General features: G+C 41.2%; 2 protein-coding genes across 4 annotated transcripts; both read right to left on the bottom strand.

The window, feature by feature from the left end:
- Positions 1-107,891: 107,891 nt before the first annotated feature.
- Positions 107,892-112,056, bottom strand: ZFP36L2 (ZFP36 ring finger protein like 2). Of its 2 annotated transcripts, none has more exons than XM_065632666.1 (2): positions 111,806-112,056; positions 107,892-111,162 (listed from the first exon to the last, which is right to left on the bottom strand). In XM_065632666.1, exons 1-2 carry the CDS (start codon positions 111,854-111,856, stop codon positions 109,795-109,797), a joined length of 1,419 nt encoding a protein of 472 aa, XP_065488738.1. In that variant the 5' UTR covers positions 111,857-112,056; the 3' UTR covers positions 107,892-109,794. The 2 variants fall into 2 exon arrangements, with proteins under 2 accessions (XP_065488738.1, XP_065488739.1); XM_065632667.1 differs by having other exon boundaries at positions 107,892-111,159.
- Positions 112,057-115,953: 3,897 nt separating this feature from the next.
- THADA (THADA armadillo repeat containing) lies at positions 115,954-283,163 on the bottom strand. 2 transcript variants are annotated; one of them, XM_065631876.1, is made up of 38 exons: positions 283,143-283,163; positions 281,523-281,618; positions 279,591-279,685; positions 279,058-279,188; positions 278,165-278,313; positions 277,975-278,007; positions 277,092-277,144; positions 275,940-276,126; positions 275,183-275,277; positions 274,663-274,883; positions 273,022-273,713; positions 272,495-272,646; positions 272,194-272,349; positions 270,914-271,036; positions 269,857-269,980; positions 268,293-268,441; positions 267,174-267,384; positions 265,895-266,030; positions 265,420-265,556; positions 264,867-265,025; positions 263,520-263,677; positions 259,141-259,250; positions 250,399-250,531; positions 247,506-247,619; positions 246,255-246,377; positions 245,472-245,563; positions 224,052-224,141; positions 222,528-222,659; positions 206,493-206,661; positions 178,270-178,385; positions 163,839-163,924; positions 152,605-153,017; positions 152,127-152,248; positions 150,674-150,746; positions 147,708-147,852; positions 144,478-144,609; positions 118,501-118,667; positions 115,954-117,293 (listed from the first exon to the last, which is right to left on the bottom strand). In XM_065631876.1, the coding sequence occupies exons 2-38, from the start codon at positions 281,596-281,598 to the stop codon at positions 116,955-116,957; spliced, it is 5,793 nt and encodes a 1,930-aa protein (XP_065487948.1). In that variant the 5' UTR covers positions 281,599-281,618; positions 283,143-283,163; the 3' UTR covers positions 115,954-116,954. The 2 variants fall into 2 exon arrangements, with proteins under 2 accessions (XP_065487948.1, XP_065487947.1); XM_065631875.1 differs by lacking the exons at positions 275,183-275,277; positions 275,940-276,126; positions 277,092-277,144; ... (4 more) ...; positions 281,523-281,618; positions 283,143-283,163 and adding an exon at positions 274,135-274,207 and having other exon boundaries at positions 274,663-274,740.
- Positions 283,164-288,358: the final 5,195 nt, after the last annotated feature.

Raw genomic sequence — 288,358 nt, 5'->3', positions numbered from 1 at the left:
CTGTAGGTCTGAGTTAATAAGGAAAAAGAATTTTAAAAAAGGTTTTGCTGCTGGATATTTTTGTGTATGGAGATGTTTAACCTATATCATTTCAGCACAGCCCCACAAACAGCTGCATCAGCACAACCAGAGCAGCCACAAACTGCAGTGCAGGAACAGCAGGGGTGGGAAGCAGGAATTTCTTAGAGTTTGTCTTTTGTCAAATCCAATTCATTTAACATCTAATTACATCCTTATAGTTACCAAAGAATTGGGGAAGGAAACGATCGTTAGTTTTTAAGAAAAGATCTGATGTAAATTACTTTATATTGCTTGTACTTACACAGGAAACAAGACTTGGACATACTGCATTCACTTTCTAGTTTTGTTCTGAACTAAACTAAGAGAACTTTTCTTTAAATGATTCCTGGGAGTCAACTGATCGTAACTGATGAAGTTCTCTTGAACTTGCCAATTCCTGAAATGTTTCCCATTTTTTCCCAAACAATGTTGTGTTCATCCAGCAGTAAAAATACACTAATGCACCTGCAGCAGTTGCATGCTGCATGCACCCTGAGCAGATGACACACTCTGAGATGTGACTGTGATCCTCAATGAAAAGAGGGCAGCAATACACTCCTTTAAATCTTGTTGTTCACTCATTTTGCTTTTAAATGGTTCAACAATAAAGGACTGACAGTACCGGTTAAAAAGGATACCAGCCCCCTGCTCATCATGCCCCCTATCCCAAGGTTGCTGCCTGGTCATGGAGTCTACATATATCTGCTCCTCAACTGCAGTTCACAGCCCAGGGTAATAACATAAAATAAGTGGTCGCTAAGTTAAAATGCCAGACACTAGGCAGTGGTGGCTGAAAAGCTGATACACACACTTCTTACAGAAACTTCTACTGTAGAGCAATGTTTCAGCAAGAGACAAGTGCCCAACAATACTTAATTCCAACCAAAAAAATTCCGCAATATCCCTGAATCAAGTCACAAAGCTAAACCCACAGCAGTGTGCAGAGGAACACTTCCTTCAGTTTGCAGCATGTAACTGCAAACATACCTCAGCTCTCAGAAGTACTAAGAACAGATCACACCGTGACAGTGGTGAGGACTCAGCCCTTTCATGAAGGAGACTGTGAAGTTTCCACCCCTGTAGCTGCAGTTCTTCCCCAACTAACAGCTCAGGTCATAAAAGACTGGGCCACGTCTCACTTGAAAAGTTTAATATAGCTCAGCTTACACTAGTTGACAAAAGTTATGAACGCTGTGGAAAAGATAAATGAGAAACAACTGTCCAACTTATCTCTGATACAAGAAATAAGGAACTTCTAGTGAATTTTTAGGAGAACACAAACCAACGTTGGATAAAACAGAAACCCACTGCAATGGGTTGTTGCAGAGACATTCAAGACAGGATTTTTTCAGTTCAGAAAAATTTCTGTAGAATAAGTCCTTTAGAAACTGTTACGATCTGGGGACACCTTACAGCCCAGAACTCCCACCGCCCTGCAGCTGCGAGGATGTACCACATATAGAAGCACTATACATCCTGTGTTTCCTGCACCCTCTACAAAGCTAGTGCCCCTGTTAGACAGAATACAGGGCAAGAGGGGTGAGAGGCACTTTTTATCAGGAACAGCACAGCTCTTCTGAATGAAGCACATTTGTATTTTCATTGGTTGTGTTTGTCTGTCACATCTATGGAGATGTGCAAACACTGTGCAGTTTTCCTCTGGGCTGTACACAGAGGTAGGCACAGTGGTGCTCCTACCATGATTGCAGCCTCCTGATATTACTTACTGCAGGGCAAACATGGTAATACTAACAATTAGTCAGTGGCTCAGATAAGACTCTCAGTTATAAATTCCCCATCCAAATCACTGAGGTTGTATGCAGCATAAACTCTCCCGACACGCAGCTGGAGCTCTTCCCTCACTCTGGGATATGTTTTCCCACTCTCTCCCATGGGCCAGCACTAACACTTACCTGGCCTACTGGGGAGCAGGTTCACAAAGCTCATCGCTTCTTGTTCAGGTTACGTTTTGGCTGAATCAGCTCCCTGAAACAGTGCAGCAGAGTTGCACGAGCACTGTTGCTGCTGCAAAAGAAGGGGAAAACATGTATTACCACAGATAGGAGATAAGGAAAGCATGAGACTGATGCATAACCTGGCCTGGAGCATATCCTGATTCTTGACTAAAAGAGAAGGCTGTGGCTGTCGCAAACCTAAGGGGTTCTTCAAGCCACAGAACTGCACGGTCCCAGCCTCAGCAACCACCATCCTGAACTTCGCTGCAAAAGTTCAGAAAAGGCTCCATCAGGCTGTGGAGAGATGGGCAGATCAGAGTGCTCCACTGGGCACGTATTTGGCAGACCGCGGCCACCCTAGGCATTTACAGAGACAACAGCAACTGCCAGAAATTAATGGCTACGTTCAGGAGTCCTCCTTCCAAACATCAAACAACAGAGACAACGTTTGGCTCCTAAAAATCAAATGTAGTCAAGTGTTCTCTGACAACTCCATCATCTCACGTGCTGCTCCTTTGCAGGAGGAATCGTGCCCGTGGGGCCTGGGGCAGGAGCCAGCTGGAAACACTTGCTGTGCTGGTCAGAGGCTCACGTTACATACCAAACTGATCGGCAAGACACCGAAAGAAAATGATTTCTCTCAGACTCCAGGCTCCAAATACAATTCTCTTGTTTGCAAAGCCTTCCCATGACCATAGCCCACCAGTTGCCCAAAAAGAAAATCGAATATAATTTTACTGATAGGCTTCTCTGCTCGGAGACGCTTTCCATTTTACAGATAGTCATAAATGAGTTTGTTTCTCCAAACACACCTCTGAGCAGAAATAGCTGTCAAGAGTAGACAGCACTGAAAAGCTGTAAGTGATACCAGGCTATGATTTATATTCGCCAAAACACTTGGAGCTATTTAAGGAAAGTCTCCAGCACAAGGAATTCTTCCTTCAAACAAAGCCATGCCCAAGTAAGGCTTCAAGAGGATAGAAAATCTGCCCAAAACGTTACCAAAGCATCCCCATGGAGTGAGTAAGAGGAAGTGAATAAGTCTCTCAGGACAAAAGGCTCATGTCCATGTCCCAGGTAGTCTGCCCAAGCCATTTCCACTGGCACACAGCAGAAAGCATGAGGTTGAGCAGGCACCTGAGGTCAACAGCAGAGAGCTGCAACAGCTTTCTTCAAGGCACCTCTTGAACTATCCACCTTAACCTAGCTTTCTATTTAAACTGTCTTGCATTTGTTATACTTGCTAATGAACTCACCCCAAGCAGTTTGAAAAGCCTGGGAGGATTCCCCAGCTGTCTTGGACTTGGGCCCTTTTCCAAGCACAGGCATAAGAGGCCCAGAGTTTGGCTGTCACTTGTATTTAACAGCTATCGATCACACCATTTTCATATCACAGAAACTGTTCCAAATACTTAAAATATTCCCTCTCAAACCCCTCAAGTTTAATTACCCTCATGAAAAAAAAAAAATTCAAAGAAACACTGGTGTGTTTCTTCAAATCAAAACGTTGTCAGATCAGACACTGGCACAATTTCAGACTTTGTGTTTGTGGGGCTGGATCAAAGCAGAGCCCCAGACCTAAAACCTGAGGAATTAACAGGTCTGGATCTCAGTGCTGTGTTTTTTTGGAAACCAATGTCTTTCCTAACATGTACATTTCTTAAAGGTAATTGGTTTGGCATTTCCTAACATTACGGGAGGGTGCAGAATCACAGGATGACAAATAACCACACCCAAGTGGAGCAGAGACCACCAAGATGTGGGGCAACCAGGAAGGCACAGGAAGAAGAAGCATAAAGAACTGGTGAAGAATGAGAGCTGGAAGGAAAACTGTTTGTACAAGTATTGCAATGCCTCAAAGTGGGTGCTGGTAAACTCAAGCAAGTGCCTGTTGTGTTGGCCAGTAAGCAGCACCCTGGTTTAGTACCCAACACGATGATTTGAAGAGAGGTCCTGCTCCTGTAGCCTTGAGGAGTATCTGCTCAATACCTGATGAAAGTCACCCTCCTCCTCTTGCCACCTCGGGTGTGTAACATCAGTACAGTGCTACGAAATGTGGTGCAGGGACAGCACTTGTGGAGGCCTGCCTAGGTATTTTTAATCGCAGTGTTGCCTGAAGCTGATCAAAGTAGATTATACATGCAGATTTAAAAATGCCTGGGGTAAGATCCTGGTCCTGTCACATTAACAGCACCCATGTTCAAAGGCTTGCTGGAACTTGATACAAAAAGAGGACCATGCATGCACTTTTGGCTGTATACAGAGAAATCATTAAGTTATTTCAGTCTATGGCCCCCAAATTCCTACTCCCTGGCCTAAACGATGAGTAAATAATACTCAACAAAATGTCAGGAGGCTGAGGCACTCAGATCTATGGGCTGGACTGTGCATCCACCAGAACAGTTATAGGACTCTGCAAAAGACTGACAACAACTGAAACTCTGTTGATGCTCAGTTGTCGGCTTCCCCACTGTCTTTTTAAACACCATTTGAACCCTGAAAATGTGTGTAAATGTCAGAGACTGAGGGCCTTGCAGCAAAGTCAAAACTACGTACCAGCTATGTTGAGCACTGGAAGTTACAGCCTGTCAGGATGGAGCAACCTGCCACTCTCTCACAGGCTCAAGGATGTTCACCCCAATGGGACCTGTTGGAGTCTCCAGTTCTCAGGACCAGCTTATCTGGAGGCAACAGAATCAAAGACAATATTGAAGAGTCACTCCACCATGGTTCTGCTCACTTTGAGAATTTATTTCTTGTATTGAGAAAAGTGGAGGAAGTTCTCTTAATCTGTGTGGGCTGTAAGGAAAAAAAAATCAGGTTTTCTCCTTTTTCTTGTACTTCAGTCAGTTGCAATTTGCTTTCCTCCTGTAGAAATCCAAGGGTGACAGCCTAGACAGTGTCACCGAAAGCACACAGGCCCAGGGGAGGTTGATTCTAAATACCTAAAGTGCTCGCTATTTAATTTGCCTTAGCTCAGACAAACCAGTAAATAGAAAGCAACGTGTAGGGCAGAAAAGGAGAACAGATCATTTTAGCATCTGCAAAGAGGTGTAAGGAAACCCTGAAGGGTCCCCACATCCAGACTATCACTCTAACAATGCTGAAGAAAAACTTCAGGATATTTGGAGAAAAGAATATCAGTATGTACCATGCATTTCATAGCAATTCTTGATTAAACCAATCTGCCAGACTCAATGTCTCATTGGGCTCTACATTCCGACTTTGTGGATACTTCCAGTTCAACAGACCAAATTTCTGGCTTCAAGACACACTGATCTTTTAGGAAGGCTTAAATGCTGAGACTAGCTGGCCTATGCCTGAGTAACTCAGCTAGGCCAGTCATCAATCCCTTCACAAAGATGCAAGCATACCACAAGTTTGCAGCACATTTGCCTTACCCTGTAATGTCTGCAATCAAGACTGACCACAGAAAGCACGCCAGGCATTTCCATCCAGCCACTAAATCTGAGCCATTTTGCTTATAGAAAAATCTGCCAATTGTAAAAATAATTTAATTCCAGGTGATTAGCGGTGGACTGGGGGAGGTCAACAGAATGTTAGTACTGCTGTCCACAGAAAAACATCATGTTTTAGCCAAGAACATTAAAAAAAAAATCTGGATGACATATGAGGAACACCTACAATTTTCTGTGCATGACCCAATGAATGTATTGCTCCAGCTGATCTGAATTATATCCTGCATTTGAAGATTTCAAAGGGCATTTATAACTAAAAGAAGGAAAACCTGAAATAAGAGTCTTCATTTCCACAGAGTCCTTCTCCTGTGAATAAAGGCCACTGCTTCTTTTGAGGAAAGACGAAACCACAATGCCAATACTGATAACATGTGAAAGCTAGCAGCCAGCTCAGCTCAGGACTCTTCCAAAGACCTGACGACCTTTTTAAATGTGACTAAACTGTGGCAAAGTCTGAGGTTTCCTAAAGCTACAGCAGTATCTGAGGAGACACAAATCCCCAAGTTGCTACAAATGACTGTGTCAAGGACAACTGTATGGTATCTGGCTCTTTCCGATGCCTCTACCCTAAATGCTCCAGTTATTCAATTATACCAGTAAATGTTACAACTAAGTTATAAGAGTATGGAAGACGGGCTGGTTTATTAAAATGAACAAAAATGTATGTTTATTTTTTTAAGTTTAAGGGCTATCTCTCGAACTGTGACCAATGCAAAGATGCACGGTTTATTTCTTCTCCGATACACCCTGGGCTGAGACACCTTTGTGTGATGTTCTGTTTCAGCAGGAGAGTTGCTACCTGCTTGAAAGGGTGATGTCCTCAACTGCAATTTCGCAGTCTTAGATGGCAAGTTAGTACCAACGGGCCTGGTTTATCCAGGTGGAGTTAACCCCAGCCCACAGACTACCCCATCATATTCATGCTGCACCAAACCAGAACCTTTCCAAGGAAGGGTGACAAGAGTCCTGTACCTCTTTGTGCAGTCAGCCCAGGGCTGAAGTGCTTGCATTTCGTCTGCCAAAGACCACACAGAGTTGCAAATGAAGCACAGAGGTGCTGGAAAGCATGTGGATAACACGAGGTGCAAGAAGGGAAGGCGCAAAGCAGGGCGTCCCCACAGTCACATATGCATCTGAACTTCCATAATACACTATCTACAGAATTTTAGTACTTGGAAAACTGTTTGACCTTACATTGCGAGCAAAGAAAACCTTCCAAGTAAAACAATAGGTTCCTTCTCTATTAACTTTATCTACATGTTTTGAACAAAAAGAAGGCAAAAAGAAAAAAGTATGAAAGACAGGGATGAAAGGGCAAGAGAAAAAGACATAAGGGCAGTAAGCTTAAGAGTAAAACCTCTAACCTTCCTTAACTAAAGGAACAGAAAAACTTCCCTCTACTCATACTACTGATATTCATTAGGGACCTGACTGTTCAAACTCACTGAAGCTGTGAACACACTATGAAATGCAAACTTTCTCCTTCATACTTTCAATAAATTAAGAACATAATTCTCTGCCCAGATTCTCGAGTCACCTTGTGAGGCAAAGGTCTCAGCCCTGACCTCCAGTACAACACAACTAAAAGGAACTTGGCTAGGTGATGTGAAACAGAGCTTCCAAAATGCTTGTCACATGAGCCTTAATGAAACCATGATAAATGCTTTTCAGAACAAAACTAAATGAGAACGCTGGAGTACCCTGAAAGTCCAGACTGAGGAAATTAATCTATGATTAGCACTTTTTCATCATATTCTACAGACATGTTTCTTCTTTGGGAAGACTGTGCTTTCACAATGGTTATTGGGAATAAATCTCACTTCATCTTGATTTCTTATTTCCCCCTCCCCCACTAAGTCCTGATATCTCTACAGTGCCAGTGTGACTTGCAGCAGTGCATTCAACAGTATGGCCAACATCTATCATGGGTGCTTTGCCCTCCCTCTGAATGAATTTGGGAGTCCTGTGTGTGCACTGTAATTTCTTGGTTTTGCACACATACCACTGTCTGTTTATGACAATGAGAGGCAATGGTGCAGCTTCTGCTAAAAGCAGTTCCTGTTTCACAGTCCCATATGAAGACCCTTCTGGGGAAGTTACATGTCAGAGTTGAGTCACTCCCACAGTTCATCATTGTCAAAAGTAGCACGTCCTGCTCTGCAGCCCTGCCCTTTCTTCTCTCCATCCCCGTCATGCTCACACACCCTTTCTCTTGCAGCAAACTAATGTACATCAGAGCCTTCACTGAGATGAATCAGCTCATTCATCCAGGAGCACACAATTCACTTTTTTGTCATGTTAGTTTTCTTCCAGGCCAGTGAGTTGAATCCATTTCACTTGGGGCATGAGGAGCACTACACTTGCGGGGCTGGCCAGGGCGAGTGTGCAGCCAGGAGTGGGGGAGAGGAGCAACAAGATGAGGATGGGGCATCAGATGTCCCCAGGACAAAAAGAGACATGGCCAGCTGTAATATGTTGCTTTACCTTCAGCAATCTGACCCTGACTAAAGAAGGCTTCTTTGCAGCCAAGGAATGAAACAGCCCACTGCAGATCTCAGCAGTCTGCCACAAACCTGTGCTCCAGGCCAATAAGGACCCTGACAACCAACAGGCAGACTCTGAACCTAATCAAACACCCTATGGAAAGCCAGGGCAAAAAGTAAGTTTGATGTATTCATGACAGCTGCCTTTGGGAGAGAAATGCATGCTGCAGCTTTCTGTGTTTCCCTATCGCTAAGAGTTTTAAGACTGCTCATATTGAGGTAGGTATTTCATTACTTGCAACCAACTTGAAAAAAAAAAAGGCCAAAAAACCCCAAAACAAAACAAAAAACCACAACAAACCAAAAAAACAGCACTGTGTAAAGCGAGTGACAAAAGAGACACTGGAAAGCCAAAGAGTTTGCCATGCTCTTAATCTTAAAGGCCGCCTTCTTTATATGTTTATTGCAGATCACCCACTCCTCCTTGATTACTCCTGCTCCTTGCCAACTTTTTACACAACTACTTTCTATTTGCCTGACTCCTCATGCATGGAAACCCTCCCTAAATACCTCTACAGCTGCTACAGCCTGTTCCTTTTATGAAGCCTCTAAGGGCATTCCTCTACCATAGATGTTTACAATAAATCAACTACTAATTAATAGCCAGAAAGCAAAAAGCTAACACATTTGTATTTGCACATGAATTTGTATCGAATGTATATGTACTTAAATTTGGACTATATTTAATTTCACTGTTTCCTCTCTTCCCCTATTCATTGTATGCCAGGGCACCTCTCTAAATTGCACTGGAGCTTAATTCCTATGACTAGGCAGGAAATCTCATTTTAAGGCGCAATGCTTTAATATGCTGCAGGTTTGTCTAATTCCATCCAGTTTATTCACACAAAAAATAACACAAATCACTGAATCTGACTCTGTGTGAGCCGACACTCCCTTCCAATAATGAAAGCAATTTGTTACTTTTCCTCTTACAATAGGTAGGAGGGAAAGGTTCCTTCTCCACAGCTGTTTCTTGAAAACCTACTGGTACACTACAATGACTGATAGACCTTTCAATAGAGTAGGTTGGATGCTTATTCATCATGAATTGATCCAAGCCCTTGATAACCCGATAAAAGGATGCAGTTGACTGCTTTGTAAAACAGCCAGGATTTCAAAGACTTTGTAAAACTGTGGATATCATAGTATTTAACCTGTTTTCTCAAAAGCAGAGTTAATCTGCGTAACCCATTTGTTCAGTGATATTCACCTATATATTAGCCTCACCCACACAATCTGACCTCCGTTACATGTAAGGTTTCAGTTTAATTTTTGGCTTCTCTTCCTACTGTGTTTTGCATTCCAAATGCATTGCTTGTAACTTCCCAGCCAAAGTAAATGGGTTCAATTCATATAGCAGTGAAAGCTTGTGCAAGTGGCTTCCCTTGAAGCCTTTCTCTGCCACCACCGCAGCATCCGCGATACCATCAAGACTGGGTAGAGTTACCATCTATAACAGGAACTTTTCCAAAAGCCACTCTTGCCACCTTTCAACTCCACAATGAATTGAAGCACCGCTGCTGTGCAGGGAAAACCCCTGCTGGAGAGGCAGCTCTGAAAATTAGAGAGGAGGAAAGCAGGCAGGTCCCTTTAGGTGGTAAGAGAGGTTACGGTTTCCTTCCAATAACAGTTACCAGACCCTTTGATATTCTATCTACTTTATCATTTTCCCCAGTTATGCAGAATAGCAGCTATTATAACACAGAGCCCATCTTTTGCACTGCCTGTCACCAAGCGGAGGGAAATCGGTGGGGACGGAGAAAAGCCTTGTTGGGAGCCTTCAGCTTGCCTCATCCAGGAGGCCGAAGATGAGGCACCACCCGACCTGGGAGTCAGGGGTCACTCCCTCCGGGGAGTCACTGCGTTGTTCTATCCACTCACAGCTAATCCCCAGTGAGTGGCTCTCGCCAAAAGATTTCTTTATCCTCTTGCCTGAAAAAAACCATAACAACAGAGTTAACAAGCCCGGTAAAAATCCATGACTCAGGCAAATCCTTAAGGATCAAGTGGGGAGTGGGAGGGAACATAAACTAATCTGAGAGTCCAAAATGTCTTTTGCCAAAGCCTTTTAAAAAAACAAAAACTTCACTAGGGTCTCCTCGTTAGTGACGATTACAGGGGAAGCATTTCTTTCTTTCTTTCTTAACTAAGAATCTCTTCTCAACAACACAGACAAGGGCGACCATTGACGTGGTGCAGTGCTTTCTAATCCATCTGACCAGCTGGCTTTGTATGTCTTTTATACATACTGTGGGACAAAAAAGAAAGGCTTCTCAGGGAGAAGAGCCTCTGTCTCCTCAGAGGAAATACTGTTTTTACACTGCTGGATGACCCACAGTGTTCCTGGGAAATAGATACAAATTTTTCTTTAATAGAAACATTTACTGTACATGGTTTTAAACATCAGCAGTGACTCACATAAGTTATAAATTACTGTTTCCTCCTTTTCTACCAGACAAAATAACAAACATCTTGATGTTGGTTCCACCACTAGTTTCCAAATCTGAAAGCATCAGCCCAAGTTTCCTGAGGTTGAAATAAAAGCATTAGTGATGTCACTAAATTTCAGTAGAAGTCTCACAAATGAACACGAGAACAACACATGGCAGCACATACATGAGTGCAAAAAGTACACAGGAAGGGCCTGGATAGACCTGTGAATTGCCTGCAATACCAGCTTGCAGTCATTTTCTAGGTTGATTTCTGGAGCCATGTGGGAGGGATGAACCCTCAGCTGCTGTCAGCCCTGTCAGTGGTTTCTAGCTTGGGCCAGCACCAATTTAACAGCTCAGCACTGCAGAAAGCGAGCGCTTCCCTCCATCCTCTGGCCCAAATGCGGCCTAGTTCCCTCCCAAGGCCACCCTCTCTGGCATTCACTTTTCTTTTCACAGATCAAATAATAGCCAAAAAACCACAGCAAAACAGCAAAGAAAAATGAAGAGCTGTTAGAACGACAACAGCCAGGAATGAACACTAATGCGAGGGGGCAGGATCCTCCCTTTTTTGTAGCAGCATTATTTTACCTTCCCACTTCAGGCCCTTAGTCCCAGACTACTCTGTTTTCTCAAAGCAATGTCTCTAGAAAGTACCTTGGTTGTTGGCTTTCCTGTCCTACTGTCCATGCATGTTCTTCCCCCCCTTTTTTTTTTCTTCCAAATTCCAGCGCACAAACTACAGCAATGGTGCTAGACTCAGAACAGCTGAATATTAATTGTTATAGAGAGAAAATTTACATTTCATTTCCAAAACTTGTAATTTGGATTCACATGGCATGAGTTTCTACATAGCACATTTTAAACTCAGAAACATTCAGTGAAGGCTGGTAGAGCCCTGAACACACCTGAAGCAAGTTAATTTGAAATTTTACACTTGGCAACATAGCTTTTCCCCACATTACCTTCTACCCAGCTAGCTTCAGTTGTCCAAATTTTTGAAAGACTTCAGTATTTTTGTTGCTTTATATGATTCACATCAAACATGAGCGTTGTCTCCCTTGCTGTCCCACTTACACCTCACTGTGTTTCACATGCCACATCCTTTTAACTGAAGAAGTTGTCTCCATTTTGCTTCACATCTGAGAGCAGGAAAGTTTCCAAACCATTGTTTCCTTCACAAAACTCTGGGCCCTGGCCCTAATTTGAGGGGGTCAGGTGTAAGTGCTGTCAGGGACAGCACCTAAAGAGGCTGCAGCAGTGCAGAGCTCTGTTAGAGCAGGTGCAAGATGAGGCTTGGAGTCAACAGTTCACAGTTTTGTCGAAAGCTGTTAGGATTCACAGCTGTGTTTTGACCAGCTTCCATGACCTCATGCCTACCTGGGAGCCCTTGTCAGGCTTCCACTGAGCCCCTGAAGCAGCACAAAGCCTTCAATAGTGCACACTTGGCAGAGCTAGTGCAAATATGGCCTTTATGAGCTCTGAAGGTGTGAGTCAGAGCTCACCTCTTTTTGCAGACTTCTTCCCCTCCCCTCACATCAGAAATATTTCCATCTGCCTGCTGGTGAAAGATACTTTCCAAAGCAATATATATTCAGACATTTGGGTTACATCTGTGAGAACTAGTCTGCCCTAACATTAGAAACAACACCGAAAGATTGTTTTGAAAGGCACTGGGCAAAGGAACTTTATGAGTAATTAAAAACTCATGTAGTTACTGTTTTGTGTTTACAAAGCACACACGTGCATATCTAGAATAAAGTGACTGGGAGGCGTGACTGAGAATTAGTATTTAATCCTAGAAACTTTGAAAAATATTTTAGCCATTGTTCGGGTGGTCTCAATGCCTTCCAGAGTTGTCAGCTCCAAAGGTAAAGTCACTGAGCCTTGTGCAATGCAGGAGAGAAACAACATGGGGAAGCCCTGCACCAAGCAGCCTGGGTGAAGATACATATCTACCAGGAGCAGTCTATCCATTCTTTTCCTCTTAAACCAGCTTCCCCTCAAGGCCATGAGTAAAGGAAACAAAAGGCTGGATACTTAAGACATTTTAAACATAGCTAGGATGCTTCATTTTTCATGTCTTTCATTTGCCGGGGCTTTGCAATTTGTCTCCAACCTCCCAACTGTGAAGTCCCCAGTCAAGTCAAACCTGTTTGCCATTTGTGTGTGTGAGTGCCCTTAGACCCAAACCCAGCCAACAGTTTAGAGTAAACAGACCTACCCAGGGAGGAGCTGGAATTTGAGCAGCAAATCATTGTGTCCCAAACAATTACTCCCTCTCCAGGTGAGGGAATGCAGCAACATTTCTGGTGTCTGAACAAATTTCTCTGCAGCAGTTGGAAATGGAGGAGATTGGTCCTTTTCATCACAGGCAGGGCAGTGCCTTAGAGAGACTCAACAACAAAAAAACTGCTTAGCTAACTTGTCTGCTCCTTTTGCTTACCTACTTCTAATTCGTTGAGCTAATATTTTAAGGACAGTGGGTACATCCTGGAACCACCCTCTTACCTTGATGATTATGTCTAAATCATTCTGCCAAGCATCTTACATAAGACTTGCATAAGTAATGCATTCTGCTCCTGGTAAATTTGGTTGGTCTGGCTAAGGAGGAGTACCACACAGTGAACTTCCCAGACTGCAGAATGCCCAAAACTGCACTGCTCGACACAGTGCTCATCTTCTTTAACACAAGACTGACCTTTCAGAGAAGATTAAACCTAGGCAAACAATTGAAAAGCCTGAGCAAGCTGAGACCTGGCAACAAAGGCAAACACTAGCACAATGGGGGAAGAAAAGGGCAGGTATAAATAGTGGAGAGTTGTAATCACCCTCCATCTGAGAGAGCAGGGACCAGAGACAGACATTTGGATGGAGGAGTTTTGGTATGGAACACTAAGATCTCCTCACTCCATCTCCCCCTCTCACCACCACCACCAGTTTAGGGATGCTCAGATTCGGATCTGTGAACTCACCTGCGATGTATGCATGTTCTAATTACACCGGGTAGTCCACTCACCTCTTGACCACATCATCTGAAATGTAAATGACAGGTCTCAGATAAAGGCTACCTATTTGTGGGAAGAGCGTGTCCCAGGCAAGACTTGCACACCCTGCTCCCCATGGGAAAACATCTCTTCTGGATTGACTTAGGAGGTTCCTCTGAAGACAGGTCAGGGTGGTAGGGGCTGAGGAAGGCGAGCTACATAATTGGTGTGGAGGGATATCAATTCCAGATTGTAAACTGGAAGAGTAACTTCAGAGAGCTCCATTAAAACACTAATTATTACTTATGTTTTCATCTTTTCTGTCTCTTTTCCCAAACTCCAGTGATCCAGGGTTTGTATACACAGAAATGGAAGAAGATAAAATGCACAAAATACATGGCTCACATTTGTCACACACATCCTATTATTTATAAATGAGAACCCATGGCAAATTAAAATGGATAAAAAATTGCTACCAGCCAATGATACTTTGATAATCACATAGATAATATGCATTACTTTCTGTACTAGAGAGTATGTACAGTATGATTTAAAACTTACACTAAATCCGTAAGGAAGGTGACCAATTGGACTAAAAATAAAAAAAACAAAAACAAAAAAACACACAAAAAAACCCCAACAACAACAACAAAAAAACCCCAACCCCCAAACCACAACACAAAACAAAACTCGGTGGTTGGGAAACACACTAAAACACACTAATGAATGCAGATGGTGCAACTGTCATCTCCCTCCCTTGTCATTATGAGGCAGTCCTTATTACGTGACCACACACTGTTTTTGCCTAGACTCCTGCCTCATTCACTGCATCATTATAATGAAAATGAAGGTAAATGTTTTAATGCTAAATGTCTTAGAAGCTTCTCTTACAAGACACATAGCATATGTTTCAATATACACTGAAACACAGTTAAAGCTAAAAAGTGTGTGCTAGGCATCAAGTATTTTATTTGGAGTGATTGGCCCGGTTATACAACAGGAGTCCAAGCCCGGGAGAGGAGAGAACTTCGGATCCTGATTTGCTTTGCTGTCAGGTGCTACGTTGTGTCGTGACCTGTTCCAGCCACACCTATAATCACACAGCCAACTACAGGTAACTCCCGAGATTGCCTTTTATCTTTAATCGTTTCCTGTTCATGCTTCATTCTGCCAACACCTCCTGCCAGGATTATTGCTGTTTATTTCCCATTAATATCTAAGAATATCATTTATCCCAGCAATAAAGGTTTCCGTGCAGCGAGGCATGCTTCAGAAGTGACCTGCAGTATTTCCTAAAAGGTTACTTGACTGACTTGTTCGTTGGGAAAGTAAACAGGAAAACCTACATTGTCTGTCATAAAAAGCAATAGTATTAGGCCAGCAGAGATCACTGAAGCAGTTATTCCAGAGCAGTTCTCTAGAAATGAGAGTCTCATACACAGATTAAATCATCTACTAGTAGCACCAGTACTATGCATCTGACCATGAAAGTTCTTAGGTTGAGTTGTTTCCTCTTACAAATACTTGGATGAGACACAGCTGCAGATTTTCAATAAACTGTGTTGGTCACTAACTACTCAGATCCAAGATTTCTAAGAGATGCTGGTTTTATTTATGATCCTAACTGCACAGCACAACAACTGAGTCATACCACAGCCTCTTAGAAGTCCACATCTCTCTCTCCCAGCTACACATAACCATACCTAAGCGGTCAGCCTAATTGCTTCCAAGATAGACCTGAAGAGCCTAGTAACTAACTTTTTTCTTATAAGGACCTGCAGGTGTCAGCAGCATTAAGTCCCATCATCCTTGCTACATCCTATCACGCAACCAACACAATAGATGGACATCACTGAGCCTTGAGAAGAGTTGTTTGACAAACACTTTAAAATACCAGAATCTGTTTGGAAGACCACATGACAACCCAATATTTATGCATTTGAAAACAAACCATTTTTTACTGCAGAGAGAAATAGCATTAAAATGAGGGCATGCCAAATGAAACTATCAGAAGGTTACTCTGAAGCAAAGAGAAAAAGGACAGTTTCTTGCACTAGTTATTCTTCAGCTGTGGCGCACTTTGCCACAGGATACTGCAGACGTCAGGGTTGAATGGGGTCCAAATGCAATTGCACAAAGCCATGTAAGACAGATCCATCAAGGGCTACTGACCTCAAGGATACCACCCCTGGCTCCAGATTGCAACACACTGCTGAAAACAGGGAGAGTACACTAAAAAAGCATCACCAAGTCTGTCCTGCTCTTTTAGCTCACTACTGACCACTGTGAGAGGCAGGACAACAGGAGTTGTTCTCATATTGTTATTATTATATTCCCTATTAGGCAAAGATTTCCAAGTATACCTCAGCTTTCCACCATTCCTTACATGCCTCCTGTCTCTGCTGGAGCTGATGCAACTGTGGTAACCTCAGCTCAGATATGCTGCCACTGCAAAGGACTGACAGCAAACAGCAGTGAAATGATGGACACACTAGAGTTTGCAAGTCTCCAGTGTTCAGCCCCTGCTCAGCATCTCCATCAGCCTCACGGAATCCAACCAGAGAGAATTATTCTGCATCTTCCATTTCTCACATGCTCAGTCTCATTCTCTCTCTCAAGTCACAATCTTGCTCCTGACCAGGCTCATCTGCTCCCCAGGCTGACAGAAGTAACACTTCAGCTTTACAGCAGTCATGGGTGCTTCAGTGTTGCTCTTTTCTCCTTCTGTTTGAAAAGGTCCTGCTTTATATTCACTGTAAGCTGGAATGTTATTCACTGCTGCACAGAGCTTCCCCTACTACTGTTACTTTCATAATTAAGACGTCTTTGCCTGAGTCAACTGAAAACTGCTGAAAATGTCAAGTATTTCAAAACTAAGTATTGCCAGAAATAGTCACACACTGCTTTCAGATAATCTTACTTCTGGCAGGCACTCCTTGAATGGAGAAGCTAAAGCAAGTTTTAAGTCTCCATCTAACCTCCATGCTCATTAGTATTTGATAACACTTGTTTCTGCATAACTCAATAATGAGTTGCAATTATACCTTTGAAAGGTTTTCAAAGGGCCAGTCCTCTCCCTATGACATTTGTGTAGACACTGGCTATGTTCTGCCTTATCCCTTACAAAAACATACTCGGCATTTACTTTCTCAATGACTACATCTTCCTTATGGTCCTTCCACCTTGAGATAGGGATCAGCATTCACATATGCAAGAAATAAGGACAGCTACCTGAAGGATCAAAATAGGTTCCTGTCCTACTGGGTGGATTGATTCACCACAGTCCTCAGGGACCTTCAGGCTTCTCAGTACCCAATTTAATATCTTTTCTGTGCTTGGCAGTATTGATTCTTCTACCCCTTCACCTATAAATTATGGCAACTTCCCCCGTGAGGGATAAACTAAGCATGCTCAGCTCTTCCTTCTTCAGAAAAATTTAAGACAGCAATTTGGAGGCAAATTCATAGTTTTAAGTAAAACAACATTGATTTTTATAATGAGTCTAACTGCAGTCTAAAGATAGCACATCACCTATTTACTCTTACTTCATGAGTGACATGTTGGCATTCTCATTATCACTATGCCACGAACAAAAGGCACAAAAGAGTTTGCCATACCCTGTAAATTACAAAACGTTGCTCTCCAGTCAAACCATTTGTGTAGTTGAGGAGCTGCTGCCTACAGCTGCTTTGTACACAAGAAAGAGATATCACACTTCGCTAGTACTTGGAGAAGAAGAAGAGAAATGATGGACAGCTACTTCAGAAAAGCATCACTTGTTAACCACTGAGTGGTGGTTGTTCTGGATTGCTATCGAAGCAAACAGCAACCTACAAACCAAGTACGGAGAAGCAGGATGAGTCAGAGTACACTTATTCTTTAACAGAAGTCAGCCAGACAGCAGGTGTCTGAAGTGGAGTCTTTTTTCTCAAACTTCCCTCTTGGAAGGATTTTACAAAATAGTGGGAAGTCAGCAAAGCTTGGACTTTTGCCTAACAACTCATGGTGTAAGACATCCATATAAATTTTTAAAGATTACGGGTATTTGAACCTGTAGGAAAAGATACTGTCAGCAACAATAATGTCAGGTTTTGCCTGGCTGGTTGGTCCAATATTTTGGTAGATACATTTGACTTCCTCAGTGTACTCTCTACCTTGTCTCATGCAACAGGTGCTTGAAATCCCAAAACGTTTAATGCTTTATTTTAATTTTCATCATGAAGATATATTATACAAACACCTCTTTTAAACAGTGCCCTGGAAACAGAACAAAACCAATCTTTTCCATGCGGATACTTGCTTCTTTAGATCTTTCTTTCAAGAAGCATAGTTCTTGAGTCCTGTCCTGCAATATACAGAAGGAAACAGCTCAAGCTAGAGGCAATGCTGCCAAGCACATTTCCCTTTCATTTTGGGTGAATCCTTCCACTAAGCTTTTATATGGTCTGGAAAGTGTATGCTATTATAACTTTGCAGCTGTTGTTTAATGCAGCAGTACTTTCTGGATCTCATCCAGTGTAGGTCACCAAGACTCAGTGCTAGAACAAGCATTTCTTAGCTGCAAGCAATTGCATCATCACATCACTTCCCAGCATAGTGTCTTATCACTGATCACCTGGGACAGAGATTTTTGTTAGTTTGCCAGATGGAGCTGAGTAAGGCCTGATCCTTCCAGCATATCTGAAGGAGAGGAAAGCTACCTGTAGCATTCTTTCTCATTTTTACTGAAAAGTAAAGCAATCGGTGCTAGATTTGAAAGAAGATCCTCAGGGTTATCCACAAAACCAGAGAACCCCAAGTAAGTAAATGCCTAAAATAAAACAAAAACCAGTAACAAATGCATTGTTTTCTCTTGCTTCTAACACAATACATCCCGCTCAGCCCCTAAAACCAATTCTGACTTTATTGAATTGTGATCATGCTGAACGCAAGATTACCAGAGCCAGAAAATATCTTGGACTTGAACCAACAATTGTTTTCCATTTTGAAAACTTCACAATGAACATGGCTGGAGACCTGGCCTTCCACTGCCTGAATGAAACCCAACATCAGCCCTGGGTCCCCAGAGTCCCAAAACTGAAGTGACCCAGATGCTGCAAAGGTCAGTGCAACCGAGAACCACCACTAAATTTACTATTTTTGCTATCATAATGCCCAATGCCTTTAGTCCTGAGCCAGGACCCCCACTGCATTAAGCAATGTGCAAACAATCTTGAAGTCGCTGCACCAAAGACCTTACAGTGCAAGCTTTAGCAGGCTCCATCAGCTACATAAAGCGAACAAGAGGGGCAAGAGGGGAACCTAGTAACCCAAATGCAAGCACATAGTGGCACAATGAGCATTAGTCATGGCTTACCACCAGCTCATCTCAAAACAAAATATTTTCCAGTAACAGTTCTCACTTTTACCAACACACGACATAACAGAGCATTTTTTTTTTTCCTCTTTGGGCTCTCAGTACTGAACCACCTACAGATAGAAAACTCTTCTGTTTTTTGCTAGCGCCATGCCATTTCACTGCATCTTGTGCACTATAGAGGAAAAAAAAAAAAAAAAAAGCAAAAAGCAGCAGCAGCAAAAAAAGTTAACCATGGCAAGCCAATTCATTAAATTCAGGCTGGCCTTTCTTTTCACAGTGAAAGGATTTTCTTTTTCCCCCAAGAGTGAGAAAGCTCCAAAACTTGGACGTATAAGGAGGCGTCAATGAGGTCCCTTATGTAAAAGCTGCATTTAAGAGGGAAAATTTACAGTTCTCAAAAGCACATCACTTTTTCCCTCCTGTGTGCTTCGTTCTGAGCCTGCTGTTATTTGTCTATCCACTGGACCAGACTTTATTAATAAGATTTGGCACTCTGCATGATAGCTCAGAGAGAGTGGATGACCTTCTATGCATTATTTATTATTTTACTAAATTTGAAGAGTCCTAAGGCCATATGCCTACTCTGTCAAGCGTCCCACTGGGTTGGAAAGTGAAGCCACCAGTGATGGTACCAGGAGCAGCTTGGCTCCAGAGCAGAGTCTGTGAACACATCATGAGAACTCTCTTCTGGTGGGACGTGAGCTTGGAAGCTCAGCTCTGCTCAGCGAGGACCATCTCCTGTTATCAAGATGCACTAAGGCTGTGTGATTCAGTCCACCACTTTTTGCTTTGACCTTGGGCTGGGAACTGCAGAAAGGGGTTGTCCTTTAGCCCCCCTCTGCTGTGGGGGTGTTTTGGTTCAGACCTCTGGAATGCCTGGATGCTGAAGGAGACTTCAAAACCGCAGAAGGAGAGGCTGGGCTCACCTTGCAAAGCAGCACTACCACAACACACAAGCCTATATTCTCTATTAAGTTAGGAAGTGCTCTCTCCATTTCTCCCTAAGCTCCACAGTGATAAGTGAGCCAAGCAAAGTAAGTGGATTCACGTGCTCTAAAAGCACACCATCCAAACAGACACAAATCCTTTTTCCATTCAGAGCAAGGCATTATTTATGAGTTAACTATATATTCCCCTGTGGTCACAGTGCAAGAAAAACATTCATTCTCTCCTTGACATGACACTATAGTCCTCCAAGCTTCCTCAATATAGTGGGTTCAGGGTAAATCCCACATTTGTCCTGCCCTTACAATTACCAACAAATGAATCCTAGAATGACAGACCACCATTTTATTGAACTAACTGGCTGCTTTTGGCTTTCTTCTCGTTACTCCCCTATAACACAGGGCCTTTTATCTTGGGGCTGTCTCCTCCTGGGCATGCCTCCAGCTAGCCTTAGTGCCTGCTGCACATGAGCACTGTCTACGCAATACCATCATTGCTTTAAAAATGTACCAAATGCAGGAAAACAGTTTCTCTCACTCTTCCCCACCCCCCTTTTTTAATAAGAATTTTTCCATGTGGTTAGAGAAATAACATCTGGAATTACTGAAGGCTGCCAAAAGGAGAGAATGAAAACAATGAGTTGAATCACACTTGAACCTGCCCACTTCATATAAATTAGACCTTCTTGAGGCAGCTTGAAAAGGAGGGGGAAAAAAAAAAGGAAAATGAAGGAAAATAAATGTTTTAGTTTGCTTTTCATAATGCAACCTTACTTTTTTTTTTTTTAAATCTACTGATGTAAGTTGCAGAGTCAGCCAAGCCAAGACACAGCACCATGGCATGGGCATTGATCCTCGAAGTACTCTGATATACCAGTCTTTCTATAGTTCATCTGTACACATGCAGCAGTAGCTCCAGGTGTCCCTGAGTAGAACCCCACTGAGCTAGTCAAATTTCTCCCAGGAGCAGATATGGTGCTGCACCATCCCACAATGCAGCACAAAGAATTTGAAAGTTTCCTAAATGCCCCTTCATTTTTCATACCCATGAACAGCACTAATATGCTCTGGTAAATTTTAAAATAGTTGCATGCTGTTGCAATGTAGTCTCTGTAAAAGATCAGCTCCCGTATGATTGCCATAATCCTAATCAAGGAAATAACATTTCTCTGCCTAGTCCAGGAAAGGCGTTCAAGTGTTTCCATGGTCTGAATTTTTCACCTTGAACAGTTTTGCTATGCTAGCACAGGGTTGATATGCCCACTGACCCTGACGCTTGCAATGCCAGTACAGATAGAGCAAGCGGTTAAACTGTTTAAAGAAATAGGAAAATCAGGTGATATCAGCAAGATATTTTTTGAAAAAGCCACAAATAGGAATCAAGCGAGGCAGCCTGAGGAGTTTTTCGTGGGATTTAAATGCAAACATATGTGTGTCAGGTGGAGGAAGAAAAGAGCAAAGCTGGAGGCTGTATGCAGTTTGCTGGAGCCTTGCATGTATGAGAGAGAAGAGCAGCAAAGCACAGTAATCAATAGGCAGCAGAGGACGATTTGTGGCAGCACCTTGGGAAAAAAACTAACAGAGGCCTCCGGAGAACAGGCTCAGACAGAAAACCGAGAAACTTTCTCTTGCTGATTGATACACAACATATTCAGGGATTTATAGGTATTGTTTGTAAACTGTCTGAATCCAAGACATACTCAATTCATCATCCATTTTTTTCTCCTTAAAGAAACCACTCAAAAGGCTTAACCGTAGCTAACTGCTAGGTTGAGCAGGATTGCATGGTTCATATCTAAGCAAAGTATGTGAAATTATTATCACTCCCATATAGCATCATCTGACAATGGAGAAAAGATGATGTAGAGTCACACTCTATGACGACACAACATGCTACACTCTCTTCATAAGGGCAACTATAGTATAAACTCTATTACAGGAGTGCTTTTGCTGGTAGTTTAAAAAGCCCTTAGAAACAGGCATATTAGCATTCATACTAACATCACCCTTGCCTGACATTATCTTACTGCCATTGTTACCATCACTCTTGCAGGAGGAGCAGGCGACACTCACATTAGCCTTCGCAGCAGTGTGCCAGTGTGATAATTCCACACCGACTTCAGCAGCCCGTTACTGGCTGGGGCAGAAGGCATCTACTCCCTCCTTTCATTTCACAAAAGTTGCCATTTCATCAGTCTACGACAAACTGCTTTCTGCACAGCTATCGTAGCTCCTTTCCCTCAGTGCAAAGCTACTGGAAATTCTTATCGAGCTTGCCCACCCCATTGTTCCACACTATCACGTGTTATCGGAGGAGTCACTGCACAGTTAGCATGTGTTGGCTTTTTTATTTTTACTAAGTCACTTGGCAACAGTTCCAGTAGCTCTCCTTGTCTCAAAGGCTTTAAACGATCCTACCAAGATGGCTGAGCAGCTAGAGATGCATTAACACAACTCCCTCACGTGGATAGACCTTTGTTCCAGGATAAGGCAGGATAAGACTCACTGTTTAGTTTAAAAGCCTTCATAAACAGTAAGCTAAAATGACCCCATCTAGTTTAATACCAAAACAGGAGTGTCTACCAGATGTGGCTACACTGATTTAGTTCTACTGTTTTAAATTTGCTCCTTATCTTATACTGAGAGCTTTCCCATCTAGACAAAGTGTTAGTCTGCTGAACAGTAGTTAACCACCCACTGTTTTGTACTTATTAACTTACTGTCATTTAACATAAAATATTTAGGCAAATCATAAGAGAGATCAGAATTCTGATCCTCATATTAAAAAGAAAAGGGCTCCAGGCATTAGATTGTGAAATATGATTTCCCAGGATATATTAAATTCTGGTTTAATATTCTTTTTGATATCACAAAAAGTCAAACCTCATTTCATAAGAGGGCACATCAGCGTGGTTTGCATACAGCAGGCTTTCCCTTGATAAAGTCTCTGTGCTGCAGCAAACTTGGAATTTGATCAGAACCTCCGCAGCACCCGGCAGCGGGAGTGGAGGAGAGCAAAACCCAAACTGTGAACCTCATCTCACTGAAGTTCCTTAGATAGCTTTGCACCAAACACAAACAAGAGGAATGAGCCAAGGGGCTCGGCAGAAAGCATCACAGACTTGAGCTGTGCTGCAGGACGGACTGCAGATGCAGAGCCTGTCTCATACAGCAATGCCAAGCACTGCACACATCACAAGTGTGTCCGCATGTTGACTATATGTCTGCAAGAGGCATGGCAGAATGATGGGCAGAAGCATGAATTTAGGACCATCTGTAACTGAAAGGGTACCAAGGCCTGAACTTTTTCTTGTGGTAACTGTCAGTCTAACTATAGAACTGTTGAGAAAAAAGTTATGACCTAACCCTGCTTGCAATATACCTGCTGTGCCTCAGAGATGCTCACAAAACACAGTTGCAGAGGGAAGTTCCCCTCTGTCCTCACAGTCTTGCATAATTCTTTCGTACATTCCTTTAGCTTTTGCATACTACAACATGAAACACTGGGCTGAAACATAAAAGCACAATTGTTTACAAGAAAACCTACCATGACTGACGTCATTAAGAGAAATCAGCAGAAGCCTGCAGTACAGGAGGGAAGTTTATAATGAAATGGAAAGAGTGTCCTGATAATCTAGGCATGAACAATTTACTGCAAGACAACCAATCACTCTCAGTTTCTTCTCCTCTGTTTGGGCACACAATTCTCCAGAAGTAGAAGATTCCTGCAATTAATGTGTGATATCCTAAGGTCAACAGTGTAGCTTTTTAACCAGCAAGTTTAAAATGAGGGCCCACCATTGGCAGTCGGTCATTTAAATTGATTACTTCGATTTTGCCACGCTCCGAACCTACTCCCTGTATAGGCGGCTGCTGAATAACCAGGCTGACACAGCCACGTGTAGCACTTTAATCCCCCTCACAGGGCCATCTGTGTCTGATTGCAATTGCTGAGTAACATCACTTTGAAGCCCTGGGGGCAGCCAAGCAAAAGATGAGAATGGTCAAGAGCCTTTAACTATTCTCCAATTTGCCTCAAGTCCCGAGCATCCTCTCTGGTACACACTGCCACGCTATCTGCACACTAGCGAGATGTTGGTGGCAGAAAGCAGTAAGCTGCTGTCCTGGGAATATCTGCTACTCTTTTCCAGAACGCTTTACTATTTTGCAACTAGGTCTTCATCTAATGTGATGACTGTGGTTGAGTATTTTCTGCGCTGCTCCCAGTACGCTTTCAGCAGAAAATAAGTGAGTTTTCAGGACATTCTTAACAGCAGATCACAACTCATGTCATAAAGGAAGGTTTCTATAGCAGACTGTATGGAAAAAAAAAAAAGTGCTAATGCCAGGGCATGGCTTGCCCAGAGGCTAACACAATAGCAATGGTTCACTACACGGCACTCTAGAACTGATCCACGTGTTGCCTGGAGTCACAAGCAGTGGCTTTGAGTAACTAATTAGCAAAAGATCTCTGTATTTTTTGGATCGGTTTATATGCTTATAGAAAAGTGTCACAGGTAATATGGATAAAAAGCAGCAATAAGGGATTATTTACATTTTATTACCATCAATTGTTATTTAATCAACTTCATTATATTTCATAACCAATTAAGACTCTTCCATATTAATTCTTGCAAAATAAATTGTGAGCCTTATCTCCAACAAAGTTTTATCCCACTCCTTCACCCTCCCACAGAGCATGTGCTTTGTAAATTGTGATTACCTTTTATCACACAGTTCTGTTATTTGTTGTAACTCATTTTGGTGGGTATCTTGTTGATGTGTGATTTAATACTTAAAAAAAAAGAAAAAGACAAAACACACGCAGTGCCAGAAATTTACTTATATTCAGGCATTGTTCGGTTGCTTCTTCCTGTGTTTCATGCCCCCCGTTGCCCTTCCCCCAAGACCCTCTTCTAATTTAGGAGGCAAATGGAGGAGGAAAAAGGAATATTTATGAATATCATCAGATTCACTATTTTCTGCAAGCCTATGTTTAGTCTGAAAAAATGAGAGAGACAGTTTAAATGTCTCCCTCTCTTCCTTTTAGCACTCCCTCCCCATTGAAAAAATAAGAGTGTTATCCAGGGAAAAATAATCATTGCCAGTTAGAGCAGGACCATAGTTTTGTCAACCAGACAAACTACTCTGATGTAAGTTGTGCTAATCTAGGAAATCACAACCTATCTGAAGGTCTTTGTTAGTGGATCTGCAGAAGCAGCCCAAGTTTTCACGTGCAGAAAAAGGATACATTAGCTACAGCAATCATTTCTGAGTGGTTTTTGTTTGTGTGTTTTGTTTGGTTGGTTTGTTTGTTTAAGTCAATATCTGCCAAGTCTTTCAATCCAGAAACCACTCAGATGATGGAAAAATCAAATATTTCACTAGTCAGCATGGACAGGTATGCCTTAGCTTTGGCACAATTCTGTTATGTTTCTTTCTTAAATAACAGACAGATCTAAATAAATAGTAAACCTTTGCAATTTACTTTAGCGTAAAGTATTGATTATATTAATCTTTAATGGGACTCCTTCTGTGGCAAATAAGTAAAATCAGTAATGGAATACCATGCTCATACATTAGGAGCTAAAATCATGGCTTATTTCATTAAATATTTGAGGCCACATTGCAATGCATTCCAAAGACACTAGGTGTTGAAGGAAATGAAATGAAGCTTTAAAACAAAAAAAAAAAATTAGGGCACACAGAGCTCAAATCAACTGTCCTTTTAACTTATTAATTTGAATAAATGATTTAACCATACACATTCCCCAAACACACAAACTATTAAGAAAACTTAAAACTTAAACATATCTTTGGGTTTATGACTAAAGCAAAAGAGTTAAAGAGGAACAGTGTCCAAATTTTGTCATTTTACTTGTTTTTGAGAGTATTTTCTTTCATTCACAATTAGTCTGCTTAGAACAGTAATACTTACTTAGGAAATAAACAGCAGGAAAACATTAGACCTCTTTGGAAATAAACAATTAATAGGTTTATAATGCACTTGCTCTGTTGATACACATCCTCCTGAAGGCTTTAGTGAAAGATACCAAAACATGAAGAGGAACTAAACACCAAGTAACTATTTAACAACGAGTTAAGTGAAAACATTTGAATTAATCACAAAGCTTTTAGTTCAGTTTTTGTGCAGAGCAGCTATTCAGAGAGAGTAATAACGCAATGCAAGATATAAAAAAAAAAAAATTCCTGCTTCTACCTGACTTCATGTAAGAACATTTTTAAAACATCTTTCAGGCTTTACAAGCCATTGGAGTTATTGTTTGTCAGGGCCTTCACACTAAAGAACAGATGTTTTAGCATGAATGTGAGTACAAATCTAATTTTGGTTACCCAGTTTTAGTAATTCTCATGTTATTCCAGAAGTTTCTTAAAACCTTCCAACCAGATAATGAGGTGAGCTACCCAGCTTTCATTTGGGGGGTGGAAGGGTTGAAGGATTGTTTCTAAACAAATACATCTCTAGCCTTTGTAGCTGTGGCAAATAATTGAAAAACATAAGCAAGGGTGCACTCCCACAGCCTCAAATAGAAGAAAAAAAAAAGAAAAATTAATTTGTTGGGGGTTTTTTTCTGCTATCTAATTATGTGGGTGGGGTTGACAATATAAGGACATAAGGAAAAGAAATATGAGAAATATAAGCAATGTTAGAGAATTTTCTGTTGATAGAATACAGCTGTAAACCAGAACCTCTCAAGCCCCATGAAGTGAAGCAAATTATAGCAGCCTGGCCCTGCTTCATGGCTAAGCAATTCAGCCTCTCATTCTTTTCCCTAAATTATTTTCACGCTTTCCAGCAGGCAGTCCAGCTATGAGGCAGTAAAACAAAGGAGCAGGGATTATTATATTAACCCCCAGCAAATAGGCTTTTGCCTCCAAAGCTACACGTGAGGTCATGTTGAACGTATAACACCCTGGCTTGCAACAGTTTCTTCTCCACTGATCAGTATGTCACACTTTCATTTACCTGGAGTACAGAAGATGTTGTATTAAAAAAAAAAAAAATGGGGGAGGAGGAGGGGATGGGGGCAGAATCTCTTTGTATAAGGCCCTTTCTTCTTTAAGGCAAACAATATACTTCTCTTGCATCTAGGACAATTAGGGAGTTTATCCCAAGATATGAAAAGTAATTCAGCAGTTATCTCTGTATCACGGTTAGTGTTGTGTAATTATTACTGAAAGGTAACTCTGCATCACCGAGGTGACAACATACAACACGACCAGTTTGTGGACTGTCAGATGTCCAATGTGCAGTCTCAGTAGCTGCTTTCACAATAATGGAAATAAGAATAGCTGTCATTATTCACTGAAATCAAAGCTCACAAACAGCTTAAATGCATGCCAGTTTAAGACATAGGTCAGATGTTCCCGGACCCCAGCTTCCTCCTATATCCAGTGGTCAACACTGTCCTCCTGGTTGACAAGAAGTTTGAAATGTTTTGCAAGACTGATGAAAAAAGTGTCTGGGAGGGTTAAAACAGATTAGCAAGGAACTGCAAGGTGATGAATGGAGCCTGTCCCTGCAAGCCTTCCAGGTTATCTTCATCTTCATGCCCACTGGGAACTGACTCACAGGTGTTTTAGGAAGAGGCAGCTGCCTACTTTGTGACATTTCGGCTTTTGCCTCCAGGTTGAGAAGGCTTTACAGGGTAAGATACACAACAGGAAGGAGACAGTCTGCTGGAGATATCAAACTGCATTTGCTACATCCAAGGTAGAGCTCGTCTAACAAGCGAGCAGAAAGGTTTCCACATTTCAAACTCAAAAGGAGGCCGGTCCCGTCCCACTGACAAAGGGCAGAGACTCTGAAAGGGGAAAAGCATTTAAAGCAAATTAACGCCATTAGCAAATTTAGGGTTGCTGAAAGCTGCTTGACATGGGCTGACATTTCTGGAGATCAACATCCTCCAGTTGCCGAGCAGACAGAACAGGAGGAGGCGCGGCACAGCTTCCCCCTGCACAGGTCTCTGGGCAGAGGCGGAGGGTTGGAATGTGCACATGCAGAAATCCTGCCCGTCACAGAGCAGTGATAGTCACAGATAGTCACAGATAGTCATGCATCATATCACTCCTGCCTTGCTCCACACCAAGCCCTTCAGCTCTTTCACCTGTGGGTAAAAGGCACGCAAGGAAATTGCACACCAATTGAGAATACTTATTTTCTCAGTGCAATTTGAATCAATGAGTTTTAATTTCAATGCAATTTAAAGCAATGGATCAAGAAATCAACAAACCCAACTCTAGGAGTTTTATGGGTTTCTAATAGTCACTGGCAGAGTCATGGCAGCATTTATGTAAGGAATAATCACACTTTTTGATGGAGTTTTCCTTTTTGCAAGCATAAAACAAACAAACAGACTCACAGTATATCTATTAGTTAGAAGATAAGCCCAGCAGATAGGAATCTCTGAGGCTTTATCTCACTTTGCCCCAAACTAATTAATACGGTATTATCCTGTCTTCTAAGAATGACAAGTGATTTATAAAGTAAGCAAAAATTGTCATTATTCCTATATCTGGCACATAGTGAAACTGAGGTATGTGAAGGTTAACTGGAAAGAAAGAAAACCAGAAGCTGAGTTTCTAACGCAGTACTGAACTATCGATATCTGTGCCCATAGCCCATCCGCTGAATCCATAAAGTTTGCTAGTTACATGGTTTTGCAGTTTTAGGGCAACCTTTGTCCCGGGAAGATTACTTATCTGCAAGTCAATAGCAACACAAATTTTTATGAAACAGGAGACAAAATCTGAGCAAATTTATTTTTCCCCCTCAACACACAACTTCAAACTCCAAAGTTGCATTAAGTCCAGAATCACACTAACGACCCCCCTTCATCCCCTGAGAAGCATGTAAGCAAAGAAGAGCGAGCTGAATGAGTGGAAAAAGGGCGTTGTTTGGTTCAAAGAGTCACCGAAACTATTTACAAAGGAGGCCGAGAGGTCGGAGTGGGGCCCGCACAGCCGTCCAGAATTACTCCGGCCAGAAACAGACGCCGCATCGCTTTGCAGGGCGCAAACCTTGTTCTATCAGTGAAACTATAGTAACTACATGACCACTGGGGATTAGAGTGACTCCAGGTCATAAAACTTGATCGCGGTAGATTAGCAAAAGATCAGGCCAGCACTGGAGAGGAGGCCTTTTTTCTTTCTTTTCAAGAAAGAGCATCACAAGCGAGACACTAATTCTGCTTCGGATCAGAAGTAAAACACACACATGACAAAACAAATGTGTGCTTACAAATATTTTGTCATATTGGATTAAATTATAGCTCACAGACTAAACAGAGAAATCTGAAATACAGGGTCTTGTGTTTGGGATATCCTTGGAGCTTTTATACAAAGAAAGAGAGAAGTTTATACTTCAGCATTGCACAGCGCACAGTCATCTCATACCTGCTGCCTAACACAAACATGGCTTGCTGTACGCCAGCGATCGCCGAATCAGAGACTAGTTGGGGTTGGAAGGTATCTGTCAATGCAAGAACACATCGGTTTAACTGTCAGAAACCTTCTCCTTGCCTACTGATTTCACTGTGCCTCCTCCCTTCTGCTTGTGGTGCTTCTTGTCCTTTCCTGATAATCAACAGCCTGCCTTCTCTTCCCCCATGCTCAGTTTTGGGTCCATCTGCTCTTATTCCACTCTGATTTGCTATTTCTTTCCTATTTTTGTCTCATTTCAGCCGTGCACACCCTCCGGAGGCCCTGTCTAATAGGTAAAGCAGCCTCCCACCTGCTACCTACCTTGCTCTCCTGCAAATACCACTCCTTTTTGTGACGCTTTCTTACGCCAATCTCCTCATCAGAAACATTTCCACACCTCCTGACCTGTCATTACTCTGCACAGCAGGCTGGTGTGAGTCACGGGGAAGCCCGTCAGGGCGGAGAGCTGGCGGAGGCAGCGGCGCATGGGTTAGGTTGGGCAGGGAGTCAGGCATGGGGTGCCAGGGGTGCCCGGGCACCGAGTTTGGCTGGGCATGCAGCAAAACAGCTCCTGGACCAGAGTCACCTCTGGCAGGCAGAAGAAACTGCAGGAAACAGTGACGTTTGACGTCAAATGGAATTTTTTTTTTTTTTAAAGGCTACAAATTATAAGAAAGGTACTAGTCACTAGGCTAGCCCGATGGCTTCCCGCTTCAACAAAACATACTTGGCTTTTAGAAGAAACCTCATAAATTTAAGAAAGGGATCGCAAAAGTGCAAGATGCTTACTGAGGCAGGAGTGCCTTGACTCAATAACCCAGGAGGTCTTCTCCAGGTCTGTGTGTCTTTATTTTCCAGGAAGTAAAGAGTGAGCAGTAACAGAGCTTGTTGGACTGGTATAATTTTCACAAGGTAGAAGGAGGAGGAGAGAGCAGAGCAGTGACTGAGCTTCAGGGCTTTTTTGGAGAAGGAAGTTTCAACCTTTTCTTCTTTTTTGAAATGCATAATGGCCCATTCCCACTTATCCTGCAAAACAGTACGCACCAAACTCCTGAACAAGTCCTTTGCTCCAAGATCTCTCCTGTTCCTAGGATTGCTGAAGGTTGAAGAGGAGCATGGGGGAGTTCAGTGGGGCCAGCACATGCGAGGAGATAAACTGGGCAGTCACCCAGGCTGGCAGAACTGGAGGGGCAGCATTTCTGGGATGCTTTCTGCAGAGCTGCTGACTGGTCAGCATGGCTTACTATGCAAATATGGGAGGAATAGCAGCAAAAATGGATTTTGCCAGAACCACAAAATCATTAGGACAATTCCTACCCTGCAGAAAATATATCTAACAGAAGTTAATTGCATCAGCAGAGGGCTGAAAGCCTGCCCTAACTGTACTCAGAACAGCACCAGCAAGAAGAGCAGAGCTACATCAAACATGAGTGTCCAGAAAGAGCCCCTCTTATTTTTGATGCCCATCACCCAGAATATCCCTTCCTACCTCACCCTCCATCCCCTCAGTGCCTCCCTCAGGAGAGGAGGTCCTCTCCTTTGTCAACAACTCCTGATCAGTCCAGGCAGCAACCCCACTTTTCCTCACAGAAAAACATTCTCCATTCTGATGGCACAGGGAGGAACAGTTACAGGCAGCCAAGAGGTCTCTGGGACTGCAACACCGATGAGGTTCTCTCTCATCCCCTAGAGAAGAAATAACCCAGAATACATGGATTTAATAGCTTCCCATGGGAGGCCCATCAGAATCTCCACATCCCTTGTCAGCATCCAGCAAGGACATGCGACTGCAGCACACACCCCCTCCTTGACAAAAAATTCCCATAGAGCAGTTACATCAAAAATTTTGTCACACCACTGTACACCCTTCTCCTTGCCCACCTCATTCAGTCCTCGGTGCTGCTGCCACCCTTGCTCAGCCAGGAGCGGTGGTGGCAGCATGCATGGGAGATGAGGCCCTGCGAGTGGAGGTGACGAGAGCTCCAAGCACTGGTTCTGGCACCTCTCAGAGCTCTGCCATTGTGGCCCGAAGCACTGGTGCCTGGGGTGGTGCAGGAGGTTCTGTTGGCACAGATTATTTGAACCCTCTACCTGCCAGCAGCACCCAACATTGCCACCATTGCTGGGTCTGGGTGCTAAGGACACTACTTCAAAATCCCTTCACTACAGCGCATAGCAAAGTAAACCCAAAATGTCATTAAATCTGCCACTCTCCTCCTTTGTCCTAAAGCTCCCAGAGGGCTTTCATTTTCATGGGACAGACACCAAGCCTGGTCCCCATGCTGCACTCGCCTCCCCAACGCCAAGTCCCTCCCCAACACAGCCAGCACAAAATACCACACCAACTGAGTTTTACCTTTGTTGTATCGGTTTCACAACTCATCCATGAAAGAGGGCAAGAGTTAAGGCACTGATATGCAGACTGTTTTTCGAAGGGAAAAATATTTTCATTCTTTTAGTATCCATTAAATACCTAAAATGCTGCTTTTATAGAGGAGCCTTACCCCTCTATAAGGACAAAAAAAGGGATAAAAATTGACATGATTGCATATTTTGGATAAGGAAGTTAGCTAAACTCTGAGTGGGAAACAAGACCATTTCCCACAGTGAGGCTTCGACCAGCTGGGCTCCCACCTCAGGGGTCCCTTATCCATGCATGCACATCTATAGAAATGGCTAGTATTCATTTGACCATGCAGTCTTTGATGTCTGATAAGTTAAAAAAAAAATCTTCCTGATGTCTGTGGTTGAGAAATGTTTATGCCAAGTGCCATTCATCTGGTAGTTATAGCTACATATATATTTATATTTGACTTGCACTTGACTTAATACCACACAAACTGGTGAGAGTAAAAGGACATTTATCTCTGACTTACTACTTTGCTTCAGAATAAAGTTGCAGGCACAAGAGGTGGGTTCACCACAGAATATTCATGGATTGTAGTTTGGGCAGGAACAGTTTGTAAACATCAGAAGAAACAACAAAAAGAAATATTTGTGTTGCGAAACAGTAACATGTGTCATTAAAAGACAGTTTGCTTTTCAGACATGTACAGTGCTCCACATTGTTCCCATGCTGTTCAAAGGAAATGATTAGTGTTATTAGCACAGCAGTCCTCTTTTACAAAAGCAACTCTAGCCAAGGTTAATGTTTAAGAAGGAATTAAATATTAACTCAAGGGAAAGCACAGAAGTCATAATGGTTTCAGACTATACATCAGACACGCAAAGAAATTTCGCTGTGGAAAAAAAAAGGCAGATTTGGTTCCCAAAGCTTAAAAAAAAAAAAAAATCAGAGTTTTCCTGCCTCATTGCCTTTAGATTCCCCAATACAGCATTGCCTCTCTGCTTTTCACCCCAGGAAAGGCAATTTTCCTCCTGCATTTGGTTTAGCAATGACTCCTTGACAATAGAAGGTGGATCACAGTGACTTAACCTGCTGAGGAGGGCTGCAATTTGATTCCCAGCCTGAGATTTGCAGGTAAGATAAAGTGCAAAGGTGACTAAACACCACAACAAGCAAGGTCTAGCCCCGTGGCTTTGCCTGGAAGGGAAAACGGATTATTATTATTATTATTATGGCAGCAAATCTACCAAGATCTGTTCCTTTTCTCCTGTTCCAGCTCCAGTACATGAAAATCCTTGCAGCTGTCTGAAAATGGTTTTGTAGTGGCAAAATGACTTGTTATATTAGTCCACAACATGCATTCTGCCCTGTTCTACAATAATCCCTTATTCTCTTTCCCATCTTTGCCTTCTCGCTGCAAACTTATGAGCTGAGAACAAAGCCATGAATATTAATTAACTGCACGACTTTAAATGCACTTTTTTATACGACATGTTGTGCTGAACTTCCAGAATAATATTCTCATTAATATGAATGTTTGGTCATAGACTATATCTACACTATACTTTTCATCTCCGGAGCATTTTAAAGATACTAACTAATTAATCCACTAAAATCCCTCTGGGGGAAGCAAACACTCATCATCATGTTTTTCTTACATTTTTGCAGAAAGAGAAACTGAGGCAGGGAAGTAACTTATTCAGTGCCTCAGAGGGAAGGAGTGTGAGAAAGTTGTCAGAACTTGCTGCCTCCCTGTTCTAAACCCAAGCTACCACTGTACCTCATCTGCACCTCATCACTTGTCACTGTGGGGAGCGTGCCTTGCTCCACGCTCACGTAATTTTACAGCAACTCTTCAGCACATGGTCTTTAATAAATTGCAAACACCAGATAAGCAGCTTTCTATTCACAATACAGAAGAAGAAAAAAAAAAAAAAAAGGTAAAGAAAATACCAAAATAGCTGCATGAGTAAAGTGACAAATCACTGGGGCCACCTTGCTTCTTTCAGCTTGGAGGCAGATTTGCATGCACTGGCCATTATATGAGCAGTGTGTGTTCTTAATGAGAGCAAGTGGATGAAAACTCCCCTTCTCTAGGGGAGCAAAGCAGTACGAAATGAATGAAATCTCAATTCTGAAAGTATTTATTCACAGGAATGGCTACGTATGTGGTCCGTCTCGGAAAGTCAAAAGGACTACTAATGCGTATGAACAGAAACCCTACAGATTCCAGTTTGAAGGATGGAGGGGAAAGCTTCCATGGTTTTTGGTTGCTCACTAAATGCATGCCTCCATGAAGCTCAGAGGTTTTGAAAGTTTCTTCTGCAAGGCCTGTCCCTCTTTCACCACTGAATCCACATGAGGCTTTTTCAGTTTCTTTTATCCCGTGCCTTAGAAGGGAAATTTGCAAAATTGTATGGAACAGTTTCTGTCCCACACTTCCTCATCTGGAAGCCAGTACATATTGCATCTTGAGAAATGAAAAACTAACTTGGGCCTTAAAAGCTAATCTTCTAAGAGTCAGAGGCTGAATCAGTAATGATTGTCATAGGGAACCACCCCTACAGAACCTGGAAAGATTCATCTAAATAGACTCTACAGAACACCAAAACATGATTATTTCTCAGACAGTTGTTAGAGGCTGGAGTCTGGAGCAACAGGCACCACAGTCCAAGTAATAGGCACCAAATTTTGTAGCAGGACATTCTTATATTTTCTCTGAGCACTCTCTTTGGGCAAGGATAGCTTCCTATCTATTTTCTTTCCTTGCTGCGGCTTTGTCTAAGAGAACTTCACAACCTAAAATGCTGATTTAGTCCCACCACTTGAATGGTTGTCGAATGACAATCATGCGTTATGACTGATTTCTCCTCGCCAAGTAAATTGCCCAAGATCAACACAAGCACAGTGGAGTCCACCAATGAAACTGCAGAGTCTGGGACACCACATTACCAGGAAGTGTCATTGCTCTGTCCAGGACAGCCACAATAACAACATCTAGCAATTCAACTGATTTTTCAAAATCCAAATAGTAATTTACAATGAGTCAATTTGAATGGCTTCAGGTGAAAAGGTCTCCAAGGCCTTTCAGATATGCTGTGTATTTCTTTATCTTTTTTCCCTTGGCTTCATTGCATCATGTTTTACAACTGTTCATCAGGTATTGGCTAACTGGGGTTATTAGGACAAGAATATGATATCTCTAGCATTTTAATCTGTTGCTTCACTATATCTTTCTTAAATATTTTCTGCCCTCAACAAACCGATCCAGCTGCTTTTAGATGATGTTATCTTGGACTTTTTGCTCATTTTGATAACTCTGGGAGATAAGTGCAATTCCTCCCCTTCATCCGTCCCTTCTTTCACCTCTCTCTGCGTTGAACAGCTTATTTCACAGCTCCTTCCAGCCACAGCCCATACACTGGCCACTATCTGGCTTGGCTTATTCTGTCTATCAGGCCAAGGATCTCATGATCTTAGTTGTACAATTTCTTGCTACAAACTTTTTACACGAGGTTGTTAATCACGTATTCATCAGTCTCTTTTATAGTACTGTACACATTGTTTGAAACACTGCACTAGAAGTCCTATCGGTCCTACCAGTGACACGTTTTCTTGTGGTTGGTGGTCATTTTTTGCTCAAATGCCTTCACTCCTTTTCTACAGTGGGGCAGATAGCCAGATCTGCAGCTAGACTCATCGAGATGGGAGCGTGCAGTTCTTCAGAGCAGTTCTGTCAGTGGCCTCTGCAAGACCATCTTGACCACCGCAGCCAAGGCTTGAGACGGGCACATGGGGCTGTTTCTCAAGCACGTTCCCATCCACAGGGGAAGCGCCAGGCTGGGCAGGAAACGGACTTCCCAGTAAAGGCTTTTTCAGTGGCTCTTTAGAGAAAGTACAAAGTTGCCCAGTTCAGGGGAGGTGTTTCCGTCAATAAAGTTCACAGGGCTTAACTTCAAAATTTCCTCAGGTGCTTATGTTTCTGATGGTCATTATGTTTATGTCGCAATAGACCATCTCCATGTAGATCAACATAGTGCTATGGTGGGCAGAGACAGCTGTCAAAATAGAAACATAGGAAGATTTAAAAGCTGCAGGATGCAAATGGTTCGATATCTGTGTACCTAAGATTCACATTTTCCACACAAAATCCAAACTTACTACCAAAATCCCTTTCCAATGTGATTAATTCTTAGCTCGGGTAAGCAGAATGGTGTGACATAAAAGCCACAAACTACTCTTTTTAGAACATCTCAAGAAGTATCTCACTGGCATGACATTTGATACGATTTTCAGAGAGAACAGCTGGGTCACCAGCACATTTACACAAGTGCTGGCCATGCCACTGTCTATGGGTGGCACAGACAAGTGTATCAGGTGCAGCATGTCTGGAAAATATCCCTTGCCACATGTTTGCATCTAGACCTTCAAGTGGCTGCTGAGAACCTACGAATAAATACTCTCATGGAGAATTTGAGAACTGGTAAGAGCTTAAATTGATCAAGGAGGTAAATACCAATTCACTGTGGGTATCTACCATAGAACTGGCACCACTGGGGTCGGGACATTGCAACCCAGAACTGCATCCCAAATACAGTATTGCAGACAACCACTGTTTTGTCTTACTTCCATTCAGCTACAGACTGACTTCACTGACTGTTTCCAACAGGTTGATGAGTTTGAGGTTTTGATTTGACATAGCTTCCACTCATATGGTCCTATATGAGTCCACAAAAGTATCATCAGTAACAGACCCTGTATGTTAATATATCTATTGGCAGCACTGATAATCTTCATTTTAGCTTTGATCTTAAATGCCATCCTCAACCATCTGCACTTACTTGCTGATGCCCAGAATGTGGTAAGGTAGGTGTTTTCCACATCCACTTGCCAGTACCCTCAGCACTCAGTGCCAAATGTTGCTGCTTTTCATTTTTGCCCCTGGTTCCTCAATCACACACACTTTGTAGTGAGATCCAAGGCACTCAGCTTTGCAAAATCACAACGTGGCTGGCTTTCCACAATGACCATACGTCGATTCCCTGAGTAGACTTTGCAACCAGCAAAATTTCCCCCTGCCTCAATTTCTCTATGGCTCACATTTTTCCCTCCTCATACAGCAATTACTCTGTGGGGCAAGTGCTATAGTAGTTGAGTTCTTTAATCTTTTTCCAGGTGCAGAATGCCTGGAAGAAATCTCAGACCTTCAAAAACATTTTGATAATCTTTCAGCAGTTTTGCTGCAGGGATATCACACTATGTCTGCTCAGACTAGATTTCCAGAGTTCCTTGTGCTTCTGTTATATGAGTCACTTGTCTGTCTCATTCTGTGTGTCGCAAGGGTTATGAATTTACTAGTCTGGGTGACTAGCAGTGAGTTCGGCATTGTCAGTACTAACTGCACCTTTATCTTGTAAAGCTCCTCTTGGCGCCTTGCTGTGCTTTATATTGGCATAGTGGAATGAGGATGATCCATTATGAAGATCTTGATATTTGCAGTGCTCAGTTACATTTTCACATTCTTCGCTTTAATAGTGCGATGCCTTTACTGGTAACACACCCTTTCCATGGCGTACAGTTTCCTGTCTGCGTGTAGCTGCCCTGTGCTGGTGTTAGATTAAGGTTTACAACTGTTTCGTGTTATTATTCTGGAGCTGGAGCACTGTCTTGCACAACCATTGTTGTATTTCTTTTTATTTTGTCTACATATGCTTATAAACTTTTCAATAATGATATCATCTGCCATGATCGATGCACGTGGCACTGTACTTGGAGCATTTTTCAATACAGAAGGATTTTCTTCTCTCCAGAACTTCCTTCACATTTGTTCATCTTTTCCTGCTTTTTTCTATGCATTTTTTTCTTACAGAAAACTTGGTTTATTTTTATACCTTTCTTCTCTCTGTTTACGCTCTGTGTTTGGTGTGAGCTACCTCACTATCTTGGAACATAGCTGTCGTATTTGGCAGGCTTACTTCTACCTTTCTGAGCACCCCTGTTCAAAATTATATTATTTCTGTCTTCATTGCTAAGGTATAGCTTGACTTTTGAGATTTGATGTTCACACAAATCATCTGGTTTTTAACACTGGTATTAAACAAGCACTTCTCAGCAACAGCTGATGAAATTTTTTTGCATGTGATATTTCCTGCATTTCCTGCAGTTTGAAGAGGTTTCTGGAGTGTAGCTGAAATTTTACAAGGATTTCTTCAAGCTGCTGCTCCTGGTTCTTCTGGAATCTATGGCAGCTATCGCTCACCAAAGGTTAAACAGGATCTGCCCCTTGCTGACGTTTTTGGTATCAGAGTAATGTCTTCTTAGTTTGGTTTGTATTTGGGTTCTTTGCTTGTACGTACTGTAAATATTCTTAGATTTCTTATTTCATGTACTCACAGGAGGCCACTTATTTCTGACATCAGGTTCAACATTTAAGTGTGAAGAAATAGGCAAAAAGCCAAAGCGGTCCCCTGCATAAGCGTCTTTTCTCATCAGATCTTTCCTGAAAGCAATATTCTCTAAATTTCTAGACATTGGCATGTGTTCAGTGGTCCAAGTGGTCATGCAGACAATAGAAAACTACCCTAGAAGTTCTCCAAACAGCAAATTCCCTAAGCTAGCACGCTCTGAAGTGCTCTGTTGGAGAAATCACTTAACTGCTAGAACTGCTAAATGATAGACTCTCAAAATTTCTGCTTTGACAAGTCTCTCGGTATAGTCTTTTACTGTAACAACCCGTATAGGAGTAAAAAAGATGTGAAAGAGCAAAAGACATAACCCACAGTAGAAAAATTTTAAATAGGTCCTTTCAGTGGTAATACAGGATGTGCCTTCTCTGCCTTGGGTAGCTTAACCTTTTTATACGTAAAGGCTATAGTCTTCCTGTGAAATGTTATTTTAGTTACTGAATGCATAGGACCATGTGTGAGGGGCAGCTGTGCATGTATATCCTGAGCCTGGTCTGGAAAGACCAATAGCATCATCAAGGAGCCCTCCTCAGAACCGCAGGAAGTATTTCTGTATTCCTGTTTCAATTAATCTAACGGCAGATCTGTTCATCTGCCTGGAGTAGATAAGGAAGTGAAACCATTTGAGTAGAAAATGACCATAAACCACAAGAGAACATATTGTAAGAGTTATTGATAGCAATGCCAAAACTTTTAGAGTGTATTACAAGAGTCACATGCATACCAAGCCATGCATACATTCAGTGTTACCTGTGCTAGTAGAAGTAACAGACAAAAAGGAAGAGACATGTCAAGTTCAAAGTCTACGCTATCTGATAAGGCCTGTCAGAACGAAAACCAGGAGGTAGCGCCAGAATTAAATTATTTCCTCAGGACAAATCATGCATTCGGAATCAAGCAACATGGGCTGAACAGATAAAGCCCATTTGTATAACATAAGAATGGATAGGCATATATTTCACCAAAATAGTAAATATATACACTCTCTACAAACACAGGGCAAACCCACAGACACATCAGACAACACATCCTTTCTGCTGAGACTTGAGAAGCAAGACACAAAGAACAAAAAAAAGGTAAAAAGCAACTGACTGATAGGTATGCATATACTCTCTGAAAACTCTACAACTCTGAAAAAAAAGGAGTCAAAGCTGTCTCCCCTCTTGCAAGTGGGGATTACACTTGCTCCAACATGAAACCACCTTCAAAGACTGCCCAAGAATTTCTAAAATACTGAGGCATGAAAAAAACCAAAACATAAAGCCCTCCCCAAACTAGATTATTTTTTTTTCTGGTAAACAAGAGTTAGTCAAAACAAACAAGCAATTCAAGCAGAGACAGAGTGTGTCGTATATGTGACGAGACAAATTTTAAGGGACTACCATATTTAATATGCAAACAGGCTTCACTAATTATGACAAATTTTCCTATCTTGATGGAGACAAAAGTGGTGCTTTATGAACAGGAGGGCTTTGTGAACAAGCAAGGCTGCATGTAGGAACTTGGAGCGCTCTCATTTCAGAAAATGCCTTCCCAGCTGAATCGTTTCCATTCAGGAGCACGGAGCAGTCACCAGGACAGTGTCACCACCCCTGCGACCCAACCGAAGGGCTCTCATGGGCAGTCTCCGTCATTAACCAAGCCAGGCAGGACCTCCCCACCAGACCAGCACTGATGCTGGTCTCTGCTTTGGGACAGTCACATATGCTCCAGACTCTACTCCTGTTCTACCAGTACAGAGGGGTTCTATTTCCACTAAGCAATGGTGTGGGACAGGCAGAATTCACCCTGCTTTTTACTCTTCGTCTCCCCACAAGCAGCTGAGCTTAATGGTCCACCCTTGCCTCTACTCCACAGCAAGGGTTTAAGGGCTTATTTTACACTCAGCTCATAAAAAACGTGTCCTTTCCAGTGATAGGTGATGAAGCTCATTTCTAAAAACATACAGCTGCTGCTTTTCCCAGCATATTGGAGAAAACAGTACAGCAGGGGAAAGGAGAAGTATTTACAGGTTAAATAAAACCCTGCAGATTCGTGGTGTTTAAGGTTCCTTTTCATGAGCTTACTGCAAACATTTGTAGCAATTTAGTTCCATCTTCAAGAACGTTGACAAACATGGATAACACTGCAGGATGTTGTGCAAACACATATCCATTAATGAAGATATGCTAAAAGACTGGCACAACTATTTGCATTGAGAACATTTGCAGAGCTAATGTAAAAGCTTCTTGTGGTTTGGGAATTCCCATGGCAGGTATCAAAAAAAAAAAAGCACACTACAAGCAACCAATGGAGCTAAAGCAAATAACAAATATTCAAATCATGTACAAGTACCCTGCACACTCAGCTATGCTCCCTCTAACCACTCACTGAGCAAGATGAAAAGTAGGTTAAAAAAAATATATATAAAAAAATCAAATCATGTTTGCAAAGCATTTGTAAACAGAAAGGATATATCCACCAAATGCATTTTTGCTGCAGTTAGTTCACTGTTCTTAGCCAGATTCTTCATACTTCTGCTTACAAGGGCCTCTGTTTGTTCTCTTTTGCTCAGCTCCACTCTGGATTCAGGTTTGTTTCAGGTAAAAGGAGACACGGCCGGGCTGGCAGCACGGGGTCAGCCAGCGCAGGATGGCACCACCGGCATGCCCTTCGGCACTTCGCTCCGGCCTTTGTGTATTCTGCTTTTATTGACTTTTCACAAAATGTCACCATGACGCTATGCAACCCACAGCACAAGGATGAAGGACAGACACTAGCGATCGTTGCTGCCTACCCAGACCTTGGCAGACACCCTGGGAGACCAGGAACCCTTCGCTCTCCGCGCTGGCGAGAAGGGGCCGTCGCACACGCCGCCGGCAGAGCAGTCGCCTCTGCAAACGCTCATCCCCGCGTCCGCCGCGGTGGGCCAGCTCCCGTTCCACACCGCAGCTCCTCGCTCGGCCTCCTCCTCCCGCAGGCCCAGGGAACGAGGCGGATGTGATTCCTGGCGTTCCCACGGGGCTGAACCGCCACCACCGCCACTGCACAGACTGCCGGCCTGCCGGCGAGCAGCGGGGCCTGGCACGGGAGCGGGAGGAGGAGAGGCGGGCTGGGAAGGGTTTTCACCCAGGCCTGACGCTGAAGCCAACACGTTGTGCAGCCTCATTCTGCAAGGTTAAGGCAGCTCAGAGGTTCCAGGAGAAATCATTTGTTGTTGTCAAGACATGCTTCTAGTGGCGACGGGGAATTTCTATTTCCTGGAGACTAACGAAGCTCACTAAAACCGTTGCTTGCTTATGACTTGCTGTCCATTGTAGCTCCTCTAATAGAAGCAACAATTTCTACCAACCATTCAAAAGTAAAGTCAGGGCCAAAACAATCTCAGTATGACTTGAAATGAGAGGTCTTGGTCTTAAAAAAAAAAAAAAAGCCAACTAACAACCCTGTGTTTTTTATTTGCCTTTAGATTAAACCAAAAGCCAGCCACATTTGTTTAACCTCAGGCTTTGGTGGACTGACATGCCTGAACAGACCTTAACACTGCCAGGGCTGCAGATGCTGAGGTTACAGGAGAAGAGCAGAAAGCTGTAGCTTTTTGCTAAGATCAGGCAGCTTGCAAGTCCTAACCACGACCACAACAGACATTCCCTGTGAAGGAGAAGCACATACGAAGGAGAGAGTGGCCAAATTTATGCTGGATTCCTTGCCAGCACTCCTAAACGCAAGGAAAAAAGGAGGGTGGGGGAGGGATAGAGACAAAGGGGTTTACAAGGAAAGATCTAGGGAAATTTCACGTTATTCTTTAGCTGTCAAAGAAACATAAATATATACATCCACAGTGACTTATGCTGTTCATCAGACATGTAGATAAAATGGGTTACAAATACCAACAATTTCAAACAATTATCAACAAAAACAACTCGCTCAAAATCCTTAGAGACAGCTATGTCCCCTTCCCTCAGGGTTTAGTAGTGAAAATATTTGCAAAAGTCAAACAATACTGAACACAGTACCATAGAAATAAGAATACAGGGTTGGGCTGGAGCTGTGCGCACTGCAGGAGTTACCATCACCGGCCCCTGCTCTGGGAGCAAGACGGGTACGTAGAGAAAATGTTCTACCAAACTTCTGGCTTATGCCCACACAGTTGACAAGGTCAGTCCAGAGGCAGTCAAACCTGACGACAAGGTTAACAACACTGGTAGCTGGTGTTGAAACAGCACCAGCAGGGACTATTTTAGCAGAAAATGCAGGTGGGAGAGAAAAGGAGTTCAGCTGAAGGAGCCCCTTGCCCTGTGGAAATGAAGAAATACATCCTTTGTGCTTGGGTAAGCTGAACTCAAATATTCTTCTCCTACTCATCTAAAACTGCGTAAATATTTAAGCCAGATGGGACACCATTTTTCTCTCTCTCTGTTTTGTTTTTTTTTTAAAAAAAAAAAACCTCCCCAGCCCTCCACCTATGTGTGTACACACACCCCCACCCAGGATTATAGAGATAACAGGTAGGATTCTCCTAGATACCTGCCAAAAAAATTAATTAGTGCTGTTTACTGTTACCCGAGCTTGTGATTTCTCATAGCTAAACAGATAACCAGCTTTCCTGCTTCCCTTCATCTTTTAACTGTACTTAATTTTACCAGGTACAAAAATGTTTATGTTTAGAGGAGAAAAAAGCAAAACTCATTAGACAAACTTAAGTAGCAACATCTGTCCTTGGCAGCACATCCCATCCAGTTGGAAAGTGTTGGGACGGGACCCCGGCTGTACTGGGGCAGTGAGTTCACTGAATCGCACACGGCAAGTTGCACACAAGCTACAAATGACTCTGGGAGCCCTGGGCCCACAGCTGTGGCCACTGTCCTCAGCTCACGGATGCCCAGCACCGTGCCAGAAGCTCCCCCACGCAGAACAGGCATCGCCAGCACCCCTGGATGCACGCGGAGGATGATTCACTCCTAAAGCCAAAAGCACGGCACAATTAAACAAGCGAGCCCATTTAATTTGTCATTAAAATGCATGGTTGTGAAACAGGACTCGGGCAGAATAAGCACACTAACCTGAATGCTCAGCCAGTGGTGCTGCGCTGGCCTGATTACTTCTGTGTGCCACCTTTGTACCCTTAATTTTGTCTCTGGAAGGTGCCTGTGATGCACCTAGCACGGGGTTATAAGCAAGCTCACTAAGCCAGGCATATCTCATCTGCATTGCAAAACCAGACCAGATCTGAAAAGGGCTAAGGAGGCAGCTAGATTTTTCTACCACCACTAAACTACCAACAGTTTTTATACAGCTTTAGGCAACAGCTACAATGGGAAAATATCTTTATTTTTACTAGTCTGTGTTTTCTAAGTAATATATATTACATATATTAGTATATATATTATATATTATCTATTATTTGTAACTTTTATCAAAAGGGACTAATCATATTCAATGTTTTTTTTAAAATGTATATGTATACACTCATTGTTTTAAATATTATTTTAGATAGACTGAACATTTTTAATCATCATTAATTAAGCATGCCAGCTGTCGTATTTTTTAAAAATGCTCTGTTTCCATGGTATAAAACACAACCTGCAGGAGAACATGTCTTTAATATGCTTTCTGATGGTGGTTAAGCCCTGGCTGAGATCAAATCTGCATTAGACAAAAGGTTATTCCAGGAACTCGGGGAACTTCTGTTCTACCACCAAAGCTGTTCATTACTGCAGAGTAGGTGGGTTGCTGCATTTGGGTTTTGCTCTTTCTCCTGTAACAATGCTGTAGTTACATAGGTGGCTTAGCAGGTTCTCCTAATATCACAACTCATTCCTACTATGCACCCACTTTTTAAGCAAGCTTTTCATATGCTGACAACAAATCAGATATGATCATCCTACCAGCATATCCCTACATCTTCCTATACAACAGGCATCGTCATAAAATATTGTCCTTGTGAAGAGTGCAAATGCTTGACTCAGCGGACTTTGCTACCAGACTTTCCTTTTTGCTTTTATTTCTGAAACACGTGCTTTGTCTCCCTTCCAGACAGAGATCTCAATGTGCGATGGGCTTATGTGCATCTTTCATGCTTATTTCTCATGCTAATTTGCGGACAGGTCAGCAGCAGCTGCTCACACAGACACAGGTCATTTCCCTGCCTGTGGCCCGCAGTCTCCACACTATTCCTCATTACAGGAATACAGGCGTGTGTTCATGTCTCCAGGCCGCTGCTAAACCTGCGTCTCCCAGGGAGGGCTCTGATTCATGCAGGGAAAGGGCTTACCCTGCAACTTCTGCAGTGGTTCCCCAGGTTTCCCTCCCACACCTCTACCCGAGATTTTCACCCTTCCTGCTAGGACAGCTCTGTGGCTCACAAAATAACAGCTGATCTGCCACAGTTCACAGCCCAGCGTATGACAGCAAACTATTAATGGGAAAATTGCAGCATCATGGTCCTCACCCCAAGCTAAGCTGTCCCCATTTCTCCATCCAACCCTTCCAGTAAGCGCTGCTTCTGCCAGGAGAGTGGTTACAAAGGGTTACAACGGCTAAAACCTTCTGACTCGGAAGACACAATTATCACAACTGCAAAACATCATACCTATGTTCTTTTGACTAAGGAGGCAAGATAGAAATCTCTCTTGAATCAGGTCACCTGGACACCAAGACCTCTGTGGGCAGAGCACTGTACGTGCCGTGGAAGCAATACAGCAGCATATGAATTCTCAGTCTTTGCTGACCCCAGGCAGTTAGCCAAAATTGTTTCCATTAAGCGGAAAAATTGATGACAGAGTCTGTTCTGTCATTGATGCAATAATGTTTCTGTGAAAAAATAATAAAAATTCAAAGTCCCACTTTTCTTGAACAAAGACTTGAGAGAGTTACTTTGCCAAGCTTCAAGCCTCACGCTTCATGCAGCAAGTAACTTAGTGCAAAAAACTTTTCTCTTTTTTTTTTTTTTCTTCCTTTTAGGGCATTTAAACAGGCCTCAATAGCTATGTCTGGGTGGCATTTACTGTTTCTCTCTGGCTCAGTTTCCCCAAGCAAAACCCCACACAGTGTTACCCCTGTCCTGCACCCAAAACCTCCTTGGTGTTCCTACCTATATTTTAAACAAAAGGTGGCCGTTACTTATCTGGCTAGAAGCCAGCCTACACAAACATGCCGCTTTTAATCGCACTTTCCTTTTCTGGTCTTCAAGGTCAATCTCCCTATCCGCTTCTTCCTGGCTGTACGGGAGCACAGTGTTTTCCGTCAGTGCTCTGGGAAGGTCACCCAGAAATCACAACGTGAACCCCACAGGAACATAAAGTTATAATGTACAAATGCCAGTAACAGAAGCAGATCGACTCTGCTAGCTCATTTCAAGCTTTGAAGAGTCCAGACACCAAGCAGAAAAGCAATTTTGCCACCTTACGCCTCGGGAAGGGGCTGTGGACTGTTGAGACCATCCTTCTCTCTTGGTCTTCAAAAGGCAAACAGAGATCAAGAAAGTCATGTGGAAAGAAAAGCTCAGGTTTCTCCTGCTGAAACCCAGTGACAGACTTCGCTGGCCACCACACAGGGCCAAACTCTCACTGAAACACCCTAATGGTCTGGTTACATGTGTGTCCACTACTGGGTGCCCTGGAGATCCTGCCACCTAAACATCTGGTTCAGCATCAAGTACTGCTGTAGGTACCATTGTACAAGATTTTCTTGACTTTCTTTGTAGACTTTTCCCCTCAGGTTACTCTTGCTCAACTACCCTCCTCCTTATTATATACTTGCGTAATCTAACTATTTTTTCCCTTTGTGGGAAAAGACAGCTTTTCCACAAAAAAAAAAAAAAAAAAAAAAAAAAAAGAACTCAAACACGGCTAATTAACAAATCCTTTCTGAAGAAGAGCAAAAGCTAAACAGAAATTAAAATTCCAAGCCAATCAACATTTCGAAACAGAGCGAATAATATCAAAGACGAAACTCAAGTAATTTCAAACCTTCAAAGGTTGACTGTAATGTTATGGAAATGGTTTTCAATCACTCCTTCTAAATAAGGTTTATTTGAAATTAACACCTTTCTGCAAAGGGCTGGATGAATCAGCATTTTCCATTGGAAAAACCTTCCACCTGAAGATTTCCAGCTTGTTCGACGGCTTTCACTGAGCTCGACTTTCTTGCCTTTCCTGTACCCATGTTTATTTTAGCATCATTACATCATATTTTGTCTCATTCTCGCAGTTCTCCTTTCTGTTTCTTCCCGGCTTGACAGGGCCAATATTTATATAAGGCTTAGTCAATCTAAAAGTGAAGGGCTACCAGGAGAAGTACAGTGAGGCACAGGGCTCAACACATTCCCCAGCTACACAGGTGTAAATCCTATAAGAAGAGAGGAATGGCTACAGCTGTCCTGGTTAAACCATTCACCTTCTGCTGATGAATGGACATGCAGTTCGATCATGTTACAAAAAATTCCTCCTCTGAGTTAATTTTATGTATTGGTCACAGAAATTTTGTAGTACTTCTTATTTCTATTGCAATGAGAACCAGCTCAAATATTGTTTGATACAATATAGCTGTTGTGCAAATTAAAATATAGGTAGACTGAAACACTATGGTATGCTAGAGGAAGGAGGAGAAGGGGAAAAGTAAAGCATGAAGGGATGAAAGAGGAGCAACAGCAATCTAGAAAAAGAAGCAGGTCTTGTGTATGACAGGCCAGTACCTTCTTCACATAATTATGGATGTTTTTATTCATCTGCTTACATACAAATGAGTTGTTTCTTTCTAGGATCCTCCTAAGACCTTGAGGTGTGCTGATTCCTTGTGGCAATGAGATCTCCAGCTTCATTACATGTTATGACTTGGAATCAACAGTAGCCAGCCCCAAGCAAGCTCAGGTCACAGTCAGTTCTGCCAAGTGCTATGAAGTGTGAAGTACGAGGCACCATCAAGGGAGAATGACCACCCTGGAGACCACTTCCTTCAAAAATACTGCCACTCAGGTGGGAAAGGGAACTTCCATGGCAGGCAGAATATAGTAGTTGCCCCTATAATAATTACACTGCAAGATTTTTGGCATGGTACATAAAATAAGAAAGTGTCAATGTGTTCTCTATCTTACAGAAATCCTGATCTAGATCCACAACTTCACAAGGTGCTTTATATTAATAATGGCAGCTCCCCATGAAAAATAACTGCAGGTAACAAGTTTTTGTCACTTTCAAATAAACAGTAACAATGACTAATCAGTCTTCTGGCTTGTTGTCTAACAATTTCTATGGTAAACTTATCTGAATAGCATTGAGCTAAAGTAGTCTTACATTTAGGAATACTGTAAGAAAGGATGTCCCTTGTGTTCCCAGATCTGATGAGACCGTTATTGGCCAAGTGCAAGTCTGGAGTTCTGGAGAGGTTTGACACTGATAGATCTAAGAAGACTTACATAGCACACCAAAATGAAAGTCAAATAGGTTTTACAATTTCCAGTTACCAACAGGAAACACAGTCATACAGATTTGTAATTTGGCAGAAAAAGACAATGTCTAGAAGATGACGCAAGACCAAAAGAAGGCAACAAGGTCTGAAATGAAAAAAAGTGTCAGTAGAATAGCCTGGCCTGGAGTGGGATAGCACCCTGAGCTTCCTTACCAAGGCTGAAGTCTTTATAATTGTCAAAGGCATCATCCTCCTCTTACAGTAACAGCCAAGTCCCTTCAGCCTGTGTAATGCAGCAGTTCACAGCAGGATGTGGTTATGGCCCATAATATCCCCATTTATGATATAAGTGATGAATGTTGCAAGCAGAAATTTATCATGATATCAGGGTTAGCACTCCTGGAAGTCTCCTGCTTGGCGGAGGGTCCTTAACAGTGTTTACTATTTAAATCTGATGTTCCAGTAAAAAGAAGGAAAAAAAAAAAAAGAAGAAAATCCCTCATAAAACCAACAAGCAGGATTTTCCAAAAGCAAAAAAAGAAAACACCCCAGCTGATGACTATTAAGCATGGTCAGAATAGGTTTCCAAATGTCTGTTTTGATAAAACCACAGTTTCTTCTTAAAATTCAATTAATGCTAGGGAAAGCCCCACAGGAAAAAGTATTAAAATTTAATTGAGGAAACATAAGAAATGTCATTTAAAATCCCATTATATGACCTTTCATGTTTCTTATTCCTATGCTATTGCCTACAGTATCAGCACAGAATAGCTGAATTTCTCCAGGAGGTTTTGTTTGTTTGTTTGTTAGAAACCCTGCTGTGTCTCCAATTCATCTATTGATTGAAATACCATTCCTTTTCCAAGTTAAAATATAACATGTATTTTGCACCGAAATACCTTGACACTACTTTGAACATCTAATAGACAAAAAAATCAGAAATTAAAACCTTGGGAAAATGATGGTAAGGAATTCTCAAAACCAGTAATTTTCATTACAACTGCAGATCAGGAACAAATTTCAAAGTGGCATGATTCTTCACAAAACTGATATTGTAGATTTGACTGGCTCTACGTGACAGGTTTGGTTGGGGTTTTTTTGTTGTTTGTTTTTTATTGTTGTTTCAGTTTTAGAGGGTTTTTTGTTTATGATGTTGATTTTTTTTTGTTTTTTGTTGTTTTTCTTTTCGGTGTTGTTTGGGGCTTTTTGTTTGGTTTTTTTTTGAAAAGCTACCTGTTGTAGAGAAAAGTAATATCATTTCCTACTTGACTGTGCTTGAAGAAAGATTTGCTCCAGGAACGGCCAGTCCATGCCCACTTAGACACGGGAAGATTGTTCAGATTCTACCTCCTACAGAAAAGTCACCTGCATTTGCGCACACCCTTTTAGGTCCTGTGTCTGTGAGTCAGCAAGAGAAACAGTGCTTGGCCAAAGAATTCCTTTCTTATCTTGCACTCTGTGACCTGGTCAAAGACCTTCTGTTGAAATAATGTTGAGTGAACTGGCAAACTCAGAAAATACAATCACATCTCTTGTGTACGCCCAGGAATGCAAAGCTGGTTACCGTCTGACCATAACCACAACCACATAAACACAACTTTCCATTTGAGGATATGCATGTGCTCAGCTCTCCCTTTTTACCTAACTGTGCATGTTGGCAAGATGCTGAGGAGACATCATTGCAGACAAAAGCACCAGCCTCGCTATTAAACGGGGCCTTGCTGCAATGAAATATTGCTGATTACATAGATGTGGGAAGTGCATGAACACTGCTCCGGAGAGGAGAGATGAAGAAATCCAGGTATGCGTGAGAGTGGAGGGAATACAAAGGTGGGTCATCCTCATCAGCATTTCTTTTAATGTTCTGCACCCCAAACTTACTGAAGGACATGAAATAAGTACAGTTTCTTTAATCTATACTATCCCAAAGGGTGTTCCTCCCAGTACATGGATTGCCACAGAGGTGGCGAGAACCTTACACCTCTCTACTACATATATTGTGTATAATTACACATAAAAATGGGGTGGGGGACAAAGAAAACACAGGGAATTTTGTAACCTTCTGGAATATTAAAACATAGACATTTTGTTAATTATCGCTATGTAAGGGGACTTTTTCTCTGTGTGTCTGCATGCACGCCTTCTCTTAAATCTCCTACAGACATGTTTATAGAAGGAAGGATAAATATTTTTCCATAGCTTCATGGAAAATTACTACGAGAAGCCTTGGAGGAACACAGCTGTGGGGTCCTTCATTACCTCAGCACGAGCAGAGCCTTCCACACACTGAAATTTCATTGTGCTTTGCTCAATGTGGGCTTCCAGTTGTAAGCTTAAGCTTTTTGAAACACCACACCAAAAGGATCAATATTTTTCAATCCAGTTAGTATTTTAGAGGGAGCCACCAAACGGGAGCAATACTTCCTGACCCAGAATACACACTGTTTCCCAACCCTATACACAACTTTATAACACGAGAAAAGGGGTTGGGGAAAGGCCACCTTTCAGATAAGACCCCAGGATAGTACCTAAATACACACAGAGCCCTTCTACATCCTCTTAACTCCAGAAACCTAACAACATCCTAGAAATTCACCTCCCTGTCCTCCACATTCTGAGTTCAGCAGCTATTTTTGTCTTACATCTTGTTCCAAAACTGCAAAAATAATACCTTCCTCCTCAGAGGTGGCAGAATTTTTGCAGCACGTTAAAAATCACTTGGGTGCTTCTCAGTAAATCCACTAAAAGTGTTGGGGATTCTCTGCAATGAAGGGCTCTTTATAGAAATAAAAAAATCCTATAAACAAAGCTGTGCAATAGGAAAAAAAAAATAAAAACACACACACCACCCAGAAACTGGACAGTTTTCACTGCCTCTGATCCCTCAGATGAGACTGACCAAGATTGGCATGAAGCTGATGGGCAAGCTGTAGAAATAAGGAAACAGGAAAAAATAAAACAAAATCAGGATAAGAAAATATTTATTACTAAGGGTTTGCTGCCTACTGAACAGTTGCTAACACAGATAAAAACACCCTTCACACCAAAAAACACTTGAGCCACTGTTTCTTCATACTGTCTGTCAGTGCACATGTCCAAACAGCTGACTGAATATTTAGGAGGATAGTGGGGTTTATATATTAAAAATTTTACGGTGTGAATATATTCATTTTACATAAATATTGGTTTAAATGGAAAACCAGAAGTTTGAATATACAAGACAGGCCAATGATTTTAGGAGTGAATAAGACCTTGATATGTACCTGTAGCCTTCTTTAGCATCTTTGTATGTGTTCACTGATACATCAGCCTCCCTCACTGAAATACCACATCTTAACTCTGAATCATATTTCCAGTTCAGTAACCTTCCCATTCAGAGCTGTCCTATTGACAGTGACCTGCTGAAATCGAGAGATGTTAACAAATAGAGATGAGATTTTTTTTTTCCACAGATTTCTAATTAACTGGAAAACTCAGTAACTTGAAGCTCCCCTTCATGGTGCAGTTGACACACGTGAGGGACGGGATGCCATCCAGAGGGACCTGGACAACCTTGAGAAGTGGGCCCATGCAAACCTCCTGAGGTTCAACAAGGCCAAGTGCAAGGTCCTGCACCTGGGTCAGGGCAACCCCCAGCATCCATACAGGCTGGGGGATGAAGGGATTGAGAGCAGCCCTGCTGAGAAGGACTTTGGGGTACTGGTGGATGAAAGATTGGACATGAGCCGGCAACGTGCGCTTGCAGCCCAGAAGGCCAGTTGTATCTTGGGCTGCATCAAAAGGAGCATGGCCAGCAGGTCGAGGGAGGTGATTCTGCCCCTCTGTCTCACCCTGGTGAGACCCCACCTGGAGTCCTGCATCCAGCTCTGGAGCCCCCAACAAAAAAAGGACATGGATCAATTGGAGTGAGGCCAGAGGAGGCCACAAGAATGATCAGAGGGCTGGGGCACTTCTCCTATGAAGATAGGCTGAGAGAGTTTGGGGTTGTTCAGCCCAGAGAAGAGAAGGCTCCAGGGAGACTTCACTGCAGCTTTCCAGTACCTGAAGTGGGGCTACAAGAAAGCTTAAAAGGGACTTTTTACAAGGGCATGTAGTGATAGGACAAGGGTAGGTTTAGTTTAGATATACGGAAGAAATTCTTCACCATGAGGGTGGTGAAACACTGGAACAGGTTGCCCATAGAGGTGGTAAATGCCCCATCTCTGGAGACATTCCAGGCCAGGCAGGACGGGGCTCTGAGCAACCTGATCTGGTTGGAGATGTCCCTGCTCATTGCAGGGCGGTTGCACTAGATGAGCTTTGAAGGTCCCTTCCAACTCAAACCATTCTATGATTCTTTCTCCTCCTGGGTGACTGCCTAAAATTCCTGTGAATTCTACCTAAGTCAAATATGTGCAAGGTCAGAAGGAAGAAGTTGGTGACACTCCATATAAAAAGGTTTTTTTTCTTTGAGACTTTTAAGATGCTCAGTTTCAAAAGCTGCTTCTTAAAAAAGAAGTTTATAATTACTCCTTTCATTCCTTCGCTATTTGGCTTCATAAAAGGGAAACATGAAAAAATAATAAATCACAAGTGTAACACCACGAAAAATTATCTGTATTGTTTTTTCAATTCAATCATTACAAGTTTTCTAAAAAAGTAAGCATTCTTTTGCAAAAACAAATGTTCTGGTTTTATAAAAAGATCCTTTCTGAAAAGAACAAGACTTCCACTGACAAAATTAATTGCAAGGAAAGGAAGCAGGGCTGGCCAGTTGCCCTCCCGCCCACTGCCCAAATTTTATTATATTTGTGGAAAAAATATCTTGGCCCTAAAAGACACAATCCATTAAGTCAACAAGGTTCTGCTGACTTACCGGAGCTTGGACTAGATCCTACATGAGAAAAGGACAGTAATCAAGCAGGCAGCTGGTCAGGTGTGTCTCTCCAAACATATACCGAGTTCAGAGATTTGGTTTACCCATTCAAAAGCAACGCACTTGATGTGTCAGCCCAAGCGTAGCTGTATGGCAAGCTGCTGCCTTTCCAGCCTTCCCTTCCCACTCCATAACCTCTTGAGGTCACTCCATCTCACAGCTGGCTCTGGCCCTCTCCTGGGGACAGCCAGTACCACTCTTCCCATTCCCCAACACCGCAGGCACCCCGTGCCCCTGTTCCCAGCAGGAGCCACGCAAACCTTCCTCCTCCTCTTCCCACCCCCATGGTGGGCAACTCTCTCACTGTGCTTCACACTGCAAAGGCCATGTGCAAAGGGGGCTGGAAAAGCTCCCGGCACCCCTCCGAGGGAAACCATGCTCTGACCTAGCAAAAGCGGCAGAGATGCTCAGGGCTGCAGCTGTGCTGAGTAGGTGCAAGAACCTCACCTGGCCCCCAGTTTTCCCCTCCTGGGCAGTTCTGGCTCTGCCCCACATGTGGCTGAAATTTTGGAGCCAGACAGATGAGGCCACCAGACCCTAACCATCAAACACACGTGCTGACACATACCAGCAAAGGAGGTCCTCGGTTGCACGGAGCCAGCAGATGTAGATATGAGCTTCTGCCTCCTCCTCCTCACAGCAGACTGCAGCTGCAGTCCTGCCACTGAATTTCCTCAGCTTTTGTTGCTCTAAGTCCGGATTGTGGGCGCTTCATGCTATCATTCCTTCTTTTCCCTTCTTTCATGCATAAATAGCAGGCAGCATTAAAAGGATAAGATTGTCAGAGACAAGGAAAAAATGTTTCCCTAGAGCCTCTCATTTCAGGCCTGTAGTTGAGAAAAGCAAATACATATTACATTACTGTGATTGGTATTGAGTGAAACAAGCTCCCGTCTTCTGTTTCACCTAAGTCTTTTCATGGAAGACTGAAGATAAGCTGTTTTCTGCCTGAATAATAGGCTTGGGCAGGTTTTTTCTATATGCAACTAGTCAGTCCACACCTTAATAGGAGGTCAAATTAATACATTAAAAGAAAAAAAAAATGCTGTCACTACTTATCTTTGCAGCAGAGCTGTGCTGAGTGCTGCTGAGCCTTTTATACTAATGGTGCTGCAAGGCAGAGAGATAGAAATCCTGCCTCCGGCAGAGCCTGGGTTAGAGGAGCTCTCCTCCCGTCACAGGCCTTGGGTCGCCTCAAGCACTTTGATGATCTGGAGCTATAGCTACGGTAACTAAGCAAGTGTTTAAGGTCTGGACTCTGCTAACAAGCTCATTGCTGTAATTTATTACCAGCACAGTCCTATTATAGGCATCAATGGCAGAAGCTGTTGCTTGAGGCCTTGGTGCTTCTTTGTTAAATGACAGGGCTGCACAGAAAAAAAAAAAAACAACATGCACCAAACCACAAACGTCGCGCATCTTCCCATTTCTATAGGTGTTGACACACATTCGCACACCAAACCCTCATAAACCAGTGGTTTAGAATGTTACCCGTGCTCTGTCCTGCTTCCTTCCCCCTGTTTGTCACTGCCCCCCAAGCAGAGCTGGGAACCCAAGCACGCATCTGTGCCTGCATCGCTTCCAAGTCTGGCAGCGCAGCCTAAACCCATCTTGTACAGACGTCTGAGGCCTGCTACGTAAACTGAGCATTAAACTTTGATAGGTTTATGGGGACCTCTCTGACCATTTGGCTGCTTGTTTTATTGCCCCTTTGCATATGCAATGGCAAGTCCAGCCCCCACATCTCCTTCAGTGAAACCACCAGGAATGTCTGCAAGGAGATCCCCTAATTCTACTTGTAAGTCAAAGGGAATTGTTTCCACAAATGCCTTAAAATTCAAGGAATGGCTTTTCACCTCCATGGCCTGTGGGTTCTGAAGTGGCTCAAAATTACCTACATGAATTTATTTATTTACTGCCAAAAATAGTCATCTGAACTGGCAATCTTTGCCAACATTTTTTTTTCATCTTTAAAAGTCTTGTTTTCCTAACTGAACAAAAAAACACCCAATGAATTTAGTTGCATTAGTCACTGAGCATAAAATTTTTGTCTGTCAGGATTTTTTCTATTTTTAAAACTTTTTTTTCTTCTTTTCTGTAACTAAGAAAAAGGGAAAAAATATAAAGCAAAGAAACTATAAAAGGTATTCCATAAAAATAAGAGATAATTAGCAAGTTTTAATTTGTGCATAGAAGTAGATTTCTTCCTGGCATTGCAGATGTGCAGCGCGGTCTATGTTCTGTGGCATTCAGAGCAGGGGAAAATGCTGAGCATGTCACAGACTTTGTTGTTTAATTAGGTTGTGGTTGTCACCGCAGCTGAGCTTGATCTAACAGCTACTGTTGACTAAAGGGGCAATCCTCCCTTCTCACCACTCCTACCACCACTTTGCATGGGGTTCCTCTGCTTACCAGCCTCTCAAAGCCATCTCAGCTCACTAAACCAAGAGGAGGGGGGGGGAAAATAAAAAACCAACCACCACACACACACAAAACAAACAAATAAAAAACAAAACACCTCAGCATCCCCCTCTTGCTTCTGCCCGATCTAATACTTTTTCTGCTCATCAAGTGAGCCAAAACAACAGATCAGGCAGGTGCTACCCCCTGTGCAAGGAAGGGGCAGGACCACAACAGTGGGGTGGGAGGGAAGAGGGGGGACAGCCCTTTCAGTGGTGAGAAGCTGCTGGATTGGCACAGCTGTATCACTGCTGAGAAACCCTCCACACAATCTGCTGACAAAGGCTGCCAGAGCCACTGCTGCTCGCCCAGAAGCAGTTGGGACGTACGCACTCATCCTGTTCCACCTCCAGTTTCACCGGCCTGCAATCTCCAGCAGGAAGGCAGCAAGAGACGGCAGGGATGGCAACTTCTTCCACTCTTCCATGACATTTCTGAGCATGCTGTCTCCCCCAGCTGCACCCAGAGACACCTGTCAGGTTTGCTAAATCCATCACATCAACTGAGAGATCCCAGGCTGCAGACACGCACCATGATTTATCCTTTCTGTGCACCTTGTAGGTATTTGGAGAAAGTCTTCAGACAAAAGGGAAAAAAACCAAAACACAACAAAACACAAACCAACAACCCACACAGTTGGCTCCTTGTAATATTTTTACCACTGTTTGCCAGAGGAAGAGGTTACGGTCGTGTGGTGTACCCGTCACACGGGGCTAAGCAGCAGTGCAGGAGCAGTGAGCGACACTCACAACTCGAGGCAGGCTTCACAAGGGAAGCCCTCACATGGAAGGACCAGTCCAAATATCTGCAAGAAGCCCTGCGTCAGAAATGCCACCACCAGTACCTTCTCAGGATAGAGCTTCTCCTGCTTACTGTGGGGAAAATAGTCAGCCTTGGCACTGGGTAAAATAAAAAATTGCCAGCAACACACACAGCAGTGAGGGAAAAGAATGCAAAAAAAAAATTAAAAAATATTAAAGAACAGGTGCTTAGACCCAAAGGAGGCTTCAGGACCCTTGTTAAGCACCATGCCTCTGTGACCATTGCACACACAATATCCTGCACCCCAGTTTGTAGCTGCCACACACAGGCAGCTCAAGCTGATGTTGGCACTCTCCACAGCAGGCAAGGGCAGAGGGCTCGTGGATGTTTTCGGTGTGTCATTTCACTCAGGGTGGCAAGGAAGCATGCTTTGAAGATACCTGCCTAGTCCCTTGCCTTCAAAAGTTGCCACAGACTTCATCTTTTCTGCTAATATATAGCCAACGTTATCTTCCCTGATCCATGGAAAAAGGAGCAGTTGAAGCACCGCACAGAAATGGGAAAGGCAAGTTCAGAGATTTCTGTCTTGCTTCCTATTCCAGGAACATGCCCAGGCTGGAGGCCGTTTGAAGGGAGAGAAGGGATTTCCATGCCTTTCCTTCCTAACTAAGCCACTGTACCTAAGACAACATTCATTGGGCCAGAGAAAGAGAGCAAGACTGAGGCACACTGCCTGCCCTCACGTAAGGTATACACGAGAAAGGGTTTTGATCCCCTTTCCAAGCAACCCTGTGCAAGCATCCTCTGGATCAGGAGCAGCAACCAAAATTTTCCCCTTTAGAAATTGGATTAGATGAGAAATTGGGGCAACCGCTGTGGACATCGAGCAGTCTCGTAAAGGGAGCATTGCCCCTTCTCCCTCCAGCTGTGTTTTAGAAGCAGCAGCCGCCAAAGCACCACGTGCAGAGCTGCAGCACGCTGCAGGCAGGGCCACCCACCACGGGGGCTGGGGGTGCGTCAGCCACCCACCTGTTCCACACCACTGGGTCCAGGGAACTTCTGGGCAGAAGAGAGTGCTCAGTGCCTGGGAAGCCAAGGAGTTCAGGCATCAGTCAGACAGCCATTTTCATAATTACCACTTTAGCTCCCATCCAGATTTTCTTTTAGCTCCCAGTCTCCCTGGAGCTACCTCACCAGCAGTTTTTCCCCAGGTATCTTTTGCACATCTAGGAAAAAGATTGTGTTATCTCTCAACAGAAGACAGAATGATAGAATAGTTTGGGTTGGAAGGGACCTTCAGAGGTCCTCCAGTCCAACCCCATGAGCAGGGACAACTTCAACTAGATCAGGTTGCTCAGAGCCCCGTCCAGCCTGGCCTGGAATGTTTCCAGGGATGGGGCATCTGTGATTCTGTGATCTACCACCTCTCTGGGCAACCTGTGCCTGTGTTTTACCACCCTCATTGTAAATATTTCTTCCTCCTGTCTAGCCTGAATCTCCCTTCTTTTAGTTTAAATTCATTGCCCCTTGTCGTAAGAGGCCCGGCTAAAATGTCTGTCCCCATCTTTCTTAGAGGCCCCTTTTAAGTACATATTCTAGTATCCTAGCAGCTGGCCCTGGAACATAATCTGTGGGACTCTGGTTGCTTATGGCCTAGTTTACAGTTAGCTTCCCAGAAACATTTGCAAGCTTGGGTAAAGTTGAATACAACAATTAATCTTCAATTCCAAATAATCAGAAACATTTAGTTAGAGGCAATCTTAATGAAAGACAAAGGAGGCTCCAGGACAGTCAGCAAGAACAGTATGAATTTCTGAAGTATCATGTATTTGATATTCTCCATAATGATTTAATTAAATATATAGAACAAGAAAAAGCATATTCATTATTGGGGAAAAAAAACCCAACTCTTGTTTAACTGTAACAAATATTTCAGAGCTCAGAAGCACTTTCTGGATTATCATTATCTGGTTAGAAAATATTTTCCTAACTATAGTTATTTCCCATTTCACTGAAGTCTTTTGCTTTCCAAATAACCTTTATGGATTTCATAAGGGAAAATGAGGGATGACTGACCAAGATTAAAGGTCTGAAGATTTTTGCTCATTGAAATCTGCCTCTCATTTTCCCAGGAATAAGGGAAACTCAGAGTTAAATTTACAAAGACCAGTCCTTCCTGCCAGCAAAAGGAAACCATTTGCCAGGCTGCGTTTGGAACATCTACAACAACACCATGATCAAACATTTGGGAAGGAAATTGGCCCATCTATAAAAGATTTGGCCAGGATGGAGAGAGCTGGGCTTTGCAAATGGTCGCTCTCCTCCTCTTAACGATAGCAGCAAGGTGCGAAGCAGATACAAAGCAGTTCATAATTCCATGACGTGCAAACTGTGATGGTTCTCACACCTACCAGATCTGATGCTAACATATCTATTGCCAGATTTTAGACTGCACAATAGTAACGTGAAAGGCATAATATAGTAAGTCATAGGGGAAACCGCCCTTATGTTTTCCTGAAGCCGTTTGGAATATAAACCCTGTCATGCTGTTACAGAAAAATACCATACTGAATGACTTCACTACATTATGGCAAAAACCACATTCTCTAGTGCAATATAGAAGCCAAATATCCTCTATCAGAGTAGCAATTAGGAAACATTTATGCTAGTTTAACAGTAGTATTAAGCCTGGGGGTCCCATGATACAAAAAATGTGACTTCTTCAAATACAGTTGTTGAAATTTTCCTATAAAAGACAAAAAGGGACAGATTTTCATCTGCCGTTAAGTGTGTAGCTCCTTTACAAAGCTGTACCTATTTATACCAAACAAAAATACATCCCTATGTCTCCAGATCCATCCAGATTAGCAAGATACACCATTTTTCAAAAGGAATTAAATGATATTACCATAAAAGTGAGAAAATTCTTTCACAATGCAATCAATAACTTTCTTAACAATTAAAACATTGCAAGCTTTCCCCTTTGTTCCTTCTCAAACTAAAAATATCATTTGTTGTTTTTGACATGACCAATATCTTCCTTCACATTGTTTTACTGCATTGCCATTCTGTCTCTTTACTGCCTTTTTCTTTGAAGGGACGAGTCCTGTGTTTGTTGAATCCCACAGCCAGATTGCCATTGACTGCAGTGGAATTTAGGCCACATCTTTCTTGGCCTAGATTACCCACCAGCCTCTTGGGAGTCCTCAGATCTTGCACCAAATTCACATAAATTGGATGAAATTGCAGATCTCTTAGGTAAGTGTGAAGATAGCTTACATGGAGACCACCTGTGCCCATGGGCAAATTTAAGTAATGGTGATGCTCAAGGCTAGCATGCATAAGAGCTTTAAAACAAGACAACAGCGGTGATAAGTTATGTCCAACACACCATGAATTATGCTGCTTAATTTCACCATAGTCTGCTCCTCTCTTTCTGCTGGACTTTCCGAAAGCTCCTTCAGTGAATTGGTCACTGGCTATGGCTGTTAAGCTGATGAGTGCAACAACCATCTCCTATTCAGATAGATAACCAAAACCAGAGAAGTTGGCACCCAAAACACAAGCCAGGTGTGGGGCTGGAGCAGGAGCAGAGCTGTGCTGTCTCAGGGAGTTTATGGAGGGTTTGGGAGTCATAGTTCGGAGCTGTGTGCATGTAAGAGATAAGCAGCAAAAAATACCACAGAAGCACAGAGAAAAGGCAGCAAGGACACATCAGATACAGCCAGAGAGGCACTTGCCCAGGAATCCTGAGATGGAAGCAATGTTTCCACTAGAAAAAAGGAAGAAATTGTGGGAAAAGTCACTTTCCCTGAACACGGTGGGGCTCACACAGCAGGAGAAACCGGACCTTATGTACAACCTCTATGAAAATAATCAGACTTCAAGGATATTTGAGTAAGTCATCAACAGACACAACCCACAGAAGTCCCAATACTAGCTGAACAGAAAGTGTGACAACTTTTCCCCTCTCTTTTTTTTTGGTGTGTGTTGTTATTTTTGTTTCGTTTGGGTTTTTTTTGTTGTTGTGGGGGGGGTGTTTTGTTTTTAATTAAAACAAAAACAAAAGTCTGCTTTGTTGCTTCAATAACCATGAACCTTGGTTGAGAAAAAGCTGAGCCCAGGCTGGCAAGGACAGTTGGGTTAGATCTTGGATGGCAGCTTCACAAGTATCTTTATTCTCCAGACTCTTGAAAAGCACTTCCAAAAGTTTACATGGTTATGTTTGTCCATCACCACAGCCACAGACCAGCGTGGTACACACAGGTCTGGGCACCAGTTCCTAATTCCTCTGTAGATCAAGTTAGAAGAAACTTTCCCCATGGAAACATGCTTTTAATGAGATTCCTTCATATAAGCTAGTGCCTACAGAGGAACAGAAACCAAGACACCACAAATAGGACCATCACCCAGAAAGAGGTTTCACTAAGAGTCTTTGCCTAGGCACTGGGGTAATGACGACAGGCCAGAAAGAGTTGCCAGAATTAGGACAAAATTATTCTTGCCAGAAAATGAGGCTCCTGTGAGCAGTATTTCCTTTCAGCAACACCCAGAATGACAGTTTACAAGTTCAGAGCAGCTTCATTGTCTTGAGGACCCAGAGAAAGCAAGAAGCCATGGGCAGGAGCCAAGCTTACCCAGAGCCATACACACAAACTCACCCACATGAGCTGCCTTTCAACTTCTTCCCCTTCTCCTCCTTGTGTCTTGTTGCTTCAGTTCTTGTGTTATAAAACTGAAAGCTTAGCTTTACTATTTGGGCTCCCCACCACAGATAATAACCATAGCCTGCTTCCCTTCCAAGCCACGTTGTCCCCTTTTATGTCAAAGGGGACACTACCTGAAGCAGCAAGGCTAGTTACTTCTGAGAACGAAAAGTAAATGTTCTGCTGTGCTGTAATACCAATAATGAATTCCAGTAACTCCAGTCAGCCTGTCCTAGCATGAAAGTTGGTAACAAAGAGAAGTTTAGATCAGCAGACTCTCTAAGCACGTTTATTAAGCATGCGTTTAAGCATTCAGCTAAAACAGGGACAGAGGTGCCACAGTGTCAAAGGAAGCTGCCTTTCCCCCCACCCCCCCTTCTTATTGGCCTTTGGAAAAAGCATAGTCATGGCTAGATCTCATACGTTGCACAATAATTGAAATTTTCATAGAGAATTCCAGAGTAAATTGTTAGCAGACTGTACTGCCACAAGCTTGTCAGCATTTCTTTCTTTTTTTTTTTTCTTCTTTTTTTTTGGTTTAAATTTGTGTTCCATCATCTCATTTCGTAATTTTTGTGTCATAGAGTCCGATCATCTTGTGACTCTCTGATTTAAGAAAAGAACAAAAAAAAAGTTGTTTCTAATCTAAACAGGATTTTCCCGCTTCACTGTTCCAGGAAACAGAAATTCTTCCCAAACCCATAATTAAGGAAAAGTCAGAAAGAGTTCAGATTTTACGAGGAAAGCAAATAAGCTGTTACAGTATTAAAAACATTGTGGAATTCAGCATATGAAGTTCTTAATCTTTTTGTAGAACAGAAATCACTGACTGATAGTGTTTCCTTCTCATGAAAATGTACTCAAAGCATTTCAAATAGCTTTTAAGTAGATTTACAATTAAAGGTATAGAATATCAGTCTTTAGTGCTTGACTTTGCTCTTACCCCGACTGTCTGTGATCATGTTATCTGAAAGTAGATGTCTTTTTTGACTATTTCGGCACTTGTCCATTTGAAGCAGGGACAATTTCCCCACTTTGGGCTCTACAGACTCTTCACATTATCATGCTTCATTTCCTTATTTTCCTGTTTGTGAATCAATGCCCAAGTGAGGTCTCCTAAGGAAAATTTGGAGGCGGATTGAGAGCCAGCAGAGGGAGCATCACAATAGCTCCCATGTGGGATCATTTCTTGCAGAAGAATCCAGAGACTTCAGCTAGTCTCAGGACCCTATTGTGTTAAGAAACATACATGCCTACAGTAAGCACGCTTACATTGTTTTACTACATTTTCCATGCTAGTAATGGATTTTTTGCAAAGGTCATTGGTTCCAAGCCAATCACCACTGGGAATATAAATTGTGTGTTCTTCATGTTGAATCATAAGGGGAGGTGGGGGACTGAGGGAGGGTGGGAAAAAGAGAGACAGACTTGCAACTTTCTTTCTTTTCTTATTTTTAATTAAAATGGCTATTTCTCTTTATAACATCAATATTCCTGGTTCTTCTATAATGCTTCTCAGGCAGCAATCTCAAAATGTGTTAGAAAGAAATGTGATATCCTAGAAGATATCAAAGCCCAGAAAAGCAAATTGATACCTATGCATCCCAGTGTGTCAAATATATACCAGGAGGAAGAAAAATTATTTGAAAAACAAATGCTTGATATGCCCCCAAACACCTGAAAAAAAGCTTTTGCCCTCTGGCACAACTGAGGATGCTCTAGGAAGATATGCAGACTGGAAACTTGACTTCAGTAGAGCTTCTGTTTCATAACAGAGGAGGGGTTACTCTTTCTGTGCATCTCTCAGCTGCCTCAGTAACAAGGGGTTTTTTGGGGGGGTTGCATCTATTTTTTTTGAGCTTCACCTGCCCATGGAGATTTACAGGTACTAACTCCCCTTTGATTTCCCTCCACATTGGGCCAATAGGTCCAACTTCAAGACCAAGTCTGCCACTGGGAGGAATTTGTCCCCAAGAAGCATTACCATGAAGGACCCCGGCCCACAATGGGACACAGAATGGCAATTCCACTGCCCATTCAACAAGTCAAAAGCCCAGTTCTTATACATCCATCAAAGTCCATTTCAATTGGGAGCCTAAAGCTATTTTACTCATCAGTAATAAAGGAACAATTAAGTTCACAGCCAAAAATGAATTAATGAGATACTATAAACAAGCTAATTAACTCCTTCACGAGTATTCAGATAGAAACCACACAAAAAACCCACAGGGTGTGCTAATTACTTCAGGGGTCTGACTAAAACGAAACAAAAAGATAGAAAACCACAATATTTGGAGCAAAGGCTAGAAGTCTGTTGCTAGGCCACCTTCTCTCATGTACAGTAAGCATAGGAAACCATATATGACACTGCACACGGAAACACCTGCTATCTCCCGTACAATGGATCAAGAACAGTGTCAAGTTCGGTAACGCAAAAATTGGACACATTTGCTCCATTTCCCTTGGCAGATGCTCCAGGTGGCGCGTGCCTCACCGTAAGCAGAAGAGTTTGGCAAAGAGTAGGTTTGTTTAAACACACTCCGAGGGAATGCAGAGGTTTTGCATGGAGAGCTGGTGAAAGCCAGCATGAGGTACGTGACGTTGTGCAGTGCCTGGCCAAGGCTGACTTACGTGACACAGTCTGAGGAAGAACAAGAGGGTCTCTGTGTATACATTAAGGAGGTTGAACTGTCATCCTTGACAATTTACATTAACTGTACGATATTTCATTGCCACTAGCTCAGGAATCCGTAAAGTCATTGGGCCAAATTTGCTCATTCCCATGCTTATGTCATTTATGGCCATGCAAGGGACAGGTAAAATTCTGCTGTTCAGGCAGAGAAAAGTTTTACTGAGGCTCTTTTGCTCTGGTACAAACATTACGCTTGAAATTTAGAGAAGAGAAACAAGCCCTTTCCACAAAGTCCATGTGGTGGCAAAATACAGCTGCTTTTCAAATCCCGAAACCTGGGCTATTTTTAAGGAAAAAACCAAAGGTTCCCAGTGCTCACAGTGGAGTCTCAGCCTGCAGAATTCAATAACCAGTCCAGGAAACCCATTTCAACACCAAGTTTCAGAGGGGTTATTGTAAACAAAGAGCGAGCCCACAGAACAATATGATTCTTGATCCCCATTTAAGTAGTAGGAACACAGAAAAGCCTCAGAAGTGGAGACATCTGTATTTATGTAGAGTGTTTTTTCCCTGCCTCTTTGTACTCTATTAAATTGCAAATGGTGAAATGGAATTTCTTTTTTGTGTAGATCAGCCTTTGCATCTTAAACCACCCCAGCTACAACAATACCACCACTAAAATATGAGGAGGACACCTTCTGAAAGCTGAAGAAGCATTACGATATTTGTTTATAATTAATGTAATGGTAATTAAGCCTGACCTCATGGCAGTTCACGGCAGCCATCACCAGCTTTATTGGAGTTTGTCTGAAGTTACATAGGAATGAGATCAGAATCAGGCCCTGAGGACAACATTTATATAGGACAGCTTGTCCAGGACCTGACCTCATAAGTCTGTCTTTATTTGGATTCCGTCTACAGCACAACTTTTGCTTCTCATTCATATACAAACGCAATTTTTACTTTTCCTGTTAAGGCAAGTTAGGGCTATAGGCCGTCATACAAAGCCAGACATAATAAGTGACTGGACAAGGAGCTCTTATTGACAGGATTAGAAAAAATGTTTTCATCTTTCTCTGTACATGCTTAGCTCAATATAGGTTACCAAGCCTATAAAAGATTATTTTGCAATAAATAGAGCTCGGGCTTCATCTTGTCAAGATGATGGTTAAGTCTTCTCTCTGCCTGTCAGCACAAGTATTAGCCATAGATGGACATAAAGCATTTGTTAACTAATCTGTTTCAGTATAGTAAAAAATATTTATTGCATGCAACGTGCTGCTGGTTTGTTTTTCTGTTTTTTGGGGTTGTTTTGGTTTTGGTTTTGGTTTATTTTTTCCAAGAAATACATTAATGCTTATTGTGGTCACCAAACCAATCTGTCTAACACTAAGTAGGTTGCACTTGGGAACAAAGATATGCAATTTTTAATGCTGCAAATCACCTTTGTTCCTAGCTCAAAATGACTCTGCTTGCATGTATTTTTCTTTCTAGTTTATTTTGACTGATGTAAGAGGGAGGCTCATGAAGTCACCAGCACACCCAAAGTTTTATGGTTTTGAACACTGGACTGTGACCACACTATTTGTACATGTGCGTTACATCTATAACTTCATGCTGTCCCAGTAAGTAGTTTGCTGCAGCTTGCCCTGGGGAAGATAAGCCAGAGCATAATCTATGCATCCTGCAGGTCTTGAGGCTGTTGAAATGCATATGTTATTTCTTGAACAAAACGGAGCTGCAAACTGATCTTCAGCTATATCAAAACAAAGTGAGCAAGGCAAAATAACGACTGACTTCTGGTTTTATTATTATCAAAATTTCTTATTCAGTGTTACAAGAAAAAAAAAAGTGAGCCTTTCTGGCTTGTACAAACGAATGTGCAATTATTGTTCTGTTATTCATCAAGCCGCAAGCCCATCTAATGGTAGTGTCAAATGTTTTACTGTCCTCCTTGGAAGCAGGACACAGGAGTAAGAAGTCTTTCCTTCTACTGAGAGAAATATCCATGTGGCTTCCATCTCTGCCACTCAAGGAGGTGCAGTTATAAAAATATAACATCGCAGTCACACTAAATACAGCTTAGTGGAAAAACTGGAAGTGGAAGAACTAGATTCAAGGGCACCTGGATTTTATTCCAGTTTAGTCACTGACTTTAGCAGGATGAAGTGACCGCCTTTGTGTCTGCTCCCCTCCTCCACCCTCCAGTAAATAAATTATAGTCATAACTTATTATAAATAGCGTTTATACTACAGGGATATTACACTAACCAGCAAGCCTACTGTCAGGCCTAACAAACAGCTAAAATGCACACCAAGCAGGGCAAAGTACTGTTAACAGTCATAAAGTGCTGGGTTTTGAGCTGGACTGATACGGCAGTGCTTTGGTCTCAGTTTTATGTTTCACAGCCACGCTCTTCTGCTCTTATCAAAACGTGGTATATAACTGCCAGCTCTGAGGAGCTCCTGAGCACAAGCTTACGCCACATTCCCCACACAGCATTTTCTTCTAGGCTTTTGCTCTGCACATAGTAGATGGTGTTGACTTTTTGAGAAATAAGTGTAAGGATTATTAAAAGTCTGCAAAAACACTTGCTTTCCTGGCAGCTCCTTTGGGATGAACATCACTTTCTTTCCCTGAAAGCAGCAAAGATGTTCTTCTGAAATTAGTTCCTCCTCCTTCTCTGATTAATAAATATACATATTTTCAGATGAGTTTGTGGTTTTTTTAAGAAAGAAATTGAAAATCTACACAGGAGGTATAGTGTGTGCTTATCAGTAGTTAGAGAGAATATGACTGCTTTTCTTTTGAAGATGTAGTATTTCAGTAATGACACAACATCACTACTGGAAAAGATCTAATCTAAGTCTATTATCTATATCAGACCTTCCCAGCATAAAGGGGGCAAAAAAAAAAAAAGAAAAAAAAAAAACCTATAAAAATTAGTAACGGAGACCAAAGTCCAAGATGATTAGGATTTTTTTCTGAAGAAAGCTTTTTTTTTAAAAAAAAAAAAAAAAGTCATATAATTCTAGGGTTTTCCCCACTATGGAAAAACAGAGAACATTTATTTCAATGAGTTAATGTTAAATAACCTCTTAAGTATAGTTGCTATACATGCTGACCTTAGGTCACAAGAGTAAGGACCTGCACCAAGTATTTCAGCTGTTTCTGGGGGCAAGCTTCTGGAGAGGGAGAACAAAATATTTGCACCATGGTTATCATGTCAAAACTTTGTTGCCTGCTTTATTCAGCATTTTCTTTTCCTGCATTCTCTCACTTTATCTGCTGTCGAAAAAGAAAAAAACCAAACACAAAAAAACCCCCACACAATGAAACATTTCAGCACCGTCTGAGAGAGATCTGTTATTTTTCACAGCACAGGACCTTTGCTTGTGACGGCTCCTCAGAGTATTTTTCACGTGCTGCAGCAGAGACCTGCACATCGATGATCCTTCTCTGCACTCCCTCAACTGTGTCTTGCTTACAGCAGCTTAAGGAAGGAAAATCTCCCTCCATCTCCCCCCTACAGTACAGGTTTATTTACATTGAGTGTCTGACACGATTTAGACTGAATTAAACCGCTGTGCAACCACATCTCAAATTGACTTACACCCTTACGTGCTGCCACTGCTTCCACGCCTGGCACACTCCAGACCATACATAGACCTGCGTCAAGCAGCCTCGATAGCAGAAAGGTAATTCTCAAAGTAAAATAAAAAAAATAAATAAAAAAAAAGAGACAGCCTTCAGCTGGCTCGGTGAGCTAAATCAGTTCCACACTCGGTCCTGGGGCAAGGAGGAGTGGCTGGGGAAGAGCCATGTCAGCCCCAAGTTAGATCATCTCAAACCGAGATGGCTCCATGTCCTTAGGTTATTTTGAAAATGAGACTACGAATTTAAGCGCCATTGTCAGGAGTGGCCAGGGGCATGGACACAAACCAGGTGCTTCCAGATAATGAATTATACTGCCAGATCATCCATGGAGGCAGCCCGCCTGTTAGCTCTTCGCCCACAGCAAGTACAAGGTAACCTGAGCTATCCCAACCTTCAGGGTTCAGGCTTAACCTTGAGATCAAAATGGCATGGGTTTAACCCTTCAATTCCTGTAAATTAACTGGAGGTACTTCTCATTTGCTAACAGCATGCGAAGAGACCATCTGAGCTGCTGGCCAGTCACACAACTGCATAATACATCTGGGATTTAAGGAACACTGATTATTGAGTCTGCTCAATAGGTGACCGAGACCCATCCTTTGGAGCCTCTCTGAGGGGCTACAGAGCAGAAACTGCATACTGGTATAACAGGAGTGGGTCCTCAAGTGTGAGACAAAGCAATCTGGCTGAACTTTTATACTTTAAGCTGAATTTAAACCTTCATAAGTACAAATATTCACTTAGAATTATTAAAAAAAGAAAAAAATTGAGCCATTCCAAGCAATTCCCCATGAGAATATACAAAAACTTGATCTAAATGCTCCCAAACAGGCCATTATAAGCAGGAGCTGAACTATTTTAATCATTGAAAGCAGCTATAGAAAAAGTAGCAGAGGAATAACAGGTTTCACTTGTCATTCCAGAATGAGCTTCTCTGCAGTTTATTAAACTAAAATACTTTTTTTCCAAACCATATTTTTCTCTCACTGAAGAAACAGACACTTGCAGTTCAACATGCCAGTAGAAAGCTAGATATTGCTCATGTGTTCTAGCAGAGTATCATGTTAAATTTGCTTATATCCTCCAAAGAAAAAAAAGCTATTAGGATTATACAAGCTGGTACATTGCACCACCCAGTAATTTTAGAGACTTTAAAGAAATCTATCCATACTTAAGCCCAAGGCGTCAGAGCTGCTTTTTTCAACAGTTCCCCCACTTTTGTTTGCAGCAAGAAAAAAAAAAAAGAAAAAGAAAAACATATCCCAGAGAGCATTACATCAGTTCTCCTCCCAGTTTTATTTAAAACACACGTGCCATCACTCACAGCTCTGTGGTTAGTGGAAAATATGACTGCAACTTCCATGGTGTGTGGGTTGCATAAAAAAAAGGACCTTTCTTTGGCACAGCTGAATTTGGCTACTGATGGAAGGAAAAAGGGTGGCATATTTGTACAAAACCCTTGTGTTTTGGCAGGGAAGATAGTCCTGGGTGAGCCACCTAGCCATGTTTTGTTCTTTAGCAGAAGCACACTCACCAATTCACTCCAGTACGGAGGACGATACAGAAAGAGCACAGCATACAGCAAAACGTGTGTCTACACCCCTATGCTAACAACAATTCAATTAGATTATCAATGAAAAAACAGTCTTTGTAAGTTATTTATGTGAAAAAATATTCCAGATTTGACTGCTAGAGCAAGGGTAGGTTCATCCTGAAACTAAAATACTACCTGGGTTTATGCTCTAAAGATAAGTCAAACATCCCTCAGACTGTTAAGATACATGCAAGTTGTTCAAAATCAGAGCCAAAAAACAAAGCAGCATTTAAAATCGCAAAGCCCAAGCATTACCAGTTTATCAAGGACTAGATTTTATGTGTGCATATGCAAGAGGAGCAAAGATACAGGATGAAAGACATCTAGACGATTTTCTGGGCTTCTGAACAGATCTGCACCATCTGACACTGTGCAATTAGCCACCGCGTCATCCGAAATTTGACTTCCAGAGAAGAGTATTTTCAGAAGGCTGCAAAGTTACCACTCAAAAGACATTAACTAGCTATTTTGAGAAGGGCTTGGAAAAATCTTAGGATTTAAAAAATAAGATACAGTGATTTTCTTCTGTTTGTCTTGTAGAGGTTTAGGGCTCGCGTTTCCAACCTCTTCTCCAAAGCCATTTTTTTATAATAAAAAGGCGAGTTTTTCTAGGTTTCCAGACATCTTCCCAAGAAAAGTATCAGATAGCAAGGAAAAGAGGTAAACTTGGCAGTCCTGGGACTACCCTGACTCCACTTTGCAAGCACCACACGCTGTCACCATTCTTGTAGGTTCCTAGGGGCCTTCTACATGAGGAGGAGTTCAAGCCCAGCTCTGACACGTGGATGAAGTCATGCCCACGAGCAGCAGCAGCATTTCTGGGCTGTAGTGACCGCAGGCTGAGTCACAGCAGCCCACAGAGCATCCCGCGCTCGCTTTCCCAACGCGGGGGCTGCACCGCACGGCAGGAAGAAGGACGTGAAGTGGCTGGCTGCTGCCGAGGGATGCTGGGTGGGCTTTTCCCATGGGATACTCCCTGCTGGGGGCCATGGCCAACCTGTTGGGCTGCCTACGTGCATGACCGGAGAGGATGGGGGACCAGGTCTCAACTGGCCTTCTTCCATTGATGACCCTCCATCTCCGCAGCTGCACTTTGCTCTTTTTCTTTTTTTTTTTCAGGCCACAAATTAGGTGACGTAAGCACGCAGCAGGAGCTGCAGCCTGTGATTATCGTTTTTCCTCAGTGAATGGGCAGCAATGAAGTCTAATTGAAAAGAACAGCAACAGCAACGAAGAGTAGGGCACAGTGAAGCCACCACTCAACCTCCAACCTCATAAGATACTGCACACTCGAAAACTAACAGAGATTAACCAAAGCCACCTTGGCAAAATATGCCATAATACAGGTCAACACTTGCAGTGGCAAAAGATAGGTGCAGGTACTATCTGCAGTCCAACGCAATCCCTAAATAAGTTGTTTCACCTAGGTACCAATTGTCAGATGAGAAAATGAACCTTCACTTTAAATCTGCAAACAATGTTAAACACCAGCAAAGCATCAGTAATAAAATGCTGCAGTTGCTTGCATACTGCCCATCAACACCAGCGGCAGTAAAAATATTTCACTACATTAGACCTATGAGTGAAGTTGCCCTGGTGACAAATTCTGATCTCGAAAAAACTGTGATGCAGGAAAGCTTTTTTTTTTTTTAAATAAATATAGGATGTCAATCTATTTCATATGACTCGATTGCTGCTTCTTTTATTATTATCCATGGACATCACACAACAGCAGACAAGAAATACATGCATGTTTAAAAAAAAAAAAAAGTAAGTGTTGTTGTAATAACCCCCAATAACTTACCAACTATGTAAAAACAAATTAAATACCAGATCACACACTACTTTTCAGTTGTGTCTTTTTCTAACATCTGCAAATATGACCTGATTTCAAGTCAAGAAGACCCATTAATTACAACTGAACACATAATCTTGACCTGAGTTTTAAAATGACTCACGAAAAATATAAAGTTCTAAGACACAAGGAGGTTTTTCTGTGTTTTTTTGGTTGTTGTTTTTTTGTGTTGTGGGGGATTTTTTTTTTTCTACAACTTAAAAAACAAGGCTCGTTCACTTGAGGCATTCACCATTGGACACTAAATCTTTGATGAGCATCAAGAGGGCAATTATGTCTAAAATAAAGACTTTTGTATATCATGGGTCCCACATTCTAAATTCAGTTTGAGAAGCAGGAGGAAAAAACGATTCAGACGTCAACAGTGAATTGGCCAAAGGTCTCCGCATTACAGATATACCACTGTTACATTTTACATGGCATTACAGAATCACAGAATCACAGAATGTTACGGATTGGAAGGGACCTCAAAAGATCATCTAGTCCAATCCCCCTGCCAGGGCAGGAACACCTAGGTGAGGTTACACAGGAAGGCATCCAGGCGGGTTTTGAATGTCTCCAGAGAAGGAGACTCCACAACCTCCCTGGGCAGCCTGTTCCAGTGTTCCGTCACCCTCACTGAGAAGAAGTTTCTTCTCAAATTTAAGTGGAACCTCTTGTGTTCCAGCTTGAACCCATTACCCCTTGCCTTACTGTTGGTTGTCACCGAGAAGAGCCTGGCTCCATCCTCGTGACACCCACCCTTTATATATTTATAAACATTGTTGAGGTCACCCCTCAGTCTCCTCTTCTCCAAGCTAAAGAGACCCAGCTCCCTCAGCCTTTCCTCGTAAGGGAGATGCTCCACTCCCTTAATCATCTTTGTGGCCCTGCGCTGGACTCTCTCCAGCAGTTCCCTGTCCTTCTGGAACTGAGGGGCCCAGAACTGGACACAATATTCCAGATGTGGTCTCACCAGGGCAGAGTAGAGGGGAAGGAGAACCTCTCTCGACCTACTAACCACCCCCCTTCTAATACACCCCAGGATGCCATTGGCCTTCTTGGCCACGAGGGCACAATGCTGGCTCATGGTCATCCTGCTGTCCACCAGGACCCCCAGGTCCCTTTCCCCTACACTGCTCTCTAATAGGTCATTCCCCAACCTAGACTCTACATTTTCCCTTGTTATATTTCATTAAATTTTTCCCTGCCCAACTCTCCAGCCTGTCCAGATCTCGCTGGATGGCAGCACAGCCCTCTGGCATGTCAGCCACCCCTCCCAGCTTGGTGTCATCAGCAAACTTGCTGATAGTACACTCAATTCCCTCATCCGAGTCGTTGATGAATATATTGAATAGGATTGGTCCCAGAACTGACCCTTGAGGCACTCCACTAGATACAGGCCTCCAACCAGACTCCGCCCCATTGACCACGACTCTCTGGCTTCTCTCCTTCAGCCAGTTTGCAGTCCACCTCACTACCCGATCATCCAGTCCACACTTCCTCAGTTTTGCCGTGAGGATGCTGTGGGAGACGGTGTCAAATGCTTTGCTGAAGTCAAGGTAGACCACATCCACCGCTCTGCCATCGTCAATCCACCTTGTTACGTCTTCATAAAAGGCTATGAGGTTGGTCAAGCATGACTTCCCCTTGGTGAAGCCATGTTGACTGCCCCTGATGACCCTCTTATCCTTGATATGTGTTAAGATGGCACCAAGGATAAGGTGTTCCATCACTTTCCCAGGGATGGAGGTGAGGCTGACCGGTCTATAGTTGCCCGGGTCCTCCTTCTTGCCCTTTTTGAAGACCGGAGTGACATTTGCTTTCCTCCAGTCCTCAGGCACCTCTCCCGTTTCCCAAGACTTGGCAAAGATGATGGAGAGCAGTCCAGCAATGACTTCAGCCAGCTCCCTCAGCACCCACGGGTGCATCCCATCTGGACCCATGGATTTATGGGTGTCCAGATTGCTTAACTGGTCCCTAACCCAGTCCTCATCAGTTAAGACAAACTCCTCCATTGCCCTGCCTTCCTCTGGGGCCTCAGGGGTACGGGGCTCCTCAGGACAACCCGGCAGAGTAGACAGAGACAAAGAAGGCATTCAGTAATTCTGCCTTCTCTGTATCTTCTGTCACCAGGGCACCCACCCCATTCATCAGTGGGCCTACATTGCCTCTGGTGTTAGTTTTATCTGCATGTATTTGAAAAAGCTCTTTCTGTTGTCCTTGACCCCTCTCGCCAGGTTTAACTCTAAGGAGGCCTTAGCTTTCCTAGTTGCCTCCCTACATCCTCTGACAACAGCCTTGTATTCTTCCCAAGTGGCCAGCCCCTCCTTCCATGATTTGTAAACTCTCCTCTTCCACTTGAGTTTGCCCAGCAGTTCCCTGTTTAACCACGCAGGTCTCCTGGCTCCCTTCCTTGACTTCCTGCGCGTCGGGATGCACTGATCTTGAGCTTGGTAGAAGCAGTCCCTGAATGTTAACCAACTATCTTGGGCCCCTTTACCTTCAAGCAGCCTTGCCCACGGAATTTCCTCCAGCAATTGTTTGAACAGGCCAAAGTTGGCCCTGCTGAAGTCCAGGGTTGCAATTCTGCTCGGTATTCTGCTCCCGCCACATGAGATTCTGAACTCCACCATCTCATGGTGGCTGCAGCCAGGGCAGCTCTCCACCTTTACTGCTTCAACCAGACCCTCCTTGTTAGCAAGGACGAGATCCAGCAGCGCACCTCTCCTAGTCGGCTCCTCCACCATTTGCATCAGAAAGTTATCGTCAATGCACTGGAGGAACCTCCTAGACTGAGGCTGGCTGGCTGAGTAGTCCTTCCAGCAAACACCAGGGTAGTTAAAATCCCCCATAACAACCAGAGCCTGTGACTGTGAGGCCACTCTCAGCTGCCCGTAGAAGGCCTCATCAACATCCTCATTCTGATCTGGTGGCCTGTAATAGACTCCCACAACAGTGTCACCCCTGCCAGCCTGCCCCTCTCACGTAAAGAGCAACTCCACCACCACGCTTGGCTGGCCTGCCTTTCCTGAGAAGGACATAGCCATCCATGACCACATTCCAGTCATGTGAGCTGTCCCACCATGTCTCTGTTAATGCCACCAGATCATAATCTCCTGACAGAACGCAGGTTTCTAACTCCTCCTGCTTATTCCCCATGCTGCGCGCATTGGTGCACAGGCACTTCAGGGAGCGAGCCGAGTACACCGATTTCACCCTAGGGGCCTGGGGGGCCTCCCGGTCTTTATTGATTCCAGTGTGCTGCCCCACTGATGCAAGCCCAGCTACAACCCCATCCCCCTTCAAATCTAGTTTAAAGCCCTCCAAATGAGCCCTGCTAATTCCTGTCCCAGCATCCTTTTACCCCTGTGGGATAAACCTTTCCCACATATCACTGACCGGACTGGTGTCTTATAAAACCAGCCGTTATCAAAGAACCCAAAGCCCTGCCTGTAGCACCAGTCCCAAAGCCAATCATTTACGGACTTAATTTTTCTGTTCCATCCCACATCACCACCCAAAAATGGAAAGAGGGAAGAGAAGATGACTTGAGCACCAGACTCTTTCACCATTCGTCCCAAGGCCTTGAAGTCTCTCTTCATTTCCCTCAGACTATGGGATGCCGCTTCCTCCCCATCTGTCTGGAAGATCAGCAGAGGGTAGTAGTCCTTTGGGCGCACCAGGTTGGGGAGTGCCCTGGTGATGTCCCTGATCCGAGCTCCAGGTAGGCTACAAACTTCCCGATGCTGAGGGTCAGCTCTGCACATCGGGCCCTCCGTCCCTCTCAGAAGGGAATTGCCTACCACAATTACCCTTCTTTCTTTTTTATCGGAGGCAGTCTTGAGGCGTGGAGTCAATTGCCTCTTCCTATGTGACCTCGTAGGCGGCCCTTGCACCACGTCCCCACCTACATCTTCTTCAATATCCAGGGCCTCAAACCTATTACGGAGGGGCACCCGGGGAAGCAAAGCAGGTAGGGAGGGGGGTTGCCCGCGATGCCTAACTGGAACTCGCTTCCAACCCTCCTCAGCTGTTTGGCCCCCTACTTCTGCCCGACAGCGACAGGGCAGGGGCTCTCTCAGATCTTCCCTCTCTGCCCGACAGGGCAGGGGGTCCATCACCTTTTGGGGGGTTCCCCCTTGGGGCCTTTCTGCCTGGCACACCAGGGAGTTACTCCACCAGTCGATCTCCCTTTCACACTCCCTGATGGACCTCAGTGTCTCAATCTCCTCCTTAAGTTTTGCAACCATGCCGAGCAGATCTTGCACCTGCTCGCACCTCACGCAGGCTGAATGCTGCCTCCCTCCCGCAGCAGCAGGCTCTGGCATTAGGAAGCGTGGCAGTCATTTGACCTACCAAACAGCAAGCACTTTTGATGCAAAGCCTAATTGTCACTTATACTTTGTCACACCATTTAGTTTCAATGATTTCCTGAACTCTTCAAAGAACTATGCTAATGTTCCAATTTTACTTTTGTCAGTATCAATGTGATTCTCATTAAAACGAAGCTGTCAAAATTGTTTTGATGCCACTTTCCTCGACAACATCTGCTCAGTTTCCCCTGTTCTCTCCTCCACTGTGGGAAATAAGATTAGAAAAATCCTCAAAGGTCTCATGACTACATTTTATCTGTAAGAGATACTATGCAGTGGCGGGAATTGAGGTTTAGAGCCTGTTTTTCGAGAACGTGACTCTTTAATGAGGATGAACAAAACGTTACCTCATAAAGAGTTCTACTAGCTCTAACCCAAATTTCCCCCATCTCAGTGTGGATTGCAAGAATCGGAGGTAATTATCAGGGTAAAAGTTTACAAATCATACCCTTATTTCCCTTGTTTTAGGGACCCAGTATATTTTAGCTTACATTCTGCTTCCTGTTTTCCTTTATCAGTTTTGGGAAATGGAAAGCTGACCTCACAAACTCCTGCCAAGTGCAGCAGAGGTTAATATGTGCAGATGCAGATGGTTGAGGGCTGAGGCACGTCCCAGTCAGTGAGCTATGAGCATGGCAACCTCAATGGCAGAGACACAGCCCATGGGGTGGGACAACAGCTTCAGCTGCTCCAGCTAAATCCACCAGCAAACATGAGTTGGGCTCCTAAGAGTGGGCGACTGGGAATAAGTCTTCAGCTACAATTTGTTTTCCCAACAATGACATCCACCGCCATTTATGAGCTTCTACAATCTCTTAACATTGCTTTGAGCTGTGTAAATTTAAGAATGATACTAAATTTCTCTAGATCTCTTAAGTGAAATCGGAATTTTTTATTTTTACAATACTTGATTAATACAACTAAAAAATGAAGTCCATACAACAGGAAAGCTTGCGCAGAATCATGGCAAGCTTTCCTCGTTGTAGCACCCGTAAACTCCAACTTGGAGATGGGGAGATTAAGAAATTTGGTGTGCTATATGCTCAGTTCCTAGTTTTCTGCATTAAGTGTCCAACATGGAAGTCTGTGCTAAATTTAAAAAAATTAAAAAGGAAAGGAAAAAAGTGTGTTTACTGCTCAGCTAACAGAATTTTAAGCATGGTTCAGTCACTCATGGTTTGAATTTGAAGTCACTTTGTCTAACTGTGAAACAATACCAGCTTTGAAACAACACCAGCTTTGAAACAACACCCTGTTCTGTAAGTACTTGACAGAAGCTAAATTTACAATAAAGGGCAGTCTAAACAGTGCTGCTCTAATAGGTTTGGCAGAAAGTTTGGATTAAACGGTTGTCACCTAAAAAGAAAGTTTCAAGTCAGTAAATAAAATTTAATTTTCAAAGGAAATTAACTGCAACCGCCTTTTGTTAAAATCTGTTTGCATAAGTGTTACCTGACAGATTTTCTGGTTTTTAGTGGCCTTTTCCAAAGCCAAAACCACCAGTATCCAGCCTGATACGTAGGCCAGCTTATTTAAAAAAAAAAAAAAAGGCCAAAGAGGCCTGAAGATGGCACTTCTTTATCTATTCACATCCCCAGCTGCTGTAATTTTCTTATTGCTTGAGAATCTCAGCTTTCATTTAAGGTATAGGCAACATTAATATTTTCATTTACTTAAGACTTCCAGATGAGAAAAAAAAAAACATCCAGAGGTATGAACAGGCAAGAGACACTCTCATGTCAAACTACCATGTTTTATAATACAGCTTCATGATTTCTGAATGGATGAAATCAGTAAAACCAACTATTACAACCCTAATCCTCAACACCAAATATTTGTGAATCACAAGCAGCACCCAGTTTTACAAGTCCCTTAAATCTTAATTTATCTCATGTATGACTGCAATACACTTATGGCCCTGATCTTACTGCTTTTTACAATATTTTTTTTTCCAAGTAAGTTGAACAAATCGTTCCCGAGTAGAACTAAAGAGGATTCTCACAATGATGATACGCAGTTAGTTTCTGCTATACCAGCACACATCTTCCATGTTCCCACCAGCAGCACTACAGCGGCCAAGACATAGCACAGGTACAGTTCAGGGAGAGGGTCACCCAGTGTGTGGGAGATGACAGAGGGTATGTCCAAAATACAGCAGTTCTGACCTGGGCTCACTCAGCAATGCAGAATAGCTGCAAGACTCACAGCAGTAGGAGCTAGGAGGAAACCAGTTAGGACAAGTCTTACAGGGCGCAGCACAGGATTACTCGTGACAGTGCTAGTATAATGCTTACACTGTGGAAATCCACCTGATTGTAGGGTTTTTATGGTCCCAGTATGCTGTTGCATATGTGGGTTGGTATGTGGATCTCACCAGAGGAAGGTTTCCTCCTACTGAATGTAAGCAAACTATTATTACTGTTAAAACCTTAGTGTTTTGCTACCTACCTGTGCAGAGTCCCAAGTGAAATCATTCTGCCTTCAGGTGGCCTTAAGGGTGAATCCTTTTGGAGGAACACAGACTACTATTAAAATAAAAAGGGAGATGAATATGTATCTGCATGTCACCCGGTCACAAAAACACTTCACACACATTACAGACAGCATGGCCTATAATTAAGGTCACTCAAGGCTTGGTGTCATAAAATGCCACCAATTAACAACTTTGCTAAATTCTTATTGTTTGGGCAGAAATGCTCCATACCAGGTGTCTGCCTCTGGTTGATATTCCTGTTTTTAAGAGAAAACTTCAACTATAACAGATTAGTTCTTTCTGAAATGTAATTAACAAAAAATTCACAATCTCTTTAGCCTATCACAATTCCTGTAGCTGTCTTCTTTAAGTGGTCTTAGACATCTACCTGCTCTGAAGTAAAACAAAAACTGCCTTTGTCTCTTCCCTGGTAGTTTGACCACCTAAACAAAACAGTACAAACTAAATTCACAGAAACCAAGCAGGACTATCTTGCACAGTTGATTAAAAGAATATTCTGATTTCCTGGGTGAACAATGTGACACTCTGATGCACTTTGCTAAACTGCCAAACATGTGCAGCAACAACTAATGCTAACAGGTAATGGGTTTTGACGATATCTCAAGCTTACAAAACACTGACACAGCACAACTTCAGTCCATATGTTGGATCTGCCCAATCAGTAAAATTCACCTCTCTCTTTGCTTTCCCCACATTAATCTCTTTTCCAAGCAGGCTACCATGGCCCCTTGTCACAGTTACATCTAATCTAGTGATGGACATGACACTGAGATGTAGCAACAGCCTTGCTGGGTTCCATTGCGGCATAGCCGGTTCTAGCAAATGGGTAGCACAGATCTAAGGCAGCAAAGCCCTTATTGCAAGGGTTGTTATCTCAGGTGATGGAAGGAGCAGGTAGGCGAGTCACTCAATTTAAGATGCTACAATAGCCTTGTACTCACTTTACTCTCTGCTCGAAATTATTGCAGAAGCGAAGCACAAGACCTTGCTTCCACCACTCCAATTCAGAGTCAACTTTACCTGCCCTGGTAAGGTTCACTGCCTCCAGCTACCACACCACCCGATATCGCTGCTTCATAGCATACACAGCAGAAAGGGGATCACATTCACCTTCCACTGCGGCAGGTCACAGATTAGCATCTTTATTCAAACCACTGGGAGCAGCCAGAATTTGGCCCCATGCCTTCTTTTTGCCACCTCTGCTAGAGGGCAGCAAGCCACGGCAGCCAAGCAGTTGAGACTGCCGGCAGCAATACTGGGGGTGCCCTTTCTTATCTAGGCAGCAATTTCATACCTGCCTGGGGCAGTGGAAAAACCTTGCTCTGGTCCTGCAGATATGCACTGTAACAAGGTGATATACTGTGGTGGTGACATGAATTATTTTAACCACTCTGAGCAAAAGTGTAAACTTTCGCAATGGCCTCTAGTGACAAGGAGATTACTTTGCTACAAAAGTTATGGCAGCCAAAAGTAGCTATGAAATGTAGTCATCCTCCTCCCTAAGAAAGGAAATATGCCACTGAAAGTACACGTATATTGTGTATATAGAGAGGTTATAGACACAGCCCCATTAGTATCATTCAATGGTATTTCTTATTTTTTTCTTCTCAGTACCATCCTGCTGATTAGAAAATATTTACTGTAAAAAGATAATGAACAGAAAAATAGGCCCTTTGAAAATGCTCTCAGGATTAATCTCTCTGCACTTTTCAAAAGAATGAGTAAAGCTATGATTTTGTGTGAGTCGGAATCGCTTACATCAAGGACAGGTCAGACACTCACTCAGTTCTTGCTCGCTCTGCAGTGTCTCAACTGAGCCCAAAGCTCACCTTCGATATCCGGGTTGCTCACCACAGAGCTGGGAGGCAGAAAGCAGTGGGGGAGCAGGAGGCTGTGAGTTTCCAGCAGAGCTCCCGGGAAGTCAGGGGACCTCATTAATTTTGAACAAGTTTTTCACCTTTAAGACCAGGGTGAGGGTAGGGTTTTTCATTTAAATTATATTTTTATAGTATATATTTAATATGTTTTTATATTAACATATCCATGCATATATATATATATGTATATGATCTGCTTGGGATAAATTTTCTTAAGTTACAGGGAATAGTTTTTACACCATTAACTCAAGATACACTGTTTTCTCTTTGGGGATCCTAGTAGGAAAAACAACTTTTTTAAATTTTTTTTTTAAATACACTTCTCACCCCAAGCCCTGGGGATGCTGGCCAGGAGTTGTAACCTCTCCAGCCAACGCAAATTCACCTAGAAAATTATTTGTATCTGCTCCTTTACATCTGATCTAAAGCTACATCAACTCTGCACAGACATGACAGACTAACATAAAAGGCAGTGGAAAGTGCATGTTTTAGACTCCTGACTCTGGGGATACCTCCCTTCCTGATGCAACGTTGCCTGCAAAACTTTCCTCTTGGACTACTAAAATACCATATCCTCAGATCTTACTCAATTGCCCGCCTTTGCTAAGAGCCATGCATTTTTGTTAGAGTACAAAGCTCCACCTTTCAACTTAATTAACAGACAAAATAGGGGATTACTAACTCTGACTTCTCACCACTCTTCTTGAGGAACTATCTCGTCCCTTCTCCTACTCACTGTCTGCATTTGGTCTGTTTTGATCATTTCTGACACACAGAAGTAAACGACCTAAATCTTCACAGCAATGCATTTATCACCAGTTCCATATATACACGTTATCCTTTCATCGAGGCCCCAAAAACCCTGACCAGAAAGCAGTAACGACCCCCAGATGACACCTCTCCACTCACACAGCGGTCAACAGCATGAGCATGACATCCAGCAGGAACGTAGTCCCCAAGCACCTGTCTTCAAGTCATGCTTATGGCAAGACTTCCCAAATGTTGACAGGCCTACAGATTTTAAATGCACCTGAATTTTTCTGTGCAACAGCTACAATTAACTGACTGCAAACCTTATAGTAGCATGCTGTTGATTTGGTATATATTGGTACAAAGAGGCAGATGCAACTTAGCAAAACCACTGCTGTACTCTGAAGAAAAGAAAAAAGAAAGAAACACCACAAAAACACCAATAAACCACAAACAAACAAACAAAGACACCTGGTTGAAGGTAATGCTACCACAGGAAAACGTCTTCTACAAAGAAGTCTATGATAATCAATATCTTTCAGAGTCAAGATAGGCATGGGGGTTTACCAGGAGAGCACGCAGGGACAGTAAGCAACATGACTCCCCTGCCCTGCCAGGGTCTCTTCCTTTCCATGAGCAGGACTTTGCATTTGTCCTTGCTGGACTTCATAAAGCTCCTGTAGGCTCATCTGTCCAGCCTGCCCAGGTCCCTCTGGGTGGCAGGCCTGCTCTCATGTGCACTGTCTGATCCTCCCAGTGTGGTGTCACCCACAAACCTAGTGAGAGTGTACTTTGTCACCTGCTCCAGGCCACTAATACAGATGTTAAACAGAACAGGCCCCATGGGAGACCCTCACTGTGTTCCAGTTGTCACTGGCATCCTGGCAGAGCATGACCCATTAACCACTGCCCTCTGGGCCTGATCATCCAACCAGTTACCCATCTACATGTCCACCCTAGTTTGGATACAAGAACACTGCAAGACAGGGTTGTAAGCCTTGCTAAAGTTGATATTAATGACTAGTCTTCCCTCATCCACAAATCCAGTCATTTCAAAGAAATGAATCAGGTTGCTCAGTCATGATTTACCAGTGGTACATCCAGACAGACTGGTCCCAACTGCCTTCTCCATGCGCCCAGAAGTTTGCTCCAAGAACTGGAGGACCACTGCAGCCCCATCTGAGTGGGGTCCCCTGCAGTGTCAGGGCAGTTGCTCTGGCCAGTGCTGGGCATGATGCCCAGGGGAGCTGCTGATGAGCTCCACACAGTCTTCGGCAGCACTGCTGGGTCTCTTTAGCTTGGAGGAGACTGAGGGGTGACCTCATTAATGTTTATAAATATGTAAAGGGTGACTGTCACGAGGATGGAGCCAGGCTCTTCTCGGTGACAACCAATGATAGGACAAGGGGCAATGGGTGCAAACTGGAACACAGGAGGTTCCACTTAAATATAAGAAGAAACTTCTTCACAGTGAAGGTGCCAGAACACTGGAACAGGTTGCCCAGGGGGGTTGTGGAGTCTCCTTCTCTGGAGACATTCAAACCTGCCTGGACGCCTCCTGTGTAACCTCATCTGGGTGTTCTTGCTATGGCAGGGGGATTGGACTAGATGATCTTTCGAGGTCCCTTCCAATCCCTAACATTCTGTGATTCTGCACCCATCCTGTGTCCTTCTATGCAACCATCTATGTAAACTACTACTTCCGAAAGCTACACCCATGCTCTGGCCCAAGCATTAGTGGAACAGGTACGTGACCCCACCTAATCAGGAATCAGGTTTTCACAGCAGTACCTACATCCAGAGATAACAGAAGATCCCAGAGCAAAGCTGGGCACTGCAACACCAACAGGGAATGGCAACATCTCCACGCACAGCCCCTGCCCCACTCGCTGCCCAGCTCCTCTTTGCTGCCCACACATGCTGCAATCTTAAGGAGCCCTTGGCACCAAAAGTTTACTCTGTTCTGAATCTGTATCATCTGCTATCTGCACTGGGACCCACTACTCCCAGAGCAGAAGACATGGACCTGCAGGGAACAGCTGTGTACCACACAACTGTCCAAACAAAGGGAACACACTTTCCCTGAACAGTACAGCAGCCACCAACTGCTTCAGAGACGGCCCGTCCCAAGTGGCCTCTTGACTCTTTTCTGGGCTGTTTTGTGATCCAGACCACATATCAGGTGGTGCCTGTGACCACCAGTCTGCCCAAATCAAGCCCAGATCTTCCCTTCCCAGTCTCCAGTCCCACACTGTGTTATGAGACCTGTTCCTACTAAAATCTAGTCCCAACATGACTATTGCTACTCTAAAACAATATTTCCATTTCCAAAGAGTTGCTGGATGACCACTAAGACCTCACTAAAACCAAGACCCTTAGTGAAAGGACTACCAGTTTCCTCTTTGTACAATACCTCTCAGCAGAGCGCTGGTCCAGGATGGGGGTGTCAACATCCCACAGTGAGGCAAGCAGACACCCCCCTGGACTTCACAAGAAGTCCATCAGACACAGTCCATTCAAGCAGCTCAGCAGAAACGCACAGTGAAAAGGGAGAAGGGTAAAGGGTTCATCACCTGGCTCTGCCAAACTGAACAAAAACAATAAAGGGGGCGGGGGGGGAAGTTTTAATTGCTCTGGGACTTAGTAAACAAGCAGTTGATTTTGAGTCTGGGAGTTAATGCCAACACAACAGCTGGCCTTCAGAAGGGATTTACTAATATAGCAACTTGTAATTAACACGAGGTCATCACTAAAAATTACCAGGCCAATTTGCTGTTAAATAGCTTCCCCAGGGGACGTGTCCCTGTTGGAGTATGAGCTACTGCATCACATCCATGAAGACAGCCCAGGCAAGAGCCACGTTTCCCTTGGGAGAGAGGGTCATCATATGGGGCTCCCCATAACCCCCACATCTATTCATGCCCAGGCTCCTCTCTCCACTCACTGCCCTGAAGATCCAAGTGGTCTTCTGTTCCCTTGCAGTCAGACATGCTACGATACCCACAGCATCCAAGCCTGCCAGAGGTCTTTGTCGAGGTTGAGAACACCAAGCCAACACTTGTAGAATAACATTGTGCAACAGCCTTTGAGTTGGTTCCACTTGCATTCACTTGCCCAGGCATCTCAGTTGTAGAGAGAGACAGAGACCATAACAGCTGTATCCTTCACACAATGCCCTCCACAAGGGCACTGTGGATCAAGGTCCTCCCAAACAACCTGGTCCATAAGTCACTTTGTCCTGGAAACCTCCCTCTGTGTGAAGTCCACATAAATGGAAATGTCAAGCAGCCAGTGGAGGTGAGCACTCCATTTCTTAGGCAGCAGTTTCTCCATTTCCTTCAGATACACAAATTTCTATACCTAATTTGACACAGAGGGCTGGGATGGTCTGTCTAGGTGAGTGCTACTGTTTCATACACTTGTCCCTGCTCTTCCTTTGCTTGGGAGAAGATGCCCCACTCTCCACATTCTGGCTGCTTACCTAAACCTTCCCAACCTCACTCCTGGCTTCAATGCACAAACTAAAACATCTGATTTGTCACTTATTTTCCAGAATTCAGAGGAACCTTCTCATGAATGAGCCAGCAAAACCACTCCTTTATCTGCCCCAAGGACAGAGGCAGCTTGTGCTGATAAGTGCTCTTTGCCTTTAATTGTCATTCTTCCACACTTCGTCTGATGAGATTTCCAGCCCCTACTGAGGTGGTAGGCAGCCTTCATAAGAAGGCAATTGTGGAAGCTGTTCCCAGTACCAGGAGGTAGATGGATGGCAGGATACCTGATTGCCATTCCTTTGTGCTGCATCACTATAGAGGCAGCATAAAAGATTCCACAGGTGGTTCCTAGATGACTTCTGCTCCTGCTGGAAGCTGTGGCAGGACTGGTACCTGCTGCTCAGCCTGACCAAGCCATCTACCTGATGGCAGGATGGCAACAGAGGGAAAGTAGGGGGAGAGACAGAGCACTGTGGAGACAACTGGAGGGGTTTCCTCCTGCTATTTGGGGCAACTCCTACCTCCAGGCTCCTACCAGGACTTTTGCAATAGGAAGGAGCACAATAACACAGCTATAAAGCTAAGCAAAACCAAAAGGGCAAATACTAGGTGAGAGGAAATCCAGAGTCCATCCATTAGTGCCATATGCCAGCAGCAATTGGCCTAGTAATCTTCTTCTCAGCCTTACCTCAGCATCTACCAGTACAACTGCACATCAAGGTACAGGCTCATTACTTCTGTACAGCTTTAGGCACAACGGAACAAATAACTGATAATTTCATATCACTTAAATACCAGCTTCACTCATGTCTTATCCAACTTCTTCCCCTGTGCTTCACTTAAAGGTATTCAAAAGAGGAACAGGATTAGCAGTTCAAAAGATAAAGTTTAAAGAATCTTTTATGGTAAAATAATTAATGTATAAATTGGGGTAGGCATGAGAAACCTTTTCTTAAGCAAGTTAGTGGACTTGCCAAGGCCTTTGACTCTAGGGAAGCAAAATTACATATTTTCCAGTTTTGCAACATACTTCACTTTAGGGGTAAATAAGCTCCTTTTCAGTCTTCATTCAAGATGCAAAACACCTCACAGTGATCTTGCTAAACAGTTCTTCACAGGGCAAGCAAATAAGTGATTCTTTTTATCCTTTCTGAAAATTTCATATTCTTGAATCTCTTACAAGTCTGGGAAGGTGGAACTCGTTCATAAATAAGGTCCTGGGAAACACACATGGCCACAGCTTGGCAGGACCACAGCCCTGAATGAGCTCTTTCATTTTCAGCATGTTTGGTAACTTGGGTTAAAGAGCAAATGGTAGTTTTGACGGAGTATTTCAAACACAGAGCAACCAGAGTGCTACAGTTACCGTTACCTAAAAGACATCAATATAATAATAATAATTATACTAATAATAACAACTGATTTTTCAAAGCATTCCTCTCCATACCTCCTAAAGTAAGCAAAGTTGCTTCAAAAACACTAGGAGCAGTGGTATAATTCAGTCTGGCTAAGCACGAAGTTGAAAACAAGAGGGGAAAAAAAGAAAGAGCTTTGCAGCAGATTAAGCATAATATAATTCACATATGAAGCTGCAAGTGGAAAGGTATATTGGTTTCCTGATTTCTCTCTGTAAATTACCATATAGCATGGCTGCTGTGCCAAAACTGATGCATCTACTCATGATCTGCACCAAACCTACACAAGTTTGTAGATTTATGACCTTTACAGCAACCCCCCCTTGTACATTCAGAGATAATCAGGCTACTCTTTCGTGTTCGGTCCCAAGAACTTAGTTGTAGCATTGGTGTCTGTACGTGAAAAAATGCATTATATAAGCCAAGAAATATACAGGGTGATAAAATACTTCAGACTGCAAACAAAGCTGCCTGATCTCTTCTTGTGAGCATGTTGACAGTATGTCCACAGAAGTAAGCGATGGATTCAGGAGAGTTTGGGGCATAACACACAGCAAAAACCACTCATCCTCCCCAGGTGCCCAATGTCCAACAAAAGATTTGCAGGTGCAAACCATGGTGATTCCCATCCTTTAAGCAACATCTTGGAGCATCATTTGGAGGCCAGAATTTTATTAATTTAGTGATGGAAAAAAAATGAAACCTGACCTTAAAGAACCTGGAAGTGAAGCTCACACTAAGAGCTGCAAGTCAACCCACCTGCCCTGCAATTTGAACAGAAAGAGATTGTATTTCCTGAAAATTATTAGCACAAGCTGCAGCATGAAGTTGTTAAAAATATCAGCATTAAGTTGATGGTTGGTTTGGAAATTCTGTTACTTGTAGCATCACATTATATACTTCTCCGAAGGGAATATTTTATCCTAGCCTCAACTGTATTTCTACGTTTTTAAAAAATTATTATTACTGCATGGTATATTCCAGGTCAGCTGTTTAAACTGTCATACATCTAACTAAAGCTTAAACAGGAAGTAAAGGAAAAAAAATGAGGTGGATTTAACTTTTTCTGGCTATCTCAGGTAATTTTTCCCAGAATGTCAAAGCTAGAGAAGACTATTAATAAATTTAGCACCAATATCCTGTCATAACTGTTTATTCTGGCCAGATAAAACCACATTTGGTGGAAAAACATTGATTTCCTTTCAGCATCATAGCCTGGAACAGCAAAAGCTTTGTTTATAAAAATCCAAATAGTTTTTTCCCTCCAACCTGCCCAGTTGGCTTACATATAACAACCCCTGCTTTAGGGGACAGAATCACCATTTACACTCTCAATTGCAGACCATCCAATTTCTGCAACTACACCCCAAAAAGCTTGATTTATACCGGATAAAGATTGCCAAGGGTTCAGCATCCTTCCTCCTTCTAACATGAACTCATTGGGTTATTGACTTTTTAAAAAATATTTACTGTATTTACGGGAAGAGACTTTCATGAAATAGCTCAGAAAAGCATTTCTTTTTGTTCAAAAGGCAATCTATATACAAGAGAGCCACTGGAGTTGGGGCAAGACCAGCTGCCAGGCATCTGGCAGGTTTGTCAGCATTGGCACACGTGCTGGGTATCTGGCAGTGAGCTTCTGCATCTGTTAGTTTCAGCAACAGCCATAGCTACATCAAAAGCCACAAAGGCATGTCCTGGTTATTTTTCATGGTGTCTGCATTGATCCAACATATTCTAGCTTCGCTGCCCAGATTTTTGTTGTTGTTTTTTTGGGGGGTTGTGGGGTTTTTTCCCCCTAAAAAAGAAAATGTGAAATAAGAGGGCAAGTCATGGGTGACAACTGGAGGAGATCCACAATTAATATACCAGGGCTTCGTATATAGATGCGAATAGATATTTTTATATACATTTGTCAAGGTCCTCTAGACACTAGAACGACTGTCTCACAGAAGCAGTGCTGCACACCACCTTCTCATGCCGCACTGTCCACCAATGATAAATAATCCACATTAAAAATAAGAGGAACAATTTAATGTAATTCCATGTGTTTTAGCTTGTTGACATTTCAATTGATTTTGGACAATGTTACTTTCCGTTGGTGTTTAATAAACCTGAAGGCTTAGTGCTGCAATGAACGCTGCTGGCTAGCCTAGGGCCACTAGCACTGTTCCCTGAACACCAAAGAAAAGAGGGAACACTTCACTAAAAAACAGGAAACCACATTTTAGCAAATAAAAAGTCTAGTTTTGTGAGTATCTCGAGGGCAGTATAAGGCCATATTGATCCTGAATGCACAGTCTAACCCTGTCCACCTGCTCACCCCATGTTGGGACCAGCACAACCAACCGGGAGGCCACACACCAAACCAGAATTGAGAAGCTAATCTCAGAAAAAGCTGAGTATCTGGGCTTTATTTGCTGAGCTGGTTTCATTTGGATCAGTTTGCCAAGCTAGCTTCCAGGTACATCTGTGCCAGCGCACACTGGGGATGTGTTTGGGGCAGGGGGAGACTGGGACTGCTTCTGGCACTGGGTGCAACTCAGGTGCCAAAGCAGACGCAGAACAGAACAACCCAATGATACAAGGGGGACATTTAGCCCCGAGGGCTTTGCAGAGGCATTAGAGACCCAGCCCTGCCAATGGCTCCCCACTAGCACTTGCTGTCGAGCTTTAACTTGTGCAGTGCCCCTTCTCGTATCTCCTTCCAACAGGAAAGCAGTGCCACGACTCGCATCACACCAGCTCCACACCTCTCAGCAGCTGGTGGTTGTCCATCGTCACTGGTGCAAGTCCCGAGTTCACCACTTGTCTGGTGTTTGTGCCTAGGCACTCTGAATAGTCCTCACACAGTGCCACAGCTTGAACAGACCAAAGCAAATCAGGTAGGCTGTGAATTAGCCGAGGCCGAGATTTACCTACTCGCCAGGGCAAGGTTTTGCACTGCTTATCACTTGCACAAGCCTTGCGTGCAGAAGAGACCCTGCCAGGAGATCTGGGCAGAAGCTGCCCCTCTACCCACACCAGGAGTTCACAAAGCACGCAGATTTTACCCTTCCAGATAAAGGCTGCTTTCAGAAACACAGACCTCATTAACGATACTGCCTCAGCATATATCCGTCAAAGTGGCATGTTTGGGATTTTCACATCCTTACCAATATATAGTATTAAGATTTCTGCAGTGTTTTACATATACCCACTACAAGAAACTGTCTCTGGTATCTAAGGTGATCTTAGTGTCATGCTACTGCATTGCCTGCCATCAGTATACTGGAAGGAAGTATTTATGGTCAAATCTATGCTAAGAGAAGTGAAGTTGATTTTATTTGGTATTGGACCAGTAGGAAAACTAAGAGATTTAATATTTGCAAAGAACTTGGAAAACATTCAGAAGAGAAAAGCAGAATACCATTCCTGGCAATATTACAGGATTAAAATAGGTAGGGAAAAAAAAGCTATGTAGCTTCCTTAAAAAATAATAATAATAAATATATATATATACAAACCCCTCACTGCAAAGTAGGCTCAGAGATGCAGAGGTAGAGCAGATATTCTATACATTTCTCACCTGCTTCATGTTTTGCCTTTTTTTTTAATAGCACTTCATACAGCTCCCTCCTCTGTGATCTCTGTAACAGTTCATTCTTGGCACCCCTGTCAGGACACTGAGAAACCTATTTTAAGAATCAGGTCATAGAATCATAGAATGTCCTGAGTTGGAAGGGACCCACAAGGATCATCAAGTCCAACTCCTGAGAGAAAAAAACCCAAAAAAACAAAAAAACCCCAAACCAACCAAACAAAAAAACCCAAACCAAACAAACAAAAAAAAACCACCACATCACACAACTATTTTTCTAGTTTTCTCTCCTAGGAATTTGAGGCTCTTCCGACTGCAGGTACCTCACCTATTTCTCCCTCTTCACAACCAGCTTCCCAAGAACTTGAATCATGGTGATTCTCTCTCCAACAGCCTCAATCTGATCAAATGCCCAAGCAAGGGGTGTTTTTGCCTCATCCTAGTGATTCTGCCATAAACCTTCACTATCTTCCAATCTTTGTCAGCCTGGGAACTGGAGAAAAGAAGCTCAAACCTTCTTTAAGTCAGACAAGAGACAGCATTCAGGGATAGCTGTTTATACTAGCTAGGGCCTTACAGCTGCATGTGAATGACTCTCAGGCAAGAAAAACAAGGCTCGTAACACTAAGCCATGGTAAGATCACACGCAACAGCTCAGGTTTCAAAACCTGCTCCTGCAGAACGGCGTGCACAGGCACCCACTGCAGGTGTCCCACACCATTTAACGCCTAAAGTGGTGCCACCGGTATCACCTCAAAACCAGCCATCACTTCCATTGTACACTCAAGCCTGTGGGGGATTTCTCCATTCCTAAAGACGCATCTCCAAAATCCTAGGTATGCCCTCAGAGTCCACTGATGAAAGCTTTCACAATACTGGTTTTAAAGAAACTATGTTTTTGGTGTCATGGGCCATTATACACAAGCGATGACAAACAATGAAAGTAGCCGGGAGAGAGTTCATTTACATTTTGCTACTTTTCGTCTGTCTCTTCAGTGGCCCATAGTTAATCAAACCAACACCCCTTCTTTCTGTGTCACAAGCTCAAGAAAGAAGCAGGCACTGTACATCCTTCCCGCTATTCTCTTGCAAATGGAGCCACAGCGGAATTCAAAAGTAGCAGCACAGAGGCTGAGTGAATTATGCATTTGGCTCCTCTCAAAAGCCAAGGAAAAGCTCAAATGCCAGATTTTCTTAAAAGCAAAGCATCCCGTCAGCAAAATGACACTGACTGACTGTCTGTGTTGGGGGCAGTGGGCTTTTTCTTTTCAGAAATAGCATCCATTCATCTGTTGTTGTTGTTTTAATTAGAAAACCTGATAAATACAAAACCAATGGGGGAAAACAAATACAAAAATAACAAAGACACATTTATCTGCTAAAGGGAAGTGGTAAAGAGCAGCTGTCCTTTAATGATCACTAGGCACGTGAAATTAATCCACATCTTTATCACAAATTTAAACCAACAAAATAAATTAAAACTCAAGTCAGACCAGGAACCCAGGTGGGGAAGGAATAAGCAAAGCTCAGTTTACCCCCAGCCTGGCCAGCCATCTCTGCAAAAATAAGTACATTTGTCTGCTGCCGCCACAATTATTCTCTCATCACCATTGCTGAAGATGACACAGGAAAGCCACTGCCCTGCTCCGAACAACAGGCACTTTACGTCAGTGCAGTAAATGAATAGCTCCAATTATTCATAGGGGCTACAGAGACATGTGGTGTACAAGCTTAATTTTAAAATTTCCATGAAATATATGCATTTAAACATAGCACAGGGAACAATAGTGCATTGATCCAGTCCTTCCCCCAAATAAGCCTTTTCCACTAGTGGGATCCAATCGTACACTGGCAAAATTCCCATCAAGTCCAGGGAGCTTTGCACGAGGGAATATTGCATTGTTCAGCTACTCATCCCCCTCTACTAGATCCTGCGTGCTGAGGAGACAGAGCGAGGAGACAAGGCATTAAACGAGGTTCAAAGCAAAGGAGTCACAGGGCTGCACCCCACAGCCCTGTCCTGCAGATCAAGATCCCCCCCGAAATGCTGCAGGAGCACGGGGTGCTCCAGTGCTAGAGCCACTTCCACATCTTGTGCTCTCAGCTGCATCTACTGTCCAGCCTCCCCTTCTGCAAGTACTCATATGTCTAGGATCAGTGCATTTTTCCCCACTGACTGATGACACATTTAATGCATGCTTAGCAAGAGCATGGGCTGTTTGAATACCATCCTGCCAAGGCTACCACATGATTTTATTATTTGCAAGTTCCTAAGTTTTCAAACACTGGCAAAAGAAGCTTACTGAAGTTTTTATTACAGATTCCACTTGTGCATAGAAGTTATCTGAACATTTAAAAGCATTCTATACATATCTCAATCCAAAATCAGCTGCAGTGGGTAAAGGAATAGGATTAGCTTGATTTTGTGACAAATTCCAACAGACATTCACACACCTAGATGTTTGCATTCTTTGCAAAAAAAATAGTAGGGTTGCTTGTTCCTGTAAAAAGGCCTTTATGAAAATATAGAATGTACCAGGCACAAGGGTCAGGTCTATAGGTCAGTGATTTTAATACACTTAGGGGAAGAAACAAAACAAACACACACACCACCAGTGGAAAACCCTTAAAAGCTTCTTTTTTTTTTTTTTGACTTCTAAAACTTAAGACTCAAGCTCAGGAATTCATATTTCATTACAAAAGCCTTGAATTTTATTAGACTACAAATAGCATTTGTAACTTCCATCTCACATTTTTTGTGTAAGCACAGTTCAAGGCAGGGGGCCATGTTTGCATACATAGAGTGGATGAGGCAATGAGAGGTAGCAATTACTATCACATGGATCTTATGCCATTCTGTCTCTCCCATAATTCTCCTTGAACTTAAAATATCCTCTTCCTCAAACACACTTTTTGGGGCAGTGGTACCCCCAACTCCTGAGAGAAATCAGAGTATCATATGTTCAGCATAATAGAAGAACAAAAGAACAAAAAAAAATCCAACAATTAGAAGCTAATCCCTGTTCTGGTGGAATGGCAATCTAAATTGAATTTAGAAGATAACACCATTACTCCATTTTACAGAAGTGGAAATTAAGGGTTCGTATACGCGAAGGCATTTCACAGTTTTGCTTTCTTCCATGCTTTGTGCGCTTGTTTATTTAGATTGCAACTCATCAAAACAGAATCATCTCTCACTTGCGTTTATGCACGGTCTAACATAAAGCAGCCATGAATAACTACAGAAAAACTACTTTTCAGACAGTAATAGCTACAGGTGGTTAATAATGATGCAACTCCAAGCACGTAGCTGGTGATGTTGTGTTTTCTTTCCTGGGTTACAGAGATTAGTACTTCTAGTCATGATCCACTGATGTTTATATAAACCTGAACAGAGGGGGAAGAGAAATGGTACATCTCTGCTCCTGGGAGCAGTGGGAAGACTGAACTACCTGACACATGTATTTTTGAGAAAATGAAGTAATAGCTTGGATGAAATCCCTTTCTGGAAGAAGGATGTGTTCACCAACCTTGCTTCTAGACTTACTCATCAGAGATTTTTGAAAAGGAAAGAGACGAGAGGAGCAGAAAGGAAGATAATGCTTATTTAACCAGCACAGGTTTGCCAAGAAGCAGAGAAGGCTGCCAATAACCCCCTTTTTACAATTCATACTTATATTGTCATCATCAGGGGTTCTTAGCCCTTGTCTTCTACCAGGCTGCTACAGCTATCACGTATTACCTACACAAAATGCTAAAATGTGGGCATTTAGTGTCATTTGAGCTGCCCTGATGCGTTTGGGACATTTACATAAGGTTGATAGATCTACCACGAGAGCTGCAGGAGACCCAGACTTTCTGGGTGTCCAAACCAGCTCTACTAGGTTTGGCTGTCCTTACCCCAAAACTGATAAACGGCATTAAACATCTGCGCTTCAGAAGATGCATTGCATGGCATCTAGGTTTTCGGCAGTACAGCGCATGCCAAGGGATGAGGTCTCCGGCAGTGAGTCCAGAGGAAAGAAAAAGGCAACTACCAGGATGGTCCACCCCGCTGTAACCCTGCCCCTGGGGGTCCCAAGGACAGGGGTCTGCAGAGAGCAGGCAGCACGCTGGAGCGATGCTTCTGCCAGCTGGACCCAGCCCACGGGCCATACAACCCCTACCATGACCTCTGTTATGAGCCCGGCAACAATCCAAAAGCCTTTGCCCCACTTAAAATGCACAAAATGGCCCCTCAGAGTGAGAAGAATCCCTTCTACAAAGCTCTTGACATGTGAGGAGAGTGGAGTTTAATGGGGAAAGCTGTACAAAACACAGATTATTAATTAAATTGAAATGGGTAACTATTCAGGGCACAGGAACACATATTACACTCTGTTATGTTACAGGACTTCAAAACACTGTAGCATCATCTCTGCTAAGATTTGTGGCTCGAACTCCCAGTCTTTCCACACAGAAAGCTTCAAAAGGACTGATTTATATAAGAATTGAGATCATAGACAAAAGGAATATATTAAAGAAAGCTATTTCTTATTTATGTCCCAGAGATCATTGAGTTTGAAATCAGGACTTGGGGCAGATACTTCACCATGAGCACAGCCCTGAGGAATGCTGAAATCAGCCATCAATAACTCTTTTCACACGACAAGCTCCCTGAGGGCAAAAGGATAATACCAAGCTGGGTGGTAGTTTTTAAGCAGCTGGACACAAATTGGGACTTGTCGGTTGTTGTTCCCAGGCACTGCATGTCAAATTGGAATAACGTGTTGTGCTCTCTCATTTTTTTTCCAGGACTGGCTGTAGAATGCAGAAGAGGCACCTGTTGACTCTTGGATTAGTTTCCCTGTGATGAACAGCGCTTATCAATCATCACTCAATGAGAAATATCAAAATAATAGTTTCTTCTCATTTTCCCCATAGTGAGAGACATTCAGCGCAAACGGCAACCAAGCTGCAACCTGCTTTTCTGACATCCGACCTCTGCTGAGAAAGCTTTTTTCACCAACTGGTTTTGGAGGCTTCTTGCTGTTTCCAGTGTGGTTTACAAAAGCCATTCCAGGAACCAAGCTCAAGAGGCGGCCTAGAAGGAGCACAGCGGCCCAAGGCACACTGACATTGGAAATGTCAATCTCACATCTGGTCTCCCAGTAGCATTAGGCCTGAACAGGGGGGCCCAGTATTTGAGCTATCTCTGCAGTAGCTCATACCGCGCAGCAGAGAAGATGCAGCTGCCTGGAAAGGCAGTGGGAAACTCAGGGGCTCACTAAAGCAGTCTGTGGAGGGTGCTGTGCTCCACATTGTGTGACAGGGTACAGGACCCCTCAGCCAAGAGCTTGCCTCATCACCACTGATAGATGCCTTTAATTTAGCCTTCTTGTAGCTAAAGGCTTCCCAGGACATATGAAGACTACATGACACCTTGAGCTCCAGTAGTTGCCAATGTGAGCTAACCTCAAGCTACCTAACGCACTCTCCAGGTGCCACATTTCTAATTGACCCGTGCAAACATCAGCAACATAACCTCTAAAACACAGTAGAAACCAAGCCCAGCATCTTCTCTTTTCAATGCTTGAGGGTCTTATCTAGCAACCAAGAATGGACTTTCACTTCGTTCTTTGTGGTGCAGGTCTACTTTTGGCTTGGTCCTTGTCTCTTGCTCAGCACCTCTCAAACTCCTTCACTGAAAATAGCCTCAGCATCTTCATCACTTGCTTTGATCTCCCAGTTTTTGCAGTGGAGATCCAAGATGTCTCAGTAGGCAACTGCTAAGATGAATTTTCTCATGTCCACTGTTGTCAGTTTCTCACTGGTGTGTCATATATTTGGAGAGATAAACACCTTAAGAAATCCTACAGAGCACACATTCCAACAATAACTTGTGAAGCCGCTTTTAACAACCACCCTATAAATGAGGGGGGCTGTTGTAGCAGACAACCCTTTTCAGGTCTTGAGCCTCAAGCCACAGAGGATGTTTTGGCAGTAAAGATTTCGCCTTTTAAAACATTATTTTCGTAGTTCTGGTTGTTGGCTGCAAAGCAATATTGCCTATAGATCAGCTTCACGGGAGGCAAGTCAAACTATTGCTTGTCTTCCAAGTTTAGCAACCAACTAAACTTGTCAAGAGAGCAAGAAATGGCGGAAAATGTGAAGTATGCTTCAGCATTCTATCCATCTCAAAGCACGATACAGAATACATCTCTGAAATGTCAGAAGAACTCTCCATTGGGAGCAAAATTTAAAAAAAAGAAAAAAGGCATGCAGGTGTACTCTGACAGCAAAATATCCCTAAGAATGTGGACTCCTCATATTTACACATTGACTAATTAGATATTTCTCCTAAGCTGAAAATTCCTCTCTAGTGACAAATGAGGAAGCTCTGCACAACTGCGTAGCTCTAGCTAAAAGACAGTAAAATTGCCACACGAGGCACCAACATGTAGTTTGACAGATTTTTTCAGTGTCAGTTTTAGCAGCCTTCTCCCACGCACACACTCTCCGCTGTGTCCCCTCGGGTGCAGGGCTGTGCACCACATCATCCACCTCCCTGCAGGCTGCTCCAGTTTGTTTGGTTGGTTTTCCCCTTTTCCAGGGAATGAGGATCATGCTACCACTGCACTGGGTAGCTGTTGCCAAAACGGTGTGGGAAACTGTGGTATTTCTCCTAGTGATCTCCCCCAAGCAGGCCAAGAGCTTCTGTATCTCTGGCCAAGTCCAGGTGGAAGAGCTGTGCCAGAGACATGGGGCTGCTGAGCAGGAGGTCTCCAGCGTGGTAGGTTCCCGCTCCAGCTTTGGCTTGGCCCAGGTGACGTTTCACTGCCTACTGCACCTCACCTCCACTTCCTCGAGATGCAGGCATGGCAGCTCACTCCAGTATTGAACACTTTAAAATTGAATTTACGGTCTCTTGAAAACAAAGCTGGAGAGACTCTTAGAGAATTCAAAGAAAGAGTATTGCTGCAGAAACAACCCACAGATGGAAACTATCTGGCTAGACGGAGAATATGTACTTCCAGCCACTGATGGACACACACTAATCGATCCCTTCATGTGAGCAAATACACGCGTTATCTGCATAGGTGCAATCTATACCTCCTTGACGCTAGAGTAAGCTCCATCAGACAAACATGAGCTCAAATGACATCAAGCTAAAAACCCCCTGTGGGTTTAGCAAATAGAAGGAGAATAGCCACTCCCTTTCTTAATCCTCAAAAATCTCCTGTATAAAACATAAGCTTTAATTTTAAAAAAGCCAAGGAAGACAAAATATTATTCGAAACTTCAAAAAGGTGCAATTACTAAACATGGCTTGCAGTTTAAGTACAATTGTTCTGGGTGGTCTGTGAAGCATTAAGCTTGCTGTGCAGAAAGGAGTATTTTAAGAACAAAACGGTGGGGTACTGGAGAGTTAGAAAAGATGAATTCATGTTAGAAAAACATTTTGTGAAGTCATACACAGAATACAAATGTTGAAAAAATAAACAATAGCTTCCTTTACCTATTTATTTTCATTTCTTATGCCAAGGTCATAATTCCTTTTTATGTATTTTGAGGATAAATATTAAGATTAATAGATTGTCAACATTATGAAGGCTTAGACTCTGGGACACAAGGTCATTGAGAAGCAAAGATCTATGGTCACTAAACACAGTGGTAATAAAAGCCAAGAACTCAAGTCACTTTCATTTCAGACATAATAAAAATGGTTTTGCAACCCAAATGTACAGGACACATCTTGATCCCTGCCCTAGCGTCCCCAGAGGCTTGAAAGACACTTGCCAAGACTTTGCAGACTGGGCATACTTTCTGCACTAGTGGGTGCATATGTAGACCAATTTAATGATGCTGGGTGAAAAAAAAAAATAATAAAAATCTATTTGGAGGGATTTCTCTACCTCTTTGCTATTGGAGTGCAGTCACTGCAACTCCAGATAAGGTTTTCCCTCCCAAAACTACACTACACACCTTTTCTCTCTCTCTCACCGGAGCTGTGGCACAGTCCCCAACAACACTGGCAGTTGGCTACTCCTACCTGGAAACACAGTTCTCAATTAGTCAGGCAAGACACTGCTGGAGGCGCACACCTTTAAGAGCCGGAGATGTGAACACGCCAATAATGCAGGAGCAATTTGCCATGCCAAAAGCTTTCCTTTTGTACGTAGTTTTCAAAATGCTTTGCAAAGCAAGTATGCACTGGGTACATACTGATGGGAAATAAACACAAAGAAGGGCAAGTCTGTGCAAGATAACAAAAAGAAATATAAATATTTAGAAGCCCAGAGTCAGGCACCTGGGTTTTAACACCACTGTGTTCTCCACTAGACACAGAACATAAATTCTCAGAAAGTGCGGATTCTCACTAGAACTGGTATTAGTAATTTTGAGGCAGTAAATGAAAACAAACTACTGTTTTCCCACTCTCAAATTAAATGACACCCACTGCTTTTTAAAACGATGCCCATTCCTAACACAGCCAGCATCTCAGGCAATGTCCCTCATAGTTACAGACCAAATGCAACTTCTCGTGCAATTCTAACGCGAAGATGGATTTCCTCTATGCTAAGGCCCAATTTATACCTACAAGAGCCCAAAGCATCCTACATATGCTAATTGCCCACTGAAGTAGTAAGGGTTTCTAATGAGACATTAATTTTAGCAATTAAAAAAAAAGGTTCTTTTTCCTTCAGGTCACTGGAACAAAGTCCTTCACCCATGTGCTGGTTTCGGCTGGGAGAATGTTAATTTTCTTCATAATAGCTAGCATGGGGCCATGCTTTAGATTCGTGCTGGAAAAAGTGCGGATAATACAGGGATGTTTTAGTTACTGCTGAGCAGGGCTTACACAGGGGTCAAGGCCTTTACCACTTCTCACACCACCCCACCAGCGAGTGGGCTGGGGCTACACAAGAATTTGGGAGGGGACGCAGCTGGGACAGCTGTCCCCAACTGACCAAAGGGATATTCCATACCATATGACGTCGTGTTCAGCATATAAATCCAAGGGAAGAAGAAAGAGGCGGCGGGGAGTTCAGAGTTAAAGCATTAAAGTGATGGAGCCCAACTTGCCTGAAGATGGCTGAACACCTGCCAGCCGGTAGGCAGTAGTGAATGAATCCCTTGTTTTGCTTTGCTCATGTGCATGGCTTTTGCTTTACTTATTAAACTATCTTTATCTCAACCCACAAGTTTTCTCACTTTTACTCTTCCAATTCTCTCCCTTATCCCATTGTGGGAAAGTGAGTGAGTTGCAGTGTGGTGCTTAGTTGCCAGCTGGGATTAAACCATGACAATCCTTTTTGGTGCCCAACATGGGGGTCAAAGAGCTCCAGTTAACAACAGGCTTGATTGGAATGTACTAGACTGAATTTATAGCTGTTATTGCTGTTTAGCCATTAATCATCAGGCTTCTGTGTTTGCCATGAGGCTTGCTTGCCTTACTCTGAATTAGAGTCTTGTGCTCGTTAGTGGCTGCTTTTTGCTTTTGCCGCTTGCCATGCTGCTGTCCTGCTTATCAGCTTACTATGCTGTGCCTGGGAACATTTTGATAACAGCAATGGTGATGTGCCTGGGCTGGCAGACGGCCAGGGCATCGCTGCCGTTTCTGTGCTGCTGGACTGGACAGGCTGGAACTCTAGTGTGAACTTGAGTCAAAGCGACTGTGACCTGTGGATGAGTCCACATGAGAGCAGGACACCTCACCGTATCTGTGGCCATGGATAAGCAGGTACATTTCTGTGCCACAACAGGTATATTTCCATTGTATATTTCCAGGTATATTTCCAAAGGGACTGTGACCCAAGGACAGGTCCACACTGCAGAAGGTATACCTTGAAGCATCTGTGGCTATGGATAAGTCCACGCTTGTCGTGGTTTAACGCGAGCTAGCAATACAACCACCATAGCCATTTGCTCACCCCCTCGCTCACCCCCCCAATAGGGGAGAGAATCAAAAGGGAAGGGAGAAACTTGGACTGAGATAAACACAGTTTAATAAAACAACAAAAAAACCTAATATACTACATGTATATATATATATATATATATAATATATATATAAAATAGAAATAAAAGATACTCAAGGCAATTCCTCACGAACACGCTGAGCAGCCAGTCCTAGGAAACAGCCTGGTCCCAGTAGCTGATCCCAAAGAGAGAGAAGAGAGGAAAAAGGCAGGAAAGCCCAGAGGCCTCTGCAAAATGGCAAAAGGCCGGGCTAAACTTCCCAGCTACCCCCAGAGAGAGAGAGAGAAGAACCAGAGTGATCGGTAGAGCCAAAACCCAGAAGGCCCCACTCTTAAATAATTAGCATGATGCTAATGGGATGGAATACTCTCACTGATTGGTCTGGATGTCAGTCAAGCTCTGCCCCGCCTTCCTTGACACCTGTAAGCAGAGCACTCAGAATGTCCTTGGCTCTCAGACCAGAGCAATTAAAAACATCAGCTCTGTGCTGAGGTGTTATCTGCTTGTTCTCAAACTAAGTTCAAATAATTAGCATGCTAGCTATGAAAAAGAAAGGTTTCTAACTGCACAAAGAAAATTAACCCACGTTCAGTCAAACCAGCACAAAGCTGTAGCAAGATATACCCTGAAGCATCAGTGGCTGTGTATGAGGTGCTGGAACACCTCCACGTGTGTGGCCATGGATAAGCCCATGACAGTGCAGTCCCTGGAGGGACTGCAGCCACGTGTAAGGCCGCGTTGGAGCAGATTTACTTCTGAAAGGGCTGTGGATAAGGTCACATTGGAGCAGGTATATCTCTGAAGGCATTGCTGCGCATGGGGAAGGCCACGCTGGAACAGGTGCACCTGAAAGCAACTGTGGCCGCGGATAAGTCTATGCTCCAGCAGGTATACCCCTGGAGAGACTGCGGCTCATAGACAAAGCTGCACTTGGAGCAGTTATACACCTAAGGGACTTCAGCCTGTGGATAAATCCAAGCCATGGCAGGGGCATAGGGAGGAGCTCATCACAACCTTAAACCCTATGGTCTGATCCAAGGAGACCAGCAGTGTAGATTCGAATGGAAATACCTTTAAATTGTTGTAACCTGGGATTTGAGTCACACGTTACAGGAATTACTACAGCAGGAACTCCTTGTTGCTACCCAAACTAGCAGCAAAGGGAGGAGTTCATTGCAATGTTAACCCCTATAACCTGGCCCAAAGGGACCAGGGGTAGAGATTGTAATAGAAATACCTTAAAATTGTTTTAATTAGAATTGCACATTATAGGAATCACTACAGCAGGAACCATCTGAACCACTGGAGGACACACCTTACAAGAAGCAGTGCAAGTACAGCAGTGACCAGATCTGAGCTGGGTTTGGTGCCCAATAACTCCATGCAACACACCACCTCCTGTCCTGAGTGACCACCAGAACAGATGGAGCCCAAAGTCATGGACTAAATGAACTCAATGGACATTTTGTGGACATTTTACAGGCATTTCACAGGGGCGGTCCATAGACCAAGGGAATGATATCTGTGTATTACATGAAAGGACGGGAAGGGTGGTGGTGGATAATGAGAATGTATTGGATGGTACAAGACCTGAGCATGACGTAAACGGTGTGGAATAAGGGGTGGATACCATCTTGATTTTGGCTAGGATAGCGTTGATTTTCTTCATAGTAGCTAGTATGTGGCTGTGCTTTGTATTTGCTCTGGACACAGTGTTGATAATACAGAGATGTTTTAGTTATTGCTGAGCAGCGCTTACACAGGTTAAACCATGACAATCCAACACGAGTCATCTATCCCAAACCAAGACACTGGCACACAGGCTGCAGATGTGATTGAATCAGAGGATGAGGCTCCCTCTTATGGGAAGTGCCCGATAGCTGAGAGGAAGAGGCAGGCGTGATCATCTCTTATTGGTTTCTGACATCTGTAATCCTCATAAAGGACTACTCTCCCAAAACATAGGCCAACTGAATAACCCCTTATTAGAACTGGCATCAATAGTATCTGTAAATCCCTCCACGACCAGCTAAAAAATCATTGACAAACCACGCACCAATTAGAACCACTAAGTGTTATGGATATAAGAGACACTAACCGTCCTCAGGTGCCAGGGAGGAGTCATTTTGGGTGGATGGAAGGGGAGGGAAAGAAGGGAAACAGGGTAATGTCATCTTAAACTAAGCTTGTTTTCAGTCTAGCACTTCAGACCAATAGGCAATTATTGAAACCCCACCATCACATCCATCTAGGAACTGCCATATAAGAGACACTACAAGGTCACCTCATCTCAATAATGACACAAGAGTTACGGAATATTAACCATGTCAACAGCCACAGGCTGTGCAAATACAAACACACCTAAATCTAAGCCTACACCCAGTCTTTCAATTTCTTTCAAAGGTCAGTGGAAAATAGGGATACAGCCTACCTGGTGTCTAATAGAGAGAAAAAAAAAACCAAAAAACCCCCCACAAAAAAAAACCAACCTGCTGCTAAAACTCTGTCCTAACACAAACTGACATGAAGCAGCCTTCTTCTCGAATAAGCTTTCATATTTGTATGAAGTAGCTCTCAGCTTCCCACGCTGATGAAGGAACGAAGAAAGTCAGGACTGAACCCCTCAGAGCGTGCCAACATGAATGAGAACAGCGAGACAGAAAACGATTCCTCGCGAGCTGCACAATGCCAAGCAAAACCCAGCACTCCAGGTAAAGTAATTAGGAGACCAGGAAATTAATCATTTTGGGACACAGGATACCTGAGCTGAACTCTCTAGGAATAAATCAGTTCAAGAATGGCAAAGCTGCCACTCTAAATGACATCTGTACAAATGGATATAATGCTGTGGAGCAGAATCAGATGCCCGGCAATTCCCAAATTATTAATGTATGTTCACCTATGTATGAAAATCCAGGATATACCAGGCAAGTACATACTGTCACACTTTTCAGTCATAGAAAGTTTGCCTTGGAAGTGCAGAACCTCTTTCCTACTTCTTCACAAATGATACAAGTTCACCTTAAACAGTGCCTCAATATCTCCTTGGAATTCTGCCAGCAGAATATAATATAATGAGCAAGTGCCAAATTTCGCTTGATGACAACTTCCGTATTGATGACAACTTTAAAGAGGCTGCAGTCACAACTGTCACATTCATAGACCTGTCATAAATGTCGCATGCTACCCATCAGCAACATACACAGCATGATAAAAGATCACGCAGCACAAGAGAAATGTTCTACTAGAAAAGACAATTATTTTACATCAAATTTTTCAGGAAACAGAGACGATGGCTCAAGTAATGAAAGAGCCTACCACAAGTCACTGAGTTGTGTAAGTATTATTAAACAGTGGTCTGAGTGGCTCATCAATCTTCACACAAGAAATTTTACCCTCTGTGAGTATCTTGCACATCATGACCAACCAAGGTATTCGCCCAGATTGAAGCCAAATGGATGGCAGGATTCTCATGTTGCTATTATTAAATACATATCTAGTATAAATACATATTAAATAAAGGTACATCTATATTTACTTAAATATGTAAACTATAAATACATAAAACACATATGCATGTGTAAATGTATACAGCCACACATACCACACACCAGCCCAGCTAAAACACAGGCAACTCTTTCATTTCTACAATCACAAGATCAATAAACAGCTTTGCACAACTTGGAACAGGGTGCTGCTTGCCCACTACAGAAATCTGGTGTTCCTGTGACTAACACTGGGCTGCATGTTTTCCATGAGGGAATACGTAAAGACAAAATGTAAGGTTAACACTAAGAATAACATGTTTAGGAAGCTGATAAATCTTAAACGGGAGACCCATAACCCTACAAACTGCAGCAACTGCATTTAGCAACCAAATCTAAGTCTGATGTAGGAAAGTTCAGTCAGTACATGCAAAGAAATACAGCAAATGCCAATGCACTTACGCATCTCTTCAGTCAAATAAAGTGAAAAAAAGCCAAATAAAGTGAAATGCTCCTGCCTTGGTCCTTCAGACATCAGATGATCATTTTTAACTACAGCAGAATATACACAACAGAGATAGGATGCATCTACTCTGTGGCTATACTACAGCTGTCAGCCAGCTAAAAATCGTGAAAGCAGTTTTGCTGTAATGCAAAGGGATTTACAAGGCCCTTTGGAGACCGAGTATTTGGAAAGCTGAAGGTCACAGTTCAATGTATACAATGATGGATTGGAAACGACCACTGAAGTTGCTAAACATCCACTTGAACATACACCGAATGCCTGCATCAAAGTTGGTAAGACAACAATAATATGCAATAATATACTCGTGCTATGAATTCTCAATTCCACATTGAATTTCATTTTAAGATGCAGGTTACCATAAGAAATATATTGAGTGCCCAGGAAAGGTCCTGACTTGGTGTTAATATTGACACTAGCCCAGAGCTGTGCACCACTTCCAGGGCAGACAGTTTTTGCAGACTTCCAGCCTTCTCTTTCCTCAGCATCCTCTCCCTGATGTTCCCAGATGCACTTCCCCAAACCCAAACCAGCCAAACTGAAGCAAAGTGTTCAGGTTTAGCTCTAGAAAGCTCAGCACAGTTTGCTACATGAGGTTTTGCCTCCTCCTGTCCCCTGGACACCATTTGATAAATCCTGAGATTTCAACCGCCTGTGCAGAAAACCCACAGAACGTAACTCAGGCTGTGGTTTCACGGGCAGTTCAGGGCAATATAAAATCGCACCGATGCTGAAAGTGGAGGCCCGGGCCTCGTGTTACTCACGTACTCCTGCCCTCCCTTGTGCTTTTGTTCTAAAGCCACGAGGCCGTGGGATGAGTGCAGATCAGAGCACCAATCTAGCAAAGAACAAATTCCTGTCTTTTTAGACTTGGTGTTCATTTGGATTGGTGAATCGCTGCATTCCTCCTCTAATGTGACCTTTAAAAAACGTATTCATTAACACTGAATTAATCTTCTAAGATCTACAGCATGCTGTTCAGCCCTGTTAACACAACGGCAGCAGTCTGCATCAACCCTCCCCGGTGACGCTGCTGTGCCACTTCAGAAACACAGCCAAATGGCATCCGACACGGAGAAACGATTTGCCCTCACCCCAGTGGGGGCACACGACTGGCACAAACTGCCCCAGGGGTCTGCTGCCCCAGAAGGCGATATCCTGGCCTGCCCTTTGACACAGGGCCACCATTTCCACCACACCGCCAAGCAGCAACGAGGTGTCACACCAGCTCAGGGACCCTCCCGGGGCGGGCAGCTGGAGGGGCCAGAGTTCTCTTATTCCTTCTGCAGGCTCGCTCACCCATGGGAAGAATAAACCACTCCCCAACGGCATTAAGCTGGATTACGGCCTCTACTAAGAAAACGAAGTCCACTTTCAGATTTGACGGTATTTAGGAGATTCGGAGCGGCATGTGCAACTCCCACAACCAGGCAAGAGCTTTGGGACCACTGCAGGGGCCAGAGCTACCTACCATGCACAGCTAGCGAAGCTGGAAACAAAAAGTGATTAAACATTAACGTAAAAAGTGGTCATCCATGGAAGAATTAGAAGGTTCACATATATATATATATATATATATCTGTGGATACAAGAAAGCCTTAATACAAGAAGCAGTTGTTAGTGCTTTTCTGCAATGAGGGAATGGTTTACACACTGCTATTTAGCTCCCCTTGCATACAGTACAGGGAATCCTTTTCCGACATTTAAGCGCAGCTGAAGGCTAATCAAGATCTCATAAGTTACCAGACCTCTTACTATTATTGAATTTCCCTCCATTTCTTATCTTGAGTAGCTATTACCATTCCAGGTATTCAAGTGAACGTCACATTCAGAAAAGATAAGGTAATAATCCATTGATATAGGACCCTTGTATTTAGATTTCAGCATATCCAGCTCCCTGTTTATTTTATTAACCATGGTAGAAAAAAAGGGGTTTTAAATTACCCTGTATTTCCTTCTCAGATGGTGTACAGAATAGAAATTACTCGGCAGATGTCATCTATCCCTCTTCAGCAACAGAGAGGAGATTTGTCAGGGTAATTTTGCCGGCTTTCCTCAGGAATGCCAATTCTGGCGGGGGTTCACCCCAAAATGCCTCCATTAACACATCCATTATACCTCTTTGAAAGGAGAGATGAAATTACTTGTATCTGTTTGACTAAGGTTTGAGACAAGAAGTTCTTTTTAGAGACAAGATCCTCTAGACCTTGAGGAAGGAATCTTATTCCTCCACCCTCCTCTCCCAATGTCAAATTCGTAATATTAATAAAGGAACTAGACATAAATCAATGTTCTTCAGTACATATGCAGCAAAAATTACACAACCTGCTACATCTATGCCAGCTGATAACAAGCATTTTGTTTCACATTCAGAACTTCTCAGAAGATGCACAGCTTTGCCACACAACCATTACTCGATTTCCAATAAGCCAGACAAAATAACTACTCAGGGATATATTCATTAAACCCTATTGTGATTTGAGCCTTACCTTAAATGTCAGTATCTTTTCAAACAACACGATAAATACTCAAGGTCCATGTGAGTCATTTATAGTCACCAATACAGAAAAGCAGTTTTTAAGTGGGCGTACAGAGTGGCCGTGGTCACTCGAGGCAGGTACCAACCAGCTGCAGGGTTGGCAGAAGGGACGATGTAACTATACATCAGATGCAACAAAGTGGGAAGCCCAGTACCTCCACCTTAAACCACTGAGGAACGTGAGCTTGAGTGAAGGCCCAGAAAGCGAAGTTTTAGTTTCCAGAGCTAATGTGCTGCCGAAGTCTGTAGGCTCAGCAGGCAAAACCTGAAATGTCCTATCTTATCAATGAGCACCACCATCTGAAGCTCCACCAAGCAAGATTCGTAGTCAAGGTCAGCAAGAAAAGACAGACCACACAATTAAAAATATATAGTACAAGTCCCTTGGCTTTAATGCTATACTAGCAAAATGAAAAAATAAAGCTTAGTACATCTCAATCATAGACAAAAATGAAATCTTGGGCCTTCTTTGAAAATGAGTCTGTCAGATACATCCTTTATTTATTGATTTATTTTAAATCCAAGCTGCACACCTAATGATAGGATGGGGCAAAAAATTGGAGGAGGGCAATGATTTGTTTTTCAAAGTAATGTAAGAGTTGCATTGGACATTTACATGATATTCTGGAAAAGGGCTGATCCCCTGCCTGTGTTTTTAACCACTGAGGTATTGGCCTGCTGCATTCTGCATTCAGCAAGAAAGCGGAGAGAGGAGCCGGCAGCCCACCAGCTCCTCTGGTGGAGACGTGTCCTCTTCCACAAGTGACACAGACTGGGCTGTGAATTCCAGCTCCTACACTTGAACTGGGGGTAAATCATACCATGAAATCAGCTCATGCCCAAACCACGATACACGAGGTGAAGAGCAGCATTCCTGTGCTTCGCAGCACACTGCTGGGAGTTTTTTCAGTGGCGTGCGATGCGTTCAGCTGTGTGTGCTGAATTTGGTTTACTTTGTACGTTAACTTGGGTCAGGTAGCAAAACCCAAAGCCCAGAGAAAGCAAAAGCACCGGAGTTACAGCACCCCCCCCTTTACCTGAAGAAGGCAAACTGAGAAAATCCCACACAAATAAAAAGCCTCCAAAATAAAGTAAGCGGACAAAGGAGTAAAAATGAAAACTGCTGATTTGATACATTTGAAAATGATCATACCAAGCTATGTTAAATCAATTCCCATTTCAAGATCTATACCATTACACCTATTCCTGTAAATTTACACCTTGGCTGCAATTTCTTTCAGATTATCAACTAAAGCAAGCATGCAAGACTCACTCCTAAACAATAACTAGTAAAATCCCCATTTTCCAGTTCCTCAAAGTCATCCTAAGTGCCCCAACTATTAAAAGAAATATCTCTTCCCTAACAGGAATTGCAGAGACCTTGGAGTTGCTTCTCAACCATAAGCTCTTGAAGAAAATGTTTATTTTTATGCAGACTTTATCAATTTATTGCAAGGTATCATGAAATTTCTGAATGGTCTGGCCAGCTTTACATGTTTCGCTGACTTTTGAAATGAAAGCAAAAGAACATTTGCTTAAATAAACAACCTAAGTCGCCAGCTTAAAGGTTAACACTTGATTATGCAGCGCAAGAAACAGAGACTTATCTTCCCAGTTCAAGGACTTCTGGTTTTCTGAACGGCCGCACATAACGCTGCAGCGGATCGTTTTGCGGGACGCTTTCGCAGAGACAGAAACAAAACGGGGTGCAGGGCAGTCGGTGTCGGAGCATCGCTCGCTCGGAGCAGGGCCGAGGGCGGCTCAGGCCTCCCCGCGTCCCGGCAGGCCACGAGCCTGCTGGGGGACACCGGTGGGCTGTCACCCACCCCGTCCTGGCAGCCTTTGCAACACACAAACCCCTGGCGTGGACACCGGTGCAGTTGCGTCTCACGCGGGGCAGCTGCTGTAAAGCTTCCAGGGCTCTTCTTCCAGCCGGGAGACACCAAAGCCAACCCCGGCACCTTCACCGAGATCCCGTTCGACCAACAGAAAACCGCGGGGAAGATGAAAGTACTGCCCTGATGGAGTACAGCTGTCCTAGATAAGTGAAATATAGCAATAAATAAAGTCCTTATCTACTGTGACAACAAAAAGGCGGGCTCAGGGGAAGAGGCTGGCAAGGGAGAGAAGCTAAAAACATACCTAGGGAAGGAAGAAAACTAAATGAGACACGCACTCCCAATTAACTCAGTTTTCGTTTTACAGATAGCTTCAAAATCCCAAGAGTGAGTGAAGATACCAGCTTAGACACTGGTCAAACCCAGAGCTACTCGCTGTTCCTGCAAAACCCTGGCGACAGCCTCCTCCTCGCAGCCACGGGATCTGCACCAGGGATGCCCAGGGAAGGACCGGCCGTGCTCAGGGCTACCGCGCGGGCAGCACCAAAACGGGATTTCTTCAGAAACTAGTTTGGGAATCTAAGGGAGCAATTCTGAGCCAAAACATCAGACCAATCCATTAAAAAAAAAATTAAAAAAATAAAAAAAAAAGGATTGCTGTAGCTGGACTGTGTTGTCATACATTGCTTACGTTTGTTTTAATTTTAAACTGAGAGTCAGTCCAAGGTTTGTTACACAAACATATGGCACCAGTATTACATTCTACCTTGTATTTATAGAAAGTACCATGGCAGTCCAGGCAGCGCAGAGATGCCACGATGTTGACAACATTTATTATTAGTATGACAAAAGAACAAAAATGAGCCTGTAGAAATCATGACTTGAAGAGGCTGGTTGGAATAAGGGACCAAAATGTGGAGTTAGCTAAGAAAATTCCTCAGCATTAACAGACACACAGACCCCGGGCCACCAAGTATTTTGTTATGTAAATATATCCTCAGATAAGTTGTATAAAACCCAAGCCCTGGAAACTGATTAACACATTGAACATTTGCCCGATTAACACCACTATGCCCTTCGCTGGGTGATGAGAGCGCTGAGGCAGAAGTCCGCATTCCTGAGAGTGAAGAAGAACAAAGCATTTGGGACAAAGAGCAAACCTTAATTATGCCTTTTTATTACCCAAACTGCCATTTCCTCCTTACCCCAAACCAGCCAGGAAGGCTCATGGTACCTTCACACACCCCCAATAACCCGTGTGACTGATAAATGCCATTACTAGATTATTCCACTCCAGCTGTTTAGCTACTACAAGTAGCAAAGATTTGATCCTTCACCCACTTAAATAAAAAAAAAAAAAAAAAAAAGAGAGACAGACAGAAAAAAAAAAAAAGACAGTATACAGTACACAGGTAATGCGAACTTTCTGGAAGTGTTTATTAGCTTTGGCCCCCGACCAGTGATTGCTGCAGGAGTGGACTGGAGCTGCAGTGCAAACTGGTTAATCTGTAGCTAGACAGGGTTGTGACTGGGGCGGGGGGGCAGGGGGTGTTTAGCAAGACATACTCACTGCCTGGCAGGCACAGGTCTCACCGTTTGAAAAGCTACTTTTTTTTTTTCCAAAAAAATTTTATTGGGAGAACTACAAAACATTTACAGTACAAAGTTTACAGTCTCACACAATTTGTAGTGAACTGACTCCCGAAAAATATATTACAACTCAAGTTGACTTATCCTTTAGTTACATTCAAAACATACTTCTGTTAAAGTAGTCCAAAAGAGTACATAGTGCTCAATCTGTACCTATGTACAAACAAAACTAAGCTACTGCTCATTCATCCACTGTCCAGGAAAGTTTGAAAACTCACGACTTTCTACATAAGAAAAAAAAAAAAAAGAAATTACAAGTTTTGGAATTCAATTAAACAAGATATGTTCATGTACTGTATAAAGTTTCAGATCCAAAGATGGCCTCCATTCTTATAAAATAAAGAGTGGTGAAATTTTGCTGTAGTTAAAACCCATCCCTACATTCAAATTATCTCAAGCATTAAGAAAAATACTTATTTGGTTGAGAGATATTTAAGGCAAGCATGGACCCTCAAGAAGGCACTGTGAGACATAATACTGGGACCCCCCAATTATTGCTACATACTTTGAGACTATATCACAGTGTGATTGGTGGAGTTAGGCAACAAAAAACACTTTTTGGTTACTTTAAAGAAGTCTGAATTAGATTTGCCACTTTGAAGTCTGATTGCTAAGTCAGTCTTTTCTGTTGTCGTTGTTTTTTCTTTTTTTTTTTCTGTTTTTCAACTCGGACGGGCTACAACCATTTACATTCTAAAAAAAACAAACAAAAAACCATAGAAATTCCTCAAACTACTTCCACAGCATCGAGACCGATTTCTATAAAGAAACCATGCAATCTTTCAGATTTACGTAAACAAGGAAAGAAATTAATGAAATAAATATTACATACAATCTCTTAAATTAAGAATTTTACTCATTTACAATAAAATAACCAAGTGAAGTTACAAAAAGGCATATATTACTGTGAAAAGAACACACTCCACATTTTGCCGATTAATAATGGCAATCATAATTTAAACATAATAAAAGAATATATATCTATTGCTTTTCATCATACCCGATAAATACAGTATGAACAAATTACCAATGTATACTTTTCACAAGATAATAAATAAGTTAAATAGTTTCATATTGAGTTGTGTGCAGTGACTCATTCATGCAATCAACTCAAACAGCTAAAAAAAATTAAAAAAAAAAAAATCAGCAGTTATTCTCCAACAATTACAAACTAAACTCAGTTGAGTGCTTCCAAATAAAGCAACAACAAAAAACAATTGTTCTAAGCCAAACATCCACTAAGTGGTGGCAATGGAACCAATATTAAACTTTGGAATGAAGGTTTTAGCATTTGTTATAATAATAATATATAGATATATAAAAAGGAAGGTTGTTATCAAGGCATATTCTTGGCAGGATGTTGGATTTTTATTTTTTTTTTAAAAAAGCTTATAGGTTTAGTACGTTCTGTGTTTTTACTTAAACTGGATTGAAAGACAAACTAGCTTGCAACTTATGTGTGTGTCTGAAGGCCTGGAGGAGCTGGACAGGCAGGACACACGCTCCCCAGATTGATTGTTGCTTTCAGGTGGTCTTTTCTAATGCTTTTTTTATTTTTTTGAACACAGATGGAATGGCTGCTGCTGGTGCTTATCATAACTTGTCTCCAAAGAACAACAAGATAAAAACCCCAAAACAAAAATCCCCTTCTTCCAAGGTCTCTCTATAAAAATAAGTTTTGTTCAGTTCGTGTCATTTGCCCTTTTGCAGAATGCCTTGTTTGTTTTGTTCAGCTCTCGACGTATATAGATAGATAGATACATAAAAAGAGAGGGATTCACTTTCTGCGCCCGCTAACTTACTTGCTCGGCAGCCGCCCGGCGCGGCCGCCGCGCGGCCCCGGCCGCCCTAGTCGTCGGAGATGGAGAGGCGGCTGAAGATGGGCAGGCGGCGGCCCGAGTCCAGGCTGGGCGACTCGGAGCCGCTGAGGGAGCCGGAGCTGAGGGAGCCGCTCAGGTAGCTCTCCCGGTCGGAGAGCGAGTCCGGGGGGCTGGGCGGCGCGTCGAACACGGGCGACTCGGAGAGGCGGCGGAGGGGCTGGAAGCTGAAGGGCGGCGAGGCGGGGGGCGGCGGGCAGGCCCCGCCGGGCGGCGGCTGCTGCTGGCAGCGGTAGTAGGCGGCGGCGGCCGCGGCCGCGGCGGCGGCAGCGGCGAAGTTCTGGGTGTGCAGGGCGAGGGGGGCGATGAGGCTGCCCAGCTCCTGGCCCGAGAAGGCGAAGGCGTTGTTGGCGCAAGGCGGCGAGAGCAGCTCCTCGCAGTAGGGCGCGGAGGCGGGCGGCGGCGGCGTGCGCGACCCGCCGGGGCTCTCCAGCAGCGGGGCGTCCAGGCGGCCGCCGGGCGGCGGCGGGGCGGCGCTGTGGGGGTGCGGGGGGTGGTGGTGGTGGGCGGAGAAGCCGGAGAAGCTCAGGCTGTGGTGCAGCTTGGGCCGCTCGCCGCCGCGCGGGTGCCCGAAGCCGCCGCCCAGCGGGTGGTCGCGGGGGGCGAAGGCGCGGAGGTCGCCGGTGCTGCCGGCGGGGTGCGGCGGCGGGGGGTGGTGCGGCCCCGCCGCGGCGGCGGCGCTGGGGGGGGCGGCCGTGCCGCCGCCGGGCGCCGGGCGGCGCTCGTCGGCGTTGTGGATGAAATGGCAGCGCGGGCCGTAGGGGCAGAAGCCGATGGTGTGGAAGGTGCGGCAGAGCTCGGTCTTGTACTTGGGGTGGCGGGTGAGGCTGCGCAGCTCGTGGAAGCCGTGGGCGAACTGGCACTTCTCGCCGTACTTGCAGGCGCCGCTCTCCTCGAAGGGGCGGCACAGCTCCGTCTTGTAGCGCGTCGAGTTGATGGGGGCCCCGCCGCCGCCGGAGCCGCCCCCCTTGCCGGCCGCCGCCGCCTGCTGCTGCTGGAGCTGCTGCATGAGGTGCTGGCTGCGCTCGCCGTTCTCGCTGAAGGAGCGGTCCCGGAACTTGTTCTCCTTGTTGAGCAGGGGCGTGGGGCTGCTGCTGCCGCCTCCGCCGGAGCCCGTCTCCTTCAGGCTGCCGAACGAGGAGGAGGAGGAGGAGGTGGAGGAAGAGCTGGAGCCGGTGGGGCTGGGGAACTTGGAGCCGCCGGCCAGCGCCGGCAGGTTGCTGGTCGAGTGCCGCCGCAGGAAGCCCGGCGCGAAGCTGGAGCTGGGGTGGGCCACCGGGGTCCCCACGGCCTTCTTGTCCAGCATGCTGCTGAGGTTGGTCAGGGACTTCTCCGTCTGCTGGGGCGGGGGATGGGAGGGAGGGAGGGGGCGGGGGAGACAGGGAGCGGGAGAGAGAGGGAGGGTGTTGCATGGTGACCGCCAGCCCACCGACACGCACCCGCGGGCGCGCAGCACCCCCTCTCCGCGGCGCCGCCGGGCGCTGCGGGCGCACCACGGGGGTCGGGGCAGGGGTCGCGCCGCCCGGCCGGCCCCAAAAGCGGGTCTGCCGCAAGCGCTGAGGTGCCAGGGCGAGCTGGACAGAGCCGGGGAGAAACCCCCTTACAGGCTTCGCTGCATGAGCAACTTTTAAGAAGTTGCTCCCGGGAGCGCAGCAGTTGTGTGCGAGTGCCTGCAGAGCAGCTCGGCGCCTCTGAAGCTTCAGAATAAAAAAAAAACCACCCCGAAGCCCCCGCAGCGAGGGTGCAGCGCGCCTCTCCGAGGCTCGCAGGCTTGCATCAGCCGCCTTGCAGCAGGACCCGCGCTGTTTTAAACCGGCCAGCTGTCAGGCAGCGAGCCGCCCGCAGAACCGGCCGCACACTCCGTCCCGGGCGGCCGCGGGCCTGCCGCCCCGCCGGGATCCGGCCCCCGGACCCGCCGCCCGGAGCGCCGTCCTGCACACCGCGGCGTCGGGTCGCGCCTGGGGAACTACGCTCCTCCCTACCTTGCACAAGAAGTCAATGTCGTAGAAGGCAGATAAAAGTGTCGTCGACATTTCTAGATCCTGTAATGATCGGAAATACAGGAAGGACCGAAAGATCCCGCTCTCCTCGGAGGGTTTGGAAAAGCCACGACTAGATAGGAGGGGGCCGTTTGCTTGAGATCCGAAATGGTCCCGTCTCCTTCCCGGCGCAGCGGGCGGGACGGCGGGTGCCGGGCCGAGGCGGCGACGGCAGCTGCACAGCAGCGAGCGAACTGCGGGAACTCCGCGGCGCCCCGCGCCGCCCCCATATAAACGCGGCCGCGGCCCGCGGGGGCGGTGCCCCGCTCCGCCCGCCCCGCTCCGCCCGGCGGGCCCGCCCCGACCGGCCGGGCCGCCCCGCGGGGTCGCGCCAAGTTTTGCAGAGGGCCGGCAGCGGCGGCGGGGCTGGGTGGTTGCTGCGTTGCGGGGCTGGCGGGGAGCAGCGGTCCCGCCGTGCCGCCAGCCTCCGCTACCCCCGAGCCGGGTGCGCCGACAGCGCGGGCGGGACGGGGCGGGGGGAGCGGGGCAGGGGCCGCTCCCGGCGCGGAACCGGCCGAGGCAGAGCAGCACAGTGCCTTGCGCGCTCGGCCCTTGGGAAGCGCCCGTGTTCGCACCCCTCCCCCGAATACCGACGCCCCCAGCCCCCGGGAGCGGGCCGGCAGCTGCCCGCGGGTGGCGGCTGCCGCCGAGCGGAGGCGGGAGCGCAGTGCCGTGGGAGAGGCGCGGCAGCGCGGGGGACACCTTTCTCCCGCCCCAACGAAAATAAACTTTTGCCACGTAATTGGTTTGAAACAAAGGTCGGGCTCGCACTGCCCCGGTGCGACCGGCGGGACGGCAGCTGGGCACGGGCTGCGCGCCGCTTCCCCCTCTGAGCCGTCCGAGTTGGGTTTTTTTTCCCCCTTTCTAATGTTTGGAGAGGTTGGCGGGCAGACGCGGAGGCGAAGCAACGTTAACCCTGCAGCGGCCGCGCTGATGTGCGGCCCCCATCCCCCCACGCCCCCCTCCCGCTCCCCTCCCACGCTCAGTCCCAACACCCCTCGCCCCGCGGCCCAGCAGCCGCCAAGGTCTTGTGACCCGCCGGGCCGCGCCAGCCTCCGGCCCGGCCGTGCCGCGGGCTGCCAGCTCCGCTCCCTGCGCCCCGCCGCCCGCCCCGGCAGCCCTCCCGCCGGGCTGCCCCCCGCCGCCGGGACGAGGGCGGCGGCAGCGGCAGGCCCCTGCCGCCGGGGCCCCTTCCCAGGAGCGGGCTGCAGTCCAGGGCGGGCCAGCGGCCGCCGTGCAAAACACCCCCCCTTCCCCCTCCTGCGCCGATAAGGCTGCGCAAACACGACGTGGGAAAGGCGGCGCAGGCAGCGGCCCTGCACCCCGTGTCCTTTCCCGCGTTTGCTCAGCGCCGGGACAAATGGGAAGGGGGAAAATGGACGTGTAAAGTTTTATAGCTGCTAAAGCCAGCAGAGGCGTTTGATCCTCTTCAGCTTCCGAGCCGGGATGTCAGGCTCTGGAAACCCGAGGGTGCAAATCTGACCACGTCAGCAGGAACGCTGCACTTTGAAAACACATTTGCAAAGGAAGGCAACTCAGGAGGTGGGGGGTGGGGGGAGTGTTTAGCGCACTTCGCGCCGCGTTTTCACACCCGTCCCCGCGCCTCCGTGCGGCTCACGCTCCCATTTGGTTCCTCCCCTCCCGAGGATGCGCGGGGGCAGCAGGCGGGACCCACCGTGCGCAGCCCTGGCAGCCCGGACCCGGCTCTGCACCCCCCTGCACTGCGGTCACCCGCGGAGGAGAAAGCCCAGCCTGTAAGGCTAAGGCTGAGCTTATCAACAGAAATAGAAAAAAAAAAACAACCTCCCGGAAAAGACGAGGGCTGGAGGAGCTGGAGCAATAAAAAGCCCCGACCCCCTTCCTTCCCGTATCCCAGCACTTCACTTGGGCAAGTCCCCCGCTCGCCGGGCACTTTTGGGAGGGGCGCAGCCGGAGCCGCTTCCCGCCCGCCCCTCCTCCCGCCGGCAGCCCCGCACGGCCCGGGGGGGCTGGGACGGGCCGGCGCAGCGCGGGGATCTGCCACCCCCTAGTGCCCGCACCCGCCTTCACAGGGATTTCCAGCCCAAAATTTAAAATTCCTCCTGCCTTTCCCTCCTACCGCCCTGCGGAAGGGTTACAGCTTATGATGGGAGTCACGCAAGGAGCAACGTGTCACCGGCGTTTGGGGGAATACTTTGATAAATTGACTTTGATCAAGCACGTGGCAGATAAGTGCTCTGGTATAAGGTTTTGCTAACCCTCTTCTGTAATTGCTGCTTAGGGTTTAAAGGTTCTTGAGTAGTTATAAAGTAACTCAATTCACCAGCAATGTGTGGTGAAATGTATGTGCGCTGATATATTTTTATTTGCTCTCCATAAACTAAGGCGGGATGACGGGTTTCAGTTGCATTCTAAAACCACAATAAGGAGGACTGAGTTTTCAAGTTATTTGGGTTACTGATTAACCAGGTTCTCAAGGCTTCACAAAGTTCCATAAGTTTTATGGTCACTGTGGATCTACTACTATGCAGTTACACATCTGCATTCATCCATTCGTTGACATTGAATATATAGGCATACACATTTTAAATTCAATCCAATAAAACCATTGCCAGTGCTTAGTACTACAGTCTTACGCTAATCACTGACATGAGCAATGTCACACAACCTTACTGTAAATTCAGTACTATACAAAGTTCTGTTTGTTTTCTACTATGAAAGCTGTTGCTACACTACTTCAAAAATGTTGTCAAGGTGTGGTAAAACCAGCAGCTGTTAATTAATTGTACAGGTCTTGACTATTTTTAAGAGTGGCTTCCAGACATAATCTGGGCTGTTCTTTCCCCAGAAGCTCAAAACAGATGCAAACTAATTTTAAGCCTAACTTAGAGTGTGGTTTGTTAAGCTGGGTAACATGCATTCTGTGAGACATCTTTTCATCTCAGAGTTTGACCTTTACCTTTTGCCTATCGAAGCCTCATGTTTCATTGTAAATGACATATATAACTAACCCTGAATCCTTGAAACTGTAAAAGTATTTGAACTTTTCCTTTTAATTATTTTTTTTAGTGACTTTGTCTCGTGCAGTGTTCAGATGTTCACTAAGCCTAACTCAGAAGCATATCCTGATTTACAGCAGACTCTTATTTAAACTCAAGAAGTGGGAAGCAATCGGCCATCAGGCACCACAGCACCCAGCCAGGGTGAGCTGACACCTTGCCCTGGCGAGGTTAAGCCAGGCTCTGATGAAGTTAAGTCAGGCTGTTACTGCCAAGCCAGACCTCAGTGAGGTTAAACCAGCCCCTGGCAGTGCTAAGCCAGACCCTGGTGAGGTTAAACCAGCCCCCGGTAGCACTAAGCCAGACCCTGATGAGTTTAAACCGGCCCCCGGCAGCGCTAAGCCAGACCTCAGTGAAGTTAAACCAGCCCCCGGCAGCACTAAGCCAGACCCCGGTGAGGTTAGACCAGCCCCTGGCAGCGCTAAGCCAGACCCCGGTGAGGTTACAGCAGCCCCCGGTAGCGCTAAGCCAGACCCCGGTGAGGTTACAGCAGCCCCCGGTAGCGCTAAGCCAGACCCCGGTGAGGTTGAACTAGCCCCCGGTAGCGTTAAACCAGCCCCCGGTAGCGCCAAGCCAGACCCCGGTGAGGTTAAACCAGCCCCCGGTAGCGCTAAGCCAGACCCCGGTAAGGTTAAACCAGCCCCCGGTAGCGCTAAGCCAGACCCCGGTGAGGTTAAACCAGCCCCCGGTAGCGCTAAGCCAGACCTTGGCACCGAGGGAGCGCACGGCGGTGCTGCAGCGCCACCTGCCGGCCCCGCGCCGCCACACGCAGAGCGCCCGCCGCGGCACCGGCCGTGGGAAGAGCTGCTAATTAACCTGCATCATCATCATCATCATCGAGACTTACGAGTGCAGTGTGCGAAAATATACAATTAGGTGCGGACACTGCAAGCGAACAGTGGTTTATTGGGCACATCGCTCTTCCAGGGAGGCTGAACTGACGACAGCCGCCCCCGCGCAGCTTCGTTTTGGCTGCAGCCGAACGCAGAGTCACAGCCCTGGGCTGAAGGAACAAAACACAGACTTCTAACACAAATATTTATTTTCGACGTCTTATTTTCATATCGGAAACCAATTTCAGTTCCCAGAAAAAAACCCCACACAAACAAAAAACAAAACAACAAAACATTTGCAAAGCACAACAAACGCTGTTGTGTTTCGGAGGGTGAAAGGGTTGAACGCTCGGTATATTCCCCACAGCCGCTCCGCCTGGGCACCCGTCACAGCATCTCCCAAGATCACTTCTCGTAGGCCTAACTACTGAACGGGGCCGTAATTACCTTCCAGGGCTGCTTGCAGAACAAGGTGTTTTGAAAGTAAAGATGAAACTGTTTGTTCAAACTGGAACAGCTGCTTTGGACACGGCGCTCTTCACTTTAGAGCAATTTTATAAAAGTAGTTACTTGTTATACAGGAAAAAAAAAAAAGAGGCGTGCAGGGGTAACTAATGCTGTTTCCATCTACAAAACAAAGTGACAATCCCTGCCTTCCTCCAGAGGAAAATGCAGTAAAATTTAAAACACAGTCTAAAAGTTGTCATGGACAAAGAAGCCAAGGTTTGTTTCTTTTCTTTCAGAAACACTTAGCAATAAAATAAAATTTTTAAAAATATTAACTTAGATAATTACCATTCTACATCTTGAAAGGAGATTTAAAAAAAAAAAAAATCAGTATTTTCTCAGTATTAAAACACAGGAGGTAAAAATCTGGGATAAAATGTAACACAACTACAGGTGGCCTGCACCTGGATGAATGGAAAATATTAGGTTTAGCTGCTTGACTTCCTACAGTAGCTATAATAAACCATGCTCAGCTGAATGAAATTAGCAAATGCATTTAAAAGGAACAGTCTCCCTCAGCACATCTGAGAAAAAAAGAAAAAATAATGGACTCGTATATTAAAAATGTGGTTTCAGCCTGAATACTGAATAGTTTGTTGCCGGTTTACCGGAGTCATTACAGCAATCCCTTATTCCTCGAGCATCGTTAGAATACAGTCCCTCTGCCCATCTAGTAAATTGTGCGCAGCTCCCCAAGGATGAACTTTTAGTAATTTAGCTTTCCAGATTTTCATTTTTACAAGTACCATCAGTCTTCAGCTGATCTAATATTTTAAGGCAGACTGATATTCTCTCATTTTGAATAGACAATCTTGTGAATTCTGCCGTTTTGGTAAATTCCGGAGTAGGAGGTAGTGCTCTAAGAAGGTGTCCAACAAGCTGGGCTTGGTCCAGTGCTATTCTTGATAGTCGATTAAGTTCTCCTTGATCAGGTAAAGTTAGATGAGTTGTTGATATAAGCAGTAAAAGATGCTTACTAAGTTGTCTGACGTAAGTCAGCTTCTCTGCCCAGAAATTCACCTCCCCTTTATCAAACAGGTAATCGTCTTCTTCCTTAACAAAAAGAAAAGAAAAAACCCCAGTGATTAGAAAATGACTTGCAGTCTTGATAATAATGAGAACATTATTAAATATATGAAACATATATATAGAAATAACGAGAATAGAGGCTGTTACAGAACAGCTTCTTTATAGCGAAGAAAAAAAGGGTAAAGATTCATATGCATTCACATGCATCATTTTTCAAAGGTTTGGGAAAACACAATAAAAAAGTTTCCTACTTTGTGAAAGAAATTTTACCTTCAAAAATCAGGCAGTTATGGTATAACTCTTGGGAAATAGTGGAAGTAAATAGTAGTCCTAATCCTTAACATGTGCCTGCCTTCCCCTGTGAAACTGTCTCGTATTTCACAGAGACCCCTCTGTAACCAGTATGGTAATTTGCTATGTCATGGAGCTTTTCGAGTGGATTAAATGGAAAAGGAAAATTGTATCAGTCAGTGGAACATCAGAAAGGCATACCTAAACCACAGGCTTAAGAAAAGATTCATAATATATTTCATTGGTCATATTAATTGTCAACAAACTTCTCCAAGATGTAGCTGCTCCTGCTCCTTCCTATTTACCTTCCAGCATTATTTTAATTTGTACAGTCTTTTCAAGACAAAGAGAGCACAGTGTATTTATACAGCACTAGGTTTTACAGAACCAGCATCACAAAGTTTTTCTTTACACAAATAATGCTTCTGAAGACAATGACTGATGTGAGCGAGGCTGTTTTGTGTGCTATACAGCAGAACCAGTCCTATGGAAGGTGGCATGAAGTTACCAAATATTTAGGTGACATCTCTGGAAAAGCCGCCAGTTGGGAGAACGCTGTGCTTGAATGCCAGATGTGCCTGGCACTCACAGCGGCCGGTTAATTTCAAGGCAAACCATCATCTGCAACAATACTGAACACAATCACTTACAGCCTCAGTATGTTTCAGTGGACAAGGATTTGTTAAGTAAATCTTGATGTATTTCAATGTTTGCTTGTTGATTTCTTTAATTTCACACTGGTATTACCAGGAAACAGACAACAAACTATTTTTGTTCTAAATACTGTCCATGTGATTTTTTTTTTTTTTTAAATTGTAGATCTATTAATACTACAGTAGTGAACATCAGGCTTCATCAGATGAGGTATTTCATCCTATTCCTGCTGAGTGCAGAAACGTAGCCATCCCAACATGAGATAGCAACTCAGGGTTAACATTACCGGGACTGAAGCTTCTGGGTGTGTTTTGGGGTCGCTGTGTCCCAGCAGCCAGCCCAGCAGGACGGGCACGCCGGCGCGGCTCTGCCCCCAGCGCCGCAGCATCTCACACACGCTGCCCAACGCCAAGTCCAAGGCCACCGGAGCACTCACTATCCTAAGGGCAAACCCTGTGGAGAGAAAAATACGCGTAACGACGTACAGCAAGACGACAAACGTTTTCAAATAAAATCAGCGCAGAAATTATTTCTTTGAAAACAGATGCTGAATTTACACAAATGCATTTAGAATGATGAATTGTACTACAAATAAACTGGGAGAATGTTTATTTCTGTGCCGCTTGAGGCCTCCTCTCAATTCCAAAATAAAATATGAAGCAACTGAAAATGCCGACGCTTAATATTTTTTTCCTTCCCATGTAGTAACATTAATTTGGGTTTAAATATACAAAGATGTCTGTTAGAAACGTCTCCAGAGACAGTCCTGACACTACAGCACGGTGACTGTTTTTGCAAAACTGCAGCTTCAATCTGATTTGATGATTCACTGGAACTCAAAACCTGCAGCACATTATATGTTTTTCAAGGGCTGGGATATAAAAGGAATCATTATTTGGTGTGCAATCTCTTTATATATAACAAGATATACACACATGTAAGAGATCAAGCATGCAAGACAGGCTTAGAGAAGATGTTAAAGAAGAGAATGGCAGACACTTTGAAAAACCATCGCAGAGCTGTATTTATACAGGTTTTGCTGTCATGCCAGAGCTGTACACAAAGCCATTGTCCACACCGTATTTCTTCCCTGAACTTCCCCACTGCTCTCACCGGGGCAGCTGCTGTTTGAACTTTGTGGTTCCTAGGGCTGCCCTCAACGACAGTACATAAAAATGCCAGAAGCCCCATTTGCATGAGAACTCCAACAGCTGCATTCACAGGTATGAGTTTCACCACTGGTAACATTAATGCAGTTTTTCTTAATGGGGACACGGGAAGAGGACCGGAGCAGGAGAGCTAATGAACAAGCCCCCTGTAAAAACGTGATTACCGTAAAAAGGATTTTTGGCAAAATTCATCCTTGTCCATAGCCACCAGCAAACAAACAGCTGTTCGCTGAACGGTCTGTCTTCTGAGTAGTGAGATCATAAGGACACATCGCTCTTGAAGGCTGTCTTTTGTGAGCAGACACCACATCGGAGTCGGAATTCTTTGGTAAAAATCCATAGGGACGTGGAAGGCAGACCTTATTTTCTGTTTCTGAGCGTATTGAAGCATTTCCCATGAAGGAGAACCACTATTGACATAAAAGAGGCATAGCGGTCCAGCCGACACCCATCCTTCACATCCCATGCTCAGCGCTGCGGCGTGGACCTGTGTCCTGTGACACCTCCCTGGGCCTCGAACCAGCCCCAGGGTTTCTGGAGAACGTTGGCACAGCAGAGAAACGTACAGTAAAACACCGAAATACGTATGCCAATGCATAAGGAAACATAGGAAATGGCTAAGGGCAAACCAGACCGACAGAGAGATGGGATTTGGCAGAGCAGGCCATGTACTGAGGACATGGGGAGGATGAATTAGTATTTGAGACCATGAGAACAAAGGACCATAATAAGGAAGGGAGTGAAGGAGAAAGAACAGATGGTCCCTTCTTTATCTTGGAGTTAGATGAGGGTAAATGGAAATCTCCTTGAACAAGCAACAGGAAGGCAGGCAGTCAATCTCCCCATGACACTAATAATGTTACATGTCTCTGCTAGACAGTAAAATCAAGTGTTCAAATCTGTTTTCTTCATGTCAGGACCTATCACTGTAGTAGGACATCACTCACCTTTGTCCATGAGGGAGAGCTTGCAGGGGTACGACATTCCCACACCATTTATTTTAGGTATTGGGGTTTTTAGGTATTGTTGTTGCTGATGTTTCTTCCCAGGATCCTTTCTTAAAAAAAAAAAACCCTCCAAACAAAACACCACCAAACCAAGAAAACAGAAATCCAAAACAAAAAACCACCCAAACAAACAGAAAAACACCCAACAAAATAACTAAACCAAGACACTTGTTTTCTCTGTTCATGTACCCCACTTTGTACCAGTCTGATACTCTGACAAACAGGTACAATGTTTGTCCTCTCTGTTTTGATTTTCTAGGCTCAGGTAAAAACCACAGTTTCTTCAAGTGCCATGGGGACCTCTACTCCTCAGAAATACTGGTGGTCCTTAGAGCTGGAAGAATAGAAATGAAGATGGAGTGTGGGCTTCTGAGCCTGAAATAAGCATCCCAGTTATGAACGCTTACAAAACACATTCTAAACACAGTTCTTTTGAATTCTGATGATCCTTCAGAGTTTTATGGATGACTACTGAATGGCTATGACTGTCAAAATTTGTATAGTGTCCCTTGCTTGTGTCATTTTGTTTGTATGTGAATATTTAGCAAATTAAGTGATGCTGGGAGCTAAAACCCCAAATGTTATTACCCACTGCTGTCTTCCTGAAGTTAGCTGTTGCTTTGGGAGACTGATTAGAGATACAACTGCACGCATTTAAAATACCTGCCATTTTCTGGGGCCTTTTTTTCCTTTTAAGATTTAGACTCCTTAAGTATAAATACAGTCACGCTCTCCTTGAGGATGAGAAAATTGGACTGCTGAGAAATGCACCAAAACATATACTGGGGCCTCTACATTCCGTTATTATGTGAACATGCTGAAAACTGCCAAGAGGTAGCAAAACAAGTGATACTGATGTACTACTTACACCAGACTTGCTTACTAGCAGTTTTTCATCAGTCTGACACAGAAGAACAGGCTTTTTTGTGGTCACGTAGCACAGCAATCTTGCAGGGAATCCTTGTGTTGCAACAACAGAAATGGTAAGGTGTTTGGTTTGGGGTTTTTGTTGTTGTTTTGTTTTTAAGAAGTGAAAAAAATTACAAGACAGACATATAAAGGAGGTCTAACACACAGGAAAACCATGAAGACCCTGGACACAGCACTGACCCAAAAGATGCCAACCGCCCTTCTGTGAACTGCAGGCACCATCTAACTGATCAATCAGACTCATGCATCAGTTCTGACACTGAGACCAGAGAAAAACAAAGCAACACGACTTCGATAATGCTGAAACACAGGCTTCAAACATTTGGGTAGGAGCCTGCCTACCTTGGGCGTTGTGCTGGAGAAGCCAGCACAGCAGCCTCCTGCTGCTTGAGGTATTGACACAGGTTCAACAACAGATCCAACTCTGGCAGATGAAGAATCTTCGCTTCCACCTGCCCATCCCATTCTGTCCCAACCCAAATGGCTCCGTGGTTTCTGAATCGCTTCCTCAGCTGCTGTTACTTACAGAGCACACTGACATTAACTGACTTTGATACCAGTTCACACAAATTTGATGCTAGAATAGTTCAAGATCGGATCTGGGGACTACCATTGCCACAAGGACAATGAAGAGATGGAGCAAGTATATCAACTCACTAAACTTGGAATGCCGAAATAATATAGATCAAGAACAGCAAGTGAAGTTACGTACATACCCATGATCTAACAGGTAAAAAATGCTTTCAGAGGGGAAAATGTTCTATTGCTTTGACGACTCCCAGCTCCACAAGTAACAGCAATGGACGCTGTAAGCATGCACAGAATCTTTTAAGATGCCCACAAAAGGTGTATGTATTCTAAAACAAAATGTATGTGTCTTTGCTGATGTATTGTATTCTAAAACAAAACGTACGTGTCTTTGCTGATGTATTGTATTCTAAAACAAAACGTACGTGTCTTTGCTGACGTATTGACTGTTTAAAAGAACCGCTCCTCACATCATGATTTGCCTGTGAAGCAGGGCTGATTTTCAAGAAGCCACATATTACACATGATGCCATGTCCATGACTCAAGTGGTGACTTCAGAAAGCGGCCTGAGCGAGCTGGAAGTTCAGCAGGGGCAAGAAGGGCCGGTGGCTCCGCTCTGCCCACAGCCCCCTGGGGCCACGGGGCTCCTGACGCTCGCCTCCAGCCAGCTCAGGTGCTCCGCTCATCACCTGCTAAGCTGACACTCGGAAGAGCAGAACACGGATTTGGCAGGCAACTCGGCGTGCGGCTTCTCCTGCTGGGCTGGCGGGCTGAGCTGCTTTCCCAGCAGCCGGCGCTGGTGCAACTGGGAGCTGGGGGAGGGAGGACAAAGGAGGAAGAGCCCCCCGCTCAGTGCACCTGAACAAAATACTAATGGAGATGATTCAAATGACTGAGTACAAATAGCCCGTCGTAACGTAGGCAACTATTTAAAGTAACCGAATGCAAAATTTCAAACGACAGCAGCCACGGGAGCTTTACCAGCTGAAATTGAACCTGAGGACCAAACACAGAAAATACAATAGGGGTCCCACCACAACAGTTCTACAGATGATCAAAACTGTGTTAAAATGATTTTTTTTTTTTAAATTCTAAAACATGTATGTGTTCCAATGTGCAAAAACATCCCAAGCAAGATAAGCATCTTACTAAATAAGCCACTACAGGGGCTGAAATACAAAAAATTCTCGATGCCTGAAACAAGTAGTTACAAGCAGAAGAATTAATACTACTCCTTGAAATGAAAAACAAAAGATAAGAATCAGGTACTACATGCTTTTTTTCATTTTGAGGAATTGAATTTTCATAAAGGGAAAGGGGTTAACTACTGCAGTGTTTTAGTCTTTGTGAATCCACCCACATAAAAATTAGACCTCCCACATACACATTCATATACTCCAAAAGCTTTGATCATGCCAGATGTAAATATTTCTACTAGTAGCCTATTACATGTCCTCTAAATATACAATTGTTCTCTGTTAAAGCCTTGGTGATATTATGGGGAACTGAAAGGATGTATTAAGAACATATACACAGATTTTAAGGACAAACATGATATAATATAGGCAAAATAGAAAAGTAGGACATATTCCTTGCCTATCAAAGCATTTTGTAATTGGTTTTATACTGGAAATTGTTAAATGAAGCTAATGTGAGACCAAAGGGTAATGCAATTTTTGTAAATGTATGCTGTGTTCAGAAGAAACAGAAAGAGAAGTAAAACTGCAAAGAAGCTTCCTTCGTGTTACGGTCCTGAGACAAAAGCCTCACAAAGAACAGCGAACCCGCAGCCAGGGCGTTGTCAGGGATTACACGGAGGGTAAATTCTCCAACTGAAATTACAGGAAGTATTTTAGGCAGACCAGGTATATTCCAAATTGGTGAAATATTTTTGACTTTTTTGCACAAAGTGCTGCTTATTTAGGTGTAAACATGACTATGTCACTATCAATACTGTAGCTCATAACACCCTGGTAAAATAAGGTCGTATTCTTGCTTCAGAAACAAGCATGGACATTTAAATCAACAATGCTCACTGAATGACTGCTTGACAAAACTGGAGATTTATCTCAGGTTCTCTCATACAGCACCTTAACAAGATGATGAATATCAAGCAAGAGATCAGATTCCTATCCAAATGATGGCAGATCCAGCATCACAAGTCACTAATACCTGTAACATTAGATTTGCAAAGGGAAAGTTTCACCTACTGATTCACAAATCACTTCTTGTTGCATGGAAGGTTTTCTTCTTTTTGGTGTTAGGTAATAATCAAGTTTGCCCCTATTCTCAATATATCGAATGCAAGAGAACCAAGTGAGGCATTACCGCAGATATACACGGGCTTCACACAACTTAAAAAGCCTTCGAATTTAAAAAAAAAAGAAAAAAAATACCACTGGCCCAACCCAAGAGTTACATAGGGTGGTAAAAATAAAGTCAGGTTAGAAACCAAATTTCTTATGTGGAAATAACCTGCTTATATGTTCTACTTTGAGCTAGACAGGAATTGTGCAACTCCGCAGGAAGGCAACACGCAGGCACCAGGCCACCAGAAAAACAATGCAACAGAAGAAAAGCAGTGGCAGTAGATAGAAAGTAAAGGGGTGTCCATACCCCCTCGGTCTCCGCACATAATATTAGAGAGCTATCATCTGCTGGGAACTAAGATGGAAAGAGGACAACTGAGAAGTAAAACCAACCGAAAAAGAAAATGCAGAAATGGTGACAGTTGTGTCCGGACAGTTGGCAGATGGCTCTCCAAAGGGTGCTCGTTCATTGCACCGTGTCAGTTTAAGTTACAAACATCGAACTTTTCACTTTTAAAAATGACCATTTACGTAAAATCTAATATATAAGCAGATTCCTTTTTATAGTGTTTCATAAAATCAAAGGCGATTAGATCATTTCTATCCTCCCGAGAAATACCATTCCCTGCGTGACGTACAACTACTTCATCTGTTTTCCATTTTCCTGCCCGAGTCTGTTTTATAGCCCTGCTTTTTCAGGACGACTTTAAAAAGAGGCCCTTCCTGACATCACGCAACACGATGTCAAAACACAACACTATTACAAAACAAACTAATCAAAACTAATTTCTTAATAGTTGCAGTCTCCAAGTAGAGTAGCAGTAATGCTGCTCGCAGCTTTGACTCTGATTATAAACAGATCTGGGTTAACAACGTGTCTGATTATGACGGAAACCTACAGCTCAGGACTGAGCAGAAAATTTAAGTTCCTTCTTGAACAAAAAAAGCACACACATATTCATCATCTTTTCAAGCCCTTTTTCGGAATGTGAACAGAACAATCTTTTTCAACACAATATCTAGGTTTTTTCCTCTTTTTAAACATATATATATATGCATACGTAAGTTTTTCCCATGCAAGCCTTGCCTCCTGTGCTCAAAGGGTTTTATTGGAAAACAACTCCAGCTCACAGGTCTCTCAGAGGAAATGAGCATTTGGACTTTACCACTTGCATTACCGCTTCTGCAGAACCTCGCCCCCCTGAAGCCATGTCCTAATTTAAACACCAGAAAAACAAAGCCCCTGCATAAACCCACAGAACGCCTGCTTTTCCTTTTGAAAAGGTAAAAAATAATATTATTCAGCTGATTGTTTAAAACACTGCCAATGAGAATGTGTATTTTTAAACTCAAATTACATATTTATTGGGAAAAAAATATATATGCACAGTTTCAAATTAGTATCACCAGAACTAAATATGTAACTGAAGACTCTTGTTACTGGCATGTTGCAGCTAAATAACTTTTTGCATAGCACTGATGAAGATTACAGATTGTGAATGAGATGTGTGCTACAGCTCTGCTGTAGGAACGCAGGAGACCGATTTATCTCTGTAATGTAGCTGGGATTTTAGAATAGTATCTGGAGAATGGCGGTGAAAGGTTTGTTATTTAAGGGACAAAAGGATAAGGAAAGGGTGGGTAATCAATATAGCAGACTGTACACAGAAGTCTTCTCCCCACAATAGTTGAAAACCAATACAATTTGGGCAGACACCCAAATGTGTAAAAGCTGTTTTTGAAGCTTTCCTTCACTGCTATGGAGTCACAGCCACGACCATCCCAGCTTGCATAAGGAGCCTATCCAGATCTCTAAGCTGCTGTCCTGTTTACCCACTTGCAACGAAAGCACTGATAAGAAAAAAGCACTTAATAGATTACTCACATGAACACTCCATTTAACATTTACCGCTTTCAGACTCCAACGCTGAGCACATACAATCATTTTTCATGTATTCTTCCTTAATTTTCAAGAGTATAACAACTCGTAACCTTTACATAACGGTGCCCCTGTGTAATTAATAGAGCTAAATGAAGCGCTGTCAGTACATAATCAGTAGCCAGTCTTTGATGGATGAGCTGATTCTAATTCAGTCCATTCACTTTCAACTTTAATTAGTGGCATTGTATTCTACAAAGCAAACGGTCCCTTCATCCGTGTGATGATCTAACGTTGTGTAAGTAGGCTGAGAACGACGTGTGAGGTGTTGAAATAAATTTGGAAATACAAAGTAAAAAGTCATAGTCATTCTTATATAATGTAATTCTTTAAAAGGAAATATAAAATATAAAGTTCCCACTGCAAAAGCCACTGATTTAACAAGTACCATACACACCAATAAATCTTGCTAAGACAACTATGAGTTTTAATGCAGTAGCTGTCTCTCATTTCTCTTTAATTAAACCAAGTGACCTGAGCTACTAAGTGTACATTAGTGGAATTTTTTGCAAGACACAAATACAGGCATAAAAATGCTATCTATTACTACACATGAGTACTCATACAACACTATATTTAATTTTTTTGCTATTATAACCCTTGTTCTAGATGCACACTTGTTGCGGCCAGAGGCAACTGCTAAGCAAACTCTTCACTTCGGAATTACTGGAATTTAGAGTAAATTTAGATAATTGGAAATTTTTCTAATAAACATACAAAAGTCTGAACTACTCAAAACCACTTGGGTTACAATATGCTTTGATCTTGTTCTACATTTTCTCATGAATGTTATTTTACCTCGATACCTCACCCTTCTTCCAACAGTTCTGCTCTAGAGGGTGGGACAACACAGAGCTGCAGATTCCTGTAAGCAGCAGCTACCCAGCACATCTGAGTGGAGAAGACACTTGCTAACTTACCACAAAACATCTGATTCAGGTGTACGCGTGACTTACTGAATGCAGGTATTTTTGAGCAGAAAAGCAAAAAGCAACTTGGGAACCTCAGTAATTCAGTCTTCATGTCTGTTCTGATACCCTTACAATGAATTGTATGGGGAGAAACTGGGTTTAGGAATATTTATTTTTGTTTCATATTACTTATTTTAAAAGGGTGATATTTGAAATGAAATGACTGTAAAATTGTTCTTATGGGAAGTGCCATAAGTCTTTTGTATAATAGTTTATGTCAAAGGTTCATGATATATTCTCAGCTTCTTTACTGGCCAATTTTCTAAACCCATTTCCTCAGCATGTGAAAGCATATACTTTAAGAGCAAAACCTCATAGAAGCTGATCACTATACAAACATCTGATTTAAAAAAAACAAAAAGAAAAACCCAAAAACCAAGCTTACATCAAAAGCTTCCAATATAGTCCAGATTGTCTTTTTCAGATGTTGTCTAAGAGATGAAACTTGTGTGTAAAGAACGGCTCACATCATTTTTATCTTTTTGCTGACACAGATGCACAATGCTATAAAAATACCATTCCGTTTGCAAACATGCTGTAATGTTAGAAACTATCAGGACCACAAAAGAGTCACGCTGGAAGCGCATTAGGAACAAATGACGGAGGGTGTTCTTACTCTTTTTCTTTCTTTCTTTCCCCGTCAAGGTCCAAATGCCTTCCAATGCCTGTTGCAAGCTGCTTTCGATGCCGTGTGGTGTGATCTGTTGTGACAGGGTTTTCTGGCATTCCAGGGAAAAATGCCAGCCTGACTCTCGCGCTGTGGTCCACAGGCAGGCGCTGCCGGGCACCTCCTGTTGAACAACTCATTGGTTACGGATCGCATAGGGGCAGCTCTCCTGCAGGTATCTAATAGATAAATTAAGTGCAGCTGCAAGTCTCAATCCTGATCAGAAACTACCTAAGGAAAAAGTTTTCATGAGTATTTTCAGTCCATGAGAGAACCATTTGCTCTTCAGAATGGGAAGAAGATGCACCAATGATTTCACTTCAGAGTGAGTTTCTGGACTTTCTTTCAGAAATACTCTGAAATGAGATGAAGCATATATATTCCTCGCTCCTCTACTACCAAAAGATTTTGTCAACATAAAGGCTTGCTGAGCCCAATCACCCTAGTATGGCCGAGGCATTTCTAGTATCTGGACTCCATGTTTCTTCCCAAGATGATGTTCACATATCACATGAAAGCAGGAAACTCTCCTCCTTTTTCTCTCACACAGCTTTTGCCTCCTAGGTGACTTCTGGATTTTGCACCCTCAGTGACCCAGAGCATTTCCCTTTACATGGGCAGGTCCACACCTCTTTAGAGATCCTCTGGCCTGTTTCTCTCTCTTACTGAAATACCTGAGGCTCTGGCATTTCCACACAACTGTCATCTCAATGAGTAACAGCTGGGTCAAGATTTGCTAGGCAACTTCTAGCTGTCATCAGGGCATCCTCTAGCAGGGTCCAAGTGACTTGGATGATACATCTCTATCCCAGACATCTGTGCATCTTCATCAGACACAACACCATTTTGGAGGCCTTGGCATGCTCAGGTGGATCAGTAAATCCTAACACGGTTTGTATGAATTGCTTCGAGACTTTCTTGCAAGTAAATTTAAGGGAGAAGTAGGAGCTGCTCAGTCTTGCATATAATGTGAATATATACCCAGACCCTTTGATAAATATTATTCAATCGGTAATCAGAGTTCTTCAGTGGAAAGTCTAACACAGATACAAATACACTCATCTAATACAGATTTTACATTTGTTTTTTCCATTTCCTTCAAAGTCCTTTGAGGAATTAGTTTGTGTCTCTTCAACTCAGAAGACACTGAGATAATGCTGTAAGCACTCTCCCTGATATACTGCTGCTTCTTGCACAAGGTGCCACAAGAGTGAACAAATTTGTCTCACATATTAATGCAGACATGAACTATGCAACACCAGGGACTTCCCAGCCACTGCGAAGAAACCTTTCTTTCTGTTCTCTCCATAATTAATACATGGCTTTGAAACCTTTCTTATTCCAAATATTCGAAAATATTCTAAATGGGCAAGGAAGACAGCATGGCTAAGTAACCTGTGACTCTCAGACATTCATCATGATATGGAGTGCTTCACAAATCACTTGTATATGTGATGTCCATGGAGAAATGAAATGGCACTACCTATTCTCAAGACAGAGTAGACAGAAATCAAGATTAAAAAATCTTGATTGATTTTAAATGTCTGATCTGAGACATTATGCCCTGTTTCAATGAGTAGTCAGCACCCCATAATGCTTTAATATTCAAAATGCATTTCCCTCTGGCTTCAGCTGTATGTACTCTCATGTCCTGCAAATCACGCCTCCAAGGTATCCAGCTGAGCACTCAGCAAACTAGTGACCTCCTTTTCAAACTCTGGCTGGAGTGACTTGCTTACCTGCACCAAACAGCTCTCTGGGAGAGGCAGGGACAGGTTTGCTCTTGTGATTTGCATTCTAAGTGGCTTCGGCATGTCCCTTCTTGTGATCCTGGTCTTACTCACTTTATCACTTTCCATTTTGCAACTGAGGCAGTAGTACTGTTAGAGATGATAGTTTCCTATGCTGGATGTTCCTGATTCATCATCAAAGCAAATCTGCCTCGTCTACTGAATTATAAAAGGACTTCTGTAAAAAAACAACCAAAACAACTACAAAAACCAAGCAAAACCAAAACAAACACCTCCCCTCCCCCAAACAACCAACCAACAAAAAACAAAAAAAAAACCCAAAACAATGATAGTGTAGCTTTTCCTTGCTTCTTAACAGATGCAGCACAACAAGGCTGAATTAAACATTTTCATCTCCTTTGTCCATTCTGCTTCTTCCCTACACGATTGCCCTTTTGGACCCAGTTCAGTCTCTGTCTTGCCACAGCTTCCACCAAAGGTCTTTCTCCTCCTTGGTGCCCTTCTCTCGCACTGGCCGGAGCAAGTCTCCAGACCGAGCATCACCTCCCCTCCCCTTCTCACTGGTTCACCTTGACTCTTTCAGCAGCCAGCTCAATGTTTCTGACTTATCTTTTTCCCCTTCTCTAACCAGAACTGAAGGCCCATTCCTCCTCATTTTCCTGACGACCCAGAGGTCTTATTGAAAGCACAGGTGTTTCCATTTCAAGTGCCTAAATGCAGCCTGGCCCAGAGCTGCTGAGTCCTTGGGAGGCGGCGTGTTCCAGGCCCAGAGCATCCTCAGCTGGGAACACAGGGAAGCTCTTCAGCAGCTGAGAAATTTAAGCTGCTCAGTGAACACACACAAACAATCTTAGGAGGTTTTAGCTTTTAGGTTCCTTTCAGCCTCTACTGGATATATAAATAAAGCATAGCATTTTAGAGTCCTATTTCTCAGCCTAATTTGTACATATTTTACCAAAAATATCTTGCTCCAAAAGCATATATAACAGCATTCAAAGAAAAGGCTTTCGATTTTTTCATAGCCTGTGTAAAGATAGCATTTTCTCTTAATTTCCTATGTAGAATCATATCTACTGTAATAAAAACAAATAAAGTAAAAAAAAAAAAATCCAAACAAACCAACCAATCCCAACGGTATGGAAAAAACTCAGTACGAACTAGTAAGGACTAACACAAGTAGCTGAAAACCAGAATTTTATAATGAGAAGTGTTAGGCAACCCTAACAACAGACCATTAACGCTCCTTGTAAAAATATACAGCTCACGCAATTAAATTAATTTACAAAACAAATTACAGAGAGAAGATGGAGACAGAGAAGCAGAAGGCAGTAAGTTTAAAGAAGTCAATTCAAGGTCTGTTGAGAAGGTGCAAGAAACACAGAGGATGGAGTGGGAGGGCAGGTACAGACAAAGGGAGCACTCAGTGCACAGAGAAGAATAACAGCTCTGGTATATTTTATTCAATCAGTCTGGCAATCTACAAGAATAAACAACATCAAAGGGATTTTTGTTCCATTTTTTAACAAAATAAGGAAACCAGCAGGCATGCTTCTGTGTACATGTTTCCCACCACAACTTCTGCACCAGCTGTACAATTTCAATCCAGCCTGACAAAAAGGATAAGGGAATCCAAAATATTAGGTCTTGTTTCTATGAAACTAGCCAGCTGGGTAAAGAAAAAGAGATCCTGTTACTGTCCTGCCCAGTGAAAGGCTGAAACTTCAGTCATCAGACATGACAAAATCCACTTATCTGCAAAACAAATCCATGAAAAAAAAAATTGCCAAACTCCCTTCATTTCACTGCTCGAGGAATCTCTTTTTCTTTTCTTTTCTTTTAATTAAATAATGCTATTTACAGTTACATTCCACACTGGCATATATCTTTAACGTAAACATATATGTCTAACATAAAGACTTTTTCTGTCTTTAACATCTTTCATTCCACGTGTTTCAAATGAGTTTGCTTCAGGAAAGGCCATATTCTACTTCATTTTGCCATGGATGGCGCCAGCTGAGCCTTCACCAATAACCATGAGATTCAGGTTAAATTCTCTGATTTAGAGAATTTACCTTTGTGCCAGCCTTCCACAGTGTTGCACAGATGATGATGCCAAAAATTGAAACACAGTGCAAAAGGCAGCAGCTGACAAGCAAGGGCTGCCTGCCCTGCCTCTACTGCTCCTATGAATTTGAAATGAAGCCACTGATGTGTTCTGCAGACCAGCACGGAATTTCGTTCATATTTATATTATTTCACCCTGAGATGCCTTTATCCCCGGGCTCCCCCTACATACCGCTGTATTTGCACTCCAAGGTCTGTGCTGACCATGCACTACAGCAGCATAAAGTCATTGGCTCCAAAGAATCAAGTCCTCTATACTTTGGTATATAATCTGAGAGACTATTTCCCAACTCAGTATGATGCTGCCTGATTAAACTAATCTATGGAACATCTACTGCTTTAGGAGAAGGAAACCAATATTGGGACCATCTTTTCTGAACGACCCTTGACTTGTTCATTAACACAAGTTTAGTTGATCCTACCGCTACTAGGCTTCAGATGACATACCTGTTTTCCTGACATTTCTGAGAGCTGGTGATGATGGAATATGGGATGCTAGTATACGATACTGCAACTCGGTGATGCACTTGAATAATTTACATTCGGGGAATGTGAATTAAAGAGGAAAGATATTCTGGAAATTTAATTCTTAATTGTGCTTCTTAATGCCTGTACATTAGACAGAGATTTAAGTAAATATGAGGAAATGCAAAAGAAAAAAAAAAACACCCCAAAAAATCTATCTTCTGCTGTTTGTAGCACAAGTAGATTAAATTGAACACCTGAGTGTCACGATCTATAGTCTTGAAGTTCTAGTATTACAATATACAATATGCAGATTCTGGAACTAGGGAAGGTTGGTTCCTTTTGCATATGAAGGTATAAGAACAAGAAAGTACATCAAGGAGAAATCTACAAAGTGTGACTGGTCCTCAACACAAACACGAAATCACATTGCATGTGTCTGCACATGAGGCAAAGTAAAAGGGTAATTAACATGGTACCTGAAAAAATGAATGGGTTTTATGAGTCCTGGTAACAAGATATTGCAAGTCTAACCTCCACTGTGATCAAGCCAAGTGTATGAGTTAATCAAGACCTTCACTGAAGTATTTCTGTTAACACTTTCATCTTACCAGTGGGAATTATTTATAAAACCGGTTTCCACTGCTAGCATGACAAGGTGATCATTAACACAGCACAGACCACGCGAAGGAACAAAATTAAAAACACGTGAAAGTGGCACTACATTGGTACTGTAAGCAAGTGCCATAAATAATTCTGCTCCTCAAAGTGATTTCAACAGTCTTGCTCTAAATCTAACAAATCAAAAGCCCTTTATAAAAAGTCTAATTCTCAAAATTTAAATTTCTAGGCTTCCCAAAGGATGCTTAACTTGAATTTCTCATGCATAAGAAATCAATTTGTTCAACTAAGCCCGTTCCGAGTTCCCCTTGTAAGAGCTCATTTGGAACTTATTTCAGAAAAAAGAGACGTTGACTTTTACACATCTTAGGTTTGGAAGTAACAGACACTCTGTCCCACAATGGCCTCCCCCGCATTGGCACACCAGGAATTAAAGCGACCAAATCAGTGGGAAGGCGATGGCTCAGGGAATCAGTAATACAATAAAAACACCTTTCATTCCACTTTGACTCTAGCAGAGGTAGGTGCTATCTTGGTCATTAAGAATGCTGAGTGCTGACTTACCTGAAGACAAGCTGGTGGTTTAGGTTAGTTTGCAAAGGTATTTATACTCCTGATTTTACTCCCACACAAACACACACAAACAAAATTCTGTGTGCAAAAAACTGCTTGCAGAAATGTATCATCTTCTCATTCTTGAAGTACCTCTCAGCGCAAAATGACATTACAAATAAATGCCAATATCCTATGTGCATGCCTTGAAATGGGGCAGGGGCCTTGCACAGGACAAATACCTTGCACAGGGCTCTGCGCAGCTTTTCAGTCTCATCACCTCTGCAAGAATATCTTATGATGCAAAAGGCAGAACAAGAAGAAAGCTGCACTCTCAATATCTGTTGAATCTCTGCTGCTGAGAGACCTTCACTCTCCACAGCTGTTGATTACAGTTTTCCGTAAGCAAAACATTTACAAAAAAATACGTTATTCCCCATTGCATTATACATGCACTTCTCAGCATACATTTTTGTATTCTTTCTATGTATAATACAGATATTATACTAAAATTTCATATCTGTAGCTTAAATATAAACAGCTACAAACTAGACGTCTACAGTACTGAGGTAGACTTTTAAAGTTTTGTGCATTTTGAGCTACTAGGTAACAAAGGTTTGGAAATAATCGGAAACTTGTAAAATTTAATTAGCAGGCTCTCCAGCCCATCACATGCTTTCAGCAGATATCCCATTTAGCCTTTATAAAGAGCGCCATGTGTGTACAGGTGTGCCTAGCCAGGGTTCTCCCAAATCCTTCACACCAGAACTTCTACAATATGGTTCTCAGCTGCACTGTACCTGAAGGCGATGTGCAGGATACCAAAACCATCAGAAACACTGGGCTATATTCATTTGGACTTCTGCACCTCAAGCAATCTGAGGAGCAGAGCAGTGGCTGCAGGTTACAGGTAACTTAGCCTTTTTGTGCACAGTTCCAGTTAGAACAGCACCCTACTTGTTCCACCTTTCACCTGTGCTGGGTAACGAATGACTGAAAAAATAACACCAAATTCCATATCCTGATTTTCAAACATACCTAACCCATGGATGTATGCTTTGAGAAACTGAGCTCCCTATAAAAGGATATAATTTTATTTTAAACGGTATGCAACTCCTTTTCATTCTCCCAGTGGTGTTCTTTCCCCTGTTCCCCTTTCCCAGTTATTAAATAGTTCTTGAAGTAACAGCATTTCTTTGCCACTGTTGTTTTTCTGCCTGTTTTGCAACACAATCTAGCTTAAAAAAAAAATACATTTTTTCAATGCTTGTCCTATATCGAATTGCTCAGGTCAGCAGCCATTGGGCTTTGTTAAAAAGAAATCTCTTGGGACAGCTTTACCCTGTCATAGCAATAGTGCAACAGAAAGAGCAGCATTAATAAACTTTAAGAACTGCAGCAACTGGTCAGCAAAATAATGCAATTTGTGCCCAGACTTCATTTTTATAGATAGGGACAAGCTACAACACTATTATTGCAAGTTTCATCTCAGCTTTTTTGAACCAATAAAACTGGAGTCACTTTATTCAAATAATACATTTGAACCTTGGTATAACAAGAGCTCACCACAGTAGCAAACTATCATACAGAATGTAGGCCAGGACCTGCAATCTTTGTATATCGTGGGACCTCTACTATGTCTCTAAATAAATCTGTTAAAATTTTATTTCAGAAGTCTAGATATGATTAAAAAGCTGAACATTTTGGTTGATTCCTGGCATGCCCACAATTAGCAATGCAGAATGCTAGCTATAAAAAACAAAACAAACACAACAAAGAATGACCACAACTGCAAAAACTAGTCAACCTAGGGCAGATAATACTATTTACTTCCACCTGGCATTCCTTGACATTGTTTGACTCTCTTGTGAAGAGAGTACTTCTGTTCCAAAGACATCCAAAGCACGACCTCTTCTGCGCTTTCAAGTCGTTCAGAGAAAGCATGAAATAACTCTGCTCAGAACAATGTGATCAGACCTTTAGTATTTGTTTACTCCTGGAGAGGCTGATTTTGCATAGTTTACTGGCCTGGCTTGCAAAACTGTTTTTTCAATGAAGACAATTAACACTGCCACTTACTTTTTCTATAATCAATCCAGGAGCAAAGAAAAAATGAACCAGTAAAACATACGTACATATTTTGTTCTTGTTTTTAGCAATAAAATACCTCTCAGAAATAAAGTGCAATGTTTTGAAAGCAGATGATTAAGAGTGGTGCTATTTTGCTCGTATCAAAAGGGCACACATTTGTTAAGCTAGCAGGGACAACACTTTCACAGCATGTATCAGAAAACCTGGTTTCATAAGCTTAGGGAGTTTCATAAACAACTGCAGGAGGGTGTGAACTCACTCTGGCTTCAAGTAAATGGTTCTTCATTAATATTTTACTAAGAGACGAAGACTCCAAGTTTAGTAGGTAAGCTGTGGATAGCAAACAGCCTTCCTCTACTCTGGCTTTCTGATTAAAAAGAAAAGAACTGGCATCAGGAAAAAACCAAACCATAGATACAAAGGCAGACAACATATGCAGCGATGGGTTCCTGAGCCCAAAGGTAATTACCAGTGAGTATTCTGTACATAAATATTTAAGCCCATTTTTTATCTTTGTCAGCCAACTTTTCCTCTGTATCTAGGAACAACAGCTAAACATTATTCAAGACCTAACATTAAACCAGGAAACAATCATATTACAAATGCAATCTGAAAGATCTCAATTACTTCCCAATCAGATATTCCAAAAGTTTTCAAAACAACAGGAGATATTTTTAGGGTATAAACTAGAATGTCAGATATAAAAGAAATAAAGACCCAAAAGAAACAAAAGACCCAAAATATACCTATTATCATAAAAACATGATATGACTATACTACAGGTCAAATCTGCTCCTGAAACAGCCCTCAGTTTATTCTGGCAGAGAGACCAGATGAATTAATTTACACTTTCGGACCTCAATTCTTTCATCCTTGCAACTGACCTGTAATTGTTACCTTCTTAGAACTATTACAGCAGATGTAAAAAACCTCAAATTATAGCTTCTAGCCGCAGTAAGTATTTCATAATCTCTACCACGTGACATTTTGCTTTCTGGAACAAACTTCTTAAATGTGAGGTCACCACAGTCAGCAGGTAGTCACCAACTGGCACAGGTATTTCCCGTCTTTTTAGTTTGCTGGGATTTCAGTGGTCATTGTTACACATCTGTCTCCCTGCATAAATCCTACTCTGTGCATGTGCATAAGGAAGTATTTGCCATTAAAAGAATGGAAAGGAAAAAAAGATGCAGCCAGAGGTATCGCCCCTTACAGAGTGTGCTGAACATTCAACATTTTAAGGACAAAATGTCCTTTTTCCCTGTGAACCCCATTCTACTTATGATCCCACAATTACAGAGAGAGCATAAGTGGTGGGTAATGTTCCACTCCATGCTTCACAGTAGTTTTCAGTCCCATTTGGGTGCACTTCACTGTGCAGTGTTCTAGTAATTCTCGGCAGCACATCCACTGCCTCCCTGGCTGGGACCCGCTTCAGAGGATTCCCAGAATACGCAGGTAACTGTCTGACCCTTCCTCCTGGCCTCAGCACGCCTTATCTAACATAACCAAAGAGGCGTCACCACCTTACAGTGTCCCTGAAAGCAAAGCCCTACACCATGCTGGAATATGATGCTGCAAACTGCTGCCACTACTTTACACCTCTCCAACAAGGTTGCAAGAAGTATTGCTTTTAACATAGGCTATTACATAAACGCCATGCACTGTATTTTTAAAATTGATTTCTTTTGTAGAAAAATCATCTTGTTCTGCGCCAGGAGCAGCTCTGCTTTGCTGTGAGGTTTTCCTGGTTTTGATTGTAGCGCATCTTTATCGTATTCTCTTCTGCTTCTGCCTAGATGGGTCTTGCCTATGTGCCTTTTCTACTTTCCACTACTTAAAGGCCATTTGGATAAATGCCACCTCCCATTTAAATCCTAACATTCAGCTCAAAAGACTCTTTTTTCATAGCAGGCTTAGAAATCCAGTTCTTTTTAGTGAGCTGTGCATCTAGTTACCAGAATGCAGTTATCAAGAAATCCTGGAGCTTATCCCAGGAAAAAAAAAAAACAACCAAACAAAAAATATTAACCTTCCTTCCACTTTTCCCCAATACAAGGAACATCAACATATTTTGGCTAACATGATTAGCAGTTTTCCGTTAGTAACCCAGATGATGCTGTGAGAATTTCTGGACTGTTCCCAAGCACCCGTGGCATATCACAAGATCTGACTGGGAGATTTTTCTGACCAACACATTCCAAAATTATAAGAGACTCTCAAGGTAGCTTGAAAACCATGGATGGCAATAAGTACTTGTAAAAAGTTTTTTCCAATCTGCTGTTTTTTTCCTACTCGGGGCAGTACGAAGGCCCTGAAATTGATCCAGTTGTGGGAAGATCTTAACTTTCTGCACCATAGCAGTTGATGTCATGTATCCAGAATGAAGATGTTCCATCTTCTGCACGCAGCTGTAACCATCCGCAGCACTAGCAACCAACCTCCCTTTTCAGACTGGCTGGTGGAAGAGCTCCACACAGCAGTTTCGGCACAGCTCTTTATGCACACAAGTTCTGACTTTGTGCTTTTTGTAACCCCTCCATCGAATCTCTAAATAGAAAATAAATTCAAATTTCAGACTAGAGGAGAAAGTGCACAAGTCTGACTTCAATTAAGAAAAGGAAATCTATCACCTACGACACCACCATGGACTCCGGTTAAAGCATCCTCAGACCAGATTGCATGCATGCAGTTCCCTAGTTTATGTTCAGGTAATTACCACTTATGCCTCAAAGCCAGGCAGCTGCCAGAACTGGTTTTAAAAGCCACAACTAAAGGAGCTGTCTGGGGCCTCAGAGGTCTATTAGCCTAACCTGAACATCAGGGCAAGTCAGCCAGTGCATGAGAAAAGTTGAACCCCACACATTAATCTTTGTCCAGGATCGGAGTAACCTGACACTCGTTTCATTCACCACAGTCCTCCCATCTGCTTCAAGAGAAGGCTATGCCAGCACAGAAGTAGAGCAAAAAGTGGTGAATCTGTCCCCAAGCTTGGCAAGAGGATCAGCACATTGGTCGTATGAAAAGGAGAGTTCTGAACATCTTGTTTGTATCTCTTCTTTATATACTTCATTAAATGAGACACGGTGACTTAAAACTGCTATATTTCCCCAGCAGTGGTGCACAGGTTCTCACCCCAGTCACTTTAGATCTCCATTGCCACAGCACACAGACTTAGCACTTCATAAACAGGTCTGGGGAGAGAGGAGGGTTAATTCAACATGCAGATGAACTAAAGCTTTAAGAAATTTATTTAACACATTTACCCAACAGTAAACATGTGGAAGAAAAGCTCCTTTTACTACGGCCAAAGTTTGCACGTACTTTAAGTAATAGTTTGAAAACATAGTTTCAAATGCCAACAAGCACTTGAGGCAACAATTAAAATAGAATATCTTTCTTCACTGTTTCCTATGCAATATGTGGGATGCTCGTGTCATGCATCCTATCATGCACTACCAATGACAATGGTATTTTCAGCATTTTAGGTTTGCCCAACTCTCAGCTGTTTCAGTAGCAACTGGAGCAGTTTAAATCTGAGTCTCTTGTCCTGGAATACTTCATGGATCAGTCATAAAGGACATTTGGGGTACAAGTTCTGGGATCATGCCAGTCACCCATGATTTGCTGATATCACCCTGTGGTGTTGCTGATGAATGCCATACCCTTGTGCTGCATTAACATCACACAGACTGTGTTCTCTCTTATCTCCTGCTCAAATGATTTACTAGATCTTCTTAGGGAACACATGTATGAAAACTCCTGCACAGCTTTAGGTTCACTGAGGATAGGAACAAGAAACATAAATCTGAGCGGTATTTCTTCTCATCTCTTCCAAATGTTAATATAGTTAGTCTGAACTTCTCCGTTCTTACCTCTGCTAAGGCTTATTTACACCACCACCCTCAAAAATCCCCCATGTAAATAAGCCTTCTTGCATGTACCTTCATGAGAGAGACACCTACTCTAGATTCATGAAGAAGTTTATTTTTAATTGACATTTGATATTAATGATGTGTTAAAGAAACAGAGGCACAGGAAACAAGCAGCTTTGCTTTTCTCCATGCCGAGGAGACAGTGTGGTTCCCAAAGAGAAAGGTTCTACTCAGTCAAATTCCTACTCAGTCTGGAAAGGAATTCAAAGTCACTTAGAAAATATTTTAGCTCTTTAATCTAATAAAATTTTTTTTTCTTTTTTTCCCCCTCAAGCGGCACATTTTAACTTCTCCCTTTACTCACATTTACACTCTCTAGTCAATAAGCAAAATAAAAGCTGCTGAAAGGCTCCTAAAGGCATTTAGTCTGATACAGTAAGGTGTGGCTGAGATACCGTGGGCCACTAAAACACAAGTAAACACCCAGCAATGAAGATTTCCACAAGAATCTCAACCTAATCTCCTCTCTGCAGAGCAGTGCCACCCCTTCCCAAGAGGATGTCCTTCAGAAAGAGAAGTCAGCTTCTCTCAGCCAGCCAGCTAATGGTGACTCAAAAATTAGGACATTTGTCATTTTCACTGATCATTTTTTCTGAAGATAAAAAGTGGAATCTATCAGGAAGGGAACAACCATCAAGAGAAGAAAAGAGAGCTTTGCACTGCCTTTTGTTCAGAAACTCCTGGCAAAGGGGTATCATCTATTGCTTATTTCCTAAGCATCTGAAATGGGAACAGAAAAAACAGGATTCATATATCTGAATTTTTGGCCAGTGGATTAAATCAGCAATATGTTCAAAACTGACTACATCTTTCGTAGCCCCAATCCTGTCCTTAGAATTACTCAAGAACTAAGGGAAATTATAACAACAACAATGGACTGATTTTCAAAGACACTTACAATGCATCCAGTGACAGCAGTGCTCACACGGGGCTGTTTCTCTTCCAGACCATGAGCTAAATTGTTCATCTCTATACTATGCTGCTGTTTCACCATAAACATAGCAGAAGGTTCCTGAAGGCCTAAATTATACTCAAGAAGAATATTTAGGCTGCTAAATCATTCAGGCACTTTCAAAAGATTTACTTGAGTTTGTGAATCTAATGCTCTAAGCTTGATTCAGCTCAATTTTAAAAATCGGCTAAATTGGTGCTAAAGCTGACAAGACTAAAAATGCTCTTTAAGCTATTTAAGGATAATTTGGTAATTCACCAACATAAAGGTTAAGCTGACTAAAGGTATTTAATATAGAATTTCAGAGAATTGCACTCGCTTAGCTATAGTAGTAAAATAAAGTCCATGCAAACTTCTCTAATACTGACAAGCTCCTAACTTTACTTAAGGTAACACTTCTCTAGATAAAAAAAAGCCATAGAGGAAAATGACAGCAATGTACAGTTTTTGTTCTAGCACTGAGTTACTCGAATTTTTCAGGATAGTCAGTAAAGCAATTGTCAGTAGAGAAAGAAAACTCCTATTTCCCTGACTTACATTATCTTCTTTCTTGTAAGGAGCAACCCCCTTGGATAAGAAATGCTGCTGTGAATAGGTCTAGACTTTACACAGCCATGGGTCACTAATTTAATTAGATTTCAAAGCAGCTATTCTACATTTACACCGAATACAATACTTCCTGTACCCTCCCTCGTCCTAAAAGGAATCAAACAATCCTCCAGAAGTTTACACCTCAATGCATGAGGAAACAGCAACAAAGTGTACATACAATACCTTGAGCTACAGATGGGGTTTATATTGTTCAAGTTATTAGTAAAACCTTAACTACCTGCTAAGTTGGTATTTTTAGCAAGGAAAACAAAAGGTTCTCTCATTTCTAGTGAGACAGGATTCTGTTTGACCTGCTCCGCTCAGAAAATGACTGCTGTCAGCCAACTCCAGTGGCTTCCCCTCCCAATTACGAGCTTTTACACGTATTACAAAATTAAACCAAGCTTTTCTGTATGAATAAAAGAGATTTTAAAAATTAACTTTCCTGGTAACTGTGGAAGTCCTTGCCTTCTGTAAAAAATAACAGGATTTGTAGGGGTTTTCTTGGGGAGAAGGGTAGAGCGAGTGTAGGAGCCCTGCTGTACCGCTGTTTGGTTTTCTGAGCTGTTCTCCTTTCAAGCAAAAATGGAGGCTGCAATTTTGACAGGGTTCTTGTATCATATTTGTCACCCTGAGTTTCAGCCTCTGCAAAGTAACTACTCTCATAATTTGACTGATCCAAAGCTGCATGGAATAGTCAATTGAGGAAATTGGGGTTCTTGCCCTCACTAAAAGCCATGAGGTAATAACAAGAAACCAAGTTCATATTCTCTTCCAGGAGCTCACATAACATTTCAAAGAATTACACAAGATTGGACCTGTTACTGTAAGTGAAACCACACTAATAGATGGGATCATTTGCCTCCAGTTTCACCATCTATAAATGGCCTGAAAATAGCTATTATTTCACACAATCATACTGCTACACATTTGTACTGTTATTCAGCAACGTGTATGTAAAGGAAAAACTGCCTATTAACAGTTATATGAACAATCTATGCAAATAAGTTTGTTATTACTAACAACAGTCCAACTTCACATTATTCTCCTGAACCAGAATAAAAATTTAGTCTCAGTCCAGCTGTTACTCACAAATACACAGTCTCCCATACGCTCTTCTGCCAGCTTCTGTCATGTATGAAGTAAAGGGGCACTTGTCAGGCTGTGATCGGGGATTCCTTTGGATCTCTGATATAAATCACACACTTAAGGTGTTGATTCCCTAAGGTGACAATAGTTATTTCTTCTGTAAGCGGCTACACCCAACTACCTTACACACTGTATACACAGCGAGAAAGCATTTTGTGAGGAGTGGATTTAATGCAGAGGCAGGTCCAGTGCTTGGATTTTGTGAGCAACATTCCCACTCTGTATACGGGGAATTAACAGCAGTAAAAGGGTGAAATACACCATAACCTATTTCCACAGTGCAGTATTTCTGGAAATATAATGGCTGCTAGGGCATAAAAATTTTCGATGCACAAATGAAGCTGAAATTATAACAGACTCTCTACTGTCTAATGTTAGCTAGTGGTAATAGTAATGAAATAAAACAAACAGTTATAGAACATATGAAAATGGGATTCTAGTCATCCATTCCTCTTTCTGATGTCTTGCATCATCTTTCTTTCTGATGGCATGATGATACTGCTGGGCCACAATACTTATTTGTCGTCATTCAATGGAAATGAAAAGTCAGTCAATGTAAGCTATCCAGCATTTTGTTATCAAAGAAAAGGTTTAAAGAGAGCTGTTTTATGGCTTCTACTGAATTCCAGTGTATCATCTTAGATATTTTAAAATCACTTTGTGATGAAAGAGCAGACTTTCATGGTATGAAAACTGAGAAAAAAAACAAGTACATATTTGAATGTCATTAAAAATTGCCAGCACAGAGAGCACCGCTGATCCAAGAAATCTCTAAGCCCCAGACCCAAACATATTGCATACTCATGTGCACATGAAAGGGGATAAATGCAAGTAACAACATTCAAAGGTAAACTTACTGTAAACTGGTTGTAAACAAAAGCCACAGGGGCAAAATTCCTTCCCCTGGCTCCCCTAAAAGCTAGAAAGCAAAACGTAAAAAGTGAAAGGAGTTTAGGAGGGAAAAAAAAAAAAAAAAGAGGTCACAGGAAGGAACAATAATAATGTAAAATGGATGCAGAAAGAAACCGGATTCTGTCTCTTCAAAAGCAGCCGCCTTTGCTAGTCAGAGATGAAAGAATTTGAATTAAAAAACAGAGAGGCACAACTAAGTATAACTAAGGGGTTAACACAAGTTTGGGAATAGGGTCCCTATCCTAATTAGGAACACAGCAAATAAAAAGGAACAATTATGATGTTATTTCCTCGATTATGGCTACTTTGGCTTTACAAAGTGGTAAGTTATACAGCAAGCACTGATGTCACCTGAGTATGAATTAGTAGCACAGAGGCCTCATGCAGCTACAGGGCAATATCCCTTGACACAGGGATACAAGAAGGGAGAAGGGAGAAGATGCAAGGAGCCAGGGGGAAAATCCAGCATTGTGTTACTTCCAGAGAAAGTACCATCTTGGGACATTTGAGGATGCCCCCCAAAGGCCAGTGTCGAGGACCCGAGGCACACATATGCAGAGACTCTTGATAGTCAAGAGAGCCGTAACTGGGACTAGATAAACAGCCAGAGCTGTGATAAGAGCCCTAGAATCAGACCTGTGGGAAGATTAAATCTGTCCATAACACATCCCTCCTTTTACCCTCTCCTACCCCAGAGCACTGAGCCTGAACAGCGCCAGCTCAAAAACACACCTGCTGCACGAGCACATTCCTGCATGCTTCTATCTACAGTAATGGCAAACATACATTTTTACTGCCCCCCTTTCTTTTTTTCTTTATCTCCAGCCTAGCAGAGGTTCACGTGGAGATGGCTGACTCATTTGAAACAACTGCAGACAAGTTGTTACAGGCGTTTCTGAGTAGCATAGGCTGGCAGTGACCACCAGAGAGAGATGAGCTTGGTAGCAAGTTCTAATTTATTCACAACACATGGAAGAATGCGTCAGCAAAGGCTCTCAAAGCGAAGCACATTAATTAGTTAAGCCTACTCAAGTTTTGTGGCTATTTTTAAATTAATAGGGTTGAGAAAACTAGGGCATGCAGACAAAAAGGCTGACATCCTCGAAAGCACATTGTGGGTATGCAGAGAATTGTCTTTGTCAATCTGGATCTAAATGGATTTCAAGGTCTAATAAGGAATCAGTGAGTTTAATACTGTTTCCCAGATTCCTGTCTCTCTGTGATTTGGCTATTACAATGACCTGGGATTCATGGAGTGTCTTCCACTGCATTATATTAGAACAAAGCTGGTACTAAAGAACCTTCAAAATATGAACTTATGTGACAGTTAACTCATCAGAGCAAGAACCATAAAGCTGAATACTGCTATTGTCTTTTTTACATACCTGTGTAACCATATGCAAATTATACCAAGAACAGTAAAAGCAAAATAATAAAGTATGGTGGGTGTCAAACATCATAACTTGCTGTTATCTTCTGTGGTATGTGTTTCTAAGGGATGCACGGACCACTTCACAGTTAGCAAGAAGTTTGTGAAGAGAAAAGAAATACTTTTGTCTCCCAAGTATCCAATAATATTTAAAAGTAAAGTTAACATACCTGTTCCTTTAGTGCTCTTTTTTTCATACTGTGCCACTTGTATAATCTCAGCAGCAGTATCCCGTACTATCAAATCTTCATTCTGCAGCAGCAGAATCACACATTTCCACATAGCAAGGGTATCAGACAGTCCTACATTTATTATGGAGAAAAGTTAGAATTCTATTTCTTACACTCATTCACAGAAGATACAAAGCTCTGTTTCCACACCTAAACACAACAAACGCGGTAAGATGCTGCATCACGGGCAGGAGAAACACACTGGCAAAACACTGGGACGACAACTGGCAATATGATCAAAATGTCTTGTGCACACATGAACTTCATCTAGGTGTCTGACACAGCTTGGTTCAAACGGTGGTCAACAGATAAGAGAATGGACCGAGTGCAACTTTAAGTCGTAAGTGCTCTGAGTTTTCTACAATTTCTAGGATTGCAGAATTCCTGTTTGGCAACAGCAAAAGTTTTGCCACTGGACACTGACCAGTGCACTGTGATCATGGCTTTGCTGTTGCAATCTGCCTGAAGCGAGGATTACCAAGCCAAGTTTTGTCCAAATACTGCCAGTAGTGCTGGCCACAAATGCCATTCCCTGCAGCAAACGATCCCACCTCTGAGGGATCTACCCATCAGCTACTCCTCCCATACCCACCTCACTCACCACCATGCCTTGCCACCCTTATACCCACCATCTGTTGGAAGCAAGCCAGGTTTAATCCATGGGGTAATCACCTGCACACAGTCAAAACTAACCAGAAATACCTGCCGAGAGGTAGGTGTTCATGCGGTAAACCCCAAACAGGCAGACCCCCCCCGCCACCCCAGTGGGAATTCACATCTCTCTAGCCATGCTGCACTTGCAGACCCTTGTGCCATTTAGTGGTGTCACACTAAGGAAAACCAGCTGAAGTCACAAAGCTGTACTCATAGGTGTGCTGGGGTAGTTTCCAGCTCTGGTTGAACACTCTCATTAAAGGAATCCGGTGGAAGGTCTCTTCCAGAGGCAGCTGGCTAGATATTACTTTCTGATGATCACAGAGAACAACGGAGTTGGTGCTTCACTGCTGCGCTGTTGTTTTTTTTCAAACAGGTTATCAACTGGTCTATCAGGGATTTGTATTACAAGGCTAGCCAGACAATTAATTGTATTTCACTGCTTGGCCAAAATCAGTTGCCTCAGCCTTTTACTATACAGGCAGACAAAGCATTCCTGTATTTCCTATAACTTCCCTATGTGGGAATAGCATGGAGTATAATTATATCAGAAAGAAGTTGTTTTCTAGCATGATGCACCAAATAATGTTATACTGGCACAGCTAGGGCAGAATAATTATTCCCTTCTAGATACAACGGCCAGCTCTCTCACCTAGACAAGTTTGTACCATACATCCAGGAGAGGTGGAAGTCTGCAAATGGATTTTCTAGAAAGACTTTTTCTGAACCCTCAAGCAACATGACGGAGAGATTATGGGGTCAGTCACAGCATATTGATTGGCTTTCACCCTCTTCCTCTTGTGAACATACTTAATGGAAGTGTATGGGAATGACTGCAACCCCATTTCATACAACCAGAATTTTCTTTAACTTCTACTTTGCACTATATGTGGGGTCAAGCGAGCTGATGCAGAACGAGGCATAAAAGTCAAAGCTGTTTATATGTGTATAACCCCTTTAACTTTAAGGGAAAGGATTCTGGGTTTACATCACTAAATGCCAGGTCATGCCTTGATTCGCTAAACTTTTCGTTGCAGTAGCTGGACAATTTCACAGTTGGGAAGAACGCAGCACCTCAGACTGACAATTCTATTACAGGCAGTATGGAGGGTCAGTACTGCATCTTTCTTCCCTGGGCCAAATTTTCAGAACAAATAGGCTCAGATAGTTTGTCCACTGAGGCCCTGAGGGTGTTTCTGTTGTGATGTGGTTTGTTATTTTGCTTTATTTTGTTTAAGCAGGATACAAACTGCTGTTATTTTTTTCTTTCAGACCTTCACATCTGTCCGACTGGAAAGCATGGAAACCAGGAACTGTTCTGACATGATCAGAAGGGAAGCTCTGTTCTCCATCGGCTACAGACCAGATCCAAATGGTGACAGGCAAGGAGCACACGTTTAGGGGACTCTCACTTGGATACCTCCCTGGTCTTCATTTGATATAAAATGGTAATGTCTGTCCTACTAAGAGCTTTAAGTAGATGGCAGAGGTCAAGATTTCCAGAGCTGTTACTAGGAATACTGAATAGTACAATGTTGATCTCATATAACAGATATAACTTTGTTAAATGTTCTCATACCTCTTAAGAGACACATCTCAAAATAAATAGCCGACTTTAACAAAAACACCACTATCTACAGTTTCAGAAATACTGACATTCTTCTTGTCTAACAGAAATTTGTATCCAGTCCATATAAGTGTACTTAAGCTGCTCAAACTAAAAACATTTACACAACTACAGTGGACTAAAATATCACAGAAACTAAGCATTTAAAGCTGAGTGTCTTGTTCAGGATGCAAAATAATTTCTTTATCATCTATCACTACCTATTTACCTTTAGTAACAAAATCCCCTTACCCACTGTTCACGAAAGGCAGGGGGTGGAAAAGGCTAGAAGAACAAAACCTATGTCTTCTGCCAACAGACCAGGAAATTTCACACAGCTTTGCCTCTCGGTCAGTAATGTATTACTGAATAAGGCTGTGTAGTTAGTTTGTTTGCTAGTTGGTTTTCTAAAGAGACAGTCTAATGTTAACTTGAAAAAATATATTGTATCTGGGAGGTACGTGACACAATTATTAATCATTCTCGTAGCGGAACGTGTCCCTCATTTCTAGACTGAATCCTTTAATTTCAACATTCAGCCAGCACAGCTTTGTTACACTCAATGTTAAACGAAAAGCATCAGCATCACCGGTAGAATATTTCAGAAAGATCCAAGTCAGAGAGCAACAGCAAACCAGTAAATCTGTACAGCAATGTATAGCGGCCTGGAGACAAAACAGTATCTCATGGCCTCCTTCTGTGGAGTTATTGCAGGAGGCTCTGCACATCTGCTTCTTGTACCAGAATTTAAATAAGTCTGCTTAGTACATTAAAATTTTCAAAGTACCCCATTTGATGTAATTATGTGTTTTGGCTGTGTGTAAATACATAAGGGTACAATACATTTTAAGTCTTGTATTGATGGGTTTCATCTAAAAAGATCCAGAAAATTGATGTTTAAACTACTCACCGAGAATGAGCTTCTCATTGATCAGAAGAAATGTTGTGATACTTTTAAGCACTTCAGCAGCTGCTAACAGCATCTCTGTCTGTTGTTCATCTCCACAAAAATCAACTATCAGTTGAACCCACTTTTTCAGGACTTCTTCTGAAATCTGAAATCACAGAACACATGAGACTTACGCTGTACAACCCAACGTTACCACTCACCATGACATTAACCTATGGATTGCTGAAGGGATTGTACTCATCAGTAAATGCAGTTTTTTTCCAAAAAGTTGGCTGTGTCACAGATAGTTAAGATGGGAGGTTTTCTGTTAGTCAGAGCAGTATTCACTGGCAATTGTCTCACTCTGTCCCTTCACACCAGACCCACCAATGACTGCAGAAGTCAAAGCAAATATTTGTGTCCTCAGTTCCTCTAAACTTGCAAGCCAAAGAGAAATATACTGGACTATAATAAAGAGAAGCAATTCTCAGAAGCATCCTACATGTAGACACATACACGTATCTGCAAAAACAACCTGGAGCATATCAACCACAGCATCTGTCTTAGGCTTTGGTAATAACACAATATTTGGTGAAGGGGTAAATGCAGCTCCACTTGTCTCCTCTGCAGCTACTGGTGATGGGAATTTTTTTTTAATAAGACTGTTGAGATACCTTGGGTTCTGATAGCATGTGCATTCACAACACAGAAGGAATCTCCATGTTGGCTGATACACAGAAAAGCTCGCTGTCCTAAAACATGAAGAATTAAAAAAAAAAAAGAACAGGAGAAACTTCCCAGTCTATATAAAATGCAGTTGCCAATTTTCGGAAAATATTTAGTCCTCAGATGCATGACAGAAAAACTACTACTTAATAGCAATGGGACAAAGCTTCGACTCTTTCGGATGTGTAGTGGCAGCGACTAGATTTTTTTTTTAGTGGAAACAAATAACGTGCATTTTACCCGTAACAAATAGCACTTGCAATACTTATCAGCTCTGATCTCCATTGGGACAGCTGGGCCATAAGTGGGAAGAGAAAGTCCTGACTTCCATAAGTGATACCCTGCAAATGCCACATTAGGCAGGGTGGCAGGTCAGTCCAGGTGCAGGAATGTCAAGCGCAGGTTAGAACATGCAAACAGCAGGAAGTGGCATCCAGATGCAGCCACAATTAGGAGGAAGTTCCAGAGGCAAAGAAAAAAAAAATCCAACAAAGAGATTGGGACTTCATGCACAGGAGAACAGGAAAAGCAGCACCAGCTCAACCTGGAGACACTTGGGGTATGTGCAACTCTTTTTTTTTTTTTTTTTCCTTTTTTCATTACGTTTAATTAAAGGAAGTGAAAAACAGAACAACCAAATCAGGTAAAGAAAAGAACCAATGAAAAGGTGAGTTGAGTTCAAGGGCAGAGAAGCGCAGGACGACTCACTGAGGGATCAATGAAACCTCAGTCGTTCTCGGCCTCACTCTGCACCGCACTTGGTCGTGAACCTGCACTGTATGACACAAACGGACAGAGCCAGAGCGTGTCCTACAGATTCTGTAACAAGTTAAAAAAAAAAATCCCCAAGATGTTAAAATTACTGAAATTTTTTAACAGACATGTGAACTATCTAGAAAGACAGAACTTGACTTTTACCTCATGGAACAGAAACAATCCCTTCTACAGATGCAAATACTGAATGCAAGCCCAAAGAAAGAATTTAGACAGAAAACTGATGTAGTTGGTCTTTTACAAAGTAGAAGGCACACTCTACACAGATGTCTTAGATCTCCCATGATTTATATGCTTATTAGAGAAAGTTGTTTTGGCATTACTAGAGTTAAGACTGTTAACAGCATTTTTCATTAATTCCACTTTGTAAATTAATATGAAACTTCAGAGCAATAATATGTTCCACATCTATTTGTGAAACCAGGTTTATATGGTTAACGTTTGTAGCTTGAAGTCCTTGCATTTTGCCTTTTTTAAACAAAAATATTTACCATCATAATTCATGTTCCCAATTCTTGTGTGCAAATCTGTGGCTTCATTTTTTTTTAAATCATGAGACAAGACCGTTAGCATGCAATATCAATCAATTCTGTTGCATATTCTATTAAAAAAATAACAGCTACATAAGGAAAAAGAACCATTTAAAAACAGATAATGAGAATTTTGTCTGGTTTTAAATATCCATTAAGTTTTCTTTGTATCTTTGAAACCGACCAAAACAAACCAAAAAATTGTCCGGCATTAAAAGCTGCCTTAGCGCTGCTCTACGCACACGTGTGACATCACAGACCGACAATTTAAAATCAAAAGAAATCTGAGCCAGTAATTTGTGCCAGTATAAATCTGAATCAAATAGTCTATAAACAAGAACAGAGAACACAGAGCCTTGAATTTTACAAGGGTTATTATATTTACCCTAGTGTACTGAAAACAAATTTTGAGGGGAAATTCAAAGAGAAACTCCACGCAGACAACAAGCGGGTGTGCTCAGGCAGCGAGTCCAGGCTGAGTCTTGGCAGGTCCCACTGCACACAGCGAGGAAGGGAACCGCACCACCACTGCTCCAGCTTCTCGCCTTACCCTCACATCTGCTTTCCTCCCGCCTGCCAGCAATTAGTATTAATACAAACCACAACAAAGTTGCACTTTAGCAAATGGACTGGGTTCAGTACGTGTGTTTAATCACCGTAGGCATTTTTCTTTCCACATTATAGTGCCTGTTTTCGATGCTCTCAGAAGTTGAAATTAATCCATCGGAAAAATTTGCTTACATATTTAACTTGAAGTGACTGTCAGAGGGATGTATTGAGATGATACTCATGGCTGTTCCATCCCAGAACGTGGCAGTGTATTCAGAGAGGAACACAACACCAGAAAAGGTGCAATGACATGAGAAAACACAAGCTTGGGGCTTCTAAAAGCCACACGACTTCTATCATGAAAACCTCCACAATTACAACACAGTTAAACAGCTCAGTTTCCCTTACCTGCTGATGGTTCTGCAAAAGATGGAGAACCAACTTGGAGGCAAATTTGAGACCTATGCTTTGAACTTCAGTGCTGAGAAAACAAGGTAGAGAAAATATCAAAAAAAAGCAGCTATTTCTGCCATCATTTCATCTCTAGAAACAAAAACCAGTCAGTTCTTAATCATTCCTCATCATTGCCAGAGGGTATTTTGCAAGCTGGGCTCTCAGAATCTTTACATAACTAACATCAAGATCTGTAAAGTTTTTAGTTGATATGCAAATGAAATACGCTCTTACTTTCACCTCTCTCGTGTTTATTTTCTATCTGCATACTTCCCATAGAAAAACACATTTGAAAATGGAAGCCAAGTCAAACAAAGCAGTTATTATTTTAAATTATAAACACAAGTACTTCTTCAAGCTGGTGTCAAGCTCTAGGAATACCTCTTCTACAGCTGCTAGAAATGTTACTAGTGCAGAATAAGCCAAATGCTGGCCCCTGAGCCTCCATGCTGCCCCCGGCAGGGTCTTCGGACACGGCGCTGGGCACCGTGGCTCCTGAAGGGCTGTTCTCACCACGGGGAACGGCGACACCTGAGCGGTACAGTCTGCTATTTCAGCTATTTCCCTCTAACAGCACCAGTCGGTATTATGTTACCAGAAGTATCTTATTTCATTCCAGAAATAAAAAAAAATGCACATCACGACTTAAGCTTGAAAAATTTAGTGCAAATCAGCAGCAAATGTGCACAGCTAGAAAATGCTGTTCTATACTCTATATCCTAAACATTCTACATTGCTAACACTGGGGTGCAATGTTTATAGGACTTAAAAAAAGACTATTAGAAACAGGATGGTCTTGCCCTTAGAGCCTGGACACTAACTCTGTCTGTCCATTCCATTATGAATGGGTGGACACAGCTTCTAATCCAGTACAAACTACAAACTGGCTCCAAATTTTCAGTGCTTTCTGCTGACTTTATAAGTCTGACTAAGGAGTGAGAACCCCAAGAATTAGGGTTAACCATTTCTGCCAATGCAACAAGTGAAATGAGACTTTCTACAGAAGGCCTGCAGATAAACCAGGACAGATGGCAGATTCACAGCAAGTGAGTGCATGTTTGCATCATCAATTCTACGCATTAAGATGTTTCCCAATTACCGTTCAGGAAGAGCTGTTCTCACTGGCCGTCATCTGACAGCTGGAGTAACTTCTTATTTCAGGAACTGTAGTTCTGGACATTTACAGGGTGCTTGCCAGTATGACTTGAAGGCCTTTTAAACAATTCAGATCCATGTCTAACTTCTCTAAAAAATTCTCATCAAGAGCCCTCTTTATTCAAGTAAGTCACACTCGCTTTTCTGAAACGTGGATTTTAAAATTAACAGAGAGCCCAAACCCAATAAATTAACACTTCGACATTTAAGGTTTTTAAAATAGAAACATTTTAATGTGCCTGACAGACCATACCTGTTGGAGATATCTACAATGTTTAAACTCCAGGTTAAGAGCTCATTTGGGTTCATTTTTATAGAGCATTCAGTCTTTGGAAGCACATTTCTGAGATCCATATTATAAAGAATTTCCAGCACCTGAAAACACAATTTACAAACAAACAGTTTACAATCTCAACATGCATGTGTACATTTGAGATCAATAAAACGCTGACTTATACCCCCACTCCAAGAACACAAAGGTTCCCTCCTGACAGTGCAAAGCAAGGAAAGAGGAAATTCTTGCTTTTATGCAAGAACATCTGTTACAGAATTATAGCACAGCTCCTATTCAATTAAAAAAGAAAAAAACAAAAAACCAAAAAACAACAACAAGAAGAAACCACTTAATGTATCATTTAAAAACATCCTGCCCATTTGAAATATATTTTTTAAAATTAAGAATATAATTTACTGAAAACATATCAAATGTCAATAAAACAGCACCCTCCTACCTTGCAAAAACACTGGAGATTCTTTTCCTTCAGAGCCATTGTGAGAAGAGTGCCTTCAAAATCTGTGAGTAAACACGATAAACCTCCTCCTCCTTCTGAAATCTGCTTGGAATTCATTTGCTTCAACCAGAGCAGCACTGCTTCCAACGCAAGCAGACGTACTTCATGAAACTCACAATGGAGGAGATGAACTATCGACAGCGGTGGTTTGGCGATTCGCTTTGCAACAGGTGAACTGCTGCCCTGGATGTCAGGACCTGCAGTCACCGACAGCACTGACAGCACAAGTTTGGTGATGCTCTCAAGATACTGTATCAGTCCGGGCACTGCTGACGAGTAGGGGATACCGGACACCAATTCAGAATCCGAAATAACCCTGTTCACCTCTTCCCAAAATCCAAACAATTGCATTCCTGAAATGAGAATAAAACTATGTAAAGTGACAAATAGATGGTGTTACCATCTGCCTCAGACCATGAAGCGATTCTGAAGTTGAAAAAGATCAGGTATGCAAAAGGTATCTCAATGTAAATTCAGGCATGAAACTAAAATGTCATTCTCTTTCATTTTGAACTGATTCTGAATTATGAAACAGCCTTCCTAGGTATCACATGTATTCATGCTTAAATAGAAAGAAATAAGGATACAAAGTTTTCTGAAAACTATAAATTGTTGAACTCATGGGATGAAAGCTTCAAACAACTTAAAAATTCTACAGTACTTTGCAGAATGCCTGTCATCTTTGCCAATTATAGTTCAATAAGTATTTCCTTAAATCAAGCTACAAATACAGTCTTGCAAATTGTATATGCTTTGTAATATCATTGTAGAAAGTGATTAACACAAATATACTGTATTAAAAAAAATGTAGGTAGTCTGGAAACCTCAAACCCCACCAAATACAACTATGCAATCATACAATATTATACTTGATAGAATAGCTCTAAAAATCAGAGGTCAGACTGGAGGAAGTGCTGCCTGTCAGCCTACCTACATAAATAGATCTGTCCTGTCTGTATCAATCTAAAGAATTTACTGATTCAAAAAATCCACCATGCTCTTTCTATGCCTCTTAGCTTTGAACAGGTAACATAGCTTAAAAAAAGAAGGAAGTTAATATGCTATATCACACAAAATTCAAACACAAGCATGAAATAATGAAAAATCATGAAGAAAAACTCAAGCAGAGAAAAGAACAATGCAACTGGTGTTAAGGGACATTAGAAATTCGGGGTTTTTTTAAATATCAAAAAGCATTAAAGGTAAATACAAAGATTAAAGCAAATTTACTTAGATTTCTCCAGTATCTCCAAGACGACAATTCATTGCCATACAACTTTACTATCTATAATTAACTAAGCACTGAGTACAACTAAAAGTCTGTCCAAGTATTACCACTGAATGGCTGAATTTGACATGAAGCTGCCACACAAATATGGTTTTGTTCTGTTGCCCGTGAAGACATTTCCCTAATCCTTCTATTTACAGTTAAATATCTCGCCCTTTCATATTCAAATTCTTTCAAAGTCATCTTAATTTGTTTGACATTTACACAGAAACTCGACGTGGTTGTACACTACCTGGCATATAAGGCAAAAGCATTTTCTGAGTAATTCTGGACAAGCTTCAAAGAAATTTGGTATTTGAAAAAGATTTTTCAGACATTTATTTAACCATTAGTTCTGTCATTCATATTTTCACTACAGTTTATTTTCTGAACGAGCTTGATGTAGTCAAAGAAACTGCCATATCATTGCAAACCTGTGTCACAGCACAATCCTCTGAAGGACACGGGTGGCTTCCATTTCCCAACATGCAAAGTCATGTCTTTTATTTGCTACATTTTCTAAAACCCTCCAGACTGGCATTACATACTGGCATCACAGCATAAACTATAATAGCATTCGTGCCTATCTCAAATGACATGTATCCAAATGCCAGAATTCCTTAATTTCTGAACCGTCTGGTTGCCTTGGTGAGGGATTAGGCCTTCGTCCCAGTTATTACACAGCCAGACTCCACAGACAGCCGTTTAACAACAGAAATAATCCCAGGCAGTTGAAAGAAAAAGGTTCCAGTTCAAGCCCTCGATTTGAGAAGAGAAGCAGCTTCAGTCTTGGAGCCCCTGCAGCCCCTCGGCTTCCCATGTGCTTCCCTCCTCAGCTGCATCCCAGCAACACAGGACTCCACTGGTTCAGTCGTTCAAGTATATATTTCTAGGTATATTGCAGAAGAAGTGCTTTTATTTCCTAGCAACGTTGCTTTACATTAAGGTATAGCTATCACACATGCAAGCAGTAACCTGAAAACCGACAGGACGGAAGGGCCAAAGCTCCAGGGCAAGGCAAGGTAGAGCAGTATTGGGTGGACAAAAAGAGATACAAACGTTAGGGGAAGAGGAGGAGGGTGTCTTTCATTTTGTTGGTGTCGACACTGCCAACTTCACTAGAGTCTGCAACCCAACATCCGAGAGTGGCCCTTCCGTGGACTCCAGGAGCTGGCCATGCACCAAACTTCAGATCCAGTTCAGTAAACCTTCGTTTGAATTTTGCAAGGCCAGCATAACCTCACTCTTTGTCTTCATCTTTGAAGGGAAAAAATATTTTCATATAAAAAACATAGCGGAACTACTCGTTCACAGAACTACTGGTTTGCAGAAACTGCAACAGAAGAGTCTTCTGCCACAGATCCTCTTTTTCTGTACATATCGGATACTTTTCGTCTGGTTCAGAAGCCTTCGGGATAACTTCTGTTGTTCCCATGTAATTGTGAGTGACTGGACACCCTGGCTCATCTAATTTACAGAAAGTCCCTCTAAAACTGGATGTCTCAACAGCAAAGCCGTCAGCAAAAGACGACTGTCTGCATATTTGCTTAGCCTCAGCACACCATGGAGCAAATCCTTCTGCATTCATCTTGTGTTACACATGCTCTCCAATGCTCTTTTTCCACACGGATATGTACAGAAGGAGAGAAAGCCCCTGTCTTATTACAATGCAGTGGAAATGTTCCTGCTTTCAACTTCATCACTAAGAAATCTTCCCTGGCTTTCATGTAAATGTTTTCTCCTCTGCTTAACTTCGAGTAAATTCTTTTCTTTGGCTTACATCAAAATATCCAACTAAACCAAAAACCAACACTGGTTCCCAAAGTAAATATCTGTCTCTGTTGTTAAGATACAGTAAAGAAATACTTTTATTTACAAACAAAAAATGACTGTACCGTTTGAACAACCAGCTGCTGTGAGAAGGAAGAGCAAATTTTGGCTAACCAAACAAGGATCCTGGCAAACAGAAGTCTTGTCCAGGATGCTAACAGATGCCAAAGAACCGCCAAGAATTAACAAGATTAATTTCTCCCTCCCTCTCCCGCCCTTAAGGATTGCTTCATTTGTGGGAAAGGAAGAACTCTGTTGCTCTTCTAGGAAGGGACACATCTTACACAACAACTTGGTTCTCCTCAACACAGTGCATGGACATCCCACAGTCTTCCTCAATCCCTTCATGTCCACTACACCAAAATATCCACACAACATCTACATCACATCCCCTAGGTTTGAGGGGTTATTTTTTTAATCCTATTTGTGATCAACTGATGCTCACAGTCAGTTATATGAAGCTGAATGATCTTTAACGATCTGAAAATAAAGAGGAAGGAAGAGGAGCAGAATGGAATTATTGGACCTGGTGAACCTCCAGCTACAAACCTCCTCAAAGTTTAGCCAGATCCAAAATCTGTGGCCTGCCTGACTGGCTGTGAAATTTTCAGGATTACTCATCTGCTTTCTTCTGCTCTTCCCAGCACTGGTGCGCAGGCACTATTCTGTAGTCTGTTCCCAGAATAAGAACAAACATACAGTAAGGACAGAAAAACTTCCCTGTGAAGGGATTAACAGTCAGCTGACAGACAGTTCGGCTGATCTTTCATCTCAAAGATTCTGCCACACATTCCAAAGTGACAGAAGTCATTTGAATTCTTTCTATATTTAAAATCTAAACTTGTTTCATCACCTTGCTAGCTGATGAGCAGGGTGGGTTATGTATTTCTATTGGATTAGGTACTTTTACACTGGCTGTCTGGGCTGCTGCCAATTGGACACCTCTACATATCAACAAATGTACATTGTGCGAGGGGCTTTTTTCTGTACCTGTGATCATGATACATCTAAGTATTTGCACACTTCAAGATAAATATAAGAGATCAGCTCCTGTATGCAGCACCTCGAGCACCCACGCCATCTTCCTACTTGAGGCTCCAGAAAGCAAGAACAGAGCAGACAATAAGGAGAGAAATCACAAGCATAAGAAAACTTACTGACACTCTACAAAGTCAGACAAAAATTACAAGCAGCAGCAATGAAATGCTGTTGTGTCTGCAGTACAATGTTATGGGAAGGGGGTCCAAGCATCAAAAATTCATCATCACTCACAAAGACGTGGAAGAAGTTGTAACTATTTAAGGACTGAGAAGAGGTTAAAATCCTTTGCACTCACTAATTGCCATCTATCCAAGGGCATCTGAAGAAATCATATGAACAGAGAGAAGGCTGAAAGGTAGCTAGTGCCAAGAAGAGATTTTCCTAGATAAATATTAAGGAAAAGTATTTTCTTTCATATTTTCCGTCACTGGTAAATGGAAAAAAAAAGACAACGGAAAAGTATATTTTATTACAATGTGGAACTAAAGTAACTGTTGATGATCAGGAAAAGGGCTTAAGTAGGACATTTTCTTTTAAAGACATCTGCAGTATCTTCAACATCAGAGACTACACATGAGTACTCACAATACAATTGAAAACTACAAACACAAGTGATTAACAGAATCTACTGATAATATATTGCTGTGGACAGCAGCATCCCTTTGTATTTTGTACAGTTTAAAGGAAAGTTTTCAAAGGAAAAGAAAGGGGAGGAAAAAAGCATTTGATCCAGACACCGAAGCTGCTCTTTTCCTTACAGCATCTCTCTGGCACAGCACCAAGTTTTCCACTTTTTTTTGCATTCAGAGAAATCCATAAAGCCCACTGCAAGTCAGTCAGTGGCAAACGCTGGAACCTAAAGAGAACCTGAAACAAGATTTTAGAAGGATGAGCAGTTTCCATCCTCAGAAGGAGACAGGATCTTTAACTGCAAACATTAACAAACACCATCAACTGTGCTCTCCCCTGGAGTCACTTATTTCATATGACACCTTTCTATATTCCCTGCTGAACACAGCATTCCAGCAACATCAGCCTCTGCTCCCCACAACCCTCCTTCCATTGTGTCCCTGAGATCTTTCTGAAAATACTTCTACATTCTTCCTCCCACGTCTCTGCCACGAGTTCTGCCTGCAGCATTTCCTTGACCTCCCGCTGGTGCTGCACACCTCCACCTCCTTTCTCCCAGCATTTGTTCCTGTCAGCCTCGGGTTGTTTGCTTGTCTTTCTGTCCCACACTCACTTTTGTGCTGCCTTCGGGCCACCTTAACATGGTGCGTCCCTCACTTGATCTGCCTCTGGCATTTTACTGTCTGCAACTCCCAGTCAATCCCTGTCTCCTGGACCTCAACAATCCCATCCTCGACTTGTTCATTCTCCTGCCTTCGTGGCATCAGAATATTGGGTACCCAACTGCACTTCCTTTTGACTTGTCCAATTTCATGTCAGTAGGCATAGGCCACTTAGATGACTCCATAAATACATTTTACATCTTTACTTTGAGTCAAAATAACGACATTGACCAACCATCAGAGTCAATATACTGGCACAAAAAGTTTATATAATTTCTGACATAATAAACAAAAATTACTTTCAAGTTGTTCGGATGGGATTTCTTAAGTTTAAGCTAATTGGATGAAATAACCAAAACATGCATTAACAAGCTGCCAGTGTTTTTGTTCCATAAACTGTTTGGCCACACTTCTTAGGAATCTAGGTAAAGAAAGTTATACTATGGCTAAAATAACCAACCTAGTTATTCCTGTTAAATTTTTACCATTTAAACATTATCAGTTTTTAAGTAGGCCTGCAGAAGAACTTATTTTAGTTACCGTTTACCTTCTTTTCAAAATAAGAAAGAGTAAGAAGTACAATATAGAAAAAGATAGGCATAACCTTCAAATGTTATTTAAAAGTCCTACAAATCATATATTCAGGCAAAATATTTAAGAGATTCCTACTTTAAAAATTATCTTTCAAGGCAAAGCATCTAGAAGTTTGACAATGCAAACTATTTCTACCAATATATTTTACAGCTTCTAATTAAAAACGACAATGTAACTAAAACAATGGTATTTGCAATGTCTGTTATTTAAAACACCAGATTTTGTCATATTTGAGAGCACAAAAAAGGACAAGATCAGCAGGCAGTTGTATGTAATTGCCCATGTCTCGGATCTCATATGCAGGTGTGACACACAGTATTTTTGGCAATTGTTTCTGTTGTTCATGAGCAGAATTTAAGAATCTTAACTAAGCTACATCTACAAAAGGTTTAGCTGTTGGGAAGATAGTAAGAAAATAGAAGTCTGTTTTTGCAAGACTCAAGTAAAGAACATATTAGTGAGAGTAGAAGACTGGATTCTCCATTTCGATATGAAAACAATCTATTTATGAACAAAATTAATTATGTAAATACTTTTTAACCATTCCCACTGACAACAACAGTGGAGTTTGGTTAATCTCAAGAACTTCTGTAAATACTTACACCTCAAACATAGAAAGGAAAATCACATGGTTAGACTTCAAGTAGCAGCTTCTCCTGAATCACAGATTCATCCTATTTGACATCCTGTTTAAGTGTTTCCTCTTTCTCAAACTTGAATTTTGAAGACACTATAGGAGATTGATGGCATATATATAGGATAAAAGAACAACTTGGAAGGACTACCTTTAGCAAATTTTTCTTCCATCTTTTCCCTGAATTCTGTTCTACATCCTGTTTCACTTATGTTGATGGCCTTTATCGACTCAACACAACACTTCATTGACGAGTACCATTTTTTTGAACACAACCCTGGGAACCTACGCTTTTCTTAGTCAAGTCCATTTTGCATGCCTTTTTTCCTTTATGAATTGACAAAATACTATCAGAAAACTGTTTTGAGATGCCAGCAAGAAAGAAAAAGTGACCACTTTGTCTTGTGGCATTCTTCATCTGTCATAGAGAGACAGATCTGAGCTTTCACTGCAACGCTCCAGTGTGGCTCCTGCGTTACCCACACTGCAGCATCACAGAAATACTCTCATCTCATCGTTTAGCTTCAGACACCAATTTCCAGGAGAAGATCTGAAAACAGGAATGTCTATGATGTGTCCCGTCAAAAGTCCACATATTCCACAGAGGACTCCTACCCACTGGAATGCTGTCACAGGGTGGCCTGCGTGCAGGCTGCTATCCTGTCTCTTGCAAAGCCCATCTCCGAGCGCAGAGAAAGGAGCATAACCTCAGACGCACACATGGATCTGCAGCACTACAGCTTCACAGACGTCTCCTCCTCGCTCCTGCTGATCAAGAGACTTGCGAATTTGCAAACAGTTGTAAATACAGCTGAGGCTGGACACATTCTCACCCAGACTCGGAGGCACCATTCCCCTCTAAAGAGGCCTATGAGTGTTATTTGCTTCCTGCAGTACTGTTTGAAGAGTGAAGTTTAGGAAGTTGCCCCTGTTCCTACACCACCCACTCTGGTGCTGGTTTACTTCTGGAGGGGTAACTGAACTGATTTTGGCAGGGTACAAATGCCAGAAAATGCCCTGGAAGTGGTCTGCGCTGTTCTACCCGTTAGAGTGAAACGGCCCCGGACCTCTGTCATGCCAGGTCTCTAAAACAGTTACCGTAGAAACAATGCATCAAAGACGTCTGTAAGAACAAATTCACTGCATTGTATTAATAATTATTAATACTGAAAGTAGACGTTAGCTCATCAAGTAATCATAGATCTGGTAAGAACTTCTGTTTGCTCTCAATATAGGAAAAAAAAAGTATTTTTATTTATATATTTTAACTTTTTTTAATTTTGCTTCGGTTTTTTTCTGAGTTCCAACTGCGATTGGTAACTGAAAAAAACCACATTGTAAGTCTTGTTATGTATTGGTTCTGCACATCAGAAGACCCTCAGGTACATTGGGAGCTGGAAAAAGTGTTCTAGATTTTGCTTATCAACTCAAGGAAAGAAAACTGTATTTTCCCAGTGACGTGAATCAGGCAACACTTCCATCCAAACCAGCAGATCAGAATAACTACAGGGTTTCTTTATTTGTCTTAAGATAAATAATCATAATTTGGCCAGCAATAAATTTTTAGCTGGACAAGATGCTTTTGGTATACATTACTTCCTGCCTTCCTTATGCGACGTTTTAAATTGTTTTGAATTTGTGAAGTTAATTCCCTAAGGGCTGTCCTGCACTTTAAGAGACAGGTTTTATTAATTGAAGACAACAAATCACTTACAGAAAATAATCGTAATGTAGGAAAGGCCTAGGCAGGGTTATACTCTGAAAATCTCTTTGTAATTGTAGCCCCTTTAGACAGACATAATCAATTAGAAGTGGTCTGATTTTAACCAGTTGCAGGCTCATTACATTGCATTCCCATTTCTGTTGATGAAAATCAGTTTCAGCCCGTGGCCTGGAACTCATATACAGCACTTCCTGGGGCCTCTTAGATAAACACATCAAGAAACAGTTTTATTTGGATTTGTCCTTCACCCTTTATTCATTGAAGCAACTTTACAAATCAAGATTAAAACAGACAAAAATTGGCTCGAAACCAGAGATAGTCATATTATGAGTAAGATATTTAATCTCAGACAAGCCTAAAGCTTCAGTTAATTATTATTCCTTACAGAACACATTTAAATACAAGACTCAAAACATTCATTTTTAACTGCTGAGTTTAGTCTTTCTCTTACTGTGTCATGGGACACTCAGTTTCTATTTAATATAAACATATTACTCCCTCATTTCAGAAGGGCTTCTGCCTGTGATATATAAAATTGTCCCTAATGTATCTTCAAGTTTTCAAAACCATATTTCCAGTCTAAGTTTCTACTCTCTGTAGATATTGCCTGCAATATATCATTTTAAACCTATATAGGAATGAAACTTTTAAGCAAGACAAAACTAATGAACTATCCCTGAGCAGAGAGAGCATGCAAAAATAATTGCTTTCATTCTACAGAAATCATACAGTACAGCACCCAGGTTTGGAACACTCCCCGTGAGCTCTGAAAAATAAAAGAATCCACTACAGTCAGTAATCCAGGCACAGCGTGGTGCAGTCCCTCAGGCCCAAAGGGCTGTTCACGAGTTAGGGGCATTCAAAAAACCAGGGAAGTCTCCTGGCGTGGAGAGGTCAATAAAAACCTTTGCAAATGTGCAACAATTGTTTAAAAACCGTAACAGACAAAAAGCCTGAAAGATAACTGAAATAGAAAAGAGACTGATAAAGGGAAATGTAATGCCTATTAAATAAGTAAATGAGGAGCCCTCACCTGGACTACCGGCTGTTCCTTCATTAAGAAAATGTAAAAATAGATTTGAAGGGTCAATGATGAGAATAATTAGAAGCAGAGGAAAAAGACTTGAAGAGAATACAGAAAGACTGGGATGATTCATACCACAAAGGGGGTGAACAGAGGTAGAGGATCATGATTAAAAGAAGTGTAAAAATTAACATTCGAAAGAGGATCTATGTTTAAAAAAGGAGTACTCAAAATAAAGAGAAGGGTGATGAGATCAAATATGGTTGAAGGGGGCTGTGGGGATCGTTTTTGTTTATTTTGTAGATGTGATACAAAGCTAGACTTTTTAATGTATTGCAAAGGATAATCAGTAAGATCAATGGCACATCAGGATTTAAGAAACTTTATTTTGTATAAATATTGAAAATAAATAAATATATATTGTAACAAGAATTATTGATGGTGGATATAGCTTACCCTAAAAAAACATTAAAGATCCATGAAAAGCTTATCCCTGGAGAAATGCTATGTTAAAACTGGTTTATACAGGGTGGTGCATTCCTGCCTATACAGCATGCAGCCCTTACCTAGTCACAAACTGTGGCCAGTACCCAACAGAATGAGACCTACAGTGCAACATCATCCTTCACTGAACAGTACATCTTAACATCTGGGCCCCAAGAGAGAGGAATGACTCTTCAGAGGACATGAAAGATCAGACCCATCTCCTAGAGTCCCTGATAACCTTAACCATCTTCCTCTGGTATGGTGGAACCCACTTGTCACATATTTTCTATGTGCTTATGCTTCTGTCCCAAGGGATAGATTCTACATCAACCTATCTGAAGAAGTTAATTTCAGACATGTTCATCACCAACTCATTTTCCTGACAGCTATCACCATTAGAAGTGTGCATTCACAAGAAGCCACACAAATAGCAATTATGGAATTGAAATTGAACTACTCCAACTAAAGGTCTATGCAAAAAAAAAAGCAGAAGGAATTGGTTTAAAAATTAAGAACAGCACTCAAAACCAGAGTATCTGAAATTAAGAACGGTTCCAATGACTTAAAAGCAGTGTTAGAATCAGTCACTAAGAATTTTAATGAAATGAATGAACTATTCTGTAACTGCCTTCCTGGACTGACAAGGTAATTTATTATTCACTTGTTCATAAGAACTAAACAAAACAGGCCCACAAGGAAGCAAGTTACAGCTGACCGAGAGCTGCCTACACACAGTCACACTTGAAAGGGTTTCCCTTCCTCCTTACCTTTGTTTTCTTTATTGTTTACACTATGTTTTGTATTGTTGCAAGCAATACTCTGGATCATTAAAAACTCTGATAGTTCTGACTGGCCCTTCAAAAACTTCACAGCGATAAAGAATCAATACTAAAAAAAAAAGAAATTTAAAGACGCTCTCACAGTTTAAAACTTCTAAATATGAGAAAATGCTGTTTCTCTAACATGCTTTCAGGTGTCTAATGACAGAACATCTCTGTGGCTTTCAGGAAAGCTTAAAGCAGTAATATTTTAGGGTTTGGATTTTGTTTGTGTGTACAACCTCAGATCAGAAAAAAACATTTTGTACACCGAAGGGTGTTCCCCAGGAATAGCTCTACAGAAGGCAAAATAAAGGGCTCTTTTATACAAAGCAGCTAAAGGACTCCAGCATTCAGTAGATATGATGAGTACAAATAATATATTATTGCTTCTCTAGATTCAACAGAGCTCAAATTTCCCCACAAGTATTCCACCCAATTTATAGAGCAGTACATTTGACTTACCCTGCTTTTCAAACTTCCCCAGGTGAGTACTCAGCAGCACAAGGACATCAAGATAGGCAGCTCTGGTCACCAAACAAGGATTTGGCCTAGAAAAATCAAATTACTAAAGATTAAATCATTGTAACATCCATGCTCAGAAACAGTGAAACACACCAGCTTGGTGTGTCTATTTTATTTAATTAATGAAGATCAACTACTGATCAAATTAGACAAGCTATGTGAAATCATTAGGCCAAGTTATCTCAGCTTCACATCCTGGTCCATTCTGAATGACAGTCACTTTAGCGGAATGGCAAAATTCACAGTTCATACATTTCATTACTAATGGATGAATCAGCTTGCCCTAGCGACTAGGATGTCTTTGTTTTGTTTATGGATAATGTGTGTGGCTAAACGCGTTAAGAAAAATAAGTCTTCAGGTCTTATTGTTACAGTTCATAGCAGAGAAAATTCCTCACGAAAGGTACCTACTACATCTTTTTAACCATCACACACCTCTCACTGTTCTGATGAAGAGCGCAGAGGCATGAATGGTTTTAAAGTTAGATATTTTTCCTCAGACAAGAATATTGTGTATAACACAAATTGGCAATGAGATACTTTCCACTCTGCCTCTTCAAGTCACACGTGATAGAACATTTTCTCTCCAATTAGAGAAGCAAAGTTAGGTTAACATCTTAATTTTCCTTTATATTGTTATCACTGCAGGTTTCAGCCAGGAAAACTTTTCTTAAAATACAATTTAATAGTGAACAAACAGGAAATCCAGTTCAAAACACAGAAATTATTCTGATGAGTCCAATGGGACCTGCACTAAACCAAAAACTTTGAGAATCAAGCAGCACAAGCTTAAATAATGACTAATTCTGTTCAGTATTTAATTTTTATTTTATCTGGCACTTTCTTTGTATGCTTATCTTAACATTTGAAACTCTTTCAAAAAACTGTTAATTAAAAATGTTCCAATAAACATTCTCGACTCTGTAACATCTTTAAAATTCAAGAAAAAAAAACTTTTTCAAATAAGAGAAGTGATCATGACATAAATATGACAGGTCTGAGGTTCTTGCATAGAAGTTTGGAAGTTGTATTTGCCTATGGAGAGTTAGTCTATGATTCTGTTAAAAATGACAACTTTTACCAGAAACACTGCTCTCATCTTCAGTATTAATCTGTAATAAGCCTAAATTACTTTTATGGTCTACGATATTAGGCATCTATATAATATATAGCAGACTGCATGCTACCAGGATCTCTCTTTGGAAAGTATTTTTTTTTCTTTTGCATGAACAGAGACTTTTTTTAGACACTCTCCTAGTCATGAACCTCCCAAAACTTCTCCATGCTTGCTTCGTACCACTTGCCTTAAAGCACAAGAGCTAAAAGCCTGCCTGCAGAGGAGATGCACATCCATACAAACCGATACCATAAGAAGCCAAAGCAATTTTAATATGGGCTATTTTGAAAAGCTGTATCAGAAAGACTTTCTTTCTGTCCACCCTAAGTGAACCTCTCTCCTTAATCTTGGGCATCTAGTTGCTGCCCAAGTTGTTCTTCACAAATCTGTGTGAAAACACCACCAAGAAATACTCACAGGGTTAGGAACTCAACTCACCGCAAAAGAGTGACAGGCCAGTCAAAGGCTTAGAAGAAAAAGGAACCGAGAGGTGTCCCACCAGTACCCATAAACCGGACAGAATCAGCCACAACAGATTTCAATTAAAATGAGGAACTCAACAGGCCTGCTGCCCTTCGGCTCCCTTGAAAAGTGGAAGACTCGCTTATTATTCAGTCATTTCACTGGAAAGAAAAATTCCAGTGTACAAACTGTGCCTTGGGAAAAAACATGGCTGACGTAACCTTTACTGAACAAGTGACAACAGCAATACTGACATGTTTTTTTATTCTGGTCCAGCTTTTAAGCATTTACCACTTCATTTTGAGTATGCGCATATGCATGTTTTGATTTTGAAACGAGGCTTCTCTAGCACAAAACATGCCAAACGTTTGTTCTTGGCTGGTTCCATTGCTCTGGTGATGCTAGTGAATTCTCAGCCATATGTGCCAGATGGACACAACAGGAAATTCAGCTTTCCAAAACCAAGAAATTTCAGTGTTGTTCAGACCGTAGCAGAAAGCTGTCTTGAAGACAATCAAACTGTGATTTGCCTAACAGAACAGACAGCCAAAAATCACATGCTGAACCTTTCAAATGATACACTGCGCAGTATTTAAGATGACCGGTTCATGCAGAACTTCAACAATGAGAGTGGGAAGAGTACATGATGTTTCTTTTTTAACACAGATACTCAAATATAGTGGTTCTCGTAAACACGCTTTGAGGAAATCTGTCTCCAAATGAGAAAGTCACAGCAGTAGCAAGGGTGGGAGCTCCAGGCATCTGGAACAGCATTCCTTGTTTTGTCCAAAATTCATTTCCCTTCCAAGCTGGATATTAATGGAAACAAATACATCATATGCTCACTCCAGATGATAAACTGTATGTGACTCTGAACAGGATAGAGCTAGAGATGTTTAGGACTCTCGTATCAAAGGGTATGTCCACACAGAAATTTAAAATGGGTACCAAAACAATATTCATACTACTACACATATATACTAATAGCAGGGTAGTGATGTCAGCACAGAGATCCATACCTCAATAAAGTAACACTTGGTCTACGCTAGCAAGTAGGTTGGTATAACAGCCGCAGATTCGTGAAGTCAAACAGCTGGTATCAAAGACCCAGTGGCCACCCTGCACAACGTGCCCAGAGACATTAAAACATAATTTTCAGAAGTTCATCTTGTTGCTTTTTGTTTCGCTTTAGATATAGAGTTTACATAACAGAAGCTGAACGCACAGTTTCTAGCACTGCTTCATGATGCGGTACGTGGAGGTTGACTGTCCAGGTGGAAATTAAAATCACCTCACAGATGGCCACTGAGTGGAATTTCACCAACAACCGATATTACAGAACATTACAACACATCTGCCTGAAGAGAGGCCATAGGCTGTCTGCCCTGAGTAACACGTAAAACGCAAGCATTGTCACAGACCTGACCAGCCATGGCAGGGGAAGAAGACATCTGCGACCTTTAGAAGCACAGGCAGGGATGGAAAGGATTACTGCTTAGAAAGAACAAGGCCCAGAATAAATGTGTTTATAATTTAATCAAGGAGAATGAAACAATGGCAGGAGGAGCTGCTGTGTCCCTAATAGATCATCACAAAACTCCACAGAAGATACAAGGTGATGGAAAGTACAGAAGTCAAAAAAGTTAGAGACTGAAAGTTTTAAAGGGTCTACAGATTTTTTTCTTCTAACTGCCCAGAGCTCCAGCCTAACAGTATCTTCAGTATAGGGGGAAAAAAAAAAAAGGTCTCTTTTTTAAATTGTTCTTTTAGGTAGGCATGGCTGAACAGTAGACAAATCTGAAAACACAGGTACCAGCTTCCATACTATTAAATCTGACACATCACAGCAGATTTCTGGATTAGATCCTGAAAATAAAGTCTTCCAAACCAACCAAATTTCTTATCGCTAATGCTGAACAAGTCATTTGGGATAGGGTAGTCAGACTTCTTTGTAATTTCAATTCTGTTAAGTGAATATAAACTTAGAAGAGCTGAAGTCACTGGCAGTAGGAAGTCTTCCGTTAGCTGTTAGAGTCCAGGGATTTTTATTTTATTTTAAGAGGAAGAGGTTAATGGAACTAAATAGTCCTTTAAAATTCACAAGCTCCTGGTCAAATGCCTTAGAAAAGGCCCGGGTTAAGCACTTAGAGAATGCTGTATGGCAGGACTAACCATAAGCTGTTTGTTTTCAACGCAGAGCTGCATGGTGGGTGGATGGGGAAGCGCACCCTCCGGCAGATATTCCCTCTCTACAGGTGTAGACCAGACTGGGCAGGTTCAGAAGCTCCACATGCAACGCTGCGTTCTGCTCCAGCCACCTTTAAGTACCACTGATTGCAGCTTAGCTCTACATAACATGAAATCAATCCTAGATTCTCACACTTCGGAGCTCCGCGAATATTATTTTTTTTAAAGTTTGATTCACCTTTTGTAGTTAAGTCACGCTCTACTTAAGGCAGTCATTGGTTTGCTTATTTTGGATGGCAGATCTGATGCAAACCAAACTGGCATTTATTGGAGAAATCAGCAACGTGTGGTCACAGACCTCCTGTGTACCTTGCTTGCACACATGGTTTCAACTGTATCAGGAATACATGGCTTAACTTCGAAAACTCAGTTTCTCTTGTATTACTGTTTATTTTAAAGAAGATCAACACTAATGAATTATGGAGCAAAATACCTCCTCTTCCAAGGGAAACAACAAGGAGCAAAGAACATGGAAAGTTCACACATTTGGCCTGAATTCAGTCAGAACACTGGGAAAAGACTTAAATTAAATATACAACTTCTTGCTCTTCTAACGACTAAGGTCTGCAGAGGCCCGTAAACATCATTTCTACTCATTATAGGACACCGTTTATAACCATTCAGATTTCTACATATAAACAAAGATGGTCAACACACCGTTATGTAGAGCAAGCATCAAAGAATTTTGATGTGCAAATTTGCAGATTCTCAAACCCCCAATTTTCAATGACACTGTGTCAAATGACTCAAAAAAACAACTACTATTTTCTCATAGATCACTCCTGTTTTTCCAAACGAGCACCATCTCAGAGACAAACAACAACAGTAACAATAATATAGTGCATCTGTTACATAAATAAGACAGATCCGGGTCACTGGCTATAAAATCAAAGTTGTTTGTGTTAATGTTTATACTATTTGGTTTTGGTTATTCTAGTCAATAGAAACTCATTGTTTTCCAAAGATGTAGCTTATTTTGCTCGCATTTTTTCCTCATTAGGAAACAGATGTTGCAAAACTATTAGCAGAACAACTGCTATAAACATATGGAAACTTACCATATTTACTAAACATTTAACAACAAATATCAAAGCACATTTGCTCAAACTTCCAATGAGCACTTCACAAATTTCAAATGCAGCCTGCCAGTCAATGTCTATTACATAAAAGCCCATTACATCGCTCTTAGGAATTAGTTTAGTTATAGATATCTTCGTGCAGTTACTTATCTTAGGGCTATCTAGAAAAAAAAAAAAAAACAAACACACTTCGGTGAAAGGTCTCAGAAAAATTCCATGTTTTGCAGCTTCCAAGTATTTAGGGGAGCGTGAAGGATTTCAAGGCTTCCAACCAATGCTGCTTTATGAATACAAGCTAATCTAATTTGTCAAACTGGAATATTATTTTATTAAATAAATAACAAACTAAATAGTTTCATCCCAATAATATATAGCATGTGCATCAGAGTTTTGGTCACAGTAAAATAATGGCTACACAGGCTGCGAGTGAACAGTTTTTCAGAGTAAAGTACAGGGCTTAAATGACTGTTAGCTACTTCTAATCTACACACTCACATTCGTTACTCTCAGCCCCCATCTTTAAAAACTGATGATGGGATTTGGCTCAGGAATGAAGCTAATATAGAACTTTAGTCTAAATCATACAAGTTTCAAAGCCACCTACAAAGCCCTGTATTTTGTCCAAAAAGTTCACGACACACTCTTAAGCATCAGGGTAAAGAAACAGCAGTGCTGGCAAGATTACAAGGGCAACTCTTCCAAAGGCCAATTCATTGCTGCCTTGAGAACAAGAAGAGAATCATCCTTATGACTTGTGTGACTGTTTCCACTTCAGTTTCCAAAGTGGTCTATTCATTAAATGATGTGCCTATTCCTTTCTCTGGTCTTTAATGAAAAAGTCACTCACTGCAATGCTGTATGTTTCTGGAGCCTTTGGAAAGCCTGAAAAAGCTGAAAATTCCTGGAAGGAAGACCTTTTCACAAGATTGAACTTATCAATAGTACTTTAGGAAGAGCTTCATATTAAAAGAAAAAAGAAAACCTGTAATAGGTAAACACTACCCCATTCTTCTGTTTAACTAACATGTTATTGTCAAAAAAACCCCTCCGCAACACCTATTAAATTCTACATTTTATCTGGCAGAAAATAAATCAGTCTGCTGGTGTTGAATTTAAACCCTGAATTCTCCTGCTTTCTAGCCACCAATATTACGTACAGTTTCTGTTTCCAACAGATAAATCAAATTGGTTTCCTAAACATCATATTCTAGATAATACAGAGGATGCTATTGCAATAGCCTCTGCACAAATTCTTGTATTTGTGAACTTTATAAACATTTCTGATGAGTCAACATTTTACATAGAGTTGAGGCTGGAATTTCATTTTTAGCTCTGGCATAAACACAGGGAATAATTTGGATTAAGTCCAACATGTCCTAACGCCAGCTGGTACTTGGGGACGGGGTCAATGCAGCTTCCTATTCTGAGTTTCCCAGTCAGCCTTTGTCTTCCATCATCTCAGCTCTTCGGGCTGGCACACTGGCAACTAAATTTTGGGTTTACAGCATATCTTTCCCTCCCTATGAACTTCCAGCTTACTCCTTCGTGAAGAATGGCAAATCTCTGAAAAGTATTCTTTCTGCTGGTGGCCAGATTCTTTTGATATGTGAACTGCAGTTGTATCAGCTAAAATATCTTCTGAAAGCACCAAGAAGTGCACCTTCCATGATGTTTGAGTCTTGACACAGTCAATTCTACATAATCCTTATCAGGCTATCCATACCAAGTTTTATCCTTGGAGGGTTGCTGAGGAACCTGGCCAAGCTGGCCTTGTACTGACCACATTTTAGCTGCAGAGAGAGCTGCAAAATGATCATTTGTCAGTCATGGAGGCAACCAAGCTTACGGAAATCAGACCTACACATACAATGAGCAGCTGATTAAAAGATTAAATCTCACATTGTTTGGGTTATTAGCTTTCAAATTCTGCAGTGTTCTAGAGATTGAGGTTTGGGGGGGTATATTTGTTTAGAAGGCAGCCTTCAGATTTTAATCTATTTTTCTCTCAGAGCCCACATCTGTAGTACTGAATACACATGCATGGCCTTCCTCTTGTCTTCTTGAAGAGACATTAATAATAGATTTAATTATTAAACTTTGTCCACAGCATTTTTAACCATGTAACACAAAACCAGCACATCAGCAAACATCACGGCCAACAGACCTACATTTAATGGAAAGTATTTTAAAAAAAAAAAAGTAATAATGAAGCCTACACTACCAAGTAATCCTTGCTGAGTTCCTGGAAGTGCAGGAACACCCACACAGAGATACAAACATCTAGTAACAGCGCATCTGCTTGCCCGCTTGGTGCTGTTGAGACCTTCTTGGTGTAACTACCATGTGCATGGTCCCTTTGACTTGCCCATTCTATAAGGCCAGCTCATCCCACATTATAGCAGGCATTTTCTCCAAAGGGAAAGTTGCTGGTCTGCTCACCTAAGATTTTCTACTACCATCAAAAGCCAGGCTATTATGTTGCTGTTAGCTTCCCTGGTAAAGGCAGAGAATTTATTGCTTCAAAAAGAAGCTACACAAATTATTTTTTCATTGTGATACAACCAAGAACATCCTGAGTTTCAGCTATTAGGAAAAATTAATCTGTGCTCTGGCTGTCCTTGGTGAATGACACTGAAAGGCTGTGTTCTGTTGGTGTTGTTTTTAGCATACCAGATTGATAAAATAATCCTGTCTGTTCTCTTTTCTGTTCTCTTAATGAGAACCGTATGTGAGCCCTTAGCAGCATCCTTAAAAACTTAGAAGTCAAACTAATCCCATGTGCAAATTTAATTAATTTTACACAATTAACATTAGGGGCTTTGCCTGTAAAAGGCAAGCTGCTAAAACTCTTCTATTTACTGGAAAGTGTTTTCAGATATGAGTGAGGATTTATGTCCAAAACCTGTAATTACACGTGGTTTGTGCCTACTCCGAATGTTGCATTGGTGGAGGGAACACACTTTAAACAACCTTATTCAATTCTTAATATTCCCTGAATGTTTATATTTAAGTTAGGAGTATACCTACATGCCTATGAACCAAAGAATGTTTCTTATTAAAAGTACATCTTAAACTTCAGTCTGAGGTTTAAACATCTCTACTGATACCCAAAGCAAGCGTTCCAAAACAAGCAATCACCAACTGCCTAAATAAACCATGTGTAGCTGTGTTAAGGATACTGTTATCAAAACTGGTGAAAAGCGTGGACTTGGAGCAGTACAGAAACCTGAATTAGTCTGCTAAAAGCACGTACGATTTAAATGAATGTCTCCAAGAATACATTTATGAACAATGACGTAACTGTTATGACTCTGCTCTCAAAAGCAAAGACGAACCAGGCTAAATTAGGCTCATGGGTCAGAAAGTGCAGATTAATAAATTACCACTGTGCACCTGATGTGCAATAATTGCTCATACTGGCATGCATTGCTTTCAGCTGGAACAGGACAACAAAAGTTTCCCTTGATGCTGTGTGTGATAGAGCAAGAGCACACACATGAATTATTGCTCCAGCCCAGCTGACAGAAAATCAACTTTTCAATTTGAAATCTAGTAAATAGACTTCCACAGAGCCAGGCTCAGTCATTAAAATGATTTTCAATTTTTGAACACAGCTGTATAGGCATACAGACCACCAAAGAACAAAGGTAATTAACCGTACTTTCTCAATGTGTAGATTTTCAAAAGTCAGAAACAGGCCGATGACAAGAGCAGACACAGCTTTTGAAGGACACGCAGGTTCATTTGATGCAGCGAGAGGCAGAGGCAAGGGAACAATCTGAAGAGGAGGGCCACTCTGCCAAGGAGAATATCTTACTGGCTCCTTAGTTGCTGCCTTCTTGCTCTTTCCAAAGTACAAAAAGCCCCTTCCAACTCCCAAATAACACCCCCCTTCCAAAAAAAAAAAAAAAAAAAATCACACAGAGGCTGCTTGCAAAGCTGCAGAGTCATGAGCTTCTTCTACATCTAGATATGCCTGCACGTGCCTGTGGAAACTTCCACACAGCCACCGTGAAGAGCACAAAACGCTGTTTAGTCTTTGATAGCCTGCTCCCTGGAAATGACTGCCACGCGCCCTCAGAAGCAATGAGAAGGACAAGGGCACATTTAGGTGACGCCGTTTCCTGAAAGCACGGCGAGGCCACGTTCCTGTGTTCCGCGCAGCCGGCCCCAAGGCGCCCGGCGTGAGGCTCCTGCCAGGCAGGGCCTCGGCCTGGCTGCCCGCCCGCTGTCGCTCGCACAACACTGCCAGGAGCGCAGGGGAAAGGGGACGCCACAGGCTTGACGCAGCGCCTTGGCCACCAACTCAGCAAGTTCAGGTACTCGGCAGCATTATAAAATACCGGGGATTTCCACCACTCAAAGCAGTTACAGCCGGATCATCCTAGAGTCAGCCTGGAGAAAACTGAGCTTCAGGTATCTCGGTGGACAGTGAATCTGATTTTGAGCCCGAGCCTGGAAGAACTTTTGCATAAATTTGTTGTGTGAGCTTGAATTCTTGCACCCCTACACCAGGATCCATTTGTATTTTTCACAGTCATAGAATCGCAGAATCATTTCAGTTGGAAGAGACCCTCAGGATCATCGAGTCCAACCATAACCTAACCAAACTCTAGCGTTAAACCATGTCCCTAAGCACCACATCTACACATCTTCAAATCCCCCTAGGGATGGCGACTCCACCACGTCCCTGGGCAGCCTGTTCCAATGCCTGACAACCCTTTCTGTGAAGAATTTTTTCCTAATAACCAATCTAAACCTCCCCTGGTGCAACCTGAGGCAGTTTCCTCTTGTCCCCTCCACAGAGGAGAGAGCTCAGCAGCAGCACCGCAGAGCAGGGGACACTTGGGTCACAGAGCCCAGCACACACGTGGCAGGCAAGCCGTTCCAGACGAACTAGTGTCTCTTTGCAAAATGCAAAGCCAGCTGGTGTTATATGAGGCTGTTCCACACAAGTTGGTTTCAAGAAAGCAGCCTTCTTAGAAGTAAACTTTCCCAGTGCAGATGAGCTCTTGGCTAGGAAACGGCACATGGCTAGAGGTTAGCAGAATGGATTATTTGACTTCTGGCAGAACCTCAAAGTCTTTCCCCCCTCCTGTGGTCTCCAGTAAGAAGGCAGGCAGGGGGAAAAAAAAAAAAAAATCAAACTAAAAGCACTGGAAGATAGCATCCTACAGCAAAGCTGCGCAATGACATGATTTCACAAAATTTCCAATACCAATACTTTGCCGTGCCAAAGGCTACAAATGAAACAAGACAGATATTTCCGGGACTTCTGTATAACAAATTACCAGCTCCAAAGGCCGCTCTTTTAGCTTTCTGTATTTATGAAGCAGAAGGCACCTGGAGTTAGTCTTGTAACTCCTTGGTATGCAGTTGAGCTAAAACCTTTTTTTTTCTTTTTTTTCTTTTTTTTTTTAATTCACATGAAAGAACTTTGAACTCTTTCAAAGGCTTAGTTTGATATATTATTTTTTTAAAGCTTTCACCAGACTAATTTCCATCACTTCATTCCATCAGGTCAGTTCTCCAGCAAGGCCGATTTTATATATCTTTGTATTTCTGTTCTTCTCAAACACCCTGCATATCCCATACTTGCAAATAATACAATAAACTAACAGTGGTGTGGAGGTGAGGGAAAGCAATAACATTACTAAACCGCTTTAAACTAACAAACGAGTATTCTAAAACAAAACACACCAAATGAAGTATAAACCTACAAGCAAAGTGAAAAGTTTCAAACATCACCTTGAAAAGTGGAGGGAAGGCATGTCTCATTCACCAAAGCACCAAAAATGGAAATACTATTTTTGAATACTCAAAAAAGCTAGTGTTTTGAAGATGTAAAAAAACCCAAGGAAGGTGGAGGAAAGATTTTTTTTTCTTCTGATATTCTAATATATACTGCAAAGGAGAAAAAGAAATCATATCCTATTCACATGAGAAGTCTGCCTCCACAACAGATACAAAATATCAGTTGAAAAAGTCAATGTTTTACGAAATTCAATGTTCATTATTTTATTCTCTAAAGCAAAATCAGATGGGGGAGTGGAGGAGGGAGAAGAGATCAGTGTATTACAGGGAACGTGCAACAGTTTCTTGAGCTATTCTGCACCAATACATTCTGATGAAACGAAATTACATTCTGGCCTTGAAAAGGTAAAACAACAACCAAAACTCAAACAAAAAAAATACCTCACCCAGTCCAGAAAACAGCTGAAGAACAATAATCTTTCCTCCAGATATACACATGTGACAGTTTAGTCTCATTTTCAAGAACCACTTACTTAATCCAAAATTCTGTAATTTGAGTTTCTCAGAGACGTTTGCTCTCTAGCACAAAGGAGGTATGTAGTTGGAAGAACACCAGCAAGACCTTTACAGAACTAGCTCAGAAATGTGAATGAAGACTGATGTTTGGAAATACTTCCCCATTTCCCCAAATTCACAAACCATTTTCCTGTTATTTTAACATTTTTTTACCCCTTTAAGATTAATAGTGAGTGCCTCTAACACCCTCTTTTCAAACAACCCCCGCACTACGGTATCAACGACACACTAAGATACCTCCATATGAGGAAAGGTGAAATAAACAGATGGAGATTCCTTAATTTTTCTCTGTGGTACCCACTCTCTTTGCCTGAACAGAAAGAAGGTAAGAATGACCGTAACATGGACCGAGGGTCCCACCAGCCAGCATCCAATATGCTCTCCTAACATCCCGAAAACTGCACGGATGGACTTACTGGGTTTCACAACTTGGTTGCCAAGCAACCTCCCAAAACTCCTCTAAAACAAGAAATCGAGAAAACAAAACTCACAAAATTCACCATTCATCACAGATCAGTTTTCGGCTCCACACGGCCAAATATAAATAGTAAAGCTGCACAATGAACATGGGAAACTAAAACTACCAGAAAATATCACCTCTGTCAACACCTTTGTTGTTGTTGTTGTTTGGGTTGTTTGCTGGTGTTTTTTTACTTGTTTTGTTTTTAAATCACATCACACTGATCACATTTATCTCAAGCAGAAAGTTAAGAGGAAAGCCAATTTTTTCAGCTTTATCATTTATTGTCGTCTTAAGTTTAAAACATATTTAGAAGTAAATTGGGTTACCGAAGATTTCTTTTATATTTTACTTGCTTTTTTTAGACTAAAATAAAAAAGAAAACACACCTTAGCTCAAATTGTGCCTAAAGACGTATGGCTGTACAGGCTCAGAGAGAACGATAAAGTATATTAGAAATCTGCAAAAATAAGTTTGTAAAAACAAAACAAAATGATGCTTTAACTTAGTGTTGCAAACCTCTGTGCTTGTAATATAAAATTTTACTATCTAGGGAGAAAGACATTTAAAAATACTTTGTATAGCATTAACTGCATAATTGAGAATGCATGAATATGAAAAGGAGGCTACAACAAACTGACAAAATGAAAATGTGCTATGGACAGAGGGTTAATATTACCATATACAGCTATAGCTTTTTACAGGCAAGTGAAAGAGAAAATACATCTCTTCAGGCAAATATCTATACCATGCACCAGGATTTCTAAGAGCCTGAAAACATTTTCTTTTTTCTATTATCTCCAGAAAGAAAAGTCAGCACTAATATGACTGATGTATTAAAAAGGCCAGTTCTGAAAAAATACTTTGAAAACACAGAATTTATTTCAATTCTGTAATGAGAAGAGCCTGGCCATTACATATTTGCTGCAGAAGAAAGAGGTTTTAATTATTTAGCACCAGTATCTTTCTATCAAATTTGGTCTCTCATGTTGTGTTTTTTCTTTAAATATTTATTCATTTATAAGAGTATCGATGCCTTTAGTTTAATTAAGTAAATGACCATTGTTATTTAGAGACTTAAAAATGCTCATGCTGAGTCAAATCGAAAGGTCCACCAAATCCACCACAATGTCTCAAACTGGGCAGAAAGCAGATGCACAGGAAAGGGAAGCGCAGGGACAATGACACTTGCCAAGAGCCTCTCTCTGAACCTCAAAGGTTGCTGAAAAATTTCTTGAGCCAGCTGTGACATCTACATACTTGGTCACCTCACTGGGCTTTTCTTCCATGACTGTCTTCAATCATTTGTTAGAAGTTCAGATAGGTTTAAAGTCAACAGCATCTTGCATCATGGAATTCCATAGCTAAACTAAAATTACATTTTCCAGGCTAAAAAAAAAAAATCTCAGCCTATTTAGTCGTTCCCTGTCTAGAAACTACTCCATACTTCTATTGCTCGTCCTTTTACTGCCCATTTCTACTGTATCTTCTTTGGGATTTACACAGTATTCAAATATACGACACGGATTGACAGACAGACATAAGTGTGTTTTCTGTTTTGTTCTGTATTTTTTTTTAATGATATTTGCCCCCTTCCCTCTTAGACTCTACCTAGAAGAGTGATTTTTTTTCCCAACAAAAAATCTGCTCAGTTGACCACTCTTTCCCCAAGTGAAGTCCAGACCGCTTTATTCATGTGCATCATTTCAGAATTATTTATATCAAGTTTTAGCTGTTGTATCATCACTCTCACTCTTCTGTAATTCTCAAAGACGAATGGTATCTTGATTACCCCAATTCAGTTGACACTGGCAGAAGATGTACTGAACCCGCTAGTCACCCCCTTTCTCCAAATCACTTCTGATTTTCGTTTTGATGATCACAAAGCAACACAAGTTTTATCAGAGACTCACACTAAACTGCATTGGTGACTTCCCTCCACTGTGCAATCTGCACTCTGGAATATTTTACCCAGTTAGTTATTAACACAAGGACTTGTGGTTTCTGCCCACAACTGATTCCCTTCAGGTTTTCAGTGGGAATTTATAAAAGCAATTGATGAGATCAAGTAAAGAAAGAAAAAAAAAGTTTCTGGATTGCAGTATATAGGTCATCTGAAGATCTTTTTACAGAAATCTAAGGAGAATGTTTCCAAAACTATCTTGGATTGTTTGTGAGCAGCTAAATATTTTTGATAGTTTCAACAACTGCTGACATTTTCCTACTACTTTTTTGTAAAGGTCAAAGTCAGAGAAAATAGTAACATAAAAACCTCACATATGTGGAATATTTTTCTTAGCCTAGAAGCAATATTCATGCCTTTCTCAAAAAGGCTGCTTCTGTAGGCATTTTCATTCAGGTGGTTTTTTTGTTTGTTTTTCAAATGATTGGATTATAAAATTTAGCTGAGAATGAACCTGGAGCAGACTAAAACACAGTAATGCACACAGGTAAACTATACTTACGTTTTTTCATCCTTTGTTTTTTTAAGAAAAAAAATCTCAATTTAAAAAAAGACAGCAAGCCAATAAGGCATCTAAATTTTACATCATTTCTATGAAAAAAAAACCCTGTCCACTTTGCTAAAATAAAAAATAATTTAAAAAAACACCCAAGCCTTCCATATGTTAGTAACCTATGTGTATAAACACATACATATATTGTATTTTATCTTACCTTGTAGCCAGCCACAGTTTAGTTCCTATACAGGTAATGATGTCATCCAATCCCTGCTCAAAGTCTGAACTAACGCGCTGGTTTGATTCAAAGTACGACCGCAGCAAGTGAAAAACCTAAATTAAAAAAAAAGAAAGAAAGAAAGAAAGAAACTAGAGTTTGCAGCCACTGCTTTTCCTCCAAATAACTGTAAGATGAAAACAACCACCTGCAAAACTAACAACTATTACTCAAGGAAAAATGTGTATTTATCTGCCATAGCAACAGACGGAATCCTTAAATTGCCTACTCTTTAAAATTCACTTTTCACAGTAATCAAACAGCAAAACGCAGGAAGCGCTGAAGACGTTGACCTCCGTGAAGCAAGCAGAGGACAGCCTGAGGCCAACTGAAGCATCCCGCAACTGTGGACCTTTTGCCCCATGGCTCAGAGCAGGGCCTACAACCAAGGAGACAAGGAAGGGTCTTCAAAACGCACCCACTGAGCAAAAAGCTTTTTAAAAGCCATAAAATTATCATCCATAACCACTGGCAGAAAAGCATCTCTGTTCTTGCTCCCAAGATCCTTCCTCCGGGGCTCTGGTCCCAGCGGGCACAGTTGAGTTTCACAGAGAAGGGAGATGCTCCCACCCTTCCCTTCCAATGGCAGAGAAGACAGAGCTGCTGCACTGGGGCTACCTCCTCCAGAGCTTCACAGAAAAGCCTAGTAGACACATCCTAGCTACTGTGAACAAAAGAATTCAAGATACCAAAACAGAAAGCACAAATTGTAGCTTTCTGGTCAGACAGTTAACAAAGCAAATAATTCCTGTTCTGAGAGGCCTTCCTTTGCTATCTAAAACCCAGGTTTTAAAAGTGGTATTGAATATATACATAAGTGTTATGAAAAAATCAAGTTTAAAAAAAGAGGTCTAGTCATCTAGACCACAAGCATGGAAAGGAAATATTGGATAACACATGAAAGCTGATACTGACTGTGCAGTGGAGAGGGACCCTCCCAGACCGGCCCCTGCAGCACCCATCCTCTGCATGTGGGAGCAAGTGATGGTGCCCATATCATCCCACCTAGTTTCTACCTTTCCCATTCACATGCAAGTGAACAGGCAACACGTAGGTGATTTAATTTCTAAATGGAAAAAGACAGAGACATGTGGTGCAATACTGAAGCGATACTGGGCAAGATCTTGCTCAGGGTAAGGAGTTTTGCACCCGCGTGCAATTTGGAAGTTGAAATAAGAGGAACAGGGTGCTAACTCTCCCTCTTTAACTTGCCTCACAGCCTCCAAATTTGAAACTCTATTTGCCTACAGAGGTAAGTTACATTGATAGACAAGACAGGGTTTCAAAGCAAAATTACATCCCCCCCACTGATGGTTTATTGAAACAGGCAACATGCAGAATTTAGGAAGCTTTACAGGTGCTATCAGACCATTTCTGAAAATACATACATGAGCATTTTATATGGAAACACTCTTAACGTGTGAGAGTATTAGCACGTCACACTTGCAAAGCGACAATTTTACGAAGTGCTAATGGATCAAGCTGGGCCTTCACTTTGGGAAAAGAAAAAACTTTTATATCCAGACTTTTACATCTCAGAACTTGGTTTCCTGCATTCCAGCTGTCACTTGCTCCCGGGGTTATATTTTTGTTTGTTTGTTTGCTTGTTTTGGAAACACAAGCACTGCTGCATAGCATTAACTTGACACAATTTCATCTGGGTTATTTTTTGCAAAATTATTCAAGTGGAAAAACAGCTGCAGTGGTTTCAAATAAGCATGGAAACAGAACAGAAGAGATGTCAAGAGACTCTCTATAATCCATACAAACACTGAGGCAGGGTCTAAACATTCTCTACTGAAACAAATGGCTGATTGTCCAAATCCTGAGAACAGCCAAGAAAATAGATTTCAAAATATCTGTATGCAACCTCTTCTAGTGTTTCTTCCTCAAAATCCAAGCTCTTGAGGTAAGGTGTTCCTCTCCACTCCCACCCTTGCCCTTACGGTAAACAACTGCTCTCTGGACACCATTCAGCCTGTCCAGATTTTTTCCTAGTGAGATACTTATTAAATACAGAGATCCCACTGGGCTCCTCTGACAGGAACAATGAAATAAATTCTCATCTCCCTGTGTTAGCAGGTGCTCTGGAGGCAAGAGGCATCCCAGAAGGAAGGCTGTCGTCTTGTCTGTCTGTTTTTTTTTTTTTTTTTAAATCTTCTGAAGTCCTCTGTACTGAACATCATTTTGTCGACGCCAGACCATCCTTCTAGGATGGTTTTTCCAAGATCATTTTCAATTTTGATCTTTTTCTACAAAGGGCTTTGCAAAAGTGCAAGCTTGCAAACATTTGGGAGTGCCCCCTGAGATCTCCACATTGAATCCTCTTCTGTAGCCTCCTCTTGCCTATGCTACTGTCTGCTTATTAAAATAGTCTATGTGAGTATCAACTCTTTTAACCTTTTTCATGAAAACTGATACACAAAGTTGCCAAAACCAATAGCTTTTCCTTAATCTCTGATAAGTAATGAACACTATAGAAGAAAAGGGATGAAAAAGGAAAATACTGTATATGCAGAAGTTCTTCTTACTGCCTTATATATCCTCTGCTAATTGAAGATCATTTGGTGCCTTCGCCTTTCTGATTTTAGTCTTCTGTACTTGTGTTCATTGCCAGGAATGAAAAGGGATTTACCTCTAAGGTATAAAATCTGTTTCACAATTACGAAGGGGCTATCATATATTTTTTTCCTAGAAGCTTAAATTAAGTCCATCTCTTCAGCTTCGAAAACAACTCCCAAAGTTCCTCTCTCCTAAATACAAAGAAAACCTAAGTAATTTGATAGTTCAAGCAAAAGGTCTTGAGAGAGGGAGAACTATGCATACTAAGCAGGTAAAATTTGTGGATTTAAATTAGTCCAGGTACGAAATTCAGAACACAACCCACAAAACTCCTTCCTTTCAACACCATTCAGAAGGTAAAAATCAGAGGGCATGAGCCATATTTAAGCAATGGAATTAGAAGTTACGACTTGCATAAGAGTTTGAGTCACTCTTGAATAATGTTGGCATTCATCAAAGGCAACATTCAACTACTACAGTTTACCCTGGTCCAGCTTTCGACATGTGCAAAATACTGATTTTCTCATTATCTCAGTGCAAGCCCTCTGTCATTTATTCAGGTCCCCTCACCAAATTTTAGAGACCTAGAAAGCTTTCCCCACAAAGGAATTATTTTTCTCAGCGTAAGATTTTTAGAACGCCTAAACTAAAATTGAAATTGTAATTTATGCCCACGTGTTTTATCCAAAGCCTTATTTTATGCAAGCTAAAAATGGCGGCAACCAAACAAGCAATCCGTAGAAGTTAACCTCAGTAGTTCTTCACTTCCATCATACGTGACACATCATTGTTTGGCTTACAGTAATATCGCTGCAGCTTCCATGATCTAAGACTACAAGCCAGGCAATGTTTGCATGGGGAGGTAGCAAGTTTTATGAGACTGTTTGGTATAGATAATAAAATAGACAGACTTTCCAGCACATGTCCAAAATACTACTCAATTTAAAACCCTCTGCTAAATTCCTCACACATAAATGCAATGAGGTCATGGTGTTCCTTTTGTATGTGGGACTGTTTTTTTATTACACTAAGGCAATATGTTACTCAGGTTTTTTTTTCTTTTTTTAAAGGTAGTTTTACAAGATATTTATATTGTCTGTAGAGGAAGGCTTATGAAGACTTACAGGATGACAGCAATTATCTTTAAATTTGACATGAACTAAACACCGAGAAAGCAGCCTGAAAGCATCCTTGAGATGGTGGGAGGGTTTTTAGTAGGACTGAAGACACAACACCCAAGGTGTTGTCCATAGCTCTCTGGAACCCTGCATTGAAGACAGCAAGTTGCTGGATGCTCAAACACCTTTTCTCTCCCTGAGCAGGCTGTAGAAGAGTCAGGCTAATATCCCAGCAGGACTGTACAGACTGCTCATCAACCTAGGCAAGAGTTGTTAAAACAGTGCAAGCCACGGGAAGTCCAGGTACTTGGATACGTAACGGGGAACAGTGTTCAGCGACTGACCATTCTGAGACCCTTTGGTCCGCGAGGTTCTACCAACTCTGAGCCAGCATGTCCCAACCTGCTGCAGGTAAAACCACCAACACGGGAGGACTTCTGATCATAAAATCATAGAATAGTTTGGGTTGGAAAGGACCTTCAGGGGTCATCTAGTGCAACTCCCTGCAATGAGCAGGGACATCTTCAACTAGATCAGGTTGCTCAGAGCCCCATCCAGCCTGGCCTGGAATGTTTCCAGGATGGGGCATCTATCACCTCTCTGGGCAACCTGTGCAAGTATTTTACCATCCTCATTGTAAAGAATTTCTTCCTCCTGTCTAGCGTCAATCTTCCCTCTTTTAGTTTAAAACCATCACCCCTTTTCCTGTCATAACACGCCATACTAAAAAGTCTGTCCCCATCCTCCTTATAGGCCCCCTTTAAGTACTGAAAGTCCACAATGAGGTCTCCCCAGAGCCTTCTCTTCTCCAGGCTGGACAACCCCAACTCTCTCAGCCTGTCCTCCTTCAGTTGCAGAAGCCTCAAGAAAAGAGGAAAAAGTGGAGGAGAGCAAGGAAGGGAAGAGACAAAAAAGGAAACAGCCAGCTTGGTTCTCTGCTGGTCAGTCAGCACCCGTATCCTTCTGTGCTGTTCACATCCAACCCCCACCAAACAGCATGCAACAGATGCAACGCTGAGACCTCTGTGTCTCCCTGTCACGACATTGAGAAAGTTGAATGTCTCCTTTGTACCCGAGCAGACCTTAAGGCATAACCTCTGCTATTTTCCAAGTGTTCATTTTGGATAACCGAGTAAAAATATATGCACATTACTTGTTTAAAAAAGAAATACTTAAATGATTAGACATCAGCCAAGTAAAAAAAAATATAAATCATGAGAAGCAGGAAGAGGCATTTTTCTCCCCAACATCAACTTTGAGATGATATGAAGCTGATCATTATCTTTAGCAGCTCTCGTATCAGCTCAAATTGCTGTATTCAGACTGTGAAATACACTATTAGAATAAAGAAGCAATGTAATGGTAGATGAAAACTTGGATAAGCCACAAAATTTAGCAAGTGTCTTTCATTTTTTTTTTTATGCCAAGGGTTCTCCTGCATATGTACAGAGACACTGCAAATATGAGACAACTTTAATAGCCACAAAGTTGATCTATTGTGACACACTTTCTGTCTAACAAATTTAAATTAACATTTTGTAGCATTAGTATTAATTTTCATAGGAGGAAGTAAGGTTTCTGAAACTTACAAAAAACTTCTAACTTCAGACATGAAATAATGATTAGGTGGACACTTGTTGGGTATGCATACATGTTCATACTTAAAAGAAAACACAGACTTCAACATGTTGCACCTTTTTTAAACAATCAGATTTTCCAAAAACACTCTGAAGGTTACATAATTGCACACATCTCAGTGAAGTAGCAAAGTTAAAGATCTCTACCCTTAAGCAGACCTGAAACAATAAAAACTTCTCCATGCATGCCCTCAGCTATATTTGGATGGAATTAAGTATACAGTGCAAATATTCGCATTCCTCAGTGCAAGACTGAAACAATGCACCCAGTGTTCACTTCAGTGCTTCTTGAAAAGAAAAAAAAGGGAAAAAAAAAAAAAGGCAAATTGACATCACCCTAAATTGTACACTCGCAGCATACATCATTTAACTCCCTAAAAGAAAGTATAAAGAACACAGATGTTACACCAGTTGAAAGAAAATACTGTGTGAATACTAAGCTTGAAAAAATATGCCCCTCACCAAGCTATGGAGTTTGAAGCAACAAGGAAAGACAAAAAAGGGTGTTTGCAAAATGGCAGCAGTAAGGGTATTGCTGCACTAAGCTAAATGTGGTTTTTCAGAATTGTTCCATCAAAAGCTTTTGCCTGAGTATTAACAAGCTAGTGAGAAAACCTCAAACAGCATTTTTCTTTTCTTCTCTCTTTTTTTAAAGGCAGATAAAATTTTATTCTTCTTGTATGATAAACGCAACTGCCAAGTTATCTCTGCATTCTGAAAGTGAGCCCAAATTTTTCATTTTTTTACTAGGACCATGTAGATAAAAACTGGCAAGCTGCTGTGACAGGTGAAGGCATTTTTATTAGCATGATAAAAAGTTCAAAGTTACAATAACTATCTCCAGGGAAAAACAAGCCCCCAAACCAACCCCCTTTTTTCTAAAGATGAAAAGTGCCAGTGCAACAATTACAATGGGACTAAAAATCTCAGCTACCTCCCCCCGGTTTTCCAAGAAGATACCTATACAAAAATAGATGGGAGAGTCTGTAACTATCTGGTTCCCTCCCGATATCACCCTGCCCTGTAAAAATTTATACCTGTGGAAAATAAATTTAATACTTTATCAGCACCAGGTATGGCATGAACCCAGTCCCTGCGGCCCGTGCTACTCTCGCAACCAAAAGCGGCGGCACAAATGGCAGGGTGGGAGTTTAAGATCAGCGCAGACCCGCAGCGCAAAGCGGTTCCACATTTAAATTACAATATATTGAAGAGGAATTTCAAATATTTATTAATTCTCTTGCCATCCCCAAACAACTACGTTAGAAAAGCCATCATTTATTACATTGTTATCATAGCCCTAGATCATTTATATATACCAGATTATTATAGGCATCATCCTTGGTTTCTAGCACCTCCTTTCTTTGAAGTCTTTAGTTTCATGATGGTAACTTCGCAATTAACAGGTCAGGCTATTATTGCTGCCAAATATAAATTACATGATTGTCTTATAAGATTACTATATATGAATATTATTTGCTTCCTCAAATTTATTTTTGTATGAATTCATAAACTCAGTCTGAAGTTGAAATATTTCCCATTGCAAATATTTATCTGAAAACTGTATATTTTTTTTTTCTTCCTTTAAAGCAACAGCTGGTTCCCAATTCAATTTTTCCATAATTTCAGCTTTGTTTTGTCAGCACATTTCATCATCTAATTACACAATTTTGGTTTATTATTCAGGAGAAAGTAGTGCTTTTAAATCCTTCTTCCAAATATATCCATCAAAATTCATAAAGCCAGGTTTATAAAAGAATCAAGTTGTTTTAATTAAAATGCAGACAAGCATGTTTTGATTCAATTAAGAAGTTGTAAAATAAGGTATGAACACATCTAAAGTTATGAATAAAAACACAATACTAGTTAACTTCATACAACTGAGCAAGAATAACACAGCTGTATATTAACCTGAAAGTTATGAATGTGCCATAACTAATGGAAGGTACAAAATGCTGAAAAATAGCAAAGTAGCTTTCATCTCAGTGATAGATATATACCACAAAATATTCATTATTAAAAACATGTTCTTAAAATTGAAAATAAACTCCTGCTTTTCTCTAAGACAAATCAACAAACGTGAAATTTCACAGATCAAAGTTCTTGCAATACCATTTTTACTAAGTTTTTCTTCCTGTTTTAGTGAGGGTGAAATTGAATTTCAGCTTAAAATTTGCGTGTGCAACTCGAATTCTCTATTAGGAGAACACAAAACAATGAGAAGTTTGCTGCCGGCTGACACAACGTTCATTAGTGTTATTTACTTGGAAGTCCTACCTGAATTTTCTCTTAAAAACACACAGTTTGCCTATTTGCACAGAAACCTGCTGCCAGGTCCAACTTTATAATTATTAGGATTTTTTTTACCATTAGGATTTAAGATACTTTTAAAGCTATCATTCATCTTATAACTAAAAGTACATGTGCTGGGCAGAGAAGCCCAGCCAAAACACCTAGGGACAGCTTGGCTGATGAGAAAACAGCAAAGGCCAATAAATAGACAGCGCTAAGGGAAGGCAAAGCTGCCTGAGGAGTCAGGTCTCGCACATGTCCAGCCGGCCCGGCCAGAGGTGAAAGAGGCAACTGCGGAGCCGCTGGGATTTCCACTCTCTGCAAACACATCTCCTACCTTCCCAGCAGCGCACAAACAAAACCTGGAAGTCCAGAGGAATGAACCCAGCAGATTGTGTGCTGGAGCAGTTAAAAATTGTGCTCAGCCTGTATTTCTGCTCAGAACAAAGAGCAGGAAGAAAACAATGAAGTCTAGTCTTCCATGTCTATACCCTGCCATCATGAAAACTCACCCATCGCTGTCTTAATCCGCCTACCTCAAAGGATAAAAAGCTTTCCCCCTCCTTTAAACTTCTTTTTTCCTTCCCCCCCCACCCCCTGCCTCCCGGGTCATAGTGAAACAGTTTGAAACTACTCTTTCCCAGATTACATCCTCATAACACAGTTATCCTGCACACGTCCACATGAAGGAGACAAAATGCAAATAAAAGGCCAAGGTACACACCCTTATTTCCTGAAGGATATTTACAATTAGGAAGGATATTAAAGGCTACAGCTACCCCGTTGACACCAAGCTGCTGACATGTAAGAGAGTCAGTAGGAACGTGTTTATAAGGAATGCTCAGAAGTGCACTAATCCTGACCCCGGAGCTGTGCTGGTTTCAGCAGCGCTGATCTTGTGTCTCAGGAATGTTTGCATCAACACACAAGCTGAGACAATAACTAGAAGTAAGCTGTATCAATTTGATGAACTTCTTTCCTAAATTCACATTATAGCATAAAGTGGAGTAAAACTTGCAGCTTCAGAAAACAATTTTCTTCTCTCAGCTAATGATTTTAAACTTAGAGAAAATGCAGATACAAGTCTCTCTCAAACAAAAGAAAAACATTCAGTATTTTTAAAGTCTGAGGAAAATTTCCCACGTAAAATGTCCAAGTGTAGATAGCTATAACCATTAAAAAAAAAGGCGGTGCTTTTCAAGGTTGTATTACATCTTCCAAAAGCTTTTCCCCATTCATACATTAAGTCAGTCATGACCTGTTATTGTACATGCCTCTCTGTATGAGGATCAACTTTCCCTTCCATTGCTGCATACTTACAAGCATATTGTCACTTTTAACGGCTCCGTTTACATCCAAGGAACTCAATATTGCCAATTGCAGTCTTTTGTCTGACCTTCAAGACAACATTGTAAAGTCTGCTGAACTTACTGTAAGATTGATTGCTCTTCCATGGCAGGGATTGCTGCACCTCTCTTGGAGTGCAAGTAACAGGGGAAATGTCTGTCCCTTGAAGAAAATTCTCACGCGATTAGTTGCTGGAAACAATGGGAACATCAGGGGCTACAGCTATACAGATACATCAAGCACCATCCACGTTGGTGCCTAGACCTGGACTCAAACACCATCCTCCTCTGTCACAGAGTCACACAGCTGAGTGCAGGTAGCACTCGCCAGAATTCTCCTGTCAAAATTAACCCTACAAGAAAGGAACATGCAACTGAAACATGCATTCAGAGTAACTTTATGTTTCGACAACATCGCTGATGTGTGGGCTGAACTTGTAGGTAAGTCATGCTGAATTCCAAGTGTAAATATTAACGAGTAGCTCAGCTTTACAAATGCAGTACACAGGACAGCAGCACAAAGGAAGTTGCATTAACTATTTTTTTAATTACAGCAACGTCTAGAAAGTAATTCATGTTAGAGGATCCCACAAGAGAGAAAAGACAATCCACAACCAAACAGCCCTCCTGTATTTTCAGTCTTGCTACACTACTAGGCAGCAGTATTCAGCACAGGAGGATGTGGATACAGACACTTTCCAACAAGGAAGATCACCTGTGAAAAGAGAGGACTGGCTTCCTGAAATACACACCATCCTTTTACTTCTTTTCCATGAATGATGGAAATGGATGGAATTTCCCTCACTACAAGAAAGACATTGAGGTGCTGGAGTGAGTTCAGAGGAGGGCAAAAAGGCTGGTGAGGGGTTTGGAGCACAAGTCTGACGAGAAGCAGCTGAGGGAACTGAGGCTGTTCAGCCTGGAGAAAAGGAGGCTGAGGGGAGACCTGATCGCTGTCTGCAACTACCTGAAAGGAGGTTGGAGCATGGAGGGGGTTGGGCTCTTCTCCCAAGTAGCAAGTGATAGGACAAGAGGAAATGGCCTCAAGTTGCATGAGGGGAGGTTTAGATTGGATATTAGGAAAAAATCCTTCCCGGAAAGGGTTGTCAGGCATTGGAGCAGGCTGCCCAGGGAAGTGGGAGTCACCATCCCTGGGGGTGTTTAAAAGGCGTTCAGACGAGGTTCTTAGGGACATGGTTTAGTGCTAGAGTTAGGTTATGGTTGGACTCAATGATCTTGAGGGTCTCTTCCAACCGAAATGATTCTATGATTCTATGCAGAAATAAAGCTTTTACTTCTGCAATGGCATACTGCTTCTCAATTTTTGTAGTCTCCCCCTGCCCCCCGCCCCCATATTCTAAAAGGATTATTACAGAAGAAAGTCTTGCAGTCAAGGAAACAAGAGACATTAACTGACTTTAAAAAATAAATAAATACATAAATCTTCAGGGGATGTGTCCCAGAAACAGACTTAACTCAGATTCTATAAGTTCCAGTTCACAGACAGTAGGCAAGTCCACGAGAATTTATGTTGGGAGGAAAAAAAAAAAAATTACTAAATTATGCTTTAAATAACTTTTGTGAAAGCACTTTGATCTCCAAAGAAGACAGTGGGAAGAATACATACATGCCAGTAAGATGTAGAACCTACCACCAAAACTGCACAGAAAATATAGACAGTATTTCCCCAAAGTTCATCAGTTTTGGACCCGGGATGTTCCCAATGTTTTCTACTGGTATCATGTACTTTTTGAAACTATGAACTCATAGTAACATAGGTAACTTATGATGAAATTTAAACTACAGCAAATACATGAATCATGCTGCTGCAGAAACTTAGCAGATTTTTACCTTACACATATGGACAAGTTATTTATAAATGTTTACTTCCTATCAGGTTTAGCATGATGTAAGCTTACAATAACAAGTTAATGTTTTCCAGTAATTTTCACAGTGCCATTTAACTGCCAGTGCCCTAGCCAAAGTAAACTTATGGGTAAGGAAAGGGCTAGCTGCATAATCAGAGAACAATGTTAATGAATTTTGCATCTTTGCTTTGAACACTTGAATTCTACCTGCAATATATTTTACTTTTCTTCCCAAAGTTTAATCTCGCTAGCCAGCTGATTACATCTCCTCCAAACAGCTAAAGTATTCCTTCTGATTTTAATTAACCACAAAGTTTCAACACTTGGTGGATTTTTTTTCCCCCAAACAGCATCCTACGCTATCACAGAAAGTGCCAAACTCAAAGCTATCAAACATTTCCTGAACTGTTTAAGCTTATGCACTTAGTTTTACAGTCAGCAGCATCACAGCAGATGAATGCTGTCTCTGCGAATTCACCAATAACAGGCAAGTTCCAAAGAAAAATGATGAAATTTACTTCAGAGGCATTAGAAGCTGCTCAGAAAGATCTGTTCTTTATTATTATTTTTCCCCTTCCCTCTTCCACTCGCATGCAGTTGGTAAGATGGGTTTTTGACAAAAGGGAATGTCAACACCAAGAGTTTTTATGGCAGAAAAATTCTTTTGAAAAGCAATTTCTTCCAACACATTTGCTTACTCAACACCACCTTCTTCAACATTTGCACATCCTTGCCTTTGATTTTATTATCCCAGAGGAGTACAGCTGTCTCACTGTCTCTAAAACCAGATCTAAGAACATTTTTTTTTTTTTAAAGCTGCTGTAGTTTAACCCTCCACTTGCTTTGGATATTGAACTGTATAGAAGTTGCCTTCTAAACACAGCAGTGCCCATGGTAGATGTTACCATGCTGACCACTTGCTCGACGCTGCACCATTCTGAAGTTTGACAACTTCAAACCTCCTACTCAGGCTTCTAATGAAAGCAAACTCTCCACTTCCTTCGGTCACTTGAGTTAGGTTAGCAGAGACCTGCTATTTAAATTGAGCGAATCTTACTCCTTTTTGCTGAAAAGGCTCAGGGAGGACCACTAGCTGATCTGGCAGCTGCAATTCCCAGCAGAAGGCCAGAGATGATCAGCTGGATGGGGACTGCCGTGCACAAGCTGTTTGCAGAGCACACGCCTTCAGAAATCCTCTGGCGTCAAGACCTCAAAAGTGGCAACGAGAGCAACGACTGGGCAATGCACCCATTTCACTACAAGCCAGATTTGCCCAAGGCAACTGAAAACCATTCAGTGATGTGAGGAACTATCGGGATATTTCATACCCTTTGTCTTGCAGATAAACACCAAACACAAGTTGGTCAGAGTATCTCAATGGGATCTTTGGTCTCTTTCCCCTCCACAATCAGGGCAAGCCTGCAGTTCTAAATCACTTCACAGTCTGAATTTGGCAGAACAGAAATGAGTGGAAGCCACCACCACCCTCCTATGTTACCCTTACTTTGTCCATAACCTCTGATAAACCATAAATAAAGCTGCAAAAAGGTGCCACACAGAATCTCTCCTTATCACATAGATCTTGTGTGTGTCTCCATCATCACAGCGTTCCAACCTTTTAGAGCCCCAGAGGTGTCTGTGCCATACTCTGCCCTAAATCCTGATCACAGAGTATCCATGACCTTGGTCATCACCAGAGTTTGCTGAGGAGTGATGGTTTATGTTGAAGGATCACCACATAACACAGCAGGGGTCTTTTAGGAAACAGTGAAGTGCACTGTAGAAATAAAACTACAATAAAGCACGTGTAACAGTATGAAGCACGATTACTTCAAATAAACTCAAACCTTAAAAATACTTCAATTTGGCAAAAAGGAATATGAAATGAATTAGCAAGATGATGCAGTCAGAAGTTACCCAATCCATGGAGGCAGCTTAAGAGTTTACTTAAATTCCACAGAATTCCACAAGTTAACTGAACGTGGAAAAAACAAGAGAACTTTATTTGAAAACAAGCTCCCCTTTTCCCTCTCCAAACACTGTTAAGCCTTTTCTGTGCACTTTACCAGTCTTGTTGGTCTTACAATACTTCAAAAATTCTCAACCAGCTGCAAAAGGGGAATCCACCTATTTATTTATTTACTTAATGTTGAGGATGAGTGCTCTCCTAGTAAGCTATGGATAACAGAGTAAAAGCTTTTTTGTTCAAGAGGTTAGAAGGTCAAAACGAAACACTTATTGATGACATTGTGGTTTTCACTACAAAAATCCGTGAAGAGGTCCCCCCAAAATAGCATTGTGTAAAATACAGTAATAATACTGAGTGCGAATGTTTTGTATTACAAACCATGAAAGAAAAATTTCCTCACGTTTATCATCTAGCTATCTGTTTCAGTCACTGTAAAAAACTGGACAAATGTATCTGCCACCCAAAATAACCTTTTTTCCCCTCCCTTTCCCCAGAAAGATCAGGCTAACTAAAGAAAGACCCAAATCAAGCTTCTGTAGGAATTCAATTATGAGCACGTGCCAATAAACACCTCCTGCTCATCACACACAACACCCAAATTGAACGGCATCATCCACTGTCCAGAGACACCTCCTAAGTGTTTTATGCTTTTATAATTGCAAGACTGCAACTGTGTTGAGGATTTTCATAGCTAACCATGGTACCATTAATTCTATTCAAAAGAGTTGTTTCTGCAAAACCCCAGGGAACACCCACGTAGATAAAGCCATTATAAGCCCCATTCGAATACTGACTGAATGAAAAAATATGTATCACTGAAATAAAACTGAATTACAAGATAACACTCGGATGGAATGTAAATTCATCTGAAAGGAAAAGGCTGATGGAAAAACACTCGCAAAACTGAACTAGTCAAACAGTTGATGGAAGAAAGTGTCAAAGGCTGCAGCGGTTATAAACACCTCTCTTTCTAAGGAAATCTGACTGTTAATATCAAAGCCTCTGAGAGAATAAAAAACCCAAGAAGTTATTGCAGTAAAAATTTGAGAGCTGGACATGATAAGTTTAACAACATCCGCAACTTGATTTACGAAGTATTTTGGATGAGATCATTTATTTGGACCATGTGATCATGGAAGTTCACAAATTGAAGTTCACACAAAAGGAACTTCTTGTTCACCCGTCCACAAAGAACCACATTATACAACACTGAAAATAGCTTCACATGTCATTAGAACTATTAATTCTTACGTCAGATTAGATTAAAATGACAATACTGTATATTCCATGTATCCGTCTGAAAGGTCTAACTTAATAACTTTTTTACCTAAAATCACAACACGACTTTTCAGAAAAATGAAAATCAAGAACATGAAACAACTCTCTAAGGGTTACTTTACTTTCTAGTTCTATTTTCCTCTTTAGGACCATGTATCTACCACTGTTACCAACAGTTCATATCTTTTTAGGGGAAACAGTATTATGCTTTTATAGCTAGAGGCAGCATGAGGTTACAAAGAGAGGGTTTTTTTTCCTTCCCAGTGATCACTGTGTGCAAGGCACCATATTTTAAAACTAAACAAAACACTCATTTTGGCTTTTAAAACTTCCCTCTTCTACTTCTGACAACAGAAGATGCCCGATGCTGTAATATAATTTTTACATGTCTCACAGGGGACAATAAATCCAAGAGAAATAACTACAGTCAGGAGAGTCTTACCTCATCAGCTCCTAACATCCACAGAATCTACTTTAATTTGATTAATTTTGAAATAATTTCTTACAATATAATTCAGAAGTATAAATGATCAACTCAAAACAGTAACCAAAAAAAACCCACCAAACCCATTTCTATAGGTGGAAGCATTAGATGCATTTCATCCTGTTTGAAGTCACTTTGCAAACAACACTAACCAGTACCACCACAGTGCTCTGAAATCCTGCCTGCTCAACAAGTCCCCTATGAGCCATAGAACCTAAAGGTGATTACAGCAAGTCCTGATCTTTCGAAATGCTTCAGGACTATCTACAGGCTATGGTTTTATGCTGCAACACAGGATACACACATACAGCATATGTTTTTTATTAGATATTATATCAAGAAACAACTACTAAAACCAGCTATCTGGCAACAAGATGTGTATGTCAAGTCTTTTAGAGTGTTACTATGTCCACCTCTACATCTTCCTTAGGCTAGAAGCGGGTCATATTCACTAGATGGGACAACAGCAGCATGGCCAGGGCACACATACATAATAACCTAAAAAGCATGAAGTACGTAGGGTGTTTCACATAGGATATTGACAATACAATTTAAAATTTCTTATTTCTTGAGTCATTCAGGGGTCAAAAGTGACTTCATTCCAAAGCACAAGGGCTCTAGCTGATACTCTAGCTGATATTTCTTATGGCACAAAACAATTCAATAGGTTAAAAAAATAGAATGAAAAGAAACAAGTCAAAAACATACACAAGGACAGCTCAATTTATATTTCCTTTGAAAAAAAGTGGTTATTGGTCTCTCTACAGTTTCCTGTTCTAACTGCCAATGGTGTCTGTTTCACCAATGAAACAAGACAGTCAGAAAACCAGGAAAGAGTAAATGAAATATTTCTTGCAATTTACAAAGGTGAGACAAGTACATAACAGGCATTTTGTTTGCTATAAAAGTGTGTTGTGGGGAATAAGAGATGTTTTAACATGGCTTTTCCTACTTGAAATTATTTTTTTCCTTTAAGAATAACAACTTAATATCATAAAGCTAAATAAATGCATGTATTTGGACTGTAAGAGAAGGTACTAAGAAACTTAACTACACTGAAGTAGAAGTCAGTATGAACTACGAATGCTCAACATCTTTCATCTTCTGACACAAAGACTTTTCTGCATTTATGGAAATACCTGTGCATATTTGGGAAAAAACCTGAAAAATCACTGCTTACTTTCCACAATAAAACCAGGCCAGAATGAACTACTGCATCCTGGAGAGGTCTCCTGCCAAAATCAGACTAAGACATTGTTGTGAAGATGCACCAAATCTGAAGTTTACACTTTTGAGCAAAAATCAATAAACAGATACATCTGACACGCACTTCTGACAGCATGGTAATAACCCTACTGCAATGAACAACAGTATCCCAGGGCAGCAGCTATTCTTAAGAGGGGATGTGGCCCAAAACAGAGATACAGAGGAGTAAGCACCTGAAACACGAGTTGGCAGGAGGGAGTTGATAGTGAGGGTGCCAGGGAAACATGGAGAGATAAGAGAGGTGTAAAGCCTGAGAAGGAATGAGGGAGGACAGAAGAGAAGCACCTGCTGCTTATCGGGCCTTCAGAAACCTCATTCATTCTTTGCTTGCTTCAAGCTACGTGGGAGGCGTCCACACTCCCAAACATCAAGGAGACTCTGATGATCCAGAGACAACCGGCACCTTCTGTGACAGAAGGAGCAGAGAAAAGGAGAGACCTTGACAGGTGATAAATTTAGAAGCATCCCGATCACCGTCTCGGCATCCCCCGTGCCCTCTTCTGCAGTCAGCCCATACGTAGGCTGCTTCCAGGACCTGACAAGGGCTCTGCAGGGTCCTTCAAGTCAAAGAGCTGCCTGCAGCTCCACTGGAAGGCACATTTTTGGTGATCCAACTCAGAACCCACATTATTCGTTGAGGGTTTTAGCTGCAATGCCCCAGAATTTGGAGCATGTTGTACTAGGCAGTGGAAAACAAGTTTTCTTTCAATAGAGCATTAATCCCCACATAGCCCTTGACTTGAAAGCAAAACATATAGATAAACCCTTACAGCAAGAAACCATTCCTACCCCTCCAAAAAAACCCTGCACCACCAGATACAAGTATAACACAGATGCTGCTTTTAGTCCTGCCCCCACATAAATTTTCTGCCCCTTGTAGTTTGTTAAATTCCTGTACAGCCCTTCCTCAGCTTGGCTATCATTTCCCCATCCTCTTCTGGCCCATGAATAGACAGCGTCAGAGGAAGAAAATCGGGGAAACACATTTCCAGGATATGCCACCTGTTCAGGTTCAGATTCATTTAAAGCCTGAGTGGTGGGGGGTGGGAAAACCACTTTAAGTCAAACAGCTTCAGAAATGCAGATATTCTAAAATCATTAAATTAATAAACCCAAGAAAAAACAGTGGTAAAAAACACTGCTGCAAGAAATGCCTGTGATATATAACAGGAAAAAAAAGTAAAGCAAGTAACATGCTTTAAACTTGGTTAAAGAAGGAAAACGTACATAACACTAATTTAAAAAATTCTTCGACTCATGAACACTCTGAAATTTACTTTCACACTTCAGAAAAGTGTCTTATTCTTGTTTTGTGTTTACTTTATTTCATTTTCTTAGAGTTCCAGGTTTTTCCTTCTCTCCTTTCAATTTTTTTGATCCACTATTTGAGATTCTTGCATCCTGGACTTCAGTACAGGTAAGTGTTTACTGAGTAGTTATCCACTTAAAACCCTCTCTTCCCTCTTCATTCACTCCTCCAGTCCAGCATTCTTTTAAATGCCAGTTTTTCCATCTTACTCCTCCTTTCATGCAGGGCATTGTTCTACTTTATGAACAGGCTGAGAAAACTTCCAAAGGCCAAAGAAGGCACCTTTTCACATTTCTCACTATAGCCTGGACTTCTGAAAACACAGACTATTGTAAAAAGCCCTCACTGTTCATAAATATTTTTTATAGATCCTCAAGCAGTTAGAACTTATCATTGATGGGTATTTTTAAAAGAACATCCAGGAAGTGTATCCAGGATTATCTTTTTTTTGGCTCTGAAAGTTTTAAAGACATGGTTTCTAGATCAAAAGAAAGACAAAAAAATCCTATGTGGTGGGATTGAAAACATGTTTTTGGAGATGAAAAATGAACTCCATGGAGTACTAAATTAATCCACTGCACTGATACACTTTACAGTTGAAAAGGGAAGAGCTGAAACTTCTAAAAACATCCTCTACCTGTGACAGAGCGATAAGATTGCTTTCCTGACTAACCATGAGTGATACTTAAAGATTCATAATACAAAACAGGTGCAAGAAATAAGGATAGAATTGAATACTTAAAAAATTTAGACTTTGCAAGCATTCAAATGCTGTTCTGGAGGTCTAAATCAAGTTAACTAGCCAGTGCCTAAAATAGTTCAACTCTCTTCAGGAAGATTTAAGTAGTAAAAAGTAGAACACTGTGCCAAGAGTATTTGTTTCTAACATCTCCATGGTCTAAAAAGAAAATAATCTATCCATGGTGAGAACTACCTATAGGAGGATTTCTCTTTCATTAGTTTAATCCTAACACAAGTTGTTCTACACGATGACATGCGTAGATAGCGTTTTCAACCACTGCACGTTTATCCAAGGCGTCACCAGAGAAGGCAGCTGAGCACGAGTGATGCTGCGTGGCTGTAACTGAGCACCAGGCCGGTGCCGCAACGGGCCGCACACAGAGGCACCCCCAACCTCCGCCTGCAACCTGGGCTGCAGGAGCTTTTATTCATTAAGGAGTGGTACTGGGTGCCCTGGGTCAAGGAGGCCAAACCACGGGCATAGCAGCTGCTTGCTACACCCGTAGCGGCAAGTGTCAGAAGCCAGGGCGTGGGAGAGAGGGAGGCCCTGCATCCCTCCAGTCATCCCTTCCACTTCACACAGGGGGCACCTGTCACACAGTCCCCAGCACAACCCAGAGTGGTCCTCATTATGGTTACCTCTCAATTAAGAACAGAGGCAGCCTTGTTTTCACTAATTGGTGAATATTGCTTATTCTGTACTAAACCCCCCCACTTTTTTTTTTTTTTTTTAAACTTCAACGATGTGAACACAAGGTTTACAACAGCATCTCTGCTGTAGGAAGGAACTCGGTAACGGTGACAGAGTTGTAAGAGCTGTCTAAACCCATGTCCTTTTGAAATCTATTGACACGTCTTAGGGAATCAGAGACACAATATTTGGGAGCATTACTAATTACAGCCAAAGCAACTTCAAAGCAATATCGAACCAGCAGATCTGCCCAAGCAATTCAGAGTATATGGGACTTTTTTTTTTTTTTTTTTTTTTAACAAAAAATGGCGGTTGGAAGAAAACCTCTGGGAAAATCTCATCAATGATTTTCTTTCAGAGGCTGCCTCCTCCCATTCTTGGAACTCAGCTACATTTCTGTTGCATTCATAAATATAAATCTCGTTTTTAAATGCTTACTGCCTCCTTATATCAGTGTACCTCTATGTAACAGTTAATACAAATTTACAACATGAAGAAACGAGACAACTGTTCTTTTATTGCCAGCTACACACAAGTGAATGTGTTTTCAACTGGACATCAATATTTCTTTTCTCTTTGTACTAATCTTAAAAGTAAGGCTTATCTTGAACACTAAAAACTGAGCTTAGAAACAAAACAGCTGGAAGGAAATTTCTTTGGAAAACATTTAATTATAGCAGGTTTATTTCTTTGATCTGTAGATAATGTAACATTTGTTTACTATATTGAGTTTTTATAAGCCAACGTTGAACTGCTACACTTCAAACTTTATTGCCAAGCCAAATAAAATATAATTCACCATAGTCAATGTTTCTGTGCTACCGAATAAAGCCAAATAAACAATATGCTACTTCCACATTCATTCCCTCAGGCCACAGAGATCCTTCACCTTGCAAAACAAAACTGGAAAAAAATATGGGCACTGACTCCCCTGCTGGTAATTCACATTAAGGATTTTTAGGTCAACCTAACAAGCAGTATACCTTTCTCGTTCACTCAGCCACAAGGATCAACGTCCAAGGACAACCTCTAAAATATACATGCCTAATTTGTCTCCTGTTGTAATATTCCGACAGCCTGGCCACTGGAGTCTGTGGGGTTTTATTACCTATTGAGTCCTGTAACAAAGAAAGTCCCATGACTGTTCGCTAGCTCTTCTTCATGCATCATTCTTTTCTGCTTATTTTCAAATGCTCATATTTATTTAAATTGTCTTTATTCCTCTGAGTAAGTGTCTAAGTATTAAACTGAAAAAAACCCGAGAGTGAAAGTAAAATCAAATACCTGAAGCTTGAATTTCCTTTGTAGCAACTTAAGCTAAAATCCTTCTCCTCTCAAAGGAAGGGAAAAAAGCATCCACATTCATTAGGCAGGCTCCACTTTCACCAGCAACAACCTGTCTTATACAACTCTTCGGGATAATTAAACTACCTACCATATTGATGTTTTCACCATAAATTCCTTCTTTTCACCAGTACAACTATGTACTTTATTTTTATCTTCAACAAAGTCACATCCATACCTGTCTGGCTCAAGAGCACTCTAAGCTAAGACAGCACATGCAGATGTTTTTCCAGCTGCTTGGTCTGTCTTGCTCTTTTTCCTAGGCCTGTGCTATCAGTCCTGGCTGGAAGCAGCGCACTGACTCAGACAAATCTTTGCATAACCCAGTATCGCTATTCTCAGGCTATGTTCTTGTCCTGGTTTTCTTGCTGCTTTAATGAAGTCTCCAACCATCCTTTAAATCAATTATTTCATCTTTAAATCACCTCTTCCATCTGTCCACTAATAAGTAAAACATCAGCATGTCCAAAGACTTGATACAGATAATTTCAAGTTCTACTGTCACACAAATCTGTATTCAATAACCTGCATAAGGAAAAAACAAACAGCAAATCTCTTTCATAAAAGCCTTGTACAGATGGTAGAAAAATCTGCCATGCAACCATGCAGGTTTCTTAATCATACTGGTTTTTAATATGAGTATTCTAGATTCTTTCATTGTAAAGCATTTTCAGAAAGGTAAGTCTAATTCTATAGGATCCTGCTATTCCCTGAAAAATAGTAACTGCTAATTTCTTGTCTCACTGAAGACAGTGGGAAATTTAATCTTTAAAATAAATGTTAATTAATGTAAAGAGTTATGAAGCCCTCCATCTCCTATTAAATCTAATTTTTGTCACATGCAACTGACTAAGTCGATGTGACTCAGTCTGTTCTGTACATTTGAGAGAGATGCAAAAGTGCTACTGGTTTCAAAAGCAAAACAAAAAAAGGTTCCAAAACTCCAACATTCCTTGTGCAAAGCTTCGCATTAACACGCCAGACAGAACTGTCTGAATTAGTGAACACACACAAAAAAAACCCCACCAACAACAAAACATACAGTTCTTTGAGTCAGTCTCCTGCTATAATACCAACTTAGTTAATTGAAGCTACAGAATTTTGTGGGAAAATTCAAAGTGCGGAAAAAAAATTAATATTAAGAGTAAGAACTTGTGAAGAATAAATGACTGCTAATTGATGACACTGGAAACAAGATTAGATAAGAGAATTTCCATTTTTGTATTAATGAAGTTTTAGCTCTGCAGTAAAGCATAACAAATTCTTCCTGTTTCATGTGTCTCATGACAGTCATATTCTGTATCTAAGAACACGTCATGTGTACCCCCCAGACAGAAGCAGATTCTGTTCTTCTCTTGCTCAGGGAACAGGTTTCAGGATAAATCAGTAGGAGTGACAAAATAGCAGTAAGTGGGAAGCTACCAGACAGGGCTCAGCTGAGAAGATGAGGGAAATGGAGAGAGGTCTTCCTAGGGACCACAGTAGACCAGGCAGAATTTCTGTGACTCTGAGTTACAGCAGTAACCAAAATCAGTCACGACAGGAAGGATCCACCTGTGAGGACATGATAGGCCAATGGAGGTGGTTTTTATTCTGTGCAGTTGTTTGATTGCTTGTACAAAGCACCAAGTATGTAAATAATATTCATGAACAAAGCTCCTTCCTGCCAGAAATTGTTCCTCAATGATATGTGCAGCTGTACAACCCACTGAGAACTTCTGTGAAAATCTGCATCTTGGACAGCACAATCCATCTCCTGATGGAGGCAGCAAATGGAGGCAGCATGCACATTGAAACAAAGTCGTGTAGTTCCCTCTCTTCAAATACAAGCAGCAAACGATGACTCACTGAATGAAATCAGAAGTCACTGAATCCTCCTTTCTCCTAATCTGTGCCCAAAAGATGCCAAAGGGAATCCAAAACACTCTCCAAAATGAAGGGACTGCCTAGTGAATAGGCCAGATAGGGGAAGCAGTATTTTTTGTACTCTTCTGTAGAACAATCTCAAGCTAGACACTGTCAGCCCTTAGTCATAAATCCACACAAGACCTTTAGGAAGGAGTTTAGTGCTTTCAACATTTCCGAAGTGTCCCAAACAAGGTACAGAGAAATCAAATGAAAACACTGTGTCTCTTTTAATAACCTTCATTTATCTGATCCTGTATGCATCATTGTAAGCTTGCCAAAATGAACATGAGGAAGATCAAACTGATAACATACAAGATAATGACCCAGATGACGTGCAGATTCTTTCATTTGAAAAAGAAATAAACCTTAATAGCAATTACATCCGCTCCATAATTAATTACAGCTGTCCAATGAATTGTTCTCAATATGAACAGTATGAAAGGGTATGTACACTCTCACTAGAGTACAGATTTTTCCAGTGCACAAACGTGGGATATTTCTGGAAACTAATGAGTGCAGAACTGTGACTGAAAGCTCCAGTCGTACTGCTGCTACTCTAATAACATCTAGATTCTAGGTCTGTGCACATCACACAGACTTTGAAATCCAGCATCAATCACGCTAACTGATGCTCACAAGATAAAAACAAAAGCTGAAGTCTAACATCTGCTTTCCTTGGCAAGCCACTCTGAAAACCCCTGCATCTGGGAGTTTTTTTTTAATCATTATAAATAATCTACAACCAGATGAATTAAAGGTGATGCCTCATTTTCTGGGCAAATCATGGTTAGGGTTTCTGTAGCCTCTATTTACTTTGAAGCACCCAAAAGAGGAGGTCAATGAATTAAAGGAATCAAGAAGTCTGTGGCAAAGCAGGGCTGTGGTATTTTGGGGACCATGGAGACAAAATAGGATAGCTGACATGTCTGGAGTGCTGCAATGGAGGAATGCAGGCTCTTCAGGAAGGAGGTGGAGAACACAAGGAGATGGAGTTGCCCTCTACGTAAGAGAACAGCTGGGATGCACAGAGCTCTGCCTGGGGACAGATGATGAGCCAGCTGGGAGCTTATGGGTAAGGACTAAAGAGCAGACCAGTATGGGTGACACGGTGGTGGGTGCCTGCTACAGGCCACCAGACCGGGAAGAACAAGTGGATAAGGCCATTGCAGGCCCTGGTCCCCATGGGGGACTTGAACCACCCTGGTATCTTCTAGAAGACCAACACAACACAGCATAATCAATCCATGGGGTTCCTGGAGAACACTGACGACAACTTCCTGACAAAAGCAATAGAGGAGGCAACAAGGAGAGGTGTTCTGCTGCACCTCATACAAAGAAAGAATGGCTTGTTGAGGTTGTGAAAGTCAAAGGCAGCCTGGGCTGCAGTGACCATGAGGTGGTAGAGTTCAGGATCCTGAGATGAGAGAGCAGGGCTAGAAGCAATATCACAGCCATGGACTTCATGAGAGCACATTTTGGGCAGTTCCTGGATCTGCTTGGTAGATTTCCATGGGATAAGGCCCTGGAGGGAGCAGGATCTAAGAAGGCTGGTTGATATTCAAGGACCACTTCCTCCAAGCTCAAGAAAAAGCCCATCCCAACAAGCTGCAAGTCAGGCAAACATGCCAGGAGACCTTCAGGGATGCATAAGTTGCTCGTGGCAAAACTCAAACATAGAAAGGAAGTATACAGAAGGTGGAAGCAGGGACAGGTAACTTGAGAAGAAAACAGAGACACTGTCCAAGCACACAGAGACACAGTCAGGGAAGCCAAAGCCCACCTGGAGATGAATGTGGCTAGGTAAGGCTGAGGTACTGCATGTTGTCTTCACCTCAGCCTTTAATAGTAAGGCCCATGGGTAGGAATAACGTAGGCTAAAGCTTTCTTCCCCTAATATGCCCAGAAGCTTACCTTCTTGGACTCTGCTCAGTATAAAGCGTAAGTGTACAGAACGTATTATCTAAATTGTATATAAAAACTGTTCAAAGTTTCTGTCAGGTGTTTCCAGTCCAAGTAAATTCATGTTTATAATATTTAACCTTTTATTTGCAATGACAATCTCAAAAACTAATTTGAGTAAATTAGGTCAAAATTTTGATGGTTTACAAGAGACCATCTACAATAATAGAAGCTATGAATGTTATACTCACAAATCTATGCAAACAAGAATTAACCAGGTGCAGACTGATGGAAATAAAAATTCTGCATAGCTTCATGGAGATGTCCCAAGCACAGGCAGGATCAAAGAACGATTGAAAAAGAGAGTGAAAACTGGGAGGAATCTCAGGTGATCAGCTGTCCACCTCCTAGACCCAGGCAAAATCTTATATACATGATGGCAGATCCATCTAACCTATTTGCAAATGGTGAATATTAACACATCCTTAATGTTAGAAAGTAGTTTCCAGTATTTAAGCTCATATTTGACTGTGTTAATGAAGTAATGGAGAAAATACAACTTTCAGACACCAGCTATCAATAGCTTCCATTTTCCAAGACTATTTCTGTAGAAATCTCTTGAAGGCTACAGCCTATTTTTGCCCTGGACTTTCCAATTTCCTCTGTGCACAGTCTTGCTTCAGTATGTTTCTTCTTACTTTGCATTCAATAAAGAGCTCCTAATTTGTCAAAGCCGGTGTGTTATTACACTTTCTATTCATTTTGTATTAGACTGATTCCTACTTCTGGAATTCTCGTTTCTTTGAAGAACCACCAGATCTCCATAAATCCTTTTTCTACTTAGGGCTTATTTCCATGTTATCGCGCTCTATGAAATCTAAACTTAAGTGAACCTTGAGCTTCACTAATGTGTGGAGGTATTTGATTAACTCTTCACTTTAACAAGTATTTTGCTCAAGACATTCAGGCTTATTGCAACTGCATAGAATTAGACAAACTGATGACTGGAAGCCTTCGTAAACATCAGGACTCAAAACACACTCTTTTACACAGGTGTCTTCTTTACTGTAGTTTCAAGAGACCCAGTTAAGACTGTTGTCTATAAGACCAGACATTTCTACAAGCAGACATGAAAAGAGAAAGCAGACCATGCCCCTACCTACGTGGTTTACAAATAACACTACAAATCAAACCAGTACATTGAAGTTACTAATCACAAGTACAGGTTATTGAATAAGACATTTCTGAATTAATTACAGCTTAATTCTGAATTTCTCAATTATTCTGAACAGATGGAATACATACTGCAGGAATTCCAAACCTAAAAAGGCAGAAGGTCAAAAAACAAACAACCTTCCCAAATACCCTAAGTTCCTTGGCAACTGCCAAAAGTCAAAAAGTTTCACAAACATAAAGGCTTCCCTAGTTATAAATTTTTATATACTTCCAGAAGTCTCTACATAAAGCTCTGGACAAGCTCTTCCTTTCAGCTGAACAGCTAAAAAACCTAGATCTTAAAAGAAGCCAGAAATACTTCATCATTCAAGAAGGCCAGTAGAAGACTTCTGCATTTTCTTGCAGATTATAAATTTGGCTCCCTCCCATTATCCCCCACACCAGTTTGGATTATGGAGCCAAGTAGAAACTGCACTCATAAAGGAACACTAAGCATAAAACAGATTTTTCTCTTAGTCAAGCTGATGCATTTACTTGAGATGCAGAACTACTCCTTGAAGAATATCATCAGGTCCATAAGCATTACAGAACAGCAGTATTTCTCTTAGATAACCCTTGAAAATAAATCTTCTGTAAAACATACAAACCATAAGATTATTTTATCCTCATGCACATTCATATTCCTACATAAATTGAGCCACAGTTATCGCGCTGGGGATGAAAGGCCATGTTTTCACACAATGCAGAGCTCTGAAGTTAAACAGAACACATTTGCATCCACTGTCAAAAAACATTCCTTGTCAATCTCAGCATTTTGAAAATTGGGACATGTTTGGACAAGCATTGCAGGCTGAACCCTGTTTGAATGATTTTTCTATAAATTAACATTTGGCTTGCAACAGATGAAGCAATTGCATAACTCAAACATAACTGAAATATACCTTCAAGATCCATTCTATTTGGCACCACCATGTGAGCTTTAAGTCTGAATAAATCCAACTTTCCTGTTCAAGACTTGACAGCATATGAACACCAAAACAAAAATCAGGCAATGAACTCAGCCAGCCTCTGACTAATGTGACTGAAGAAATAAAATTACATTACTGAATTCCATTTTCTTAAGATATTTGCCTTGTACTCCTGAAAAAAAAAAAAGAAAATCTAAATTTTATTGAGTTTTGTACAGACTCACTCTTTAGTAGGGATTTTTGTTTTGGTTTGATATCAAAGAGGAAGATTAATTCTCTACTGTGTCATGGAAATGTAGTGCAAACAGTTTTGAACACTACCAGATCACTGTCTCTTCAAGTAAGCCTTCCGGGAAACAGCACTTTAACCAACAGTCCTGTAACATTTTCTACAGTTCAACATGCCTTAGCAGCAGCTTTGCAAGCCCCATCTTACATTGATAAAAAGGAAACAGAAACCACACATCCACCAGCCCCTGAAAGTCACAGTACTTTGCTCTCTGTGCTGTTTACAGGAGGTGCATGCTAACTACAGGTTGAACCATGTGGCATTTGTGTTTTACAGGTAGAACATCAAACACCACCGTCTCCCTTTTTGCACATCTCTAGCACCCTACAGTGTTTCTTCTGAATGTTTTGTCATTTTTAACTAGCAACAGATAGTTCAGCATTTCAGTCACGTGCTAAATTTGATTAACTATTAAACGAAGACTTTGCACAACCTTGATTCGCAAGTCATAAAAGCAAAGCCCAAGACAAACCTGAGACACCAAGCATCACTGAACTCCTATGGTACAACTGACATTTTTTCAAAGCATGTTTTACTCTGACAGCACCAGTCTCACCCAAGTGCAATACCAATTAAAGTAGTTGCTCCTAATAGCTGCTCGAAACCGATCAAAAAAAATCACATTAATGCCCTGAAAATGAGAATACCTCCTGCCACACATGTATGGCAAACAAACCCTGCTAGACTTATGCATAAGATCTTGTTAGAAATGCTGGATTAGAAAACAGATCATCATATGGGCTCTCTCAGAACCAACCCTTCATTATTTTTTTTCCCCAGGTCACTAGAAATAAGGCAGTGGCTTTATACATGGTAGCCAGACCATACCCTCATGGCCAGGGCTATAATCACTTCGGAGACTGAGAAAGCACTTCATTCTCTCTGTTGGAATGACCCTTCTTTCCTATGGTGTCAGGAGGGACTCCAGGTCTGTGACAGCCCGGGCTGCACAGCTCAATTTGCTGACGCTAATCTCCTCCTGCCCGTGCAGACGCAGCAGCTCACAGGGCAAAGCGCTTGCGTGCGTACAGGTGCACGGACTGATGTTCAGAGCAGAAGAGACTGGACATGATCATCCCACATCCTGGGGTAAGCTCCACTGTAACCGATCATCAGCCAAAGCCAGGTTCAATTGGCTGAAACCCTTTACACATAAAGTTGACAATAAGAGCACTAGTGGGCCTTCACCCATTTCCCTGTCCTAGGTTTCCCGTAAGGTCATGATTTTAAAGGGAAATAATATGCTGGAAAAGGTGCATTAAAAAGCAAAACAAAGCCACACGCACCCTCACCACACACTTCGCAATGGGAACATGTACCTAGACAGCTTGCCAACTACGGCAGACTAACAGAGCTGATCACGTACAATACGGCTTTGTTGGAGCGCTGCTTGTGAAAAACAGGCAATAAAAATGGGTAACTTATTACCATGATGGCTTAAAAATCAAACACACTTTACCAACTGCCATAAACCAAAGGAATGATATATGGGCAAGGAAGAAATTTCTGATTCCAAACTGATACCAAGCTGTTCTCTATAATGTTTTCAGAAGAATACAGTATAAAGGTTATCACAACTTGTAGAGCAAACTGACAGGAAGCTGCTGGTGTAGCAGGAAAAGCAAATGAATACATAAATACATACGTAAGTAGCAAATCTCAATATCTGCAATACTATTGGTGCTTGGACCTCAGCTTTGCCTCAGATTTGCTCTGTGATTTTGGGCAAGTCACATAGATCTCTCTGTAGATATGTTTAGATATAGATACTTGCTCTCAGAGCGCTTTAATTTCCAGAGATGAAACATAATACGAAATGTAAATGTTGATATTTACAGCTTAGAGCCTTCTAGTGACCACTGAAACACACATTCCATGCTTATTATCTGAGAGAACTGACTCAAAAGCAGTCTTCGTATACGTTTGGACAACATGTGAATGTTCAGCACAACTCATCGTGTGTTACCTGGCTGTGAAGTACGACCAAAAAAACCCCACAAAACCAAACCACCACTTACTTGCAGAAGAGTTCCATGAATATTATTCTGTCGTATGCAAGGACTGGTGGAGTTTGGAAGGCCCTCCAGCAAGGACAGCACTGTACGTGGCACTTCATTCACCATAACAAATGGAACAAGGGCCCGACCTGCCATCTCCCGGGAACGGTACACAGGAGAGCGCCCGCACCTAGAAAAAGGAGAAATACCAATTTTTTGTCATCCATATGCAATCCACTACTGTGGCTAAAGCCAATAAAACAAAGGGTAATGCAATGAAAACTAAAACACATTTCTCACAAATCAAATGTACAATCTTCTCAGTAGTGAGAGTATTTGCCCAGAAATACAAGTCATACTAGAGACGTGTTGGAGGCTTTTTTCCTTCAAAAGTTTGTGTTTACAAAAAGTAAAACAATCAAATTTATGCCACAAAGCAGGTAAAAATATGGTGAGGTTCTGTCTTTCTTGAGGATTATGTTACTTACTAAACAGCAATCATATATTCAAACATATTATGAGTTCGATTTAAAACCATTACACTCCATGCTCTTAACCAGATGTTTCCATAAACACAACATAATGTCTACTGGAATTTCAAGTGATAACTCCCACTGATTCTACAATATATTTAAAGGCAAGAAACAGGTTCATACCTAAAAGACATGTTAGAAAATATTTTCCTATTATTTATAATGGGTATCTAAAAATAAATAATTTTTACTTATTAAAAATTAACTGCTAAGACTCAACTGCATATAAAACACAGGATAAAAATAACCTTTTATCTGTTAATGTTAAGGTTTTAACTATCTGTAGAGTTATTAATATAAATAGAATTAACTATTCAGCTGTATTAACATATTAACCAGCTTTATACTACTTCAGTAGCACGTATACCAAGTCGAAGTAAATAAAAATCTTTTACCAAGTAGGTTAGGCTAAGTCTTTTAATGCCAGTAATTCTTGCATGTGTCAATTTTTGCATTAATAACACAGGTACAACTCAGCCACTCACAATCTCAGACAACTGAGGAAGTTAACGCAGGGTTTAGAAATTAACATCCAAGTGACTTAGGTGACGTGAAATGCAGCACGACAGAACATATGCTCTGACATTTCCCAGCTGACTAGGATAACCCAGAGAAATGCTTTTCCTTCCTCCTATCCTTTCCTCCGTTTCCTGAGTTGCTTCTTACATATTTTTAGGTTACAAAACTGCATGTAATTGAGATTATCCCTTGCCAAAACGGGCAAACTGCTTTTTGGCTTTCCCAAACAATCCCTGCAGGGTCACAGCTACCTCATTTAAAAATGAAATTTAAAAATATTCTAAGGTTTCAAGTATCTCTAGCAAGTTTAAATCAATACTCAAAGTAACTTTAGTTCACATAAAAGAAATACAGAAAACAGTTTCCATCTTGAATCAGCAACTGAATAGGGTTCTGAACAGATGACTGCAAATAGATTTAATTGCAATAGCGTAACAGTCATGTCAGGCCATGGTAGGCCTGAAAAACCCAGACCTTGTTTAGAAGAAGGAGTGCACTACGCTACCCCAGAACGACCAGCTTTTGGGGGAATTTTCATCCTCACAGTACGGCAGCAGGTTCTGTCCTCCACCTCCCCATGCCTTCCCTCTTAGCGAATGATATTTAGATCATCTTTGCATTTCCTGTTCTTCACAATAGGACACAAAAGCAGAGCAGTCACAAGTGGAGGCTCTTCCATATGGAAACACTTTAGTTTTGTATTGACAAGATGCAAGAAGAGTCAGCTTAGCTCTTAATAAAAAAACTGCCACGTTTTTACACAAAAACATTTTAACGTTACTGCACAGTAAAATTAAACCTTAAAAGTGATTTGTCAGCAACCATTCCTGTACTTGTGCTAAACTGCGTTTTCTTAACCAAGAGATTCTTGCATACAGATGTTCTTTCCAACCGCGAGTAACGCTGATACTGTAGCAAATGTCTAGTTTTCGATCAGCTATAACTCGAAAATGTCATGTTGTCCGTGACCTTTTACAAATTATGATTTCCCAAGGAATCTGACGTGTCTTCAGAAGGAAGAGTGGAAAATGGGTAAAATTCCAGGGTTTCCTCTAACTTGTGCAAGGGTACTTTCCAACACTACGTGCTTCTCCGGGAGTTTTCTCCTCAAACAATGCAGTGACTTAGAATGGAATTCTGTGGGGTTCTTCCTAGTACTAAAAATTGGAGTTGAGAATAATTTTTAGATAACACGATTTTATCTATTTGTCTTGTAAAAACTGACATTAAAGACTTAAAACACATGTGCGTACACACACGAAGAAGCAGTATTTTACATACCAAATTTTATTCCATGCTGTTATTTTACCAAATTGATTACAGAAATAGAAGTGACTGCTCTATATTTAGGAAGGAGAAAATAATTTCATATTACAGGCAAAATTGTCTCGGCTGCCTAAAGTCTGGATCCACAAGAGAGACTGCCACCTCAGCACTGAATGTATATATGGCATGAGCGCAATCCTAAAAGCTACAGACAAGTCTCATCTTCACCTCTAATGCCTCATTTTTTTGTTCTCTAGACATCGGAAGCAGAGTGTTACCCCACACAGAAGTGTAACTGGGACCCTCAAATTAGGTTTTGTTTTGCACTCTGAGGATGCTAAATCTGGAGGCAATAAAGTTCTCCTCCCCCTGAGCAAGCAGAGAGGTGCCCAGCAGGTGAAGAACTCGCCCAGGACACACGGGACACAGTTCTGCAACTTGCTGTGCCCCAGGGAAATGTAAACCCACAACTACTACTCGCCCAAAGGGCAAACCAGACACCTCCTGCACGCTAATGCAGACACCTCATGCTATAGATTGCTCCATAGGCTGCAGTGCAGTCACGGGAACTGGTGGCTTGCTGGAAAGTCTCACAAGAGCACTCCCACAAAGTCATCACCAAGGAACAAAAGCATCACAAAGTTAAAGAACAATAAAGTATCTGCTTTATAGGAACACATATGGGAACACAAGGAAGGTATTTCACATTAGCAAATAGCTTCCCAAATCCAAGAGGGGTTAACGTTCCTACTGTTTTGGGTGGGGTTTTTTTGGGTTTTTTTGGGGGGGGGCGGTTTTTTTGTTTGTTTTTTCCAATCCCCTAATACTCAAAACTCCTCCCCCGCTGCCCCCAGAAGAAACAGTACTGATACTATTTCAAAAACACTCCTCCTTTCACATACATATCATGCCAAGTCACCACTAGTGACCTATCCCTGAACTTCTGCATACCCCGAAGGCACTTATGTGTACATCTCTCATGTTTTGAAGGCACTTGGCTTCATTCCCAAATCATGCAAGAAGATTGCCAGAAGAATATCAAAATACACACTACTTTTTCCATAGCCTGTAACAGCACCCTAGATTAAAAACAGGCACTTTTGATTTTTACTGGATCCCACTTATGATATAAACTTTAACCTGTAAATAAAACTAAACAGGATCAATTCTCAGAAAGTGAGTGGAAGAGTGAAGGCAAATACGACAACTGAGTAACGCAAAACAATCTAACCAAATGTAGCAATTTTTTGTTTATTGTTACACCATCCTCCAAGATCAACCATACACCTTAAGACCACATCCACCACCTGCATTCTTAAACACTTTAACTAGGATTTAGCAACAAGCATGGGAAGCAATCTGACAAGCCGTACCAAGAAAAATCATCACAGAAACTCGGCAAAACCTAGCAGCGCAAGGAAAGAAACATTTTAAAGCTATTGAAAGTATTCTGGTTACCTTCTCCTGCAGCAGTTTAACCGGCTGCCATCCCTGAGATGAGTTTCGCTGATGTGGTGGCAGTTGCCTGGCCAGGACATTGGCAGAAGGAACAGGACCTCCAGCCTCGGCCCCTTCGCCACCACAACCACCAGCAACACAACTAAAACCTGCCGCTGGCTGCTCCTGCTCATCTTCTCTGCAGGCCACTATGAGCAATGGAGTCTCGCGTCCCTTAGGGCACCACGTATTTGTGTGCAAACCCACATTTAAAACTGTTTCTTTTTCTTTGATTTGGCAAATACTTGCACAGGGTCAGGGAAGTGATTTCAGTATGTGACACTTCCTTTATAGTCAGATCATGCATAAATAGACTTTAAAACCTAAGAAATATCTTAAATGTTGCCCCATATAAAAACATACAGTATGCCAACCTAATTTTGTTATATCTCAAGTTAACAACCAGCGATGAAACTTGCAAAATCCTCATGTGGTACACCACTATTAAATCCTGAGGGCTATTAACAACTGTTGAAGTAGTATTCCACATTGAACTCAGTACTGTTTGCCTAGGTGCATGAGGTACTGGATGTAAACATGTTTACTTCAAACAGTCCATGATCAAGAACAAAGAGTCAATAAATCTGAAAAGGTTTCACTTTGTGTAACAGTAGATTCAATGCATTTCCAGCACTGCGTTCCAGCTTTAACACTTAGATCCTGAACAACCCTGCTATCTGACATAATTTATGACCAACTCTTGTAAGGCACAAAGATTCCATACTCCTCTGCACACATCAAAGTATCTAATTTATTACTCTGGCTACAGAGTACACTAGCTGTAAATAAAAATATCTTTAAAAAAACACACAGGTGTTTCCTATGCGCTTATTTTTCTCCCTTTGTTACACCACCTCAACAGACCATCTATATTACCCAAATTAACAAACTAAATAAAGATTACCTTTTATATGAAGGTCAGAGAAACAAATGAGTGGAATTAACTTGAAAAATCACATCTGTAGCTGAAAATATGTCAGTTATATTAACCAATACCTGCAGTTGTTAGGAGGATTAACAGGGGGAAAAATATCTATTTCCAGGTTTACTGGATGTTGTCACAGCGATCTGTGTATTACTAATTACATCGGTGATTATTAACACCACAGATAATTGCTGTTACAGTCTGTGGCAGGTGCATTCAAGCCCTCCCCAGCCAAAGCAGCAGCAGTTTGGTCCAGGCTCCAGAGGAGGGAAAGGCTTGAGCCACAGCCAGGCCAAGAACTCCTTCCAGGAGGCCCATGGGGAAGTAGAACAGCAACTGAACGTCGGTGGCTTGTAGGCGTAGGGAGGCTCGTGCAGACTTTTCCTACTGTATGCAATTTGACTACAAGTCAACCAATTCATTCTATAAATACGACAGCCTGGATGAGCCCACTTTGAGCTCTCCCTGCTAAATAAGTGAGCTGTATGGCAACCATTTTACTACTCACAGGTCAGTGGATGAGCCCAATTCAAGTTCAATATTAGTCATTTAGCTTAAGTAGATGCACACCCAAAGTAATGGATTATTTAGAGATATAAGGTTGTATGATTTTTTAAATACACTCTTTGACTCATGTTACTTAGTAGACTAGACTTGCTAAAATTTTAAGCTCGTATTTGCCAAAAGCAACTGCAGACTACACTAAACGCCTGCAAGATGAAGTCTAACTTGCATTTTGCTGGGAAAAATGGAACTGACTGGGAAAACAACGATCCAAGGCTAACATGGAGACATTACAGATATCTGCATAGTAGGGTCTATTTTGCACTTCATTGAGAAGAAAGGATTTATCCAGACAAAACAGCACCTTCAAAGATATGGACCAAAACCAATGTCTACAACTGAACAAAACAAAGGCCCATGTGGAGTCAGGGAAAAGGGGTCCAATGGGGAGCAAAGGACCTGGTGGTGGAATTTTGCTATTGGACTGGATCTTGGTATGAATGGTCTGTAAAGATATAAAAGTTTGTCGTTTTCTATGCTCAGGCGGACCTCTGCACAGGTACCCGGCTTGAGCCAGCCCTTCTGCTATTCTACTCCACTAAATTTTTTATTTTCTGAGAATCTTGTCTCCTGAAAGTCTGCTCTGCATACGGTCATAAGGCCTCACCTGAAAGTTTGCTGCTGGAGTTCTAAAATACAGACTCCAGAGCGAACGGTTATCAGGGAAAGAGGAATCCTGATGGTTTGCACTGCGACGGATACAGCCTCGCCTGAAAGTTTGTCTTGGAGCTCTGAGACACAGACTCTTGAGCAAACAGTTACCAAGGAGGGAAGACACCTGAAAGTTTGCTTCGTGAACGGGTAAGGGCACCTGGAGAGAAGGTCAGCAGCATTCGGCTTGGCATATTTCCCCCATGCAGTAAATAATAGAGTGAACCCACCACTGAACTCTTAAGTCGCGCTTCTCTTTAAGAAATCTAAACGTTGTATCATTCACATTCCTTGACTTCACAAAATGTTAGAAAAGGGAATTGGGAACACCAGCTGTCAAAATGGGACCGAAACAACGGGAGAACAGGCTGAACATAAAAGAAAGGAAGATTCTGCAGAAGGAGCCTCTGATCCTGTAGGTCAAAGTAGGTACTCGCTGCCGTCAGAGAGAGAGGCTGGGAGGAGAGGCACCTGCAAGCCAAACCAACTGAACCTGCCTGCTAGTTCAAGCATTCCAACAGCCTCCAGGGCTTTCAAAAGATAAAACTGATAGAAAACTAACTAATAAATCAAAAAAAAAAAATCAAATAGATGTTATCCCTTGAAAACTGGACCTAGTTATGCCACAAGGTCTTAACAAATTCACTGGAAATAAAAAACTGTAATACCATGTCTATGTGGAATCAGACAGAAGTGTTAAGTTGTAGAAGAAAGAGGTTTTCTCTTTCCTCCACCATGCAGCTATGTAGTTCCGAGTCATGTTATCAGTTCTAAGGTGAGAATTAAAAATAAGAAATTGCATCAGGGGAAAACACATATGGGGATCACAGAGAAAAGTATTTAACAACAAATTCAGTTCCTATTAGAAAGAGTTTGGTTATTAAGATTCAAGAGCACTGTACTGCCTGTATTAAAATAACTAGAAAAAAAATTTTTTTTAGAAAAAAATCATCAAGATTATATAGCAGGTTTTTTTTTTCCCCCCTTCAAATTCTCTCCTGAAAGATTAAATTCAGCAATTTTCTAATGTAGTATTACAGGTTTCCAAGCAAAGAAAGGTCCAGATATAGCATTAAAAAACCCACGGCCATGCTTCCACACAATTAACATAACTTGGACTTCCACACTAGGGACAAATCAGCAGGACAGTACCTATTCCTTAATGTGATGGTAAGGTTTCCTTCAATGTGAACAATAATTTGCTATACGCATACCTAAAGTTTCTTTTTTTCAATTATTGAATTACTTGGTTTGTGTTTTTCTTTTAAGGAAACACAACTATTTTGCACTTCATTAAATTTCTGTGCTCCTTAGCAACTAAAGTATCCAAAGCATTTAAGAACTTATTTCACTGTGGAAACCTTTTACTGTAATTGGCCTGAAGACAATTTTTTGTTCTTTAATCTGAAATTAAGAACCAAAAAATCCCCAGAATAAACTGAGCATTGATATAGCATCTCAATATTTACCTAACAACAAACATTACGAAAGTATCAACAGTTTGCTGGAGGTTTTAGATCTACAATCAACACATGAAGGTAGTCCAGAAAATGTTTGAACACAACCATGGACAGAAACAGATCAAGTTTAATTTCAGGTTATTTATGCAGTACTAAACCTCTAAATTCTTCTTTTTTTTTTCCTTTAAAGTGAAGTTAATGGTTGCCCAAAGTTCTAGTTTTTTAATACATTGTGTTAAGTATTTTATTCTTCCAACTTGGGCAATTAAGATAAAACCTCATGTTTTTGTAAGGGCAGAGTCTTCCACACAAACACTTAATGAATCAGAGTAGCTGTAAATACTGCAGGGACTATATAGGCAAAAGTACACAGGCTTTTATTTGTCCACAAGCTCTGCCAGGAGTTGTTTCTCCAATATGCCTCCAACAGCTTTCTAGGAAGAAATTATTTCTCTCTTCTTGTCACCAAGACCTAGGTTATTCTAAAAAGTGGCCAACTGATACCAAGCTGAATCAACAACAGAAACTGGAATTGTTGTGGTTCAGCCAGCCAATGAACTAATATCTCTAATGTGTCAGCCTAAGAAAACTCTTACTAATGCTGCATGGAAACTTTAGATCAACAGAAATACTTCAATTCTTCAATACCTCAATTCTCTTCAAATTGCAGTTTCCTACAGAACATGCAGAGACAATTTAAATGGCATCTCTTTCCTTGCATTCCCATCAAGAAATCTCAATATCTGCAGCTGGCTAACCTCCAGGTTTGTTTAACTATCGGTTGAAGTCACATGAGAGGTCAGAGCCTCCTTTCATCAGTTTTTGGTTCATAGCTTTCTAGAGAAAAAAACAACTGCTCTTAACTCAAGGTCACATAAAAGAAAAATTTTCACTCATGACTGTATTTCAATTTCCTTAATTTGTGAAAAGTTACTGTGTTGTTTCACAACTGCAGAATAATGGAAAGAAATACACATCACTTACAACCAAAAGTTAGGAAAATAACAAAGAACGTAGACAAACTACTTTCTGTCTTAGTAACTGTATCATTATTTGAAGTCTATGAAAAGGGAAGTTGAATGCATAAATCAAGTCTCAGAACCTTATGATGATTTTGCAAGCTTCAGCTGATCGGAAACAAGAATGCAACAAGAGCAATTTTCAAAACTTATTATCAGATCCTTGAAAACAACCAAAGGATCTGGGTTCTGAAAGACACTTTCCTTTCAGCTGTACCACCAAAGCAGCTAGCCCTCTGCCAAAAAGCCTTCCCAATACTGGCTCTTCTCAAACTCCGACTAGTGTTTTTAAAAATATTGGCTTTTAAAAATATTCACTTGGTTTTCCATGACATGCCTACCATCCCCTGCATCGGTAATGCATCCTTCCTCTCCAATTCCATGTTCCTTCCTGCAAATACTTCTGCAGAACAGAACAAGCTAAATGTTAATTGGCTGCATTTCTTGGCCAGCAAAATACTTAATTGCTGGCTAATTTTAAGTATGTAAATGAATAACACAATTACTTCACCAATCATGTGTTGACAGTCAACTACCCCATCATATTTTTCACAGGATCGTGTTTCAAATAAGTAATATACATCAAATTTTAATCTAAGATCACAGCCTTTGGCCCTCTTCAGGAGTCTGCAACACTGGAAAAAGATATTGTCACTCTCAGTGCTCACGAACACCTCTCTACTAGCCATCACCTTTTATTCCCCATTAAATCTGACAGCTTCCTACACTTTGCGAATATTTCCTGAGTTGCTTCAGATGATAATCTACTAGTGAGCAGCAGGCTGATGAACACAATAAAAACTGGAATAAGGAATCAATAATTAATACCTGCAGGTTGTAATATTTCCCATCAGCACCACTTGAGCATGAAAGTAACACCTGGCCACAACTTAAGAGAAAAAGTTGAGGAATACAAAGAACATAGAAGATGCACATTGATTTTTGGTTGTTCAGGAGGGTCTTGAACAGCCTACTGCCAATCAAGCACTTTGCAGTCCTCTCTAGCACTACAATCTGAACTTAATCGAAATGGAAAAAATTACCATTTACTATATCTTACTTAAAAATGCTAAAAACCAAAAGTCCGAAAGCCTTCTCATTAATACTTACGGTGAACCATAAGTATTTTTACAGATCTGTAGCAACTCCCATGTAATCATGACTGCAAGACAATGGACTAAGTAGAAATGGAAGAATTCTGAGCTAGTTCCAACCCACAAGAGAGGAATTATGCTCAGAGGTGAAATGCGTTCCTCTCCCTCCCTCCTCCCCCAGCCACGCAAAGCTTCCATCTTGGATGTCAAGCAAGAGATTTAACTCTACACAATAAGAATCTAAACAACAGTGCATGGTTTAGGGGTGTACATTGCTCCTTTTTCCAAATGTCTATGCCAGCTCATGTATTTTGGGAACCTTGCCTATAATCACAAGGATACCTGTCCTCGTATTGCAATGACAGGTCATCCCCACAAGCTTCCCCAGCAAGGATGGGGCATTCCGAGGGGTCAGAGCCTGCTCCTAGTATCACAGGGATTCCAAATAATAAATTGTTGCAGACAGTTATAATACTAAGCAGTCATACTGATCGGATATTAGGTTAAGAAGAAAGAAAAAAAGACAATGGAAAAAATAGAGACCAAAGAATGAGATGATGTGCATCTGGTATGGAAACCCAGGGAGATTCTTTTATAAACTACTGTAATCAGGAGCAGTTATTTTCATATAACAATGCTGCAACAAACACGTGTAGTTCTTATCATCTAATATGAAAAGGCATTCCCACAAAAGCTCTTTCCTTATCAGACCCCTCACAAGATTCCTAGTCTTACAGAAATGACAGCTGAAGATGGGCAAGTTTTAACATCGATTCTCCCACTGGTGCCGCACCACACTAAAATAAATGAAAACGAGGAGAAAGGCAGAGGAAGCACACGCAGCACAACCATTCAGCCAGCCTGTTTGGCCCCTTACCAAAGGATACCAGTGTTTACCCTACAGAAAATCAAATGCCTGCTTTTGAGTAAGATACAGGATGACACACTGAACTCATGCATGCAATTGTACATGTGTCAGTCAAAATAAAAATCCAGGAAACTGCACTTAAGTAACTTACATAAGCAGCAATTTTAACAAGATATACATGGATGACTTCAGGCAAGCTCTTCCCAAACAAGCTGAAGATACCTCGTTATTAGAACTCCCCCACTCCTCCATCTCTTGTGCTCCTTACTGTAAGGTTTTAACCTTATTTCAAATCCTCAAAGGCACTTTCGATTTTACACTTTCTTTATTTCTCCATCTTACCCCTGACCCAATTCCTATGAAGCCTATAGAGGTTTTGTCACAGAGCTATAACAGACCAGCACTAAACACCTGACAGACCAGATATAATTTAACACAAATACAAACCAAAACAATAAAATTAATAGGTATAAGTCAAAGATTAACTACTTTGAAAGAGTAACCCACACACCCACATGCAAGTAACATTATTGATCAATGAATACTGAAATTCACACCATCTTCTAGAATATTAATACTACTTACTTGGGTCTTTTTCCTTACTATGTTTCCTTAAGAAGCGAGCTCTCACAGATTTATAAAATAGTAAGACAAAATCATACCTCCTAGAGAGCCCCAGAATTCATGGTCAGGTGCTCCACTTCCTGAGAAGCTAAAATAAACCTGGATCCATCTCACTTATTTAATATACATTTTTAAAACTTCCTAAAACATATAATTCAATGATTTGCAACATTAGATCTCACAGATCAGAACAGCAAGATGGTAATTTTACATATGCATCTTTACCTAACTGGATTTGTTGTTCAACAGCAAAAGATGTGAACTATCGCGATATTTCCTCCTTGTCTGTACTGAAGTAAACTGAGCAATGAAGACTGAAAGGAATATGTAAGGAATTTGTGAACATAAGCAGAAAACGGAATGGGGAGAGGACAAAAAAACCCCACACAAACAACAAAACACAACAACAAGTAAAGCTGCAACAGAATGACATTTTGCAACTTAGTAGGAAAGCATCAAAGAACCACAAATAAATTGGTCAATGGCAAAAGACAGCACAATAATATAAATATATAAAGTATGTCTGGCAACTGAAAACCCTATTTGGGGGATACAGTAATATGCAACATCATAAGATTTCTTCATTACATGGGAAAGATCTTACACATTTCACTAATCAGAAAAATCTTGAAAACAATTAGTCCTCTATACTAGGTTCAAGCAGAGGGCAACTGAAGGTCTATTTTTTTTATTTCCAGCAACTATTTTTAAAAGACAGACTCTGATTCACTTTGGCCAACAAAAACTGTAATACAAAATTAACTATAAGAGATTAATTTTAAAGTTCAAATTCCTATTACAAATTTGTATTTTGAGTAACAGCACTTTTAAAATAGCTTCTAAGCTTGTTGGTATCTGATATTACTTAATCTCTGAATAGCATTTTGTATAGAACAATTTATGGAATTTATATGTTATACACTCAGCCTCTCAGACTTCACTAAGGACTCATCTTTTACAACAGAAACCCACATTTTGTTTTTAAGTTTTAAGAAAAATCCCTTGTAACGTGCATATTAGTCTGGATTGGCATCTGTTAAGATTTTAAAACAATTTAACTATAAAAGTCTAGAAAACTTCTCGTATTTACCCACTAAATAAAACCAAGAGCACCACATTACTTGTGTGGACTGAAAACTCATGTGGAATCATGGCCTCTAGGATATTTTTTGCTTTTTTCTGCCAAGTTTGAAAGAAAACAGGATCAACCATCCACATCGCTTCTTGCAGAGGGCCAGATCTACAAATGTAATTCTCTGCTAAGAAACGTCAGAAGGTGGGAGTCACATAACACATCCAAAAAAGTCCACCAAATCCCTGGAGGAACAGATCTTTCCAAGGCAGGGCACAACAAGATCAATGTAAATCCATGTACCCTCTAGCTGATGCATCCAACCCACTTAAATAATCGATTTATTTGAGCTTTCTTATCACAGCTACTACCACGGCATTGGAGCTGCCAGTTTGCTCACAGCCTCTCCTTCACTAATCGCTCCTTTAGGAATGACTTATAGTAACACGGCACCTGAGAACACTCCATCCTACCAAAAATTTTTCCTCGCCACATAGAATTTTGTTTTCCTTGTATCTTAGTGTCTGTCATTAACTAATGCAGTCAGAGTAATTATCCTTGAGTATTAAAGCCAAGCTCACTTGAGTGCAAAACCAAAATAGCACCATATCTGTTTGGGATGAAGGGGGACAGGCAGGGGCAGAGAACAGCTGTGAAGGACCAGTGCTCCCCACTGCCACCCACCCTGGTCCCCAACATGAAACAGCATCAGGGGATTTGGGAATTTAGCTCCTCCATTTTACAGAAACATGCAAGTCACAAAATTCCGCACAAGAAAATAGTGTCTATTTCACAGCTGTGTTAATTTCATGGCAAGATGTTCACATTCCTATTTAAATTGTTCTCAGACAGTGAATTTCTTCAATGGCTTGCAACATAATATACCTAGAAGCAACACTGCTTTGAAATCTATTCGACAAAGTTTTATAGGGGAAATTTCACTAAGAATTAAAACGAGTTTTGTCAAGTGGAAGACAAGGCACATACATCCAAAGAGTTTTTAAAAACTGTTCCATAAGTTAAAGCTAATTTTTTAAAAACTTCCTAAAAGATTGAAGAGTCACACTCCTGGACTTCAATTAGTGAAAAGTATCCAAGTCAATACAGCAACACCCGTTTTACTCCTGCAGAGCATTCAGCCCAGAACATTTAACACTAAACAAACACTCTGTCAATGCCATGGTACAAGAGGACATAAGGTAACTTGAATTTATATCATTCTGAAGAGATTAGAGGTCTTTGAAAGGGGGAAGGGGAGGCGAAAGGGAGGCTATGTTTTCATTTCATACTTAAAACATTACCTCCCAATTACCTCCCTTGTTAATCAAAAACATTCTGTACATTCCTTCATCTTAGAAAGTAACCATTAAAGCAAACTTATCTAGCTCTTAAACAAAAAAAAAAAGAGTGAGGTAATAAGCTGTGAATCAAAGTGTTCCCTTCCAAATAAAACATCTGCAAGGGGAAAGGGGAAAAAATAACTTTTAATAGAACTGCAGATAGGCAATCAAATACTCTAGTTCAACAGGGAGTAACAAGTACGCACACAGAGGCTGAGATTTGTCCTTGTAGCATTTAATCGTACTCATATTGTGCAATTCATCTCAGCACGGTCAGAGCAACCACAGCTCTACTCCCACTAGATGGAAAATTCCACTCGGGCTTAAGTTAAATGCTTCAAAAGCCCTATTTGAATTCTTCCTGCTAAACCCAGTTTTGCTCAGAGAACTGCTCATGTGCTTGCAAACGCAGCAAGTACTCTGCTCATCCTCTCAGAGCAACAAATGACTGCCGCTTCGCTGCGGGTTGAGCCCTGGCAAGAGCCTGCAAATGAGTTCTGCATGATATTCACGCCCTCTCTCCCCACTGCACAAGCGGTTATCTTCCCTTGACAGTGGTACAGCAACAGAAATATAAAAAAACCTCAGAGTAAAAATACGGCAAATAGAGGTTATAATTTCATTGGGCTACCATGTAATTATGTATACACAGAAGTTATGTAATACAATACCACATTGAGCAATTCAAAGGAACAGTTAATATATACAATTTAATGTCTTGATGCACAAGGCCTTCTCTTTGATCCTAAGTAGTTACTACACAACAATCTTCATTACCACCTTCTAAAGAACAACTCAACGAACAGGAAAGAATTCTATTTTAGTTCATCTGCTCCTGTAGAATGGAAAAAAAGAAGGGAAACAGAAGGGGAAATAGTCACATATTTATCTTATCTAGGTAAATCGCCCTGATGTATTCCAACTAATGCAGTCAGAGTGAGCTGAAAACAATCATGATATTCAAGAACATGGGCATAAGAATAGTGCAAAGAAATGCAGCCACTAACAGCACACTGATCTATATCATAAAGACATACATTTGCCCCTGCAGAATCTCCTGGCAACCATAAAAAAATGCCAATGCTTTGCTAAGCAACCCATCAGAAAATGGATGTCTATACAGCCACATACAATCTTCCGTCTGGAATATTTGAGAATTTTATTCTAGGCTTATACCTGTATTCAAAGAACTTACTGCCAAAAATCAATGGAAAAGAAACACAGAAAACATCATCTTTATCTGCCACACCTCTCCTCTTCAGAAGCACAGTTAAAGGAAGGTAGGCCCAATAGTATCGCTCTCTTAAAAGTTCTTCATTTAAGGATTTTATTCTGTTATTCTCCCCACATCTTCTGAATGGATTTAAATAACTTCAAGAGAATAAGCTAATTAAGTGTGAAGAGTTATTCCGCTGGTGTATGCACCATGCCAAAAGTAGTGATCATAATATAAACACAAAACTCAAAAGCTGTAACCAAAAACTTATCAAAAGTTAATCTGTTATCAATAACAGAAACTATGCTGAAACATTATACTATAATATAATACTAAATAAATAAGCATTCTCTGGCATATTAACAAAGGCATAAAAGAGCTAATCAATGATGTACCAAACAAATACAGTTTTAAACATTTCCCCCAAAAGTGTTTAAGATTCAAATACAGCATAGAACCAAACATTTTTGATTGTTAAATACAGTGTGTTTAACAACTCTTACTATAGGTTTTTTCCTTTAAGAAAAAATGGTAGGCCATTATTTATTCTTGAAAATTCCAAAACCTTGTAAGAAGCAAGAGATACATCACATCTGCTGTGAAGAATAAGCAAAGCTATTACTATTTTCTATAAAAACTGGAAGACCTGAGGATAACAGCAGCTCTGTCCTGTTTCACTACTAAAGGGGCAAGATTAAGTGCAGATCTTTCTCACTCTATTGCTCTGAAGCTTTCACACAGATAGCAAGACTTCCTCTAAAACTGATTATGCACATTTCTCCTTACCCATCACAGCCCTGTTCCCTTATCAGGTTCCCCATCCCACACCAGTGGCATACAGAATAGCAAAATATCTGCCAAATATCTTGGTGTAACCACCATATAAACGAAAAGTTACACTATATAAAACTTGAAAAGTCACCTTAGATATATATTAGATACAGAATATATCCGTATCTTTACCTAGCTATATATGCATATATTTATATGTATGGATGGATATGAAGAGAAATATATACACACATCTACAAATCTATATACTAGTCATTACATTTATGTGTTACAAACAAACATTCTGCAGGTCTGAAAAACCCATCAGAAGTTTGTACAGCAAATCTTGCGTTGCTAAAGTCAGTCAAGCTCACCAGCTTTCACCTCGCTTCTTTGTGGCAGCAATCACGCTGAACAGCATTTGCAGATAAAGATTTACAAACAAGTCATGCAATGACTTGCAAGAGCTGAAATTCCTTATAATTCCCCACAAGCATTAATAAGTCCAACCACTCAGTTTTTCTGTTAAGAACTAAAGCTGAAGGGAAGCTTAAAAAGGCATTTTATTAAAAGAAAAAATCCTAAAGATTCAAGAAAGAACTCCCATCACATGAAAACCACCACAAAATCACCTTACCTTATAATCAATGGGACAAACGGTGCCATGCTGAGCGCTGAGTAAGTGCCGTCCATTGGAGACGGATACAGCCTTCCCAGGATTAAAAGCAAAAGGAACAAGCTAGGATGGATTTTCAACTCTTCAGCTTCACTAAATAAAAAAGCAACAAGAAGCATATGGTAAAAAAAGCATCCTCCGGCATGCTAGTCTTCCACACACAATATCCTTCTGCGTTTCTGGTTCAAGGAGGTACGCCAGGCTGACCATTGCAAGAAAGTGCAAACCCTGCTGGGCTCAAACACGGCATCCAGTTCTCCTACGGCACCACTGGGAACCCCTCTGTGAGGGCACTTCAGGCTGTGCTGCCTTCACCTGCCTACTTTATCCCAAGCCTCCATTTTTCCTAATAACAGTGAGCTGCCTTGGCTTTCAAATAATATTAGAAACCAGCACAGATAATGTCTCTTTAGGAACTAAGAAGGCTGAGTAACAAAAGGATGGTCAAAAAAAGAAAAGTATTTTTTTCAGTTTGGAAGGGAATGTGTATTTAGTAAACAGAAGGCTTTATTAGAGAATGGTTCTTGTCATTGACACCAAGTGGCTGCTATTCATACTGTAAAAACAATCAGAAATCCGAGTCAAAAAAATCTACACTTCTGGATTTAGCTAATGATTAATAATGATACCAGTGTTAATCTGCACTGAAAAAAAAGCATTCAAGGCCAAAATTTCAGGCAGGAACTTTCAATCTTTTTCAGTTTAAATACTCCCCAAAATCTTCCAGTGATGACGTTGTCACCTTTCAAAGCATCAGGTAAAGCAGACAGCTGCATGGAACATATACACACACTCTTCTTACAGCAGAGGCTGCAAAACATGCGACAACTGGTGAAGCTCCTGCTCCAAAGTTGGATACTCAGGCCCATTAAACAGAAAGCTGAACCTCGCCCATAAATCAGCTGCTGAAATTCCACAGTTTATACCACAGCATTTTAAGAAAAAACAAAGCCAGCACTGGTTTACTTTAAAAGTTCATGAACCTGGGGGTAACAGCATCAGCGTCATCCCAAACAATATCTCTCCTGCATTGATCAAACTGGAGTGCTCAGTCACCATTTGTGGAGTCCTGAAAAAGAGACCAAGGACCTTCCCAGAGTCAGTGTCACAGGCTGGAACGTGTTCATTTAGGGGCACATGAGGCCTATGACTCTGTATCACTTAAACATGTTAGGAAGTCTCATTGTTAAACATGAGACATAGTCAAACACTCAGTTTCTGTCTTTTCCTGAAAAATACACATTCTTTAACATCTGATCTAAGGAGCGCAGCAACTATGAATTACTCGACAGGAGTTCATACTCCAGAGACTGACTGCAATGTGCAAAAGTTACAGGAAAAGAGCCTTAGCAGAAGACACTGGAAGAACTACACCCTTCCAGGAAGCACTGATGAAAAGAGCCGCGTTAAGGTGTATGTGACATAGCTCAGTTTAACCTTTTCGTTGCACTTTATGTTTCAAAGCTTTCCAAGACATTGTCTTACCAGTTCAAAGTATTGGTTACGACCTCCAATTGCTTGAGAAGGAAAGGATAAAGACTTGGAAACCGAGAGAAAAACTCCCTTCCTGTCATTCTGCAGAAGGAAATGAAGAACAATTACAATTAGCATTCTGTGTAATTAGTCGCACTCAAAATATCAGTTTACTTATTAGGTTTCTGATGCTACAGTGAACTCAGAGAGCCAGAAGAACCACGAACACATGATGAACTCCTTTCAAACAAGGCAAAATGTTTTCATTAAAAATGATAATACAGCATAGTTTACCCAAGTTAAGTAACTCTGTCTGTATGTGTGCAGACTAACATTTCGTCAGCTAAACTGCTCATGCCTTTTTGGGGAAAACAAATCTTAGCCCCTTAATCACACTAAAAAGAAAAGATATAGCAGCTTAAATTCTGGCACCATTTTAACAACATTCTGATTGAACAAGAGAAGATTACACTTGCTCTAGTATGGCTCAGGATAATAATAATAGCTAATAAAATACATTTAATATACATGTACTAAGAGATGCTTATATTTTACTGACACCGAAAAGCATCTCAGAACAGTAACTCACAGAATATCTGTAACACACAGCAGCAGAAGTGTCTGACTTCACATTAGCCCTCTTTACACACTGCTGCTGTCAGCACATGGCACTGGTGGCACTTCCAGGCCACAGTTTTGCTTGTACAGATGTAGCAACCACATTCAAAACAGAGCAAAGCACCAATACCTATCAAGTTCATCATTAGCCGGAATTCGTAAGGCAGCATAGTTCAAGCCACAAGCAGCAAACCAAAAAAAAAAAAAGACAAATAGAAATCTTCTGTATTTGTTTTAAACCTTCTGACTAGATAAAGGATGGCTTCAGAGTTTATAGGAAACCATTTAGCATTGTCTAAGCAAGAACTACTCAAATGTTAGAGTGGGGAGGTCCTAATTAGACATACATGCTATGCAGATCAAACAGATTTCCTTTAAAAATGAAGAGAAGGCCGACCATTTAAAAGAAGAAAGTCAACTGCAGAGTTTGCTTGCCACATGATCAACCAAGATAAATAAGCACATGTTAGTGTGACGCCAATGCAAAGCTTCCAACCAGTAGACAGATCTAGGTCTAGAAAAATAACGATGAGACAGCAAGATCCAACGTGTGTAAAAATATGTATAACAAAAAAAAACACAGTCAGGAGTAAATCAGCACATGGCAAACATCAGCAGAGCTTCTTCCAGGACTTAGCTACCATAACATGTCTTGGCCACAGAATAAACATAGGGAAACCAGATCACTGGGTGGAAACAAATGTTCAGAGGTAGAGGAGGCTTTCCGCAGGCACCTCAGAACAGCACAGCAAATTGCTGGAACTAAAAGCATGACCAAGGATTCTGCAGCAGCTGCTGTAACCACAAAGAAGATTTCAGTTAAAAACTTCAGATGGAAGCATTGGAACCCTGAACAAATATAAACTGAAGCCCTAATGAGGATGGCATTAAAACATCAATACTGATAATCACTGGCTATTTAAGCAGAAAACACATAAGTAATTTCTTATCACACAACGTCAAAATGTCTGCCTGACACCAAATGCTTCTAACACCCCATACTCAGATTCCAAAGCTTCTGGCTTTTGTAGCTCATCTAACAGCTTCTTCAGAACAACTTATATTTTCAACACATATGCTGCGTAGCAGGTTGAATATGCAAAAGTCAAACAGCACAAAACATAAGATCTTGATACATAAGCAAATGTATCAAGTCAAATAGCCCATCTTACCAAGTTTTCATATGTAAAACATTAAAAACTCCATTAAAAATATATTAAAAAGGAAAGAAAAAATGCTGTGATAGCTCCACCTCTTGTGCCACTGAATGCATGAAGCAAAAGCGGGGTTAAGTTTCCTGTGGAACATGTGGCCACTGGTTAGAGGCTTAAGAGAAAGGACTATGGGCAAATAACATCTCACAAAGTATTTTTGAACAGGCCCGTTTTTTACATATTAAAAATTCAGTAACCAAGTCTGAATCAGTATTAAATAATGTGACTGAATATTCTTACAAAGCCTTAACATTCTTTGTAATTAGTGTGGTTTCATGAATCTCTTTGCCAGGGGAAGAAAACGATAGCTACTGAAGTGGGTGACTTTCATAACCTCCCACTCAGTTTACTACTCCACAGGGTTACGTGAGGGGAGAAGGCGATCTAATCAAAACCATTACTCAGCAGAATCTGCAGAAAAGATGCCCAAAGGCACTTTCAGAAAAAAAAAAAAAAAAAAGACAACTGTCTGAGCAGACAAGTTGACGAGGGACAATTTTATAGGGCTTCCAGTTCAGAGAGGAAACAAGAAAGACAACACATTAGCAGAAGCGTTACAAAATGAAAAGGTGTTCTCAAAAATACAGAGCACCGATTTCAATGTGAACCCTCTACCTGGGGATGTCAAGGCAGGGAGATGCACAACTGAAGAATCAGTAGAAAGCAAAATAGCTAGATAGAGTCAAACATGGAAGTGTTAGTTCTTTCCTTTTTGATTTTGATTACTGACCATGCTTGTTGCCCCTGGAAACATGTACACATTATTAGGCACTCACAGGTATTTGTGCACGGTATCTGATACGGCAACAACAAAAAAAAATGCAGTGGTTCTGCTTTTCAAAACAGTTCGACACTACACCACGTATCTTCTTCTAATTTAATAAAAAAATCTACTGCTTTAAAAAAAAAATACCAAGACTTTTTAGTGATGTGAACAGACTCATGCATGTGCATACACACATAAAGGTGAGTTAGACTTCATAGTTAATAACCTGCCCATGTATTTAAAAGAGGCTAAGTCCTTGACATACCTATAAAGAAATATATCAACTAAATGTTGACTAGATTTAAAAAAAAAAAAAAAAAAAAATCACTCCCAGAAGTTTTCGTGGGGTTTTCCCTCCTTTTCTAAAAATATATCTAACAAGGAACGATAGATTTAAATTAAAAATATAGATAACTATCTTTCCATTAGTCACTGACACAGTTCAAACACAGATTTTTGGCAATGTAGTACCATAATTAAATCCTTAAAACAAACATTTTGCAGAACACAGGATTTTACAACTATTCACCCTAAGACACGTTTATAAGAGAAGTAATTGGGAAGAGTATTAAGACACCAGTATTTTTCCCCAAGTCCAGCTGAAATTATTTTTATATTGCTTCAGAGCTTGCCTTTGACAGTATGATCAATCACAGGCTCTGCAGAGGTATTTTCTTTTTTTCCTGTTAGTAACCCAAAGTAGCACAATTTCACAATCCTTAATTTCAAATGGATTCACTGAAATCTAAACAATGGGGTAGTGGAAGATTATTTACTGAAATATGAAGTATTGTAATGAAACAGAAAAGTTACCAGTGTGCTGATGATGCTTACAATAAAATCCTTCTCCCCAGTGTAAATTGTCATTTAGGCATATGGTTGAAATGATGCTTAACATCAAAAGGTTGAGAGAGAAACTAATGGAAGCATATTGTATCCTCCACTTACAAAAATAGTTTGTAAAATTGTATACATGTAGAATAATATGGTACCTAAATAATGCAATATTTACGCCTCAGATACTTTGTGGCTTAACAATGCTAATGCTTTGTCATATGCAAGCAATTCTGCAGGAAAGCCAGCTGACTGAATTAGAGTACAAGCCATTCACAAAAGGTTCCATTTTGATGCCTAGAGACAGCAGTCACATTTAGCACTTTTCAGAAGAAAGCCTGACAATAAGTGTTTATGTGGAAATGGAGATGTACATGAGTTTCTTTCCCTTTTTAACTCAGGTTTCCCATCTGAAGAGATGTTTCATTAACAAAACACAGTCATACAGATGTATCTTCTGTACCATACAGAATCAAACTACACCCACCATTCCAAACTGTTCTCTGCATGCCCTTGAGTCGAACAAACTCCTTCCCACCTTTGTCTTCTCTGGAGTTTACTTAAGAAGGAAAGAAGGTTGTGATGACAGCAAGAAAGAAATTCCACAGAATACAGAGTTCATGTAAATCAGCAAGAAGTTACTCTCAAGGGATGTGATGCTACAAAGGACAGAATCTGATTCCTCGCAGTGAGCGTTTAGAAGACAACAATGAATCACAGATAAAAAAAATCAACAACTAGTTGTAGCAGTAAAATTTACAACAAATGATACAACTGAAGTTAGACTGTAAATCTATAAAACTTTAAGGAAAAGTCTGTTTTAAGCATGAACAAGAATATAGTTTACAGTGTCGATAAATGCTTCTTTAGGAAAAATGCATAAAACCAGTTTTACTTTTCTCTGAAATGACCTAAAAACAGAAGCCCTTTATACTCTTGATTTCAGTAGTTCTTCCATTCATTTATCAGTGGTTCTTTGGATTTATCACTTTTCAGATTAGAACATGGGGTGGCTTAAAGTAAGAAAGATCATGTTCTTACAAGTTTCCATTTCATCTGCTTTGCTTGTGAAGACATTGGGTATCAAATTTCTAGAACCAAATTCACAAATGCTGCTGAGAACTGTGACATCTCCAGTCATTAAATACTACATTTGTCTGAGCAGCAACTTCATGCTGCATAATGCAAAGGTTAGCATCTATGTTTAAATAACCAGTGTCTTTCTAAATAAATATTCCATCTTTATGCATGAGTGTGTAAATTATTTAATGGAATTTTTAAAAATGCATTTAAGAATAAAATCGTGGATGTTGCAGTGCTCTTTTTTAAGCTGTGCTGTACACTTAAAAGAATACTCCAGAAGATTAAAATTCTGCTGTGACTCTAGGGATGTGTCAAAGATTACCTGCTTCTGTGCTTCTGTTCTTTCATTTATTTTTCAGAAGAACTGAAGGCTTTATAACCTTGTATGCTGCTTTTAGTAACTGACATGTTAAAGAACATTTGCAGTGAATATGTTCATATTTGAGTTTAGCATAGGTGAGATTTAGAGACAATCTTCTGAGGGCAGCAAGGGTATTTGGCGCTCTTTTTGAACATAAATTTTTCTAACATATCGAGTACAAATGAATGGCCAGATCTGTAAAAGGGAAAAGTAGAATTGGAATGTGAAAAAAACCAATATAGACAGGCACATTAAGAGAGACAAAGACCAAGAATGTAGTTTTCACAAAATCACATAAGTCCTCTTTTAATTGTCTCCTGTAAAATCTACTCTCGCTACACCAATCCTTACATGGGAATCATTAACCATAACGCATCGAAAGATCCTTTACATTAAAGAGCAGTAATGCAGAAACAGAAGGACAATTGATACTGAAGTCATTTAAAAACCAAGACTGAATTTGGAAAATCTGTCATTCAAAATGACAGATTTATGAAAATAATCCACATTTTACATATTTGCTTCTTTTGCCTTCATTAAATTATGAAAAATACAGTACAGCTTAACTATACTAGTTTTTAATTACCCATCCCGACATTCATGTTCTACCTCTGACCCTTATCACTTGTTAACTGGCTAGATCCTGTCTCAAAATATATGAAGTTTATTTCCCTATTAACAAAGATACACTTCAGAAGCACAATCTTAAAATAAATGGAAAACATTTTCTTCAACTATACAAAAAAGACCAAGAAAATTATCTAGTTGCCAAGCCACTCTCCATGATACTTGGGAAGTCATGGCAGTCAGGTGAAGTTCCTGGTGACTGGAAAACAGGAAACATTGCACCCATTTTTAAAAAGGGTAGAAAGGAGGATCCTGGGAACCTGTCAGCCTGATCTCTGTGCCTGGGAAGATCATGGAACAGATCTTCCTAGAAACCCTGCTAAGGCACATGGAGAACAGGGAGGTGATTCGAGACAGCCAGCACAGCTTCACCGAGGGCAAGTCCTGCCTGACCAACCCAGTGACCTTCTATGATGGATTAACTACATCAGTGGTTAGAAGGACTACGGATGTTGTCTATCTGGACTTCTATAAGCCTTTGACATGGTCCCTCACAACATCCTTCTCTCTAAATAGGAGAGATAAGGATTTGATGGGGGGACTGTTCGGTGGATGGGGAACTGGCTGGATGGTCGCAGCCAGATAGTAGCGGTCAATGGCACAATGTCTGGATGGACATCAGTAACAAGTGGTGTCCCTCAGGGGCCCATACTGGGACCAGTACTGTTTAATATCTTCATCAATGACACAGACATAGGATCTGAGTGCACCCTCAGCAAGTTCACAGATGACACCAAGCTGAGTGGCGTGGTTAGTGTGCCTGAGGGACGGGATGCCATCCAGAGGGACCTGGACAACCTCGAGAAGCGGGCCCATGCAAACCTCCTGAGGTTCAACAAGGCCAAGTGCAAGGTCCTGCACCTGGGTCAGGGCAACCCCCAGCATCCATACAGGCCGGGGGATGAAGGGATTGAGAGCAGCCCTGCTGAGAAGGACTTTGGGGTACTGGTGGATGAAAGATTGGACATGAGCCGGCAATGTGCGCTTGCAGCCCAGAAGGCCAGTTGTATCTTGGGCTGCATCAAAAGGAGCGTGGCCAGCAGGTCAAGGGAGGTGATTCTGCCCCTCTGCTCTGCACCTGCCCTCAGTGCAGGAAAGACATGGACCTGTCGGAGAGCGGCCAGAGGAGGCCACCAAGATGACTGGGGGGCTGGAACAGCTCTGCTGTGAGGACAGGCTGAGAGAGTTGGGGTTGTTCAGCCTGGAGAAGAGAAGGCTCTGGGGAGACCTTATTGTGGCCTTTCAGTACTTAAAAGGAGCCTATAAGAAAGATGGGGACAGACTTTTTAGCAGGGTCTGTTGTGACAGGACAATGGGTAATGGTTTTAAACTAAAGAAGGGGAGATTCAGGCTAGACAGGAGGAAGACATTTTTTACAATGAGGGTGGTGAAACACTGGAACAGGTTGCCCAGAGAGGTGGTAGATGCCCCATCCTGGAAACATTCCAGGCCAGGCTGGACGGGGCTCTCAGCAACCTGATCTAGTTGAAGATGCCCCTTGGAGTTGGACTAGTTGATCTCTGAAGGTCCTTTCCAACCCAAACTACTCTATGATTCTATGAAAAAATGGATGACGTTTTATACTGAGGTTGTGGTAAAGACCAAAGCTAATTCAGATATGCTTTAAAAGAATTTTTTGCTCCTTAATACTACTAAAGAATACGACAATCAGCTGCATTTCATGACAGAACAACTAATGGTAATAAAGGTTACATAAAATAGAAGTTATCCTAACTGAAGGGGAAGCAAAACTTAAAGAATTTAGCCCATTCAACTCAAAGGATAATTTATTATCTTAGATATTAAGAACATAGCAAGACAGTATAATATACAACTAGGGAATTAAATATGTAACATTTTAAATTATTCAAAAGTGCTGGTAAAGAGAATGATTCAGAACACTGCAGATCTCTATGCTGGCTTCAAAAATATACAGAAATTAAGTGAAAAAATAAACTTGAAAAAGAGAACAGTTAGAGATAAGGCAATAAGATAAAGTGGAATGAAGTGCAATGTGCAAAAATGTTAGAAAGTAGATCGTGCCAACCTAACCCATACCTTATCTAAGAATGGTAACTATATTACTAGACAGAGGAAATCAAACAGTTGTAGTCACAGAAGTCTGCCAAATGTTATCTCAACAAATGAAATGTTTGAAATCTGCACATTTTTTAATCAAATTTGTTTCAAAGGAAAAAGCAGGGCAGCTCCAGCTCAGAGCAGAGATCCAGTTCTCATACGGTTCCTTCAAAGCTAAAAACCCCATAGGCTTTCTGTGAGGCACAGAAAGCAGCACGAAGACATCTCGCAATGTAGGCTGAGGAAACATCTACAGAAAGTCCACAGTGAAACTACAGCTTTGGTTTAACAGATTAAACTCTAACGTAATCTCTATAAGTGGCAGTAAAATATTTGACACACTGCAATTAGGGTATGTTATCAGCTAAAGTGTTTAAGTTAGAGAAGGAACAGGACTTAAAAAAAAAAGACCCAAAAAGTTTCAAGTCAGTTCTCGGTGGACCTAAGCCATTCTTGAGACCGATACAATTACTTTAATTGAAGACCACAGTAAAAGAGTTAGGAGTATGCAAATGAAAATCCATCAATAAATAAGAGTTATGAGACATTGTCTGTAGAGGACAGAAAATTGTCAGCAGATAAAAAGACTGCATATACAAGGACTAATTAAAAATTGTGTTACAACTTATGAGCTCATCAGCTGGAAATAGCAACAGGATCCAACCATATTAGCTGGTACCTTGGATCCCTCACCAAGAGGACAAAGGGCAAATGTGATTCCGTAACAAATCAACCCTGAGACAGTGTGTATGGACAAGGAAGCAGTAATGCCACTCTCCAACAATCAGCTAGGACGCAAACTGGGATAAATCACAGCTAACATACAGCTAAGAGAGACACTTGAAAAAAGCTGCTCACATGACCAAAGGAATAGAAAGCAAATTTGCTGAGAGGAGACTTTAAAACCTCAATTTGTTTTGACTGGCAAATTTAGCACAGATGGGATATATGACTGGCATCCACAAATACCTCAAGGAAAGCACTGGGAGAGAAAATAATTATTTAAAATAGAGGACAATGCTGGCATAAGAACAAATGAGTATTAAACAGCTATGAATAAATACACATTGCAAGGTAAGTTTCTAATGATCAAAGCAGCAAGATTCTTCACAAGTTTTACTTGGGAAGGTGGTATATTCAGAGAGTCTTCCTGCAGAAATAATGGGAAAAATCAAATTGTTTTTAAGATATGACTTGATTGGTTTACAGAAGGAATAGTATATCGAGCTTGTTTATGAAAAGAACTGAGTCAACATACCGGCAGGACACTACTGTTTGCTTCTCTGATTTTGTGACGTGCTGATTTGCATGGAAGTTCCAACCCTTTCTTAAAGTTAAAACACATGCAGTTCAACTGGTGCTGAACTGTTGTTAAGCAGTATACCAAGATTAGCAACAAGTAATTTTAAAATCTTACCCCTGATGTCATCAATTGGACTAAGACTGTATGCAGATTCCAAAATGCACACTAAATGAGTATGAAAAAGTTTCTAGAACTTCCTTTCAGGTCTAAGGCAGATAGTAATCACCCTTAAAAACTTGTTTGTGTTTCGCTCCTTTTAAAACAACACTGAACTCTGCAGCATGTTTCTGAAAGACTGAACATGTGGCTCACACCTTCTTAAAAAACAAAACCAAAAAACTTCCAAAAGAATTGCAGATTTCACTTGACTTGAGAAACAGAGGAGCAGAATTTTAAATTTATTCTAAGATTATCCCATTACGATCAGCCAAAGGAGGTAATCTACAAATTCCAGGGCAAGCACCATAACTACAGTTTTGGTAAGGGTGTACGCACTACTGAAAGGCTCCAAACTTGCCAGGTTTCAGAGTTTCAGGTCCACAAAGAAGTAACTGACGGAGAAACCAAACTAAAGAAATTTGCCAATAAATGCACAGAGTCCTACAGTCTGGTGAGCATTCAAATAAATGAAACTCAGATTCATGACAATTGATAAAATAATTCCCATCATTTTAAAATCATTCATGGAATCTGTTCTTTCTTATTTCTTGGGGAAAGCAGTTAAGGTACATTTGTATTAAGGCAGAAAACTGTAAAATGGACCAGAAAATATTGTACATTTTAAACAAGTTGAGCTTCACTCAGCTTTCTCATTTGGAAGCTGAGAGAGTACAGCTTGGTTAAACAAAGCATTTGGGCTGGACCACCAGGCCCAAAGACTATCAATGGTTCAGTGTTTGGTTGTCAGCTGGTAACCAGTGGAATATTCCACAGGTCAATTCTGGGGGCCCTACATCCCTCAACATTTTTATCAGCACCATGGTTGAGGAGATAGAAGGTACCCTCTGCAGATCTGTGGACAACACTGAATTAGAGGGAGCAGATGAAACAACAAATAGTAGAAGTTTAGTCTACATAGACCTTGAGAAGCTTGAGGCTTGGGCCAACAGAAACCTCATGCAGTTCAACACAGAGAAATACAAAATTTTGCACCTGGGCTGAATAACCCTGAGCATCAGCAGAGGCTGAAACCCAACTGTCTCAGTCACAGTCCCACAGGAAAGAACCTGGGGGTTACAGTGGATGCCAAGCTCAGTACGAGCCAACAGCACGTCCTCACAGCAAACAGGGCAAACCACAGACTGGACCGTGTTCATTAGGATGAATGCAGCAGCACATCAAGGGAAGTTATTATATTACCATCCTCTACTTGGCATAGTGAGGCTGTATGTAGAATCCTCCATCCAGTTTTGGGGTGCCGGGTTCAGAAGAGATGAGAAGAAACAGGAAAGGGTCCAGCAAACAGCTGCTCAGATGGACAGGGTCTAGAATACATGCCCTATGAGAAGCTGCTGAAGGAGCCAGGTTTGTTCTGTTTTGACAAAGACAAGTTCTAGGGAAGATGCAAGAGCAGCCAACAACCACTTGAAGGAATCAAAGATTAGAGAGCTAAACTTCTTGCAATAGTTGCAGATGGTATAGAAAGGACCGATGGTCATAAATCATAGCTTGGGAGTTTCAAGTTGGGCAACAGGAAAAAAAAAATCTGCACTTAAAATGGGAATGAAGTTTTGGAACATGTTACTCAGAGTGGTTGTGAAATCTCCATCCTTGGAGGTTTTTAACTCATCCAAAGCCACTGCTGATCTGATCTAGTGCTGCTCACAAGTCATACTTTGAACGGAAATCAGGGAAACAGGACCAAGAGATCCCTTTACAGTTTGTACTATTCCACATAGCTACTTCCCACTCCAGTTCCGTGGTTTTAACCTTGTCCTCTGAACAGAGCAGTGTTTTTCACGTCTTCCTGTACTTCTTGGCCATCACTAGCTACTGCAGTTACAGTAAACAACAGTTCCTGCTAAGTTAGTCACTTGGTCTTCACTTCAGGACAAAGTATTCTTTTTGCCGCAATGTCCACTAGTATTTAAAAGAGTAGCTTGATGTGAAATAAAAATTTTGTTTAAATTCCAGAATGGTATATATTTATGAAAGCTCTTGATTAGCAGCCCCTCTGGATCACAACCATGATCAGCATTCTTACTAAGAGACAAGAACAATCACAACAGAGAAGTTCCTTTAAAAAAAAGATTATGTATAAATTTTAAGCGTTCGTTTCCGACAATTTTGTTTTAAAGAATGTTTCTAAGAGTTAAATTCCTGAAAACACATCCTGTCTCAGGACTCATGACAAGCTGCTTTCAAATATTTCACATGCATAAGAGAATTTTAGCACTACCATGGAAGACAAAATGACCATGTAATTTTTTAGGTAGGCTTGAAAAGCCACAATGAAGCCTGGAAAAAACAACTGTGAAAATCTGATGCAATATATCAGCTAATAAGCCCAAGGGCAAGGATATAAAATATTATTGCATACTTGTTTTTCTAGGCCTAATATGTCACAGGACACCTCTTCAGTGACAAGAAGGGCCAACTTTTCTAAAACCACATCGGGTTAGTTACAAAAAACAATTCAGATTTCATTTTTACCCCATGCGAAATGAAAAACCACTATGAAGGGAAAAGAAGAATCATTATAAAGATGTGAGGTTTGCACCTTTGATAAAGATGTGGTGGCTCGACACCTGCAATAAATCTAACATTTGTTTTGTTAGGAATTAGAAAATACTTAAATCCCAGAACAGTAAGCAAAATAGTTCAAGTTCACTGACTTGAAAAAACATTCTTTTATGCTGCACAGCCCTAAAATAAATACTTAAAAGGAACTAAGAATATGCCACTATATCTTAGTTTTCATTTTCCTTCAGATAGAAGTGCTAGAGTAAACATTCTTATTAGTTTACGTTGCTGTATTTTTATGAGGTTAATAACTGAACCGTCAATCAAGGCCTGTATAAATACAGTAGTTAAATACTTTCTGCTTTAGAAGCACTTTTATTTACAAGAGAGCTAGCCAAGATTTCCAAAGGACTGCAAGGTCTGGTTTGCTTTGATCTCTTAAGTTTCTTTATACCTCTTGTTTTCCTATTTATTATACCCTTTGTGTAATCAGGTATGGAAAGAGCACCTGTGTAGTACAAATATTTCAGGAAAAGTGTGACTGAGAGGAATAATTACGCAACACACAGTTCATTAAAGTAATCTGCAAAGTCCTTTTCCAAGAGCACTTCTGTTGCTATACTAGCAAGAGAAGTCTACAATGAGCTCAGAATAAAAACAGCGGAACATCACTTAAACCCCCTCACCACAGATGCAACCTGGTACTTATATCAACATATTAATCAACACTAAATTTGATATACACTCATAAACATGTCTGCATATATGTATACATAAACTCTATATAAAACATAGTTTAAAATAGAATATATATATTTACATATAATACATAATTATTTTTAAAACCTTTTTTTAGGAAGCTGAACTTTGTACATGCTTGAGTTTGCACAAGTGTATGTACATACATGTGTATACGCACACAGAGAAACAAAATCAAGAGATATGCATACATCTCCAGAAAGTCTCTAAGAACTCTCTTCAATCACTTCCTATATAACTATTATCTTCAAATCCCTACCATAAATTCAGCATTGTGAATTCTACCTCCAAACAACCCAAACACTTTCTCTCTGGGAGTATTTACTAAGAGTAACTTCTCTTTATTTAGTATGGTGAAGTTAATGAACACAGGATGTGTACATTATGCATGGAACAAAACTGAGTAAGTGTATCAACTCATACTGATGAAAACTTCTATCACTACAGCAGAAACAAAATTGTCTACTCATGTGGTTAGGTTTAGAGTAATTTTTGTTTCACTGAATGCATTTTACTCACTCGGTAGAAAGAAGCATTAACATTATGCCCCTAATTTATTTAAAACAAATGAATGGACTGAAGTTACCTCAGGCCAGTACATCTATTTTTAGGATGTTTGACTTTGGGCAAACTTTCATTCAGGTCACTTTACCATGTTCATCTTCCTATTTTCTGGCTCTGACTTAAGACAGCGTGTTATGAAGATCCTCCCCGTTCAGGAGAGCACAGATACACATTTGCACACCAGTGCGTTAAGTGTGTGTTTAGGTCCCAGAGGTTTGACCTGGATTTACGTGGGTTAAATGTTTTTCTTACTCTGTATATACAAAAAAAACCCCCTTGAAGTAAAAACAGTCCTGTGGATTTTAGGTATTTCAGACAGATATACACATTACGTTCCTAAAAATCAGGAGAAATCATATAGACACAGAGCGTCCTCAGGCTCAAGGAGAACAGTCTATTTTCTGCTGCAAGGGATTTTAGATAGTTTTAGATTAGACTTGTAAAACAAACAGAATTGAAGTAATAGCACAGAAGGAAACAGATTTCTTTAGAAGCTTGTTTTCAATTTGTGTCTGTTTCTGCACAAAACTTTCATAAATTTTACCTTCAATTCACCTTATATTCATTATCCCTATTATAAAGGTACTTAGAAATAGGACTCCCATTCAAAATCATGTTTAAACAAGCATATTGTTATTAAACTATTAATCAGGAAAAACTGTAACGCTTATCTGAGTCAGCCTGAACTTTTGCATGTTTTCTTGAGACAGTCCTGAGATTAAGTCTTCTAAATCTGTCAAAGTCAATTAAAAAAAAAAAAAAAGAGCCAGAGCATTAAAAACAAAGAGGTTGAACAAAATAAAAGTGGCCTATTTTTGGCATACAGAAGGGGGAGGGATTTCTTTCTAACAGAAACAACGCCCTCACAAGACCATGTACTGTATCAAGTCGTTAATAACCACTTCGCAAGCATTCACTGGGACAACTAAGGTGGCACAGAGGGAACAGGCTGCAAAACGTGGCACAGAAGGAGCTAGAGGAAAAAGACACGGGGCACTTAAGTGGTTCAGTCATCTTGTGAAACTTCACTGTCACTGACCCAGTATTTCAACTGAAGAGCTGCAACAGAACAAGGTTGCCAGACAAAATCCATTAGGGAATCAGTAACGCGATCCAGGATAAACCAGGCCCAGCCCTTCCCTCCATTGCATGCCATCCAAGAGGCTCAGAGCTCAGGGGCCAGTTTTGTGAACTGGATCGTACGTGCTCTGCCCTGCCGGAGCCGGCACAAGAGGCTCCGCACGCTGCTATCCCTCCTGCGGACCCACCGCTGCCCTCAGCATCCTCGCACGCATAGCTGGACCTCACCTGCCACCCAGGACTTCTGCCAGTGGGGTGTCTCCAAGTCCACACTGAGCATTCATGGGCTGGAGTCAACCTGGATATCGCCTCTAGGGACAAGCTCCTCAGGGCTATCCGATTTTACAACACTCATGTGCCATTACAGCTTGACCATGTTAGTGCCACCGAAGTTTCTTCCAGCTTATTCCAAGATACTACTGGCCACTCCTCTGTGGGCAACACAAAGCCAGCTCAGAAGTCCTATCAGAGCCCAGTATGATGCACTGCAAACGCCTAACAAAGTTGCTGTTAAGACTGACAAAACACCATTGATGTAAGACAAATTTTTCAGCTGTTAAGTTACAAATATTAGAAGTGTTAGTTTGCCAGATGTGGAATGCTCAACGAGAACGATGTACTTTAGATATACTTCAGGTACTTTAAGCTGCAACCCTAGAGCAGCTTAGTGAAGAGGAAGATAATACTGGAATCATTTAATTGAGGGATAATATTATGAAAATTGAGGTTTGCATTGGAACAGTGAATTTGCAGTGTCTTCCTCTAACTCTTCACAGTGTGAAATGCAATTATTTATGGTCTTAAACCTCTCAGTATTCATACAGAACCTTAATGTTCAAGAAAAAGTATATGTCAATTCAGGAGGAGGAAAAAAAGGCAACTTAAGCATTTTTAAAAGTTAACTTGGTTTTACTCAGTAACCTTCAAACGTACAAGCAGCCACTTACTGAGAAGTGCTGAATGCTCAACTTGCAATAGAAATAAAAGCAGAGGGCAGTCATGCATGTTGGCTGCCTCACAGCCAAGTGTGGATCTTCAAAACCTGTTCATATGTACATAGTGTTCATCTTACTATAAGTAGAAAGATACGGTTCTCCTTTCCAAGTGCTTGAAGTTATTGGCAGTCATTAACATTTACTGATCGCTATCAATGAAAATAAAGGCTTCAAATACTACTATGTAGATGGCAATTAAAGTTATTCCTTTCTTTTCAGATATATCTAAACCAGCATTGAGAACATGGCAGTATTCATACTCAATTTCCTTACAGCGTAAATATTTACTCCACAGAAAACATGTGTTCACAGCTAAGTCTTTTTCTGCATATATGTTTTCCCTTCATTACAGTCTAAAAAAATAGGAACTACCCCCCTTCTCAAAAACATAAATATATACACCAGTTACTTTGTGTAAAAATAACCAGGTTCCACTGTACCATTTCAGTCTTGCTTAAAAAACTGCTTTTTAATCAAAGAGTTGAAGCTTTTCCCTCCTGGAACCTCTTCCACCAAGGTGAGAAGCTAAGGGAATCCCACCCCCATCCTTTCTTTTAACCTCAGCCCACTACTTGAGGCTATTGTTTTATCTTTCTGAGGACTTTGCAACATTTATATTCCAACTCAAAAAATTCCAGTTTCAGATAAGCCAGGATGATCTTTTATTACTTTAAAGACTGGAGTTTGTCCTAAGTCAAATGGGAAGTTACCTCAAAGGCAACTTCTGATCATGCTCATCCCTTAAAAAAAATAAAGCCAGAAATATCAGATATTCGATGAGAAGAGTCTTGTCTAGTGACCAAGCAATAGCAGCTTTAATTAGCCCTAGACTACAAACCAAACAGGTCTCTGATGTGTGTGCGGGCGCAGCACTGGACTGCAGACCGCTTGTCTGGACTCCAGTTTTACACATAGCATCACAGAATTGCTTAGGTTGGAAAAGACTTTTAAGATCATCAGGTCCAACCGTTAACTTGACACTGCCAAGTCCATCACTAAACCATGCCCCTAAGCACCACATCTACACATCTTTAAATCCCCCCAGGGATGGTGACTCCACCACTTCCCTGGGCAGCCTGCTCCAATGCCTGACAACCCTTTCCGGGAAGAATTTTTTCCTAATATCCAATCTAAACCTCCCCTCATGCAACTTGAGGCCATTTCCTCTCATCATATCACTTACTACTTGGGAGAAGAGCCCAATACCCTCCATGCTACAACCTCCTTTCAGGTAGTTGCAGACAGTGATAAGGTCTCCCCTCAGCCTCCTTTTCTCCAGGCTGAACAGCCCCAGTACCCTCAGCTGCTCCTCATCAGACTTGTGCTCCAGACCCCTCACCAGCCTCATCACCTCCTCTGAACTCTCTCCAGCACCTCAATGTCTCTCCTGTACTGAGGGGCCCAAAACCAAATACAGGATTCGAGCTGGGGCCTCACCAGCACTGAGTACAGCGGCACAATCACCTCTCTGGTCCTGCTGGCCACACTATTCCTGATACAAGCCAGGATGCTGTTGGGCATCTGGGCACACTGCTGGCTCATGTTCAGCCACCTGTCAATCAACACCCCCACGTCCTTTTCTGCCACGCAGCATACATATGCATATATAGATGTGCGTGTATATAAGAATTTAGGTGAAAGTATCACTATTACTACCATAACTCATTTGGGCAGAATTCCTCTATGATGAGAAAATTAATTATATTTCAAAATTAATTTCAGTTATCTTTATATGTAACTTATTTTGATTTTCATGTACATATATGCATTACCTGTCACAATTTATATTTCATTTTATTTTTAGAATCCCTTCATCTCAAGACATCCTAATTTTTCATGTGATGAATACTCATGCTCAACTAGAGCAAACATTTACTTTAGAAGATTTGCTATCTGTAGCAACGCCAACAGAAAAAAAATACCCATGAAAAACACAGAATTATCAAGCATACGTTACACTCCACCTTCTTGAGAAGTGTGCACAATCAGCAAACCTACACTGTATGTATGTTGACTGCTCAAGACAACAAAATGGCTATTTAATCAAAGCGTCAGAGGCAGAACTCATCAGCCTACAGAACTCACTGCCAAAGTCCAACTTCAATCAATGTGCATTAAACCAAGCGTCATACTCAGGTCTTGACCATGAACCTCAGAGCGGTGCTTCCAGGGCAGCCAGTGGAGAACACACCTGGACTTTGTATTTATGTGTTGAAAATTACATTCCAAGCCTTGTAGATTTGAAATCATCATAATTATATTCCCAAATCAAGTATACAGTCCCCTACAGGTAATTGTTAACAGGACTATTTTTAAAATGTCAGTTATCTGGAATTTAAAGTATCATTTAGCCAAATACACACACACACAGCAGCATTAGAAGTTTTGATACAGTCTCAGAAAGAGAGAGCCAAGACAAAATTTGTTTCTAATTTTCTTTTCACTACAAAGAGAAAGCTCAACCTGTATAGTTGCATGGACCACTGTAAATAGTCTTCTATTGCTTCTACTTGCAAGAGCTGCACTAAGTTGTTATTTTTCAAGTATTAATTTTCCAATTCATTATTTTCTTGCCCACTCTAAAACTAAAAAGACGCATCAATATTTAATGAAAATGGGATATGATTGCATCTCCTGTAGAGCATGACGTAGAGTAGTCCCTTCAAGCTTCCAGTGAACCCTTAAGAGTGAAGTCTGGCATCAGCCCAGCGTTCTGCTCAAGAAATCCCTCTCCTTCCTTGCCCCAGTTGTGCCAACACAGCTGCTGATGCACACACGGTGCAGATGACCCCAGGACAGCCCCACCAACAACAGAACCAGCACAACCAAGCAGCAGAAGCCACAATGTGTAGTTCACCATTTCTTCAACCTGTGGCTCCTCAGACTGCAGACCAAGTTTTCAGTGTTGCCTTCTCCTTGGATTGAAACAGACAGCTCTGGCTGACCTTCCTGATGCCCTTTCAACGATTCCAAAGCCCAGCTCAACGCGCCTTCTTGCCTCTGCCCTCCAGTAGGGATGGGCACTGCAGATATAACTTAAAATGTCTCTCAGCAGAGTTAGGCATCCCCTCACTGTCACAGAGTCAGTGGGGCCCTTCATGCAGCTGTTCTACTGCGAACACCCAAAATGACACAGGAATGTTGGGATGGGGCAGGGGGGGAAATCAAAACAAAAACCCAAACCCATCATTCTTTCACATATCCCTTGGGGGGAGAAAAAAAAAACAAAACACCACAACCACCACACAAAACAGGTTACTGATCAGACACAGACTATAGTTAATTCAGTCATTCTATCCAGTGCTTCACAACTCATCAAGACCATCAAATAAGAGACAACCACTGTGCTGCCACTAAATCAACACCCCAGCTGCATGGCAATTATAACGTACAAAATTAACATGAATAGGGAATGGAACGTAACATCAGCATACTTAAAGCATCAAAAGACATGATAGGCTATAATTTCTGTATAGAGGATGGAGATAAGAGGGAAAAAAAAAAAGGAAACGTAACACAAAGCATATTAAAGTAACATGGCAGTGGAGTTAAGTTGCTAGTACCGTTCCAATAAAGCTTTCTTCTGGACGTCTACACGAACTCTCCCTCAGCCCAACTGTATCAGTTTCACGGGATCTCTTCTTGAGAAAACCACCAGAAAGTCCACCATTTTTTAGACAGATGCATAGAATAGCCTAGCAGTAAGGTAACTCCACACTGGAGCTGGAGAAACAGATATAAACCCCTGGTCTAAAAATCAGGCAAACCAGAAGCCTATGCAAAGTCCTAATAGCAGCATCAGGGAGCTGGTCTGTGTCTCTGTCCACAGGCAGACTGGCCCTTAATGCAAATAGAACATCCTGCAGACAACAGAACATGCAGCTCAAACCCAGGTGACTTTCACACAAGGTCCTATAGATGCAAGTTGCTAAAATGCTAGTGCTTTTGAAGTCAACTGACAGATTTAAAAGTGGGGAAAAAATGACTTTGTTTCAATATGTGAATTCTGTTCTGGCAAAACACTAAACAAACCAAGTTTAGAGCTCTGGAAGAGAAGTGCCCAAGCGCAGCTGCACCCCAGGTACGTAGTACTGAGCTGTGCAGCAATGGTGACACCTCGTGGTGCCAAACCCCCGAAACACAGACCTCTTCTCAAACACAACCTACCTTAAACCCCCCAGCGGGGTTCAGAGAAACGGCCTTTGCAAACAAGATAGCCCAATGACCTCTAGATCAGGGCTATCAAACTCATTTTCACCGGCAGCCACATGAGCCTCGCGGTTGCCTTCAGAGGGCGGAATGTAATTTTAGGACTATGTAACTACTCCTACATTTATACAGCCTTAAAATCACATTCTGCCCTCTGAAGGCAACCACGAGGCTGATGTGGCTGCCGGTGAAAATGAGTTTGACACCCCTTCTAAACCAGTATCTCCTGTAGAGATAGGAGTCAAACTTGACATCAATCACTGCCCCTGTTTTCATACCTCCTGTCTCTCACTGACCTGTCTTTAGAAGTGTTTTCCCATTCCCTGTTTCGTGGTATTGACAAGTACAGATGGGAAACAGTAGAACTGACTACGTGCAACATCTGATGCAAAATTGCTGAACAAATAGAGGAAGAAAAAGAAGACAGCCCAGCTTTAACATCTTTTGGTCAAAATGACTACAAAGAAATTACTCTAAACAAAAAGCTTCAGAGAAGCAAGTCAACAGTGCCAGTTACATAAAAATTAACATAATAATTCAATAATAATTCAATTCGACTATGTAGAAGTTTAGTTTCCTTCATTCTGGTATCTCCCATCCCCAACAGATGCTCAAATGCATTACTTTCTGCAACTCCACAAACACAAATCTCAGGTAATGTTACTCATCACACCGCACGTATTTGAGAAGTCAGTTTGCCTTCTCATTGCAGGGGTTAGTGTGTAGTTCTTCCATAGGATACAAGCATAAAAAAGCTGAGATACATATCTCTTTCAATAAGTGCTCGATATTAAATTTTTAAAAATTAAAAAAAAAAAACCACCAACAAAACCACACACAAAACACAACACACAAACCCAAACTTTAGATGCTGTTACAGAAACAAAGTGAGAAGGCAAGAAACATCTTTGTTGCTCTGCTTGGGTTTCAGGGGTTATGGGAGTGAATTCCAGGTTCCAGCAAGATGTGATTTGGGTTTCTGACAAAGCAGGGATCATTTCATGCAGTAGGGGAGATGACATTTCAAATTGGTTTGGGGCACAAGAGTTATTTTTCTAAGGGAAATGTCCCTCCAAGCTCCCATCTGTATTTCCTCCTCACATTCATACATGCATAGTAACTAATTTTTCAAGTGACACCTAAAATAAATGAAGTATTTCAAACAGCTAAAATGGCACCTGTCTATCATCTAAAAGATGAAAGACAAGTATCAAATCAGGACATTTAGTTTCCCATAATGTGCATGAAAACTATACCAGCTACATAGATCAACACTAAGGAGTCGCTGTATAATGAATAAAAAAAAAGAAATAGTGGAATTTTTGAAGGTAAATTCTAAAAACTGTCTTATTTCAGAAATGGAATACTTTGTCCATGATTTGAAAATCCATTAGGAATTTCTGAAATGGTTACCATAATATCCACAGAGTGACCACTCTATGGCCCCACAGATGCAGCCAGGAGTATTTTTTAATGAGTATATTCTGCATCCTGAGCTATTTTTACATCCCTTGAAGTGCAGAATCTCAGCTACAGAGCCCAAGGCATAGGCATGCTTCATTTGCTGCAGCAGCTAAAGGAAGGGGCTGAAGGCCAAAGAAAACATGGGGGTGCTTGTGCGCTAACTGGAAAGTGCAGAGAAATAGGAATGCTCAGGACTGGGGAGTTTTAAGAATGAGGGAGCACTGGTTTTACATAAGAAAGTGAAATAGTAGAGGATCTGGAGCAGGACTATAGAATTCAAGGGCAAAATCCCTTGGAAGAGAAGCAGCTTCACAAGGAAGAGACATGAACGAGGGACAGGGTGTATTAAGGAAAGTAAAGGAAGGGCGGAGGGGAGGAAAATCTCAAATTCATAGGGTGAAATTAACTCCAGGCCTGCTCTAGATGTAAGAGAACATGCAACGCATGTGACCACTGCCCCTCTTCTCCTTTAGCCCCTTCTCTTTGCTGGCAGGAGCACTAGGGCCAGTTTGTGACCACAAGGGACACTGGGCATTTGGATGGGCTGCTGGTACAAAAACCTCTCAGCAACATTCCCCTTCTGTGAAACTGCACAAGTACAAATTAACTCTCAGTGCTTGACAGCAGATATTTTTGGCCCTATTGCTTATTTCTTGGCAGCAAAGTTTAAGCAAAGTTAGATGTTTTTGTAACATCATGATTCAAATATATCCATAAAGCAAGCAACATTTTCAAATTGTTGTTGGCTAAGGTCATGTTTTGCAAACTTACAATTGGTAACAAGCGAAGCTTACCTATTTTTTTTGGAATTTTCATCTTTCCCTCTTTTAACCCCAAAAATTCTTGTAATCAGAGCACTAAAAAGAAGCGTAGATGAATTTCTTACCTAAAGGAAAAAGAACACGAACTATGTTTCAATAATTCCTTTGAAATGTACCAGTATTTTTTTTAAATACAGCCACTACTGCACAGTCAAAAAGAAGAACACCTGAGTGAAGGACAGAGCAAGCCTGCTGTACAGAGGTCAGCAAACAGAATTATTTCAGCGCATCTTTCCTCTTAATCGAGACGGCACTAACAGGAAGTTCAGATTATTTGGAGATGTCCATCTTTAATATAATGGATACATCCAGATTTCTAGTGGTCCAAACATTCACCATTATCCATGGTAGATCGTGAAATGTTCAACCTCAATATGCGACATGGAATACTCTCTTTTATTGATAAGCAAATTAACAGTGAGAATGAATGTAAATGCATTCCTTACTATAACAGCTAGGTGCGCTAACTCAAATTTTAACAGCCAGATCTGTTTTTATCTATAAGATAATCCTTGTCCCTACTTTTTGTCTATGTCAGCACTTCACATGACAGAAAAATGAAACAAAACCAAAAAACATGACCAAGACTGACTTTTTTGCACGTCTACATCATTCTGTATTGTACCTTAAAATTTAACACCATGTAACATTCCAGAAATCAAGGTACTGTCGTTTACAAACATGACCAAAGCTTCACTGAATAGAACCACTCTATTCCATGTTACATTAGAGAAGCAAAATTAAGAATTAACTTACTGCCCAGACAGGTGACATAAAACCTAAAATTGCTGCTTGCATTCCATCTGCAACATAAGGCATGATGTTTTCACCTAAACGTGTATCCCTAAACAGTGCCCGAAGGATATTTAAAGCATGAACCTGTAGGGGTAGAAGAAATATAAGAAATATATATATTAATTGGGACATATCTTAAACTTAATGTATGTTAATTATAGCAATGAACATGCAAATCAAAAATAATCCAGATGCACATTTACACCACTTTATTTCCATATTAAACACCAGAATACAGCTATTAAAAATACATTAAAATGGTGCAGCAGTAAACACTGCTAAAACCAATTACAGTTTAAAAATATATTCCTCTAACAAGTCAGTCCAGGCATTGTAAGCAAAGACCAGCATTCTTTTTTCCTTAGCTTATCATGGCTATAAAAATAACTTTCAAAGTTCAGGATCATCTTTTCCAACATTCTCGACATGCTGTAGATACTGTGAGAAAAAATAAACTACAACTCGCAGGAGGACAATATTAAGCCAAAACTGACAGCCAGGCTTGCTTCACCATATGGAGCATTTTCTGCTATTTCTCTACTCTCTGTAGGGGAAGGTGGTAATCTGTGCAGTTTCACAGGCTTTGACAAGGCTACAGAAATTTATACCAGCAGAAGATCTGGCAGAGCCATTAGAACATACTTCTATGTATTGTCAACAAATTATGGCTTGCATTTACAAACCGAAAGATTAAGTATTTGATAACAATGTTATGAAGATAAAGATCTTGACTCAAATACATTTTTTATGCATTCTAAATGTATATATTGACGTTTTAGAAGTTACTAAGTATGCATAAAATCACTTTTCATATAATATTTTACTGCATAAAATGTGATTAATGCAACTCATTTATTCTAAATGTAAACAAATGCTTGCTTGTTCATTTCCTTGTAAAAAGGAAATTACTCAACTTTTTGTTTAGAAATATACCACAGGAAGTAAACTGATCATAGAAATTCAAAATGAATACGACTATATTTTCTGCACTAGAAAAAACAACTGTGAAATCATGCCCAATCTGTTTTTAGTATCTTATGCACTTGCAAATTCCAGTGACTCCATAACCTTTGCACATGTAAACACATTTTAAATCTAGCTATAGATAATATAAACAAAGTATCCTTATTAAAAACACACACAGGTTTCCTTAACTGAAGTAACACAAACACGTTTTTGACATTTGCCTTCTCATGAGAGGCTGTATTTTACCTGTGGAATTACACTGGAGGGTTCATTCAAAGGTGCAGCCAAAGATATCAATTCTTTCATTGTCATTTTCAGCAAATCTGTTTTGCTCTTCTTTGGTTCTGAAGCCAACAAAGCCTACAGAAAGTTAAGAAAAAAAAACAACCACGGGTGTTTCTAGCCATTTTTCTTTACTACCAGCTCTTCTCCACATCCCTATATTTACCATATTTACCACTTTCTGACCATACATAAGGACCAAAGAAAAACTTGCAAAAAGCAAGTTTCAGTTTTAACTCTTAGTTTTGTTCAAAGCCTCTTAGCATTCAACGTTTCAGTAAGAAAACTTCAGTCATGCACTATCCATCCGCCTAAGAAAATTTGCTTGCATATAATGGATAATTTATCACACATCAAAAAAATCATAATATTTATTATAGTGAAAGTATCTGCCATTTATACATACTTACATTTCCCAGTATGGACTTTTTTTTAGTTTAATGACATACATATTTAAGATGACATGGGCTGACCAAAGAATAAATCCTGGTTTGCAAACTAGGATAAAACAAGCAGCACATTTTTAAAAGGAAGGAAGGGACGCATCCATCTCCAACAGTAGTTCAATGGGTAGGACACCCAGCTGAGATGAAAATACTCCTAGTCCTCTAAAATTCAGCACTGGAGTTAAAACAATCTCTCTCTGACTAGTAGCACTTGTTGAATTTGTCCAACTTGGAACAAATGGACAATCATACATCTCTTGTTTCCAATAAAAAATTATTATCCATTTGTGTTTTGGGGCCCAGAGTCTGTTCAGTATCACTTCAAGCAAGATATTTAATAGTACTTTACGTCACATAGGAACAACCAAACCATCAACTGCAAGCCAAATGAAGTATAGAGTTCAGGCAGAAACCCAGAAGTCGTCACTATCAGTTTATCAGTATCTTTAACGATGGGAGAAAGAGAAGGAAGGGAAACTAAAAGAAAGTATTCATTAAGTATAAAATAGAGGAGAATGAACTGAAGACTAAAGTTTCATACCCTAAAAATGTTAAAGCTGTAACTAGTATTTTCCCACCATTTCCTCACTCACTAATTGAGGTTGTTAACTTTGTATTATTAATATTAGGTAATAATATTTCTATTTTAAATAGGTCATTTAAAATGCTCATAACCTTAAAAATTACATATCATCATTAAAACAGATGTGTTTTAGTAAAACAAGAATAAATGTCACAGGAAGCAGATGGCAAAGAGACCACACTGAGTCTTGATTTTATGCATTAATAAAATAACCTTATTATAGTACTGTTAGGATATGCATTACCACTTGTATTTTAATTATCTAAATGCAACATGCTATTTAAGGCTTAACTCATTTTACTGAGTGCTACAGGCACATTCAGAACTACTGCCAAAGAACACTGTCGCCTCTCTTTACAATAAAATTACAATTCAAAAATAGATTATTTCAGAGTAATCCCAATGTTCATTTCAAACCTTCTCATTAATTGACTAGACTAACTTTGTGCTCTTCCAGAGCTGTCAAAATAGAGGCATCTGACCTGTTTATCCAAACAGCTACAGCACAGCGCAAGCTTTGCCATATGGCCTCACTAACGCAGGCCAACTGCAGACTACACACGTTTTCTGCAACAGGATCCCACTGTGTCCACCTAGTCCTCACATCAGACAGTGTAACGCTCAGGATTAACGTGAGCTAACGCCCACTGGATTCAACCTCTGTGGCGTGAGTGGGGAAACCAAAAGACCCATCACCAAATTTGTCTCGCGGACAACTTTCAGAAATAAATGGGAAAGAACCTTAACTGCTGAATGTGAAATAGAAAAGTGTCTCTAAAACCAATGCCCTACTTGTGGTCTCTGCTGCCAGGCACGCATGCATTCAGCGAAGCCAGGAGCAGGCTGTGAGCGACACAAGAGAGGTCAGACAGAAGCAGGCTGCCTCAACTTTCTCAGGGCGAGCTCGGAGTGGAAAACAAGCAAGATGAATTATTCTGGCAGGAAGAGCTTGCTCCCAGCAGCCCCACAGATTCCTGGAACGTGCTTGAGACTATACTTCAGCGAGTGGAGAAAGCTACAAATCGTGTATTTAATCTTGGACTCCTGTCTTAGAAAACTGGTTGGAAATGAAAATGACAGAGGTTAATTTAGGGGAAAGCAGTCGTGGCTGCTTTAAGGAATGGAAACGGGTAAGTGTAACTTGCAGGAGCAACTCTGCAACGGCTGAGCCCACGAGGCTGCAGATGAGCTGCTGCAGAGCACCACGAGGCATCTGGTTCCAGCAGAGATGAAACCAGCCCATGGATCAGTCGTCAGTTCTGAGTTCAGCAGAAGCCAGAGGCTGGGACGTGTGGAGCCGAGGGTACCGTGGGGAGACAGCCAGAGTGTGGTCCCACACCCCCCTACTCATTCACTGCACACCAGTCAGACTGACTGCTACTTGATCCTGCTTTTTTGCTGTTGAGGGGGCTTCCCAGTGTCTTCGTAGTGTTTTCTAGGCCACCATTTTACAATTCTGTGATGGTCTGTTCATATTTTACCACCTTCCCATGAAGAACCACAGACTTACATGGTTAACAGAGCCTTACTTAATCTGTGAATTAATTTATGAATTTGCCAGGATTATTACAGTGGCCACACAGAGCCTAAGCTCGGTCTTTTGAGATGCTATTCAAATCTACCTCAAGCATCAACAGAGCTGCAGCGCTAAACAGCATGAAACATGGTTTAATTACATGTGGCTTCTTGGTTGCACAAAGACAATTAAAATCTGTATTAAAAAAGTAACTGTTTGACCAAAGTGGTTGAAGTAAGAAAAATAAATAAGTGAATTCACCAGAAAGGACACCAAAAAAAAAAAGTCAGAGGTAATAATATTAGTTGGTACCTGGATATAGAATGGAATTCCTGCACTACGTCTGGTTGCACATAATGTAGACGAAGGATCACAAGATTTGATTTCTTCTAACACACTGCTTAGCCACTGCTCTGGCATTTTGTGCAGACTCTCGCTGTTACACCTACGTGAAACAAATCCACGAGAAACATGAAACAAATACCTAAGAAACTAGGACAGAGTCAAAAAAAGCAATTAGCGACTTTAAGAAACATTTCTTACTTTATGAGAACATCTCCAAGCATATACATTGATTTTTAAGAAATGAGACAAATTAAAAAGTAATTGTACATTTTTCCAATGTTGGTACAAATTCCATTAACTCAACTTTTTAAGTGCCACTAGGAAAATATATTTCACCGAACAGAAAACAATATTCTGTCCATCAGCAGTGCAACCATTCTCTTCTGCCAAGAACTATTACCCTGTTATGGAGAAGAAAACAAAGACATATGCGCATCAGTCACTGTGTAGGAAGTGACACTTCACAAATTTGTATCTTTGTTGTCGCACAGCAGCTGATGCATGAACTTTATGTTAAGTAATATATACAATTATGTTTATAACTATATGAAACAAAATTAAGCCCCTCACAGCAAGTACATATTATGTAAAAATCCCTGCAAACCACGGAGCAGTAGAACGAATGAACAAGACATACCACTGTTTTTAAAATACTTTGTCAGTCAAACTTTTGATAAAGCACCTAAATTGCTCTCCTGTCATCAAATACTCCTCCTCTGCAGTTATACAACTCAGCATTGCCTGAAAGCAAAGGACTTGCAAGGATAAGGAGAACTCAAGTCTATTTCAAGTGCTAGTGCTGATCAGTTCAATGAAATGTACACCCAGGGTGCAAGAGCAGCTCATTCATTCTAAACCAGCGCTCTAAAAGGATCATTCATTGTTACGAAAATTTCTATTAACGGGACATTGTTATTAAAACCTGTCACACTGGTTCAACACGTGGTTCAGAGTAGAATTAATCACTGTGGGCAACACAATTGCAATTATCTCAACCATGCAGGACTTGCCTCACCTAAAAATATAAACTATAATTAAGTACATGATTAAGTAGTGAGACCTTGCAGGAAGACTACACACAAGTTTTCTACCTAGGTGACTGAAATAAAGAAGTTAAAAAGAACAGCTAAAAGGCAGCACCTACAAATGGGAAAACCAAAATCCAATGGAAGGTCTAAATCTACTCTCTCTTTCTTTAACCTCCTCTTACTAAAGCAAGAATTTAGGTAGGCTAATAACCTGATACTGAAGAACAAATGAGGCTTTAATCTGTAGTGAAACCCTCCTTTCCTTATTTTACAAAATAAACACAAAATTAGTAATGCAGAAAACAGAGGTCACAGGAAGTGCCAGACAGGTCAGCAGAAGACACAGAAGACCTTGTGCTCTTCAGTAATTCCCTTAGGATTTCCACCACAGATTTTCTACTCTGCTGCCAGGCCGCCTTCTCGGTTTTTAAGGGCAGTACCTCTTCAAAACAGCAGACAGGATGCAAACCATCAGTCCAAAACGCAAGAGAAACACGGCTTCACTGGGATATGTCACCTTATACCACAGCATAAAAGAAAGGCACTTTCTGCCCCAAGCCTGTGACAGAAGCAATCAAATTAATTTGGAAACTAACAGCAAGTCTTCTTTTCTTTGACTTTTCTCTTTCTGTTGCTGATAATTAGCTACACCTGCTTACTTTCACGACATGTCCTCTACTTGCTTTTGGGTACACAAGGAGGATACAATTCTAGGGTTGAGGCCACACAAAACTTGTCGTGGATCTCCGCAGCTGGACTCCACTTGGCAGGTCTCTTCATCCACATCAACAGGTCCTGCAAAAGCTGCTACTTCTGGTCATGTCTGCGGCTGGTCTAAGCTCCCCAGCTAAGCAGAGTTCAAACGTCTTAGTTTAGCCATGCAAAGAACAGTGCTCGTCTCTCTTCGGTGTGTTATCTTAGTCTTAAAACAAACATCCCACGAGACACACACACATCTGCTGTGGCGCAGAAGAACACAAAGTAAAGCATGAAGGGAATATTTATAGGTTGCTTTGTACCACACTGAATATTTTATTCTTAAGTCAACTGAGAGGGTTTTTCCCTTTCAGTAGTAGCAGAAAGAGGAGAAATATATTGAAATCCAATAACTTCAGACTCCCTCAAAACTGTATTGCTTTGATCTTGCCACAAGTAATTCTATCTTGTTCAGTCACCCACCAAGGCACTTTTTTTTTTTTTTTTTAAAAGGTGAAAGAGTTATTGCTTTAAAGTTAGAAACATTAGAGACTATTGACTTTGCAATGGAGATGACTACTCCCTTAAGTTCGGCAGCTCCATCTCCTTATGGTCTGGCAAGAAGAATATTGTTTTAAGAAGCAGGTGGCCCTAAATTTCAAGAATAATGAAGCCTTACAATGTAAAAATGGTGGTCTCAAGCTCAAATATCATTTGCCAGAATGAAATTGTAATTATTTTTACCAGATCAAACAAATAGTGTTGATAATTAAAATATAACATAGTAACTCGATACACAAATTACTTAAGATGCAGTACAGTAAGTGTTTTTCCACAAAGTTCTGTCTGCCCGTTATAACAATTTCATACATGCTCAAAACCCCTTCTGTGGTCAGTATCAATGAGTACAAAAAGCCTGGCAATCCAAAGTTAAAGCTAAACCCAACCCCTCTCCTTAACTCATACAGCTGTCTTTTCTCCTATCCAAAATTAATAGTGTATTAAGAACAAAGGGTCGATCTTGGATTTGGCCTTCCTGGATGTCGGTGGTTTGTGGCATAAACTTCATGTGACCAGCAGCATTTTCTACATGGGTACAGCCAGAGTTTAGTGTTTCCAATCGCTGTAATCAGTCCCTATCTGGAGAAAGAGAGGTTTTCTTTCACCGTCTTTCCTCTCTCGATAGAACTTTAAATATTATTCTTATTCACATAAGTAATGTGATTCCTACTCTTTATAAATCTGATCTCCATACTGTCCCAGCACTTCTCAGACAAATAAGGAGACAAGAATCCAGCCTCAGAAACACATTACTGTTCAAGGTATGTCACCTTAGAAAAAGTCTACTTTTAAGAGCAACTCCTCTGAAACTACAAAGGCCTTCCACTTGTATCACTGTTTTCATAGCATCTGCTCTAAATGAAGCAAAAGTTTTCCAAATTATGTAGGCGCACTGAGAAAGGTGCTCTTTTGTGGTTTCTCTAGCAATAAAACAGAGCGAAGAGAACCTTGGGTGGCCTCAAAATTCCAGAGACAATGTCATTACCCCTATCTCACTCTTCCACCAAGCACAAAAAAAAAAAAAGGGGGGGAAAACATGAACAGGGTTAAAAATTAACATGTCTTTGAACTGAGCAGTGCCTTAATATTGTATCCTGTACTTCATTATATAGTCTACTCCCCAACTCTACAAGCATCACAATAAATAAGAACAGGGATTTTTTTTCCCCTCTAGTTTTTTTATTCTCTCCTTCATTTTTTAGACTCTTTCATTCACATCTATGATTACACTTTTGCCAAAAGGTTAGTGACAATTCTACGACACGTCACCAGAAAGTCCATCAACAATTTTTAAATTTTACAAGGAGTCTTCCCAGCAGACTGTAGGGGCCTGGGAAGGCAAAGAGTTACAGTCACTTCGGAGCAACAAAATGAGTCAGAAGCAGAGTTCACTGCAAAGGTTTAGGAGGGTGTACTCCCAGTTCCCCAACAGAAATATTACAGAAGGTCAGACACTGACTGAGTGCAGATGAATAATTTCCACTGATACTGGATTAAACATTTGTAAAAATCAAAGTTTTTTCTTTATCATTACTGTTTCCCAGAAATAGTATAATATAGTCCTAAGTTGCTGCATAACACCTAAAATTGTGTTCACTGACTTTAAGCTCCACTTAAAATTGTTCAAAATACGTTATTCCTAAATAAACACATTGCGCTATATGACACAACTCTTCCCAAACCTTCACCTTACATTCTGCAACTTTAGTGAGGCAAAGCACTTATAGCCATAGCTATGCAACGCCGTAATTTTGATCTTTACAGCAATTTTTATATCCTACTTGCTCTCTAAGAAAAGCCTCACTAAATAACATAAAAGCAAAACAGACAAAACACTATTTGAAACAGAGAAATTATATGAGTATTCATATGTGTTCCAAAAGATTCAAGTTTAAAATAGATGCCCAAAGCCTTCCAGAGTACTTGCCCTAACCACCATCTTACTGAACCAAACGAGCATTTGTAATTTCTTGGAGTCTATGACAGCAAAGTATTAATGAGGGAAAAAAAAGGCTTATTTCATTGGTATAAATGCTGCTTGTTTTGTAACCGCACAGTTTTCTGAAGGTGCTGTCACAGACAACGTTAAGCAGGCACGACAAAGGGAGCACTACATTCTTAGAAGGAATATTGAACCAGGAAAAGGAAGAATGGGAACTGGCATACTTAAGAGTAGACTCAGCAATTTACATTCAAATGTCAAGAGAGAGATTGAATTTCATCAGGTTGCTAAGAAATCTCTGTGGAGGAAAGATTTTTCTTTCACCACTAACTCAGACAGGTCTGAATACCATTACTCTGTCTAGAAAGAAGTCTACTTTTGGTTCTTATAAAGACTGGTATTTAAGAGTTGTACAGCTAAAAGCAAGCTCAGATAGTAACATTCCAGCATATGGTTTTAAGGAAATGTTTGGCTATAAAAATGAAGGACCATGTTCAACTAGAGTCTTTCATAAAACCACAGGAAAGGGATTTGGCACAGTCCTAGCGACATTTTTCAGTGTGTCTCAGGGAAAGAATGAATTAGTGTCAAGGATGCTTCTGTAGGGCTCGAGTTCAATTCTGTTCAACAAGGTATCATGTTTAAGCTGTACATTACTATAAGCTGCCCCAAAGCCTTCCTCCTCCGGTATTTGTGGATGCAGCAATAAATGAATATAGATTCAGGTACGTGTGCTGCAAGACTATGCGTGACCTTGTGGCTACGGAGAGCACTGGAATAGGCTGCCCAGGGAAGTGCTGGAGTCACCAGCCCTGGAGGGGTTTGAAAGGCACACAGACGAGGCTCTTGGGGACATGGTTTAACACTAGAGTTAGGTTATGGCTGGACTCGATGACCTTCAGGGTCTTTTCCAACCAGAATGATTCTGTGAGAGAGGCAAGCCAGCTTGGCCTTCATCAAGAGACTTAACTCGCCCGTTTTGGACAAGAGTCCCAAGATAATCCTCATGTCCCAGGAGTACCGAACCAAAGAGTCATTGGCTATTCCAATATGAGTTTCCTTTCTTCTTCACTTTAAATACAAATATTAGCCTTGAGACCCATATTGCCCAGAAAATATATTTTTTCATTGAAACAAATATATTTCCACAGAGCTGCTCTCTTGGTTCTTGTAAACTGCTTTTTCCCAAAGGAATACTTGCTCTATTTGAAATACCTTATCTTTAAAAAGACTAAGCAGTATGTGTCACCAAAAACTTGTTTTGGAGAACTGTTAATTCAGAAGATATATAAATATAATTGTGGGGGGTTTTTTGTTTGTGTGGTTTGTTGTTGGGTTTTGTGTTTTGTTTTGGTTTTTTAATGATGATGCATATTTATACTGCTTAATGTTCTAATAACTGCCAGAGAAGCAGAGTTCTCTTGAGCTTGGCTCTTTATTTTACAACACCATAAAGCTTCTCTTAAGTCAATTATGTTCCGTTAAACACAATGGCAGAAAAAGAGAGATGGAACAAACACATCAGGAATTTCTCTGAAGCCTGGCTAGATTTGCTCTGCTCTATTTGCCTCAGCATTTAAAAGAAATTTTAAAACTGAAAAACAGCTAGTCTGCCATGCAGAGAGTCTGCTATAAACCAACAGCACCTTTTACATGTTTTCCAGCATTTCCTACTTTTTAGTTTGCCTTTCCTACAACATTTGTTCTAGATAGCCCTGCATATTGACTGCAGACTGGTGGGGCTGTACCTGTTTGGTTCACTTCCTTTCTCCCCTCAAAACAGCTGGTGGTAGTAAAAAATTTTTAACAAACCAACCACCCAACTACAAACAAACAAAAAAGAAAAAGAAAAACACATCACAAACAACACCAAAACCAACAGTATTACTCCAATGGCCAGACTCTCTCCAAGCTGATGGGAGGAATAAATCCTTTGAAACTAAAGTATCTCATACAACTTAACCACGGAATTAATTTTACATCAACATATGTTTATATTCACATTCAACATACCTATGGATAACACCCTTCAATATTCAGCAATTGTTTCTATGCATTCAATACTGTTAATAGCTTACTTTATTGGAATACTATATTAATTTAATGAACATTCAAAGAAATGCTGCCTGACATGAAAACACTAGCTACTGGCACAACACTTCTTAATTTGTTACTATACGTCTCAAAAGAAGACCAGTGCTTTAACTCGTTAATGTTTTGTTATCTGAACCTACTTCTGGCTTTGGAAAAAAGTGAGTTTCACACACAAAACTAAGTTTAGATAACCACAGGAAGTCTTAAATTATTATATCAGAGGTCTGCAAGAGAAGCACTGAAAAGAAGTTTTTTGCTGTTGGAATGGGGGTTGCTTTTTTTTTTAATTAGGAAAAAAAAAGTCATTATTGCAAGTGCAGCATCCAATTCAGGAGACTGAATGAAATAGTGCACAGTGTGCTGAAGTATCTACAAACAGCAGCCAGAAATATGCAGCAGCCAGCAGAACAATGCTTTGTACTTGACTTGGAAAAATCAAAAGCCTAAAATGTCTGCTTGTAGCCCATTCAAATTAGATTTGCTCATTGACACGTCAACACCGGGTGTTTCAAAAAGATGAATCCAATCTGAAGTCACTAGATCTCTGCAACCACGAGCCGCCCTTGAATGAAATTCTTGTAACTTGAAAAGGTGGGGCACGGAGTTTCAAATGATTACCACTTGATAACTCATTAAACCATTTGTAAATTTTCACGTGATTGTAACACATTGCCATCGTGAAACATACTCCTTTGAAATGAGTTCATCTTTATGAAACACCCTGTATAACCATTTCTCTAGAAAGTTGCCCAGATATGTGGGACCACCTCAGCTATTGTCCATTATACATTTCCAGCTATTAATCTTGGCAAGGTGCTCACTTGCTGTAGGAGCTGCTCTTTCAATACTCGGAGCACTGAAAACACCAAATATCCAGCCCAGCAGGGAAGTTAATAACAAGCCCATACAAAGGCTGCCACCAGGCAACCATCTGACACATCACCTTAAAACCTCCTGAACCAAGTTTTCACAGTATAGAAAAAGAACACAACATTTACAGAAATGTATGTAATGTATATAGATAGGCAAAAAGATAAGCAAGAACAGTATCACACGTCAGTTTTTTTTCTTCTTTTTAAAGCAGATAATCAAGCATAAAGTAAGGTTGTGTGACCTCTCAACAAACTACTCAGGCCAACTTAAAATGCCTCAGATTGCTAGCACATATAAGGAAATAATGTACCTTCTACAGATACAACACCGACAGAACCGGGGTTTAGAGTTTTAACGTCTCACTGGCATAGAGAACAAAGGCCAGAACATGTCAAATACCAATTTCTGAAGCAGTGCTGGTACCCAAACGCAGCTGCCCCACCAACATCCCGTATACGAGACCAGCCTCTCAGTTTTGTTGGGAAAACTGTCTGAGGAGACATGCAGTGAACCTGGTCGGGCAGCTGCTCTGTACTAAAGACACCAAGCTGTTTCCATCACCAGACTTATTTTTACTTTAAAAAAAAAAAAAAAGAGAACAAACAAACAAAACTACCCCTCTTCCTTCCTCTGCATCCCCCAAAATAAACAAGAAACAGATCAGTGCCTCAAACTGGCCCACTTGGGGCAAAAGGGGAACATTGGTTACTTCACTTGCCATTGGTGTGAAAATACGTGTACCGCAAATTGAAAATTTGACTGGCCTTTCCAAAAAGTACATTAAAAAACAACACCCCATAACCCACAAAGTCAGTAGATATTTTGATTTGTCTTATTAAAAACTGGATATGATACAATCATCCTGTACCACCAAGAAACATTACCAACATTTGAAATGGGTAACTAAGCATGTAATGGAAATTCCAATGCTCTTGCCCTGATCTCAGGACAATTCTACTCACTTAGAGCTTCTAGGAAAGTATAAAGTTACAAGGGCAAGGAAGGAAAAAAAAAATTAAAAGGCTGCATATCACATCTTGTGATACACTGCCAGGTAGTCGTCCATATGTCAGAATACACAACTCAATGACAAGTAACAAAAAAAGTTTCCAGGAAAACACCCTGGCTGAAACAAAAAGTCTGGCATTTATTTTCATAAAGGGCTGGGAAAGGGGGTAGGGGGGGGTGGTGGGGGGGGTGGGTGGAAAGAATTCTACACTCCTGCTTTTCCCAAGAGCTTTTGAGAGCTGTTCAGCAAACTAACACACCAGAAATGATGAAAAAATGGAGCAAGCACTAAATGTCTGTATGGTCTTCCAGTGCCTGAGCACCATCTCTAACCCTAAGTATTGCAGTCCACGTCACAGATGTCATGTAACTAACGTCATAATCACACCTACCCCAAACTCAAAATCCACGTGACATCAAGGATCTGCTTTGCCCAGCCAGTTTCAGGATCAACACCACAGTTTGGTAAAATTATTATATTAAAAACATAAGTTACCCGTCTCCTACCTGGAAAGCATTTCCGTAAGTTGCACAAAGCCAGCGTATGCCAGTTCAAATGCACCCCTGTGCCTCGATTGCAGCAGATGATGTTTAAAGTAGTCCCCAATATTTTTAACCTAAAAGAAAAAAAAAAAAGAGAAAAAAGATATTTGAAATTATATATAAACAATTCATTTATATGTGCAAGACATTTCTGCAATTAAAAGCAGCAATCCTGCACCTGGTTGGAAAGGTCATTGAGAAAAGTAAAAAGCAACTTGAAGTCCTATCATAAAGAAAGCACTTAAGGATAACAAATTTTTCACTCAAGTTTTCAGGTTAAAAGGATAGTGCTATGTCCTTTAGAAAAGGCCAAAAAAATAAAGGACATAAAATTAGCTGTTTGTCCAAGAGGAAAACACTCAGATTTTAAGAAAGGGAAAACTCCAATTTTCAGAGGAAACAAACTTAGAATCCTTGTTTGCTTCCACTCTAACCTAAAATCCCAAAGAAGATATCTACTAAATCGCAACAGCAGCAAACATATACAAAACTATCTAAGATAAGAAATTCAAACTTCACCATTGTGCCAAAAATAAACAAATCTACCTTAGCTATTTTTACGGCTCTAAGATTCTGCATAATCGCCTTTGGCTGCTAGAAACAATTTTAAAATAAAAAAGATGTTGTACATGTACAGTAATTAGAGCTACATTTAAAAGTCTGAAAAAGCTAAATGCTGTAACTAAATTTTCCCCAATACTGATATTCTGGACCTCTACCAGGATGTCAGGTTTTTAAAGCTGTTTGGAGGCTTACAATTCCACACAATCTCATTCTACGAAAAGCTTTTTTATTTTTTTCCCCTCTAATTCTCATGAACTTTCAAGATCTAAATCGAACTTCCAATACAATTTGTTTAAAACACATAGCATGCACTTCATTCTATCACACAAACTCTTCTTCAGGAATAGTTCGTTCTTCAGCAAAAATTTCTTCAAAGCTTATACATAAAACTAAAAATAAGACCATGTCTAGTTTCTTATAAAATTCTCCTTATTCTGTTATTTATAAAATAACATACTTTAATATTCTGACAAGTAATTAGGATGTCAAAGAAGTTAATGTATCTAGCTATATGGCTTTCCATCCTGCTGTTAAATAATTCATACTACCCAAGCAATGAGATTTCAATTATTAGAAAGAAGAACTGGAGACTAAGTCTACCTATTATTTCCTACAGCTAAAACCCAACTAATGTGAAACAAACAATAACTGGAAATATTTGAGCTAAACCAGTTCTCTGGATTTTAAGCTAAGTTGCAGGGTTTCAGCTTTCCAGCCCAAAAGCAGGCACAAGTGCCCGTTTTTCAGAAGGAACTGACCCACAGAGAGACCAACTCCCCAGGTACGCGAACAAAACCAAACTGAGAAAACCATACACACGCACATCAAATTACTGTCCTGTTCCTCCACCACCCTTACGTTTTTAGAATAATTCATATGCGTTTCGGGGGGGTTTTTTGGGGTCACATAACTTTCAACTTCGCTATTTATATTTCTGAGCTTTTTGCAGCAGCCGCACTGACTAGGAGCTTACTTGAAATTTAATTCTGATATATTCATTTCTACTCATAGGCCAGAGTTTGAAGAAAAAGCACTGCAGCTACTCAGTTCTCACAAGTGACGCAGGACTGATCCTGAAGTAAGTGCATAAGCAGGGATTCCTGTCTAATGGCATCATGCTGTCCATGACTGTCCAGTTTCCCTGTGCCATAAAACCAGCACTACATTTGTCAGGATGGAGAACAAGTCAAGGAATTCACATGTTCCACACCACCACAAAGATCCACAGCAACTGTAAGAAAAGCTGACCCTACCAACTTGGCTTGCACAGGAAATAAAACCCTGGTTCAAGTTAAAATAATCAAATGTGGAGTAAGCAGCAAATGGCTTAAATACACCTGGTCAACTTGGGTCAAAAACCCAGAGTACAACAGGTTAGTCTTAATAATCCAACAGTCAACCATTTACAGGGCCGTCCTTGCTGCTGAGACCAAGAATCTCAGTATTCAAGATATAAATTCTGTACAAGAGGTTCCAAAAGTGCTCTGAGAAATGGTTGGTACAGTTGTGCCTCCATATCTTATTTTCCTGGCAATAAGACGCCACTAAAGTAAGGTCCCACATTCTAGAGAGTATATTTTTTTTTTTTCCAAACCATTAGGAGAGGATGGCTTCAAACCCATATAGGACTGTAACAGCATCTCACAGCTTGAAACAACTAGTAGGCCAATGAAGTATTGCTAACAATTCTGAACTCCAGAGGAGATAGACCAGTTACACTAAAAACTGGGGAGAAGTTGGGTTTTCATCAGTTGGGGGCTTTTGTTTGATTTAAACTCTTTCTTGCATAGAATGAACTCCAAAGCAGCAATGGGAGCCGCATCTCTGCACCGGTCGCACAAAGAAGTAACAAGTACGGAGGGTTGTCATCTTCTGTCTACTTCAGTGTTCCACCACAAGGGCTCAGCTCAGCTCTTCTTGACTGCTGGGTTAACATGAGCAGAACCCCTGACACTGGGACAGTACTAAGTCTTCTGCTGCCCATTTCTTTTCACTTTGGCACACAGTTCTGGCAAGCTTATCTCCCAAAATTGTCTTAAAACTTCACAGGTGAGATAAAGAGGAGTTCGAGGAAGAGTTGAAAGTTCTGCAAGGTTTGAAGCATTGTCTGACTCAAGGCAATATGAACAAGGTTTCTCTAGAGTCTCCCCGCTTTGTATTCTTAAATCTCTTTAAATACTTACAGAATAAAGAAAGATGGGCAACTTTAAAGGGAAGCTCTACATGCATAAAATCAAATTCTCTTATTTTTCAACACTGAAAAGTATTTAATAGACGTCTGAAGCCACAGTTGTTCTATTAGCATTTCTAGTCATTTATGATGAAATCCTTTTTTTTTTTTTAACATACAATAGGGTAAATGCCAGTTACAAAAAGTGCAGAGAAAATGCCCATACTTTTTCCTATAATATTTGTTAAACAGCCAAATTGTATTTCCTTGTGTACTTCCTTACAAGCCAGAGGAAAAATCAGGATTTCAGACTGGCATCAATTAGCATTCTTCAAATTAGAACACAGACATTCTCTTTTACAGGAAAACGTAAGAAGCATAAAGAATCTAATGAGGCATCTATCGGAAAATAAGATATGTTCCTTAATGATACAACATTTCTGAAAGGGCAACTACTGTCTGCTTTCGAAATAAAGATGGAGACGCTAGTTAGAGCTGACTCACACTAAAAATACCAATTCATTTTTTGACTCTGAGCAGATTAAAGAATGTAATGGCGGAAACGTGTATCTATTCTCTCATCTACCCCCTCCAGACCTCCACAACAATACAAACACAGCTGTTAACCAGATGAAAACGTGAAGGCTAAAGACAACGCAAGAATGAAGATACTAGTGTAACTACCATGGCGCCACAACATTAGGTAACATAATAAGATCTGCAATACATTATACTATTACTTACGTAAAGTTCTAACACCTAAGGAAAAACTAAATAAATATTTTTCTGTTGGAAAGAGAGGTTAAAGTACTGTGTCTTGCATATTTCAATCTTCCATGTAGAAATTGGTTTTCTTGAAACCATATGGAAATAAAAAAAGTCATCAATTAAAACCAGAAATTTAATAAACACAAAATATTTGCCAAATAAATGCCTATGGTAATCTAATTCCTTGTAAACACTGCACTCAACATTCTACAGGAGACCCAGATGGCATATTAACATTTATGATCTCTTAAATCAAAAAAAATGGAGGAAAAAGAGAGTCACATTACATACAAATTATTCACAATTCAATCTCCTACATGGGACAAGACTACAACTAGTCAGGCGTGTCTGACTTTCAGAATTATTGATTATGAAGTTCAATTAATGAAGAGCGTTAAACAAACCCAATATGTATGGTTAAAAATGAAACAAAAGCCACTTTCAATATGAAGTCAGTTTACAAGATTTTTAGCAACTCTATTAATGCCTAATACATATAAATACATACGTATATAGGCATTGGTATCCCTGAACAGAACAAACTCAATGAATACCTAATCTAATTGTATTGGGTTATTTGTAAGATGTATGCTAGCTATGTATAAAAACTTCTCCACTTATCTGTTACTACTATGGTTATGCCTTCTGAATATCATCTTATCAAAAAGCAGACCATTAACCAAGTTTAATAAAACCAGGAAGTCATGAGGAGAACATGGCAATTAAAAGAAAAACAACCTTTCCCCATACAGAATGTAGATTTAAGAAAACAAGCTTCCAGAAAACTGTCCTGCCTAGCCCCAAGAAAGTCAAGATTTTATAATAAAAAGCACTTTCCTACCTGTTCTACAGTAATGAGGCCATCTGAAGGATCAGATGCAGCCCATGAAGGCAAAAGTTTACACAGTGTCCCTAAGAGCAGAGATACTTCCTTCATGCTTCTCCAACAACACACAAGAACCATTTGGGCTGTGACATCACATGTTTGCATTTCTTTACCTTAAAAATAAAAATCAACAAATGTGATAGTGTAACTCAGAGTTCTCAGACACAGACTTCTAATTTAAACTTCATTTAGCCTGATCTACTTAAAAAACACAATTAACTATGAAAAAAAAAATTTAAACTTGCTAATCCAAAAGATAATTGAGTTCTCCTGACCCTAATTACTTCCACTCCTGAACACTCACTGTACTTTATTCTGCTGGGAAAGAGCAGCAGTATAGCATTTCACCAGAAAACTGCGGTTCTAAAGAGTACAGGTCTTTTGGTCACAACTGGTGTTCACCTGCACACTGAACTACACAAGCACCTACAGCTTTGGAGGCAGGCTCCAGCAAACTCCATGGCAATCGTCCATCCATCACTTTCTGCATGTTATTTGGTTTTTAATCCAGGTGCCCTCGTAAGAGGAGGCCAGAGCAAACCAACGTTTAACACAACATCTCCATCTGGTGGCCATTGTGGCACTTTAACATATTTACAGACTTCTTTTCATGAAGCAAAACATACGTCCCAAGTCAAACTATTTTAAACATAGGAAAAAAAACGTGTGAGGAAAGAAAGTTCAAATATTTAAGAATTAAAAAGATTGCATAAACTATTAAATTTTATAATGTACGGATATTCCATAAACTTATGCTGACATACACTAAGTATGCCAAAGTTTATAATGTCTTTATCATCGTAAGGTTCAGTTTCATAGTTTCTATTCATTAAAGCAGACAAATAATATCTAATATTTTACCACAGGAATCTTTCAAACAGAAGCTTCTACTTATGTAATTTCATGCAACAATTTTTATTGCATGAACATATTCCCCACTAGCCTTGCGTACACTGGAGAGGGAAATCACACTAACATTTCAACAAGAAACACATTAAAAGCGTTGCTTGACAGAAAAAGTGTTAAAGATTACCTGGCCAGTGCAGTTAAGGTAATAGATTCTAGGCCAGTATCAAAACAACTCATTTTTACTTGTGCTTTAAGAGAGATTAACCACAATCTTCCAGAAACACAATCAATTTGTTTTTAAAACCATACTCATGAATAACTAGGTTCTGACAGATTTATTGTAGAAGTGAAACATTACACAGAGCAAATAACTTCCAATTTTGATCACCCACGTAAAATGCCCGCTCTATAAAGAATATCTTGATTTAATTACTAATACAGCACTGGATTTACCTCTCATTTCTGTGCAAATATTTTCCATCGGCCTGTGGTCAGCCTGCTTTTCAGACTCTACTCTGCAGTGTTCTTTCAGAATTTTTGCTTGCATGAAAAAATCATTTGTGTCCTGTGGTTGTATCTCATGCAGAATCATCTGCAGGCGATCTGTACTTTCTACATATTAAACAAGAAGAATATTTAAGCTAGTTTTGTTTTTCACTTCCAGTTCTTTATACATACCCAAAATGATTTATATTTGTAAGTATAAAAGAAAGCTATTAGCAGGAAAAAGAAATACAAAAACTATGGTGATTAAAAGGATTAAGGAAGAAAGAGAACTGGACTTCACAGTCATCTGTTTCAAAACAGATGCAACAATATTATCTGCAAATGCTGCTTTTCTTTTTAGTGCAGAAATCAAGTCAACCTCTATCAGAAGTTAAAAGAGTGGCTTAAGATCATGACATAAGTAGAAACGGAGGGGTGCTAGCTCTAGTTCTGAATCCCTGTAAGACAAAGAACTTCAGATCTTAACAGAATTCTTTGGGGGTTTTGTTTGTTTGTGTACCTGAATCACTATCCATTGGAATAAGACCTTCTGGTGATGAGCTCTGCACTACCGGTGATACTACAGCAGAGAGCTTGTATGTCATCAAAATGAGCCTTGCCACCATTTCCTTCCATTCAGCTACCAATGTCAAGTTACTTCAAAAAAAAAAAAAAAAAAGGCAAAACCAGAAACAAAAAACAACATGGATTAAAAATAATTGTATAATTTAAAAAGAATTGAAATTACACACGCTTCTGCAACAGTATTTATGAAAACTATAAATAGGGCACAGTTTGAAAAGGTCTGAGTTTAACACATACAAAGGAAGTATCCAACAACTGGCTGAACGGTGCGGCAGCCAATGATAGTTCTAAAAGCCACAGGTACTGGATTTCTTTACAAATAACACCATATACTTTTACGCTCACCTGAGCAGCATGTCCACTGTGCTTAAATAGAGAATTACAACTATTTAGTAGTATGTTTTACTTACTTAAGAGGTAATTGCTGCAAAGCCCCAGTTATACAATGCACTCTCCCATACATTGGGAATGATGCTGCTGCTCGAAGTAGAGAGTTCTTAGCTTGAAATATTTCTTCTTCAACATTCTCCAACAAAAGTTTGATAACTAAAATTTTAAAACATACAATATATGTGTATAATGTGAATCTGTATTTTCTAAGAAATAAATGTGTTTTAAAGAAATAGGAAAAAAGCTTGTTTACACAACAATTCAATAGAAAATGCACAGCAATTTCCTTGTTTACCCTTTTCACTCTCTTATTATTTAAATAAAAAAATATTGGTTTTCAATTACCTAAAATCCAGCAATATTTGTTATAGTCAATTTAGTCTGTCTATCCAAATCAAACAGCGGCTGTGAAAAGCACAGCCCAGATCTTATACTCAGGATCAAGTCAAAAGAGGTTCCCTGCCACATACTGAAAGTCAGACTTCACTCTTAGAGCCATAAGAATACAACAAATTGTTCAGCAGAAAGATCAGCATTTTATGGTTAAATATTTAAATCTTACATTGGCCACTAAAGAACCTGCCCAATTTTCAGGGATACATGTGCCTATTTATATTTATACCATGCGGCATCTCAACATCAGAATCTGAACGGATCACAGACCCAAATATAACACTACGGATAACAAATTACATTCAACGCTTTATTACAGACAATGAATTTAAAGATTTTTGGTTTTATTTCAAAGTACAAAAGGCAGAGGAAGTTTGCTTAACACATTTGCCAAATCTGCCAGATCTAGAGCGTCTCGGCTTTCATCCAGAGGCACTAAACGGAAGAAAAATATTCCACATGTGAACAAAGCCTAATTACTACAGAAATGTACACGCAGAGCTGCAAACCACTCAGAAATACCATTCCAAGCAAACAGAGCTCCGAGGGACAGAGCTGCAAATATCAAGTACTGGAAGATAACGCAGACCAAGTGCTGCTGCCTTCGCTCAGGGGTTTCTTCCTGCACTTCACATGCACAGGCTACCTCAGTGTCACCAACACTCTGATCAGAACACTAACAAAAGTCACCTGCTAAGAACATTGGCTACCCTCAACCTGAACAGGACCAGATTAAGATCTTACTAAGGCATCTGGCTTCTTAAAAGCAAAACAAAATACGCTTTAAAACCTACTAGAAATAAGAACCTCTTACTCATTATGTCTCCTACCAAAAGTTTTAAAGAAAAGCAGTAAGGTTTCAAATAAATATAAAAAATATGGAGGTCTATTTCCTCAAAAGCTTACCTGCTAAAGTGTTCTTCTCCACTGTACTTACTGAGGTGTTTTCATCCACCTGGGGGTTAAGCTCAACCCACTTTCCTAAACAAATATGCTTTAGTCCTTTATGATGTACTAAGAAGTTAAACAAATATGAAGCAGTGACACAATCATATGGCTTGGTACTTGTGCTAAGATCCATTGCTGCTTGGAATAGGAGATCTAGATTTGCAGAACCCTGGGGAAAAAAAAAAAAACCACACACAATATTGCTCATTTTACTGAGCTTCCATATTGATTTAATTAAGCTACTTAGCACCCTGGAACATAAAATCCTGCTTTTCAGTAAGTTTGCTCGTATGTATTTCTTAACACTTATTTTGTGCACTGATCACCTTAAAACTCAAAACGTGCATCTGTACATATTTAGCAAAGACACGATTATGTACACACTAAGGATGGGGACAGTCATTTATAGAGCAGTATTCAAACATGCTGCACCTCATCAGAGGATTTTTGGGGGGGTTTTTTGTTTGTTTTTTTGTTTTGTTTTGTTTTTTCATTTGGGGATCTTGTTTGTTTCAAAATACTGTGTTTTATCTGCTGGAAGACATCACAGAGCAGCATACTTTATCAGGAAACAGTACTTGTTCACCGGTACTTACAAATTTAAAAGTAACTTTTTATGAAGTAATAAACAGAAAAAATCGGTATTGACTCAGGGATAAGCTTGGGAGAACTCAAAACAGACAATCAGATAATGAAATCTGAGAGCAATCAGAAAGAGAAAGAGCGAGCTGAATTTCTTAAAACAAGAGTAACTAAGACAAAATGCCTCAATCATTTACAAAGGGAAGTCACAGCTAAGCAAAGAGCTTGCATTATCTATTTCTCTGATATTTCACAGTAATACCCAATGAATTTCCCAAACTCCTCCATCCATTAGTGAAACAAGCCTTCTCGGGTAAGGGCAGAAGCTGTGTAAAAATACACAGAAGATGCCAGCAATGAACACTACTGCAGGCAACTTGGGCCAGCTTCTGATTTTCAGGAATTATGCTTTGTACCTAACCCGAGTACCTAGTATAATAGAGAACACTCATCTTTCACAAAATTACTCCCTTTAAACTACTTTTTATTACATACCTGTAAATTAAATGCAACATCACGTAGTTTCATCAAAAGCCCAAACGCCAGAACTTTTACTTCCTCAAAAGTGCTGGCAAAACACTGGATCAAAGTTTGGACACGAGCAGAATCAATCACCTGCTCCACCTGGAAAACTTGTGCCTGGCCTGTTCAGAGAAATCAACGTGTTACATACTTTTGCTGCGATTCTTTCCAGAATAAACACTGTATTCACATTTTGCTTAGCCATACTAAAAGAAGCATTAAAATAAATTTTTAGTAATATTAAAATAAGGCTTTAGCTAACTTCTCTTAACAGGTCTTAAAATGCCATGTTTACTGTTGAAAAAAAAGTTACTATATCCAAAAAATGACTCTTAGTCATTCAGAAAGGAACTTATTGTCAGAAACAGAATCCCATTTATTCACATTAAATTCAGCTTTAAAAATAACCTTCATTTTTAGCTTTGCTTAAAAATTCTTTTCCTGTAAATATGTAGTACTAGAAAATAATTCATCTCAAAAAATGTTGAAAACTTCAATATGTTTTGGGGGGTTCTTTTTGTCATAGGAATAATCCCTTACAATAGAAGCCATTACAATAATCTGATTTTAATTTAGATTTAAAGGAGTCATGACTTCTGGCAACTGACCTAGCACTAAAGAAGCCAGAAATGTTAAGATTTAAGAAAGTGCACCACATTCCAGAACAGAACACAACAGCAGCTAAATCTCCTTTATATAAGTAATGTCAGGCTTCTGAAATCCACAAACTGCTATTATAAACAACTGTCAACACAAAAAAAGGCAGAAACAAACCACAAACTCATAATAATACAACTAATGTGTTAATGATTTGTCAGGGGTTTTGAGAAAAGATCAGACATGTTTCTTTCCCTCTAAATATCAACTTTTATCTTACATGTCTCACTTCTTAAAAAAAAAAAGTTACCATTTAAGACTGAAAACATCATTTTATCTTGGCCATAAGATCCAGAGACAAGATTTAGCAAGCTCATCAATACTCCAAGGCTCTAAGTAATACTACTTGAGTTGGGGTTGTCATAACATTGTGAAGAAAATCTAAAATAACAGCACAACACCATAAACTGTCCAGTTAAAGTGTTGCTTATTCAGTATAATAATATCATGATGACATGCAAGCCTTTTCAATCAAGTGTTCTTACGGTCTCAACATTTTTAATTACATATTATCGAGACCCTAGAACAGGAAAAGGCGGTAATACAGTGTCACTATATTCAAATATAGTGAATATTACCCAAAAGTTTTCCTTATAATAACAAAAATTCATTGAAAAACCTTGCTAAAAACATGCTATGCAAGAAAAACCCAATTTAGAGAAGATATTCAGCAGATCATAAATATTTGTATCTACTTCAACATTCCATTTTCCAATAAAATTCACTATCCTTTCTTCGGGTGAAATGAAAGCAAGATAGGAAATGCTACAGAAATTAACAGCTAAAAGTATCATTTCATTTTGACAGAAATTAACTAGCTGGCATAAAAGAATTTTTTCAATATCTCCCACTCCTACAGCCTATAAATTAGGTGTCTCACCTTTTGCAGCAGAAAATATTTCTACTATTAATCCTAAAATACTCAGTGCAGAAAATCTGGTTGGGTGTGATGAACCAGGAAATAGTGCCTCAAAAAGTTTGTCACATACAGAAGACATGAAATCCTGAAAATCACAAAAGATATTTTAAGACAGTTTGATTGCTGCCCTACAAACAAAATTCAAAGGAACTGAATTCAGGTCATTCTGCTTTACGTGTTACTCCAAAAATTACAACCTTACAGTTAATTTTGGAAGAATAGGAGGCCGACCTTCTTAACACTAACGAATTCCTTGTTTCCTAGAGTGCTGTGAGGGCTGGACAATCGTTTGGGTTTGTGGGGTTTTTTTTTAAACTAAATGTTTTCCTTCCCCACTCCCACAAAAAGATGGCCATTGTATCAAAACCCTACAAGTTGAACAAGAAAAGCAGAACTCAAGACAACAAACAGTTTAACAGAAAGAAACTGATTACGTGAGCCTTCAAATAGGAAAAAAAAGGACAAATACAAAAAAGTCTTCAGCCAGAAGTCTTTGTGCTGAAGCTCTGTCATTCTTTCTCTCACTGACTGTTCTGTGGAGCTAGAAAAAGGCTGAAGCTCAAGGGATCTCTGTTTCAAGCCCAAGTAATGCACCTCACTTAAAACCTGCTACTAACCTGCCAGCAGCTGACAGGACATTTACCTGAAAATTTTAGTTCGGATTGGGGGTACCACTCCAGTCATTCCCGACTTACTGCTGTTTCAGTTCACATCATGGAGCAACTCCTCAGAAAATAATCCAAAACCTTTATTGCTTTTGGACAAAATTAACCTTGAAGATATCCTCCAAATACTAAGAGGCACTCAGCTCATGAGACAACAGTATACTTAGTCAAAGTTAACTTGCTAAGTGCAGAGTGGACAAGGTTTTGCTTTACAGGGTTCTTCCTTCTGCACTTCACTATGTTCCAACACAGACACAGCCCGACTTACGCAGAGACGTTCTCAAGAGCAATTAACTATCGTTCAGAAATGCTATCCCACCTCTTGCATCTGTATCGCCAGCAGTCTAACTTACTTTATATTGCTGCAAAATCCCCAAAGGCTGCCTTTTAGTTGAGTTTTCAAGTAACTCTTGCTTGCTTTTACTTTGCTCCAACTTAAAAAGCACCTGGGAACTTTCTTGTATCCTACAAAATAACTTTTAAAACAAAAGCAGAACATAGGTAAGGCAAGAATCATTGACAATTAAATAAGGGAAAGGGAGACTTTCAGCTTATTTTCCAGAACATGTTGCTTGTAGTTTTTAAAAAGTTTGCACACAGTATAACACAGAGCAGATCCTTCTCCCACCACTACAAAACCAAGTTTTTTGCTCCCCATCTCTCGTGACCAACCTTTTTCCCCTCCCCCTGCACCTCCAACACCTTCTTCCATTTTCCTCCTTAAATTCATGCCTAGTCTTCTCCTCCCACCACCTCATTTGCTGTGGAACATATGCTCCTCTATAAAAAAAAAAAAGCTCAATTACCGCATTTAACTTTTACAGATTCAGTGTCACTTAGAGTTTGACTCACCTCAGGAGTGCTTAGCCCAGCTCTTTTGTTACCCACTAATATTATTTCCTTTATTATTACAGCCCCTCTAACACAATTTTTCCATCTCATATTCCTCAGTCTGCACCAGTAAACAAAGCAAAGAGATGGACTACAGCTCTTCTGTTTCCAACGAACCTATTCCCTCATTTTTCCTATCTCAAATTATTTTTCTCCTTCTACACTGCCTTCTTTTGCTGTCAACATTTTCCAAAACATTCTTTATACATATACAGTTACCTCATTTTATCCATATCCTTCTACCATGATCTACATATGACCCCGGCAACTTCTGCAACATTGACACACTTGATCCCTGCAGACTCTAACAACACAGCCACATCATGCTGCTCCCTCCATAATCCTCTTCCTTGTCTTCCAGGACAGGTTGCTGAGGCTGATCAAGTGACTCTGAACTTGCCTGAGGTCTGGTAGGTCTACATAAACATCTCTTAGTCCACAACAAAGTCCATCGCTTACACTACAGCACATTTCTTTGCTATTGATAAAGTACACGTACCTGACAGGTTAAGTAACACTCACTGCCACTCGTGATCAAGTTACTGTGCCTATCACTTAATTTTTTGTTTAAGCCATCCTTGCCTGCGATGACTTACCACTATTTAGTTGGGTAACACATACAACATAGTCCTGATCTCTTTCAGATGCACAACTTTGTAACATGCTCAGTAGAATTTTTTTTTTAAATGCTATTTAACTAACATATTAAGCACATTAGACACTGTTTATAGTTTGGAATTACCTTTCTCAGTAAAGAACATATCTGTTGCCTTACTGCAGGAGACTGGCTGTTCAAGTTGTACATCATAAAAAATTGAATTAGCTGCATTTCCTCTGTAGACACAATTTCCGTGCTACGATGGGTTTCACAAAGTAAACCTAAAGCATCAATGCAAACCTGGAAGATATTTAGATGTTAACCACAAAAGAGTTACAGGCACTTATGATGACACCTTTGTTTTAAAACAATGCTGACACAGTATTTAAGGTTGAAGCAATTTTTCTAATTTAAAGACCAAAAAAAAACCCAGTTGTCCCTTTACCTGATTGTGCTGATGGACTAGACCTTGTTTTATACATTCAGTGGATACAAGACCATTGCTCATGATATTCAAAAGTTCCAGGTGTCCGTGAGCCCTGGCTGTTCTTAGGCATGCCATCAGTGCTCCAAGAGCTCCTCTAGTACTGCGAGAGCCTAAAGAAAATGAAAACCAGAAATGACTGTAGTTTGATGAACACCAACTATGTACAAACTGCAATGCTTGTCAAAACCTACTACTGGACACACCTGTGCAAGAAATAACAGCTGAACAGAAAAACAGCAGAAAAAGATACTGATACGTAACAAAGCTTGGCATGTAAAGAGAACAGTAAGGCATCTACAGTTAGAATACTAATTATTTTCCTCATGGCATGAAGGCTCATTTATGATTATTATGAATTCCACCTTGAAATACTAAGAGCAATAATAATCATCTAGAATTTTTCTCCCAAATTAGTTCTAATAATAATAGAAATCACATTTCTGAGATTTTTTTTTTTATCATAACTTCAATATATGTTGCCTTACCTAGATTAGCATCTGCAGAAGCCTGAAGAATTCGAATCATGTAGCTCAGACTGTCAGGGCTACACTTGAGCAACTTTGGTAAATAGTAATCTATTATATAAGTAGTTTGGTCATGGTTCCCTTCACACAGTATTACCAGAAGAGGAGAAACCCAGATCTCATGCCACTGGTCAATCCACGTGCTTTCTTGAGAACTCGAAGTAAAATGGGCTTTGTGATTTGTAAACATGGTTTCCAAAAGATCACTAGCATAGGGTGCAAGAGACTGATCATTCATCACATCCAAGATTTGTAAAGGAATTGTTCTGTCCAACTGCAGTATATTTTCAGTGCCCACACAATCCACAAGACAGCCAAGAGAAGCATATTTCCCTTTTACATGCCATTCCAAGCTTAGTAAATGCTTTATCAACCTTGCAAAGAACGGGTCTGATTTTTCATTGGAATCCGCAATGGTGGTTTGATGTATCTGAAGAAGATTTTTGAAGATCAATTTGGTTTGGTGTCTAACAGCATCCAGAGGGTGTTCCCAGTGTGTATAAATGTATTCCAGGACATTCCCGATTACATCAGAGTTCCCATTAAGTTTGATTTTTAGATTTGGGGAGCCTGAAACAAGGGCAGCCAGTGCTGAATTAGTCCAAATAGCAAGGACTCTAGACAAAGATGTTGCCATACTGGATTCTTTTAACCTTTTAAAAAGAAAAGTTCATTATTTGCATTTGTCTTTTTTTTTTTAAGAATACTTTATTTCAAAATAATTATTCATCACATTAGCCTACCTCACACTGTAAGAGGTAAGGAGACACTACCCATTCATTGAAGAAAAGGACATAACCACAAAAAGGAGATGATGAATTGGATGTTGCAAAGTGTATGACACCTGACACGCTGTTAACTGGTTACAGCTAAAAATCCTACATATTGGGGAAATAAACCTCACAAGCTGCTACACTTACTATCTTAAAAACAAAAGTTCATATCCACATGCTAATAATTTGAGCAGCATTACGTTATTGCATGCTTCTTGAAAATCTAAGGAAAAATTTTCACTGGCATATAAACCATAAAAACTGAGTAATATGTGTGCAAAACCAAAATCACAAAACTGACCTCCAAGGCACGAACTGAATACGTTTTAATCTCCTATGCAATAGTGCTGGTAATCCATTAGGTGCAGTCAACACTTGCAACCAGAAAAAAAAAAAGTCATCTTACTTCAAGTATTCCACTCATTGGCACACTTTGTTTTCTTCTGTACTTTTAAAAGCACTGGGGTTGATGTCCTGAAACAAATGTTTATCTGTCTACATAACAACTGATTCTGCCACACTTTATCATCAGGTAGTTTGTAAACTAACCCCACTTAAGATGGAAAAACAAAATTTCCTTTCAGCATGCAGGAGAAAATTGTAACTTAGAACTATCTATGCAATATCATGACATTATATTTTTCAAACTTACAGTTATTCCGAATATATTAAAAAGATGACACAATCTGTGGCAGAAACTAATATCATTACACTGAAAACAGCAAAGAGCTATTCCACCAGGACCGTATGAACCTTGTAAAAACACAAGTGAAAACATGAAGCCCCTCCTCCGAAACATGAAACAATACAAAGCAAAACATAGGCTTACTCTGAACTCAAAGACAGCAAGACAGATGCAATATCTAATAACAGTTTCTCTCCATTTTCACCCATGCTGCCATTCTTCCATTCCAGCATGGCCAGGGCTCCATGGCAAAGAAAGAGAAGGACAGAGTCAGGGAGTCGTTCCGTACACAGCATCCCACAGGTGCTCACAAACCACGCTGGCATGCCTGCGGGTTTCACTGACCCAAGCAGCAAGTCACTGACCTGCAATAGCAAAATAACACCCGTTACAGTATCTCAGCACAGAAGAAAAGCCATTTTGTGCATAACTGAGAATCTTGGAAGATCTGATGATATTTCTTGAACTGTTTTTCTCAAATTCAAAAGCCTAGTCTTATTATTTCACACAGCAAGGAGAGACTAAAGGATTTAGACTCCAGCAGAAGACTGATATGGAGGTTGGCAGGTCCTGTTATCCATATCAGCAAAGCCTCTGAACAGCACTGGTGGCACTGATTAACACCACTGTGACATTTCAGTCTTTAGCAAAGGAATACACTTACCAAGGAAGGTAATTCTTCAACTGGCTCATACATAGCTTTGATAAACAGAATAACAGCCAGTCCTGAGGTAGTCTGAACAGTTTGCAGGAGAGTTGCTAAATGACAGAGACAGATATTTCACATTACAGTGCAGCAAATATTGTGTGCTACAACTATGCATCAAAACTATAAAAGATGGTATCGGATTTTCCTAGGCTACTTGTAGTTGTATAATCACAAATCTGCAGTATCTGCCCAGGTAGCAAGTATTAACCAATTTATACTCTACTGTAATAGGAAACTATTGATACCTTTTAATAGACAGAAAAAATAGAACTGCCCAGTAAGACAAGAAGGGCTGTTGCAGAGCCTATTCACATTTATATTAAATGCTACTGTACAAAGATATCTGCGTCAGAAGTAAACACAACTAGTTATAGTGCACCAATAAATAGTTCTGACAGCATAATTCATATAGATATATAAATTTTTGGTAGGCACAGACATTCGGTAAGCCTGAAAAATATTTCTGCTAGTTTCTAAATTATTAGTAATAGCATTTACCTTGGGGTTTTTTTGTAGTAGAGCAAGTTAAACTGTACAATCCAAAATTACGATCTACAAATCATAGCTCAAAGACCTACTACTGCTCCTAACTCCCATTAATGCCAGGAGTTCAATTTCCATTCAAGCTTTTATAGGTACAGATGGTGTTTACTACAAAGACAACACAGCTGATTTCATAAAAATATTTGGATTTGAATGTTACTAAACTTACCATCCATTAGGAAGTTTGTGGAGCTTTTCAGTAAACTACACATACTTTGCCAAACAAAAGACTCATGGTGTTTCCAAAGACCTCCCTGGATATTTTCCTGTAATTTTTGCACAAGCATCATTGAAACTTTAATGGCTATCAGTAAATCATGCATCAGCTGAGTCTGAACAATATGATTTCCATGATTCTTTCTGGGTGGAAGAAAAAAAAAGAAAAACCAAGAGGACAGATATGAACACAAAAGGAAAATAAAACCATTCTTCACCATCCCCAGAAAACTACATTCTGCCAACTTCAGACAGAATTAATGGTAAAAACTAATTTATTGTTCAAGTTGACCAGACCCGTAACTACAGGAAAACAAGAAGCAGATTCAAGGGCAGTGTTTTAAAATGAAATCAACAAATAATGACAAATTCTGCTACAATTTCTGCAGGTTCATGTGACAAACTTTCACTCATCTGATTCCACCTGAGCAGAGCTGAACTTTCCAGACACTTTCCAAAAAGACCAACAGAACAGTGCTGCTCCCTTCTCATTTCTCAAGCAATTCCTCCGTGTGCAAAGCATAATTAATTCTATGATTTGACTTTCTTCCAACATGAATACAGACAACATGTAAACTCTTCACATATAAATCACTCCATTAAGCATCCTTCTCCTCTGGGTACATGATGAGAGACCACAGTGAAGATGCTTCACTTTATGCAATGCTGGAAAATGTCAACATATTAAAGGAATGCCTGCTGTGGCAGACTAAACAGAACATCAATACTGAATTAAACACTCATGTAAAGTGGAAGAGTAATACTCCACCTGCATTTTAACAAGTGTATCTATTAATTACAGTGTTCAGTCACAATTCAGATAGAAAAACCACAACTCAAAGGCCTCCCTTAAAAGTAATAGCTCTAGCAGCAGAGTCTTAAATATTACTGTATTTAGTTTTCCTCCTTTCATCTCTTATTTTATATCATCATATTGCCACAAAAGAAAGGAAGCTCATCAGCAGTTTTTATTTAAAATATGTATCATTGTGAAATGACATTCCTATATTTCATCAATGTATGGCTATCACAGTGATATTCCAAATCATACCAGATTTTCTTGCAGGAGCGGAACAAAAACAGATAAACCTTTTATTGAATTCACTTGCCTGTTTTCTTCCTGTATGTCAATTAGCGACTTCTGCAGAAACTGAAGAACTAGTGAAAATAATTATGGTATGAATTTATTTAAAAGAGAAATAGAACAGAAAAATTCCAGCAAAGCAATCACACATACACATCATATCAAAGCACAATGAACAGTCATTCATATAGTGGTATTTCTTCCACTCCATAGACAAATTAAACTGAAATTAAAGTGCAGATACAAAAATGCAATGCTAAAGTAAAATCCGAAGCTGTTTTGCAACAACCTGATACAAAAAGAGTTCCCAACCCACTTGGCCTAATCCTGTGAGGTACTGAGAGTCCTGGTTCCTCAATGAAAAGTTGAAGTTACCAAGGGCTGAATACAGAGCAGCAATAAAATGTCCACAGGAAGCTGTGAACATCATCTGCAAGCTGAGGGCTAAATATATCAAGTTATCCCGTATTACCAACAGATCAGACTTCTGCCAAATTATTGTCAAAGAAAATTCTTGCCACGGCAGGCCTGGGCCTGCCATAGCCAAGATTCATTGTTAACAGCTCAGTGGTACCACATCCAACTTCATCACGAGGCACAGGACAGAGAATACTTCACATGAAGTAACACCAATTCCCTCAGCCCATTAAGAATTACTCACTGCTACCTTTTCAGATTTCTATCTATGGTTGCTCAATAAAGCAAGATTGACCCTTGGAAATTAAAGGTACAAATCAAAGGAAAGTCTTTGACAAAAAATACCCTGTCAGGGTACTAGCTATTAAAAATTAACCAGGAGGAAATCAGATTTGATACATCTCTATGCCTACCTCATGTTACTTCACACACAACCCTCCCCCAATAATCTACAGTGAAACTTACTTTACTATAAATATAACTTTACCTTCTTCAAACAGGTTCTTAATACTTGCTCTACCTAGAGGAAAGAAAATACATTTTAACTACTGAATACTAGCCAATGCTACTTATTTTACATAAGCAAAGTGTAAACATTGCTATTAGGTGCTCCACAAAGAGGCAAACCAATGCTGAGCAAGTTAAAACAGAAGACAATATATTCAATGTCATGGTACCTAAGCTGAAGTCCACTATACAAGAAGCAAGGTTGTCCAGCACTTTCCTGTACAAATACACATCTGTGGCTTTCAGTTCTTCCTGAAGGCAGCACACAAAGCTTTCTAGAGCCAACACCATCAACTGTTCAGGAAGATCATTTAGTGAACTGCAACAGTAAGAAACAAAACAATCACTTAGCGCATACCGAGGGGTTAAATATCCACTTGGCTAAAGTCAATGTCAGCTAAAACTCCAATAATAGATGGATGTTCCTTCCTGCATGAAAACTTAATAAACACGGACATTGTAATTTTGCAGCAGGAGTGTAAAGCTCTGGCATGCAACCCAATACAGGATGGAAGTCCTGCATCTCTCAGTGTGACAACAAATATTTTCAGACATAGAAATGAATACAGCTAAGCACTGGATCTCAAAAATATTAAGGCTGTAAAAAGTTAAGTAAAGAAATACAACAGTAATTTTGCAACAGAAAAATTGCAATAAAATAGGCACAAGAAACCACAATTTAGTTATGAGGACTTTGAACAGCCTTCTCTTGACATTGTCCAAGTTGAGATTTTTTTTTTTAGCAGAAGTATTTTAAACTTCCACTCTAACATTGGATTTTAGAATTCCAAGTGCTAATTACACACTGGGTTGTCTTCCAGTAATGAAACAGATCAAAATAATACTTCACTTTGAAGTTATTTATCCAATGATATATTGTATTATTTAGAGTTATAACAGGATATTTAACTAAGCAAGAAAGAAACACAGTACATATTCACATATTAGTACCACAAATTTTCAGCGAATTACAGCAATTCATAGTGGCAGGACAAACTACTGACTTCTAGGTAAGAAGAGCATTTGAAAAAAAAAAAAAGCAGCTTACTATTCAATTTTTTACCTTGCTAATACTTTTTTCAAGGGGTTCTTCACACCCAGTGAAAAATATGTCTCTCCCAAAATATCCAAACAAGCTTTAACCATGGGATCACATGCAGGGTTTTGATTCATCTTCTTCATCAATGGCGTAATCTATAATAAACAGACCACACGATCAACAAAAACTCATCCTTAGAGGCAGAATTCCCTCTCATCCAAGTATATGGTGCATAACTGTTCTCTCTTTACTATATCCCATTGAGTTTCAGGTGTTGAATAATGTTCCAAGAACACCCCTAATACCAAAACCAACACACATACAAAATAGGAAACTTGGTATCGCTTGCCTTCCATCATTTCAGTAACTGTAGCTCTTGCTAATTTAAGTACTAGAACTACATTTCTACCTAACGCATGTGTAGCAACTGCTTTTTACCTGTTTCCAGGAATGTGCAAAACATTATAAAGTTTATTTTAGAATTGTATTTCCCATTAACAGTGCACACAACACACTGCCAGTCACCAATAACCACACTAACAACAGTGAAGTCTTACTTGTTTAATACACTGGATCTGCTGGATGCCACTGCTCAGCTGCGCACAGTGCAGAAGCAGAGATGCCAGGTTTTGCTCTTCAGCCTTTGAAAACCCTACATTCGGAAGAAAAGACTCTTTTTAGAAAGGGATTGCATAAGCAGCATAAACAATACATAATTTATAATAAGAAAACACTGTTTAGTTCTTAGCTTTTTCCTGTTCCATTAAACCTACTGGTGCCACAATCTCTTACGTCGCCTTACAACACCTTAACGCCATTTTTTTTCCTAATTAAAAAAAAAATTAAAAATTACAAGTTTCACTGCAGCGTAACAGCAGGCCTCATCTTCAGTATGAAGACCAGTTTCACAAAATCACAGCATGGTTGAAGTTCAAAAGGACCTCTGGAGGTCACAGAATGCTACGGATTGGAAAGGACCTCAAAAGATCGTCTAGTCCAATCCCCCTGCCAGAGCAGGAACACCTAGGTGAGGTTACACAGGAAGGCATCCAGGCAGGTTTTGAATGTCTCCAGAGAAGGAGACTCCACAACCTCCCTGGGCAGCCTGTTCCAGTGTTCTCTTACCCTCACTGAGAAGAAGTTTCTTCTCAAATTTAAGTGGAACCTTTTGTGTTCCAGCTTGAACCCATTACCCCTTGCCTTACTGTTGGTTGTCACCGAGAAGAGCCTGGCTCCATCCTCGTGACACTCACCCTTTATATATTTATAAACATTAATGAGGTCACCCCTCAGTCTCCTCTTCTCCAAGCTAAAGAGACCCAGCTCCCTCAGCCTTTCCTCATTAGGGAGATGCTCCACTCCATCATCTTCGTGGCCCTGCGCTGGACTCTCTCCAGCAGTTCCCTGTCCTTCTGGACCTGAGGGGCCCAGAACTGGACACAATATTCCAGACGAGGTCTCACCAGGGCAGAGTGGAGGGGAAGGAGAACCTCTCTCGACCTACTAACCACCCCCCTTCTAATACACCCCAGGATGCCATTGGCCTTCTTGGCCACAAGGGCACAGTGCTGGCTCATGGTCATCCTGCTGTCCACCAGGACCCCCAGGTCCCTTTCCCCTACACTGCTCTCTAATAGGTCATTCCCCAACGTACACTGGAACCTGGGGTTGTTCCTGCCCAGATGCAAGACTCTACATTTTTCTTACATTTCATTAACTTTTTCCCTGCCCAACTCTCCAGCCTGTCCAGATCTCGCTGGATGGCAGCACAGCCTTCTGGCGTGTCAGCCACTCCTCCCAGCTTGGTGGGAGCTCCGTGTGTGGGTGAGTGACATATTACTGAATATATGCTTTAGTAAGTCCTTGCCTGGTAGACGAGTGTAAATTCCTCATCTGAGACAGATGAGTGTAACTTCCTTGCCTGCGACTGGCAAGTGTTTATCTCTTATGGACAAAAGAGGGCAGTGAGGGCTCTGGTTTGTTTTCTTGTGAGTGCATATATGCACGCTGTGGATCCTCATTATTCTTATTTCGCTGCACCCTAAATAATGTCCTAACCTAATATCCAAACCTGTATCTTATGTTACCGGAGTGCTAACTAATTGTATAAACCCCGTTTCTAATCGGTTTATCGGCGGTACTTTTCCGGCCAGAATAAAGTTTGTTTTGGACCTTGTTGCCTGCCTAAACTTATTTTGGGGTGACTCCGTGACACTCACACCAATGATAAAGCAAAGAGCTTTCAAAACAAATACACGGTGCTCTAAAGGATTCTTTTAATTCTGCCAAGGTAAGAAGTCATTGTCATTACAAAACAAAAACAAACCACAGAAGAGCAAACACACCTAAGAACCCACAAAACAAAACCGCACAAAATAAAACACAACAAGTAAAAAAAAACACAGATCAATTTCAGTAGCTACCTAAACACATTCTACTAACAGAAACAGAAATTACACATCAGTTCAGAAAAAAACCACACCACTTACTCTGAAGTTTTTCAAGCTGATGATGATCAAGAAAGAATGCATCTACCTGAACTTCCTTCTTCTTCTTTAAAACCATTTTACCTGATTAAGAGACACCTGCTTAAAAAACAAACAAACAAATCCAGGTCACATCATTTTAAAAACATAATTACAAACACTTCCCATGATAACAGTCTTTTCCCTGTCTTGAAATAACGTTTATTGCATTATCTGTGCATTATTTTTCAATATAATAACTCTCTTTAATTTTATCAACTTCAACTATTATGAGCAATTTGTCTAAGATTCACCCAGATTTCACAGCACAAAGTGGAAGTCACAGACAACAGGATTTGCTGGATGAATGGCCAGCTCTGACAGGAGTTTTTACTCAACTTGTTATGTAGTCTCTAGCATGCCCCTGGATCACAGTGTGAAAATACGTCATGCAGAAACATGGGAATACTACCACAAAACTTCTGTTGCTCTGTTTTACTGTTCAAAACTCAGTCAACTTGTATTAATGTAAAGTTAGAACTGTCTAGTAAAGCAGTTTTGTCTCTTTAAAAGATATCAACCAGTTCTGTGTCTACTGTAACAGATGTTACAAATAGCAAGTTATTTCTCTTCTTTAGGGTAACGGCAATTTAACATGCACTCCGGTTTCAGTGACTGATGAGCTTGTTATCCCAGAACAGCTGAGGCTGGAAGGCACCTGTGGAGGTCCCCTGGTCCAAGCCCCTGCTCAACCAGGGCCACCTGGAGCCAGTTACCCAGCACCATGTCCAGGTGGCTTCTGAATGTTCCCAAGGATGGAGACCCCACAGCCCCCCCGTACAGCCCGTGCCAGCGCTCGGTCCCCCCCACACCCGGTGCCTCCCGAGGTTCAGGGAGACCCTCCCGTGTTTCAGGCTGTGCCCACTGGGCACCACTGAGAAGAGCCTGGATCCGTCTTCTTTGCACTCTCCCCGCTCCACACACACACACACCCCGATAAGCTCCCCTGAGCTATTAGCCATCCCGGTTGACGGTGATCAGAAAGCACAACTTTTATTTTCTTCTGAACAACAGGTGGCTTCAGCCCCTTTCCCCAGGCGGAAGGCACCACACGGCAGCATTCACCCCCCGTGCCCGGCGCGGTGACCAACACGACACCCCCGACAACCTCCGGGCGGTCTCGGGAAGGGAAGAGCCCGCCTCACAGCGCCCCAGAAGAGGCTGCAGCCGGGCCCCGCCGCCGCTTCCCGCCTTCCGGGACCGACCGGGACAGCCCAAACCACCCGCGCCCCTCAGCAGCCCGCGGCGCGCTGCCGGGCCCCCGGGCCGGGCCAGGCCGCACCCGCCGCCTCGGGCAGGGCCGGCGCGCAGCGGGGCCTGGGCGGCAGCGGCACCCGCCAGGGGAAGCGGCGGGGAAGCGGCAGGGCTGCGGCCGGCTCGGGGCCGCCGCCGCGGAGGCCGCGGGACGGCGGAGGGCGACAGCAGCAGGGAAGAGAAATACCCAGGGGACCCCGCCGCCCCGGACCCGAGCGGAGACTCACCCGCCAGCGCCGCTCCCCTTCCCGGTCCGTACCCGAGGGGAGACTCACCCACCGCCGCATGCCCTCCCAATCCCGGCCGGCCCGTACCCTAGCGGAAACTCACCCACCGCCGCTTCTCTTCCCGGTCCGCTCCCGAAGGGAGATTCGCCCACCCGCGCCGCGTCCCTGCCCGGCCGCCGCCGCCCCGCCCACGTCACGTGCCGCCCGCCACGGCGGGGCCCCGCCCCCTGCAGCGGCCCCGCCCCCTGCAGCGGCCCCGTGACACGCCCAGCAGGTGCCGCCCGGCGCGGCCCCGGCAGCGGCTCGGTTCGTTTCTGCCCCGCTCGCTGCCCGCTGGAGCATCGTCCTGAGCGGCGGCGGCCGCAGGAGGTGGCCGGGTGACTTCGGAAAACACCTGTCTTAACAAGCAGCTAAACCAACGTGAGAATCGCTGGCCTGTGCAAGGCGCGAGTAGCTTCCCTTGCTTTAAAAAGTACTCTTAGGTTTGGGAAAAATCGGTGGTGCTTCACCCCATGATGGCAACAGCTTGTGTTCCTCCCTGGGTAATGACGCCGCCTCTCGCGTTCCTCCGCGGTTCGAAAGGGGCCCCGTCTTTGGGAGCCCCATGGCCCCCGTGCCCGTGGCGGGCAGGGCGGCCCGCGGAGCCCCCGGCGGTTCGGGGCCGCAGGAACCCAACCCCGGGGGCAGCACCCAACGCCAGTCCCGCTCCCTCTCTCTTTCCTGGTTTTTTTTTGTTGTTTTTTGGTTTTTTTTCACAGAATCACGGAATGTTAGGGATTGGAAGGGACCTCAAAAGATCATTTTCAAGGAGCAGGAAGAGGTTTGAATAAACACATCACAAAACAACCCAATAAACTTCATTCGAAAAGCGCTCTCCATTCGCTAGTTTCCTCTTAACCATATCTCTTGATCCCTTACAACAGTCCTCAATTTGTCCGCACTTCACATTTTCAGAAACTGTAAAATGATTAACAAAACCCAGTTAACTTTTAAATACAAAGCATTTCATTTTTAGCAGGGCTATTTGGGGGTTTTTTCTAACTTTTCAATCACAGAATGTTAGGGATTGGAAGGGACCTTGAAAGATCATCCAGTCCAATCCCCCTACCGGAGCAGGAACACCCAGATGAGGTTACACAGGAAGGTGTCCAGGTGGGTTTTGAATGTCTGCAGAGAAGGAGACTCCACAACCTCCCTGGGTAGCCAATATCTATGTCACGTGCCTTTCACAGCCCTTCCAGGTCCCATATGAATATAATGTCACAAGCACTAATTTGCAAGCAATAGACTATCTTATAGGGATGGTCCTTCCTGAATCTGTGAGTTGTATCTAGCAAAAGGGAAATCTCGCACTCATTGTGAAAATGGTTATTGCAAAAGTGGTTATTGTAAAATGCCAGTTCAACACACTAGTCATTATTCCATGAAAATTTAAGAACAACGACGTTGTGGTAAGGCAAGGGGGGGAAATATAACAAAACCCATTCCTTTCCACTTGACTTTCACCCAACAGTGATTTTCTTGGCCTTCTAAAGCAGCTAAAGTCCATGGGAATCTGTTCAGGACCTTCAGCAAACTTCCAGACACCCCTTTAGCACTGAAATTTCACAGTAACTTCTGACTTCTGACTTGGTAATGGCCAAAGGAATTCAGAAAAGGTTTAAGCATTTCCAAACATGTGGAAAATAATTTGAGTTTTTTGCTGCTGGTTGGTTCATTTTCCCACTGTTTTGTGTTCAGATATTTCACAGAATCACACAGAATCACAGAATGTTAGGGATTGGAAAGGACCTCAAAAGATCATCTAGTCCAATCCCCCTGCCAGAGCAGGAACACCCAGATGAGGTTACACAGGAGGCGTCCAGGTGGGTTTTGAATATCTCCAGAGAAGGAGACTCCACAACCTCCCTGGGCAGCCTGTTCCAGTGTTCTGTCACCCTCACTGAGAAGAAGTTTCTTCTCAAATTTAAGTGGAACCTCTTGTGTTCCAGCTTGAACCCATTACCCCTTGTCTTACTGTTGGTTGTCACCGAGAAGAGCCTGGCTCCATCCTCGTGACACTCACCCTTTATATATTTATAAACATTAATGAGGTCACCCCTCAGTCTCCTCCAAGCTAAAGAGACCCAGCTCCCTCAGCCTTTCCTCATTAGGGAGATGCTCCACTCCATCATCTTCGTGGCCCTGCGCTGGACTCTCTCCAGCTTTTCCCTGTCCTTCTGGACCTGAGGGGCCCAGAACTGGACACAATATTCCAGATGAGGTCTCACCAGGGCAGAATAGAGGGGAAGGAGAACCTCTCTCGACCTACTAACCACCCGCCTTCTAATACACCCCAGGATGCCATTGGCCTTCTTGGCCACAAGGGCACAGTGCTGGCTCATGGCCATCCTGCTGTCCACCAGGACCCCCAGGTCCCTTTCCCCTACACTGCTCTCTAATAGGTCATTCCCCAACGTACACTGGAACCTGGGGTTGTTCCTGCCCAGATGCAAGACTCTACATTTTCCCTTGTTACAGTTCATTAACTTTTTCCCTGCCCAACTCTCCAGCCTGTCCAGGTCTCTGGATGGCAGCACAGCCTTCTGGCATGTCAGCCACCCCTCCCAGCTTGGTGTCATCAGCAAACTTGCTGATAGTACACTCAATTCCCTCATCCAAGTCGTTGATGAATATATTGGTCCCAGTACTGACCCTTGAGGGACTCCACTAGATACAGGCCTCCAACCAGACTCCACCTCATCAACCACGACTCTCTGGCTTCTTTCCTTCAGCCAGTTCACAGTCCACCTCACTACCGGATCGTCCAGTCCACACTTCTTCAGTTTAGCTGTGAGGATGCTGTGGGAGACGGTGTCAAATGCTTTACTGAAGTCAAGGTAGACCACATCCACTGCTCTGCCGTCATCTATCCAACTCGTTATGTTCTCATAAAAGGCTATGAGGTTGGTCAAGCACAACTTCCCCTTGGTGAAGCCATGTCGACTGCCCCTAATGACCCTCTTATGTGCCTTGAGCTGGCACCAAGGGTAAGTTGTTCCATCACCTTCCCAGGGATGGAGGTGAGGCTGACCGGTCTATTGTTACCTGGGTCCTCCTTCTTGCCCTTTTTGAAGACCGGAGTGACATTTGCTTTCCTCTAGTCCTCAGGCACCTCTCCCGTTTCCCAAGACTTGGCAAAGATGATGGAGAGCGGTCCAGCAATGACTTCAGCCAGCTCCCTCAGCACCCACAGGTGCATCCCATTAGGACCCATGGATTTATGGATGTCCAGATTTCTAGGAAACCAACACCATTGCTTGGCACTATGCATCACAGTGACCTGCTTAAAATACTGCACTTCCTCCAGGTCCAAGATGGACTGAGTGCTCATATGTGATTTAACCTTCCAACCAAATCAGACAATGCATCCTCACTTAGTGTAAGCGAAGTCTCCAACAAGCTAAGATTAGTCTCCAGTTCCTTGACCTCAGTTCAATACCTGCACATTTTACATGCAGTGTGATCCTCTCCCTACAGGTTGCCCAATTTCAGGGGAACCCTTTTCAGGGTTCCAGCTCTTTGTATTCGAGCTCATTTTCTGTAATTCACAGACCTGTGCATTACTGGTGTCACAGCTATGCTGTGCTCTGCTACGTGCCAGAGATCCTGCAGACACCAAAAAGCAATTGCAGTGTTAGAAATTGCTAGGGAGAGAATAAAAAACAAACTAGAAAACATCGCTATGTCACTGCATAAATACACCTACGCCTTGAGCACTGTCTGCAGTGTCCATCCCTACACAAAAAGAATGTAGTGGGGCTGCCAGAGGTGTGAGGTAGGGTAAGAAGGATGGCTAAAGATAGAGGAGGGGCTTCCCCGTGAAACCATTAAAGAGAGTAGGTAACTTCACTCTCACAGAGAAACTACTGAAATGGAATACGACAGAAATTTCTAAAATAATTTCTCACTGTAACTACAAAAACTAAAGGGCATCAAATGAAACAAGCAGATGGCAAGTCCAGAACTAAATGAATTACTTAAACCATGGAGCTCATCATCCTAGGACATTTTGGATCTTGAAAATTACAGCTGGGCTAACTCATGGAAGGAAAAAAAAAAAAAAGTTTCAAAACACAAAATTGGCTCACAAAGTCCCTGAATGACAAAGCAACTGGAGACTGGGACAGCATTCTGGCTTCCCTGGGCACTGGCTGAGGACAACAGACAAGCGACTGGACCCCAGGCTGGATGGCCCCGGGTCTGAGTGGGTACAGCTATCTTTACTGCCATGTCTCTGCATGGTTCTGCAATTCATCAGAAGGTTTTTTCTAAGCACTGGATTTATGTTCACAGACTTTACAGTTTTGACGAATCGACGTCCACCAGTGAAAATCCCTTTCAAAGGAAATATATATATATATTCTAATATATAATATATTCTAACCCACACTGTTGGAAACTTTGATGTTTAAGCGGTAAATCCTAGTCTCGAGCTATGTCTATATCCAGTAAGTAGAATATTTTCTATGATTAATATTTTCTAAAATGATGAGTTTATCATTTGTAAACTCTCAGAAACTGACTATTTAGAGCAATATAGAATTTTACCACTCCGTGGCGCCAAACAATTAAAAAGAGGTTTTGCTTTTAAAGGGAAGCCATGGATCTCCTCAGAAGCTATATTTTTCCTACGTAGAAAAAGCCTTTATTAGTAACAGAAGTAATGATAGAATCTTCCATTCATAAGCACCAAGGCACAAGTACTAGAGCCTACTTAGGTAAGATGCCATTTTTGTATCGCTGAAAGACAAACCACAGCCTTGAAAGAGCAATATTTTAAGACATGCCATAGTAATAACATGAACTGAACAGGAATGATCTTTCTCCCCCTCCTCTGCTTAAATAAAACCTTTAAAGCTGGGGGGTTTTTCGTCAAAAATGATCAAGAAGCTTTTTAATTAGTTTGAACAGCACCTGAAGATGATCTATTTATTCCTATCACAGTTTTGTTATTGCAACAAGTAAAAACAATGTAATAGGAACTTTTTCTCTATTGCAAGTCTCAAATATATACGTTGTCCTTTCAAAGAATCCACACAGAAATGAACTTACAGAAGACATTATATAATCTAAGATTTTAGAATCATGAGATGTTTTCTGGAATATATTTTCCAATTGTAGACACACATACCAGTCTGAAATACCTAAACTTAAATGGCTGCAATGTTTATCTGTGTGAGAGAGGACCAGAAAAAGCTCCATTTGTCATGTTGGGGGTAAGGTTCTGATCCAGCATGTCAGAATCGTGTTCTGCATACACAGGAAAGTCTCATAAAC

Source organism: Caloenas nicobarica, chromosome 3 (assembly GCF_036013445.1).
Source record: "Caloenas nicobarica isolate bCalNic1 chromosome 3, bCalNic1.hap1, whole genome shotgun sequence".
NCBI classification, from domain to species: domain Eukaryota; kingdom Metazoa; phylum Chordata; class Aves; order Columbiformes; family Columbidae; genus Caloenas; species Caloenas nicobarica.
This window is presented reverse-complemented; position numbering and strand designations above follow the sequence as displayed.

Bases quoted from the DNA above. Each gene is read 5' to 3' on its own strand.
- ZFP36L2 (XM_065632666.1), bottom strand. From the start codon at position 111,856: ATGTCGACGACACTTTTATCTGCCTTCTACGACATTGACTTCTTGTGC. The intron at 111,163-111,805 runs GTAGGGAGGAGC...CCCCCGCCCCAG, and splicing joins ACATTGACTTCTTGTGCAAG to CAGACGGAGAAGTCCCTGAC.
- THADA (XM_065631876.1), bottom strand. From the start codon at position 281,598: ATGGTTTTAAAGAAGAAGAAGGAAGTTCAGGTAGATGCATTCTTTCTT. The intron at 206,662-222,527 runs GTAAGGTGATTT...TCCTTTTTCTAG, and splicing joins TTTGTCCCATTGATTATAAG to GTGCGGGCGCTCTCCTGTGT. The intron at 153,018-163,838 runs GTAAGTCAAATG...TTCTCATTTCAG, and splicing joins GGGGAAGTTTGAAAAGCAGG to GAATGCAATTGTTTGGATTT.